General features: G+C 48.7%; 3 protein-coding genes across 3 annotated transcripts; 2 read left to right on the forward strand and 1 right to left on the reverse strand.

The window, feature by feature from the left end:
* Positions 1–22,962: 22,962 nt before the first annotated feature.
* dctd (dCMP deaminase) lies at positions 22,963–90,159 on the reverse strand. The gene is made up of 6 exons (XM_078397083.1): positions 90,054–90,159; positions 83,769–83,877; positions 73,871–74,006; positions 56,785–56,901; positions 32,682–32,778; positions 22,963–23,175 (listed from the first exon to the last, which is right to left on the reverse strand). The coding sequence occupies exons 1-6, from the start codon at positions 90,101–90,103 to the stop codon at positions 23,070–23,072; spliced, it is 615 nt and encodes a 204-aa protein (XP_078253209.1). The 5' UTR covers positions 90,104–90,159; the 3' UTR covers positions 22,963–23,069.
* A 27,971-nt stretch (positions 90,160–118,130) lies between these two features.
* On the forward strand, positions 118,131–210,542 carry LOC144592273 (protein WWC2-like). The gene is made up of 23 exons (XM_078396802.1): positions 118,131–118,261; positions 145,688–145,797; positions 152,884–153,087; positions 154,633–154,709; positions 155,888–155,967; positions 161,503–161,632; positions 165,517–165,663; positions 169,037–169,110; positions 169,705–169,947; positions 172,068–172,157; positions 174,208–174,809; positions 188,760–188,883; positions 189,880–189,960; positions 192,706–192,792; positions 194,177–194,369; positions 195,682–195,846; positions 197,161–197,261; positions 200,068–200,227; positions 201,568–201,732; positions 204,128–204,220; positions 204,946–205,185; positions 208,468–208,595; positions 210,476–210,542. Exons 1-23 carry the CDS (start codon positions 118,131–118,133, stop codon positions 210,540–210,542), a joined length of 3,492 nt encoding a protein of 1,163 aa, XP_078252928.1.
* Positions 210,543–220,465: 9,923 nt separating this feature from the next.
* cdkn2aip (CDKN2A interacting protein) lies at positions 220,466–229,565 on the forward strand. The gene is made up of 4 exons (XM_078396660.1): positions 220,466–220,587; positions 220,638–220,810; positions 221,744–221,874; positions 224,320–229,565. The coding sequence occupies exons 1-4, from the start codon at positions 220,483–220,485 to the stop codon at positions 225,288–225,290; spliced, it is 1,380 nt and encodes a 459-aa protein (XP_078252786.1). The 5' UTR covers positions 220,466–220,482; the 3' UTR covers positions 225,291–229,565.
* Positions 229,566–233,749: the final 4,184 nt, after the last annotated feature.

Genomic DNA, 233,749 nt, shown 5'->3' on the forward strand with positions numbered 1-233,749 from the left:
TAGCATGACTCGGGATACTGAAGCCAGTCGACCTACAAACCTGCACGTCTTTGGAGTGTGGGAGAAAACCGGAGCAGTGCAGAAACAGGCCCACCAGCCCACCGAGTCAATGCCAACCATCGACCATCGATCACCCCGTACCCTAGACCTGCCTCTATATTATGCCCAACACACCAGGGACAAATTTACTGAAGCCAATTAATCCACAAACCCGCACATCTTTGGAATGTGGGAGGAAAGGACTGGACAAGCTAGATGCAGGAAACATGTTCCCAATGTTGGAGGAGTCCAGAACCAGGGGTCACACACAGTCTAAGAATAAAGGGGAGGCCATTTTCAAACTGAGGTGAGAAGAAACTTTTTCACGCAGAGAGCTGTGAATTTGTGGGATTCTACACCCACTGGGGACAATTTTTACATTTACACCAAGCCAATCAGCATACAAACCTGCTCGGCTTTGGAGTGTGGGAGGAAAGCGAAGATCTCGGAGAAAACCCACGCAGGTCACGGGGAGAACGTACAAACTCCGTACAGACAGCACCCGTAGTTGGGATTGAACCCGAGTCTCCGGCGCTGCATTCGCTGTAAGGCAGCAACACTACCGTGACGGCCCAAACAAGCACTTGGTTCCACCGCGGTTCGAACCCGGGACCTTCTGTGTGTAAACCAGGCGTGATAACCACTGCACTACGGAGCTTCACAATGGCGAACCTGGTCTATAACCCATTCATCTTCCCTGTAATTTTCAACATTGCCGACAAGATCGAGAGATGCTAACGTTGCTGGAGGTGGCTGTGTCCAAATCCATCTGCACAAGTCCAACAGAGTAGCATTGGCTGCAATTCAACAGTTTTTAACAGGTTGCAAAGTCCATCGCAAAACGCGTTTCTTGAGTAGGGGGCAGCTCAAACTTCTACATGCGCAGAAGGTGAAAATATCACTTTCGGAGGAAAACGTTTAGCAAAGCATTGACAAGATAAATTCAGGCTAATTGTTGCATTAAGGAAGGATACCACAACACATTGGAGAAGTGCACTGTAATTATTGCAGTTCTGAAGATGACAAGCATGATTTTAGTCTTCAGATGGTACTTTCAGTACATCGAAATATTCTATTGCAAATAAGTGGGCGGTCACGGTGGCGCAGCGGTAGAGTTGCTGCCTCACAGCGCCAGAGACCCGGGTTCCACCCCGACTACGGGCGCCGTCTGTACGGAGTTTGTACGTTCTCCCCGTGACCTGCGTGGGGTTTTCTCCGGGATCTTCGGTTTCCTCCCACACTCCAAAGACGTACAGCTTTGTTGGTTAATTGGCTTGGTGTAAATGTAAAAAAATCGCCCCTAGTGTGTGTAGGATAGTGTTAGAGTGCGGGGATTGCTGGTCGGCGCGGAGCCGGTGGGCCGAAAGGGCCTGTTTCCGCGCTGTATCTCTAAACTAAACTAAACTAAGACCGTAATGGTGTATCCTTACTGTTTTGGTGTGTTTATGTTTTATTCTTAATTGTTAACTGTGTGTTTGTGTTGTCATTTGTGAGCGGAGCACCAAGGCACATTCCTTGTATGTGCACATACTTGGCCAATAAACTCGGATCAGGCAGCATCTCAGGAGAGAAACGAATGGGTGACGTTTTGGGTCGAGACCCTTCTTCAGACTGAAGAAGGGTCTCGAACAGAAACGTCACCCATTCCTGGCAGACCAGGTTCGCCATTGTGAGTTACTCCAGCATTTTGTGCCTACCTTCGATTTAAACCAGCATCCGCAGTTTTCTTTCCTAAAACTAAGTGTACATTGTTCGAGCTTGATCCTTCTCATCTTTGGCGTGGAAGACTCACAATAATAAGTTGGCAGCCTCGGAAAAACAATTGCGAATGTGACCGAGACTGAAAAATGAGTCGAAAGCAGTTTTGCATCTCGCAGATTATATTGGATATGAAAGCTATTCATAACAGTTCGGAATGCCAATTGCTGAACATAACGAAGGTCCCGACAGGCCAGAAGCCAATCTAGGTCTCGTTGGCAAGATCGGTACAGAGATCCCATCTCACCTTGGCCCGATGCATCCATAACAAAGAGAGTTGATTATCTATTGCTGTTCGCAGATTGCTAAAGATGCAAAGACCTGCCTCCACTGTGTATCACTCCGATTATAATGAAGCCATAAACAAAAGCTGAAAGTGAAACATGGTTATTTCCCCAGAGAGCTCATTTCCTCCTTCACGATCTTAATAGCCTGGCATGGCGATACAACTAAAATGATTATCATGTCATTTAGCCTCTCCAAGAGTGTCAGGTTATGACACTTATCTGGATTAATGCATGACATTTATTTGTTAGTTTTATTTTACAAGCATTAAAGGATTTTGTTTCTGAATATTTAAAGAAAAATGTATGGTTATTTAAAATTGATCTGGGCTTCAGCTACTGCTCATTGAGATCAGAGACCACCCTCAAAAAATAAGAGACGGCTCCATTATCAAAGCACTTAGACCTTAAAGGATGACCTCAACTACTGTAGAAATATTTTTGGGGATTTACTTTTTAGTTAGACAATAGACAAGAGACAATAGGTGCAGGAGTAGGCCATTCGGCCCTTCGAGCCAGCACCGCCATTCAATGTGATCATGGCTGATCATTCACAATCAGTACCCCGTTCCTGCCTTCTCCCCATACCCCCTGACTCCGCTATCCTTAAGAGCTCTATCTAGCTCTCTCTTGAATGCATTCAGAGAATTGGCCTCCACTGCCTTCTGAGGCAGAGAATTCCACAGATTTAAAACTCTATTGTCATTGTTTAGGTTTATTGCTGTCATGTGTACTGCAGTGCAATGGTGGTGTTACTACCTCACACTACAGCACCAGAGACCCCAGCTTAATCCTAATGAAGGGGAGGTTGTCTGTACGGAGTTTGAACGTCCTCCGGTTTCCTCCCACATTCCAAAGACGGGCAGGTTTGTAGGTTAATTGGCGTCTGTAAATTGTCCCTCGTGTGTGGGATAGCGCTAGTGTACAGGGATCATGGTCGGCATGGTTTTGGTGGGCCGAAGGGCCTGTTTCCACGCTGTATCCAAGGCACATTGGCGCAGCGGTAGAGTTGCTGCCATGTAGTGAATGCAGCGCCTGAGACTCAGGTTCGATCCTGACTACGGGCGTTGTCTGTATGGAGTTTGTCCATTCTCCCCATGACCTGCGTGGGTTTTCTCCGAGATCTTCGGTTTCCTCCCACACTCCAAAGACGTGCAGGTTTGTAGGTTAATTGGCTGGGCAAATGTAAAATTGTCCCTAGTGTGTTCGTGTGCGGGGATCACTGGTTGGCGCGGACCCGGTGGGCCGAAGGGCCTGTTTCCGCACTGTATCTCTAAATCTAAAAAAAATCGAAATCTAAAATCTCTAAACCAATCTCTCAAAATTACAATGAAAAGCTTTGCTTTGTATGCTATTCAAACAGGTCAGATAACACTCCACATAAATACAAACGGGTAACCAGCCAATAATGTCCGAAGAAGGGTCTCGACCTGAAATGTCACCCATTCCTTCTCTCCCGAGATGCTGTCTGGCCCGCTGAGTTACTCCAGCATTTTGTGTCTACCTTCAAAGCCAATAATGTATTGTCTTTCCACTGGCTGGTCAGCGCGCAACACAAGCTTTTCACTGTACCTCGGTACACGTGACAATAAACTCAATAATAGGTATTGCAAAGATACAGAGTGCAGAATATAGTTCTCAGCATTGTAGCGCATCAGTTCCACAAAGTCCAATGTCCGCAATGGGGTAGAGGTGAATCGGACAGTGCCCTAGCTTGTGGAAGGGCCGTTCAGAAGCCTGATAACAGAGGGGAAGAAGCTGACCCTGAGTCTGGTGGTGCGCACTTTCAAGCTTCTGTACCTTCTGCCGGGCGGGAGCGGGGAGAAGTTTTGTATCTTTGCTCACACTCAATGTAACCTCAATACAGAGTGGTCCAAGGGGTAACTTTTTCACACAGAGGGTGGTGGGTGAATGGAACAAGTTGCCAGAGGAGGTAGTTGAGGCTGGGACTATCCCAAAGATTAAGAAGCAGTTAGACATGTACCTGGATTGGACAGGTTTGGAGGGACATGGACCAAACACGGGCAGGCACACACGTTGGCTGGTGTGGGCAAGTTGGGCTGAAGGGCCTGTTTCCACGCTGTATCACTCTGTAACATTTCCTTTTCATACCTTTCATTCATTCGTTCTTTGTACCTTTTCATGCATTCTGGGTTCACGGCGTCACGGTGGCGCAGTGGTAGAGTTGCTGCCTCACAGCGCCAGAGACCCGGGTTCCATCTGACTGCGGGCGCTGTCTGTGTGGAGTTTGTACGTTCTCCCCGTGACCTGCATGGGTTTTCTCCGGGTGCTCCGGTTTCCTCCCACACTCCAAAGACGTGCAGGTTTGTAGGTTAGTTTAAAAAATGGTAAATTGTCCCTCGTGTGTAGGATAGGTTTCGACTCATTCTCGGCGAGCCAAAGGGTCTGTTTCCACGCAATTTCTCTAAAACTAAAAAACTGAAATTTTAAGTTTCCCATTCCCGACAGTCAGTCTGAAGAAGGATCTCAGCTTGAAACGTCACCTATTCTTTTTCTCCAGAGATTGATTTTAGTTTACTCAAACTAAAGTTGCCTGTCCCGCTGAGTTACTCCAGCATTTTAGAAACATAGAAAATAGGTGCAGGAGGAGGCCATTTAGCCCTTCGAGCCAGCACCGCCATTCAATATGATCATGGCTTATCATCCGGAATCATCTATCGATCTATTTATCTATCTTCTAATCAGTACCCCGTTCCTGCATTTTCCCCATATCATATCATATCATATCATATATATACAGCCGGAAACAGGCCCTTTCGGCCCACCGGGTCCGCGCCGAACAGCGATCCCCGTACATTAACACTATCCTACACCCCACTAGAGACAATTTTTACATTTACCCAGCCAATTAACCTACATACCTGTACGTCTTTGGAGTGTGGGAGGAAACCGAAGATCTCGGAGAAAACCCACGCAGGTCACGGGGAGAACGTACAAACTCCGTACAGTGCAGCACCCGTAGTCAGGATCGAACCTGAGTCTCCGGCGCTGCATTCGCTGTAAAGCAGCAACTCTACCGCTGCGCTACCGTGCCGCCCTTATTCCTTGATTCCATTGGCCCTGAAAGCTAAATCTGACTCTCTCTTGAAAACATCCAGTGAATTGGCCACCACTGCCTTCTGTGGCAGAGAATTCCACAGATTCACAACGCTCTGGGTGAAAAGGTTTTTCCTCATCTCAGTCCTAAATGGCCTACCCCTTATTCTTAAACTGTGACCCCTGGGACTTCCCCCCAACATGGTGAACATTTTTCCTGCATCCCGCCTGTCCAACCCCTTAAGAATTTCATGTGTTTCTCTAAGATCCCCTCTCATCCTTCGAAAATCCAGTGAATACAAGCCCAGTCGACCCATTCATTAATCCTTTCATCATATGACAAATGTCATCATATGACATGGTGTGTCTATCTTCGGGGTAAACCATGATCACATTGAATGGCGGTGCTGGCTCGAAGGGCCGAATGGCCTCCTCCTGCACCTATTGTCTATTGTCTATAAACCAACATCCGCAGTTAATTCCTAAACAATTAAATATCTTGATTATTAAATTGATTACTGAGGGAGTTCTTTAAAATGTTCGAGGTTTGATTAGATAGGGTGTAGTTTAATAACGGGGGACAAGTTAAAATTCAAACCATCGGGATGTGAAATTGGGAAGTACCTCAGGGCTTGCTAGTGAAAAGCTGGAACTCTTCCCCATACAGCTGTAGATGTTGAGATAACCGAATCTTTCAAAACCAAGATCTATATATTTCTATTAGTCATGGTATCAAGAGACAAGCAGCAGAAATAACCAATATGGAAGTACTGATCAACTAGGAGCTAATTAAAAGGACTTCCCATGTGTCTGGACTCTGATAGTTTTAAGCGAGATGGAATACAGGCCAAAAAATCTTTTCACAACTTCAACGAGTGATCTTTTTCCTGAAGGTCTCAAAGGCTGCTTTGAACATTTATTGATCCAATATCATTTCAAAACAGGAATTATTTCCAGATTTTCTTTTAGTTTAGAGATACAGCGCCGAAACTGGCCCTTCAGCCCACCGAGTCCGCACCGACCAGCGATCCCCGCACACTGACACTATCCTACACACACTAGGGAACAATTTACATTTACACCAAGCCAATTAACCTACAAACCAGTACATCGATGGAGTGTGGGAGGAAACAGAAGATCACAGGGAAAACCCACGCAGGTCACGGGGAGTACGTACAAACTCCGTACAGACAGAACCCGTAGTCGGGATCGAACCCGGGTCTCTGGCGCTGTGAGGCAGCAACTCTACCGTAGTGTCACTGTGCCTCCTGCGATCTAAATAATATGCTTGAAATCCATTTCAAACATTATTTCAGGTATAAATTGAATAGTGGAATCAAGCTCTGCTGTATTATCAACAGAACTGGTCAAATGGATTGTAAAGGAAGGAACTGCAGATGCTGGTTTACACCAAAGAGAGACACAAAGTGCTGGAGTAACTCAGCGGGTCGGGCAGCATCTCTGGAGGAAAAGGATGGGTAACGTTTTGGGTTGGGACCATTCTTCAGACTTTGGTCAAATGAATTCCAGAACAACGAGGTGCTGCTGCCTTCACTGACGAAGACAATATCGGCACACACACACACAAAACAAAAATTCTTAAATAATACACCAATCAGACAAAGCATTGTGACCACTGACAGGCGAAGTGAATAACACTGATTATCTTGTTACAATGGCACCTGTCAAGGGGTGGGATATATTAGGCAGCAAGTGAACAGTCAGTTCTTGAAGTTGATGTGTTGGATGCAGGAGAAATGGGCAGGAGTAAAGACAAGGGCCAAATTGTTATGGCCAGACGACTGGGTCAGAGCATCTCTGAAACGGCAAGGCTTGTGGGGTGCTCCCGGTCAGCAGTGGTGAGTACCGACCGACAGTGGTCCGAGGAGGGACAAACCACAAACCGGCGACAGACAGGGTGTTGGGCGCCCAAGGCTCATCGATGCGCGAGGGCAACGAAGGCTATCCCGTCTGGTCCGAACCGACAGAAGGTCGACTGTGGCACAAGTCACAGAAAATGTTAATGGTGGTCACGGGAGGAATGTGTCACAATACACAGTGCATCGCACCCTGATGCGTATGGGGCTGCACACGGAGGACCAACAGCATATTAGGGAGGTGGTCATAATGTTTTGGTTCATCAGGTCAGAATGTTTTGGCTGATCGGTGTATAAGGAACATTGCCATCTCCCCAATGCACTCCTTTTCAGCTATTGTCAATTGTACACGGCAAGATCTTACAAACAGCAAAGCCAATTGGGTTTAATGGCTCGATTTAGATCGTGCAATCAAGCCAAAGACAAGTGGCTCATCAACACAGTTGCTGCCTCACAGCACCAGGGGCACGGTTTCGATCCTGACCTCGGCTGCTACCTCTGTGGAGTTTGTACGTTCTCCCTGTGACTGAGTAGGTTTTCTCCAGGTGCTCCAGTGCTGTGAGGTGGCAAGTCCACAGCTACACCACTCCCTGCTCCCCGACGCATTATCCATGTATATTGTATAAGGGTTCCGACCCAAATCATCACCTATCCATGTTCTCCACAGATGCTGCCTGACCCGCTGAGTTACTCCAGCACTCTGTGAAACGTCACCTGTCCATGTTCTCCAGAGATGCTGAGACCCGCTGAGTTACTCCAGGTTATTTTTGTAAACCAGCACCTGCAGTTCATCCATATGATTAAAGGCGATGTGGTGCAGCAGTAGTGTTGCTTCCCGTGCTGTCCACACGGAGTTTACACGTTCTCGCTTTGACCACGTGGGTTTTCTCTGGGCGCTCCAGTTTCCTCCCACATTCCAAAGGTTTGCATGTTTAATGTACTTCCGTAAATCTCCCCAGTGTGTGGGATACAAAACTGGGATAACACAACTGGGATAACAGGCGTATAAGAAAATAACTGCAGATGCTGGTACAAATCGATTTATTCACAAAATGCTGGAGTAACTCAGCAGGTCAGGCAGCATCTTGGGAGAGAAGGAATGGGTGACGTTTCGGGTCGAGACCCTTCTTCAGACTGATGTCGGGGGTGGGACAAAGGAAGGATATAGGTGGAGACAGGAAGATAGAGGGAGATCTGGGAAGGAGGAGGGGAAGGGAGGGACAGAGGAGCTATCTGAAGTTGGAGAAGTCAACGTTCATACCACCGGGCCGCAAACTGCCCAGGCGACATATGAGGTGCTGCTCCTCCAATTTCCGGCGGGCCTCACTATGGCACTGGAGGAGGCCCATGACAGAGAGGTCAGACTGGGAATGGGAGGGGGAGTTGAAGTGCTGGGCCACCGGGAGATCAGTGGCGTTAATGCGGACCGAGCGCAGGTGTTCAGCGAAGCGATCGCCGAGCCTGCGCTTGGTTTCGCCGATATAGATGAGTTGACATCTAGAGCAGCGGATGCAATAGATGAGGTTGGAGGAGGTGCAGGTGAACCTCTGTCTCACCTGGAAAGAATGTTTGGGTCCTTTGATGGAGTTGAGGGGGGAGGTAAAGGGACAGGTGTTGCATCTCGTGCGGTTGCAAGGGAAAGTGCCCGGGGTTAGGGTGGTTTGGGTAGGAAGGGACGAGTGGACCAGGGAGTTGCGGAGGGAACGGTCTCTGCGGAATGCAGAGAGGGGAGGGGATGGGAAGATATGGCCAGTGGTGGGGTCCTGTTGTAGGTGACGGAAATGTTGGTTTTCTCACCTGGAAAGAATGTTTGGGTCCTTTGATGGAGTTGAGGGGGGAGGTAACAGGCGGCCAGGCGGGAGGCCTTTATGGAGGCGCTGCGGTCTCTATGCCTCCCAGATTGCCGTGTAGATGCCCGGGTCGGTTGGAGGAGCCGGGCCTCGCGGGCCAACGGAGCCCGCGGCTGGGGCCCGGGTGGGCACCAAGGGGACGCGAAGTGGGGCGTCGACAGCGGCGAAGCCTTGGTGGCGGTGAAGTGGAGCCTTGCGACGATGGGGCCTCGCGGGTGGTGAAGCCTCGCGGAGGTCGACGATCGACGAGAGCGTGGAGGTCCACCTTTAGGGGGTGGGGGGAGAACAATGGACTACCATGGTGGGGGGAGATGGTGGATTACCATGGTGGGGGGCGAACAATGGACTATAGGGGGGGGGGGACAAAGGACAATGGGCGTGGGGGGAACCGCTGTGGGGGACGGGGACAGAAGGGGGAGCCGGCGTGCTTTGTAACTTTGTCAGCGCCTTAGGCGGCTGCTATTTGTATACGTTGGGTAGGCAAGCAAAGAATCTCACTGTGCCTAGTCACTTGTGACAATATAGTGATCAATATAGTGATCAATGGTCGGCATGGACTCAATCATATCGAAACGTATAAGATTATTAGGGGGTTGGACACGTTAGAGGCAGGAAATATGTTCCCTATGTTGGGGGAGTCCAGAACAAGGGGCCACAGTTTAAGAATAAGGGGTAGGCCATTTAGAATTGAGATGAGGAAAAACTTTTTCAGTCAGAGAGTTGTGAATCTGTGGAGTTCTCTGCCTCAGAAGGCAGTGGAGGCCAATTCTCTGAATGCATTCAAGAGAGAGCTGGATAGAGCTCTTAAGGATAGCGGAGTCAGGGGGTATGGGGAGAGGGCAGGAACGGGGTACTGATTGAGAATGATCAGCCATGATCACATTGAATGGCGGTGCTGGCTCGAAGGCCCGAATGGCCTCCTCCTGCACCTATGGTCTATTGTCTATAATGGGCCGAAGGGCCGGTTTCCACGTTGTATCTCCAAACTAAAACCAAGCACAAAAGGTAAAGCAAAAGAAAAATACCACAGAATTTCTCAGCATTGTAGCATTATTAATGACTTGGATGAAGGGATTAAAAGTACCATTAGCAAATTTGCAGATGATACAAAGCTGTGTGGTAGTGTGAACTGTGAGGAATATGCTATGAGGTTGCAAGGTGACTTGGACAGGTTGTGTGAGTGGGCGGATGAATGGCAGATGCAGTTTAATGTGGATTTGTGTGAGGTTATCCACCTTGGTGGCAGAGTATTATCTGAATGGTGTCAAGTTAGGAATAGGGGACGTATAACGAGATCTGGGTGTCCTAGTGTATCAGTCACTGAAAGGAAGCATGCAGGTACAGCAGGCAGTGAAAAAAGCCAATGGAATGTTGGCCTTCATAACAAGAGGAGTTGAGTATAGGAGCAAAGAGGTTCTTCTGCAGTTGTACAGGGCCCTAGTGAGACCGCACCTGGAGTACTGTGTGCAGATTTGGTCTACAAATTTGAGGAAGGATATTCTTGCTATTGAGGGCGTGCAGCGTAGGTTTACTAGGTTAATTCCCGGAATGGCAGGACTGTCATATGTTGAAAGACTGGAGCGACTAGGCTTGTATACACTAGAATTTAGAAGGATGAGAGGGGATCTTATCGAAACATATAAGATTATTAAGGGGTTGGACACGTTAGAGGCAGGAAACATGTTCCCGATGTTGGGGGAGTCCAGAACAAGGGGCCACAGTTTAAGAATAAGGGGTAGGCCATTTAGAACTGAGATGAGGAAAAAAAATTCAGTCAGAGAGTTGTGAATCTGTGGAATTCTCTGCCTCAGAAGGCAGTGGAGGCCAATTCTCTGAATGCATTCAAGAAAGAGCTAGATAGAGCTCTTAAGGATAGCGGAGTCAGGGGGTATAGGGAGAAGGCAGGAACGGGGTACTGATTGAGAATGATCAGCCATGATCACATTGAATGAAGGTGCTGGCACAAAGGGCCGAATGGCTTCCTCCTGCACCTATTATCTATTGTCTATTATCACAGTTCCAGAGACAAAGTCCACTGTCCGCAATGGGGTAGAGGTGAATCGGACAGTGCCCTAGCTTATGGAAGGACCATTGAAAAGCCTGATAACAGAGGGGAAGAAGCTGTTCGTGAGTCTGGTGGTGCGCGCTTTCAAGCTTCTGACTGGCAGGTAGATATAAATATTGACCAGCGCATAGCAAACAAATTTGATCTTTAAGTCAGCATCCTTAGTAAGCCGCACTCCATTCATAACACATTGAAATATTAGACCATATACAAAGCTAAAGGTCTTTGCTATCATTCTCAGAATGAGAGGCATAAATTCTATCAATGAGTGGCAGTAACACCATTTAAAACATGGAGTATTCAAAAATATTGAATTACATGCCAAACATCACGTTGTCGCAAATTTCTTTTTGCAACAATCTTTAATATCATGGGCCGCACAGTGGTAGAGTTGCTGCCTCACAGCGCCAGGGACCCGGGTTTGATTCTGACTACGGGTGCTGTCTGTACGGAGTTTGTACGTTCTCCCCGTGACCTGCGTGGGTTTCCTCCCACACTCCATCGATGTACTGGTTTGTAGGTTAATTGGCTTGGTGTAAATGTAAATTGTTCCCTAGTGTGTGTGGGGTAGTGTCAGTGTGCGGGGATCGCTGGTCGGTGCGGACTCGGTGGGCCAAAGGGCCTGTTTCTGCACTGTATCTCTAAACTAAAAGAAAATCTGTAGGTAATTCCTGTTTTTAAATGATATTGGATCAATAAATGCTCAAAGCAGTCTTTGAGACCTTCAGGAAAAAGATCACTCGTTGAAGTTGTGAAAAGATTTTTTGGCCTGCACTCCATCTTGCTTAAAACTATCAGAGCCCAGGAACATGGGAAGTCCTTTTAATTAGCTCCTAGTTGATCAGTACTTCCATATTGGTTATTTCTGCTGCTTGTCTCTTGATACCATGACTAATAGAAATATATAGATCTTGGTTTTGAAAGATTCGGTTATCCCAACATCTACGGCCGTTTGGGGAAGAGTTCCAGCTTTTCACTAGCAAGCCCTGAGGTACTTCCCAATTTCACATCCCGATAGTTTGAATTTTAACTTGTCCCCCGTTATTAAAATAACTTCATCCTATCTAATCAAACATTTTAAAGACCTCCCTCAATCAGCAATTTAATAATCAAGATATTTAATTGTTTAGGAATTAGGATGCTGATTTACAGGGAAGATAGACACACACAATGTCATATGATGACATTTGACATATGATGAATTAAAGAATGGGTCGACTGGGCTTGTATTCAATAGACAATAGGTGCAGGAGGAGGCCATTCGGCCCTTCGAGCCAGCACCACCATTCAATGTGATCATGGCTGATCATTCTCAATCAGTACCCCGTTCCTGCCTTCTTCCCATACCCCCTGACTCCGCTATCCTTAAGAGCTCTATCTAGCTCTCTGTTGAATGCATTCAGAGAATTGGCCTCCACTGCCTTCTGAGGCAGAGAATTCCACAGATTCACAACTCTCTGGCTGAAAAGGTTTTTCCTCATCTCAGTTATAAATGGCCTACCCCTTATTCTTAAACTGTGGCCCCTTGTTCTGGACTCCCCCAACATTGGGAACATGTTTCCTGCCTCTAATGTGTCCAACCCCTTAATAATCTTATACGTTTCGATAAGATCTCCTCTCATCCTTCTAAATTCCAGTGTATTCACTGGAATTTAGGATGAGAGGGGATCTTAGAGAAACATATGAGATTCTGAAGGGAAATGGACAGGTGAGCCTGGGACCACGTGGGTTTCCTCACACATCCCAAAGACGTGCAGGTTTGTAGGTTAATTGGCTTCTGTAAGTTGCGTCTCGGGTAGACCTCGTGTATGGGTGATTGTTGGTCGGCACGGACGTGGTGGGCCGAAGGGCCTGTTTCCACGCTGTACCGATCTCTAAACTAAAGTAAAATCCTTTGAAACTCTTCAGAATCCTCCGGTAATGGGCAGGTGGGTCGAATTTATGGTCAGCAGGATATCTCGGGGTTTGGGAGGTATTTGCACAATGGGCTGCTGTAAATCAGTAACTTGGGGCCGGAACCCTTCAGACCTCACCAGTCCCAACCTGAAACGTCACCTATCCATGTTCTCCACAGATGCTGCCTGACCCGCTGAGTTACTCCAGCACTCTGTGAAACGTCACCTATCCATGTTCTCCACAGATACTGCCTGACCCGCTGAGTTACTCCAGCAATCTGTGAAGCGTCACCTATCCATGTTCTCCACAGATGCTGCCTGACCCGCTGAGTTACTCCAGCACTCTGTGAAACGTCACCTATCCATGTTCTCCACAGATGCTGCCTGACCCACTGAGTTACTCCAGCAATCTGTGAAACGTCACCTATCCATGTTCTCCACAGATGCTGCCTGACCCGCTGAGTTACTCCACCTTTTTGTGTCTATGCGTAGTCGAGCTGCTGCCTTTTAATCTCAGAGACCCAAGATCGATCCTGACTACGGGAGCTGTTTGTATGGATGTTGCACGTTCTCCCTGAGACCACGTGGGTTTTCTCCGGGTGCTCCGGTTTCCTTGCACGCTCCAAAGACACACAGGTTCATTGGCTTTGGTAACATTTTACATTGTGCATAGTGTGTCAATCAGTGCTGGTGTACAGGGTGATCGCTGGTCGGCAGAGATATCTCTGAACAAAGTCTAAAAAAAACCAACATCAGCAGTTTCTACAGTACACTTGGCCAAACTGCCTCCTTGATCCTAAGATCAGCTTTATTAGAACGGAATACTTTGTTGTAAGGAAAGCCTCTAATGGAAATGCTAACGGTTTTAAAAAGCAGCAGAAAGAAAAAAAATGAGACTATATAACATCATCATTTCTGTTCTTGTTCTTTAATATAACTGCAATAAAGATAAACATTTAACACCAGGAAGGCTATAGATTACACCTGGAAAGTAAATTGTAGATGCTGAAAATACAAAGTTATTTTCATTCATAGTTCCAATTAAATTTCATATGTAATATATTCCTTTATTCGTCTCACACCGGGGATATTTACAGTGTTACAGCAGCAAAGTGGATAGCAAGAGAGCATTCATTATAAATAAAAGACACATAAATTGTCATCAGTTTTCTGTGTGTTCTTAGCTGTTACTGTGACTGGTCTGCTGGGAGCAGTGCTGGTTGTGCAGTCTCACAGCAGCGGGAAGGAAGGACCTCCTATATCTCCTCTTCACGCACCTGGGGCGAAGGAGTCTGTCACTCAGTGCAGTGAGTGTCCTGCATGGGGTGGGAGTCGTTGTCCAGCAGCGATGTTATCTTTGCCATCATCCTCCTCTCTCCCACCGCTTGCACTGAGTCGAGGGGGCAACCCAGGATAGAGCTGGCCTTCCTGGCCAGCTTGTCGAGTCTCTTCCCTTCCGTCGCTGAGATGCTGCTGCTCCAGCAGACCACTCCATAGAAAATGGCCGATGCAACCACCGTGTTGTAGAAGGTCCTTATGAGTGCCCCCTGCACTCCAAAGGACCTGAGTCTCCTCAGCAGATAAAGTCTGCTCTGGCCCTTTCTGTATAGCGCATCGGTGTTTTCGGTCCAGTCCAATTTATTGTTGAGGTGGACACCCAGGTACTTATAAGAATCCACCCTCTCGATGTCTATTCCCTGGATGTTCACCGGTGTCGGGGGGACCTGGCTGTGCCTGCGGAAATCTACCACCATCTCCCTGGTTTTGTCTTGAAATATTTTCAGCATTTGCATTTTTTAATATAGATTATTATATATAGAATGGCACAACACAGGAACAGTCACTTCAGCCCACAATGTCTGTGCCAAACATGATCCCAAGTTGACCTAATCTCTGAAGGTCCCAACCCAAAAGGACTGCCTGACCTGCTGAGTGATTCCACCATTTTGTGTCTATTTTTAGTATAAACTAGTATCTGCAGTTCCTTTTGATTATAATCTAACCTCCTCTACCTGCATGTGATCCATGTCCCTACATTCCTGCTTAACTAAAAGCCTCTTAAACTCCACAATCGTAGCTGCCTCCTACACCACCCCTGACAGCCTGTTCCAAGCCCCCCTTCAGATTTTGCTCCCCTCACCTTAAAGTAGTTATGCCCTCTTGTCTTTGACCTGTACATCCCTAGGAAAAAGGTTCTGTCCACCATAGAGATTGCTGAAGGGTCTCGACCCGAAACGTCACCCATTCCTTCTCTCCCGAGATGCTGCCTGACCTGCTGAGTTACTCCAGCAGTTTGTGAATAAATAGAGATTGCTGCAACAGCTATGTTTGGAGACACAGCGTTGAAACAAGCCCTTCGGCCCAATGCCGACCCGTGTACACTCGCACTATCCTACACACATTAGGTTCAATTTACAATTTTACCAAGAACAATTAACCTACACACCTTTGGAGTGTGGGAAGAAATCTGAGCACCCGGGGAAAGCCTGGGTCACAGGGAGAACGTACAAACTCCGTACAGATAGCACCCGTGGTCAGGATTGAACCAGGGTCTCTGGCGCTGGGAGGCAGCAACTCTACCGCTGCGCCAGTGCTGCCCACTGACACTGGGTCTGAAATTCCTTTGGTTTTGTCTGCTGAAATTTTGCCATGGAACCAATTAATGATTCAAAACCCCACTTCTTACTTTAAAGCACCAACCTCAAACAAAAGATCCCAGGCTCAAGAGGTCAATTTAAATATTCCAATTTATAGGACTTGGGGTTGGACCACATTTTGTGGTATTTTGTGCAGTTCTGCTCTCCCCATTACAGGATGTGGAGGCTTTGGAGAGGGTGCAGAAGAATACTGTCTGGATTAGAAGGTATTACCTACAGGGAGAGTGTGCAGGAAAAAAACTGTAGATGCTGGTTAAAATCGAAGGTAGACTTAAAATGCTGGAGTAACTCAGCGGGTCAGGCAGCACCTCGGGAGAGAAGGAATGGGTGACATTTCGGCTCGAGACCCTTCTTCAGACTGATGTCACGGGAGGGGGCGGGACAAAGATAGAATGTAGTCGGAGACAGGAAGACTAGCGGGAGAAATGGGAAGGGGGAGGAGATAGAGAGGGCAAGCAGGGATTATCTGAAGTTAGAGAAGTCAATGTACATACCGCTGGGGTGTAAACTACCCAAACAGCGGTATGAACATTAACTTCTCTAACTTCAGACAATTCCTCTGTCCCTCTTTCCCAGTTCTCCCACTGTCTTCCTGTCTCCACCTATATCCTTTCTTTGTCCCGCCCCCTCCCCTGACATCAGTCTGAAGGGTCTCAACCTGAAACGTCACCCATTTCTTCTCTCTTGAGATGCTGCCTGAGTTACTCCAGCATTTTGTGTCTACCAAGCAAAATATGAGGTGCTGTTCCTCCAATTTGCGCTGGGCCTCACTCTGACAAAGGAGGAGGCCCAGGACAGAAAGGTCAGATTGGGAATGAGAGGGGGAGTTGAAGTGCTGAGCCACCGGGAGATCAAGTTGGTTAAGACAGACTGAGCGAAGGTGTTGAGTGAAACGATCGCCGAGCCTGCGCTTGGTCTCGCCGATGTAGAGAAGTTGACACCTGGAACAACAGGTACAGTAGATGAGGTTGGAGGAGGTGCAGGTGAACCTCTGCCTCACCTGGAAAGACTGTTTGGGTCCTTGGATGGAGTCGAGGGGGAGGTAAAGGGACAGCTGTTGCATCTCCTGCAGGGAGAGGTCAAAGCCGGATGTTGAAGGGAAACCTGATAGAAGCATATAAAATTATGAAAGACATAGATAGGGCAGACAGTTGGAACCTTTTTCTCCAGAGTGTAAATGTCAAACAGTGGCGGACATAGCTTTAAGGTGTAAGGCACAAAGTTTAAGGGATAGACACAAAATGCTGGAGTAACAGCAAGACAGGCAGCATCTCTGGAGAGAAGGAATGGGTGATGTTTCAAAGGCCTTTTATTGTCGCATGTACCAATTAAGGTACAGTGATATGCGAATTACCATACAGCCATACGGGAAAAAAAGCAACAAGACGCACAAATACATAAAGATCAACATAAACATCCACCACAGCAGATTCCCCACATTCCTCACTGTGATAGAAGGCAAAAACGTCCAATCCTCTTCCTCTTTATTTCTCCCACGGTCGGGGCGATCAAAGCTCCCGCAGTCAGCAGTCGAAACTCCCACCTCGGAGCGGTTGAAACTCCCGCGGTTTGGAGTTCCTGACGTCAGTCACTGACCAGAGGCTGCGGGCTCCGCGATGCTAAGTCCACAAGCACCCGTGGTTGGAGCTCCGAGGTCGATCCCTGGCAGAGGGATCGCGGGCTCCGCGATGTTAAAGTCCCGCAGGCTCCCACGGTGGAGCTCTCTAAAGTCGGTCTCCAGCAGAGGCCGCCAGCTCCTCGATGTCAGGCCGTTGTGCGGACGGAGATACGATACGGGGAAAAATCGCATCTCCGTCTTAGTAAGAGATTTTCCCCCAACCCCCCCCATAAAACAAGCTAAAGAACACTAAAATTCTCTGAATGCATTCAAGAGAGAGCTAGATAGAGCTCTTAAGGATAGCGGAGTCAGGGGGTATGGGGAGAAGGCAGGAACGGGGTACTGATTGAGAATGATCAGCCATGATCACATAGAATGGCGGTGCTGGCTCGAAGGGCTGAATGGCCTCCTCCTGCACCTATTGTCTAAAACATGCATTTAACACAACCTATTTAAACACAAAGGAAGGGAGACAGACAGACTGTTGGCGAGGCAGCCATTGCTGGCGTCACCCGGTGACGTTTCGGGTCAAGACCCTTCTTCAGACTAAGTTCAAGGGAGAAAGAGTTTTTTCTGACACCAAGGGTTGGGTGACGTGAGCCTTGTGCCATGGGTGCTGGTAGTGTCATTTAAGGCATTTGGGAATGGATGGATATGGATCACGTGCAGGCATAGATTAGTTTAGCTTGGCATGATTTCTGGCACAGACATTGTGGGGCAAAGGGCCTGTGCTGTACTCTTCGCTGTGTAGGAAAACACCACAGATGCTGGTTTATACGGTTTTTAGGCGGCACGGTAGCGCAGTGGTAGAGTTGCTGCTTTACAGCGAATGCAGCGCCGGAGACTCAGGTTCGATCCTGACTACGGGTGCTGCACTGTAAGGAGTTTGTACGTTCTCCCCGTGACCTGCGTGGGTTTCTCCGAGATCTTCGGTTTCCTCCCACACTCCAAGGACGTACAGGTATGTAGGTTAATTGGCTGGGTAAATGTAAAAATTGTCCCTAGTGGGTGTAGGATAGTGTTAATGTACGGGGATCACTGGGCGGCACGGACTTGGAGGGCCGAAAAGGCCTGTTTCCGGCTGTATATATATGATGATATGATATGATATACAGAAAATAGACTCAAAATGCTGGAGTAACTCAGCAGGTCAGTCAGCATCTCTGGAGAAAAGGTCGGGTCGGAAACCGTCTTCAGCTTTTTTTAGGTTGGAACCCTTCTTCGGAGTCTGTAGAAGGGTTCGACCCGAACCGTCACTCATCCTCTTTCTCCAGAGCTACTCCAGCACTTTGTGTCCATCTTCCAAGATTCAGACCGTTAGGTTGTAAGCTATCATTAAGTTCGCTGAACACCTCTTCTCAGTCCGCCTAAACCTACCTGATCTGACTGACGGTTGCTAAACACTTTAACTCCCCCTCCGTCCCACACTGAAATGTCTGTCCTGGGCCTCCACCATTGTCAGAGTGAAACCTAGCGCAAATTGGAGGAACAGCACCTCATATTTCGCTTGGGCAGCTTACACCCCAATCAAGAGTCAAGACACCCCCATGTAAAGCTTGACAACAGCAGTTCAATATTTGTGTGGGGAGGAACTGCAGATGCTGGTTTAAACCAAAGATAGACACAAAAGGCTGGAGTAACGTAGCGGGCCAGGCAGCATCTCTGGAGAAAAGTAATAGGTTGTGACCATTCTTCAGACTGAGAGACACAGTACAGTGTGAGATATAGAGTCTATATATAGAGATATATAGAACAAATGAACGAAAGATATGCAAAAAAGTAACGATGATCAAGGAAAGGTGGAGAGGCAGAAGGGTCTTGGCCCGAAACATCACCCCTTCTCTCGAGATGCTGCCTGACCCGCTGAGTTCTCCAGCATTTTGTGTCTACCTTCAAGGAAAGATGGAGCTCCATTGTTGGCAGTGGGCAAGGTGATAATGAGTTACGCAGTCAATGAAACTCAAAAGGATGACAGTGACACTGGTACGATGACCAGGATGGGGGAGGGACGCAGAGAGAGGAGATGCAAGGGTTACTTGAAGTTAGAGAAAGCAATATTCATGGTTGTTATCTGCCCAAGATGGGTCAGGTGACGGAGGTATGTGTTGAGGAGCACTTTGGGTCTAGTGATCATAATGCCATTAGTTTCAATATCATTATGGAGAAGGTCAAATCTGGACCAAGGGTTGAGATTTTGGATTGGAGAAAGGCTAATTTTGAGGAGATGAGAAAGGATTTAAAAGGAGTGAAATGGAAATTGTTGTTTTATGAAAAGGATATAATAGAGAAATGGAGGATATTTAAAGGTGAAATTATGAGAGTACCGAGTCTTTATGTCCCTGTTCGGTGGAAAGGAAAGAATAATAATTTGAAAGAGCCATGGTTTTCCAGGGAAATTGGACACTTGGTTCGGAAAAAGAGGGAGATATACAATAAATATAAGCGGCAGGGAGTAAATGAGGTTCTTGAGGAATATAAAGAATGTAAATGGAATCTTAAAAAGGAAATTAGAAAAGCGAAAAAAAGATATGAGGCTGCTTTGGCAAGTAATGTAAAAGTAAACCCCAAGGGGTTCTACAGATATGTCAATAGCAAAAGGATAGTGAGGGATAAAATTGGTCCATTAGAGAGTCAGAGTGGACAGCTATGTGCTGAGCCGGAAGAAATGGGGGAGATATTAAACAATTTCTTTTCTTCGGTATTTACCGAGAAGGATATTGAATTATGTGAGGTAAGCGAAACAAGTAGAGTAGTGATGGAAATTAGGAGGATTAAAGAAGAGGAGGTACGGACACTTTTGAAGAATATAAAAGTGGATAAGTCTCCAGGTCCTGATAGGATATTCCCTAGGACATTGAGGGAAGTTAGTGCAGAAATAGCAGGGGCTATGACGGAAATATTTCAAACGTCATTAGAAACAGGGATGGTGCCGGAAGATTGGCGCATTGCGCATGTTGTGCCTTTGTTTAAAAAAGGTTCTAAAAGTAAACCTAGCAATTATAGACCTATTAGTTTGACGTCTGTGGTGGGAAAATTAATGGAAAAGATACTTAGGGACAATATATATAATTATTTGGATAATCAAGGCCTGATTAGAAACAGTCAACATGGATTTGTGCCTGGAAGGTCATGTTTGACTAATCTTCTTGAATTTTTTGAAGAGGTTACCAGGGAAATTGATAAGGGCAAGGCTGTGGATGTTGTCTATATGGACTTCAGTAAGGCATTTGACAAGGTTCCACATGGAAGGTTGATTAAGAAGGTTAAATCGTTGGGTATTAATAGTGATGTTGCAAGATGGATTCAACAATGGCTGAATGGGAGATACCAGAGGGTAACGGTTGACAATTGTATGTCAGGTTGGAGGCCAGTGTCTAGTGGAGTGCCCCAAGGATCTGTGTTGGGTCCACTGTTGTTTGTCATTTACATTAATGATCTGGATGGTGTGGCAAATTGGATTAGTAAATATGCAGATGATACTAAGATAGGTGGAGTAGTTGATAGTGAGGTAGATTTTCAAAGTCTACAGAGACTTGGGCCTTTTGGAAGGGTGGGCTGAAAGATGGCAGATGGAGTTTAATGCTGATAAGTGTGAGATGCTGCATTTTGGTAGGACAAATCAAAATAGGACGTACAGGGTAAATGGTAGGGAATTGAGGAATGCAGTGGAACAGAGGGATCTGGGAATAACTGTGCATTGTTCCCTGAAGGTGGAATCTCATGTGGATAGGGTGGTGAAGAAGGCGTTTGGTATGCTTGCCTTTATAAATCAGAGCATCGAGTATAGAAGTTGGGATGTAATGTTGAAATTGTACAGGGCATTGGTGAGGCCAAATCTGGAGTATGGTGTGCAGTTCTGGTCGCCAAATTATAGGAAGGATGTCGACAAAATGGAGAGGGTACAGAGGAGATTTACTAGAATGTTGCCTGGGTTTCAGCACTTAGGCTACCGAGAGAGGTTGAACAGGTTGGGTCTTTATTCTTTGGAGCGTAGAAGGTTGAGGTTTTTAAAATTTTGAGAGGGACGGACAGAGTTGACGTGGGTAGGCTTTTCCCTTTGAGAGTGGGGAAGATTCCAACAAGGGGACATTGCTTCAGAATTGAGGGACAAAGGTTTAGGGGTAACATGAGGGGGAACTTCTTTACTCAGAGGGTTGTGGCTGTATGGAATGGGCTTCCGGTGGAAGTGGTGGAGGCTGGCTCGATTTTATTATTTAAGAGTAAATTGGATAGGTATATAGATAGGAGGGGATTGGAGGGTTATGGTCTGAGTGCAGGTAGATGAGACTAGGTCAGGGAGAATGGTCGACGTGGACTGGTAGGGCCGGACAGGCCTGTTTCCATGCTGTAGTTGTTATATGTTATATGTTATAATAAGAGATGCTGTTCCTCCATTTTACACTTGGCCTCACTCGAACAGTGGAGGAGGCCCAGGGCAGAAAGGTCAGTGGGGGAATGGGCAAGGTAGTTATAGTATTTGGCAACCAGGAGATCACGTAGGCCAAGGCGGACTGAGCAAAGGTGTTCAGCGAAATGGTCACCCCAGTCTACGCTTAGTCTCGCCAATAAATAAGATATACACCGATGAGCCAAAACATTATGACCACTGACAGGTGATGTGAACAACATTGATTATCTTGTTACAATGGCACCTGTCAAGGGGTGGGATATATTAGGCAGCAAGTGAACAGTCAGTTCTTGAAGTTGATGTGTTGGATGCAGGAGAAATGGGCAGGAGTAAAGACCTGAGCGACTTTGACAAGGACAAATTGTTATGGCCAGATGACTGGGTCAGAGCATTTCTGAAACGGCAAGGCTTGTGGGGTGCTCCCGGTCAGCAGTGGTGAGTACCGACCGACAGTGGTCCGAGGAGGGACAAACCACAAACCGGCGACAGACAGGGTGTTGGGCGCCCAAGGCTCATCGATGCGCAAGGGCAACGAAGGCTATCCCGCCTGGTCCGAACCGACAGAAGGTCGACTGTGGCACAAGTCACAGAAAATTTTAATGGTGGTCACGGGAGGAATGTGTCACAATACACAGTGCATCGCACCCTGCTGTGTAGCCGCAGGCTGGTCAGAGTGCCCATGATGACCCGTCCACTGTCAAAAGCACCTACATTGGGCACGCGAGCGTCGGAACTGGACCTTGGAGCAGTGGAAGAAGGTCGCTCGGTCTGATGAGTCCCGTTTTCTTTTAGATCACGTGGATGGCCGTGTAGGTGAGCGCCGTTTACCTGGGGAAGTCAGGGCACCAGGATGCACTGTGGGAAGACCACAAGGCGGTGGAGGGAGTGTGATGCTCTGGGCAATGTTCTGCTGGGAAACACTGGGTCCGGCCATTCATGTGGACATCAATTACCTAAACATCGCTGCAGACCAGGTACACCCCTTCAGGGCAATGGTATTCCCTGATGGCAGTGGCCTCTTTCAGCAGGATAATGCGCCCTGCCACACTGCACATTGTTCGGGAATGGTTTGAGGAACATGATGAAGTGTTCACGATGTTGCCCTGGCCTCCAAATTCTCCAGATCTCGATCCGATTGACCATCTGAGGGATGTGCTGGATCGATCGACAAGTCCAATCCACGGCGGCTCCACCTCGCAACCTACAGGACTTGAAGGATCTGCTGCTAATGTTTTGGTGCCAGATACTCACAGGACACCTTCAGGGGTCTTGTAGAGTCCGGGGGGGGGGGGGGGGGGGGTCGGCGCAGTTTTGGCGGCACACGGAGGACCAACAGCATATTAGGCAGGTGACCATAATGTTTTGGCTCATCAGTGTATGTTAGTTGTGAAAGAAAGCACAAAACATACATCAGTTTATTTATGTAATATAAAGTAAAATCAGTTCAACTGAACCTTTAGAATGGAGAATGACAGCAGGAGGTATCTTCTGAAGAATAACTAACATAAAAAGTCCACTGGAAGCAGTAGCCCTGATTCTCCACAGTGAATAAACTGCAGCCTCACGAAGATGCTGGTGCAGCAACTTTGCTTGACTTCAGGCTACTTCCACTTTTGTTTATTGTATCAAAATCAATGGTAATTGTTTTATTCTTCGGAGTAAATTGGCTGTAAAAAAAAAAGAGCATTTTTTGTACAGAGGTGCTTTGGTTTCATTAAAAAAAAAGCAAACGCACACACACGGATCTTCCCATTTAAAGCGCACAAAATAGAACATAAAAGGTTTAATTATTAAACACCCAGTTTGTTGCACAGGCTAACTCTAAATCTCCCATTCATTGAATTGATGTTTGAATTGTGGAAGAGATTGCCACAGGGTCTAAAGGGAGCTCATTTGCGCTGAAACGCCAAACTAGTATAACCGGCCATCTTCGGATTCACAGCACAAATCAGAGTTAGCAAAATCGATGAGGAACTTAGGAGCCCGTGTTGCCCCATTTAGTTCAGCTTAAGTTTAGAGGCACAGCGCAGAAACAGACCCTTCGGCGAGCCGAGTCTGCGCCGACCAGCGATCCCCGCACATTAACACTATCCTACACACACTGGGGATAATTTTAATTAGAAAGATGAGAGGAGATCTTCTAAGATTATTAAGGGGTTGGACATGTTAGAGGCAGGAAACATGTTCCCAATGTTGGGGGAGTCCAGAACAAGGGCCACAGTTTAAGAATACCTAAGAATTACCTAACTTCTTATTTTAGGGGTAGGCCATTTAGAACGGAGATGAGGAAAAACTTTTTCAGTCAGAGACTTGTGAATCTGTGGAATTCTCTCCCTCAGAAGGCAGTGGAGGCCAATTCTCTGAATGTATTCAAGAGAGCTAGACAGAGCTCTTAAGGATAGCGGAGTCAGGGGGTAAGGGGAGAAGGCAGGAACGGGGTACTGATTGAGAATGATCAGCTATGATCACATTGAATGGCGGTCCTAGCCCGAAGGGCCGAATGGCCTCCTCCTGCACCTATTGTCTATTGTCTACACTTATCCCAAACCAATTAACCTACAAACCTGCACGTATTTGGAGTGTGGGAGGAAACCGAAGATCTCGAAGAAAATCCACGCAGGTCAAGGAGGGAAGGTACAAACTCCGTACAGACAGCGCCCGTAGTCGGGATCGAACCCCCCGGGTCTCTGGCGCTGCAAGACAGCAACTTTACCGCTGTGCCACCGTGACTTCCTGTAGATTATAGCGCTATTTGTAGATTGTGACTCTCCCAATGGAGGCTGTACAATGCAGCACAAGATGAGCATGTCACATTTGTGTTGTTGATGTTGGTCAGATTCAGAAAGGTGTACATAAATAAATAAATTTATGGTGATAAATTTAAGGCGCAGTCTCAACAGACTGCGGACAGGCAGTGGGGAGGAGCAAATGGAACATGCTGAAGTGGGGATACACTGAAGATGCGGCAGACTGTGAGTGTGGACGGGACCTCCAGACTATGGAACATCTCCTGAGCTGTGACGTGCTGCATGACACACGCACTGTAAAGGATCTTGCAGAGGCCAACCACGTGGCACTAACATTTGCTCGCTATTGGTAAACAGCTGTGTGACACGAAATAAAAATAAAGGTGATAAGTGTAACAGATTATCCTTTTCACAGCTATGAAACCTCCTCGAAGTATTAACTATTAATCTGCCTCTTAAAAAAATCTCAGCTCCAATTTTGACAGAAACATCAGTCTTGTGAAAAACCCCACACAGGGCAGCACGGTGGTGCAGCGGTAGAGCTGCTGCCTCACAGCGCCAGAGACCCAGGTTTGATCCTGACTACGGGTGCTGTCTGTACGGAGTTTGCACGTTCTCACCGTGGATTTTCTCTGAAAGCCTTTTAGACCACCCTGTCTAACTGCAACACCACCTTCAAGGATTGAATACACTGGAATTTAGAAGGATGAGAGGGGATCTTATTGAAACATATAAGATTATTAAAGGGTTGGACACGCTAGAGGCAGGAAACATGTTCCCAATGTTGGGGGAGTCCAGAACAAGGGGCCACAGTTTAAGAATAAGGGGTAGGCCATTTAGAACAGAGATGAGGAAAAACGTTTTCAGTCAGAGTTGTAAATCTGTGGAATTCACTGCCTCAGAAGGCAGTGGAGGCCAATTCTCTGAATGCATTCAAGACAGAGCTAGATAGAGCTCTTAAGGATAGCGGACTCAGGGGGTCTGGGGAAAGGGCAAGAACGGGGTACTGATTGAGAATGATCAGCCATGATCACATTGAATGGTGGTGCTGGCTCGAAGGGCCGAATGGCCTCCTCCTGCACCTATTGTCTATTGAACTATATACCTGCACTCCTAGATTTCTCTGCTCTACAACACTCCCCAATCTGCTACCATTCACTGTGGTAGACCTTCCCATGGTAGACTACTCAAAATGCAACAACTCACATTTGTCTGTATAATTCCATCAACCATTCCTCAGCCCACCTGGCCAATTGATCAAGATCCTGCTGCAATTTTTGACAGCCATCTTCACTACGGAAAATACAGCCCTCTTTTATGTCACCTGCAAACTTGCTATGCACATTCTCACCCATATCATTCTCTCAACTAAATCTAAACTTAACTAGATTAGTTCCTCAAAAAGGACATTATACAGGAATATTTTAGTGAACCCGGTAAGTAGGAAGGGAGTGCAGGAACTCCGAGTCTGAAGAAAGGTCCTGACCCAAAACTTAAGTCTGTCTACTTCCTCCACAGATGCTGCCTGACCTGCTGAGTTACTCCACCACTGTGTTTAACTGTGAGTCTAAGGTGAGCCTGATATTTCGGCATTACATAATTTCTTTTCACATAATTTGAAGCGGAATGTAGATTTAGAGATAATCTTAAATTCAGAATCAATAACCCTCCTCAAATCAATGCAGTGTAGATCCATACGTGATAGACAATAGACAATAGGTGCAGGGGGACGCCATTCGGTCTTTCGAGCCAGCACCACCATTCACCGTGATCATCCACAATCAGTACCCCTTTCCTGCCTTCTCTCCATATCCCTTGATTCCGCAATCATTAAGAGCTCTATCTAACTCTCTCTTGAAGGCATCCAGGGAATTGGCCTCCACTGCCTTCTGAGGCAGAGAATTCCACAGCTTCACAACTCTCTGACTGAAAAAGTTTTCATCTCCGTTCTAAATGGCCTATCCCTTATTCTTAAACTGCAAACCCTGGTTCTGGACTCCCCCAACATCGGGAACATGTTTCCTGCCTCTACTGTGTCCAATCCCTTAATAATCTTATATGTTTCAATAAGATCCCCTTTCTTACTTCTAAATTCCAGAGTATACAAGCCCAGTCGCTCCAGTCTTTCAACATACATGGAATAGGGAGATTCGACTATTAGAAAGAATTGAATGCTTGACCCATTTGTTGCAGTTTAAGGAAATGTTTAGTGCAGGAAGGAACTGCAGATGCTGGTTTACACCGAAGATAGACCCAAAATGCTGGAGTAACTTAGTGGGTCAAGCAGCATCTCTGGAGAAAAGGAGGATGTGACATTTCGGGTCAGAACCCTTCAGAATCGGAAAATGGTTCGTGTAGTTTAGAGATATATCATGGGAACACGCCTTTCGGCCCACCAAGACCATGCTGACCATCGATCAAGCATTCACATTAGTTCTTTAGTTATCTCACTTTCGCATCCACAGAGGGCCAATTAACCCGCAAGCCCGAACGTCTTTGGGATGCGAGAGGAAATCGGAGCACCCGGAGAAAACCCACACAACTACAGGGAGAACGTGCAAACTCCACACACACACAGACAACACCCGTAGTTAGGATCAAACCCAGGACTGGTGTTGAGAGGCAGTCTCATTGATACATGGAAGAACCTGAAAGTTTGGCAACGTGGATATCAAGAATCTCTCTCCTTGGAGTGGAGAACTTGAGAGGGCAGCACGGTGGCACAGCGGTAGAGTTGCTGCCTTGCAGTGCCGGAGACCCGGGTTCGATCCCGACTACGGGTGCTGTCTGTACAGAGTTTGTACGTTCTCCCCGTGACCTGTGTGGGTTTTCTCCGAGATCTTCGGTTTCCTCCCACACTCTAAAGATGTATAGGTTTGTAGGTTAATTGCCTTAGAAAATGAAAAAAAACTGTCCCTAGTGGGTATAGGATGTGGGTGTAGGATAGTGTTAGTGTGCGGGGATCGCTGGTCGACGCGGACTCGGTGGGCTGAAAGGGCCTGTTTCCGCGCTGTGTCTCTAAAAAAAACTAAACTGGGGTAGTGGGTAAGGGGGAAATAGAGATTAACCGTTTGGCAAAGAGGGGGGCCAGACCATTGAGAATCTTTGAGAGATTCTTTGAGCATTCCTAGCCTTCTGCAGTAATCACTGAAATCTTCCACTGAGCTGCAGGTTTGTATAGCAGTTTTATTTATTCCTTTGCAGGATGTGGGCTTTGCTGACAAGGTCAGTGTTTGTTGCTGACACTTGGGGAGGGTAAAAACAAAAGCAAGGTGGAAAGAGGTGCCAGCCAGTCGGATAGAATTGTGGAGGCAAATGACCTGTCTCTGAGCTGTAAATACAATGAAATGCTAATCATGTCCACTAGTCAAACACTGTAAGCCGACAGCACAAACACAGGCAGGCTCAAAGCAAACTCAAGGGAGGGCTCAGTTCAAGCGGAACAGAGATGACAAGATGGAACAACAATGCAGAAATGGGCTGCTAGTTCCAGAATCAGGAATCGGCTGGGCTTAAGATGCCGACCAGAGGAAACGCACGTTTGAATGCAGAGAGTACAATCCGGCAGATGTTGAATACTTGAACTTGTTTGTTTAAGAGGATGATATCAATGGAGTTCCAGGTGACCTTCCACAAGCAGGTGAAATCTGGAGGGCCTTTGGGGCGGCACAGAGGTAGAGTTGCTGCCTCACATCACCAGGGTTCCATCCTGACTATGGGTGCTGTCTGTACGGAGTTTATACAAGTTAGGAAAAGGGGACGTACAACAAGATCTGGGTGTCCTAGTGCATCAATCACTGAAAGGAAGCATGCAGGTACAGCAGGCAGTGAAGAAAGACAATGGAATGTTGGCCTTCATAACAAGAGGAGTTGAGTAGACAATAGACAATAGAAAATAGGTGCAGGAGAAGGCCATTCGGCCCTTCGAGCCAGCACCGCCATTCAATGTGATCATGGCTGATCATTCTCAATCAGTACCCCGTTCCTGCCTTCTCCCCATACCCCCTGACTCCGCTATCCTTAAGAGCTCTATCTAGCTCTCTTGAATGTATTCAGAGAATTGGCCTCCACTGCCCTCTGAGGCAGAGAATTCCACAGATTCACAACTCTCTGACTAAAAAAGTTTTTCCTCATCTCTGTTCTAAATGGCCTACCCCTTATTCTTAAACTGTGGCCCCTTGTTCTGGACTCCCCCAACATTGGGAACATGTCCCTCAATAGGCGTATAGGAGCAAAGAGGTCCTTCTGCAGTTGTACAGGGCACTAGTGAGACCGCACCTGGAGTACTGTGTGCAGTTTTGGTCTCCAAATTTGAGGAAGGATATTCTTGCTATTGAGGGCATGCAGCGTAGGTTTACGAGGTTAATTCCTGGAATGGCGGGACTGTCATATGTTAAAAGACTGGAGCGACTAGGCTTGTACACACTGGAATTTAGAAGGATGAGAGATCTTATCGAAACTATAAGATTATTAAGGGGCTGGACACATTAGAGGTAGGAAACATGTTCCCAACGTTCGGGGAGTCCAGAACAAGGGGCCACAGTTTAAGAATAAGGGGTAGGCCATTTAGAACTGAGATGAGGAAAAACTTTTTCAGTCAGAGAGTTGTGAATCTGTGGAATTCTCTGCCTCAGAAGGCAGTGGAGGCCAATTCTCTGGATGCATTCAAGAGAGAGCTAGATAGAGCTCTTAATGATAGCGAAGTCAGGGGGTATGGGGAGAAGGCAAGAACGGGGTACTGATTGAGAATGATCAGCCATGATCACATTGAATGGTGGTGCTGGCTCAAAGGGCCGAATGGCCTCCTCCTGCACCACGTGGGCTTTCCTCGGGTGTTCCGGTTACTGCCCGCACTAGAAAGACGAACATGTTTGTAGGTTAATCGGCTGTGGTTAAAATTGTAAATTGTCCCTAGTGCGTAGGATTGTCCCTTATGTGCGGGGTGATCGCTGGTCGGCGCGGGTTCGGTGGGCTGAAGGGCCTGCATGGACGAACTGCAGAAATTGTTCATCCCGGTCTGGCGAAAAAAATCAAACTGGGAAGGCGGCTCAACCGTGGCAGACGAGGGAAATCAAGGACAGTGTTAAATCCAAGGAAGAGGCATATTTAATTGGCCAGAGGAAGTTGCAAACCAGAGTAATGGGAGAAATTTAGAACTCAACAGAGGAGGACAAAGGAGTTAATTAAGAGGGGGAAAAAGGAGCATGAAAAAAGCCTGTGGGGAATATAAAAACTGAATGTAAAATTTTCTTTATGTAAAAATGAAAATTTAGTGAAGACGAATGTAGGTCCTTTACAGTCAGAGTCAAGTGAATTTATAATGGGAAACAAGGAAATGGCAGAACGGTTAAACGAGTACTTTGGTTCTGTCTTCATTAAGGAAGACACAAACAATCTCCCGGAAATACTAGGGGACCAAGGATAGTGGGAGGGAGGAACTGAAGTGAATCCACATTAGTCAGAAAATGGTGTTAGGTAAACTGTTGGGACTAAAAGCAGATAAATCCCCAGGGCCTGATGGTCTGCATCCCAGAGTACTCAAGGAGGTGGCCCTAGAAATTGTGGTTGCATTGGTGGTCATTTTCCAATGTTCTCTCGACTCTGGATCAGTTCCTGTGGTCTGGAGGGTAGCCAATGTAACTCCACTTTTTCAGAAAGGAGGGAGAGAGAAAACGGGGAATTATAGACCAGTTAGCTGTACCTCAGTAGTGGGGAAGATGCTGGAGTCGATTATTAAAGATTTTATAGCAGTGCATTTAGAAAGCAGTGACAGGATCGGTCAAAGTCAGCATGGATTTATGAAGGGGAAATCATGCTTGACTAATCTTTTGGAATTTTTTGAGGATGTAACAAGTAGATTGGATAAGGGAGAGCCAGTGGATGTGGTGTATCTGGACTTTCAAAAAGCCTTTGACAAGGTCCCACACAAGAGATTACAGGGCAAAATTAGAGCACTTGGTATTGGGGGTAAGGTATTGCCATGGATAGAGAATTGGTTGGCAGGCAGGAAGCAAAGAGTAGAAATTAACGAGTCCTTTTCAGAATAGCAGGCAGTGACTAGTGGGGTGCCGCAAGGCTCGGTGCTGGGACCCCAGTTATTTATAATATACAGAATACAGTATATTAACGATTTAGACGAGGGAATTAAATTAAATATCTCTAAGTTTGCGGATTACACAAAGCTGGGTGGCAGTGTGAGCTGCGAGGAAGATGCTATGAGGCTGCAGGGTGACTTGGATAGGTCGGGTGAGTGGGCAGATGCATGGCAGATGCAGTATAATGTGGACAAATGAGAGATTATCCACTGTGGTGGCAAGAACAGGAAGGCAAATTACTATCTGAATAGTGCCAGATTAGGAGAAGGGGAGGTGTAACAAGACCTGGGTGTGCTTGTACACCAGTCACTGAAAGTAAGCATGCAGGTTCAGCAGGCAGTGAAGAAAGCTAATGGCATGTCGGTCTTCACCGCAAGAGGATTTGAGTTTAGGAGCAAGGAGGTCCAACTGCAGTTGTACAGAACCCTGGTGAAACCGTACCTGGAGTACTGTGTGCAATTTTGATCTCCTAATTTGAGGAAGGACAGTATTGCTATTGAGGGAGTTCAGCGTAGGTTCACCAGGTTAATTCCCGGGATGGCGGGACTGACATATGATGAAAGAATGGGTCGACTGGGCTTATTATTCACTGGAATTTAGAAGGATGAGAGGGGATCTTATAGAAACATGTACAATTCTTAGAGGATTGGATTGTGTAGATGCAGGAAAATTGTTCCCAATTTTGGGGACAATAAGTCCAGATCCAGCGGTCACAGTTTAAGAATAAGGGGTAGGCTATTTAGGACTGTGATGAGGAAAAACTTTTTCACCCAGGGAGTTGTGAATCTGTGGAATTCTCTGCCTCAGAAGGCAGTGGAGGCCAATTCACTGGATGTTTTCAAGAGTTAGATTTAGCTCTTAGGGCTAAGGGATATGGGGAAAAAGCTGGAATGGGGTACTGATTTTGGATGATCAGCCATGATCATACTGAATGGCGGTGCTGGCTCGAAGGGCCAAATGGCCTTCCTCCTGCACCTATTTTCAATGTTTCTGCGCTGTACCACTAAACTAAACTTGAATTTTTATACCAACTGGTTGAATTCAATAGACAATAGGTGCAGGAGTAGGCCATTAAGCCCTTCGAGCCAGCACCGCCATTCAATGCGATCATGGCTGATCACTCTCAATCAGTACCCCGTTCCTGCCTTCTCCCCATACCCCCTCACTCCGCTATCCTTGAGAGCTCTATACAGCTCTCTCTTGAAAGCATCCAATGAACTGGCCTCCACTGCCTTCTGAGGCAGAGAATTCCACACCTTCACCACTCTCTGACTGAAAAAGTTCTTCATCTCCGTTCTAAATGGCCTACCCCTTATTCTTAAACTGTGGCCCCTTGTTCTGGACTCCCCCAACATTGGGAGCATGTTTCCTGCCTCTAATGTGTCCAATCCCCTAATTATCTTATATGTTTCAATAAGATCCCCCCTCATCCTTCGGAGAGCCTTAACAGCCAATTTTGCTAAAACAGCCTTTTTTTACAAGGAAACTCGGGTCACGTGGGTGCTGGAGGACGGACGCATCGCCGAGCACAAATGAGGGAATTGCCGAGAAGAATAAAGGGGAGGCCATTTAAAACTGAGATGAGAATAAACTTTTTCACCCAGAGAGTTGTGAATTTGTGGAATTCTCTGCCACAGAGGGCAGTGGAGGCCGATTCACTGGATGAATTTAAAAGAGTTAGATAGAGCTCTAGGGGCTAGCGGAATCAAGGGATATGGGGAGAAGGCAGGCACGGGTTACTGATTGTGGATGATCAGCCATGATCACAATGAATGGCGGTGCTGGCTCGAAGGGCCAAATGGCCTCCTCCTGCACCTATTGTCTATGTTTCTAACTAAAAGGGGCCAAAAATAGAATATGTTAAAAATGGTTTGTGTGAAATGGAATACTTTGGAACTTTGTCCGCGCCCCTTATGTGGCGACTCTTTGCATACCTTGCTAAAGAAGGAAGAACCTATCACTCCCCACTTTGATTAGTACGGGTGTCAGGGGTTACGGGGAGAAGGCAGGAGAATGGGGTTAGGAGGGAGAGATAGATCAGCCGTGATTGAACGGCAGAGTAGACTTAATGGGCCGAATGGCCTAATTCTGCTCCTATCGCTGTTGAACATGAATTCCACAGATTTACCACCCCCTGGCTAAAGAAATTCTTCCTCGTCTTTCTAAAAGGTGCATCCTTTTTCTTCTGAGGCTGTGCCCTCTGGTCCTAGACACTCCCACTTGTGGAAACATCCTCTCCACATCCAGGCCTTTCAGTATTCGGAAAGTTTTAATGAGAAACCAGTTGCCGGAGAATCAGTGGTGGACCTGCAGCACAGAAAACATGTTTACCTGCACTCCACACCTGCCATATCCAACATCAGTCTGGAGGCTTTCATTTCTGGCAGGTCCCAGTACTTGTCAGACATATAAAAAACCTTGCTGATGCCTGTGACAACAGAAAAAGAGAGATCATTCAATATATCATCTTCACAAACAAGCCAGAAGACGAAGAGGATGAATTCAGAAGTGGTTTAGTTTAGTTTACTTAGTTTAGAGATACAGCGCGGAAACAGGCCCTTTCGGCCCACCGGGTCCGCGCCGACCAGCGATCCCCGCACATTAACACTATCCTACACACACACACTAGGGACAACTTTCCCCTGCAACCGCAGGAGATGCAACACCTGCCCCTTTACCCCCCACCTCGACTCCATCCAAGGACCCAAACAGTCTTTCCAGGTGAGGCAGAGGTTCACCTGCACCTCCTCCAACCTCATCTACCGTATCCGCTGTTCCAGGTGTCAAAGTCTGTACATCGGCGAGACCAAGCGCAGGCTCAACGATCGTTTCACTCAACACCTCCGCTCAGTCCGCCTTAACCAACCTGATCTCCCGGTGGCTCAGCACTTCAACTCCCCCTCCCAATCTAACGTTTCTGTCCTGGACCTCCTCCATTGTCAGAGTGAGGCCCAGCACAAATTGGAGGAACAGCTCCTCATATTTCACTTGGGTAGTTTACACCCCAGCGGTATGAACATTGACTTCTCTAACTTCAGATAGTCCCTGCTTTCCCTCTCCATCTCCTCCCCTTTCCCAGTTCTCCCACTAGTCTTCCTGTCTCCGACTACATTCTATCTTTATCCCGCCTCCTCCCCTGACATCAGTCCGAAGAAGGGTCTCGACCCGAAAACGTCACCCATTCCTTCTCTCCCGAGATGCTGCCTGACCCGCTGAGTTACTCCAGCATTTTGTGTCTACTTTTGATTTAAACCAGAATCTGCAGTTTTTTTTCTACAGGATCAGGCCCTTCGACCCACAATGTCGGTGCAGAACATGCTGCCAACTTAAACTAATCTCATCTGCCTACAGATGACCCATTATCCTCCATATCCATTTGTCAATCGAAAATCTTCTCAAACACCACCACCGTATCTGCCTCGACAACCGGCCCTGGCAGCTCCTTCTAGACATCCACCACCCTCTGTGTAAAGAAAATCTAGCTCTGCATATCTCAGACCTCCCAACATTTCATTTTACAAATTCAAAATTTTGATGTCCGAAAATTCAGAATTTTACATCAAAATTTATAATATGGCGCGTAATGCAACTTTTCAGCAAATAAAAGTATGCACGCCAAATGCGCGTATGCGTTGCGCTACATTCACGTGTGAAAAACGACTGTTATTTCTAACAGTCTGACGTTCTTGGACTACATGTACAACGTCAGGCCTATCATGAGTATATTCTGGTATTTATATAAAGGTGATTGAACAGAGACACTTTTCACAACACAAAGAAAAAATTGTTTTGTTTTGTTTTCTCTATTTTGCTTTTTCCTTTCACAAAATATATGACTAAGTTATGAAGAAAGAGTTTCATTTAAAACTGCACATACCTAAATTCATTGAAGACATATTTGCTCCAGTGGTCTTCAACAGCAAATCACAACAGTCCATGTCCGTCCCCCCCACTACCCTCCCCCCTACCACCCCCACTAGCCTCCCCCCACCCACTCCCGCCTTCCCCCTACACCCCTCCCCCTTTCCCCCCCACTTCCGCCCTCCCCTCCCCACCTCCACTCCCCTTCCCTCCCTCCCATCCTCCCTCCACCCCCCGACCCACACTCCCCTGCCACCCTCCCTCACACCCCATCCCCTCTCAACATCAACGCGCGCTACGCAGCGAGGCGAGGAGAGGTGAGTCGGGGCCAGCGGCGAGGCGTGTGTTTTGAGGAAAAATGTGAGGCGAAATCGGAATGGCAGAAATGAAATAAGAAAACGGAAACTTTCCGCCAAATTCAGAAGGGTTGGGAGGTCTGATATCCCCTTTCAGCTTTGGCCCTCTCATGTTAAAGCTGTCCCCTTTTTCTGACATTTCCATCTTACGCAGAAGCTTCAGACTATCTAACCTAACTATACCTCAGAATTTTATACATTTCTATCATCTCCCCTCCACCTCCGGCGTTGTGGAGAAATCAATCTAAGTTTGCCTGACCTCTCTTTATAACATTTCTTCTCATTTTGACCCGAGATAGGAAGACGGTACAGACGCCTGAAAACTGTAACATCCAGGTTCAGGAACAGCTTGTTCCCTCCAGCTATCAGACTATTAAACATCACAACCTCCAAATAAGCTCTGAACTACATAGACGTGGGGCCATTGGCTTTGTCTTTTTGCACAATTGTCTATTTGTTTTGTGTGTGTGTGTATATATATATATACACACACACACATACATATAGACGTACATATAAAGAGGCTTTTCAAGCAAGCACATGGCAATGCAGGGAATGGATGGATGTGGATTAGGCGCAGGCAGATGGGATTAGTTTAGCTCGTCCGCTGCAGAGTTTCTAGGCCGGAGAGCCTGTTCCAGTGCTGTACTGTTGTATGTTGGGGGAAAGAGGAACTAGTGATGCTGGTCAAGTTCACAGATGCGTCTCCCCATCTATGCCCCGCGTGATTTTATCTGTTTCATTCACGTATCATCTCAACCTCCAACGCTCCAGGAAAATAAGAACCCAAGTTTATCTAAGGTAGACACAAAATTCTGGAGTAACTCAGCGGGTCAGGCAGCATCTCTGGGGAGAAGGAATGGGAGACGTTTTCGGGTCGAGAGCCGAAACGCCACCCATTCCTTCTCTTTCCAGAGATGCTGCCTGACCCGCTGAGTTACTCCAGCATTAATAGAATCCCAGCCTGCTCAACTTCACCCTACAGATCAGGCCCTCGAGTCCAGGCAACATCATCGTAAACCTTCTCTGCATTCAAGAGAGAGCTGGATAGAGCTCTTAAGGATAGCGGAGTCAGGGGGTATGGGGAGAAGGCAGGAACAGGGTACTGATTGAGAATGATCAGCCATGATCACATTGAATGGCGGTACTGGCTCGAAGGGCTGAATGGCCTCCTCCTGCACCTATTGTCTATTGTGTTGTCATTTTCAGGGAGGTGTGGACCTGGAAAAACTTTGCTCCTAACTGTATATTTTCTTCATACATTTCACCTCCCAAAGTGCCTCATCCCACACTTGCTTGAATTAAACTCCATCTGCCATTTCTCTGCCCGTATCTGTAACTAACCACTATGTCGTGTTTCTATCCTTTACAGTGTATGCTATTGGAAAAACATCTCCCGTCTTGACCTTTAGGTTAATTACAGCTATTAAAGGTTTGTGAGATAGACTTTGTAGCTACAGCGCGGATAACAGGCCCTCCAGTCCACACCGACCAGCGATCACCTCGAACACTTGTATCACGAAATGCTGGAGTAACTCAGCAGGTCAGGCAGCATCTCAGGAGAGAAGGAACGGGTGACGTTTCGGGTCGAGACCTTTCTTCAGACTCTCGATTCTTCAGACCTCGAACATTAGCACTAGCCTACACACTAGCGACAATTTACAATTCACAGAAACCAATTCACTTTGGAATGTGGGAGGAAACCGGAGCTCCCGGAGAAAACCCACGTGGTCACGGGGAGAACATGCAAACTCCGTACAGACAGCGCCTATAGGCTGGATCAAACCCGGATCTCTGGCGCTGTGAGGCAGCAACTCTACCGCTGCGCCACCGTGCCGCTAAACCTTTCAGAGTTCACTCAGTAACTCTTCACATCACTTCCATAAACAGAGTTCACTCAGCTGCTCACAGTGTGAATGATTTATGTTGTGTCAGACAAGTTATGGACTTGTTTAAATCAACCAGCAGTGTCTCATGTGAAACTCCATTTACAATCAACATTCTTGCTATCCCAGTGCAAAGAGGAATCTTTTTCAACAGATGACTTAAGATGTCAACTTGGGGAAATATTCCTTTTATTGAAGAAAGGAAGAATGCCTTTTTTTAAGTATCTAATAGCTGGGTAATAAAAGCTTCCAATTCAATTCAATTTCCTACAATTTGTTTATAATGAAATTAATTACTGAAAAATTGGGATTTTCTAAGAGCAACAAGGTGGTGCAGCGGTAGAGTTGCTGCCTCAGCACCAGAGACACTGGCTCGATGCTGACTACGGGTGCTGTCCGTGTGGAGTTTGCATGTTCTCCCTGTAACCGTGTGGGTTTTCCCCGGGTGCTTCGGTTTCCTCCCGCATCCCAAAGACGCGCAGGTCTGTAGGTTAATTAGACCCTGTAAATTTTCCGTTGTGTGTAGGGAGTGGATGAGAAAGTGGGATAACACGGAACTAGTACGAACGGGTGATCGATGGTCGACGTGGGCTGAAGGGCCCGTTTCCATGCCCCAATTCAGTTTTTTTTTTAAAGTTTAGAGATACAGTGCGGAAACAGGCCCTTCAGCCCACCGGGTCCGCGCCGACCAGCGATCCCCGCACACTAACACTATCCTACACCCACTCGGGACAATTTTACATTTACCGAGCCAATTAACCTACAGACCTGCACGTCTTTGGAGTGTGGGAGGAAACCAAAGATCTCGGAGAAAACCCACGCAGGTCACGGGGAGAACGTACAGATGGATCCCGTAGTCGGGATGGAACCCGGGTCTCCAGCGCTGCATTCGCTGTAAGGCAGCAACTCTACCGCTGCGCCACCGTGACCGCCCTAAACTCTCTCAACTAAACACTTCATGTTGTTTTGTACTGGGCTTGTACTCGCTGGAATTTAGAAGATTGAGGGGGGATCTTATAGAAACGTACAAAATTCTTAAGGGGTTGGACAGGCTAGACGCAGGAAGATTGTTCCCGATGTTGGGGAAGTCCAGAACAAGGGGTCACAGTTTAAGGATAAGGGGGAAGTCTTTTAGGACCGAGATGAGAAAGTTTTTTTTCACACAGAGAGTGGTGAATCTGTGGAATTCTCTGCCACAGAGGGTAGTTGAGGCCAGTTCATTGGCTATATTTAAGAGGGAGTTAGATGTGGCCCTTGTGGCTAAAGGGATCAGGGGGTATGGAGAGAAGGCAGGTACGGGATACTGAGTTGGATGATCAGCCATGATCATATTGAATGGCGGTGCAGGCTCGAAGGGCCGAATGGCCTACTCCTGCATCTATTTTCTATGTTTCTATGAAACTGCGACAAATAGGTGAAACTTAAACTCATGGCCTCTGTAAACTCTCCCTCGTGCAGGGAGTGGGTGCGAAAGAGGGATAGCATAGAACTAGTGCGAACGAGTGATTGCTGGTCGGCGGGCTGAAGGGCCCGTTTCCACACTGTAATTCTAAACTAAGTACAGGCATTCACACGTTTTATATTAAACAGCACTCTTCTGCCCCCCCCCCCCCCCCCCCCGACCTCACTGCTAAGATTTCATATCACGAGCTGGAGTATTTGTCACATGCATTTTCTGCATGAGATGCTCAGATGTGTCAGCTCCAGTATCAGCGAGCACTCCCCGTCATGAAGCACCGTTAACTACTTCATCGGTATCACATGTCAGCGCGCAGAGAGTAAGCAACTGTAAATTGCTGCCAAGCCGCCAAAACTCATCGGCTCAGCAACAAAACAATGATTATGGGTAACAGGCAGAGCTTGCTATATTGAGTAAATAAACGAGATACACTGAGAAAAAGCACCACACATCAGATGAAAATGGTTCACAACATAAAGGAATAGACTGCCGTGTAAGCTGGAATGGCTATGATGTTAAATAGATGTTTAGTTTAGTTTAGGGCTAGGCATTGGGCAGCTTACAGCCAGTGGTGTGAATATTGATTTCTCTCACTTCAGGCTGTTGGAGCCATTTATGTTTAGACTAGCTGCTGTTGGCATATTATATTATTTTGTCAAGATATATCTTGCCGTATTATTTTGGACACTTGGGAGCGGTCATTAGATGCACAGGGTGGTGTATATAAATATGGGCATAAGGGACAGGCAGTGCCAGGCACAGGGCGGGAGAGGATACGGTTCTCACCAGACCTGGATAGACCAATGACACGACAGACCTGAGACCAAACCAGGGACCGAGCAGCCAGCTACGACTTGTATGACAATAGACAATAGGTGCAGGAGGAGGCCATTCGGCCCTTCGAGCCAGCACCACCATTCAATGTGATCAGGGCTGATCATTCTCAATCAGTACCCCGTTCCTGCCTTCTCCCCATACCCCCTGACTCCGCTATCCTTAAGAGCTCTATCTAGCTCTCTCTTGAATGCATTCAGAGAATTGGCCTCCACTGCCTTCTGAGGTAGAGAATTCCACAGATTTACAACTCTCTGACTGAAAACGTTTTTCCTCATCTCCGTTCTAAATGACCTACCCCTTATTCTTAAACTGTGGCCCCTGGTTCTGGACTCCCCCAACATTGGGAAAATGTTTCCTGCCTCTAACGTGTCCGACCCCTTAATAATCTTATACGTTTCGATAAGATCTCCTCTCATCCTCCTAAATTCCAGTGTATACAAGCCTAGTCGATCCAGTCTTTCAACATAGGACAGTCCCGCCATTCCGGGACCGCCCTTGTCCCGTATCAATAGGTAGACACAAAATGCCGGAGTAACTCAGCGGGTCAGGCAGCATCTCGGGAGAGAAGGAATGGGTGACGTTTCGGGTCGAGACCCTTCATTACTATCACAAATGACGACACATTCAAGACCCTTCCACGTACATTTGACCTGGGATTAAGTTCCATGTTTAGTTTCAGGATTGACTGGTGCACAAAAGAGTGCTTCAGTCTAACCTCATTAAATCTTGGTACCCTGTGCCTCTGATTTGATGGTAACTATTCATATTCACTGTTCGGGACATGGTCGGGGTCAGAGACGATGTTGTTGGCTGACCTCAGCATGCTATTGCAGTTAGCTGATTCATAGAGTTTCTCAAGGGATTGGCTGACGATCTTTGAGCAGATTTTCATTTGGTGGAGCAGTTTTGACTTTAAAGTGGTGGACAAACACTTGTACCAGGTAGTATTGCAATACTGAAGAACACTCATCATCACAGAAGTAAGGAACAAAAGACGAATTTGTCTACTCGCCCCAAAGGACCTAAGGCGGTGGCGGAGAAAATAAATGACTTGCTTTGTCCTTTTGCAGACAGATTCAATGTGGTCTTTCCAGGATAGCAGATGGTCGATCATCTCACACCAAGTATTTAAATGAACACACCTGCTTGATTTTTTCATTATGGATAATAGGAACTATACGAGCGTCAGATGGTGAACCAAATACTATTGCTTCCGTTTTCTATGTATTAACCTCAAGAGCAATATTATCATTCCACTCGACCACTTCGTTTACGCCATGATGGGTCAGCTCAGGGTTGTCGGAGTGCAATCACTCCGTACAGTAGCACCATCCAACTCTAAAGGACCATTTCGGAAGCCAATTAACCTCCAAACCAGTACATCTTTCGTGTGGGAGGAAACCGGAGGACCCGGAATAAACCCCAAGTGGTCACAGGGATCAGCGGCCACTTCCCCCTCACGTTAAAGCCATGTCCTCTCATGTTGGACATTTCCATTCTGGGCAAAAAAAAGGATCTGACTGCCGACCCTATCTACGCCTCGCATAATTATATGCACTTTTATAATTTCCCTTTCAATCTCCAACGTTCCAGAGAAAGTAATCCAAGTTGATGAGCCTGTCCTTGTGCTGTACTGTTCTCTGTACTCTGTTACTCCGTACTACTCCTCTTAATGAGCCCTTTTTGCATAAAAATCAAATCCTCACCCAAATGACATGGCTGCAAAACAATGGGACTAGCCAAAAAACTTCATGCATATCATTCATTCATTCATTCGTTCTATATCTCTCTACATCATCGTCCAGGTCTCTCTCGTTTCCCTTTCCCATGACTTTCAGTCTGAAGGGTCTCAACCCAAAGCGTCATCCGTTCCTTCTCTCCAGAGATGCTGCCTGACCCGCTGAGGTACTCCAGCACTCTGTGAAACCTCACCTATCCATGTTCTCCAGAGATGCTGCCGGACCCGCTGAGGTACTCCAGCACTCTGTGAAACCTCACCTATCCATGTTCTCCAGAGATACTGCCTGACCAGCTGAGTTACTCCAGCACTCTGTGAAACCTCACCTATCCATGTTCTCCAGAGATGTTGCCGGACCCGCTGAGTTACTCCAGCACTCTGTGAAACGTCACCTATCCATGTTCTCCAGAGATACTGCCTGACCAGCTGAGTTACTCCAGCACTCTGTGAAACCTCACCTATCCATGTTCTCCAGAGATGCTGCCTGACCCGCTGAGTTACTCCAGCACTCTGTGAAACGTCACCTATCCATGTTCTCCAGAGATGCTGCCTGACCCGCTGAGTTACTCCAGCACTCTGTGAAACGTCACCTATCCATGTTCTCCAGAGATGCTGCCTGACCAGCTGAGTTACTCCAGCACTCCGTGAAACGTCACGCGTTCCTTCTCTCTAGAGATGCTGCCTGACCCGCTGAGTTACTCCAGCATTTTGTGACCATCTTCAGCCAGAAACGATGCTTTCAGTCATCCCGAGGTGGGGCAGGTTTAATGGATCGCAGGCTTTTGGGCACCTGATATTTTTGAAATCATATCTGGGTGCGGCCCTGCCGAGGGATGTGCCCTGTGAGAAAAGTGCGAGACTTTGGCTGCGAGTCTTCGGCGAGGAGGCTGAGGGAGGCGGCCACACCAAACGCTGGAGAGGGTGAGACGCAAGAAAGAAATGCCAAGCAAGCTGATTCAATGTGATGCTTGCAGGATGTGGGAGGTCAGGGAGACTGCTGGTGCCTCTGGCTGCTACAAGTGCGAGAAGTGTATCCAGCAACAGCTCCTGAAGGACTGTGTTGGGGAACTGGAGAAGCAAGTGGATGACCTCAAGTTCGTCCGAGAAACGGAGTCGTTCCTCGACAAGTCCTACGGTGAGATTGTTACAACGAAGGTACTGGAAGAGAGAAGGTGGGTGACGGTGAGAAAGGGAAGGAAACACGGAATGCAAAGGTCCCCGGGCGTTGTGCCTCTTGAGACCAGGTTCACCCACTTGGAAGCTGTCGGGGAAGAATACGTTACCACACTGAGCGGCAGATTGGCTTGAGAAGCAAAAAGTACTGTTGAGCCAAAACCAAAGAGGCCGACGTCAGGCAACGCTGTGGTAGTAGGAGACTCCATTGTGAGAGGTAGGGACAGGGATTTCTGCGGCAACAGATGGGATTCAAGGATGGTGTGCTGCCTCCCTGGTGCCAGGATCCAGGATGTCACGGACAGAGTGCAGGAAATCCTCAAGGGCAAAGGTGAACAGCCAGAAGTGGTAGTGCATGTTGGCACAAATGATGTCGGAAAGAAGGGGATGAATATTCTGCAGCGTGACTTTAGAGAGCTCGGAAAAATGCTGAAAAGCAGGACCTCCAGGGTGGTTATCTCCGGTTTGCTTCCAGTTCCTCGTGCTGGCGAGAGCAGAAACAGGGAGATACAGGACCTGAATGTGTGGCTGAGGAACTGGTGCAGGGGGCAGGGATTTAGATTCTTAGATCACTGGGATCTGTTTTGGGGTAAGGGGGAATTGTACAAAAGGGATGGATTGCACCTTAACAGGTGGGGGACCAGCATTCTGGTGGGCAGGTTTGCCTTCACGTGTGGTTTTAAATTAAATAAGGGGGGGGGGGTGTCAAATGGGATAGTCAAGGACGGAGTTAAAGGGAAAGAGAGTAAAGGGATAGTTAATGACCCCAGAATTAACGGGAAAGAAAGCTGACAAAGGGATAGGAGAGAATGGCCAAGTGTAATAGGGATCGATGTGAAGGGTGAGATGAGTAAGGAATTAAAGGTATTGTATATGAATGCGTGAAGTATAAGAAGTAAAGTAGATGAGCTAGAGGCTCAGTTAGAGGTTGGTAGATATGACATTGTGGGGATTACAGAGACGTGGCTGCAGGAGGATCGGGCCTGGGAACTTAATATTCAGGGTTATACATCCTATAGAAAGGACAGGCAGGTGGGCAGAGGCGGTGGGGTAGCTCTGCTGGTGAGGGACGAAATTCAGTCCCTTGCGAGGGGTGACATAGGGACTGACGAGGTAGAGTCACTGTGGATTGAGTTGAGGAATTGTAAAGGCTAGAAGACACTAATTGGTGTTATCTACAGACCCCCAAATAGTAGCCGGGATGTAGGGTGTAAGATGCAGCAGGAGTTAAAGCTGGCATGTAAGAAAGCTAATGCCACTGTGGTGATGGGGGATTTCAATATGCAGGTAGACTGGGAAAATCAGGTTGGTTCTGGACCCCAAGAAAGAGAGTTTGTAGAGTGCCTCCGAGATGGATTCTTAGAGCAGCTTGTAATGGAGCCTACCAGAGAAAAGGCAATTCTGGATTTAGTGTTGTCCAATGAACCAGATTTGATAAGAGAACTCGAGGTAAAGGAGCCGCTTGGAGGTAGTGATCATAATATGATTAGTTTTAATCTGCAATTTGAGAAGGAGAAAGTTAAATCGGAAGTGTCAGTGTTGCAGTTGAACAAAGGGGACTAGGAAGGCATGAGAGAGGAGCTGGCCAAGGTAGACTGGAAAGGGATCCTAGCAGGAATGACGGTGGAACAGCAATTGCAGGAATTTCTGGGCATAATCCGGAAGACGCAGGATCATTTCATTCCAAAAAGGAAGAAAGATTCTAAGGGGAGTAGGAGGCAACCGTGGCTGACAAGGGAAGTCAGGGACGGAATAAAACTAAAAGAAAAGATGTATAACACAGCAAAGAGTAGCCGGAAGCCAGAGAATTGGGAAATTTTCATAGGACAACAGAAGGTAACAAAACGGGCAATACGGGCTGAAAACATGAAGTACGAGGGGAAGCTGACCAAGAATATAAAGGATAGTAAAAGCTTCTTTAGATATGTTAAGAGAAAAAGAGTAGCAAAGTCAAATGCGGGTCCCTTGAAGGCAGACACGGGTGAAATTATTATGGGCAACAAGGAAATGGCAGAAGAGTTGAATAGGTACTTCGGATCTGTCTTCACTAAGGAAGACACAAACAATCTCTCAGATGTACTGGAGGACAGAGGATATAGGGGGGGTAGAGGAACTGAAAGAAAATTTCATTAGGCGAGAAATAGTATTGGGTAGACTAATGGGACTGAAGGATGATAAATCCCCTGGGCCTGATGGTCTGCATCCCAGGGTCCTCAGGGAGGTGGCTCTAGAAATAGTGGACGCATTGGTGATCATTTTCCAATGTTCAATAGATTCAGGATCAGTTCCTGTGGATTGGAGGATAGCTAATGTTATCCCACTTTTCAAGAAAGGAGCGAGAGAGAAAACAGGGAATTACAGACCAGTTAGCCTGACTTCGGTGGTGGGAAAGATGCTGGAGTCAATTATTAAAGAGGTAATAACGGTGCATTTGGATAGCAGTAAAAGGATAAGTCCAAGTCAGCATGGATTTATGAAAGGGAAATCATATCATATCATCATATCATATCATATATATACAGCCGGAAACAGGCCTTTTCGGCCCTCCAAGTCCGTGCCGCCCAGCGATCCCCGCACATTAACACTATCCTACACCCACTAGGGACAATTTTTACATTTACCCAGCCAATTAACCTACATACCTGTACGTCTTTGGAGTGCTTGACTAATCTTCATGGAATTTTTTGAGGACGCGACAAGTAAAATGGATGAAGGGGACCCAGTGGATGTAGTGTATCTAGACTTTCAGAAAGCCTTTGACAAGGTCCCGCACGGGAGATTGGTGACTAAAATTAGAGCACATGGTATTGGGGGTAGGGTGTTGACATGGATAGAAAATTGGTTGGCAGACAGAAAGCAAAGAGTAGGAGTAAACGGGTCCTTTTCAGAATGGCAGGCAGTGGCGAGTGGAGTGCCGCAAGGCTCGGTGTTGGGGCCACAACTGTTTACCATATATATTAATGATTTGGAAGAGGGAATTAGAAGCAACACTAGCAAGTTTGCGGATGACACAAAGCTGGGTGGCAGTGTAAACTGTGAAGAGGATGTTAGGAGGTTGCAGGGTGACCTGGACAGGTTGAGTGAGTGGCAGATGAAATATAATATAGATAATTGTGAGGTTATCCACTTTTACGGCAGAAACAAGGAGGCAGATTATTCCCTCAATGGAGTTAGGTTAGGTAAGGGGGAAGTGCAGCGAGACCTGGGTGTCCTTGTACACCAGTCACTGAGAGTTGGCGTGCAGGTACAGCAGGCAGTGAAGAAAGCTAATGGCATGTTGGCCTTCATAACAAGAGCATTTCAGTACAGGAGTAAAGAGGTCCTTCTGCAGTTGTATAGGGTCCTGGTGAGACCACATCTGGAGTATTGTGTACAGTTTTGGTCTCCTAATTTGAGGAAGAACATCCTTGTAATTGAGGCAGTGCAGCGTAGGTTCACGAGATTGATCCCTGGGATGGCGGGACTGTCTGTCATATGAGGAAAGATTGAAAAGACTAGGATTGTATTCACTGGAGTTTAGAAAAGGACTGGATAAGCTAGATGCAGAAAAATGTTCCCAATGTTGGGGGAGTCCAGAACCAGGGGCCACAGTCTTAGAATAAAGGGGAGGCCATTTAAAACTGAGGTGAGAAAAAACATTTTCACCCAGAGTTGTGAATCTGTGGAATTCTCTGCCACAGAGGGCAGTGGAAGCCAAATCACTGGATGGATTTAAGAGAGTTAGATAGAGCTCTAGGGGTTAGTGGAATCAAGGGATATGGGGAGAAGGCATATCTTCTCCCCATTGTGTATTACTGATTGTGGATGATCAGCCATGATCACAATGAATGGCGGTGCTGGCTCGAAGGGGCGAATGGCCTCCTCCTGCACCTATTTTCTATGTTTCTATCCCTTCAGGAAAAGCGGTCGGAAGCAGATTAAGTCTCATGCACTACCCAATGTGTGCTGTTCAAGGTGATATGAAGCCATATTAAAAAGACCAATTAAAAACTTTTTTTGTATTGGTATTCTAGTCATTAATTTTTTTACCGCACTTGTATAAGAAATAAAGTTTAGCTGACAGATGCGGTAACATTGTGGACAGCTAATGCACAATTCTTTTTTTAAATTATATTTACTGTTCTTGGCATCTCTCCTCAAGAGACTCGAGTGTAGATCAGAGGAGCAGTGGCATAGTAAGAATGCTGCTCGCTTCACACTCCCCTGAATACACAGAGGGAAAGCACATATTGCTACTTGGGTTATTTATTCCGACTGGTATGCTTTATTCTACATCTGATAGCTTCTTTCCCTCCTTTCAGTTCTCAGACAAAAGCTTTCAATCATCTTCAAGCGCAAAAATAAGCAACATAAAACTTTGACCAAAGAAAAGTTGGTTAAAGCCATCAAATAAAGCCGCCAGAGTCATACAGAGTGGAAACAGGCCCCTCGGTCCAACTTGCCCACGCTGACCAACATGTCCCACCTACACTAGTTCCACCAATCTGCGTTTGGCCCATATCCCCCCCAAACCTGTCCTATCCATGTACCTATTAATTCTTTCCCCTCTTACGTTAAACCTATGTCCTTTGGTTCTGAATGCCCCTACTCTGGACAAGAGACTCTGTGTGTCTACCCGATTGATTCCTCTCATGATTTTGTACACCTCTGTAAGATCACTTCTCATCATCCTGTGCCCCGTAAGAATAAACTTAGACGAGAAACATGTCTTAGAAATAGTTCGAGTTTGCAGCAAAACAGTCAAAAACACTCTCGAACAGAACTAACTGTCCCAGTGAAATTATTTGTTTGTCTTCCAATTTTATATTACCCGCATTGAAGAGAAATGATTTGAAACAATTCTGACTGACAAACCCACTACTATTGGTGACAGAGGGGAAATTTTAAACCTTTCCCCATTCCCCCACCATTTTCCTTTTGGAATCTGAGAGTCACAGTGTGGAAACAGGCTCCTCGGTCCAACTTGCCCTCGCCGGCCAACATGTCCCAGCTACACCAGTCCCACCTGCCCGCGTTTGGCCCATATCCGTCCAAACCTGTCCTATCCATGACCCGTCTAAATGTTTCTTAAACGTTGGGATAGTCCCTGCCTCAACTACCCCCTCTGGCAACTCGTTCCCTGCACAAGACCACCCTTTGTGTCAAAAAGTTACCCCGTTCTTCAACCGTAGGCAAGAATACCAAATTATTCTCCTACAATTAAATCTTTTCCAATCAGAAAAGCACAGACCTTCCAATCACTTCAAGAGTCAAGAGTGTTTTATTGTCGTGAGCAAGATTTTCATTGTACCTGTACCTGTACCTCCCTTTCCTTGTGCATATGACAAAAGTGGGCAAAAGCACTGTTTATGGGCGAGATAGATGGGCTTCTCAAAAGGACATAAAATAGACTATGCAGGATGCTAACAAATGGATCCAGTTTGCCTTAAATAAGTAGCCACCATGCATAAATAACAACCAGAGTAATTGCTAATTAATTTAAAGTCATGCTAATCCATCAACGTATTAATACTTTGTGCCAAAGGATTCTATTAGCTCTAGAAATAATTTACAGTTAACAATTAGTGAATGAACGGAGGTTTGTAAATGATAGTACGTGCAGAAGGTAGTTGGCAAGATCATCTCCGATTGTCCAGTATCATAAGTCATTCCACCTCTGCCAACACGGAAAGACAAAATACAGTATTCAGTCTGAAGGGTTTTGACCCGAAACGTCACCCATTCCTTCTCTCCAGATATGCTGCCTGACCCGCTGAGTTACTCTAGCATTTTGTCTCTGCAAAAGTTTTGTCCTACAAGTTGGAAAGATAATGGAAGCTAGACTCCAAAAGGAAAGCTCTTCAGCGGGTAGTCCATAGAGCTCAGAGGACCATCGGAACACAGCTACCAGCCTTGGAGGGCATCTACAACACACGATGCCTCAGAAAAGCCACCAGCATCCACAAAGACTCTTCACACCCCTGCAACAGTCTGTTCGAACTCCTTCCATCGGGCAGACGATACAAGGCCTTCTACGCCCGCACCTCCAGACTCAGGAACAGCTTCATCCCCAGGGCCATAGCTGCTATGAACCGGTCCTGCTGAGCCGGATGGTCACAACGCACAGTGATCCGGCACAGATCTACTTGCACTTTATTCTGTCTTAAAACTGTCACAATTTATTTCATTGGGTTGTTGTTGTTTAAACTAATTAAATTATTGCATCGTATGGGAGGCGCATTCCCAATCTCGTTGTACCCCTGTACAATGACAATAAAGATATATTGTATTGTATTGTAAAATGCAAGCTTAAAATACAGTTAAATGAGTTATACAGCATGGAAACAGGCCATCCAGCCCAATGTGACAAATTGGGTCTTCTATAAGTGTACAGAGGAGAGCATGTTGGCTGGTTGCATCACAATCTGGTTTGGCAACTCGAGCGCTTAGGAACGACAGGAATTACAAAAAGTGGTGAATGCTGCCCGGAATATCAGGGGCACTGACCTACCCAACATCGGATCAGATCTACAACAGGCACTGCCTCAAAATGGCAGCCAGCATTAAGGTCCTCCATCACCCGGGCCATGCTCTCAATTCACTCCTGCCATCGGGAAGAAGATACAGGAGTGTGAAAACCGTCACGTCCAGGTTCAGGAACAACTTCTTCCCAACAACCATCAGGCTCTTGAACACTGCAAACACCAACCCGTGAACCATAAGCCGTTTCGCAGAAGGAAAGCTGGTTTAAACCGAAGATAGACACAAAGTTACTGGGGTAACTCAGTGGGTCAGGCAGCATCTCTGGGAGACGTTTAGGGTCGGGACTGAAGAAGGGTCAAGGCAACGGATGCAAAATCCTGAACAACCATGACCCAGGTTATCCAGGCCGCTTAGAGAACAGCATTAGACAATAGGTGCAGGAGTAGACCATTCGCCCCTTCGAGCCAGCACCGCCATTCAATGTGATCATGGCTGATCGTTCTCAATCAGTACCCCGTTCCTGCCTTCTCCCCATACCCCCTGACTCCGCTATCCTTAAGAGCTCTATCTAGCTCTCTCTTGAAATGCATTCAGAGAATTGGCCTCCACTGCCTTCTGAGGCAGTGAATTCCAGATTTACAATTCTGTGACTAAAAAAGTTTTTCCTCATCTCTGTTCTAAATGGCCTACCCCTTATTCTTAAACTGTGGCCCCTTGTTCTGGACTCCCCCAACATTGGGAACATGTTTCCTGCCTCTAACATGTCCAACCCCTTAATAATCTTATATGTTTCGATAAGATCCCCTCTCGTCCTTCTAAATTCCAGTGTATACAAGCCAAGTCGCTCCAGTCTTTCAACGTATGACAGTCCCGCCATTCCGGGAATTAACCTAGTAAACCTACGCTGCAAGCCCTCAATAGCAAGAATATCCTTCCTCAAATTTGGAGCATTGGGTAAACCAAACTGAAAAGTGGAGAAGCCAAACATATTTAGTCAGACGACACAATGTTCTGACATTTATATTATTAAAAAGGATATGCAGACACTGAAAGAAAGATAAAAATATCATGAGGAGGATTGTGAACAGAGAAGATATTTATCAGGAAAGTGGGGAGTGCTTTTCTCTATAGAAGAATGACCCGTCAAAAGTCTTAAAAATGCGGGGAAATGTTTAAGACGGTGGAAAGATGAAATGTTTTCCACTTGTCAAAACTTAAGAGTTCATAAGTAAAAAGATTGGTACTAATAAATACAGCAGGGAATGCATGAGAAACCTCTTTACCTCGAACGGTGAGAAAGTGGGACACACTGTCACAAGTAGTTGTTAAGGCAGACAGCATTGATGCACTTAAGGAGAAGTTGGTTAGCACATGGGGGGAGGAAAGGAAAGGAAAGCAATGCTAATTGGGCTGGCTGGAGAGGGATGGGAGGAGGCTCCTGTGAAGATAAACATCAGCATGCCCACTTGAGACAAATGGCTTGTTTCTTTGCCGTAGACCATGTAATCATATGACTGCACCAGTCAAAGGACTATTCCAAGCAAAGATGAGAAGAAAAGCTTTCTGTCATCAGTACGAAACTTGCCTCTCATTACCACGAACCGCATCTCAGAATCTTGCAGTTGCAGTTTATTGTCAAATACTATTCTGATATTAACTCTTTCTATTTCGCTGAGTAGCTTATACAGGTGCCCCTCGACTTACGATGCTTCGACTTACGATATTTCGACTTTACGATGGTGCAAAAGCGATTGACACTCAGTAGAAACCGTCATTTGAATGTGGATCTTTTCCCGGGCTGGCGATATGCGGTACGATACTCTCTCGTGATGCCGGGCATCGGCAGTGAGCCACAGCTCCCAGTCAGGTACGCCATCACGAGTGTAAACCATCAATACTCCACAGTGTACTGTGTTGCCAGTGTTTGGTAGGTCGGGTACATTAAATGCATTTTTGACCTACAATATTTTCGATTTACGATGGGTTTATGGGAACATAACCCCATCGTAGGTCAAGGAGCATCTGTATATGATAGTTAGTTCATCCTTGTCTGAACATGAACCGGAAAACCCCACAATGAATAAAAGAAAAGCAAAATTAAAAAGAAGAATCCTTCAGATGGACATAGTGCTGGAGTAACTTAGCGGGTCAAGCAACATCGCTGGAGTAAAAGGATGGGTGACCTATTGGGTCAAGGCTCTTCTTCAGATTTGAAGTCTGCAGAAGGGTCCCAAGTCGAAACGTCCCCCACTAATTTTCTCCAGAGATGCTGCCTGACCGGCTGAGTTACTCCAAAACTTACGTTCTCCTGGGAGGGCGCGAGCGCGAGAGAGGGGAGAGAGAGAGAGAGAGAGGGGGGGGGGGGAGAGAGGGAGAGAGACAGAACCCAATCCTGTCGAGTCACAAGCAACTGCAGATTAGTTTAGTTTAGGGATGCAGCACAGAAACAGCCCTTCGGCCCACCGAGTCCACGCCGACCAGCGTTCCCTGCACACTAGCACTATCCTACACACACTAGGGACAAACCTACAAACCTGTACATTTTTGGAATGTGGGAGAAATTGAGGAGCCTAGAAAAGACCCACGCTGTCATAGAAACATAGAAAATAGGTGCAGGAGGAGACAATTCAGCCCATCGAGCCAGCACCGCCATTCATTGTGATCGGGGCTGATCATCCACAGTCAGTAACCCTTGCCTGCCTTCTCCCCATTTCCCTTGATTCCGCTAGCCCCTAGAGCTCTATCTAACTCTCTTTTAAATTCAGTGATTAGCCTCCACTGTCTTCTGTGGCAGAGAATTCCACAGATTCACAACTTTCTGGGTGAAAAAGATTTTTTTCACCTCAGTTTGAAATGGCCATGGGAAGAACGTACGGACAGCGCCCGTAGTCAGGATCAAACCCGGGTTTCTGGCGCTGTAGGGCAGCAACCCTACCGCTGTACCACTGCAGAGGCTGGTTTACAAATTCAACAAAGTGCTAGTGTAACTCAGCAGGTCAGGCAATAACACATGAGAACGTTTTGGGTCGGGACCCTTTTTCAGACTGTCTAAATCAGTGTCAACAGACAATAATAATACATTTTATTTATATAGCGCTTTTCATATACTCAAAGACGCTTTACAGAGATTTTGAGAACAATAGGTGCAGGAGGAGGCCATTCGGCCCATCGAGCCAGCACCACCATTCAATGTGATCATGGCTGATCATCCACAATCAGTACCCCATTCCTGCCTTCTCCCCATACCCCCTGACTCCGCTATCCTTAAGAGCTCTATCTAGCTCTCTCTTGAATGCATTCAGAGAATTGGCCTCCACTGCCTTCTGAGGCAGAGAATTCCACAGATTCACAACTCTGTAGGCACCCTACCACGAAGAAACAAAAACACACGAGAATTTGGGAAGCAAATTCTAAACCCTAGTGTTCTCCTTAACTCAGAAGAGCATATAAAAAATATTCCAAATCTAATTCTGACAACATTCACACAAGATTGGCTTTTTACAATTCAGCAATTTTTGTTTCAAAAACAGGCAAGTCATCGTTAAAATACATAACATTGAAATAAATGCATTTTTCTTTATCTCCGTTGCGGCACGGTGGCGCAGCGGTAGAGTTGCTGCCTCACACAGCCAGAGACACGGGTTCCATCCTGACTACGGGTGCTGTCTGTAAGGAGTTTGCACGTTCTCCCCGTGATTTTCTCCGGGTGCTCTGTTTTCCTCCCACATTCCAACGACGTGTAGGTTTGTAGGTTAATTGGCTTCTATAAATTGTGCCCAGTAGGATAATGCTGGTATATGGTGTGTTCGCTGGTCGACGAACACATAGTGAGCCGAAGGGCCTGTTTTAACGCTGAAAAAGGTCATGTGACAGGAGTAGAATTAGGCCATTCGGCCCATCAAGTCTACTTCGCCATTCAATCATGGCTGATCTATTTCTCCCTCCTAACCCCATTCTCCTGCCTTCTCCCCATAACCCCTGACACCCGCACTAATCAAGAATCTATCTATCTCTGCCTTAAAAATATCCACTGACTTGGCCTCCGTCTGTGGCAATGAATTCCACAGATTCACCACCCTCTTGACTAAAGAAATTCCTTCTCATCGCCTTCCTAAAAGAACATCCTTTAATTCTGAGGCTGTGTCCTCTGGTCATAAACTCTCCCACTAGTGGAAACATCCTCTCCACACCCACTCTATCCAGACCGCTCACCTCAATGAGGTCCCCCCTCATCCTTCTAAACTCCAGCGAATATAAGCCCAGTACCGTCAAAGGCTCACCATGTTAACCCACTCATTCCGTTCGTTAGATGTAAATTGCACTAAAACTTGTACACCTGCTTGAATAGTGTGAATGTAACAATATATTAAAAGCTTCAATTATTACATCTCAGGATTGCAATCCTCTATCGATTCAAACTCGTCTACTCTCTATAAATGCCACAATTTCCATAATAAAATGAGCAACCAATTATTCAATACATTTAGCTGCCAAATTAATGCACATTATCAGGTTCACCAGATCTACATTTCAAATTCATAGCAATGCTTGAGGGGACATTAGAAACTGCAGATGCCGGAATCTTCTGCAAAAAGTGCTGGAATAACTCAGCGGGTCAGGCGGCATCTGTGGAGAACCAGACGACGATTCGGCTCATAAAATGTACACAGCACAGGAACAGGCCCTTCAGCACGCAAAGTCTGTGCCGAACATGATGCTGAGATAAACTCTGCCTGCCTGTAATCCTTCCAAAACCACCATATCCATGTGCCTATCCAATAGCCTCTTAAAGGTCACCACCGTGTCTTTTAGTTTAGAGATATAGCGTGGAAACATGCCCTTCGGCCCACCAAGTTCATGCCAACCTTGGCCAAGCTGGCCATCCGCGAGTCACAGTGTCAGGTGCAAGAGGGCTCTGCCCGAGCCGGCTGCCTGCCCCTTTTCCGGGGTTATGTCCGCGCCCGGGTAGTGTTAGAGAGGGACCACGCGCTGTCCACGGGCACCCTGGGGGATTTCCGGGACCGCTGGGCACCACGGGGGGGGAGTTGAATGCATCCTGGACAAGGATTGTAACATTGTTGTATAGTATAAGAAAATAACTGCAGATGCTGGTACAAATCAAAGGTATTTATTCACAAAATGCTGGAGTAACTCAGCAGGTCAGGCAGCATCTCAGGAGAGAAGGAATGGGTGACGTTTCGGGACGAGACCCTTCTTCAGACTGGTGTCAGGGGGGGGCAGGACAAAGGAAGGATATAGGTGGAGACAGGAAGATAGAGGGAGATCTGGGAAGGAGGAGGGGGAGGGACAGAGGAACTATCTAAAGTTGGAGAAGTCGATGTTCATACCACTGGGCTGCAAGCTGCCCAGGCGAAATATGAGGTGCTGTTCCTCCAAATTTCCGGTGGGCCTCATTGTTGTATAGTAGTTCATTTAGTATATTTGTTTGTCTTGTATTATGGTGGTGGGTTCTGTTTTGTAAATATTGTAAATATTATTTTTAATAATTGAATAAATGTTTTGATATACAGGTGCTCCTCGACTTACGATGGGGGTTACGTTCCGAGAACCCCATCGTAAACCGAAAGTATCGTATGGCGAAATGCATTGAATACACGTGATCACGTGGCCGGAAGCGAGCCGCGCTCGCTGAGGGCCACAGCCGTTTGCACCATATCACAAAGTCGAAATATCGCAATTCGAAGCATCGTTAGTCAGGGAGAATCTGTATAAAAGAAAAGGTTTATGCCGACCACGATCAACCGGACACTAGTTCTAAACTACGGACTGGGGACAATTTACAGAAGCAAATTAATCAACAAACCCGCACGTCTTTAGAATGTGGGAGGAAACGAGATCACACCCAAGCAGTCACGGGGAGAACGTGCAAACTCCGTACAGACAGCACCCTTAGTCAGGATTGAACCCGAATCTCTGGCGCTGTGAGGCAGCAACTCTACTGCTGGGCCGCAGTGCCCTTTCCTTCACGATCCCTAACAGCACAGTCCAGGCACCCACCACCCTCTAAAGGAGATGTGGAGGGCAGGTTTTTTAAAGTTTGCCACTCTCACCTTAAAGCTGAGCCCTCTAGTTTTTATTATTTCTACCATGCTTCTGACCGTCTTTCCTATCTATGCCGCTCATAATTTTACACACAAGGGTTGTGTCCCTGCTTCAGACCTTAGGGGAGCATGGGAAGGGGCTCAGGCAACAAGGTAGAATGGTCCACTTAATTTAACAGGTGCCACATATCCTGTCAACTTTGGCTGCACAGAAGGCCATAAGAAAGCTGTTAGGCTTCTGCTAAGCTTAGGTTTAGATTTACACCGATCAGCCAAAACATTATGACCACTGACAGGCGAAGTGAATAAAATTGATTATCTAGTATAAGAAAATAACTGCAGATGCTGGTACAAATCGAAGGTCTTTATTCACAAAATGCTGGAGTAACTCAGCAGGTCAGGCAGCATCTCTGGAGAGAAGGAATGGGTGACGTTTCGGGTCAAGACCCCTCTTCAGACTGATTATCTTGTTACTATGGCACCTGTCAAGGGGTGGGATATATTAGGCAGCAAGTGAAGAGTCAGTTCTTGAAGTTGATGTGTTGGATGCAGGAGAAATGGGCAGGAGTAAAGACCTGAGTGACTTTGACAAGGGCCAAATTATTATGGTCAGACGACTGGGTCAGAGCATCTCTGAAACGGCAAGGCTTGTGGGGTGCTCCCAGTCAGCAGTGGTGAGTACCTACCGACAGTGGTCCGAGGAGGGACAAACCACAAACTGGCAACAGACAGGGTGTTGGGCGCCCAAGGCTCATCGATGCGCGAGGGCAACGAAGGCTATCCCGTCTGGTCCGAACCGACAGAAGGTCGACTGTGGCACAAGTCACAGAAAATGTTAATGGTGGTCACGGGAGAAATGTGTCACAATACACAGTGCATCGCACCCTTTCAAGCTTCTGTATCTTCTGCCGGCCAGGAGTAGGGAGGGGTGGGACAAGCCTTTGATTATGCTGGCTGCTTTACCCAGGCAGCGTGGAAGCAGGTAGATGGAGTCAATGGTGGGGAAGTCTGGTCTGTGAGATGGATTGGCCTACACCCACAAGTCAATCACTGTTCACCAGGTTAACAAGAGGGACTCTATGGACAATAGACAACAGGTGCAGGAGGAGGCCATTCAGCCCTTCGAGCCAGCGCCACCATTCATTGTGATCATGGCTAATCATTCACAATCAGTACCCCGTTCCTGCCTCCTCCCCATTTCCCTTGACTCTGCTATCATTAAGAGCTCTATCTAGCTCTCTCTTGAAAGCATCCAGAGAATTGGCCTCCACTGCCTTCTGAGGCAGAGAATTCCACGGATTCACAACTCTCCGAGTGAAAAAGTTTTTCCTCATCTCCGTTCTAAATGGCCTACCCCTTATTCTTAAACTGTGGCCCCTGGTTCTGGACTCCCCCAACATCAGGAACATGTTTCCTACCTCTAGCGTGTCCAATCCCTTAATAATCTTATATGTTTCAATAAGATCCCCTCTCATCCTTCTAAATTCCAGTGTATACGCCCAATCGCTCCAGTCTTTCAACATACGACAGTCCCGCCATCCTGGGAATTAACCTAGTAAACCTACGCTGCACGCCCTCAGTAGCAAGAATGTCCTTCCTCAAATTTGGAGACCAAAACTGCACACAGTACTCCAGGTGCGGTCTCAATAGGGCCCTGTACAACTGCAGAAGGACCTCTTTGCTACTATACTCAACTCCTCTTGTTATGGCCATTAGCTATCTTCACTGTCTGCTGTACATGCATGCTTACTTTCATCCACAGTTTAGTTTATTGTTATGTGTACCGAGGTACAGTGAAAAGCGTTTGTTGTGTGCTAACTAGTCAGTGGCAAGACTATACATGATTACAATCGACCCGTCCACATGTGTACAGATACATGATAAACGGAATATCGTTTAGTGCAAGGGAGGATGGGGAGAAAGTGACCCTGTTTTGCCCCGATCAGCAACACCTCTAGAGTCATAGAGTGATACAGTGTGGAAACGGGCTCTTTGGCCCAACTTGCCCACACTGGCCAACATGTCCCAGCAACACTAATCCCACCTGCCATATCCCTCCAAACCTGTCCTATCCACGTACCTGGTTAACTTTTTCTTAAACGTTGGGATGGTCCCTGCCTCAACTTCCTCCAGCCTCAGCTTGTTCCATCCACCCTCCACCCCCCACCCTTTGTGTGGAAAGATTCACCCCCCAGGTTCCTATAACCTCTAACAGGAGCACAGTACGATCCCCTGACAACACAATCAGTTTTAACTGCACATTTCTCCATTAATCTTTCCGTTTTATGCTTAGGGTCTTCACAGCACAAGATCTTCACATTAATTATCTACTCTGCTTGGTTTTTAATTTGGCAGCCAGTTTTGGAAGGTTGTTGATTTAAATTAAAAACATGTTAAGAATTGCACACTGTAGCAATTAGTCAATGGGAACGTAACATTGTTCAGTGACAGGCAGAGACAATTTTTGCATGATGGGATGATTCATCTAGACAAAGGGTACCAGTTTAAAAATTATACTTACTTTGTAATGAGATATTGAGCCGAAAGTTGGTATACAAATGCAGAAAAAAATCGAAAGTGGAGTGATTGCAAATCTTTACCTGACTGGATGATGAGTTTAGCACATTCATTACAGGGGAACAAGGCCACATACATTGTGCATCCTTTAACATCGCTGGCGTTCTTGTTCAGAATTGCATTTAATTCTGCATGACAAACTGGAGGAGAAAAGGGTATAAGAGAATTAAAAATAAGATTCATAAGTCAAGAGATTCACGGGTGGAACAGCGGGAGAGTTTAGTTTAGTTTAGAGATACAGCGCGGAAACAGGCCCTTCGGCCCACTGGGTCCGCGCCGACCAGCGATCCCCACACAGTAACACTATCCGACACACACTAGGGACAATTTTCACATTTGCCCAACCAATTAACCTACAAACCTGCACGTCTTTTGGAGTGCGGGAGGAAACCGATGATCTCGGAGAAAACCCATGCGGGGAGAACGTACAATCACCGTACAGACGGCACCCGTAGTCGGGATGGAACCCTGGTATCCGCCGCTGTATTCGCTGTAAGGCGGCAACTCTACCGCTGCACCACCGTGACCGCCCAGAGTTGTTGCCTTTCAATACCAGAGACCAAGGTCAATAGACAATAGGTGCAGGAGGAGGCCATTCGGCCCTTTGAGCCAGCACCGCCATTCAACGTGATCATGGCTGATCATTCTCAATCAGTACCCCGTTCCTGCCTTCTCCCCATTCCCCCTGACTCCGCTATCCTTAAGAGCTCTATCTAGCTCTCTCTTGAATGCATTCAGAGAATTGGCCTCCACTGCCTTCTGAGGCAGAGAATTCCACAGATTCACAACTCTCTGACTGAAAAAGTTTTTCCTCATCTCCGTTCTAAATGGCCTACCCCTTATTCTTAAACTGTGGCCCCTGGTTCTGGACTCCCCCAACATTGGGAACATGTTTCCTGCCTCTAACGTGTCCAACCCCTTAATAATCTTATACGTTTCGATAAGATCTCCTACCTTCCTACGGGACGGAGTAGGGTCCTACCTTCCCCGTCCTCCCCCCACACCGCCCCCCTCAGTGGCATTTAGGAATGGGCAACAACTGATGGCATTGTCAACAGTGTCCACATTCCAAGGAAATAAATATTGTTGATCAACCTGATAGATCAATGATGGAAGAACAGTTTAGTTTAGTTTAGAGATGCAGCGCGGAAACAGGCCCTTCGGCCCACCAAGTCCGCACTGACCAGCGATCCCCGCACACTAACACTATCCTACACACACTAAGGACAATTCACATTTATACCAAGCCAATTAGCCTACAAACCTGCATCTTATTTTTAATTATCAAAAAATGTATTTAATTATTTTAAAACAATATTTACCATATGCAATAAAACAAAACAGAACCCACCACCAGCATACAATACAAACAAATATACCAAATGAAACTATTATACAACTATATTACAATCGCTATCCAGGATGCATCCAGTCCCCCGCGGTGCCCAGCGGTCCCGGAAATCCCCCAGAGTGCCCATGGACAGCGCAAACCTGCACATCTTTGGAGTGTGGGAGGAAACCGGAGATCTCAGAGAAAACCCACGCAGGTCACTGGGCGAACGGACAAACTCCGTACAGACGGCGCCCGTAGTCAGGATCAAACTCGGGTCTCTAGCGCTGTGAGGCAGTAGCTCGACCGCAGCGCCACAACAGTTCTTATTTAGTTACCAGCTTCTCCAAAGCTAATGGGAAGCAATGGCAATGGAAGGAAGGGCTTTTCATATTTGTCTCCATCTCCCCAGCTTCAAGGTATTAGCCCTCTGTCTGGGCATCAGCCTCGATACAGACAGGAGGATTTTAATCAGCCAGATGTTGCCACAGCCTCTTAAATCTCCCAATGCTCACAGCTGTAAAAGCAACACTAAGCACCTGGAGGACGGATGTTGTTAAACTGGAAAGAGTGCAAAGAAACTCTATGAGGATATTGCCAGGATTTGAGGGACTGCGTTATCGGGAGCGGGTGGGCAGGCTGGGACTTTATTCCTTGGAGTGCAGGAGGACGAGCGGTGATCTTACACAGGTGTATAAAATCACAATAGACAATAGGTGCAGGAGGAGACCATCACAATCAGTACCCCGTTCCTGCCTTCTCCCCATACCCCCTGACTCCGCTATCCTTAAGACCTCTATCTAGTTCTGTCTTGAATGCATTCAGGGAATTGGCCTCCACTGCCTTCTGAGGCAGTGAATTCAACAGATTTACAACTCTATGACTGAAAACGTTTTTCCTCATCTCCGTTCTAAATGGCCTACCCCTTATTCTTAAACTGTGGCCCGAGGGGAATAGATCGGGTGAACGCACAGTCTCTTGCCCAGAGTAGGGAAATCAAGAACCAGAGGATATAGGTTTATGGTGAGAGGGGAAAGATATAATATGAACCTGAGGGGCAACTTTTTCACTCAAAGGGTGGTTGGTAAATGGAATGAACTGCCAGAGGAGTTAGTTGAGACAGGTACATTAACAACATTTAAAACGCACTTGGACAGGTATATGGATATGAAAGATTTAGAGGGATACTAGACCAGGTGGACCTGTCGGGCCCAAACCTCTCCTGCATTGGTGCAGCACCCACTCCTCCCCTCTCCCTTCCCCCGCCCCCTCCCCTCCTTCCCCTCACCCCCACTCCATCCCCCTCAACCTCCCTCCACCCCCCGCCCATCCTCCCTAGGAGATAGATTTAAACTTTAAAATGTGAATAACTTTTCAAATATAACACCAATTTCAATGAAGCTTCTTCCATTAGCACCAAAGGGACGACGGTGAGTAAGGTGGGCCTAGAATTGTCGCGCTATCGTGTACCGCTTTGGCTGTAGTTCAGGAACAAACAAACAAACAAACGAGAATTTTAGTGTATAGTTAGGAGCAGGGGACGTACAACGAGATCTGGGTGTCCTAGTGCATCAGTCACTGAAAGGAAGCATGCAGGTACAGCAGGCAGTGAAGAAAGCCAATGGAATGTTGGCCTTCATAACAAGAGGAGTTGAGTATAGGAGCAAAGAGGTCCTTCTGCAGTTGTACAAGGCCCTAGTGAGACCGCACCTGGAGTACTGTGTGCAGTTTTGGTCTCCAAATTTGAGGAAGGATATTCTTGCTATTGAGGGCATGCAGCGTAGGTTTACTAGGTTAATTCCCGGAATGGCGGGACTGTCATATGTTGAAAGACTGGAGCGACTAGGCTTGTATACACTGGAATTTAGAAGGATGAGAGGGGATCTTATCTAAACATATAAGATTATTAAGGGGTTGGACACGTTAGAGGCAGGAAACATGTTCCCAATGTTGGGGGAGTCCAGAACAAGGGGCCACAGTTTAAGAATAAGGGGTAGCCCATTTAGAACTGAGATGAGGAAAAACTTTTTCAGTCAGAGTTGTGAATCTGTGGAATCTTCTGCCTCAGAAGGCAGTGGGGGCCAATTCTCTGAATGCATTCAAGATAGAGCTGGATAGAGCTCTTAAGGATAGCGGAGTCAGGGGGTATGGGGAGAAGGCAGGAACGGGGTACTGATTGAGAATGATCAGCCATGATCACATTGAATGGCGGTGCTGGATCGAAGGGCCGAATGGCCTCCTCCTGCACCTATTGTCTATTGTCTATAGATGGGCCAAACGCGGGCAAGTGAGACTAACATAGATGGGGCATCTTGGTTGGCATGACGAATTGGGCAGAAGGGCCTGTTTCCGTGCTCTATGACTGCATGATATGTTAAAACAATATATATGCCGTGCCAAAGCGTACAAAGTCACCTTTTTATTTGTCAATCCAACCAGTAATACCATTGAAAGAGAGCCAAGAAAAAGGAGCTATCTGTTTGCAACACCATGTAATGTTTGCCATTAACATTAACACAGCTTTGTCATTTCACAGAAGAGGATCCAAACAGAAGCAGCAGCTCCACTCTCCCCGATTTATTTTATTCAAATGAACAAAATAATATTCTAAGCAAACAAAATTCTATACTTGTACAGCACAGAAACATGTCCTACGGCCCGATGTGTCCATGCTGAGCACCAAAGACTCACCCATACTAATTATGTTCATTTGATTGTTGCCTTTTATGTCTGTGTTTGTTCAGACGAGAGGCATTGCCTCCAGCACCACTTCAAGCAGAGTACTCCACGTTCCCAAACAGCCTCAGGGCCGATCATCAGATTCAGTTCAGTTTATTGTCACGTGTACCGAGGTACAGCGAAAACCTTTTGTCACGCGCTAACCAGTCAGCGGAAAGACAATACACGATTACAATCGAGCCGTTCACAATGTATAGATACACAATAAGGGAATAACGTTTAGTGCAAGGTAAAGCCAGTAAAATTCGATCAAAGATAGTCCGAGGGTCACCAATGAGGTAGATGGTAGTTCAGCACTGCTCTCTGGTTGTGGTAGGATGGTTCAGTTGCCTGATAACAGCCGGGAAGAAACTGGCCCTGAATCTGGAGGTGTGCGTTTTCACACTTCTGTACCTCTTGCCCGATGGGACAGGGGAGAAGAGGGAGTGGCCGGGGTGAGACTGGTCCTTGATTATGCTGCTGGCCTTGCCGAGGCAGCGTGAGGTGTAGATGGATGGGAGGTTGGTTTGTGCGATGGTCTGGACTGCATGAGATTAACCCTCCCCAACCGTGGGGCGGTCACGGTGGCACAGCGGTAGAGTTGCTGCCTTACAGTGCTTGCAGTGCCAGAGACCCGGGTTCCATCCCAACTACGGACTACGGGTGCTGTCTTTATGGAGTTTGTACGTTCTCCCCGTGACCTACGTGGGTTTTCTCCGAGATCTTCTGTTTCTTCCCACACTTCAAAGACGTACAGGTTTGTAGGTTAATTGGCTTGGTATAAGTGTAAATTGTTCCTAGTGTGTGGAATAGTGTTAGTGTGTGGGGATCACTGGTCGGCGTGGACTCGGTGGGCCGAAGGACCCGTTTCCGCGCTGTAACTCTAAACTAAACTACACTTATCAAAAACTGTGCACTCTGAGGGGAAAGGGTTTTTAGTATGATCTAGTCCACATCACAAACATTCGACAGTACAGCACAAGAATAGGCCTGTTAGCTCATAATGTCTGAGCCAAACAGGTGAGTGGGGAAAGATTTAAGATGAACCCGAGGGCCACCTTTTTCCATACATGGGGGTGGTGGGTCTATGGAACGAGCTTCCAGAGGGGATAGATGAAGTAGGTACTATGATAACGTATAAAAGACATTCGGACAAATACATGGTTTAGAGCTTTATGGGCCAAATGCAGGTATAGAAATATAAAAACATAGAAAATAGGTTCAGGAGTAGGCTATTCGCCCCATCGAGCCAGCACCACCATTCAATATGATCATGGCTGATCATCCAAAATCAGTACACCGTTCCTGCTTTCTCCCCATATCCCTTGATTAGCCCAAACAGCTAAATCTAACTCTCTCTTGAATACATTCAATGAATTGGCCTCCACTGCCTTCTGTGGCAGAGAATTCCACAGATTCACTACTCTCTGGGTGAAAAAGTTTTTCCTCATCTCAGTCCTAAATGGCCTACCCCTTATTCATAAACTGTGACCCCTGTTTCTGGACTCCCCCAACATCGGGAACAGTTTTCCTACATCTAGTCTGTTCAATCCTTTAAGAATTTTATATATTTCTAAGATCTCCTTTCATCTTTCTAAATTCCAGTGAATACAAGCCCAGTCGACGCATTCTTTCATATGTCAGTCCCGCCATCCCGGGAATTAACCTGGTGAACCTACGCTGCACTCCCTCAATAGCAAGAATGTCCTTCCTCAAATTAGGAGACCAAAACGGCACACAACACTCCAGGGTAGACACAAAATGCTGGAGTAACTCAGCGGGTCAGGCAGCATCTCGGGAGAGAAGGAACGGGTGACGTTTCGGGTCGAGACCCTTCTTCAGACTGGAGAAAGGTCTCGACCCAAAACGTCACCCGTTCCTTCTCTCCCGAGATGCTGCCTGACCCGCTGAGTTACTCCAGCCCCCCCATATCAAAAATCTTCTAACCCACCATCTCCAGGTCCCTCAGGTCATAGAAACATAGAAAATAGGTGCAGGAGTAGGCCATTTGGCCCTTCGAGCCTGCACCGCCATTCAATATGATCATGGCTGATCATCCAGCTCAGTAGCCTGTACCTGCCTTCTCTCCATACCCCCTGATCCCTTTAGCAAAAAGGGCCACATCTAACTCCCTCTTAAATATAGCCAATGAACTGGCCTCAACTACCTTCTGTGGCAGGGAATTTCAGACTCACCACTCTCTGTGTGAAGAAATGTTTTCTCATCTCGGTCCTAAAAGACTTCCCCCTTATCCTTAAGCTGTGACCCCTGGTTCTGGACTCCCCCAACATCGGGAACAATCTTCCCGCATCTAGCCTATCCAACCTCTTAAGAATTTTATATGTTTCTATAAGATCCCCCCTCAGTCTTCTAAATTCCAGCGAGTACAAGCCCAGTCTATCCAGTCTTTCCTCATATACAAGTCCCGCCATCCCAGGGATTAATCTGGTGAACCTTCTCTGTACTCCCTCTAAGGCAAGAACGTCTTTCCTCAGGTTAGGAGACCAAAACTGCACACAATACTCCAGGTGCGGTCTCACCAAGGCCCTGTACAACTGCAGCAGAACCTCCCTGCTCCTAAACTCAAATCCTCTTGCTATGAATGCCAACATACCAACTTGGGGCTACTGACTATCCCGCGGTCTAGGCTTAAGCTCAGGGGTGACCGCGCTTTTGCGGTTGCAGCTCCTAGACTGTGGAACAGCATCCCTTTCCCCTTCAGAACTGCCCCCTCCATCGACTCCTTTAAGTCCAGGCTCAAAACCTATTTCTACTCCCTAGCGTTTGAGGCCCTCTGAGGGGGCTGTTATGTTTGTGTGCCATTGTATGTTCGTTCATAGTACCTGAACTGATGTACAGCACTTTGGTCAACGTGGGTTGTTTTTAAATGTGCTTTTCAAATAAAATTGACTTGACTTTGATTTTAATCAGCATCTGCATTTTTTTTCTTACACAATTCTCCATGTGTGGTCTCACCATGGCCTTGTACAAATGTAATAGGATCTCCTTGCTCCTATCCAAGTCACCCTGCAGCCTCATAGCATCTTCCTCACAGCTCACACTGCCTCCCAGCTTTGTGTCATCTGCAAACTAGGGGCAATAGGACTTGTGTGGATGGGGTATCTTGGTCAGCGTGGGCTATTTGGGTGGAAGGGCCTGTTTCCACGCTGTGTGACTATTTATATAGGTAGTTCTGCTCTCGCTAGTGTTTCCATAACGTAAATGAGATATCACCCGATTTGATAAACAGGGGAACGCTAATTTACAACACACTGGTAAGAACGTGGCTGCCATTGGGAACTACAGATGCTCCTCGACTTACGATGGGGTTACGCTCCGATAAACCCACCGTAGATCAAAAATATCGGAAGTCGAAAATGCATTCAATACACCTGATCACATGGCCATAAGCGAGCTGTGGCTCGCTGCCGTTTCCCACCTTTTGCAGCATCGTAAAGTCGAAATATCGTACGTCGAAGTATCGTAAACCGAGGAGCGTCTGTAAATGTAACTTTGGAAATTGACAGGCATGGGAAATAAAAAGCAGTGTTGAGTAAAACAAGTGGTCTAGGGGGGAAAAAAATAAACTGTTTTCCCAGTAGCCATTACTATCATAGAACAGGAACCTAAGCATACAGCGCTCAACACAGCTGCTGTTTCACCACGGGTGGCCTTAGAAATTGACAAGCAAATGCTTCAATTGACACTTGTGCAAGGATATCCTTAGACTGTGTGGCAAGCAGCCCGTGGCAGTTTTAGCTGGCAGCAACAAAAGTAAACTTCTAGCCATTGACACAACATTTATTTTATGAAATAACTTTCATTTCAACACTGAAATTCCCTGGCCCTAACCCCCTTTTCCATCATTGACACGATTTATTTTTATTACGCGATTTGTGTTCTCTTCTTCTCTATAATGTAGGAATACAACTAAAAATTCTTGCATGTGTGGGAAAGAACTGCAGATGCTGGTTAAAAAATCGAAGGTAGACACAAAATCAGCGGGTCAGGCAGCATCTCACCTCAGTTTTAAATGGCCTCCCCTTTATTCTAAGGCTGTGTGGCCCCTGGTTCTGGACTCGCCCAACATTGGGAACATTTTTCCTGCATCTTTCCTATCAGTGTATCTGTCCAAATGTCTTTTAAATGCTGTTATCGTACCTGTAACTCACTCCATATACCCACCACCCTTTGTGTGAAAAATTTGTCCTTTTGGGTTTCTCTTAAATCTTTCCCCTCTCCAAAGTTCTCTGGTTCTTGATTCCCTTACTCGATCAATTTCCTTGTGATCTTAGACACCTCTATGAGATCACCCCTCATGCTTCTGCGCTCCATGGAATAGATTCCTAGTCCACTCAACCTCTCTTTGTAGTTCAGGCCCTCGAGTCCTGGCAACATCCTCATAAATCTTCCCTGCAGTCCTTCCAGCTTCACAACATATAACAAAAGCGTGACCAAAGCTAAACACAATACTCTAATTAATCTTTATTCTATTGCCTGTTCCTCATTCCCCTCCTGTGTCCCATTGCTACTCCAACCTCTCACACTCTATCCTTTCACGTTCAGAATACCTCGTGAAATCTTTCACCCTGGGCCCAGGAAGGAAGCACTATCCTGGAGTTGTACCCCTGGCAGTAGAAACACTTGTCCCGTCTCCTGATTGTCAAAACTGGCCTCTTTTAGACTTGGAGTCACAGAATCATACAGCTCGGAAACAAGCCCAACGAGCCCAAGTCGACCAAGAAGACCCATCTACGCTTGTCCCACCTGCCTGCAATTGGTCCATATCCCTTTAAACCTTTCCCATTCATGTATCTGTGTACCTTTCCAAATGTCTTCCAAATAGAAGGATGAGAGGAGATCTTATCGAAACGTATAAGATTATTAAGGGGTTGGACACGTTAGAGGCAGGAAACATGTTCCCAATGTTGGGGGAGTCCAGAACAAGGGGCCACAGTTTAAGAATAAGGGGTAGGCCATTTAGAACTGAGATGAGGAAAAACTTTTTCAGTCAGAGTTGTGAATCTGTGGAATTCTCTGCCTCAGAAGGCAGTGGAGGCCAATTCTCTGAACGCATTCAAGAGAGAGCTGGATAGAGCTCTTAAGGATAGCGGAGTCAGGGGGTATGGGGAGAAGGCAGGAACGGGGTACTGATTGAGAATTATCAGCCATGATCACATTGAATGGCGGTGCTGGCTCGAAGGGCCGAATGGCCTCCTCCTGCACCTACTGTCTATTGTCTAACTAGTGTGAACTAGGGTGATCAATGGAGAGTGTGAACTCGAAGGGCCTGCTTCCACGCTGTATCTCTGAATACAATGAGAATTTATCACTGGATTTGATTGGAAAGCCTCTGCAATCCCACTACTCTTACTCGTGTTTAATCTAGATGTTGTATTAAAAGTGACATTGAAGAGCACAACATCAGGGTCCCTCGCTTATGTGTCAGTCAATGTTCTGCCATCGCTTTGCCACAGCCAGTGCCACATCTGTGCCTCTGCGGAGATCGCCTGCAGTGCACGCCTCTCCACCGCAAGTCAGTAGGTGGGCCGTTGTCTGGACCTCTCCACAGTTGCATTTGTCAGAGTCTGAGAAGCCCCACTGCTTCAGGTTGAGACCGCAACGTCCCAATCCAGTGCGGAGGCGGTTTAGGGCTTTCTAGGTTGTATAAGGCAGATGGTGTTCTGGTGCCACCTGTTGTTTGCTTTTGGTACCTGGCACGGTCGGCTCTAGTTCCATGAAGCTGTTCGGACTCTTCAAGCGTTTCTTGGCCTGTTGGTGATTGTGCAAGGGGTGACGGGGGTCTGTCACAGGTAAATCAGGTAGACACAAAATGCTGGAGTAACTCAGCGGGCCAAGCAGCATCTCTGGAGAGAAGGAATGGGTGACAAAGGGTCTTCTTCTGAAGATGAGGGGGGATCTTATTGAAACATATAAGATAATTAGGGGATTGGACACATTAGAAGCAGATAAGATGTTCCCAATGTTGGGGGAGTAAAGAACAAGGGGCCACAGTTTAAGAATAAGGGGTAGGCCATTTAGAACGGAGATGAGGAAGAACTTTTTCAGTCAGAGGGTGGTGAAGGTGTGGAATTCTCTGCCTCAGAAGGCAGTGGAGGCCAGTTCGTTGGATGCTTTCAAGAGAGAGCTGGATAGAGCTCTTAAGGATAGCGGAGTGAGGGGGTATGGGGAGAAGGCAGGAACGGGGTACTGATTGAGAGTGATCAGCCATGATCGCATTGAATGGCGGTGTTGGCTTGAAGGGCTGAATGGCCTACTCCTGCACCTATTGTCTATTGTCTATTGTCACACATTCCTTCTCTCCCGAGATGCTGTCTGACCCGCTGAGTTACTCCAGCATTTTGTGTCTACCTTCGATTGTAACCAGAATCTGCAGTTTATTTCCTAAATCAGTAAAATTGTCCATTCACTGCCTTGAATACCACGCTTCCTACACACTGCCGGGACAGAACGCAGCTCAAAAAACCAGCTCTGCATAAAATGTGATACAGCACTGGCCTCTACTGGTCATCATGCGGCAAGACGAAAGTATTTTCAGAAGGAATCAAAAACCTCCTCAAAGGAGGAAAATTGCTATGAATGTACAACAGATTAATGGTGTTTGGTTTAGTTTAGAGATACAGCGCGGAAACAGGCCCTTTTGGCCCACCAGGTCCGTGCCGACCAGCGATCCCTGCACATTAACACTATCCTATACCTACTAGGGACAATTAAAAAAAAAACATTTACCAAGCCAATTAACTTACAAACCTGTACAAGTGTGGGAGGAAACCGAAGATCTCGGAGAAAACCCATGCAGTTCATGGGGAGAACGTACAAACTCCGTACAGACAGCACCTGTAGTCGGGATGAAACCCGGGTCTCCGGCGCTTTGAGGCAGCAACTCTACCGCTGCGCCACCGTATCGCCCTGTAGGTGCATGTCTGATGTCGATTGGGCATGCAGAAAAAATGCAAGTGATGTTTTAAAGGACCAGGGGGGTCACAGAATTAAAATTTGTGATGAAAAGGAAAATAAAACTACTCAGCGACTCGTTTCGGTCCACACCACAGGCCATGCTCTGAGAGTATGAAGAAGGGTCCAATTAGTCTGGAGAAGGGTCTTGACCTGAAACGTCACCCCATTCCTTTTCTCCAGAGAAGCTGCCTAACCCGCTGAGTTACTCCAGCACTCTGAAACGTCACCTATCCATGTTCTCCAGAGATGCTGCCTGACCCGCTGAGTTACTCCAGCACTCTGTGAAACGTCACCTATCCATGTTCTCCAGAGATGCTGCCCGACTCGCTGAGTTACTCCAGCACTTTGCGTCTATCATTGGTGGTAAACCAGCGCCTCCAGTTCCTTCCTACACTGGAATCTGACAACTATGCATTCAAAATAGTCCAAATTAGCAACAAAAAAATTGATCTACAATTACAAGAAATTATCCAATGATTAAATAGCCTCTTAAAGAATGGAGTGTCCAAGAGTCTTATGGATATTGGCACTGAGGTATGATCTTACAGTATAAAATTCATCTTTTTTCATTTTAACACAAGTGGTTGCCACAGTCTTTAAAGGACTCGAGTTGAGCAATAGAATTGCCGGAAATTGCATAGAATAACCATTTACACATTCTGGATTAACAAGTTCAACATGCGGGCGTGACTCTGAAGCAAATATTTCATTTTTGTTTTCAACGGTGAATGGAATGCAGATGTGGATACAATGAATATAATTCACTTTCCTGCCTTTCTCCATGGTTATTCTGCCATTTACTCAAGCAAGCCTGACAATTATAAACACAAATTTGGAAATACCTTCAGATTTTAAAAAGAAATCATAAAAGCTGTCCATTTTTTTCAGAAAGCCAGACATCAGCTACAAGCAACCCATCTCACCTGTAGCCCAATGATTATGACAGTGAATAATTAGTTCAAAAATAAAAAGGCTTACATCTACATTTTATTATTTAAGAGTAAATTGGATAGGTATATGGATGGGAGGGGATTGGAGGGTTATGGTCTGAGAGCAGGTAGATGAGACTAGGTCAGAGAAAGTGGTCGGCGTGGACTGGTAGGGCCGAACGGGCCTGTTTCCGTGCTGTAATTGTTATATGGTTATACATGTATTTTAAATATCCCAAATTTCAGTGTTGATGGAGTTAAAACCTGTAGGAAAGAAAACTGCACAGCTGCGCCACTGTGCCGCCCCAGTCTGAAGAACGATCGAAACATCACTGATCCATGTTCTCCAGCAATCTGCCTGACCCGCTGTTTTATTCCAACACTGTGTGTCATTCCTTGGTAAACCAGCATCTGCATTTCTTTATTTCTGCAGCTTGTTTTCTGGTGTGGTTGCATTATCACAGGTTGTAGCGGATGGAAGCTGGAAGTTGCTGGAAGGGAAGAGTCTGCAGGACTGTGGGCAGAGGACCGGTCATATCCCTCTAAACCCTCCCTATTCGTGTACCTGTTCAAGTGTCTTTATTAGTTCCTGCCTCAACTCTACCTCTGTGCCACCCAAATGTGGGCACTTCGGCCTGATACAGTCACGGTGGATAACATGGCGGCATGCATTGGTTCTCGAGCACAAGGATTCTGGTTTAAAATAAAATACACAAAGTGCTCAGTTAGATAGAGCTCTAGGGGCTAGCGGAATCAAGGGATGTGGGGAGAAGGCAAGCACGGGTTACTGATTATAGATGATCAGCCATGATCACAATGAATGGCGGTGCTGGCTCGAAGGGCCAAATGGCCCCTCCTGCACATATTTTCTATGTTTCTATGTAACTACCTCCTCTGGCAGCTCATTCCATAGAACCACCCTGTGTGAAAAAACTGCTCCTCACGTTACAATCAAATTGTGTCCCTCTCACCTTAAAGCTTTGGTTGTTTGTTCATCCGCTCTGGGTAAAAGACTGTGCATCTATTCCACTCATGATTTTGTACATCTCTATAAGATCACCCCTCATTGTCCTGCGCTCCAAGGAATAAGCTCCAACCTAGCCTGCCCAACCTCTCCCTATAGTCCTGGCAACATCCTCACAAATCATCTCTGCACTCTATAAAAGACAAGTTTAATATTGAAAGAAGAGATTGTGGAAGCAAACTATGAAAAACAAAAATTTCAAGTCTGGCAACAGTGCGTTCAACAGAGATTACTGTTGGTCTGCACCGATCAGCCACAACATTATGACCTGATGAGCCAAAACATTATGCCCACCTGCCTAATATGCTGCTGGTCCTCCGTGTGCAGCCCCATACGCAGCAGGGTGCGATGCACTGTGTATTGTGACACATTCCTCCCATGACCATCATTAACATTTTCTGTGACTTGTGCCACAGTCGACCTTCTGTCGGTTCGGACCAGACGGGATAGCCTTCGTTGCCCTCGCGCATCGATGAGCCTTGGGCGCCCAACACCCTGTCTGTCACCGGTTTGTGGTTTGTCCCTCCTCAGACCACTGTCGGTAGGTACTCACCACTGCTGACCGGGAGCACCCCACAAGCCTTGCTGTTTCAGAGATGCTCTGACCCAGTCGTCTGGCCATAACAATTTGGCCCTTGTCAAAGTCGCTCAGGCCTTTACTCCTGCCCATTTCTCCTGCATCCAACACATCAACTTCAAGAACGGACTGTTCACTTGCTGCCTAATATATCCCACCCCTTGACAGGTGCCATTGTACCAAGATAATCAATGTCATTCACTTCGCCTGTCAGTGGTCATAATGTTTTGGCTGATCGGTGTAGAAGAGCTTACTTCTAAAGAGCGTATTTAATGAATCGCAGTATTTACTTCCCTTCTCAGTGTACCTCTGAAATACGAGGACTACACCAGACCACTTGCTTTCACTCTGTGTACCATTTTTATCTTTCTGACACAGACAGCAGTTATTACTAAAAGAAAATCCTCTTGAACCACAGGAAAAAAAAATTGACATTGTTCAGATGGAGAGAAGAGTGTCACTTGGGATAACATCGGAGTTCAATTGCAGCAATAACATCCTCATGTAATTCACTGCAAAGGATGAAGAAATGAACTTTGTATTGCAACAGGAAGATAACCTAAATACTATTTAATCCTGTAATGCATTATTCCATATGTTAAGCCCAATTTATTCTGGCAGATGGCATGAAATCTTTTAAGAGACTAACTGTGGAGTGAGTTACCCCATGCTAAATTGGCCATTGCTTCACATAACACTACCTCTGGGATAGGTTTCGTGCTGGGATCAGTAGAGTCAAGCTGGGCACTTGGATCGCGGTTACATCTAACCGATAGCCAACTGAGTGAGATTCAGCAACCTGACACAAGACAGCTCCACTCAATCACAAGTGCAGTTCAAACGAAAAACATCAGCATCTCAGTATGTACACATGACACTGGATAAAAAATACAATATTCTTGGATGCATTAATAAAATAACAGTTTGAGATTATTAGAAACTAATATCACATCAGTTTTCATAAAGTTAACAGTTTGGACTTTAGAGATTTACTTTAAAGATGCACCGCGAAAACAGGCCCTTCGGCCCATCGAGTCCACACCGACCAGCGATGGTGCTGATAAACAATCGCCCCGTGCACTAACACTACCCTACATGCCAGGGACAAGTTACAGTTTTACCTAAACCAATGAACCTTCAAATCTTTGGAGTGTGGGAGGAAACCGGAGCACCCGGAGAAAACCCATGCAGGTCATAGGAAGAACATACAAACTCCATTCAAACGGCACCGGTAGTAGGATTGAACCCGGGTCTCTGGCGCTGTGAGGCAGCAACTCTACCTCTGTGCCACCAAAACATGGGCACTTGGGCCTGAACCATTCAAGATGGGTAACATGATGGCATACATTGGTTCTCGAGCTCAAGGATTCAAGTCAAGTCAAGTTTATTTGTCACATACATATATACAAGATGTGCAGTGAAATGAAAGTGGCAACGCCTGCGGATTGTGCTAAAACTACAAAACAGAATAGAAAAATAAATTAATACAGTAAATTAAATTAGTCCCTGGTGATATGAGAGTTAACAGTCCTGATGGCCTGTGGGAAGAAACTCCGTCTCATCCTCTCTGTTTTCACAGCGTGACAGTGGAGGCGTTTGCCTGACCGTAGCAGCTGGAACATTCCGTTGCTGGGGTGGTAGGGGTCCCCCATAATGTTGCTGGCTCTGGATCTGCACCTCCTGATGTATAGGTCCTGCAGGGGTGCCTTCCTGTCCTGGGCAGAGCTGTTCCCAAACCAGATTGTGATGTTGCCGGACAAAATGCTTTCTACAGCCCCAGAGTAGAAGCACTGGTTTACAATAAAATACACAGAGTGCTGGAGTAACTCAGCGGGTCAGGCAGCATCTCTGGAGAACATGGATAGGCAACATTTCGGATCAGAACCGTTCATCAGACTGATTATGGTGGGGGAGGAGAAAGCTGGCTGAGAGGTACTTGCAGGTACTATTGCAACATTTAAGAAACATTTAGACAGGTACACAGTCAGGCTAGGTTCAGAGGGATAAGGGCCAAACGCAGGCAGGTGGGACTAGTGTAGCTGGGACATGTTGGTCGGTGTGGGCAAGTTGGGCCGAAGGGCCTGTTTCCACACTGTATCACTCGACGCCTTTAGGTGGGGGGGGGGGGGGGTGTGTGATTGGCAGATGGTTGGACAAAGTTGTCAGAGATAAAAAAGACAAAGAGTGTGAGATATGGATAGAAGGAATATAGGTGGAAAAGGGATGGGGAAGGGAGGAAGAGAAAGAGGTGCAGATCCTGGTGGGGCACAGGAAAGGGGAGGGGAATGCTGGGGGTGGGACGAGAAAGAATTGGATTAGAGTGTGAACAACAAAGAGCTACGCAAAGCTGCCTTGGTGGCTACTGCCTCACAGCGCTAGAGACCCGGGTTCAGTCCTGACTACCTGAGCTTGTCGTAAGGTCATAAGGGATAGGAATAGAATTCGGCCATTCGGCCCGTCCAGTCTACTTCGCCATTCAATCGTGGCTGATCAATCCCTCCCTCCTAACCCAATTCTCCTGCCTTCGCCCCATAACATGTACTAATCAAGAATCTATCTATCTCTGCCTTAAAAATATCCATTGACTTGGCCTCCACAGCCGTTTGCGGCAATGAATTCCACAGATTCACCACCCGCTGACTAACGAAATTTCTCCTCATCTCCTTCATAAAAGAACGTCCTTTAATTTTGAGGCTGTGCCCTCTAGTCCTAGACTCTCCCACTAGTGGAAACGTCCACAACACATCCACTCTATCCAGGCCTTTCACTATTCTGTAAGTTTTAATGAGGTCCCCCCTCATCCATCTAAACTCCAGCGAGTACAGGCCCAGTGCCGACAAACGCTCATCATAGATTAACCCACTCATTCCTGGGATCATTCTTGTAAACCTCCTCTGGACCCTCTCCAGAGCCAGCACATCCTTCCTCAGATATGGGGCCCACAATTTCTCACAATATTCAAAATGTGCCCTTAGAGCCTCAACAGTACATCCTGTTTTTGTATACAAACCCTCTCGAAATAAATGCTAGCATTGAGTTTGTTTTCTTTACTACTGATTCGACTTGCAGATTAACTTTTTGGGAATCGTGCATCAGCACTCCCAAGTCCCTTTGCACCTCCGATTTCTGGATTCTCTCCCCATTTATAAAATAGTCTACGCCTTTATTCCTACGACCAAAATGAATAACTAAACACTTTGCGACACTATATTCCATCTGCCACTTCTCTGCCCACTCTCCCAACCTGTCCAAGTCCTTCTGCAGAGTCCCTGCTTTCGCTACACTACCTGCCCCTCCACCTATTTTCGTGTCTTCCGCAAATGTTGCCACAAAGCCTTCAAACCTATCGCCCGAATCAGTAATATACAATATACTGTCTGTTTGGAGTTTGTACGTTCTCCCCGTGACCTGCTTGGGGTTTCTCCAAGATCTTTTGCTTCCTCCCACACGCCAAAGTCGTATAGGTTTGTAGGTTAATCGGCTTGATGTAAACAAAATGTTCATTAAGACATCTAGTTTCCGCGCTGTATCTCTAAATTAAACTACTACTTACCATACATATATTTGGTGTCCAGTTTATTTTTAGCATTTCTTGCCCATGGTAAAGAGTCATCACTGCATCTATTCGGCATTCCGTTGTACCCTATTCCAACGATCTTGTTTTCAGGATTCACAATGCAAGCACCAACCTGTATTCAATACAAAAAGTTTAGTTTAGAGACACAGTATGGAAAGAGGCCCTTTGGCCCACCATCAATACCTACTTTCAATCACCCATTCACACGAGTGCTATGCTATCCCACTTTCTCATCCACTCCCTACACACCAGGCCTAGATACGATGGACGTGGAAAGGTTAGAAACATGGAAACATAGAAAATAGGTGCAGGAGGCGGCCATTTGGCCCTTCGAGCCAGCACCGCCATTCATTGTGATCATGGCTGATCATCCACATTCAGTAAACTGTGCCTGCCTTCTCCCCATATCTCTTGATTCTGCTAGCCCCTAGATCTCTATCTAACTCTCTTTTAAATTCATCCAGTAAATTGGCCTCCACTGCCTTCTGTGGCAGAGAATTCCACAAATTCTCAACTCTCTGGGTGAAAAAGTTTCTTCTCACCTCAGTTTAAAATGGCCTCCCCTTTATTCTTAGACTGTGTGGCCCCTGGTTTTGGACTCGCCCAACATTGGGAACATTTTTCCTGCATCTAGCTTGTCTAGTCATTTTACAATTTTATACGTCTCTCTAAGATCCCCTCGCATCCTTCCAAACTCCAGTGAACACAAGCCCAGTCTTTACAATCTTTCCTCCATCCCAGGGATTAAAATCGTGAACCTACGCTGCACTGCCTCAATAGCAAGGATGTCCTTCTTCAAATTAGGAGACCAAAACTGCACACAATACTCCAGATGTGGTCTCATCAGGACCCTATACAACTGCAGAAGGACCTCTTTGCTCCTGTACTCAAATCTTCTCTTTATTGTTTTCACTAGTGGGAGATTCTAGGACCAGAGGACACAGCCTCAGAATAAAAAGGACGTGCCTTTAGAATAGTCAAGGAATTTCTTTAGCAAGGGGGTGGTGAACCTGTGGAATTCATTGCCACGGACAGCTGTGGAGGCCACGTAATTGGGTACAGGGTACCAAGATTTAATAAGGTTAGACTGAAGCACTCTTTTGTGCACCAGTCAATCCTGAAACTAATCATAGAACATAGGCACGGTGGCACAGCGGTAGAGTTGCTGCCTTACAGCGAGTGCAGCGCCGGAGACTCAGATTCGATCCTGACTACGGGCGCCGTCTGTACGGAGTTTGTACGTTCTCCCCGTGACCTGCGTGGGTTTTCTCCGAGATCTTCGGTTTCCTCCCACATTCCAAAGGCGTACAGGTACGTAGGTTAATTGGCTGGGCAAATGTAAAAATAAATTGTCCCTAGTGTGTGTAGGATAGTGTTAATGTGCGGGGATCGCTGGGCGGCGCAGACCCGGTCGGCCGAAGGGCCTGTTTCCGCGCTGTATCTCTAAATCTAAAATCTAAAATCAAATGTACGTTGAAGGGTCTTGAATGTGTCATCATTTGTGATGGTAATGTTATGGTGAATATATGAATTCTCGTTTATTATCTTACATTCTTTGTCTTTGTTGATGTTGCAAGTGGAGCTGCTGAGATGCAAGAAAAATTTTAGACTTGATCTGACAATAAAGTATTACCGTATCACTGAAGAGGATGTTGATAGGTTCTTGATCAGTTAAGTCATCAAAGGTTACATCGAGAGGGCAGCAGATGGGAAAAGATCAACCATGATGGAAGAGCAGACTCAATAGGCCGAATGGCCTCATTCTGCTCCTGTCTCATGGCCTTATCGAAAATTTTAGAGGACAATTAACCCACAAACCCGCAGGTCTTCGGGATGAAACCTGAGCACCAGGCGGAAACCCACGTGGTCACAGGGAGAACGTGCAAGCTTCACACAGACAGCAGCCGAGGTCAGGATCGATCCCGGGTGTGTGTCACTGTGAGGCACTGGCTCTATCAGTTTAAGGCCACAGTTTAAGGCCACAGGCCACAGTTTAAGAATAAGGGGTCGGCCATTTAGAACGGAGATGAGGAAAAACTTTTTCAGTCAGAGAGTTGTGAATCTGTGGAATTCTCTGCCTCAGAAGGCAGTGGAGGCCAATTCTCTGAATGCATTCAAGAGGGAGCTAGATAGAGCTCTTAAGGATAGCGGAGTCAGGGGGTATGGGGAGAAGGCAGGAACGGGGTACCAATTGAGAATGATCAGTCATGATCACATTGAATGGCGGTGCTCGCTCGAAGGGCCTATTCCTGCACCTATTGTCAGTGTGCCACCATGTTGCCTTTTAACATACCCTTTGAGAAAGCCAAGGACTGGAAAGTGACCCAGAATGTTTGCGTGTCATTAAAATAGCGTTGTGAGTTATACACTATTTTGAAAATCATCTGAAGAGTGAGAATCAGTGGTGAAGTTCACACTGCAACACTTTCAGCTTTTGCCCTTCTAATGTTGCACTGTATCTTTCATTGCCAATTTCAGCACAGAGTTCCCTACTGACGTGCTGCAAATTCTCACACATCTCAGCATGTAGCCCAGTAGGCGAGATCTTTGCAGCCGACTCTCAGGCTCAAACACCATGCAAACGATTCTTCTTCTCAAAGGGGCGTATTGATATTAATTGAATGAGAGGAATAGATCAGACAGATGCACAGAGTCTCTTGCACAGAGTAAGGGAATCGGGGACCAGAGGACAGGGGTTTAAGGTAAAAAGATTTAATAGGAATCAGAGGGGTACCCAGCACCGAACACTGAGGCATACCACTAATCACAGGCCTCCAGTCCGAGAAGTAACCTTCCACCAGCGCCCTCTGCTTCCTTCCATGAAGTCAATTTTCTATTTAGCTATCTCTCCTTGGATCCCATGTGATCTACCTTTCCAGAGCAGCCTAACATGCGGAACCTTGTCGAATGCTTTGCTGAAGTCCATATATACATCTACAGCTCTGCTCACATCGACCTTTTTGGTCACGTCTTCAAAAAACTCAATCAGATTTGTGAGACACGACCTCCCACGTACAAAACCATGCTGAAAAATCAGCCCTTGTCCGTCTAAATGCCAGTATATCCGATTCCTTAGAATACTCTTTAGTGACTTCCCCACGACAGATGTTAGGCTCACTGGCCGATAGTTCCCAGCATTTTCCCTGCAGCCCTTCTTGAATAGAGTGCAGAGAAAATTTACACAGGTATTGCCAAAACTCATGGGGCTGAGCTATAGGGAGAGGTGAACAGTCTCTGGCTTTTTTCATGAGAGCACAGGAGGGTTAGGGGTGATTTTATAGAGGTGTAAAAAAATCATGAGTGGAAGAGGTGGGGTGAATGCACAGAGTAGGGGAATCAAGGGCCACAGGACATAGGTTTAAGGTGAAAAAGGAAAGAATTAATAGGAACCCGAGGGGTAACGTTTTCACACAGGTGGTGAGTATATGGAATGAGCTGTCAAAGAAGGTAGTTTAAGCAAGTACTACAACAGCATTTAAAAGACATCTGGACAGGTATATGGATGGTAGACACAAAATGCTGGAGTAACTCAGCGGGACAGGCAGCGTCTCTGGAGAGAAGGAATGGGTGACGTTTCAGTTCGAGACCCTTCTTCAGTCTGGAGTCTTTAGTCTGAAGAAGGGTCTCGACCCAAAATATCACCCATTCCTTCTCTCCAGAGATGCTGCCTGTCCCGTTGAGTTACTCCAGCATTTTGTGTCTACCTTCGATTTAAACCAGCATCTGCAGTTCTTTCCTGCAGGTACATGGATGGGACAGGTTGAGAGGGATATGGGCCAAATGCGGCCAGATGGGACTGGCGTAGATGGGGCAGCTGGGCCGAACGGCCTGTGTCCGTGCTATAAGCCTCTATAAACATGTAAAGCTACCAAATCCAAACGCACGATCTTGAGGGCTGAAAGGAAAGTTGATGCATCTTCAAGTATGGAATCCAGAGAGTGTCTCTAACACAGAAATGATCAGAGATCTGCGAAGTAATAGAGAACAGCAGACCCCATAAGGGAACAATACACAAAATCTGTTCATTACACAGGAGCTTCAAGAAGAGGGGTTAATTAAATGTGTTGCTCTTACAATGGAGCTTTCGAGGAAAAAGGGTGTCAGTTAAACCTGCATACAAGGAACTACAAATGGTGGTTTACAAAACAAAGACAAATTATTAATTCAGCGGGTCAGGCAGGATCTCTGAAGAACATAGACAGGCCATCTTATCCATGTTCTCCAGAGATGCTGCCTGACCTGCTGCAGTTCCTTCAACACTATGTGTCTTTTTCTGATGAGTTAAACTTGGATGTTTTAGCTAAACTGGAACTTTTCAGGCCAGTGATGCTGCCTGAAGATATAGGATGATACAGTGAAGATACAGGAGCCGGAAAATTAACATCCAGGTTCAAGAACAGCATGTTCCCTACAGCCATCAGGCTATTATTAAACATTACAACCTCCAAATAGGCTCAGAACTGCATGGACTTGGCATACACATTTACATACATATACACATAGACTGATAAGCGATTTAAATATATATATATTATATTGTTTACAGAGTACTATGTCTACGTATTCTGTTGTGCTGCTGCAAGAAAGAATTTCATTGTTCTGTTTGAATTTCATTGTTCTGTTCATACGACAATAAAACATCACTAACTCTTGAAATCTCACCTCAGACAAATATTGCACATTGCAGTACTGTTGACACTAAACACTACTAAACACTAACACCCCCTCCCATTCCCACTGACCTTTCTGTCCTGTGCCTCATCCACTGTCAGAGTGAAGTCCAACGTAAATTGGAGGAACGCCTGGTATTTCGCTTGGGTAGCTTACACCCCAGCGGTATGAATATTGACCTCTAACTTCTAGCAACCCTTGTTTTCATTCTCTCCCCATCCTCGGTCTCCGACTGACTGGTTCCACTGTCCACCTGATTAAATATGTCCTTCTGATTAACTTTACAGATTGAATATCTCGTTGTCACCTTCCCCTCAGCTAACAATGAACCATTCTACATTTCCTTGATCAACATCCCCTTTGATCTATATTTTCACACCTTAACCTCTAGATAGAGCTCTTAAGGATAGCGGAGTCAGGGGGTATGGGGAGAAGGCAGGAACAGGGTACTGATTGAGAATGATCAGCCATGATCACATTGAATGGGCGGTGCTGGCTCGAAGGGCCGAATGGCCTCCTCCTGCACCTATTGTCTATTGTCTATATCTCTATGTCTCCCTTTCCCCGGAATCTCTGTCTGAAGAAGGGTCCCGACCCGAAACGTCACCCATTCCTTCCCTCCAGAGATGCTGCCTGCCCCGCTGAGTTACTCCAGCATTTTGTGTCTATCTTCGCAGTACTGTTGATGTCGGTTTGGTGAGTTATTAAAAGACTGGGGACAAAAAAAAACAGTAGGAAGAATGAAAATCCCACTGGGAAAATAAGATGAATTTCCTGACAAGCATTCAGGCATATGGAGATATACAAATCACTGCGCATTATGGAGAGCTTGCATTCCCACAGGTCTGCTGCCCCTATCGCAATTTTACACGATGTGTAGCCACATGAACTGTGAATGTGTCAAGAAATTAGATTTGGAAAATAAATTGACACTTAAATTCCATGAGTGTGTATTTTTATTCCTTATCTCAGACTTTTTGATTGCTAGCTGTGAATCCTGTAAGGTGAATTTCTGTTGCCTGAACTGCTGTACAACATTTTACCAGCCCAGATGAACAGAATTTAACAGCACAGCAATTTTTTTTTCGAATTGAGAACAAATTTTCAATCATTATTTATTTGATAACTAAGTCTATTTACGTATAAACACAGGGATAGTGGTATTATATAGAATTAAAGCATTACTTCCCACGAGAAATCAGAAAAATACGTGTTCTTTGCAAATAGAGAACGGACATTTCTTTAGACACAAAATGCTGGAGGAACTCAGCGGGTCAGGCAGCATCTCTGGAGAAAAGGAATGAGTGACGTTTTGGGTCGAGACCCTGCTTCAGACTTCTCGACCCGAAACCTGACCCATTCCTTCTCTCCAGAGATACTGCCTGACCCGCTGAGTTGCTCCAGCATTTCGTGTCTACCTTCGATTTAAACCGGCATCTGCAGTTTTCTTTCCTAGACACTTCTTTAGAGATACGAAACGGAAACAGGCCCTTCGGCCCACCGAGTCCGTGCTGACCAGCGATCACCCTGTACACGAGCACTATCCTAACACATTAAGGACAGATTACAATGTTACCAAAGCCAATTAACCTACAAACCTGTACGTCTTTGGAGTGTGGGAGGAAAACGGAGCACACGGAGAAAACCCACGCAGGTCTTATTGAAACATATAAGATAATTAGGGGATTGGACACATTAGAGGCAGGAAACATGTTCCCAATGTTGGGGGAGTCCAGAACAAGGGGCCACAGTTTAAGAATAAGGGGTAGGCCATTTAGAACGGAGATGAGGAAGAACTTTTTCAGTCAGAGAGTGGTGAAGGTGTGGAATTCTCTGCCTCAGAAGGCAGTGGAGGCCAGTTCGTTGGATGCTTTCAAGAGAGAGCTGGATAGAGCTCTTAAGGATAGCAGAGTGAGGGGGTATGGGGAGAAGGCAGGAACGGGGTACTGATTGAGAGTGATCAGCCATGATCGCATTGAATGGCGGTGCTGGCTCGAAGGGCTGAATGGCCTACTCCTGCACCTATTGTCTATTGTCACAGGGAGAACAGACAAACCCCGTAAAGACAGCATGGTGGCACAGCGGTAGAATTGCTGCCTTACAGCGAATGCAGCGCCGGAGACTTAGGTTCAATCCTAACTACGGGCGCCGTCTGTACAGAGTTTGTATGTTCTCCCTGTGACCTCTGAGATCTTCGGTTTCCACCCACACTCCAAAGACGTACAGGTATGCAGGTTAATTGACTGGGTAATATGTAAAAATTGTCCCTAGTGTGTGTAGGATAGTGTTGGTGTGCGGGGATCGCTGGGCGGCGCGGACTCGGTGGGCCGAAGGGCCTGTTTCTGCGCTGTATTCTAAAAAAAAATCTAAATGTACATCACCCGTAGTCAGGATCGAACCCGGGTCTCTGGCGCTGCAAACGCTGTAAGGCAGCTGCTTTACCATCTGTATTTCATTACAATACATGCAGAAAATTCTGGAAGCACTCAGCAAGCCTGGCAGATTTGTTTGAAGACAAAGTTAACTCTTCTAGACGAAGAGATATTAACACTTCTCTTCCTGCAGATGCGGAGGTGCTGACCTGCTGAGCGTTTCCAGCAATTATCTGCTTTTATTTCAGATTTTCTGGATATTTCATTTCAGATTTTCGGGAGTAAGATCGTCCCGTCAAGGAAGGTTAGAGGCCCCCCGAGCGCTGGAGGACAAAGAAGGGAGAGATTGAACTTTTTTTCGCCTTCCATCACAGTGAGGAATGTGGAGAAGTCACTGTGGTGGATGTTCATGCTAAAGTGTATTTTGTATGTTCTGTTGCTTTTTATTGGTATGACTGTACGGCAAATGAAATTCCTCGTATGTTGCAAAACATACTTGGCTAATAAGGTGTGATGATGATAATGATTATGGATATGCAGTTTTTTATCATTGGCATCTTATTTTAGTAAATGGTGTCATAATTTCATTAGCTTCAGGCACTATAAAAATTGTTATTACTGTAATAGAAGATAAATTCAAAATTACAATATAATTCAGGAGGAAATAATAAAGGGCGCAGCTTTAGAATTGCTCCCTACAGCGCTAGAGACCCAGATTCAATCCTGACTACGGGCGCTGTCTGTACGGAGTTTGTACGTTCTCCCCGTGACTGGCGTGGGTTTTCTCCCACACTCCAAAGACGTACAGGTTTCTAGGCTAATTGGCTTCGGTAAAGATTGTAAATAGCAAGGATGTCCTTCCTCAAATTAGGAGACCAAAACTGCACACAATATTACAGGTGTGGTCTCACTAGAGCCCTGTACAACTGCAGAAGGACCTCTTTACTCCTATACTCAAATCGTGGCTGATCTATCTCTCCCGCCTAACCCCATTCTCCTGCATGGATCTCCACATATGGATCGTAAATACAATTATAGCCTGGCATCTTTAGTTTAGTTTAGAGATACAGTGTAGAAACAGGCCCTTCAGCCCAGTCTGAGCAGTCCAATGATCCCAGTACACCAGTTCTATCCTACACCCCTGGGACAATTACCTGAAGCCAATTAACGTGCAACCAGAGGATAGACACAAAAAGCTGAAGTAACTCAGTGGGACAGGCAGCATCTCTGGAGAGAAGGAATGGGTGACGTTTCGGATCGAGACCCTTCTTCAGACTGGTCAGGAATAAGGGAAACGAGAGATCTAGAAGGTGATGTGGAGAGATAAACAACAATGCACGGTAGCGCAGCGGTAGAGTTGCTGCTTTACAGCGAATGCAGCGCCGGAGACTCAGGTTCGATCCTGACTACGGGTGCTGCACTGTAAGGAGTTTGTACGTTCTCCCCGTGACCTGCGTGGGTTTTCTCCGAGATCTTCGGTTTCCTCCCACACTCCAAAGACGTACAGGTATGTAGGTTAATTGGCTGGGTAAATGTAAAAATTGTCCCTAGTGGGTGTAGGATAGTGTTAATGCACGGGGATCGCTGGGCGGCACGGACTTGGAGGGCCGAAAAGGCCTGTTTCCGGCTGTATATATATATGATATGATATGCAAAAAAGTAACGATGATAAAGGAAACAGGCCACTGTAAGCTGTTTGTTGGGTGAAAATGAGTAGCTGGTGCAACTTGGGTGGGGGAGGGATAGAGAGAGAGAGGGAATGCCGGGGCTACCTGAAGTGAGAGAAATCAATATTCATACCACTGGGTGCAAGCTGCTCAAGCGAAATATGAGATACTGTTCCTCCAATTTGCACTTAGCCTCACTCTGACAATGGAGGAGACTGAGGACAGAAAGGACTGTGTGGGAATGGGAAGGAGAATTTGTGCAACCAGTACGTCTTTGGAATGTGGGAGGAAACCGGAGCTCCTGGAGAAAACCCAAGAATCACAGAGAGAATGTACAAAGTCCCTACAAACACCACCCTTAGTCAGGATTGAACCTGGGTCTCTGGTGCTGTGAGGGAGCAGATCCACCACTGCGGTACTTTTTTCAATAGACAATAGGTTTAGGAGGAGGCCATTCGCCCCTTCGAGCCAGCACCGCCATTCAATGTGATCATGGCTGATCATTCTCAATCAGTACCCCGTTCCTGCCTTCTCCCCATACCCCCTGAGTCCGCTATCCTTAAGAGCTCTGTCCAGCTCTCTCTTGAATGCATTCAGAGAATTGGCCTCCACTGCCTTCTGAGGCAGAGAATTCCACAGATTCACAACTCTCTGACTGAAAAAGTTTCTCCTCATCTCAGTTCTAAATGGCCTACCCCTTATTCTTAAACTGTGGCCCCTGGTTCTGGACTCCCCCAACATTGGGAACATGTTTCCTGCCTCTAACGTGTCCAACCCCATAATAATCTTATACGTTTCGATAAGATCTCGAAAGGGGACAAAGTGAAGAAATACCCAGCTCAAAGTCAATAGGAAACACAAGGAACTTAATTCTACGTGCAGAAACAAAGAACTGCGGATGCTAATTTATACCAGCATAGACAGGTGCAAAATTCTGGAATAACTCAGCGGGTCAGACAGCATCCCTGGAGAAAAAGGATGGGTGACGTTTCGAGACAAGGATTCTGGATCCTTCAGACCGGGTCCCGACTTGAAACGTCATCCATCCAGAGATGCTGCCTGACCTGCTGAGTAACATCAACACTTTGTGTCAAACCTCATTCTACACGGTATGTAGAAACAAAAAACTAAGAGCCACAATTTATGAGCTGCAGTTCTTCATACCTGGGAGTTTGGGTCTTTGCTCCTCTGCGCTGATAGAAAAGCCACAGCCATAAAGTATTCTGACCACTCAAGATAATCCTCTCGTTTTTTGCAAGCTGCTCCATCACCGCTATAACAAAAACAAATAGAACCTCATCACCAATAAAATTAAGATTACGTTGCAAACATTGACCCGAGGTTTATTATTGGCAGGTGTACCTCAGTATAGTTAAAAGTTTTGTGTTCCATGGCATCCAAACAGATCAGATATACCATGCAATTATGTCAAGCTCAAATACAGCAGATAGAGCAATGGGGAAGGTACAGAGTGGAGAATATAGTTCTCAGCATTGTAGCGCATCAGTTCCAGAGACAAAGTCCAATGTCCGCATGGGCAATGGAGTAGAGGTGAATCGGACAGTGCCCTAGCTTATGGAAAGACCGTTCAGAAACCCGATAACAGAGGGGAAGAAGCTGTTCCCGAATCTGGTATTGCACACTTTCAAGCTTCTGTATTTTTTCCCTGAAAGGTGGGGGGACCAGGTGATCTGCCCATCCGAGTCCTTCACTGTTTTCCGGGCGGACAGAACGAAAGAATCTGGGAAATCCAAGGGCGGAGGAGTCTGCTTCTTGACCAATAATAACTGGTGTAATCCTGGGAATATTAAGACGCTTTCTCGTTCCTGCTCGCCGGACCTGGAACATCTAACTATCCTATGCCGACCATTCTACCTACCCCGGGAGTTCAGCTCGGTGATCATCACAGCCGTCTATATCCCACCGCATGCGGACACCGACGTGGCACTGTCCACCCTACACGATGTGTTGTGTCAACACCAAAACAAGAACCCTGATGCGGCTGTGCTGGTGGCTGGAGACTTCAATAGGGGAAATCTCAAAAAGGTCATGCCCAACTTCTACCAACACATCACGTGTGTCACCAGGGGGGAAAGAACTTTGGACCACTGCTACACGCCGTTCAGGAAAGGCTACAAGGCCGTTTCTCTCCCTCCTTTTGGGAAATCTGACCACGCTGCCATTTTCCTGCTGCCGGAGTACAAACAACGGATAGTACGGGAAGCGACAGTGACGAGGGACGTAAAGCGGTGGGCTGACCATTCAGAGGCTATGCTGCAAGATGCACTGAGCGAAGTCGACTGGAACATGTTCCAAGCAAGTTCCAGAGACGTAAATGAGTTTGCGGAAGCGGTTACGGACTTCATTGCCACAATAGCCGATACCATCATCCCCACGGTAAGGGTCAGTATCTTCCCTAACCAAAAACCCTGGGTGGACAGGTCTATTCGCGTGGCCTTGAATGCTCGCACCGCTGCTTACAACTCCGGCCTGGCATCCGGCAACATGGACGACTACAAGGGAGAGTCCTACCGACTGCGAAGGGCAGTGAAGGATGCAAAAAAGAGGTACCGGGACAAGATGGAGTCACAGATGGAGCAGCAGGACACCAGGCGCCTTTGGCAGGGGCTACGGACTATAACTAGCTACAGGTCCAGCACCCCCTCAACCGGAAGTGCCGGCTCCTCCTTAGCTGATGACCTGAACTCTTTTTACGCACGGTTTGAGACGGGTAACACCACCAGCTCGCCGTCTAAAAACAGCACCGAAGGGGCGCTGGCTAGCGAGGCTGGAGGGGGATCCACCGCCGGGGATGTGCACACATTCTCGGTGTCCGAGCATGAGGTGAGGTGGGCTCTGACGCGTGTGAACACGAGGAAAGCTGGAGGCCCAGATGGTATATCTGGGCGAGTACTAAAGTCTTGTGCTACTCAGCTTGCTCCAGTGCTCACCACAATATTCAACCTCTCCTTGGCAAAGTCCGTGGTCCCTGCATGCTTCAAAAGATCCATCATTGTACCGGTGCCAAAGAATGCCTCTCCAGCGTGTTTAAATGACTACCGACCGGTGGCCCTCACCTCGGTTGTCATGAAATGCTTGGAGAGGCTAGTCAAGAAGCACATCTGCGCCCTCCTTCCTCGCAACATGGACCCACTACAGTTCGCATACCGTCCGAACAGGTCCACGGATGATGCGGTCTCCCAGGTTCTACACACCGCTCTCTCTCATCTGGACAGCCAGGGGGGCTATGTGAGGATGCTGTTCATTGACTTTAGTTCAGCATTCAACACAATAGTCCCCAGCAGACTGGTTGAGAAGCTGCTGGAACTGGGGCTTTGCACCCCTCTGTGTGCCTGGGTCCTGGACTTTCTCACTGCCAGGCCCCAAGTGGTCAGGATGGGGGAACACACATCTAGCTCCCTCACCCTGAACATAGGATCCCCCCAGGGCTGCGTCCTTAGCCCCCTACTGTACTCCCTGTACACACATGACTGTAGGGCCAGGTTCAGCTCAAACTCCATCATCAAGTTTGCTGATGACACTGTGGTGGTGGGCCGGATCTCCAACAACGATGAGAAGGCCTACCGGGAGGAGGTGGCTGATCTGGCACTCTGGTGTCAGGACAATAGCCTCCTCTTGAATGTCACTAAAACAAAGGAGCTGATTGTGGACTTCAGAAGGGCTAAACATCCAAGGACGTACACGCCACTGGAGATAAATGGGTCTATTGTGGATAGGGTGAGCAGTTTCAAATACTTGGGAGTCCGCATCGCAGAGGATCTGACGTGGGCAACGCACATTGCCGCACTGGTGGGTAAGGCTAAGCAGCGCCTTTACCACCTTAGACAACTGAGGAAATTCAGAGTGTCGCTGAGGATCCTTCATTGCTTCTACTCTGGGGCTGTAGAGAGCATCCTGTCCGGCAACATTACAGTCTGGTTTGGGAACAGCTCTGCCCAGGACAGGATGGCCCTGCAGAGAGTAGTGCGTTCGGCAGAACGCACCATGGGAACTACACTCGTCCCCCTGCAGGACCTATACATCAGGAGGTGCAGATCCAGAGCAAGCAAGATCATGAGGGACCCCTGCCACCCCAGTAACGGACTGTTCCAGATGCTACGGTCAGGCAAACGCCTCCGCTGTCACGCTGTGAAAACGGAGAGGATGAGACGGAGCTTCTTCCCACAGGCCATCAGGACTGTCAACTTTGATAACCCCAGAGACTAAATTTTTGTCGACACTTTTTGTGCTATGTTAGTAACTTATTAACTTTATTTATATGCTGTAACTGTAATTATTTTTGTGCACAACCCGCAGGCATTGCCACTTTCATTTCACTGCACATCGAGTATGTGTATGTGACAAATAAATTTGACTTGACTTGAATAAGTGGGGTGGGATAGCGCTTTGATTACGTGCTATCCAGTCAGCAGAAAGACAATACATGATTACAATCAAGCCATTTATAGTGTATAGATACATGATAAAGGAATAATGTTTAATTCGAGGTAAAGCCAGTAAAGTCCGATCGAGGATAGTCCGAGTCTCCAATGAGGTAGATAGTAGTTCAGCACTGCTCTCTGGTTGTGGTAGGATGGTTCAGTTGCCTGATAACAGCTGGGAAGAAACTGTCCCTGAATCTGGAGGTGTGCTTTTTCACATTTCTGTACCTTTTGCCTGGTGGGAGAGGGGAGAAGAGGGAGTGGCCGGGGTGCGACTGGTCCTTAATTATGCTGCTGGCCTTGCCGAGGCAGCGTGAGGTGTAGATGGAGGCGATGGAAGGGAGGTTGGTTTGTGTGATGGTCTGGGCTGCGTCCACAATTCTTTGCAATTTCTTGCGGTCTTGGATGGAGCTGTTCCCAAACAGACCTGTGATGCATCCCAATAAAATGTTTTCTATGGGTGCATCTGTAGAAGTTGGTGAGAGTTATGGAGGACATGATGGACATCCTTAGCATTCTAAGGAAGTAGAGGCATTGGAGTGCTTACTTGGTCATTGCTTAAATATGGGTGGTCCAGAAGTTGTTGTGATATTGACTCCTAGCAACTCTATTTCGGCGCCAACAATGCAAACTGGGGTATGTGTACCGCTTCACTTCCTAAAGTCGATCACTATCTCCTTTGACTTGCTGACATTAGACAATAGGTGCGGAGGCCATTCGACCCTTCGCGCCAGCACCACCATTCACTGTGATCATGGCTGATCATCCACAATCAGTACCCCGTTCCTGCCTTCTCCCCATATCTCTTGACTCCGCTTTCTTTAAGAGCTCTATCTAACTCTCTCATGAAACCATCCAGAGAATTGGCCTCCACTGCCTTCTGAGGCAGAGAATTCCACAGATTCACAAATCTCTGGGTGAAAAAGTTCTTCATCATCTCAGTTCTAAATGGCCTACCCCTTATTCTTAAACTGTGGCTCCTGGTTCTGCACTCCAACACTGGGAACATGATTCCTGCCTCTAGCATGTCCAATCGCTTAATAATCTTATGTTTCAATAAGATCCCCTCTCATCCTTCTAAATTCCAGTGTATACAAGTCCAGTCGCCAGTCTTTCAACATATGACAGTCCCGCCATCCTGGGAATTAACCTGATGATCCTACGCTGCACACCCTCAATAGCAAGAATGTCCTTCCTCAAATTTGGAGACCAAAACTGCACACAATACTCCAGGTGCGGTCTCACTAGGACTCGTACAACTGCAGAAGGACCTCTTTGCTCCTATACTCAACTCCTCATGTTATGAAGGCCAAAATGCCATTAGCTTTCTTCACTGCCTGCTGTACCTGCATGCATGCTTTCAGTGACTGAAGGACACCCAGATACCGTTGTACTTCCCCTTTTCCTAACTTGACACCATTCAAGTGGCGCAGCGGTAGAGTTGCTGCCTTACAGCGAATGGAGCGCCGGAGACTCAGGTACGATCCTGACTACGGGCGCCGTCTGTACGGAGTTCGTACGTTCTCCCCATTCTATATGATCATGGCAATCACACATGACAATATAAACTAAACGATAAGACACACAAAATGCTGAAGTAACTCAGCGGGACAGGGAACATCGCTGGAGAGAAGGAATGGGTGAGACCCTTCCAATCATAAGTAAATTTTGATTTTTTTTCTTTTAGATTTAGAGATACAGCGCAGAAACAGGCCCTTCGGCCCACCGCCGCCCAGCGATCCCCGCACATTAACACTATCCTACACCCACTAGGGACAATTTTTACATTTACCCAGCCAATTAACCTACATACCTGTACATCTTTGGAGTGTGGGAGGAAACCGAAGATCTCGGAGAAAACCCACGCAGGTCACGGGGAGAATGTACAAACTCCGTACAGACAGCGCCCGTAGTCGGGATGGACCCCGAGTCTCCGGAGCTGCATTCGCTGTAAGGCAGCAACTCTACCGCTGCGCCACCGTAAATGAGCTGTGAATCTGTGGAATTCTCTGCCACGGAGGGCAGTGGAGGCCAATTCACTGGATGTTTTCAAGAGAGTTAGATTTAGATCTTAGGGCTAACAGAATCAAGGGATATGGGGACAAAACAGGAACAGGGTACTGATTTTAGATGATCAGCCATGGTCATATTGAATGGCGGTGCTGGCTTGAAGGGCCATATGGCCACCTCCTTCACCTATTTCTCTATGTTTCTATGTAAATAAATGGGTAATAGATAAAATAAAGTAAATAAGTAAAAGTAAAAAAGTGAAAAGAAAAATAATATTAAATGTATATAAAAGATTTTTTTAAACATTTTTTACAAAAATGTTTAAAAAGTAAAAGTAAAGTTTTAAAAAGTGGTTTAAAAGTAAAAGTAACAAAAAAATGTTTTAAGTAAAAGTAAAGTTTCAAAAAGTTTTTAAAGTAAAGCTTAAAAAAGTTTTAAGAGTAAAAGTAAAGTTTCAAAAAGTTTCAAAAGTAAAAGTTTTTTTTAAAAGGTTTAAAAGAAAAGGTAAAGTTTTTTTAAAAAGGTTTAAAAGAAAAGGTAAAGTTTAAAAAAAGTTTAAAGGTAAAACTAAAGTTTAAAAAAGGATTAAAGGTAAAAGTAAAGTTTAAAAAAGGATTAACGGTAAAAGTAAAGTTTAAAAAAGGATTAACGGTAAAAGTAAAGTTTAAAAACGGTTTAAAAGTAAAAGTAAAGTTTATAAAGGTTTAAAAGTAAAAAGTAAAGTTTTTAAAAAGTTTAAAAGAAAAGGTAAAGTTTAAAACAAAATGTTTTAAAAGTAAAAGTAAGGTTTAAAAAAGGTTTAAAAGAAAAAGTAAAGTTTAAAACAAAATGTTTTAAAAGTAAAAGTAAGGTTTAAAAAAAAAAGTAAAGTTTTTAAAAAGTTTAAACGAAAAAGTAAAGTTTAAAACAAAATGTTTTAAAAGTAAAAGGAAGGTTTAAAAAAGGTTTTTAAAGTAAAAGTTAAGAGGGGGGGGGGGGGGGGGGGGGAGAGAGTCACCTGTCGCTGCGGAGCTGGAGCTCCTGCTCCCCGGCCTCGGACCCCAGCATCGTCCGGCCCTCAGGCTCCGGTCTCCGGCCCTGGCAGTGACCTCCGCCCCTCAGACTCAGCCCCGCACCGATCCCCTCCGTCCCGACACACCGGGGGCAACGACCCCTCGATCCCCGTCTCACAGGTTCCAATCTCCGGCCCCAACAGCGACCTCCTTCCCTCCGCCCGCCCCTCAGAACCCGAGGCCGAGGCCGCTTCCCGTCTCCCAGACCCGCACCGACCCCCCTCTCGACACTCGGGAGCCCGGCAACCACCTCCATCAGAACCCGAGACTGAGGCTGCTCCTCGTCTCCCAGCCCCAGCCCCAGCCCCGCACACATCCCGCCCCCCTCGACCCTCCGGCACCCGGACCCCAACCCCAGCATCATCTGCCCCCCGGGACAACGACCCCTCGATCCCCGTCTCTCAGGCTCCGATCTCCGGCCCCGGCAGCGACCTCCTTCCCTCGGTCCGTCCGCCTCGACACTCTCTGGACCCCCCCCGGGACAACGACCCCTCGATCCCCGTCTCTCAGGCTCCGATCTCCGGCCCCGGCAGCGACCTCCTTCCCTCGGTCCGTCCGTCCGCCTCGACACTCTCTGGACCCCCCCCGGGACAACGACCCCACGATCCCCGTCTCTCAGGCTCCTGTCTCCGCCCGTACTCCCCTCAGACCACGACGCCACTCCCCGTCTCCCGATCCCGCGCGAATTTGGCGCGCTCCCTACCGCCCTCCTCCCATTGGCCCGCCGCTCACGCCCAGCACCCGCGCTCATTGCTTAGAACACGCCCCCTCAAGGGGGCGGGGGGGGGGGCGGAACTCACTCTGATTGCTCACAACCTGCCCTCCGCGCACGCTGATTGGGCATGCAATGAAGCTCGCTGATTGGACAAGTAGTGACGATCGCTGATTGGACGGTCCCCGCCCTCCGCGATCGCTGATTAGACGAGGAATGGAACTCGTTGATTGGACACCGCATGGAGCTCGCTGATTGCACACAGCATGGATCTTGCTGATTGGATAAGTCATGGAGCTCGCTGATTAGACAAGGCATGGAATTGCTGATTCACCAGTTCTTGTCCTCCACCCTCACTGATTGGACAAGGACTTACACCTCGCTGATTGGACAAGGAGCAATAGACAATACACAATAGGTGCAGGAGAACCTATTGTCTATTGAGGCCATTCGGCCCTTCGAGCCAGCACCGCCATTCAATGTGATCATAGCTGATCATTCTCAATCAGTACCCCGTTCCTGCCTTCTCCCCATACCCCCTGACTCCGCTATCCTTAAGAACTCTATCTAGCTCTCTCTTGAAAGCATTCAGAGAATTGGCCTCCACTGCCTTCTGAGGCAGAGAATTCCACAGATTCACAACTCACTGACTGAAAAAGTTCTTCCTCATCTCCGTTCTAAATGGCCTTCCCCTTATTCTTAAATTGTGGCCCCTGGTTCTGGACTCCCCCAACATTGGGAACATGTTTCCTGCCTCTAACGTGTCCAACCCCTCAATAATCTTATATGTTTCGATAAGATCCCCTCTCATCCTTCTGAATTCCAGAGCTTGCTGATTGGACAAGAAGGAGATCGCTGATAGGACAGTTCCTGCTCTTCGCACTCGCTGATTGGACAAGGACAAGGACCCACATCTCGCTGATTGGCTGCGGTTTTAGAGCTCGCTCATTGGTCATATCCGGCCCCTGGTGTTCGCTCATTAGACGGGATCCGCCGCTCCCTGGTTGGGCGAGGCTCACAATGGGCTGATTGGACAGTCCTAATCCATCGACCCCGCTCATTGGAGCTCGCTGATCCCACAGATTCATCACCCTCTGACCAAAGAAATTTCTCCTCTTTTCCTTCCTAAGGGAACGTCACAAGGGAAGAGAGTCTGGAGAGGTTTGCAGGGGTCCCAGTCACGACTTATTCTGAGCAGCTCCGTCACATTGGACTCTGTGATCTACGGACTGTTCCCAGGGACGCATTCAGAGACTGACATCGAGTGCTGCTGGAAGGTCATCAATTCGGTGAAAGACGCTCTTTGGTCTGCCCGAGCTTTGTTGACCTCCCAGCGGAGCGAGCTGTCCATCGGAATGTTGCCGACTGGCCCGCTGCAGACTGCAGGAGTACGTGGTGAGGGACGCACTGAAGCTTGGTGCAGCCAACAGCCAAGGCTCTGTGGGGGAGGACCACAGTCTAGGGTCCTTCCGCTGCTGGACATGGGGGGCAGGGTGTGGTGGAGACGCCCCTCCAAATAAGGGAAGGGATTCCGTATAAATTTGTATGAAATTGGCAATGAATTAAATGTATAACCTCCGGGAATGTTGATGGAGTTTTGAAAAGAAAATGCTTTGTAAATATTTATCACTGGAATACAGTATTTTTTGATATAAACATTTTTTTTTACAAAATAATAAGTGATAGGAGCAGAATTAGGCCATTCGGCCCAACTTGCCCATATCGGCCAAAATGTCCCAATGACACCAGTCCCACCTGCCCACGTTTGGCCCATATCTAGACCTCGCCGATCCATGTACGTCTCCAAAGACGTACAGGTATGTAGGTTAATTGGCTGGGTAAATGTAAAAATTGTCCCTAGTGGGTGTAGGATAGTGTTAATGTACGGGGATCACTGGGCGGCACAGACTTGGAGGGCCGAAAAGGCCTGTTTCCGGCTGTAGATATATGATGATGATGATGATGTACAGATGCTCCCGACTAACGATGTTTCGGCTTACGATATTTTGACCTTACAATGGTGCAAACACTGGGCAACGGCAGTGACCCGTAGCGAGCTTCTGGCCATGTGGTCAGGTGTATCAAATGCACTTCGACGTACGATATTTTCGGTTTGCGATGGGTTTATCAGAATGTAACTCCATTGTAAGTTGCGGAGCATCTGTACCTGTGTAAATGTTTCTTAAGCGTTGCTTTAGCCCCAGCCTCAACTACCTGCTCCGCCAGCTTGTTCCATACACCCACCACCCTTCATGTGAAAAAGTTTCCCCTCAGGTTCCTGTAAAATCATTCCCCCCTCACCTTAAAACTATGTCCTCTGGTTCTCGATTCTCCAATTCTGGGCAGGCGAACACCGGGTGGCGCCACCAGCATTGGCTGCCTCGCCAACAGACTGTCTGTCCTTTCTACTGTTTTCTATTATTTTAAGTATGTGTTAAATTATGTTTTAGTGTTTCATAGTTTGTTTTATATGTGGGGGGGGGGGGGAATTGGGGGAAACTTATTTCAATCTCTTACCTCGACGGAGATGTGATTTTTCTCCATATCGTATCTCCGTCCCCACTGCGGCCTAACATCGAGGAGTTGGCGGCCGTTCCTGGAGACCGGCCCGGCGCTTCAAGCCACGGGAGCGGCGTGGACTTTAACGTCGTGGAGTGCGATCTTTTGCCGAGGATCGACTGTGGAGAGCTCCAACCGCGGGGCCTGTGGACTTTAACACCGTGAAGCCCGCAGTCTCTGGTAAGAAGAGGCCGACTCAATAGACAATAGACAATAGGTGCAGGAGGAGGCCATTCGGCCCATCGAGCCAGCACCGCCATTCAATGTGATCATGGCTGATCATTCTCAATCAGTACCCCGTTCCTGCCTTCTCCCCATACCCCCTGACTCCGCTATCCTTAAGAGCTCTATCTAGCTCTCTCTTGAAAGCATTCAGAGAATTGGCCTCCACTGCCTTCTGAGGCAGAGAATTCCACAGATTCACAACTCTCTGACTGAAAAAGCTGTTCCTCATCTCAGTTCTAAATGGCCTACCCCTTATTCTTAAACTGTGGCCCCTGGTTCTGGACTCCCACAACATTGGGAACATGCCGACTCGGGAGCTCCATGCCGTGGAGAGAGTTTCAACCGTCCCGACGCCGGAGTTTCGATCATCCCGACGTGAGGGCCTCGGACAGTCGGCAGCGGCGACTGCGGACGGTTCAACAGCCCCGACCGCGGGTGAACAAAGAGGACGGTGATTGAACTTTATTACCTTCCATCACAGTGAGGAATGTGGAATCCGCTGTGGTGGAGGTTTACGTGAAATTTTATTTGATGTGGCTGTGTGTCTTGTTGCTTTTTACTTGGTATGGCTGTATGGTCACTTAAATTTCACTGTACCTTAATTGGTACACGTGACAATTATATTGAATCTTGAATCTTGAATTTTGAATCTTGAGACTCTGTGTCTACCTGATCTATTCCTCTCATGATTTTGTGCAGAAAAACTTTACAGTTTCAGAGAAACTGTTCCATGTTGTCCACAGATGCTGCCTGACCCGCTGAGTTACTCCAGCACGCTGTGAAACGTCACCTATCCATGTTCTCCAGAGATGCTGCCTGACCCACTGAGTTACTCCAGCACTCTGTCTCCCTGCAGTTCCTTTCTACTCATTTACTCTACCCAAGTAGTTTCTTTTAACTCTAATATCCAACTATTCTAAAACTCAAATTGAGATACTTGAGGCACCAGCAAAATAGGAAGTTAGCACTTACTCAAATCGCCAGATACATAGAAACATAGACAATAGGTGCAGGAGGAGGCCATTCAGCCATTTGAGCCAGCACCGCCATTCAATGTGATCATGGCTGATCATCCACAATCAGTACCCCATTCCTGCCTTCTCCCCATACCCCTTGATTCCACTAGCACTAAGAGCTCTATCTAAATCTCTTTTGAATGGGTCCAGTGAGTTGGCTTCCACTGCCTTCTGAGGCAGAGAATTCCACAAATTCACAAATCTCTGGGTGAAATAGTTTTTCCTCATCTCAGTTCCAAATGGCCTACCCCTTATTCTTAAACTGTGGTCCCTGGTTCTGGACTCCCCCAACATCGGGATCATGTTTCCTGCATCTAGCATGTCCAATCCCTTAATAATTTGCTCTCATTAAATTAACAGTTGACTGATATTAAATAGTGAGTGAAAGTGGTAGATTTCTGCAAGCCACAAGATGGTGCTCTATCCCTTGATCACGTTGAACATAAAACAATTTTTTTCACACAAAGGGTGGTGGGTGTATGGAACAAGCTGCCAGAGGAGGTAGTTGAGGCTGGGACTATCCCATCATTTAAGACAGGTACATGGATAGGACAGGTTTGGAGGGTTATGGACCAAGTGCAGGCAAGTGGGACTAGTGTAACTGGGACATTGTTGGCCGGTGTGGGCAAGTTGGGCCGAAGGGCCTGTTTCCACACTGTATCAGTCTATGACTCTCGGACAGAAAGGTTAGTGTGGGAATGGGAGGGGAAGTTAAAGAGGTCACGTGGGCCTAGGAGTCCACCATCAGTTTGGTTAGCAGTGTCAGAGCCATGGACCATACGTAATACAGTGGGATGGACTAGGAATTGGCAACACATTTAGATTCAGTATGGGAATGGGAAGGGGGGTTAAAATGTTTGGCATTTGGAAACATTGGCTTGTTTATTGAAAGATTTGAATTTGCCACTGGTATCATAGAGTCATGGAAACGTGGAAATATAGGCCCTTCGGCCCAACTTGCCCACACCGGCCAACATGTCCCAGCCACACTAGTCCCACCTGCCTGCGTTTGGCCCATATCCCTCCAAATTCTGTCCTATCCATGATAGAGAAATATATATATATCTCCACGGTTCAGTACACGTTTTGAGAGGATAATTTAGATTTGTTAACAAGTTCCAATTTTTAAGCACATGGCAAGTGATAGGTGGATACAGGTGAGGGAGGGACTGGTTTGTGCAACAAAAGGATCTGAAGACGGGTCGCGACCCGATACATCACCTATCCATATTCTGCCTGACCCGCTGAGTTACTCCAGCACTCTGTGAAACGTCACTTATCCATGTTCTTTTGTAAACCAGCATCTGCAGTTCCTTGTTTCTACATTTTGCTTTTGATTAAGTTTGACATTTTACATTGGGAAACATTGGCTTCCTCGCTTGTTAGCATTGCTTTGGCATGCAAATGGAGTGGATAATAGGATTTGTTAACAAGCTACAAATGTCAAAGCATATTTCGTTTTGTTTAGTTTAGAGATACAGCACAGAAACAGGCCCTTCGGTGCACTGGGTCCGCGCCGACCAGCGATCCCCGCACATTAACACTATCCTACACCCACGAGGGACAATTCTTACATTTACCAAGCCAATTAACCTACAAACCTGCACGTCTTTGGAGCGTGGGAGGAAACCGAAGATCTCGGAGAAAGCCCACGCGGGTCACGGGGAGAACGTACAAACTCCGTACAGACGGCGCCCGTAGTCGGGATCGAACCCAGGTGTCCGGCGCTGCCTTCGCTGTAAGGCGGCAACTCTACCGCGGCGCCACCAATGTGGTGTCTGCAAGGAAGCCTGAAAGAGCAGAGAAATGTTGGCCTCAAGCAATATTAATGAGCTCGGAAAATCAATTCGTTTACATTAGTTTAGAGATACAGTATTTAATCAGGCCCTTTGGCCCACCGACCATCGATCACCCGTTCACACTAGTTCTATGTTATCCCACTTCTTTATCCACTCCCAACACACTAGGGGCAATTTACAGAAGCCAATTAACCTACAAAAATGATGTCTTTGGAATGTGGGAGGAAACCAGAGCACCTGGAGAAAACCCTCGTGGTCAGAGGCATAATGTGTAAAGTCCGTACAGACAGACCTGAGGTCAGGATCGAACCCGGGCCTCTGGCGCTGTGAGGCAGCAAAATTCATGTTCACAAGATCTAGGAGTTGAATGAGGCCATTCGGCCCATCAAGTCCACTCCATCATTCATTCATGGTTGATTTATCTTCCCCTCCTAACCCATTCTCCTGCCTTCTCCCCGTAACCCCTGACACCCGTACTAATCAAGAATCCATCTATCTCTGCTTTAAAAAATAGCCATTGACGGCCACCACAGCCTTCTGTGGCAATGACTTCCACAGATTCACCACCCTCTGACCAAAGAAATTCCTCCTCATCTCCTTCCTAAAGGAACGTCTTTTAATCCTGAGGCTGTGCCCTCTGGTCCTAGACTCTCCCACTAGTGGAAACATCCTCTCCACATCCACTCTATCCAGGCCTTTCACTATTCTGTATGTTTCAATGAGATTCCCCCCTCATCCTTCTAAGCTCCAGCGAGTACAGGCCCAGTGTCGACAAACGCTTGTCATCGAAACATTAAAAATAGGGGCAGGAGGAGGCCATTCGGCCCTTTGAGCCAGCACCGCCATTCAATATGATCATGGCTGATCATCCAAAATCAGTACCCCGTTCCTGCTTTCTCCCCATATCCCTTGATTCCGTTAGCCCTAAGAGCTAAATCTAACGTTCTCTTGAAAACATCCAGTGGGTCATATGTTAACCCTGTGCCACAGTGCCACCCCGAAATAGGGAGTGAATAGAAACATAGAAAAGATCGAGACCCTTCTTCAGACTTGACCCGAAACGCCAACCATTCCTTCTCTCCATAGATAGAAACATAGAAAATAGGTGCAGGAGGAGGCCATTCGGCCCTTCGAGCCAGCACTGCCATTCATTGTGATCTTGGCTGATCATCCTCAATTAGTAACCCGTGCCTGCCTTATCCCCATATCCCTTGATTCCGCTAGCCCCTAGAGCTCTATCTAACACTCTTTTAAATTCATCCAGTGAATTGGCCTCCACTGCCCTCTGTGGCAGAGAATTCCACAAATTCATAACTCTCTATGTGAAAAAGTTTTTTCTCACCTCAGTTTTAAATGGCCTCCCCTTTATTCTTAGACTGTGTGGCCCCTGTTTCTGAACTCCCCCAACATTGGGAACATATTTCCTGCATCTAGCTTGTCCAGTACTTTTATAATTTTATTCGTCTCTCATCCTTCTAAATTCCAGTGAATACAAGCCCAGTCTTTCCAATCTTTCCTCGTTTGACAGTCCGGGGATTAACCTGGTGAACCTACGCTGCACTGCCTCAATAGCAAGGATGTCCTTCCTCAAATTAGGAGATCAGAACTGCACACAATACTCCAGATTTGGAGGTCTTACCAGGGCCCTGTACAACTGCAGAAGGACCTCTTTGCTCCTATACTCAAATCCTCTCGTTGTGAAGGCCAACATGCCATTGTAGCGACCATAGAGAATGGTCCAGGTCGTTGAACCCTCGGATTGGCCAGCGAGGTCACGTGTGAACGCGACCATGGGGATTGGTCCAGGGAGCGACACCGCTGATTGGCCAGCGTGGTCATGTGCGCTTTTGGCGCCCGAAAGTTCAGTTCGGCGAAGTCTTCGAAGAAGACAGTAAGTTTTTGATGGTTGTCCTTTACCTTGTTGTTTAACTCTGTATTCGAATATTGCGGCTGCAATAAACTTCTTCTACAACCAACAAGTTTTCGGACTCGCCATATTGGTGACCCCGACATGATCTGGACAATCACCGACTATGCAGGAACCCGACGCCTCGTTGTCGATGGCCGCGCCGGGCACACCGGAGTTAAGCGCGTCAAGCGTTCACCTTCCGTTGTTTTGGACGCACGCACCGCAATCTTGGTTTATCCACACCGAAGCTCAATTTCATATAAAGAAGATATCGGACGACTCCACGATGTACTACTACCTCGTCAGCGCTCTATCGTCGGAGACGACCACGCGCGTGATGCGGTTCATCGTTAATCCACCTGCGGAAAGCAAGTACGAGGCCATGAAGAAAGTGTTACTGCTAATCTTCGGGTTTAATAAGCATGGTGGTGCTGCAAGACTTCTGCACCTACCGGATCTTGGAGACCAACTGCCTTCCGTCCTCATGTCCGAAATGATGATGCTAGCCGGTGAGCATACGGATTGCCCTATGTTCGAACAGGCATTCCGCGAGAAGCTTCCTGAGGATGTCCGACTGCTGCTCACGGATTGTTCTTTTAAGGACCCCGAAGCATATGCAGCGAAAGCGGACGCGCTCATAGCGGCTAAAAACAAGACAAGCGGTTCGATCAACAAGGTCTCGACATCAGTGACCACGCCACAGCGACGTCAAGATGGCGCCGCGTCTCCCGCCAATTCTCCGAAAGCCCGCCAAAAAGATCCGCACAAGCGCGGCTGGTGCTATTATCACCTACGATGGGGTAGCGAATCCCGAAACTGCCGCTCGCCTTGTACCTTCGCGGGAAATGCCTCGGCCGATCGTACATAGGGGCAGTTACGATTGGCCAGAACCGGCGCCTCTATGTCCATGATCGATTCACGGACATAGAATTTTTGGTGGACACGGGAGCCATCGTCAGTATAGTGCCGCCGACCGACCTCGAAACCAGATCGGGTAAGACAGGTCCCACCCTCATCGCGGTTAACGGCAGCCCAATTCGCACTTTCGGTATGCGGAAGATGTCCCTTGTGTTAGGCCTCCGCACGTACGAATGGTCATTCATCATAGCCGACGTCAGACAAGCGATCCTGGGCGCAGATTTTCTCTGGGCTTTTTCACTGGTCCCGGATGTCCGCGGTAACGACCTCCGACACTCCGCCGGAGATGAGCACATCGCTCCGACAATCGCCTCCCCGCCCAGCCCTACTGTCCAGGCCGTCGTCGCGGCCCCTGACACGTATGCTGAGATCCTGGCGGAGTTTCCAGAGCTGCTCATTCAACGTTTTGAAACGTCTTCAGCCAAGCACGGCGTGGTCCATCACATCCGCACCGAAGGCCCTCCCGTTTTCGCTCGGGCCAGGAGACTACCGCCAGACAAACTGGTGGTGGCACGGGCGGAGTTCAGGATGATGGAGGAAATGGGAATTGTCCGTCAGTCTGACAGCCCGTGGGCCTCGCCGTTACATATGGTCTCCAAGGCATCTGGGGGGTGGAGACCATGTGGCGATTATCGGCGTCTCAATGCTGTCACCACGGCTGATCGCTACCCCATACCGCACCTACAGGACTTTTCATCTGGGCTGGAAGGAGCGGTGGTGTTCTCCAAAATCGATTTGGTGCGAGGATACCACCAGATCCCGGTGCAACCGGAGGACATACAGAAAACTGCAACGATTACTCCGTTCGGGTTGTTTGAATGGTTGCGTATGCCTTTCGGTTTAAAGAACGCGGCACAGGCTTTCCAACGACTGATGGACCGCGTGGGCCGGGGTTTACCCTTTTTGTTTATTTATTTAGACGACATCCTGGTCGCCAGCCCCTCAGTGCAGGAACACCAGGCCCACTTGCGGACCGTGTTCCAGCGGCTCCAAGACCACGGGCTCATTATCCAACCCTCCAAGTGTCAATTCGGCCTCCCTGCTCTTGATTTTCTAGGGCACAGAATTACCCCTGCCGGCGCCTCCCCTTTGCCCGAGAAGGTGGAGGCTATCCGGGCATTTCCTAGGCCCACCACAGTAAAAGGGCTACAGGAGTTCGTAGGCATGGTTAATTTCTACCATAGGTTCGTTCCGGCATCTGCGCGAGTCATGCGCCCGCTTTTCCAATGCCTGGCAGGGAATCCGGTAGAGTTGATATGGTCCCCGGCCGCAGAGTCGGCTTTTACAGCAGCTAAGGCAGCCTTGGCAGACGCCACCATGTTGGTCCACCCGAGCCCCTCCGCCCCCACGGCTCTGACGGTTGACGCCTCTGACGTGGCGGTGGGCGGGGTTCTGGAGCAGCAGGTCGGTGGCCGTTGGCAGCCTTTAGCGTTTTTCAGCCGGCAACTAAATTCAGCCGAGCTGAAGTATAGCGCATTTGACCGAGAGCTTCTGGCTCTCTATTTAGCTGTTCGTCATTTCAGGTACTTCCTTGAGGGCCGCCCATTTGTGGCCTTTACGGACCATAAACCATTAACATTTGCTTTTTCTAAATTGTCTGACCCATGGTCGGCCCGCCAGCAGCGGCACCTGACTGCTATCTCCGAATTCACCACCGATGTCCGTCATGTCGCGGGTAAGCTCAATGCCGTTGCTGACGCCCTGTCTAGACCTGCTTTTTCCCCTATTTCGGCGGTGGACTGCGAAGTGGATCCCCAGGAGCTTGCGGAGGCACAGCTTCTAGCAGATACCGTTTCGACATACCAGTCCACCACTTCGGGATTGAAGTTGGCCCAGGTAGCTTGTGGGTCGGAAGGCACAAAAGTCTGGTGCGATGTTTCTCTTCCCCGTCCCAGGCCGGTAGTACCGCCCTCCCTTCAGCGCCGGGTTTTCGATGCCATTCATGGGCTGGCGCACCCGTCCATCCGCTCCACCTCTGCCTTGGTAGCAGCTCGGTTTGTCTGGCATGGCCTACGGAAACAGGTAGCGGGTTGGGCGCGTTCCTGCGTTCCCTGTCAGACCGCTAAAGTCCAGCGCCATGTCCAGCCCCCCGTACAGGATTTCGAGGTCCCAGCGGTTCATTTTTTTCACATCCACGTGGATTTGGTCGGGCCTTTGCCTTCCTCCCGGGGCTACACCCACCTCCTCACGGTGGTGGATCGGTTCACCCGGTGGCCAGAGGCTTTCCCATTGTCTGATATTTCGTCAGCGTCTTGTGCTAGGACTTTGGCCCTTCATTGGGTAGCTCGTTTCGGGGTCCCGGCAGTTATTACCACTGACAGAGGGCCACAGTTCACTTCGTCCCTCTGGGCCGCGCTCGCAGAACTGTACGGTTCCAAGTTACAACCCACTACTGCATATCACCCCCAGGCAAATGGACTCGTAGAAAGGTTCCACCGTCAACTTAAGGCGTCCCTCAGTGCAAGGCTTGAAGGCCCGGACTGGGTAGACCAGCTCCCTTGGGTTCTTTTGGGCATCTGGACTGCTCCTAAGCTAGATCTCGGTGCGTCGTCCGCGGAGCTAGTATATGGCTCGACACTTCGAGTACCCGGAGATTTGTTTCCGGACCTTTCAGACCAGCTGCCTACAGTCCCATCAGTGTTAGCATCTCTCCGGGAACGGGTGGGCTCCCTGGCTCCAGTTCCGACTTCACGTCATGGGTGTCCCATGGTACATGAACCGCCTTCCCTGAAGGACTGTGAGTTTGTTTTTCTGCGAAAAGATTCCCATCGCGCCCCGTTGCAGAGGGTCTATCAAGGGCCGTTCCGGGTTTTGCGTAAGGGAACGGCTACCTTCACCTTAGACATGTGCGGCAAGAGTGAGCTCGTCTCGGTGTCCCGGCTCAAACCTGCACATTTGGATCCGGATCAACCAGTCCTGGTCGGTCAAACCCCTAGGAGAGGCCGACCTCCGTTAGTTCCGCTCAGTCCAGGACCCCCCGTTCCGACAGTTCCTCCAGGACCCCCCGTTCCGACAGTTCCTCCAGGACCCCCCGTTCCGGTAGTTCCTCCAGGACCTCCCGTTCCGGCTGTTCCGCCAAGTCCGGAACCCCCGGCTCCTGTGGTTCAGGCTGTCCCTCTCCGTACTCGTTATGGTCGCGAAATCTGGCTCCCTGCTAGGTTCCGCACCTCGGGTTCTGGGGGGGGGGTCATGTAGCGACCATAGAGAATGGTCCAGGTCGTCGAACCCTCGGATTGGCCAGCGAGGTCACGTGTGAACGCGACCATGGGGATTGGTCCAGGGAGCGACACCGCTGATTGGCCAGCGTGGTCATGTGCGCTTTTGGCGCCCGAAAGTTCAGTTCGGCGAAGTCTTCGAAGAAGACAGTAAGTTTTTGATGGTTGTCCTTTACCTTGTTGTTTAACTCTGTATTCGAATATTGCGGCTGCAATAAACTTCTTCTACAACCAACAAGTTTTCGGACTCGCCATACCATTAGCTTTCTTCACTGCATGTGTTAGACTTTTGCAATCCACCAGATGGCAATCTCGCCCTGATTAAGTGGACGCTCAGTGCTGGAGTAACCCTGTTGGCAATGACCCTGGATAAACCTTTTTTTTCTCAAATTATTTTCTTACCATTGTAGGTCAGAACCACAAAGGCATTTTTTTGTGGTTCTGACCTACAATGCAGATGCATTCAGAGAATTGGTCTCCACTGCCTTCTGAGACAGAGAATTCCACAGATTCACAACTCTCTGACTGAAAATGTTTTTCCTCATCTCCGTTCTAAATGGCCTACCCCTTATTCTTAAACTGTGGCCCCTGATTCTGGGCTCCCCCAACATTGGGAACATGTTTCATGCCTCTAACGTATCCAATCCCTTAATAATCTTATATGTTTCAATAAGATCCCCTCTCCGGGGACCGCGCCGCCCAGCGATCCCCGCACACTAACACTATCCTGTATCCACTAGGGACAATGTTTACATTTACCAAGCCAATTAACCTACAAACCTGCACATCTTTGGAGTGTGGGAGGAAATTGAAGATCTCGGAGAAAACCCACGCAGGTCACGGGGAGAACGTACAAACTCCGTACAGACAGCACCCATAGTCGGGATGGAACCCGGGTCTCCGGCGCTGTATTCGCTGTGAGGCAGCAACTCTACCGCTGCGCCATTGAGCCGCCGTTGAGATGAGACCTATGTAAAGTTCATAACCCTAATGCAAACAGTTTGGCAATAGCGAGCAAATAGATCTCCGTACACTAACACTATTCTACACACCCGACGGACAATTTTACATTTGCACCAAGCCATTTAACCTCAAACCTGTACGTCTTTGGAGTGTGGGAGGAAACCCAAAGATTTCAGAGTAAACCCACGCAGGTCACGGGGAGAACGTACAAACTCCGTACAGACAGCGCCCGTAGTCAGGATGGAACCCGGGTCTCTGGGGCTGTGAGGCAGCAACTCTACCGCTGTGCCACCTTCCCACATGCCTGACCCCCACTGAATTACTCCAGCACGTTGTGTCTTTTTTTTGTAAACCAACATCTGCAGTTCTTTTTTCTAGATTCTGCTCTTGATTAAGTTTAACATTTTACATTTGGAAACATTGGCTGCTTTGTTGAAAGGTTTGAATTTGCCACTGGCATAGAGAAAGAAAAATACTGCTGCATTCTTGTTAACAACGCTTTGGCGCGTGTTGTGAGTGGATTAGTAAGATTTGTCGTGTGTTGGAAGGAACTGCAGATGCTGGGTTTAAACCGAAGTTACAAAAAATGTTGTAGTAACTCAGCAGGTCAGGCAGCATCTCAGGAGAGAAGGAATGGGTGGCCTTTCGGGTTGAGACCCTTCTTCAGACTGATTAGGAAAATAACTCCAGATGCTGGTACAAATCGAAGGTATCACAAAAAGCTGGAGTAACTCAGCGGGTCAGGCAGCATCTTAGGAGAGAAGGAATGGGTGAAGTTTCGGAACGAGACCCTTCTTCAGACATTCATGGCTGATCGTCCACAATCAGTACCCCGTTCCTGCCATCTCCCCATATCCCTTGACCCCGCTATCTTTAAGAGCTCTATCTAACACCCAAGTTTGTGTGGAGTAGTGTTCGTGTGCAGGGATCGCTGGTCGGCATCGACTCTGTGGGCTGAAGGGCCTGTTTCTGGCCTGTATCATATCATATCATATATAGACAGCCGGAAACAGGCCTTTTCGGCCCTCCAAGTCCGTGCCGCCCAGCGATCCCCGTACATTAACACTAAACCCACGCAGGTCACGGGGAGAACGTACAAACTCCTTACAGTGCAGCACCCGTAGTCAGGATCGAACCTGAGTCTCCGGCGCTGCATTCGCTGTAAAGCAGCAACTCTACCGCTGCGCTACCGTGCCGCGCTAAAACTAAAAAAAACCCCACTGCATTGCATCTCTTCGAAGAGGAAAGTGTTTGTTGTGCGAGCGTTTATTTTCTGTGGAGATCAGGTAGCAACAAACAGTCCTCTGTTGTAATCCTATCCACACAGGGGATCCGGCTCAGATCTGCACTTTGTTCCCGATAATAACATCAAAGAGATGACTGAGGGTGATTTAAATTCCTGAAGTTCCTCTTCATTCCCGCCCCGTAAATTCCTGGCACGTTCTTGGTTCCGTGTCCTGGGTGTGGAACTAGGAGCGATAAAGGAGATCGCAATGTCTTATCAGGCAGTAAGATTTTGCCATTTCATGTTTATTTGCTTGGGGTCATTTACTGGACCGAGGACCTTGGGGTAAACGGTTCACGTGCCAAAGCTCACGGCTCGCATGAAAGTCACTGAAAGGAAGCGTGCAGGTACAGCAGGCAGCGAAGAAAGCCAATGGAATGTTGGTCTTCATGACAAGAGGAGTTGAGTATAGGAGCAAAGAGGTCCTTCTGCAGTTGTACAGGGCCCTAGTGAGACCGCACCTGGAGTACTGTGTGCAGTTTTGGTCTCCAAATTTGAGGAAGGATATTCTTGCTATTGAAGGAATGCAGCGTAGGTTAACTAGGTTAATTCCCAGAATTGCGGGACTGTCGTATGTTGAAAGACTGGAGCGACTGGGCTTGTATACACTGGAATTTAGAAGGATGAGAGTGGATCTTATTGAAACGTATAAGATTATTAAGGGATTGGACACGCTAGAGGCAGGAAACATGTTCCCAATGTTGGGGGAGTCCAACATTGCCTTCTCCCCATAACCCCTGATACCTGTACTAATCAAGAATCTATCTATCTCTGCCTTAAAAATATCCACTGACTTGGCCTCCACAACAACCTGTGGCAAAGAATTCCACAGATTCACCACACTCTGATGGAAGAAATTCCTCCCCATCCCCTTTCTAAAGGTACGTCCTTTTATTCTGAGGCTGTAGCCTCCGGTCCTAGACTCTCCCACTAGTGGAAACATCTTCTCCACGTCCACTCTATCCAGGCCTTTTACTATTCTGTACGTTTCAATGAGGTCCCCCGTCATCCTTCTAAACTCCAGTGAGTACAGGCCCAGTGCAGACAAACGCTCATCATATGTTAACCCACTCATTCCTGGGATCGTTCTTGTAAACCTCCTCTGGACCCTCTCCAGAGCCAGCACATCCTTCCTCAGATATGGGGCCCACAATATTCCAAATGCGGCCTGACCAGCGCCTTATACAGCCTCAGTTGGTGTTTAATATTTAAAGGTTTTGGATTTTCAACTAGTTCCTTATCCAGCCGCCATTTTGCTTCAGTCTAAGAATAAAGGGGAGGCCATTTAAAACTGAGATGACAAAAAACTTTTTCACCCAGAGAGTTGTGAATTTGTGGAATTCTCTGCCACAGAGGGCAGTGGAGGCCAATTCACTGGATGAATTTAAGAGAGGGTTAGATAGAGCTCTAGGGGGCTAGTGGAATCAAGGGATATGGGGCGAAGGCAGGCACGGGTTACTGATTGTGGATGATCAGCCATGATCACAATGAATGGCGGTGCTGGTTCGAAGGGCCAAACGGCCTCCTCCTGCATCTATTTTCTATGCTTCATGACAACCAGAATAAACTACGAACAACATTTGCCTCTTGTGCTACAGGGAACGTTTTTAGTCCTTTGAATTTCTCCGTCTCTGTCCACATCTCTTTCAATTTGTTTTTGTTCCCCTGGCAACACACGGATACACAGTGGCTGGGACACGATCTCTGACTTAGGCCTCTGTGCTGAAAGCAATCATTCTGACTGCCCCTCGGGTCACCTGATGGCATTCTTGCTCGTGAGCCAAGCAGGTAATTCATTGAAGTTCCACTCGAATAATTTTGGAACGTAACGACGATAATAATCCCCTGTTCAAGGAAGGGGGAGGGAGGGGGGGAATCGAGAGCAGGAGCCAGTGCAAAGACGAAAGAAGCTGAATCTACAGTGGGTCAACAAATAGGGGTTGCCAACTTCCTCACTCACAAATAAGGGACAAGTGGTGACGTCACCGCTCCGCACCCCACGTGACCTCACCCCAGGCCAGCGGCCACGTGCTCCCGCTCCACCAATGACAGTCGCTCGGGCCGGGAGGCGGGTTGCTAGGCAACCTCAATTAGGCGCCGCCCGGGCCTACACTGTCCGGGCCTACAGCAGCCCCCGGGCTACAGTGTCCGGGCCCACAGTGTCCGGGCCTACAGTGTCCGGGCCCACAGTGTCCGGACCTACAGTGTCCGGGCCTACAGTGTCGGGGCCTACAGGGTCGGGGCCTACAGTGTGCAGGCCTACAGAGTACGGGCCTACAGTGTCGGGGCCTACAGTGTCCGGGCCTACAGTGTCGGGGCCTACAGTGTCCGGGCCTACAGTGTCCGGGCCTACAGCGCCCCCCGGGCCTAATAAGGGACAAGGGCGGTCCAGTACGGGACAAACCAATTTAGCCCAAAATACCGGATGTCCTCGCTAATACCGGATAGTTGGCAACTCTATCAACAAGGCATAGAGGCGGACAGGAATCTGTGGGAAGGCACAATATAGCTTCACTGGGCTAGGCAGTCTTGAAAGAGAAATGGCAGTGAACTCAACGAGCCTGAATAGAGTGGATGCGGAGGGGATGTTTCCACTAGTGGGAGAGTCTAGGATCGGAGGGCACAGCCTTGGAATAAAAAGACGTACCTTTAGGAAGGAGATGAGGAGGAATTTCTTTAGTCAGAGGGCGGTGAATCTATGAGACGCACATCAGCAGAATATTTAGTTTAGAGATACAGTGCGGAAACAGACCCTATCGGCCCACCGGGACCGCGCCGACCAGCGATCCCCGCACACCAACACTATCCTACATCCACTAGGGACAATTTTTACATTTACCAAGCCAATTAACCTACAAACCTGCACGTCTTTGGAGTGTGGGAGGAAACCGAAGATCTCGGAGAAAACCCACGCAGGTCACGGGGAGAACGTACAAACTCCGTACAGACAGCGCCCGTAGTCGGGATGGAACCCGGGTCTCCGGCGCTGCATTCGCTGTAAGGCAGCAACTCTACCGCTGCGCCACTGTGTTAGCGATTAGTTAGCAATCTTGTTGTGCAAGCCCCCTTGAGCAACAGTGACCACAATATGGTGGAATTCTGCATAAAGGATGGGGAGTGACACGGTTAATTCAGAGACCCGGGTCCTGAACTTGAATGAAGGAGACTTTGAAGGTATGAGATGGGAATTTGGCTAGGATAGGCTGGCAAATGATACTTAAAGGGTTGACGGTGGAGATGCAATGGCAAAGATTTAAAGACCGCACGGGTGAACTCCAGAAATTGTTCATCCCTGTCTGGCGAAAAAATAAAACCGGGAAGGCGGCTCAACTGTGGCCAACGAGGGAAATTAGGGATAGTGTTAAATCCACGGACGAGGCAGATAAATTGGCCAGTGGAAGTAGCAAACCGGAGGACTGGGAGAAATATAGGACTCAACAGAGGAGGACAAAGGGGTTAATTAAGAGGTCAAGGGACTCAACGGGGTCAAGCAGCATCCAGGAGAGCATTCATAGGTGACGCTTCGGGTCGGGAAACTTGAGTTTAGTTTAGTTTAGTTTAGTTTAGATTAGAGATACAGCGCGGAAACAGGCCCTTCCGCGCACTGTGCCCCTGCCGACCAGTGATCCCCGCACACTAACACTATCCTACACACACTGGGGACAATTTACAATTATTACCCAAACCAATTAACCTACATACCTGTGCGTCTTTGGAGTGTGGGAGGAAACCGAAGATCTCGGAGAAAAACCCACGCGGGTCACGGGGAGAACGTACAAACTCCGTACAGACAGCGCCCGTAGTCGGGATTGAACCCATTTCTCTGGCACTGCATTTCCTGTAAGGCAGCAACTCTACCAATCTTCCACCATGCCACCCCGTAATATATATATATATATATATATATATATATATATATATATATATATATATATATATATATACAAGACTTCCAATAAATAGTTTGTGGAGACAGCACCTATGAGAGGGAGAGGACTAAAGCGAAAAGCAGAAAAGAACAAGAAACAGTCACAGAGCCACACAGCACGGAAACAGGCCCTTCAGCCCAACTTGCCCATTCCAACCAACATGTTCCATCTACACTAGTCCACCTGCCTACATTTGGCCCATATCCCTCTAAACCTAAGATACACACATACTGTCATGCTGGAGTAACTCAGCGGGTCAGGCAGCATCTCTGGAGAAAAGGAATAGTTGACATTTCGGGTCAAAAATAACAGTATAACAGTATAACAGTATAACAGAGCTTTATTTGTCGTTCGGTACCGAAGTACCGAACGAAACTACATAGCAGTCATAGAAAAAAAAAAGAACACAAGACACATGACCCCAACACAAACGTCCATCACAGTGACTCCAAACACCCCCTCACTGTGATGGAGGCAACAAAACTTCCCCTCTCTTCCCCACGCCCACGGACAGATAGCTCGTCCCCGACCGACCCGCACAGTCCCCGCACCGGGCGCTGAAACGTCTCGCGGCCGAACCGGGCGATGAAAGGCCCGCGACCAAGCCTTGCGCAGCTAAGTCCCGCAGCCGAGCCGCACCAGCGGTGAAAAGTCCCGCAGCCGAGTTGCACCGGACGGTGTTAAATCCCGCAGCCGAGTTGCACCGGACGGTGTTAAGCCCCGCAGCCGAGTTGCACCGGACGGTGTTAAGCCCCGCAGCCGAGCCGCACCGGACGGTGTTAAGCCCCGCAGCCGAGTTGCACCGGACGGTGTTAAGCCCCGCAGCCGAGCTGCACCGGGCGAAGTAAGTCCAGCGGCCAGCCGCACCGGGATGTAAAGTCCAGCGGCCAGCCGCACCGGGATGTAAAGTCCAGCGGCCGAGCTGCACCGGGGGATGTTAGGCCCCGCAGCCGAGCTGCACCCCGCGCCGTGAGGAAGAGAAAAGTTCCCCACACCCACCCACACCCACCCCCACCCCCCACACACCACCACCCCCTCCCACACATACACAACCAAAAAAAATATATAAAAATCATCCCAACACCGACACTCAACAAAAAAAGACGGACAGACTGCTAGTCAGCCGCTGCCGTTAGGCGCCGCCACATGAGAGTGAAACCAGTCTGAAGGGTCTCGACCTGAAATGCCACCTATTCTTTTTCTCCAGAGATGCTGCCTGATCCACTGAGTTACTCCAGCATTGTGTGTCTATCTTCGGTTTAAACCAGCATCTGCAGTTCAATAGACAATAGACAATAGACAATAGGTGCGGGAGTAGGCTATTGGGCCCTTCGAGCCAGCACCGCCATTCAATGTGATCATGGCTGATCATTCTCAATCAGTACCCCGTTCCTGCCTTCTCCCCATACCCCCTGACTCCGCTATCCTTAAGAGCTCTATCTAGTTCTCTCTTGAATGTATTCAGAGAATTCCACAGATTCACAACTCTCTGACTGAAAAAGTTTTTCCTTATCTCCATTCTAAATGGCCTACCACTTATTCTTAAACTGTGGCCCCTTGTTCTGGACTCCCCCAACTTCGGGAACATGTTTCCTGCCTCTAACGTGTCTAACGTGAATGGTAGAGTAGATTTGATGGGCCGAATGGCCTAATTCTGCTCCTATCACTTATGACCTTATGAACAAGACAGCACTTGTGGAAGAGAGAGCTGCAAAGTGAGAAGCAGAAAAGAACAACGAGGTTGAAGATGTTTTTACGTTGTACTGGGTTTCACTTTTATGATTATGTATTTTGTGGCTACGGTACAATTTAAAGTCGGTTTTATAAAGGATTGTAAAGTTACGAGGCCACTTGAGACTCACAAACATGTCAGCTGTCAACCTCTTAACATATTTCCCTTTCAATGTACTTTTCAAAGGAAAGGGAATACTGGGTCACCGAGGGTTGATCACGTTTCAGTGTTGAGGCAAAGTCACGATGAACCAGATTCTTTTCAGGCTGCTTTCTACGCGTCTGTCTTACACGGGCAATCAATTTCTCACGCGGGCACCAGGCTGACTTGTTGGAATGATGAAAAGCTGCCTCGCATTAGCAACGCCTACCAGACCCATGTTCCCTGTTCTCCGAGCCCCCCGGAAGCATGCAGGTACAGCAGGCAGTGAAGAAAGCCAATGGAATGTTGGCCTTCATAACAAGAGGAGTTGAGTATAGGAGCAAAGAGGTCCTTCTGCAGTTGTAACAGGGCCCTAGTGAGACCGCACCTGGAGTACTGTGTGCAGTTTTGGTCTCCAAATTTGAGGAAGGATATTCTTGCTATTGAGGGCGTGCAGCGTAGGTTTACTAGGTTAATTCCCGGAATGGCGGGACTGTCATATGTTGAAAGACTGGAGCGACTAGGCTTGTATACACTGGAATTTAGAAGGATGAGAGGGGATCTTATCGAAACGTATAAGATTATTAAGGGGTTGGACACGTTAGAGGCAGGAAACATGTTCCCAATGTTGGGGGAGTCCAGAACAAGGAGCCACAGTTTACGAATAAGGGGTAGGTCATTTAGAACTGAGATGAGGAAAAACTTTTTCAGTCAGAGAGTTGTGAATCTGTGGAATTCTCTGCCTCAGAAGGCAGTGGAGGCCAAATCTCTGAATGCATTCAAGAGAGAGCTAGATAGAGCTCTTAAGGATAGCGGAGTCAGGGGGTATGGGGAGAAGGCAGGAACGGGGTACTGAATGAGAATGATCAGCCATGATCACATTGAATGGCGGTGCTGGCTCGAAAGGCCGAATGGCCTCATCCTGCACCTATTATCTATTGTCAATTGTCATCCGCTGATCACCACCCTGGCCTCACTCTCACCTCACCCCTGCCATCGGGAAGAAGGCACAGGAGCCTGAAAACTAACGTCCAGGTTCAGGGGCAGCACATTGACCGGTTGCATCACGGCCTGCTCCGGCACCTTGAACGTTCAGGAGCGGAAAACACGGCAAAAAGGTTGTGGACATTGCCCGGTCCGTCACGGGCTCTGACCTCCCCACCATCGAACGGATTTACCGGAGTCGCTGCCTCAAAATGGCAGCCGTCATCATCAGAGACCCACACCACCCTGGCCATGCTGTCATCTCACCCCTGCCATCGGGAAGAAGGACAATAGACAATAGGTGCAGGAGGAGGCCATTCGGCCCTTCGTGCCAGCACCGCCATTCATTGTGATCATGGCTGATCATCCACAATCAGTACCCCGTTCCTGCCTTCTCCCCATACCCCCTGACTCTGCTATCCTTAAGAGCTCTATCTAGCTCTCTCTTGAATTCATTCAGAGAATTGGCCTCCACTGCCTTCTGAGGCAGTGTAGGCCTGGACACTGTAGGCCCAGACAGTGTAGGCCTGGACACTCCGCCATTCAATCATGGCTGATCTATCTCTCCCTCCTAACCTCATTCTCCTGCCTTCTCCCCATAACCCCTGACACCTGCACTAATCAAGAATCTATCTATCTCTGCCTAAAATCTATCCACTGACTTGGCCTCCACAGCCGTCTGTGGCGACGAATTCCTACAGATTCACCGCCCTCTGACAAGAAATTCCTCCTCATCTCCTTCCTAAAAGAACGTCCTTTCATTCTGAGGTTGTGCCCTCTAGTCCTTGACTCTCCCACTAATAAAAACATCCTCTCCACTTCAACTCAATCCAGGCCTTTCACTATTCTGTACGTTTCAATGAGGTCCCCCCTCATGTTTTCTAAACTCCAGCGAGTACAGGCCCAGTGCCGACAAACGCTCATCATAGGTTAACCCACTCATTCCTGGGATCGTTCTTGTAAACCTCCTCTGGACCCTCTCCAGAGCCAGCACATCCTTCCTCAGATATGGGGCCCAAAACTGTCCACGATATTCCAAATGTGGCCTGACCAGCGCCTTATACAGCCTCAGCATTACATCCCTGTTTTTGTGTAAAATCCCTCTCGAAATAAATGCGAGTGATATTTTAGTGATTATTTTCTCCCGCGGTGCTTGGCAGCCGAGCGCAGTTGCTGAAATTGTGAGGAAGGTGGAACGGCTGAGAGTGTTCTGAGGATCTTGCCAATTTGTAATCTAATTCCTCAGTGCATTCACACACATTGCCTCTCAAATTCTCTTCAACGACTTGTTTGCCCGGAGAGAGATGATGAGTGTTTTAGTTCAGAAGGGTAGTGTCATAGAGTCACAGAGTGATACAGCGTGGAAACAGGCCTTTCGGCCCAACTCGCCCACACCGGCCAACAATGTCCCAGCTACACTAGTCCCACCCACCTGCGCTTGGTCCATAACTCCCCCAAACCTGTCCTATCTATGCACCTGTCTAACTGTTTCTTAAACGTTGGGATAGTCTCAGCCTCAACTACCTCCTCTGGCAGCTCATTCAATACACCCACCACCCTCTGTGTGAATAAGTTACCCCTCAGATTCCTATTTAAATCTTTTCTCCTTCATCTTGAACCTATGTCCTCTGGTCTTCAATTCCCCTACTCCGGGCAATAGACTCTGTGCGTCTACCCGGTCTATTCTTCTAATGATTTTATACACTTCTATAAGATCTCCCTTCATCCTCCTACGCTTCAAGGAATAGAGACCCAGCCTACTCAACCTCTCCCTGAAGCTCACACCTTCTAGTCCTGGCAACATCCTCGTAAATCTTCTCTGAACCCTTTCAAGCTTGCCAACATCTTTCCTACAACATGGATGAGGGGGGACTTCATTGAAACTTACCGAATAATAAAAGGCCTGGATGTGGAGAGGATGTTTCCACTAGTGGAGAGTCTAGGACCAGAGGGCACAGCCTCAGAATAACAGGTTGTATCTTTAGGAAGGAAACGAGGAGGAATTTCTTTAGCCAGAAGGTGGTGAATCTGTGGGATTCTTTGCCACAGACGGCTGTGGAGGCCGTCAATGGATATTTTTAATGGGGAGATAGATAGATTCTTGATTAGTGCGGGTGTCAGGGGTTATGGGGAGAAGGCAGGAGAATGGGGTTGGGAGGGAGAGATAGATCAGCCGTGATATTGTTTTGTTGAAAAAACGCGTTGTAAAATGATTTCACATTGGCAATATTTCTGCAGAACAAGATATTTAGCTTGGTGGAGTTTAGTTTAGTTTTGAGTTACAGCATGGAAACAGGCCTTTCAGCCCACCAGGTCCGAACCGACCAGCGATCCCCACACATTAATACTATCCTGGAATCTGACCATAAACGTGACCATAAACAATTAACCGACAATTAACCTAACCTAACCTCATCGGGTGGAAATGTCCAACACTACAGGGCATAGCTGAAAGGCGAGGGGAGGGTTTAACAGAGGTGTATGGGGCAAGTTTTTTTACACAGTTTAGTTTAGTTGCCACTAGTCCCATCTAAACTAGTCCCACTTGCCCGCGTTTGGTCCATATCCCTCCAAACCTGTCCTATCCATGTACCTATCCAAATGTTTCCCAAATGTTGTGATAGTCCCTGCCTAAACTACCTCCTTGGTTTTAGATTTTAGATTTAGATTTAGAGATACAGCGCAGAAACAGGCCTTTCGGCCCACCGGGTCCGCGCCGCCCAGCGATCCCCGCACACTAACACTATCCTACACCCACTAGGGACAATTTTTACATTTGCCCAGCCAATTAACCTATATACCATATAACCATATAACCATATAACAACTACAGCACGGAAACAGGCCCGCCCGGCCCTACCAGTCCACGCCGACCACTCTCCCTGACCTAGTCTCATCTACCTGCACTCAGACCATAACCCTCTAATCCCCTCTTATCCATATACTTATCCAATTTACTCTTAAATAATAAAATCGAGCCTGCCTCCACCACTTCCACCGGAAGCCCATTCCATACCTGCACATCTTTGGAGTGTGGGAGGAAACCGAAGATCTCGGAGAAAACCCACGCAGGTCACGGGGAGAACATACAAACTCCGTACAGACAGCGCCCGTAGTCGGGATCGAACCCGGGTCTCCGTCGCTGCAAACGCTGTAAGGCAGCAACTCTACCGCTGCACCACCGTGCCGCCCAAACTAAACTAAACTAAACTTGGTGTTATAGTAGTAATGGGCCTGTTACATCCATTACTCATTGATAATGGTGTTGCACGGTGGCGCAGCGGTAGAGTTGCTGCCTCACAGCGCCAGAGACCCGGGTTCCATCCCGACTACGGGCGCTGTCTGTACGGAGTTTGTACGTTCTCCCCGTGACCTGCGTGGATTTTCTCCGGGTGCTCCGGTTTCCTCCCACGCTCCAAAGCCGTGCAGGTTTGTAGGTTAATTGGCTTCGGTTAAATTGTATGTTGTCCCGAGTGTGTGTAGGATAGTGTTAGTGTATGGGGATCGCTGGACAGTTTTAGAACTCAGTAGGCCGACGGGCCTGTTTTCACACTGTATCTCTAAAAATATATAACATATAGGAAACAAAACATCTACAAAACTAATAAATACAATATAATGCAGCATAACTCGAGATAGTTTAGGTGTATCTCAGTAATGTTTGAAATCCCTTTAACTTGTGTGCTCGTTTGGCTGATCAGGTAGGCGGAGGTGAAATAATTCTCAGAGCTGGAACTCTGATCTCACCCTTTGTTATCTCTCAGTATATCCGCTATCCACCTTCCCTGAAGTCCTTAAGATGGAATTGTGAATTTAAACTAAACTGATATTTACCCAGTCGGCAAATCATTCTCACACCACTCAACCTTGCACATATTAAACGACACAAAGTGCTGGAGTAACTCAGCGGGTCAGGCAGCATCTCTGGAGAACATGGATAGGTGACGTTTCACAGAGTGCTGGAGTAACTCAGCGGGTCGGGCAGCATCTCTGGAGAATGAAAAACCAGCATTTGCAGTTCTTTTCTGCACATTTCTAGCTGCCAGAGGAGGTAGTTGAGGCAGGTACTATCGCAACGTTTCAGAAGCATTTGGACAGGTACATGGATTGGACAGGTTTGGAGGGATATGGACCAAACGCAGGCACTAAGTGTTATTCATGTTATTCCCTTCATCACGTATCTGTACACTGTGGATGGTTCGATTGTAATCATGTATTGTCTTTCCGCTGACTGGTTAGCACGCAACAAAAGCTTTTCACTGTACCTCGGTACACGGGACAATAAGCTAAACTCGAACTCAAACTAGTGTAAGGAAGGAACTGCAGATGCTGGTTTTCACTGGAGAGGGACACAAAATGCTGGAGTAACTCAGCGGGACAGGCAGCATCTCTGGAGAGAAGGAATGGGTGACGTTTTAGATCGAGACCCTTCTTCGGACTGAAGGAGAACTCAGTCTGAAGAAAGGTCTCGACCCGAAACATCACCCATTCCTGCTCTCCAGAGATGCTGCCTGTCCCGCTGAAGTCAGGTCGCCAACTTCTTCACTCCCAAACACGGGACAAGGCCGCCATTGGTGGAGCGGGAGAACGTGGCCGCTGGCTGGGCGAGGTCATGTGGGGCACGCGGGGTGGTGACGTCACCCTTTGCCCCTTCTTTGGGAGTGAGGAAGTTGGCGACCCTACTGATACGGGACAAGGGCGGGTCCCGGAATGGCGGGGACTGTCGTATGTTGAAAGACTGGAGCAACTAGGCTTGTATACACTGGAATTTAGAAGGATGAGAGGATCTTATCGAAACGTATAAGATTATTAAGGGGTTGGACACGTTAGAGGCAGAAACATGTTCCCAATGTTGGGGGGGTCCAGAACAAGGGGCCACAGTTTAAGAATAAGGGGTAGGCCATTTAGAACTGAGATGAGGAAAAACCTTTTCAGTCAGAGAGTCGTGAATCTGTGGAATTCTCTGCCTCAGAAGGCAGTGGAGGCCAATTCTCTGAACGCATTCAAGAGAGAGCTAGATAGAGCTCTTAATGATAGCGGAGTCAGGGGGTATGGGGAGAAGGCAGGAACGGGGTACTGATTGAGAATGATCAGCCATGATCACATTGAATGGCGGTGCGTACAGGCTCGAAGGGCCGAATGGCCCTCCTCCTGCACCTATTGTCTATTGTCTATAAACCCAACTTAGCCCCAAAATACGGGATGTCCCCTTGTTAATAACGGGACAGTTGGCGACCCTACGCTGAAGGGGAGGGGAATGGGGTTAGATGGGATAGATCAGCCATGATTGAATGGCGGAGTTGACTTGATGGGCCGAATGGCCTAATTCTGCTCCTATCACTTATGACTCTAATCTGCTGTGCTCGTCTGCAAACCTGCACAAGAGAGATGCCTGCAAGGAAAGGAAAACTCTTCTGGCATTTCGATATGGAATGGAAAATTAAAAAAGTTGTTAAAAGGCACCAGACCTCCAAAAAGTAATTGTTGAAAAAAAAACATTTTTTCTTAAATGTTTTTAAAGTTCAAATCGTTTCTTTGGTTGCAGGAAGGTGGGGGTGGTTGGGCTAGGCGCAGGAACTTGTGGCATTAAGTAATATTGATGGTAAAGGCGAGGAATGTGCATGTAAATTGAGTGTATGTTTAATTCTGCAGCTTGGACTGTGTTGTGAAGATTCTTGAACAGGGTTAAGATGGAGGGACTAAGTTGGCTTGGAAGATGTGGAGGATTGCAGAGGTGCCTTTTGTTTTTTTTAGCAAAACTGGGCTTCTTGTCCCCCCTCTTCCTACCTCCCTTTAAATCTCTCTCTCCCTCTCTCCTCTCTCTCTCCACCTCCCTCTCTCTACTTCCCTCTCTCCGTCCTCTCTTCTTCCCTCTCACTCCCTCTCCTCTCCCTCCCCTCTCTCCTTCCCTCACAATCCCTCTCTCTCCCCTCTCACTCTCTCTCCCCCCCTCTCTATCTTTCTCTCTCCCCCTCTCTCTTCTCCCTCTCTCTCATCCCCCTCTCTCTCTCTCCCCCTCCCCTCTCTCTTCTCCCTCCCTCTCTTCTCTCCTTCCCTCTCTCTCTATCTATCTCCTCCCTCTATCCTTCCCTCCCTTCCCTCTATCTCTCTCCCTCTCTGTTTCTCCTCCCTTCCTCTCTATCTCTCTCACACTCACTCACTCTCCCCCTCCCTCTCTCTCTCCTCCCTCCCTCTCTCACTCTCTCCCCCTCCCTCTCTCTCTCTCTCCCCCTCCCTCCCTCTCTCTCTCCCCCCCTCTCTCTCTCTCCCCCTCCCTCCCTCTCTCTCTCTCTCCCCCTCCCTCCCTCTCTCTCTCCCCCCCTCTCTCTCTCTCTCCCCCCTCCCTCTCTCTCTCTCCCCCTCCCTCCCTCTCTCTCTCCCCCTCCTCTCTCTCTCTCCTCTCTCTCTCTCCCCCTCCCTCCCTCTCACTCTCTCCCCCTCCCTCCCTCTCTCTCTCTCTCTCTCTCTCTCTCTCTCTCACACTCACTCACTCACTCACTCACTCACATCCATCTCCCCCTCCCTCTCCCTCTCTCTCTCACTCTTTCTCTCTCTCCTCCCTCCCTCCCTCTCTCCCTCCCTCCCTCTCTCCTCCCTCCCTGCACCCATGGAGTTGTTCCTGATGATAACACACCATGCATAGGAGAGGCAACAACGGTGAGCTCCCTTTACCGGGTGGCTGGAAGGAGTCGAGGGATTACGATGGCAAAGTGTTCTACATCGACCACAACTCCAAGCAGACCAGCTGGGTGGACCCGCGGGACAGGTAGGTAGGTAGGAGGGAGGGAGGGAGGGAGTGAGGGAGCTCCTGTGGCATGTACCTGCTCCAGTATCTGTGGCTCTGTGCAGCAGGCAGCGCCGCTCAGATACACACACAACAGCCCACAGGCAAAGGCACAGATACAACAGGCACGAAACAAAACTGCTGCCAGTCCCACGTCTCGATAGACAGACAGATACAGAGCAGCACCAGCACCAGCAACAACATCACAGAGAGAGACTTCATTGTAGAAACGAGAGCAGCTGGTTACTGTGGGTTTTTTTCCTGGTACTTTCTCCCCTCTGAGCCAGAGTGTGTGTGTGTGTGTGTGTGTGTGGGTGTGTGTGGCTGTGTGGGTAGGTGTGTGTCTGTGTGAGTGGGTGTGTATGGGTGTAGGTGTGTGTGTGTGTCTGTGTGTGTCTGTGTGTATCAGTGTGTGTGTGGGGGTGTTTGTGGCTGTGTGTGTGGGGGTAGGTGTGTGTGTCAGTGTGTGTGTGGGTGTTTGTGTATGGGTGTGTGTGTGTGTGTGTGTGGGGGTAGGTGTGTGTGTCAGTGTGTGTTTGTGGGTGTTTGTGTATGGGTGTGTGTGTGTGTCTGTGTATAGGTGTGTGTGGGGGTAGGTGTGTGTGTGGGTGTGTGTCTGTGTATCAGTGTGTGTGTGGGGGTGTTTGTGTATGGGTATGTGTGTGTGTGTGGGGGTAGGTGTGTGTGTGTCTGTGTGTGTGGGTGTTTGTGTATGGGTGTGTGTGGCTGTGTATGGGTGTGTGTGTGGGGGTAGGTGTGTGTGTGGGTGTGTGTCTGTGAGTGGCTGTGTGTGGGTGTGTGTGTGTGTGGGGGGGGGGGGTGTGTCTCTGGGTCTCTGCATGGGATGGGATCACAGCAGCGTTAATTCCAGCCATCAGCATGCGAGGAGAATGTGAAGAATTTCTAGCGATTTACCACAATGAGAGGGAATGAGAGAGAGAGAGAGAGAGAGAGAGAGAGAATGTGTCAGAGGATGAGAGAAAACAAGAGAATGAGAGGAAATATGAGAGGGAGAGAGAGTGAGAGAGGGGAGAGAGAGGAGAGAGAAAGCGAATGAGACAGAGGGAGAGAATGGGAAAGAGAAAATGCGAGAATTTTAAGAAAATTAAAGATCTATTTTTTACTTTAAGTATATATAAGAATATAACATGAGAATATGATAGAGCAAAATTAAAATAAATTTAAATATCAATTATATATATATAAATATACTTTTCAAAAGTAAAATATAGATATCTTTAAAATTATACAAATATAATGTTTTGCTGCGTTTGTAGTTGTCGGGAGTATTTGTTGTTTAGGATGTAACTGCAGATATTGGTTTAAACCGAAGATAGACACAGAGTGCCGGAGTAACTCAGCGGGTCAGGCAGCATCTGTGGGGAACATGGATAGGTGACGTTTCACAGAGTGCTGGAGTAACTCAGCGGGTCAGGCAGCATCTGTGGAGAACATGGATAGGTGACGTTTCACAGAGCGCTGGAGTAACTCAGCGAGACAGGCAGCATCTCTGGAGAGAAGGAATGGGAGATGTTTCTGGTCGAGATCCTTCTTCAGGGGTTTTCGATGCTGGGACTGAAGCTTTCCTTCATTGTTGGACAGGGTCCACACTCTCCCTGTGGATAGATGAGGTGAGGCTGGTGCTGGTTTACACAAAGGCTTCCTCCAGGGCACTGCCTGGACAGTGGGACTGAGCACTGAATGAATGGAGGGAGCGCTGTGCTGACTCTACACACAGCTTCCCTGGCCATGGGTTGTCAGGAGTGGTACGGAACGAGCTGCCGGACGAGGTAGTTGAGGCTGGGACTATCCCAACGTTTAGGAAACAGTTAGACAGGTACATGGATAGGACGGGTTTGGAGGGATATGGACCAAGCGCAGGCAGGTGGGACTGGTTGAGAGTGGTGCAACATCACACATCTCGTTTATCGCCATTTTATTGATCTTATAGAGTGATACAGCGTGGAAACGGACCCTTCGGCCCTACTAACCCACACCGGCCAACAATGTCCCAGCTACACTAGTCCCACCTGCCCGTATTTGGTCCCACGCAAGTCACGTGGAGAATGTACAGACAGCGGCCGTAGACGGGATGGAACCCGGGTCTCTGGCGCTGTGAGGCAGCAACTCTACCGCTGCGCCACCGTGCCGCACAAATTGTTAACGGGATTTTAATGGCATTAAGGATGTTGAAAGTTTGTCTGTGGCATGTGGGATCCAGAAGATAGACAAACAGCCGGAGTAACTCAGCGGGTCAGGCAGCATCTCTGGAGAACATGGATAGGTGACGTTTCACAGAGTGCTGGAGTAACTCAGCGGGTCAGGCAGCATCTCCGAATGGGTGACATTTCTCCATCTGAAGAAAGGTCTCAAACCCAAACATCACCGATTTGTTCAATCCAGAGATGCTGCCTGTCCCGCTGAGTTACTCCAGCATTTTGTGTCTATCTTCGGTGTAAACCAGCATCTGCAGTTCCTTCTTGCACATACTGGATCCAGTGCTGTTTATTACTTTAGTTTAACATCGTTTAGTTTATTGTCATGTGTACCGAGGTACAGGGAAAAGCTTTTGTTGCGTGCTAACCAGTCAGCGGAAAGACAATACATGATTACAACCGAGCCGTCCACAGTGTACAGATACATGATGAGGAATAACGTTTAGTACAAGGTAAAGCCAGCAAAGTCCGATCAAGGATATTCCGAGGGTCACCAATGAGGTAGATAGTAGTTCAGCACTGCTCTCTGGTTGTGGTAGGATGGTTCAGTTGCCTGATAACAGCTGGGAAGAAACTGTCCCTGAATCTGGAGGTGTGCGTTTTCACACTTCTGTACCTCTTGCCCGATGGGAGAGGGGAGAAGAGGGAGTGGCCGGGGTGAGACTGGTTGTTGATTTATGCTGCTGGCCTGGCATGTGTTATTTCAATGTGATGGCCATTGCTAGGAAACTGGTGGGAAGCTGGCAACGTACACAGTTTGAGTTTGCTTTTGCCAGCAGTCTGTGACACACCTGTACGTTACAATATGTCCAAATACTCGGTAGCTTGTGAACGGGACTGCGTACTAATGCCGACTGTCTCACCTCAGTATTAACTTAATTTGTCTCGACAGTAGGGTTGCCAACTTTCTCACTCCCAAATAAGGGACGAAAGGTCGCCGCCCCACGCCCTCTGTGCTCATGCTCCACCAATGGTGGCCGCCCGGGCCGGGAGGCGGGTTGCTACGCAACCTCCGTTAGGTGGCGCCCGGGCCTCCGGGCCTACAGTGTCCGGGCCTACAGTGTCCGGGCCTACAGTGTCCGGGCCTACAGTGTCCGGGCCTACAGTGTCCGGGCCTACAGTGTCCGGGCCCACAGTGCCGCCCGGGCCTAATACGGGACAAGGGCGGTCTCGTACGGGACAAACCGATTTAACCCAAACTACGGGATATCCTGGCTAATACGGGACAGTTGGCAACCCTACTCGACAGCACTCATGATTAACTTAAGTGTTTTCTGAGCTGTATGGAGAAGTTGAGCAAGCTGGGTCTCTATTCCTTCGAGCGCAGGAGGATGAATGGAGATCTTATAGAGGTGAACAAAATCATGAGAAGAATAGATCGGGTAGATGCACAGAGTCTCTTGCCCAGAATAGAGGAACCGAGAACCAATGGACATAGGTTTAAGGTGAGGGGGAAAGATTTAATAGGAACCTAAGGGGCAAGTGTTTTATACAGAGGGTGGTGGGTGTATGGAACGAGCTGCCGGAGGAGGTAGTTGCGGCAGGTACTTTAGTAATATTTACAGTCATGATCATACAGCATGGAAACAGGCCCTTCGGTCCAACTTGCCCAGACTGCCCCGTCTATACAAGAGGAGACATTTGAAAGACATTTGGACGGGTACATAGATTGGAAAGGTTTAGAGGTATATAGGCCAAACGCAGGCAGGTAGGACGAGGAAGGATTATGGAGCGAAGGCAGGAAAATGGGATTTGGAGGCAGAGATCAGCCATGATTGAACGGCGGAGTAGACACGATGGGCCGAATGGCCTAATTCTACTCCTATCACTTGTGAACTTGCGAGCTTAGATGGGGCACTTAGGTAGCATGGATGAGTTGGTGTGAAGGGCCTGGTTCCGTGTTGTCTCTATCTCCTAATGTTTCAACATTTGAAACTGACACTTATCTGGTGAAATGCTTTAAGAGATTTGCTGAACAATATCTGGAAGAAATCAGGTGATGTTATTGACACAAGAGGCACGAATCTTGAGCAAAACACAAAGTCCGAAGAAGGGTGGTCACGGTGGCGCAGCAGTAGAGTTGCTGCCTTACAGCGAATGCAGCGCCGGAGACCCGGGTTCCATCCCGACCACGGGCGCCGTCTGTATGGAGTCTGTACGTTCTCACCGTGACCTGCGTGGGTTTCCTCCGAGATCTTCGGTTTCCTCCCACACTCCAAAGACGTGCAGGGTTTGTAGGTTAAATGGCTTGGTATAAATGTAAAAATTGTCCCCTGTGTGTGTGGGATAGTGTTAGTGTGCGGGGATCGCTGGTCGGTGCAGACCCGGTGGGCCGAAGGATGAGAGGAGATCTTATCGAAACATATAAGATTATTAAGGGGATGGACACGTTAGAGGCAGGAAACATGTTCCCAATGTTGGGGGAGTCCAGAACTAGGGGCCACAGTTTAAGAATAAGGGGTAGGCCATTTAGAATGGAGATGAGGAAAAACTCTTTCAGTCAGAGAGTTGTAAATCTGTGGAATTCTCTGCCTCAGAAGGCAGTGGAGGCCAGTTCTCTGATTGCATTCAAGAGTGAGCTAGATAGATCTCTTAAGGATAGCGGAGTCAGGGGGTATGGGGAGAAGGCAGGAACAGGGTACTGATTGAGAATGATCAGCCATGATCACATTGAATGGCGGTGCTGGCTCGAAGGGCCGAATGGCCTACTCCTGCACCTATTGTCTATTGTCTATTGACTATCCTACACCCACTAGGGACGATTTTTACATTTATACCGAGCCAATTAACCGACGAGCCTGTAGTACGTCTCTGGAGTGTGCCGAACAATGATGCCAAGTTAAAGTGATCTCATCTGCCTGAACGTGGTCCATATCCCTTCATTCCCTGTATATCCATGCGATTATCCAAAGGCCTCTTAAACACCACTATAACTTCTGCCTGTGGTGCACATAATTGAGACCAGATCCTGAAACCTATTCCAACCTGCAGACAATGATTTTCTGGGCTTTGGATGATTTGTTTAGTTTAGGTACCTAGAAGTGCAGGGAATGGAGGGATATGGATCATGTGCAGACAGAGGAGATTAGTGTAACCTGCCATGGTGTTAGACAGGGACATTGTGGGCTGAAGGGCCAATTCCTCAAGCGTACACCTCACGCTGCCTCGGCAAGGGCCAGCAGCATAATCAAGGACCAGTCTCACCCCGGCCACTCCCTCTTCTCCCCTCTCCCATCGGGCAAGAGGTACAGAAGTGTGAAAACGCACACCTCCAGATTCAGGGACAGTTTCTTCCCGGCTGTTATCAGGCAACTGAACCATCCTACCACAACCAGAGAGCAGTGCTGAACTACTATCTACCTCATTGGTGACCCTCGGACTATCATTGATCGGACTTTGCTGGCTTTACCTTGCACTGAACGTTATTCCCTTATCATGTATCTGTACACTGCGGACGGCTCGATTGTAATTGTTTATTGTCTTTCTGCTGACTGGTTAGCACGCAACAAAAGCTTTTCACTGTACCTGACAATAAACAAAACTGAACTGAACTATTCCTGTGCTATACTGTTCTTTGTTCCAAATACAAAACCTGACCCGTAAACGCACTCACAATTAGGGTTGCCAAACGCGTATTTTGGGCTAAATTGATTTGTCCCGCACGGGACTGCTCTTGTCCTGTATTATGCCCGGGGGCGCTGTAGGCCCGGACGCTGTAGGCCCGGACGCTGTAGGCCCGGACGCGCTGTAGGCCCGGGGGGCGCTGTAGGCCCGGACGCTGTAGGTCCGGACAGTGTAGGCCCGGACAGTGTGGTAGGAAAAAAACTGCAGATGCTGGTTAAAATCTGTGTCTACCTTCGGGACAGTGTAGGCCCGGACAGTGTAGGCCCGGAGGCCCGGGCGCCGCCTGCCGGAGGTTGCATAGCAACCCGCCTCCCGGCCCGGGCAGGCCGCCATTGGTGGAGCGGGAGCACGTGGCCGCTGGCTGGGTTAGGTCCGTGGGGCGCGGGGCGGTGATGTCACCTTGTCCCGTATTTGGGAGTCAGAAAGTTGGCAATCCCTACTCACAATGCTTTGGTAGAGTTGAAAGACAGGCAGGTATAGTTTATCTTGGCATCAGGTTTGGCATGGACGTTGTGGGCCAAAGGGCCTATTCCTGTGCGGTATTGTTCTCTTTGGTTTGGTTTCAGTTTTAGAGCTACAGTGTGGAAACGGGTTCTTCAGCCAACCGAGTCCAGGCAGCCTTCGATGCCGACTAATCAATGCAGACTAAGATTCCCCCATCTTCGCTGGTCCCATTTCCTACAGCAGGCCCAGACCTTTAGTTTCTTTAGTTTAGTTTAGAGATACAGCGCGGAAACAGGCCCTTCGGCCCACCGAGTCCGCGCCGACCAGCGACCCCCACACACTAACACTATCCTACACCCACTAGGGACAATTTGCATTTACACCAAGCCAATTAACCTACAAACCTGCACATCTTTGGAGCGTGGGAAGAAACCGAAGATCTCGGAGAAAAACCATGCAGGTCATGGGGGGAACGTGCAAACTCCGTACAGACAGCGCCCGTGGTCGGGATGGAACCGGGGTCTCTGGCGCTGTGAGGCAGCAACTCTACTCTGGTTCTTGATTCTCCTATCGTGGGAAAAAAAACACTCTGTGCATTCACCGTGTTTTGCAAAGGTTTTACGAGGCTCTTGCCAATAAATTGAGCATTGACCCGTGAGAAGTCCATTTCAGCTGCATTTGTATAGGATACCCACGCCTTTAGCGGTCACGGTGGCACAGCAGTAGAGTTGCCGCCTTACAGCGAATGCAGCGCCGGAGGCCCGGGTTCCATCCCGACTACGGGCGCTGTCCGTACGGAGTTTGTACGTTCTCCCCGTGACCTGCGTGGGTTTTCTCCGAGATCTTCGGTTTCCTCCCACACTCAAAAGACGTGCAGGATTGTAGGTTAATTGGCTTGGTATAAATGTAAAAACTGTCCCTAGTGGGTGCAGGATAGTGTTAGTGTGCGGGGATCGCTGGTCGGCGCGGACCCGGTGGGCCGAAGGGGCCTGTTTCTGCACTGTATCTCTAAACTAAACTCGTTTAGTGCCAGTCCCTAAGGTCATGTTTCACAATGTTTCCCCTGTTAATGTGAAAACTATAAAAGGAAAAGCGAGGGTCAAAAGTTCTTTCCCAGAGAACGACGCTGATGTTGAGGACTCCATCAGCTTCTGGGGACGCACGGTGGCGCAGCGGTAGAGTTTCTGCCTCACAGCGCCAGAGACCCGGCTTCCATCCTGACTGCGGGTGCTGTCTGCACGGATAACCCCGAACACAAGCACTATCCTACACACGAGGGACGATTTACCATGGAATTCTCTGCCACAGAGGGCAGTGGAGGCCAATTCACTGGATGAATTTAAACGAGTGTTAGATAGATCTCTAGGGGCTAGCGGAATCAAGGGATATGGGGAGAAGGCAGGCACGGGTTACTGATTGTGGATGATCAGCCATGATCACAATGAATGGTGGTGCTGGCTCGAAGGGCCGAATGGCCTCCTCCTGCACCTATTTTCTATGTTTCTATGAGATCAAGGGGCATTGAGATACAGCGCGGAAACTGCCCCTGCGGCCCACCGAGTCCGTGCCCACCGAGTCCGTGCCCACCGAGTCCGTGCCCACCGAGTCCGTGCCCACCGAGTCCGTGCCCACCGAGTCCGTGCCCACCGAGTCCGTGCCCACCGAGTCCGTGCCCACCGAGTCCGTGCCCACCGAGTCTGTGCCCACCGAGTCCATTCCCACCGAGTCCGCGCCGACCAGCGATCAGCCCAAGCACTTAACACTTTACAATTTACTGAAGCCAATTAACCTACAAACCTGTAAGGCTTTGGGATGTGGGGGGAAACCGGAGCACCTGGAGAAAACCCACGCGGTTATGGGGAGAACGGCCTTGACCCCTAGTCGTCTTACCAGTTTTATAGGATTAGTTTAGTTTTGGTCAGAGATACAGCGCGGAAACAGGCCCTTACGGCCCACCGAGTCCGCGCAGACCAGCGATCCCCGCACACTAACACTATCCTACACCCACTAGGGACAATTTTGTACATTTGCCCAGCCAATTAACCTACAAACCTGCACGTCTTTGGAGTGTGGGAGGAAACCGAAGATCTCGGAGAAAACCCACATGGGTCACGGGGAGAACGTACAAACTCCGTACAAACAGCGCCCGCAGTCAGGATCGAACCTGGGTCTCCGGCGCTGCGTTCAGTGTAAGGCGGCAACTCTACCGCTGCGCCACCGTGACCACCTAAAGGTCTCCACATTGTTTCTCTTGAGATCACACCTTCCTCAGCCAACAATGGGCCTACCAGGCACCGCCCTGCCTGAGGTCATCTGGGACCATTCTTGGTCGGCCCTGGTCCTTTCTCGCCTCCAGCTCTTCAACCCCCCTCTTCCCCCCACCCCAACTTTCAGTCTGAAGAAGGGTCCCAACCCAAAACGGCCCTCATCCTTTTTTGTTCTGCAGAGATGCTGTCTGACCTGCTGAGTTACTCCAGCACTCTGTGAAACGTCACCTATCCATGTTCCCCAGAGATGCTGCCTGACCTGCTGAGTTACTCCAGCACTCTGTGAAACGTCACCTATCCATGTTCTCCAGAGATGCTGCCTGACCCGTTGAGTTACTCCAGCACTTTGTGTCTATCATAGAATCATAGAGTGATACAGCTTGGAAACCTGCCCACACCGGCCAACATGTCCCAGCTACACTAGTCCCACCTGCCTGTGTTTGGCCCATATCCCTCCAAACCTGTCCTATCCATGTACCTGTCTAACTGTTTCTTAAACATTGCGATAGTCCCAGCCTCATCTACCCCCTCTGGCAGCTCGTTCCACACACCCACCACCCTTTGTATGAAAATGTTACCCCTCAGATTCCTATTAAATCTTTCTCCCTTCACCTTAAACCTATGTCCTTTGGTCCTCGATTCCCCTTCTCTGGGCAAGAGACTCTGAAGAAGGGTCTCGACCCGAAACGTCACCCATTCCATCTCACCAGGGATGCTGCCTGTGAGATCTTTTCCCCACTCACCTTAAACCTACACCAAAGATCAATGTAGCATATTCTCGTTATTGTTGCATTAATCACATTGCATGCACAATATTAATATAGTTTTGTTGGGAGATTTATTACAGTAGTGTGTCAGAGTGACCTGTCCCGTCTCCATTGAAGGGGCCTGACTTGGAAAAGAGGCCGTGTTTGTCGGTTGGCTGAAGAGCAGATTGCTTATCCCGGATCACAATCCCATCTGGGCCTGTCCTTCAATTCCTGTTCAGTAGTTTTAGTTTAGTTTAGTTTAGTTTCGGGATACAGCGCAGAAACAGGCCCTTCGGCCCACCGGGTCCGCACCGACCAGCGATCCCCGCACATTACCACAGCTGTTTACAATATACATTATTGACTTGGATGAAGGGATTAAAAGTAACATTAGCAAATTTGCAGATGACAACACAAATCTGGGTGGCAGTGTGAACTGTGAGGAAGATGCTATGAGGTTGCAGGGTGACTTGGACAGGTTGTGTGAGTGGGCAAATGTATGGCAAATGCAGTTTAATGTGGATAAGTGTGAGGTTATCCAGTTTAGTGGTAAGAACAGGAAGGCAGATTATTATCTGAATGGTGTCAAGTTAGGAAAAGGGGACGTACAACGAGATCTGGGTGTCCTAGTGCATCAGTCACTGAAAGTAAGCATGCAGGTACAGCAGGCAGTGAAGAAAGCCAATGGAATTTTGGCCTTCATAACAAGAGGAGTTGAGTATAGGAGCAAAGAGGTCCTTCTGCAGTTGTACAGGGCCCTAGTGAGACCGCACCTGGAGTACTGTGTGCAGTTTTGGTCTCCAAATTTGAGGAAGGATATTCTTGCTATTGAGGACGTGCAGCATAGGTTTACTAGGTTAATTCCAGGAATGACGGGACTGTCATATGTTGAAAGACTGGAGCGACTAAGCTTGTATACACTGGAATTTAGAAGGATGAGAGGGGATCTTATTGAAACATATGATTAGTAAGGGATTGGACATGTTAGAGGCAGGAAACATGTCCCCGATGTTGGGGGAGTCCCGAACCAGGGGCCACAGTTTAAAAATAAGGGGTAGGCCATTTAGAGCAGAGATGAGAAAAAACTTTTCACTCAGAGAGGTGTGAATCTGTGGAATTCTCTGCCTCAGAAGGCAGTGGAGGCCAATTCCCTGGATGCTTTCAAGAGAGAGTTAGATAGAGCACTCAATGATAGCGAAGTCAAGTGATATGGGGAGAAGGCAGGAACGGGGTACTGATTATGGATGATCAGCCATGATCACATTGAATGGTGCTGGCTCGAAGGGCCGAATGGCCTACTCCTGCACAAATTGTCTATTGTGTATTGTCACACTTGCACCAAGCCAATTAACCTGCAAACCTGCACATCTTTGGAGTGTGGAACGAAACTGAATATCTCGGAGAAAACCCATGCAGATCAAGGGGAGAACGTACAAACTCCGTACAGACAGCGCCCGTAGTCGGGATGGAACCCGGGTCTCTGGCGCTGCATTCGCTGTAAGGCAGCAACTCTACCGCTGCGCCACCGTGACCGCCCAAACTTTACTTTAGAGGTACAGTGCAGAAACAGCCCCTTTGGCCCACAGAGGCCGTGCCAACCAGTGATCCCCGAACACCAGTGCTATGTTACTCCACGTTCTCATATGATATGATGCGATCCGATAGAACCAGGGGCCACACAGTCTAAGAATAAAGGGGAGGCCATTTAAAACTGAGATGCGAAAAAACTTTTTCACCCAGAGAGTTGTGAATCTGTGAAATTCTCTGCCACAGAGGGCAGTGGAGGCCAATTCACTGGATGAATTTAAAAGAGAGTTAGATAGAGCTCTAGGGGCTAGCGTAATCAAGGGATATGTGGAGAAGGCAGGCATGGGTTACTGATTAGACAATAGACAATAGGTGCAGGAGGAGGCCATTCGGCCCTTTGAGCCAGCACCGCCATTCAATGTGATCATGGCTGATCATTCTCAATCAGTACCCCGTTCCTGCCTTCTCCCCAAACCCCCTGACTCTGCTATCCTTAAGAGCTCCATCTAGCTCTCTCTTTAATGCATTCAGAGAATTGGCCTCCACTGCCTTCTGAGGCAGAGAATTCCACTTTTACAACTCTCTGACTGATTGTCTGTGATCAGCCATGATCACAATGAATGGCGGTGCTGGCTCGAATGGCCAAATGGCCTCCTCCTGCACCTATTTTCTAAAAAAACGTTATTTATTCCAGGAGGGAAATTGATCTGCCGACAGTCATAAAACAACAAAATACATGAAACATGAAATTAACGTGAGGAGTGGAAAGGATTGGGGGATGTGCAAAGATTGGGGTGAGTCAGTCTCAGTCTAGCCCACGACAGAAGGGGGAGGAGTTGTACAGTTTGATAGCCACAGGGAAGAAGGATCTCCTGTGGCATTCTGTGCTGCATCTTGGTGGGACCAGTCTGTTGCTGAAGGTGCTCCTCAGGTTGACCAGTGTGTTACGGAGGGGAGGTGAGCGGTATTGTCCAGCATCCACTCCCTACACACTGGGGGCTATTTACGGAGGGGCCGTTAACCTACAAACCCGCACGTCGATGGAGTGCAGGAGGAAACCGGTGCTCCTGTAGTAAACGCACATGGTCACAGGGAGAACGTACAAACTCTCTCTTGGAAACTTGGGGAGCATTTCTGGGCCCTGATATCTGAGGAAAGATGTGCTGACATTGGAGAGGGTTCAGATAGGGTCGCCAACTGACCCGTATTAGCTGGGACATCCTATGTTTTGGGCTAAATTGGTTTGCCCCGTGCAGTACCGCCCTCGTCCCGTATTAGGCCAGGGGGCGCTGTAGGCCCGGACACTGTAGGCCTGGACATTGTAGGCCCGGACACTGTAGGCCCCGACACTGTAGGCCCCGACACTGTAGGCCCCGACACTGAGGGCCCCGACACTGTAGGCCCCGACAGTTTAGGTCCCGACATTCTAGGTTTCTGACATTTTAGCTTCACTCAGTGTAGGCCCGGAGGCCCGGGCACCGCCTAATGGAGGTTGCCTAGCAACCCGCCTCCCGACCCGGGCGGCTGCCATTGGTGGAGCGGGAGCACGTGGCTGGCGGCTGGGTGAGGTCACCTTGTCCCTTATTTGGGAGTGAGAAAGTTGGCAACCCTACTGGGCCTGTACTCACTGAACCTTACCGAATCCTGGAAGGCCTGGATGGAGTGGATGCGGAGAGGATGTTTCCACAAGTGGGAGAGTCTAGGACCAGAGAGCATAGTCTCAGATACATACATTTAGATAGGAGATGAGGAGGAATTTCTTGAGTCAGAGGGTGGTGAATCTGTGGATTTCATTGCCACAGAAAAGATTAAAGATAGTCAGAGGATTTCCAATGAAGTAGATGGTAGATCAGGACCAGTCTCAGTCTAGCCCACGACAGAAGGGGGAGGTGTTGTACAGTTTGATAGTCACAGGGAAGAAGGATCTCCTGTGGCGTTCTGTGCTGCATCTTGGTGGGACCAGTCTGTTGCTAAAGGTACTCCTCAGGTTGACCACTCTCTAGATGGTGGCAGGATGGCTCAGTTGCCTGATAACAGCCGGGAAGAAACTGTCCCTGACTTTGGAGTTGTGCGTTTTCACACTTCGGTACCTCTTGCCCGATGGGAGAGGGGAGAAGAGGGAGTGGCCGGGGTGAGACTGGTCCTTGATTGTGCTGCTGGCCTTGCCGAGGCAGCGTGAGGTGTAGATGGAGTCGGTGGAAGGGAGGTTGGTTTGTGCGATGGTCTGGGCTGCGTCCACAATTCGCTGCAATTTCTTGCGGCTCTTGGATGGAGCTGTTCCCAAACCAAGCTGTGATGCATCCCGATAAAATGGTTTCTTGCCTTCTCAACAAAAGGCGTGGTGAGATTTATTGGGGGCATGCTGAGTCTTCTAAGGAGGTCGGCGACATATTGCTGGTGATATTTACTCCTAAAAAACCTGACGCTTTACTCTCTTGGTCTGCCCAGGCCTACTGGATCTTCCGGTTCTTAAACATTTTAACTCTGCTTCCCATTCCCACACCTACATCTCTGTCCTGGGCCTCCTCCATTGCTAGAGTGAGGCCACATGCAAACTGGAGGAACAGCACTTCATATTCCGCTTGGGCAGCTTAGAGCGAGGGTTGCCACCTGTCTCACCCCCAATTAGGGACATAAGTTGACGTCACCGCCTACGCCCCACGTGACCTCACCCAGCCAGCGGCCACGTGCTCCAGCTCCACCAATGGCGGCCGCCCGAGCCAGGAGGCGGGTTGCTATGCAACCTTCGTTAGGCGAACACACTCGGCCCCGCTCCCCGAACATACTCCGTTAGCCTACAGTGGACCTACAGAGGGCCCCGGGCCTACAGCGTCCGGGCCTACAGCGTCCGGGCCTACACTGTCCGGGCCTACACTGTCCGGGCCTACACTGTCCGGGCCTACAGTGTCCGGGCCTACACTGTCCGGGCCTACAGTGTCCGGGCTTACACTGTCCGGCCCTACACTGTCCGGGCCTACAGTGTCCGGGCCTACGGCGTCCTGGCCTACGGCGTCCGGGCCTACGGCATCCGGGCCTACGGCAGCCGGCCTACACTGTCCGGCCCTACACTGTCCGGCCCTACACTGTCCGGCCCTACAGTCTCCAGGCCTACAGTGTCCGGGCCTACAGCGTCCGTGCCTACAGCGTCCGGGCCTACAGTGTCCGAGCCTACAACGCCCTCCGGGCAAATATGGGACAAGGGCGGTGCCCAATATACTGGATGTCCCGGCTAATACGGGACAGTTGTCAACGCTACTTACGACCCAATGGTATCTAAAATGGGGAACAATATATTCACACAGTTGGTGATGCCCATAGGGAGGGATCTGTCCGAGCAATTTGTTGAGGTAGGTACAATTATGACATTTATAAGACACTTGGACAGGTACATGGATAGGAAATGTTTAGAGATAAACACGACAAGCGCAAACAAGTGGGAGTAGTTTAGTTTACAGCGTGGAAACATGCCCTTGGCCCACCGAGTCCGCACCGACCAGTAATCCCTGCACATTAACACAATCCTACACACACTAGGGACAATTTACAATTATACTAAGCCAATTAACCTATAAACCTGCACGTCTTCAGAGTATGGGAGGAAACTGGAGCACCCAAAGAAAACCCACGGGGAGAACGTACAAACTCCGTACAGACAGCACCCGTAGTCAGGATCGAACCCGGGTCTCCGGCGCTGTGAGGCGCTGCACCACCGTGTCGCCCAATCCTGGTCAGCATGGACGAGTTGGGTCGAAGGGCCAGTTTCTGTGCTGTATAGCACTATGACTCCATAATACTATCAAAGAGTCAAAGCCTTGCCTAACTTGGAAGGCAGAGGGTAGACGACCAAGAAGGAATAATCGGCGTAAGAAACATTTGGACAACTACATTGTGGTGGCGCAGCGGTAGAGTTGCTGCCTCAGTTGCTGCCTCACAGCGCCGGAGACCCGGGTTCCATCCCGACTATGGGCGCTGTCTGTACGGAGTTTGTACGTTCTCCCCGTGACTGCGTGGGTTTTCTCTGAGATCTCCGGTTTCCTCCCACACTCCAAAGACGGACAGGTTTGTAATTTATTTGGCTTGGTATAATTGTAAATTGTCCCTAGTGTGTGTTGTGTAATGTTGGTGTACGGGGTGATCGATGGTTGGCGTGGGCTCGCTAGGCCGAAGTGGCCTGTTTCCTTGCTGTATCTCGAAAGTACTGAAAAGTCAAGACACTCCGTTGCTATTAAGTGACACCTTTGCCTCGTTTGTTTGGGAGTTCTGACTGCCTCTCCTGTCCGATTATATAACTGTGGTTCTGAGAACAGGGTGAAAGAGTACCCGATTATCTGGTTCGTTCACATCCCAGGCCTCGGTAATCAGCGGTGACAGTTCTAACTTGAGGTCAACTATTTAAACTATTTAACGCTGATTAAGAAATCTACATTCTTCTGATAACTGTGGCAGGTCTTGCTGATGAACGATCGTTCTCTTGGGTCCAAGCTGCTGCTCCTATTTGTTTTGTTTATGGAACACATTTTAGTCTGAAGAAGGGTCTCGCCCTGAAACGTCACCCATTCCTTCTCTCCAGAGATGCCACCTGACCCGTTGAGTTACTCCAGCACTCTGTGAAATGTCACCTGCCCATGTTCTCCAGAGATGTTTAGATTTAGATTTAGACTTAGAGATACAGCGTGGAAACAGGCCCTTCGGCCCACCGGGTCCGTGCCACCCAGCGATCCCCGCACATTAACACTATCCTACGCCCACTAGGGACAATTATTTTTACATTTGCCCAGTCAATTAACCTACATACCTGTACTTCTTTGGAGTGCGGGAGGAAACCGAAGATCTCGGAGAAAACCCACGCAGGTCACGGGGAGAACATACAAACTCCGTACAGACGGCACCCGTAGTCAGGATCGAACCTGAGTCTCCGGCGCTGCATTCGCTGTAAGGCAGCAACTCTACCGTGTTGGATGTCAGGGGAGGGGGCGGGAAGGATGAGAGGGGATCTTATAGAGAAGTATAAAATTATGAAAGGACTGGACAGATGCTGCCTGACCCACTGAGTTACTCCAGCACTCTGTGAAATGTCACCTATCCATGTTCTCCAGAAATGCTGCCTGACCCGCTGAGTTACTCCAGCACTTTGCATCTTATTGTGTAAACCAGCACCTGCAGTTCCTTGTGTTGGTCAAACACTGCAGGCTCGCTGTAAGAGCTCACCAATTTGATACTTATCCTGTGCATGGGATCAGTCGAGCAAGTATCGGTAACTCAACAGCTCCTAAGGTCTTGCCTCCAGCTACTGCTACAGACCACTCTGAATGCTGTCAGCAGGCTGGAGTGCTTTCTTTGTCCAATCTCAGACCTTAGACTTTAGAGATTTTGGGCGGCACGGTGGCGCAGCGGTAGATTTGCTGCCTTACAGCGCCGGAGACCCGGGTTCCATCCCGACCACGGGAGCCGTCTGTACGGAGTTTGTACGTTCTCTCCGTGACCTGCGTGGGTTTTCTCCGAGATATTTGGTTTCCCCCCACACTCCAAAGACGTGGGACTGGGAAGGGGAGTTAGAGTGTTAGGCACCCAATATTGGTTTGCTTTTTTGTACTTGCCTGCGTTTGGTGAATTCCCTTCACTGCAGTTTCTAAAGAACCAAAACCTTAGTGGTAAGATAATCCCTTCCATCGCACTGCTGGCATTCCGTCCACTTAATAGAAACATAGAAACATAGAAACATAGAAAATAGTTGCAGGAGTAGGCCATTCGGCCCTTCGAGCCTGCACCGCCATTCAATGTGATCATGGCTGATCATTCAGCTCAGTAGCCTGTACCTGCCTTCTCTCCATACCCCCTGATCCCTTTAGCAAAAAGGGCCACATCTAACTCCCTCTTAAATATAGCCAATGAACTGGCCTCAACTACCTTCTGTGGCAGAGAATTCCACAGACTCACCACTCTCTGTGTGAAGAAATGTTTTCTCATCTCGGTCCTAAAAGACTTCCCCCTTATCCTTAAGCTGTGGCCCCTGGTTCTGGACTCCCCCAACATCGGGAACAATCTTCCTGCATCTAGCCTCTCCAACCCCTTAAGAATTTTATATGTTTCTATAAGATCCCCCCTCAGTCTTCTAAATTCCAGCGAGTACAAGCCCAGTCTATCCAGTCTTTCCTCATATGTAAGTCCCGCCATCCCAGGGATCAATCTGGTGAACCTTATCTGTACTCCCTCTAAGGCAAGAACGTCTTTCCTCAGGTTAGGAGACCAAACCTGCACACAATACTGCGCACACATTAATGACTGTGTAGGAAAAAACTGCAGATGCTGGTTAAAATCGAAGGTGGACACAAAATGCTGGAGTAACTCAGCGGGACAGGCAGCATCTCGGGAGAGAAGGAATGGGTGACGTTTCGGGTTGAGACCCTTCTTCAGATTGATGTCAGGGGAGGGGGCGGGAAGGATGAGAGAGGATCTTATAGAGACGTATAAAATTGTGAAAGGACTGGACAAGCTAGATGCAGGAAAAATGTTCCCAATGTTGGGGGAGTCCAGAACCAGGGGGCCACAGTCTAAGAATAAAGGGGAGGCCATTTTAAACTGAGGTGAGATAAAAACTTTTTCACCCAGAGAGTTGTGAATTTGTGGAATTCTCTGCCACAGAGGGCAGTGGAGGCCAATTCACTGGATGAATTTAAAAGAGAGTTAGATAGAGCTCTAGGGGCTAGTGGAATCAAGGGATATGGGGAGAAGGCAGGCATGGGTTACTAATTGTGGACGATCAGCCATGATCACAATGAATGGCGGTGCTGGCTCGAAGGGCCGAATGGCCTCCTCCAGCACATGCAGTATTTTCTATGTTTCTATGTCTACTCCGCCATTCAATCATGGCTGATCCATCTCTCCCTCCTAACCCCATTCTCCTGCCTTCTCCTCATAACCCCTGACACCCTCACGAATCAAGGGCCAAATGGCCTCCTCCTGCACCTATTTTCTATGTTTCTATGTTTCTATGATATTCACATAAATAGTTGTGGGTGTATGGAACGAGCTGCCAGAGGAGGTAGATGAGGCAGGTACTATTGCAACGTTTAAGAAGCAATTAGCCAGGTACATGGATAGGACAGGTTTACAGGGATATGGGCCATCACACAAACCAATCTCCCTCCCATTGACTCCATTTACACCTCACGCTGCCTCGGCAAGGCCAGCAGCATAATCTTCTTCTTGCGTTTGAGGCAGCAGGAGTTATGTAACCCCCTCCAGGCGCTGTAGCCAGTGCAATGTGCTGTTGTCGAGGGCCGTGAGGTCTACCCCTCCACCAGGGGGACGGAGGACAGTGCAGTCGAGAATGCCGTGCCACGCTGTTTGCTGGTCTGCTCCACACACGCAGGCTGCTGATGGACGCAACCCCCAACGATGCACGTTGGCGTTGAACCGGCCGACCCCTGTGCGGAGCCAGTTCAGGGCGGCCCACTCTTTGCGGGGCGTGTCCGAGCCGGGTGGGGCTGTGGTGTTCGGTGCGACAGTGAATTGAGGAGGTGGCGATGTCTGTTCCCAGCTGGTTCTCCATGCTCCTAGTATGTTGAAACCGGAGCCACAGAGGGTCGCTGCATGACGGGAGAAAGGGCGACGAGACGACAGGCGTTGAGGTCCCAGTTGCTGTGAATCCTGGGCGAGGTGGTGCAGAGGATGTTTGGCGTCCGATGGGACCTTGCACACCAGCCTATGAGTGAAGAACTCTCTGCCAAGCTTGGCGGGTGCGATACCTGCGAGCACCGGCAGGAGATCCGTCGGAGTAGGGCGTAGGCAGCCAGTAATGATCCGCATGGTGTCGTTGAGGGTGGCGTCTAGCTTGCTGGTATGAGCGCTGCGGCACCATGCTGGGGCGGCGTACTCAGCGGCGCTGTACACGAGTGCAAGAGTCCCGTACCTGCCTTCTCTCCATACCCCCTGATCCCTTTAGCCACAAGGGCCACATCTAACTCCCTCTTAAATATAGCCAATGAACTGGCCTCAACTACCTTCTGTGGCAGAGAATTCCACAGACTCACCACTCTCTGTGTGAAGAAATGTTTTCTCATCTCGGTCCTCAAAGACTTCCCCCTTATCCTTAAGCTGTGACCCCTGGTTCTGGACTTCCCCAAGAGGTACAGAAGTGTGAAAACGCACACCTCCAGATTCAGGGACAGTTTCTTCCCAGCTGTTATCAGGCAACTGAACCATCCTACCACAACCAGAGAGCAGTGCTGAACTACTATCTACCTCTTTGATGACCCTCGGGCTATCTTTGATCGGACTTTACTGGCTTTACCTAGCACTAAATGTCGTTCCCTTATCATGTATCTCTGTAAACTGTGGACTGCTCAATTGCGATCATGTATGGTCTTTCTGCTGCCTGAAGAGCACGCAACAAAACAGCTTTCCACTGTACCGTGACACGAAACTAAACTGAAATGGGCTTAAGGCGGGCAGGTGGGACGAGTGTAGATGGGACATGTTGGTTGGTGTGGACAAGTTGGACAGAAGGGCCTGTTTCCACGCTGTATCACTCTATGGCTTCATGAAAACACAGTGTCAGCTAGCTTGGTCAATGTTTGCACAATATTCCACCGTCTTACACAGAATGATTAATGTCAGGTGTCAGGACAATACATGCCCTATACGGGTTTGTAAACAGCACCAGAGACCGACACACTGTTCAATGATTTACAAGCACATCAAATTGACCCTGACCTCTAACTAAAGACACTCGCTTCATCTGTGAAGTGTAGATACTCTGTAGACGGTGACGTTTTTTTAGTTCGGTTAAGTGCAGAGAAACAGCGCGAAAACAGGCCCTTCGGCCCACCGAGTCCGTGCCGACCAGCGATCCCTTTACAAAAAACACTATCCTACACACCCACACTAGGGACAATTTACAATTTTTACCAAAGCCAATTAACCTACAAACCTGCACGTCTTTGGAGTAACCAGAGAAATCCCACGCAGGTCACGGGGAGAACGTGCAAACTCCGTACAGACAGAGCCCGTAGTCGGGATCAATAGACAATAGGTGCAGGAAGAGGCCATTCGGCCCTTCGAGCCAGCACCGCCATTCAATGTGATCATGGCTGATCATTCTCAATCAGTACCCCGTTCCTGCCTTCTCCCCATACCCCCTGACTCCGCTATCCTTAAGAGCTCTATCTAGCTCTCTCTTGAATGCATTCAGAGAATTGGCCTCCACTGCCTTCTGAGGAAGAGAATTCCACAGATTCACAACTCTCTGACTGAAAAAGTTTTTCCTCATCTCCGTTCTAAATGGCCTACCCCTTATTCTTAAACTGTGGCCCCTGGTCCTGGACTCCCCCAGCATTGGGAACATGTTTCCTGCCTCTAACGTGTCCAACCCCTTAATAATCTTATACGTTTCGATAAGATCTCCTCTCATCCTTCTAAATTCCAGTGCATACAAGCCTAGTCGCTCCAGTCTATCCTTGAGAGCTCTATCTAACTCTAATTCTCGCCGACCAGCGATCCCCACATATTAACACTATCCTACACACACTGGGAACAATTTTTTAAAAACATTTACCAAGCCAATTAACTTACAAACCTGCACGTCTTTGGAGTGTGGGAGGAAACCGGAGCACCCAGAGAAAACCCACGCAGGTCACGGGGAGAACGTACAAACTCCGTACAGACGGCGCCCGTAGTCGGGATGGATCCCGGGTCTCCGGCACTACATTCGCTGTAAGGCGGCAACTCTACCGCTGCTCCACTCTTGGTGCTACTTTACAAAAAAAAGACATAAAGTGCAGGAGCACCACAATGGGAGGACGTGGAAAGATGACGTTTTAGGTTAAGACCCTTCCTTCACCCATCGTCCTGCCCCCTTCTCTCTTCCAGCTTCACCCCCCCTCCCCCCCTGCCCCGCATACAATAATTCCAAACTATGGTCCCCACCTGAAACGCCGCACATCCTTGTTCTCTACAGAAGCTGCCTGGCCCTTTACGGTTGCATAATGGCGCAGCGGTAGAGTTGCTGCCTCGCAGCGCCAGAGACCCGGGTTCAACCTTAACTCCGGAAGCTGTCTGTATGGAGTTTGCACCTTCTCCCCGTGACCCGCGTGGGTTTTCTCCGGGTGCTCCGGTTTCCTCCCACATTCCAAAGACGTACAGGTTTATCGGTTAATTGGCTTCTGTAAATTGGCCCTGGTATCTGGGATTGGACTAGTGTACGGGTGATTATTGGTCAGCATGGACTCGGTGGGAAGAAGAGCCTGCTTCTGTGCTGTAAATCCAAACTAAACTAAACTAAGGTCTCAACCTGAAACAACACCTATTCCTTTCACCAGAGATGCTCAGTTGATTAGTAAGGGTGTCAGGGGTTATAGAAACATAGAAAATAGGTGCAGGAGGAGGCCATTCAGCCCTTCGAGCCAGCACCGCCATTCATTGTGATCATGGCTGATCATCCACAATCAATAACCCGTGCCTGCCTTCTCCCCATATCCCTTGATTCCACTAGCCGCTAGAGCTCTATCTAACTCTCTCTTAAATCCATCCAGTGATTTGGCCTCCACTTTGGCAGAGAATTCCACAAATTCACAACTCTCTGGGTGAAAAGGTTTCTTCCCACCTCAGTTTTAAATGGCCTCCCCTTTATTCTAAGACTGTGGCCCCTGGTTCTGGACTCGCCCAACACTGGGAACATTTTTCCTGCATCTAGCTTGTCCAGTCCTTTTATAATTTTGTTAATTTATGGGGAGAATGAGGTTGAGAGAGAAAGATAGATCAGCCATGATTGAAAGGCGGAGTAGACACGATGGGCCGAATGGCCTAATTCTGCCCCTACAACCTTTGAACACTGCTGCCTGACTTGCTAAATTATTCCAGTATTTTGTGTCTATCTTCAACTAAACTAAAGCTGCTGCATTACTCCAGAATTTGTCTCAACAGTTCCCGTTGTGCTTACAAATTTACTTCGGTCTTTCTAGGCAACCTGACATTTTACATTTACAGTCATCGGATTAATTAAACACTGCCTTCCATGGCAATAGCATTTTACTTTGTAGTTTTAGTGTTATTTGTGTAATAAGTTCATGTTCATAAGTGTTAGGAACAGAATTAGGCAATTTGGCCGATCAAGGTAGCGCAGCGCAGCGGTAGAGTTGCTGCTTTACAGCGAATGCAGCGCCGGAGACTCAGGTTCGATCCTGACTACGGGTGCTGCACTGTAAGGAGTTTGTACGTTCTCCCCGTGACCTGCGTGGGTTTTCTCCGAGATCTTCGGTTTCCTCCCACACTCCAAAGACGTACGGGTATGTAGGTTAATTTGACTGGGTAAATGTAAAAAAGATTGTCCCTAGTGTGTGTAGGATAGTGTTAATGTGCGGGGATCGCTGGGCGGCGCGGACTTGGTGGGCCGAAAAGGCCTGTTTCCGCGCTATATATATATGATATGATATGATATGAAGTCTACACTGCCATATCTCTCCCCATAACCCCTGATACCTGTACCAATCAAGAATCTATCTATCTCTGCCTTAACAATATTCACTGAAGGCCTCCATAGCCTTCTGTGGCAATAAATTCCACAGATTCACCAAGGGTTGCTAGCTATCTCATCCCAAATAAGGGACAAGGTGACGTCACCGCCCCACGACCCACGTGACCTCACCCAGCCAGCGGCCACGTGCTCCCGCTCCACCGATAACGACCGCCCTGGCTGGGAGGTGGGTTGCTAGGCAACCTCCGCTAGGCAGCGCCCAGACCTACATTGTCCGGACCTACAGCGTCCGGGCCTACAGCCTCCGGACCTACAGCCTCCGGACCTACAGCGTCCGGGCCTTCAGCGTCCGGACCTACAGCGTCCGGGCCTACAAAGCGTCCGGGCCTACCAAGCGTCCGGGCCTTCAGCGTCCGGGCCTACAGCGTCCAGGCCTACAGTGCCCCCGGGCCTAATGCGGGACAAGGGCGGTCCCGCACGGGACAAACCGATTTAGCCCAAAATACGAGATGTCCCGGCTAATACGGGACAGTTGGCAACCCTAGATTCACCACCCTCTGACCAAAGAAATTCCTCCTCATTTCCATCCTAAAGGAACATCCTTTTATTCTGAGGCTGTGCCCTCTGGTCCTAGACTCTCCCATCAGTGGAAACATCCTCTCCACATCCACTTATCCAGGCCTTTCACTATTCCAACTGTAATAAACTAAGACCCTTTAGCAGTTGTTGTGAGTTAGCACATTATTAGAAACCGATGTTGATCCGTGTCAAAGGCTTCACCCAGTTATTCATTAACCTTGGAGTTTAATATACAACAAAGTTGGAACTACCGTAGCGTGACTTTATGAATAATTTCTTAATGGTTCAGAGCACCAACGCTGCGTTGTAAACAAAGCCTTCTAGCTTAGTTTAATTTAGTTTAGTTTAAGTTTAATTTATTGTCATGTGTACTGAGGTACTAGGTGTGCCAACTTTCTAACGCCCAAATAAGGGACAAAATGTGAATTCACCGCCCCACGTGACCTCACCCATCCAGCGGCCACGTGCTCCCGCTCCACCAATGGCGGCCGCCCGGGCCGGGAGGCGGGTTGCTACGCAACCTCCATTAGGCGAACACACTCGGCCTTGCTCCCCGAACACACTCCGTTATCCTACACTGTCCCGGCCTACAGCGGCCCCCGGGCGTACAGTGCCCGGGCCTAATACGGGTCCCTGCGGGACAAACAAATTTAGCCCAAAATACGGGGTGTCCCGGTTAAAAGATTTTGTTGCGCGCTAACCAGTCAGCGGAAAGACAATGCATTGATTACACTGTACCTCGGTACACGTGACAATAAACGAAACTACAATGGATCCAATTACAGTGTACAGATACATGATAAGGGAATAACGTTTAGTGGAAGGTAAAGCCAGCAAAGTCCGATCAAAGATAGTCCGAGGGTCACCAATGAGGTAGATAGTAGTTCAGCACTGCTCTCTGGTTCAACAGCCCCGACCGCAGGTGAACAAAGAGGAAGGCGATTGAACTTTATTACCTTGCGAGGATTTGAGTTTAGGAACAGGGAGGTTCTGCTGCAGTTGTACAGGGCCTTGGTGAGACCGCACCTGGAGTATTGTGTGCAGTTTTGGTCTCTTAACCTGAGGAAAGACGTTCTTGCCTTAGAGGGAGTACAGAGAAGGTTCACCAGATTGATCCCTGGGATGGCGGGACTTGCATATGAGGAAAGACTGGATAGACTGGGCTTGTACTCGCTAGAATTTAGAAGACTGAGTGGGGATCTTATAGAAACATATAAAATTCTTAAGGGGTTGGAGAGGCTAGATGCGGGAAGATTGTTCCCGATGTTGGGGGAGTCCAGAACCAGGGGTCACAGCTTAAGGATAAGGGGGAAGTCTTTTAGGACCGAGATGAGAAAACATTTCTTCACACAGAGAGTGGTGAGTCTGTGGAATTCTCGGCCACAGAAGGTAGTTGAGGCCAGTTCATTGGCTATATTTAAGAGGGAGTTAGATGTGGCCCTTTTTGCTAAAGGGATCAGGGGGTATGGAGAGAAGGCAGGTACAGGCTACTGAGCTGGATGATCAGCCATGATCATATTGAATGGCGGTGCAGGCTCGAAGGGCCGAATGGCCTACTCCTGCACCTATTTTCTATGTTTCTATGTTTCTATGTCACAGTGAGGAATGTGGAATCCGCTGTGGTGGATGTTTATGTGAAATTTTATTTCATGTGTCTGTGTGTCTTGTTGCTTTTCACTTCGTATGGCTGTATGGTCACTCAAATTTCACTGTACCTTAATTGGTACACGTGACAATAAATTGATCTTGAAATCTTGGTTGTGGCTGGATGGTTGGGAAGAAACTTCTGACTGATCGGAGATTGTCGCAACTCAAAGGGCATGTTATTTTATTGCAGGTTGGAGTGATGTGCAGGGCATCAGGCATTCCAAGCATTCCACTTGTCTAATTTTTAACATTTATTGCGGATATTTATAACCCAGTTCAGATTCCAGCGGGCCAGGAATGCAGAAGCAAACAATGATTCTGTGCAGGGCAGTGTGCAGTCAGGAACAGCGCTCTCTGGCAGAAATGGTTTAGTTTAGTTTAGTGTCGAGATGCAGCGCAGAAACAGGCCCTTCGGCCCACCGGGTCAGCACCGACCAGCGATCCCCGCACATTAACACTATACTGCACACACCAGGGACACCAAACCAATTGACCTAGAAACCTGCACGTCTTTCCAGCGCGGGAGGAAACCGCAGATCTCGGAGAAAACCCACGCAGGGCACGGGGAGAACGTACAAACTCTGTACAGACAGCGCCTGCAGTCGAGATCGAACAAGGGGTCGCTGGCCCTGTGAGGTAGCACCTTTACCACCATGCCACAGTGTTGGAGGGATAGGATTAGGGTTGCCAACTGTCCAGTATTAGACAGGACATCCTGAATATTGGGCGAAATTGGTTTGTCCCGTACGGGACCGCCCTTGTCCCGTATTAGGGCCTGGGGGCGCTGTAGGCCTGGACAGTGTATGTCAGGACAGTGTTGGCCCGGACAGTGTAGGCCCGGACAGTGTAGGCCCGGAGAGTGTAGGTCAGGACTCTGTTGGCCCGGACACTGTAGACCCAGACAGTGTAGGCCCGGACACTGTAGACCCGGACAGTGTAGGTCCGGACAGTGTAGGCCTGGACAGTGTCGGCCCGGACAGTGTAGGTCCGGACACTCTAGGCCAGGATAGTGTAGGTCCGGACACTGTAGGCCCGGACAGTGTAGGCCCGGACAGTGTAGGTCCGGAGGCCCGTGCGCTGCCTAACGGAGGTTGCATAGCAACCCACCTCCCGGCCCGGGCGGCCACCATTGGTGGAGCGGGAGCACTTGGCCGCTGGTTCGGTGAGGTCACGTCACCTTGTCCCTTATTTGGGAGGGAGATAGTTGGCACCCCTAGATAGGATTAAAGAGGAATTCTCAGCAAAAGCACCCTTTACAATGAATCCTCCTCATCCTTGCATTGACATGGAACAGTACAGCAAAGCAACAGGCCCTTCGGCCCACAATATCTGTGCTGAACATGATGCCAACAGACACTAATCTCTTCTGTCTGCATTCCCTGTCCACTCCCATATACTAAAAGCCTCTGAAACACACTATCCTATCTGCCTCTACCACCATCCCTGACAGTGCGTACCAGGGCCTCACCAATCTCTGTGTAAAAAAAAACTCGCCCCTCACATCTCCATTAAACTTAGTCACTCTCACCCCAAAGCTGTGCCCTGTTACTTTTTGGCATTCCCACCCTGGGAGAAAGGGTCTGACTGACTACTTTAACTATTCCTCTTATAATTTAATATACTACTTTCAGTAAGGTCGCCAACTTTCTCACTCCCAAATAATGGACAAAAGGTGACGTCACCGCCCCGCGCCCCACGTGACCTCACCCAGCCAGCGGCCACACGCTCCCGCTCCACAAATGTAGGCCGGGAGGTGGGTTGCTATGCAACCTCTGTTAGGCGGCACCCAGGCTTGCTGGCCTACACTGTCCAGGCCTACAGAATCCGGGCCTACAGTTTCTGGGCCTACAGCAGTCCCCGGGCCTACAGTGTCCTGGCCTACAGCGTCTGGGCCTACAGCTTCTGGGCCTACAGCGGTCCCCGGGCCTACAGTGTCCTGGCCTACAGCGTCTGGGCCTACAGCGGTCCCCGGGCCTACAGTGTCCTGGCCTACAGCGTCTGGGCCTACAGAACTCCCCAGGCCTAATACGGGACAAGGGCGGTCCCGTACGCCCAAAATACGGGATGTCCCGGCTAACAGGGGACAGTTGGCAACCCTTACTATCAAGTCTCCCTCCAATCACTGACCCTCCAGAGAAAACAAGTTTCTCCCATCGCTCCTCTTAACTAGTACGCTCTAATGCAGTCATCATTCAGTACCACTGCATTCCCTCTCTCCACCCCCCCCCCCTCCTCCCCCACCCTAGTCGGCCTACTAGTTCCACTGTCAGGGGTTATGGGGAGAATGCAGGATAATGGGGTTAGGAGGGAAAAAATAGATCAGCCATGAATGAATGATGGAGTAAACTTGATGGGCCGAATGGCCTAATTCTACTCGCATCAATTATGACCTTATGACCTTAAAAATATCCATTGGCAGTCTCCATAGTCGTCTGTGGCAGATAATTTCACAGATTCAACACCCTCTGACTAAAGGAATTCCTCCTCATCTCATTCCTAAAGGAACGTACTTTAATTCTCAGCGGGTCAGGCAGCATCTCTGGAGAACATGGATAGGTGACATTTCACAGAGTGCTGGAGTAACTCAGCGAGTCAGGCAGCATCTCTGGAGAGAAGGAACGGGTGACGTTTCAGGTCGAGACCCTTCTTCAGACTGATGTCGGGGGAGGCGGGCGGGACAAAGATAGGATGTAGTCGGAGACAGGAAGACTGGTGGGAGAACTAGGAAAGGGGAGATGATTGAGAGGGAAAACAGGGACTATCTGAAGTTAGAGAAGTCAATGATCATACCGCTGGGGTGTAAACTACCCAAGCAAAATATGAGGTGCTGTTGCTCCATCTGTAATCGTTTCCTACACACTGATGATTTGTATGTATTTCAGGTTTACGAAACCTCTGACGTTTGCCGATTGTGTGGGCGATGAGCTCCCCCTGGGCTGGGAAGACGCCTATGATGCACAGATTGGCATCTTTTACATTGACCACATCAACAGTAAGTGCTTCCTGTACGGGCTTTTCCTCTGGCCCTCCCTCAACATTGTAACTTGCACCTGCCTTCAATGGAGGGTGGCACGTAGGGTTACCAACTGTCCCGTATTAGTCGGGACATCCCCTACTTTGGGCTAAATTGGTTTGTCCCGTACGGGACCGCCCTTGTCCTGTATTAGGCCCGAGGGGCGCTGTAGGCCCGGACACTGTGGGCCCGGACAGTGTAGGCCCAGACACTGTAGGCCCGGATGCTGTAGGCCCGGACACTGTAGGCCCAGACGGCGCTGTAGGTCCGGACGCTGTATGCCCGGACACTGTAGGTCCGGACGCTGTAGGTCCGGACGCTGTATGCCCGGACGCTGCAGGCCCGGACACTGCAGGCCCGGACACTGCAGGCCCGGACACTGCAGGCCCGGACACTGCAGGCCCGGACACTGCAGGCCCGGACACTGTAGGCCCGGACACTGTAGGCCCAGACACTGTAGGCCCTGACACTGTAGGCCTAGACACTGTAGGCCCGGACACTGTACAGTTTTGCTTCTGGTCTTTGATTGGATCGCAAACAATGACAATTAATACCTGTAACAATCTGAAGGAAAAGCAATGGTGTAGACATTACCGCCCAGCGGTTGAGTTGCTGCCTCACAACGCCAGAGACCCAGGCTCCACTCTGACTACGGGTGCTGTCTGTACGGAGTTTGTACGTTCTCCCCGTGACCTGCGAGGGTTTTCTCTGGGTGCCCTGGTTTCCCCCCACACTCCAAAGACGTGCAGGTTTGTAGGTTAATTGGCTTTAGTTGAAATTGTAAATTGTCCCTAGTGTGTGTGTAGGATAGTGCTCGTGTGCAGGGATGGCTGGTCGGCGTTTCCACGTTGTATCTCTAAGCTAAACTAAACGAAACTAAACTCCAATGACGTGCATGTTTGTAGGTTAATTGGCTTTGGTAGAAATTGTCCCGAGTGTGTGTAGGATAGTGCTAGTAAACGGGGTGATCTCTGGGCCGAAGGGCCTCTCTCTGTGCTGTGTCTCTCAATTCTAAATTCTCCCTGCTGTTTTCAAGAGCTGAAAGGTTTAGCAGGGTGGAGTTCGAAGAGTTGTAACTCAGATTCCTGCGTCGTTGCATTACCAGGAAGGACTTGCCTTTGAGAAGGTTGAAAGGCAGGTCAAGTGTAACATACCAGATGTCAACAGAATAAAGCACCCTTTAATCCGTCTGGATGGAATGTAAGTTGCTGCAATGCTCTGATCCACGTTTGTGGTTTCCAGAAGAATGTAACGTCGAACATTCTCACATTCATGCTGGAGTAACTCAGCAGGTCAGGCAGCATCTCGGGAGAGAAGGAATGGGTGACGTTTCGGGTCGAGACCCTTCTTCAGACTGATGTCAGGGGTGCGGGACAAAGGAAGGATATAGGTGGAGACAGGAAGATAGAGGGAGATCTGGGAAGGAGGAGGGGAAGGGAGGGACAGAGGAGCTATCTGAAGTTGGAGAAGTCGACGTTCATACCACCGGGCTGCAAACTGCCCAGGCGAAATATGAGGTGCTGCTCCTCCAATTTCCGGCGGGCCTCACTATGGCACTGGAGGAGGCCCATGACAGAAAGGTCAGACTGGGAATGGGAGGGGGAGTTAAAGTGCTGGGCCACCGGGAGATCAGTTCTGTTAATGCGGACCGAGCGCAGGTGTTCAGCGAAGCGATCGCCGAGCCTGCGCTTGGTTTCGCCGATATAAAGAAGTTGACATCTAGAGCAGCGGATGCAATAGATGAGGTTGGAGGAGGTGCAGGTGAACCTCTGTCTCACCTGGAAAGACTGTTTGGGTCCTTGGATGGAGTTGAGGCTCGGTCCGCATTAACCAAGCGCAGGCTCGGCGATCGCTTCGCTGAACAACTGCGCTCGGTCCGCATTAACAAAACTGATCTCCCGGTGGCCAAGCACTTTAACTCCCCCTCCCATTCCCAGTCTGACCTTTCTGTCATGGGCCTCCTCCAGTGCCATAGTGAGGCCCACCGGAAATTGGAGGAGCAGCACCTCATATTTCGTGACAATAATAAACCTAAATCTAGACCTTGGGGAAAGTGGCGCAGCGGTAGAGTTGCTGCCTCACAGCGCCAGAGACCCGGGTTCCATCCTGACCACAGGTGCTGTCTATACGGAGTTTGTACGTTCTCCACGTGACCTCGTGGGTTTTCTCCAGGAGCTCCGGGTTTCCTTCCACATCCCAAAGGCGTGCAGGTTTGTAGGTTTATTAGCTTTGGTGAAATTGTAAAATGGCCCTAGTGTGTAGGATTAGCGGGGTGATCGCTGGTCGGTGTGGACTCGGTGGGCCGCAGGGCCTGTTTCCGCGCTGCATCTCAAAACTAAAATTAAATGAATGTTTTCCTTCCTTTGCTGAAGGGCGTCGTTGATTCTGAGTGCTTCCAATTTCTGTCTTATCCCAAGCGCAGTTTAGTTTAGTTTAGTTAACATAGAAACACAGAAAATAGGTGCAGGAGGAGGCCATTCGGCCCTTCGAGCCGGCACCGCCGTTCATTGTGATCATGGCTGATCACCCACAATCAGTAACCCGTGCCTGCCTTCTCCCCATATCCCTTGATTCCACTAGCCCCCAGAGCTCTATCTAACTCTCTCAAATTCATCCAGTGATTTGGCCTCCACTGCCCTCTGTGGCAGAGAATTCCACAAATTCACAACTCTCTGGGTGAAAAAGTTCCTTCTTACCTCAGTTTTAAATGGGCTCCCCTTTATTCTTAGACTGTGTGGCCCCTGGTTCTGGACTCACCCAACATTGGGAACATTTTTCCTGCATCTAGCTTGTCCAGTCCTTTTATAATTTTATATGTCTCTATAGTTTACTTTAGAGATACAGCGTGGAAATGGGTCCGGTCGGTTGAAGGGCCTGTTTCCGCGCTGCGTCGTTAAGTCTAAAGGCTCGTGGTCGAAAGCCGCGTTTCTCGACCGGGTTTCCCAGGTGCCCTAGGGTTCCGCAAAAGGTCGACAGTGGTTACGCGAGAGGTCGCTAGGGGTTATGCGAGAGGTCGCTAGGGGTTCCCAGGAGCGCTAGGGTTCTGTTAGAGGTCGCAAGGGGTTACGCGAGAGGTCGCTAGGGGTTCCGCAAGAGGTCGCTAGGGGCTCCGCGAGAGGTCGCTAGGGGTTCCTCGAGAGGTCGCTAGGGGTTACGCAAGAGGCCGCTAGGGGTGACGCAAGAGGTCGCTAGGGGTTACGCGAGAGGTCGCTAGGGGTTCCAAGGAGCACTAGCGTTCCGCGAGAGGTCGCTAGGGTTCCGAGAGAGGTCGCTAGGGGTTACACGAGAGGTCGCTAGGGGATCCGCAAGAGGTCGCTAGGAGTTCCCAGGAGCGCTAGGGTTACGCGAGAGGTCGTTATGGGTTCCGCGAGAAATAGTAAACAGGCGAATCGTACGTAAATGCATTTTTGAGTCATTTTTGTGTTTTGCATTGTAAATAAACTTGAGAAAAACGCAAGTTATTTTTTGCTGAAACCAGTTATCAGAAAAATATATTATGTTTGCCTTATGAACTATAAGTTTATGAAAGAGAAAGAGAAAGAGAGAGATTAATAAAGAGATACTGGACCAAGTGGACCCATTGGGCCCAAACCTTTCCTGCATTGGTGCAGCACCCTCTCCTTCCCTCTGCCCCCTCCACTCCCCCCTCCCCCCCACTCCCCCCTCCCTCTCCCCACCTTCCCTCCCCCACCATCCCTCCCCCCTCCCTTCTCCCTCCCCTCACCTCCCCTTCCCATCCTCTGTCCCTCCCTCCCCTCTCCCCCACTCCCTCCCCCCACCTCTCCTCCCCTCTCCTCCCCCTCCACTCATCCCTCGCCCCGACTTCCCCCTCCCTCTCCCCACCCTCCCTCCCCCATCCCCACTCCCCCCCACCTCCCCTCCCCCCTCCTCTCTCCCCCCCACCCCTCCCTCCCCCCTCCTCCTCCCTGCCCCTCCCTCCCTTGGAGATAAATGTAACCTTTAAAATGTGAATATCTTTGAAAATATAACACCGATTTCAATGAAACTTCTTCCATTAGCACCAAAGGGACGACGGTGAGCAAGGTGGGCCTAGAATTGTCGCGCTATCGTGTACCGTTTTGGCTGTAGTTCAGGAACAAACAAACAAACAAACGAGAGTTTGAGTATATAGATGATAATTTTTATGTCGGAGTTCCCTGAGAGATGAAAACTATTTCAAGGGTTCTGCAAGGGTAAGAGGGTTGAGAAACGCTGGTCTAGAGGCTGTCAAAGCAAGGTCATTGTGTGCACGCTGCAGATTGCTGGTGGTGTTACGGTCTCTCCCTCTCAAAGCCTGATTTATAGGTTCTCTGGCTGCCAACACCAATAATCTATGCCCTTCCTGAAAGGAAGGAGAGAAGGTGCTGCCTTTCAGGCTGTGACACAACATCAATTTAACTTCTCAACGACTTTTATCAGGGGAATCCTTATTCCAACTGCAGAATGGGAATTCTACATCCGTCCCGGTTTCCTTTGGCCGTGAATAGTATCAGTGCGTAACACCCACGATACACACGATTAATCCTGCTGATTATTCAGGCAGTGCTGTTCCAGCTATGATGAAGGGTCTCGACCCGAAACGCCACCCATTCCTTCTCTCCAGAGATGCTGCCTGACCCGCTGAGTTACTCCACCATTTGAATGAATGAATGAATGAATGAATAAGTTTATTGGCCAAGTATGTGCAGATACAAGGAATGTGCCTTGGTGCTCCGCTCACAAATGACAACACAAACATACAGTTAACAATTAAGAATAAAGCATAAACACATCAAAACAATAAGGATACAACATTACGGTCTAAACATGTGGGTGAAAATGAACCAGAGCAAAAAAGAGACTACAGACTTTGGTTGTTGAGTAGAGCTACCACTCGTGGAGAGAAGCTGTTTTGATGTCTGGCTGTGGCTGCTTTGACAGTCCGGAGTCGCCTTCCAGAGGGAAGTGCTTCAAAGAGTTTGTGGCCAGGGTGAGAGGGGTCAGAGATGATCTTGCCCGCTCGCTTCCTGGCCCTTGCAGTGTACAGTTCGTCAATGGGGGGGAGGTTGCAGCCAAGGTTTGCGTCTATCCTAAGTTAACTTAGTTATCTTGGTTAACACAGATTAATTAACTAAAATTACTTAATGGTATGAACATAGAGGGTGTGAGCTATAGGGAGAGGTTGAGTAGGCTGGGTCTCTATTCCATGGAGCGCAGGAGGATGAGGGGTGATCTTATAGAGGTGTACAAAATCATGAGAGGAATAGATCGGGTAGATGCACGACTCTCACCTTGTCCCGTATTTGGGAGTGAGATAGTTGGCAACCCTAGATGTGACTGCCTCTGCAATTGTCCGGAAAACTAACAAAGAATGTATGACTCGGACCCACCAGGCAAATGATTTCTGCATGAACAAGGGACCGCACTCTGCCTCTGAGTAGGTTTTACAACAGTAGGTGAATCACAGGATGTAGTTAGTCTGGTGAGAACACAACGCTGAAATCCTTTAGGCTTTAGACTACAGATTAACAGCGTGGAAATAGGCCCTTCAGCCCACCGAGTCTGCACCGACCAGCGATCACCCGGTACACTGGCACTATCCTACACACACTAGGGACAATGTACAATTTACAGAGGCCATTTAACCTACAAAAAAAGAAACTGCAGATGTTGGTATACTATAAAAGACACAAAGTGCTGGAGTAACTCAGCGGGTCAGGCAGCATCTCTGGAGAACATGGATAGGTGATGTTTCACAGAGTGCTGGAGTAACTCAGCGGGTCAGGCAGCATCTCTGGAGAACATGGATAGGTGACGATTTGGGTTGGGACCCTTCTTCAGACTACATGCAGATATAGGACACCGGCCAACAATGTCCCAGCTACACTAGTCCCACTTGCCTGCGCTTGGTCCATATCCCTCCAAAACCTGTCTTATCCATGTACCTGTCCAACTTTTTCTTAAACGATGGGATAGTCCCAGCCTCAACTACCTCCTCTGGCAGCTCGTTCCATACACCCACCACCCTCTGTGTGAAAAAGTTACCCTTCAGGTTCCTATTAAATCTTTACCCCCTTCACCATGAACCTATGTCCTCTGGTCCTCGATTCCCCTACTCTGGGCAAGAGACTCTGTGCATCTACCCAATCTATTCCTCTCATGATTTTGTATACCACGATAAGGTCACCCCTCTTCCCCCTGCGCTCCAAGGAATAGAGTCCCAGCCTGCTCAACCTCTCCCTATAGCTCAGACTCTTGAGTCCTGGCAACATCTTCGAAAATGTGCCCTTTCCAGCTTTACAACATATTTCCTATTACATGGTGCCCTGAACTGAACACAATACTCTAAATGTGGTCTCACCAACGTCTTATACAACTGCAACATGATTCACCAACTTCTAAACCCAATACTCTAACTGATGAAGGCCAATGTGCCAAAAGCCTTTCCCACCACCCCATCTACCTGTGACGCCATTTTCAACGAACTATATCCCTGCACTCCTAGATCCCTCTGCTCTACAACACTTCTCAGAGCCCTACCATTCACTGTGTAGGCTCCTGCCCATGCTAGACACCAAAATGCAACACCTCACATTTCTCTGTGTTAAAAGGGAGGAGGAGAACTTATTCAAAGTGGGCACAGCTTGTGGAGATTTTGTGGTTGGGTTGTCAGAATGCGGAGACAAGGGGCTGCAGATGCTGGTGGCAAGTTGGGATGAAGGGCCTGCTTCCATGCTGTGTGCCTCTATGACCCTATGAGTCTATGGCAGAGATTTGGTGGGAAATGGGCTAAATGCAGGCAGGTGGGGCTAGAGTTGATGGGAAATGTTGGTTGGTGTGGACAGGTTGGGCCGAAGGGCCTGTTTCCAAGCTCTGTGAATCCATGACATGGGACGGCACGGTGGCGCAGCGGTAGAGTTGCTGCCTTACAGCGAATGCAGCGCCGGAGACCCGGGTTCCATCCGGACTGCGGGTGCTGTCTGTACGGAGTTTGTACGTTCTCCCCGTGACCTGTGTGGGTTTTCTCTGAGATCATTGGGAGTGGATGGAGCATGTTGGTCGCCAAGCCTGATCTTCCCGTTTCAGAGACGACGCAGCTGGAGGACCCGCGGGCGTGGTGGCGGAAGGAGCAGGGGCGGATGCTGAAGGACTACCTGGCGGTGGCCGAGGATGCCCTGGGCACTCAGAAGGAGCTCTACCAGGTGAAGGAGCAGAGACTGGCTCTGGCCATCGGCGAGTACGTGCGTCTCAACGACGTGTGGAGGGAGAAGACCAACTCACGCACCAGCTGTGAGTACAGGCGGAGTGTCGTGGTCACAGAGCGCGGAAACAGGCCCCCCATCTCCACTAGTCCCATCTCCACTAGTCCCATCTCCACTAGTCCCATCTCCACTAGTCCCATCTACACTAGTCCCATCTACACTAGTCCCATCTACACTAGTCCCATCTCCACTAGTCCCATCTACACTAGTCCCATCTATACTATTCCCATCTCCACTCGTCCCATCTCCCTGCATTTGGCCCATATCCCTCTACACATTTGCTATCCATGTCATCGAGTCATAGAGCACGGAAACAGGCCCCTCGGCCCAACCCACCAACATGCCCCATGCTCTGGTTCTCGATTCATCTACTCAGGGCAAGAGACTCTATGCGTCTACTAGTTCTAGTGCTCGTGGACATCGGCTTTTCCTTTTCAAGGGGCACACAGACATAGCTTGAAGGTGAAGGGGGAAACGTTTAATAGGAATCTGAGGGGTAACTTTTTTACACAAAGGGTGGTGGGTGTATGGAACAAGCTGCCGGAGGAGGTTGTTGAAGCAGGGATGAACACAACGTTTAAGAAACATTTAGACAGGTACATGAATAGGACAGGTTTCGAGGGGTATGGACCAACTCTTAGGTTCTTAGGTTTAGGCTTATTACTGTCACCGACCACCTGTACGGATGTACAGTGAAAAGCTTTATTTTGCATGCTATCCAAACAGATCCGATATGTTCTACATAAATACAATCACGTCAAACTCAAGTTCAATCGGTGGGGCAAAGGGGAAAATACAGAGTGCAGAATATAGTTCTCAGCATTGTAGTGTTTCTATTTGGGTGGTCACGGTGGCGCAGCGGTATAGTTGATGCCTCAAAGCACCAGAGACCCAGGTTTGATCCTGACTCCGGGTGCTGTCTGTACGGAGTTTGTACGTTCTCCCCGTGACCTGCGTGGGTTTTCTCCGGGTGCTCCGGTTTCCTCCCAGTGTTTAATTGTCCCGGTGTGTTAGGACGTGCGGGGATCGCCGGTCGGCGCGGATTCGGTGGGCCGAAGGACCTGTTTCCATGCTGTATCTCTAAACGAAACGAAACAAAACTAAACTAGACTAAACTAAACTAAACTAAACTAAACTAAACTAAACTAAACTAAACTATTCTAAACTAAACTAAACTATTCTAAACTATTCTAAACTAAACTAAACTATTCTAAACTATTCTAAACTAAACTAAACTAAACTATCCTAAACTGAACTATTCTAAACTATTCTAAACTAAACTAAACTAAACTAAACTAAACTATACTAAACTATTCTAAACTAAACTAAACTATTCTAAACTAAACTAAACCAAACCGGTGCATGGCTAGGATAGATTTAGAGGGATATGGGCCAAACGCAGGCAGGTGGGACTAGTATAGATGGGGCATGTTGGTCGGCATTGGCATGTTGGGCTGAAGGGCCTGTTTTCACACTGTAGGAGTCTATAACTCATCAAAAGATACAAATGGTAAAATGCATCTGTAAAGTGTGGACTTCGGCAGTGAATTTATTCCTATTGTTTGTGTTACAGTGTTGTCAGCATCGTCATCCAGCACTAAATACGATCCTGATATCCTGAAGGCTGAAGTAATGACCACAAAGGTCCGGGTAAGATAAACAGACGCCAGGAATCCCACAGATTCACCGCCCTCTGACTAAAGAAATTCCTCCTCATCTCCTTCCCAAAGGTACGGTCCCTTTATTCTGAGGTTGTACCCTCTGGTCCTGGACTCTCCCACTAGTGGAATCGTCCTCTCCACATCCACTCTACTCAGGCCTTGCACTATTTGTTAAGTTTCCACGAGGTCCCCCCTCATTCTTCTAAACTCCAGCGAGTACAGGCCCAGTGCCGACAAACGCCCCATGCCTGACATGATGCCAACATTTATGCTAATCCCATTTCCCTGCTTTAGAACATAGGGGTTGGACAGGCTAGATGCAGGAAGATTATTCCCGATGTTGGGGAAGTCCAGAACAAAGGGTCACAGTTTAAGGATAAGGGGGAAGTCTTTTAGGACAGAGATGAGAATGTTTTTTTTCACACAGAGTGGTGAATCTGTGGAATTCTCTGCCACAGAAGGTAGTTGAGGCCAGTTCATTGGCTATATTTAAGAGGGAGTTAGTTGTGGCCCTTGTGGCTAAAGGGGTCAGGGGGTATGGAGAGAAGGCAGGTACGGGATACTGAGTTGGATGATCAGCCATAATCATAATGAATGGCGGTGCAGGCTCGAAGGGCCGAATGGCCTACTCCTGCACCTATTTTCTATGTTTCTATGTTTCTATAGAACCAAGAGCATTACACCATTTGGGCGGCACGGTGGCGCAGTGGTAGAGTTGCCGCCTTACAGCGAATGCAGCGCCGGAGACCCGGCTTCTATCCCGACTACGGGTGCTGTCTGTACGGAGTTTGTACGTTCTCCCCGTGACCTGCGTGGGTTTTCCCCGAGATCTTCTCTTTCTTCCCACACTCCAGAGACGTGCAGGTTTGTAGGTTAATTGGCTTGGTAAATGTAAAAATTGTCCCTAGTGTGCATAGGACTCCCCCAACATTGGGAACATGTTTCCCACATCTAGCTTGTCCAGTCCTTTTATAATTTAATACGTCTCTATAAGATCCCCTCTCATCCTTCTAAATTCCAGTGAATACAAGCCCCAGTCTTTCCAATCTTTCCTCATGTGACAGTCCCGCCATCCCGGGGATTAACCTGGTGAACCTGCGCTGCACTGCCACAATACCCTGTCTTTTCAATGTAGTATTTGAATTTATTGTTTGTTCTTCCTCCCAGGTAAACAAGCTGAAGGGGGAGGTTTCCCAGATGAAGCAAGAACTCTTCTACAAAGAGCAAGGGTTCGAAACCCTCCAAGAGTGAGTGCTAGAATCATAGAGCGTAGGGTCTTGTGGGTGAGGGGGGGGGGCATATGGGCGGCAAGGTGGCGCAGCGGTAGAGTTGCTGCCTCACAGCGCCAGAGACCCGGGTTCCATCCTGACTACGGGCGTTGTCTGTACGGAGTTTGTACGTTCTCCCCGTGACCTGCGTGGGTTTTCTCCAGGTGCTCCGGTTTCCTTCCATGCTCCAAAGACGTACAAGTTTGTGGGTCAATTGGCTTCTGTTAATAGTAAGTTATCCCTAGAGCTTGGGGTAGTGCTATGTGGGGTCGCTGGTCAGCACAGACTCGGAGGACCAAAACGCCTGTTTCCGCGCTGTATCTCTAAAGTCCAAAGTCGAAAGTTTCAAGTCACCCATCCATTTCTCCATAGATGCTGCCTAACCCATTGAGTTCCCCCAGCACTTTGTGTCCTTTTGTGTATTCGTCCATCTGCAGTTCCTTGTTCCTACATGGATAGGTGACTTTTAGGATTGGGACCCTTCTTCAGACTAGGTGAATACAATAGATGTTTTGGATACCCCACCAACTAACGAACAGCACGATGGTAAACAACAAGACATTTCCTATTGAGAGTTCACGTTGTAGTTAATCTTATCCAATAGCGGCACGGTGGCGCAGCGGTAGAGTTGCTGACTTACAGCGCTTGCAACGCCAGAGACCTGGGTTCGATCCCGACCGCCGGTTGCCAACTATCTCACTCCCAAATATGGGACAAGGTGACGTCACCGCCCCGTGCCCCAAGTGACCAGACCCAGCCAGTGGCCACGTGCTCCCGCTCCACCAACGGCGGCCGCCCAGGCCGGGAGGCGGGTTGCTACGCAACCTCTGTTAGGCGGCGCCCGGGCCTCCGGACCTACACTGTACAGACTTACACTGCCCGGGCCTACAGCGTTCGGGCCTTAAGTGTCCGGACATCCAGTGTCCGGGCCTACAGCGTTCGGGCCTACAGCGTTCGGGCCTTCAGTGTCCAGGCCTACAGCGTCCGGCCTCCAGAGCTCCCTGAGCCTAATACAGGACAAGTGCGGTCCCGTATGGGACAAACCAATTTAGCCCAAAATACGGGATGTCCTGGCTAATACGGGACAGTTGCCAACCCTAATCCCGACTACAGGTGCTGTCTGTACGGAGTTTATACGTTCTCCTCGTGACCTGCGTGGGTTTTCTCCGAGATCTTCTGTTTCCTCCCACACTCCAAAGACGTGCAGGTCTGTAGGTTAATTGTCCCTAGTGGGTGTAGGATAGTGTTAGTGTGCGGGGATCGCTGGTCGGCGCGAACCCGGTGGGCCGAAAGGCCTGTTTCCGCGCTGTATCTCTGAATTAAACTAAACTAAACTTGATGTGTAACTAATATGAGAAGGAGCTGTTAACGCTTTAAGCAAATGGTAAAACTGTGGCAAATGGATTTAAAAGCAGACAAGTGTTCACATAAAAAATAATAAAGAGGAACATTTTTAAAGGAATAGAAATCCGGAAGTGGTGGAAGTTCAAAATGGGTCGTGCATAATACGTCATAAAGAATTACAGATGTGAATCCAAAATGTCGGCGGATCACATTGGACTTTTTATTCATGTTCATAAGTGATAGGAGCAGAATTAGGCCATTCGGCCCATCGGTCTACTCCCCCATTCAATCATGGCGGATCTATCTCTCCCTCAACCCCATTCTCCTGCCTTCTCCCCATAACCCCTGGCACCCGCACTAATCAAGAATCTGTCAACCTCCGCCTTCAAAATATCCACTGGCTTGGCCTCCACAGCCGTCTGTGGCAATGAATTCCACAGATTCACCACCCTCTAGCAAAATAAATTCCTCCTCATCTCCTTCCTAAAGGCGCGTCCTTTAATTCTGAGGCTGTGCCCTCTGGTCCCAGACTCTCCCACTAAGGGAAACACCCTCTCCACACCCACTCTATCCAGGCTTTACACTATTCGTGAAGTTAGTTTCAATGAGGTTTCCCCCTCATCCTTCTAAACTCCAGCGAGTACAGGCCCAGTGCCTTCAAACCCTCATCGTATGTCAACCCACTCATCCCCGGTCACCTCCCACATCACCAAGATGTACGGGTTTGTAGGTTAATTGGGCCTCTGTGAATTGGCCCTGGTGTGTAGGGAATGGATGAGAAAGTGGGATAATGTAGATCTAGTGTGAACGGGTAGATAGACACAAAACTCCTGAGTAACTCAGCCTCTCTGGAGAAAAGAGATAAATAGATGTGAACGGATGATCGATGGTTGGCGTGGACTCGGTGGGCCAAAGGGCCTGTTTCCATGCTGTATCTCCAACATAAACATTGCTTTGTTTTCTGGTTAAAGATGGGCACGTGGGAAATAATGCACAGACAATGAATGAAGTACATTTGAGGAACCGATTGTCTTGTACATGGATTAGCTGAAGTTTAGTTTAGTTTAGAGACACAGCGTGGAAACAGGCCCTTCGGCCCACCGAGTTCACGCTGGCTAGCGTTCCCTGAACATGAACACTATCCTACAAACACCAGGGACAATTTACAATTTTATTGGTCAATTAGCACAGCTGGCTTGGTATTAATGTTCAAATTATCCCCAGTGTGTGTAGGATAATGTTGGTATGTGGGGATCGCTGGTCGGTGCGGACTCGGTGGGCCGAAGGGGCCTGTTTCCGCGCTGTGTCTCTAAACTAACCTAAACCTACAAACCCGCACGACTTTGGAGTGTGGGAGGAAACCAGAGGACCCGGAGAAAACCCACGCAGGTCACGGGGAGAACGTACAAACTCCGTACAGACAGCGCAGACAGTAGTCAGGATGGAACCCTGGTCTCTGACGCTGTGAGGCAGCAACTCTACCGCTGCGCCACCTAAGTTTGGTTAGGCAGGGTGTTTTTATGACTTGTCAACAATGTACTATCATGAGAAATAGTTTGCTCACTGACAGCGCTGTTCGGTATTCAAAATATGTTTGGGCTATTGTCAACAAAATACCACAAGGGAACAATGCAAAGCTGTGTGAAAGGCTTGGCAGGTGAGCGTTTGTTTTCACCAGTACAACTTCTACTGAAATTTATTGCAAGCAAGCACGTTTGGCTAGTTACACAGAGCCCAAGTGCTCAAGCAATTCCTTCCTTCAGTAGAGCGGCTGCCTCACGGACACTAAATACGTGCGCGTTTGTTAGTTTAGGGGCGGCACGGTGGCGCAGCGGTAGAGTTGCTGCCTTACAGCGAATGCAGCGCCGGAGACCCGGGTTCGATCCCAACTATGGGTGCTGTCTGTACGGAGTTTGTACGTTCTCCCCGTGACCTGCGTGGGTTTTCTCCGAGATCTTCGGTTTCCTCCCACACTCCAAAGACGTACAGGTTTGTAGGTTAATTGGCTTGGTAAATGTTTAAAAAAATTGTCCCTGGCGGGTGTAGGATAGTGTTAGTGTGCGGGGATCGCTGGGCGGCGCGGACCCGGTGGGCCGAAAGGGCCTGTTTCTGCGCTGTATCTCTAAATCTAAATCTTTAGTTTAGTTTGGAGATACAGTGAGGAAACAGTTTAGTTTATTGTCACATGTACCGAGGTACTAGGGTTACCAACATTCTTACTCCCAAATAAGGGACAAGGTGACGTCACCGCCCCGCGACCCACGTGACCTCACCCAGCCAGCGGCCACGTGCTCCCGCTCCACCAATGGTAGCCGCCCGGGCCGGGAGGCGGGTTGCTACGCAATCTCCATTAGGTGGCGCCCGGGCCTCTGGGTCTACACTGTCCGGACCTACAGTGTCCGGGCCTACAGTGTCCTGCATTAGGCTCGGGGGAAGCCTTAGGCACCGACGCTGTAGGCCCTGACACTGTAGGCCCAGACACTGAAGGCCTGGACACTGTAGGCCCGGGGACCGCTGTTCTCCAGAGATGCTGCCTGACCCGCTGAGTTACTACTTTTTCTGTAGCTAGTGGGTCTTGTGCACAGAAGAACCTTGTTCCAGCAGCCCTTTAATAAAAATATTTGTTCCATATTAGGTTGCTTTCTGCTTGCCAAAGAATTTCTAGGTCAGAGTATCTGCTTACATTAAAAAACACACTGGAGTAACTCAGCGGGTCAGGCAGCATCTCTGGAGAACATGGATAGGTGACGTTTCACAGAGTGCTGGAGTAACTCAGCGGGTCAGGCAGCATCTCTGGAGAGAGGGAATGGGTGACGTTTCACAGAGTGTTGGAGTAACTCAGCGGGCCTGTCAGCATCTGTGGAGAACATGGTTATAATATTGGACAGACCAGCACAGAAACAGGCCTTTCAGCCCGCAGTGTCTGTGCTGAACATGATACCAAATTAAACTGATCTCATCTGCCTGCACATGATCCATATCCCTCTATTCCCTGAACTTCCCTATGCCCGTCTAAAAGCCTCTTAAACGCCACTATCGTATCTGCCTCCACCACCACCCCTGGCAGCGCGTTCCAGGCCCCCACCACCCTCTGTGTAAAAAAACCTGCCCCACACAACTCCTTTAAACTTTCCCCCTCTCACCTTCTAGATATGCCCTCTAGTGTCGGAAAAAGGTTCTGACTGTTTACCCTATTTATAATAATTCTTAATTTTACCCTCTCAGAATTAGGAATTACCCTCTCATAATTTAATACTCTTCTTTCATGTCTCCCCTCAACCTCCTGAGAAAACAATCCCAGTCTGCCCAACCTCTCTGTGCAGCTGAAACCCTCTAATCCAGGCAGCATTCTGGTAAACCTCCTCTGCACCCTCCCCAAAGCCTCCACACCCTTCCTGTAATGGGGCGACCAGAACTGCACTCACTACTCCACATGCGGCCTATCTAGTGTTGTCAACTGTGCCGTATTAGCCGGGACATCCCGTATTTTGAGCTAAATTGGTTTGTCCCGTATGGGACAGCACTTGTCCCGTATTAGGCCCAGGGGGCGCTGTTGGCCCGGACGCTGTAGGCCTGGGGGCCGCTGTAGGCCCAGGGGACGCTGTAGGCCCGGGGCCGCTGTAGGCCCGGGGGCCGCTGTAGGCCCGGACACTAGGCCCGGGCACGGTAGAACTGGGGGCCGCTGTAGGCCCGGACACTGCAGGCTAATGGAGTGTGTTCAGGGAGCAGGGCCGAGAGCTTTCGCCTGACGGAGGCTGCATAGCAACCCGCCTCCAGGCACGGGCGGCTGCCATTGGTGGAGTGTGAGCACGTGGCCGCTGGTTGGGTGAGGTCACGTGGGGCGCGGGCAGTGACGTCCTTTTGTTCCTTTTATGGGAGTTAGAATGTCCATGGAACTGCAGATGCTGGTTCACACTGAAGAAAGACACACAATGCTGGAGTAACTCAGCGGGTCAGGCAGCATCTCTGGAGAACATGGATAGGTGACGTTTCGGGTCGAGACCCTGCTTCAGGGAGTCAGGGGAGAGGGAGACGTACGAGCAGGAACGCAACACAAGTCTATCAGTTCCTGGGCTCAGACTGGTTCTTTGAATTGACTATGTTTTTAATCCCACCCCACGTTTTTCTTTTCCTGCCTTTTAATCAGTTTCTTTGTTACTTCCGCTGCAGAATCGATCGGAAGATGTCAGGAGTGCACAATGGTTACGAACTGAAGGAAGCCAAGGCCATCATGAGTGAGCTCAAAACCATCAAGAAAGCCATTAGTACAGGCGAGAAAGAGAAACAGGATCTGATGCAGGTACACACACATTCACTGACCTGTGAGTTAAAAATTAGTCTGAAGAAGGGTCCCAACCCGAAATGTCATCTATCTTTGTCCTCCAGAGATGCTGCCTGACCCGCTGAGTTACTCCAGCACTCTGTGAAACGTCACCTGTCCACGTTTTCCAGAGAAACTGCCTGATCTGCTGAGTTACACCAGCACTTTTTGAAACGTCACCTATCCATGTTCCCCAGAGATGCTGCCTGACCCGCTGAGTTACTCCAGCACTCTGTGAAACGTCACCTATCCATGTTCCCCAGAGATGCTGCCTGACTCGCTGAGTTACTCGTATTTTTTTCTGAGTTAAAAGAAATGTACAATATCTGTGCAATTCCCAGTAAATGTTGTATTGTTTTGTATTGTAAAGTATTGTCCACTTCAACACACTGACATAGCACAAACTACATCTAATATAAATAAACAATAGACAATAGACAATAGGTGCAGGAGTAGGCCATTCAGCCCTTCGAGCCAGCACCGCCATTCAATGCGATCATGGCTGATCACTCTCAATCAGTACCCCGTTCCTGCCTTCTCCCCATACCCCCTCACTCTGCTATCCTTAAGAGCTCTATCCAGCTCTCTCTTGAAAGCATCCAACGAACTGGCCTCCACTGCCTTCTGAGGCAGAGAATTCCACACCTTCACCACTCTCTGACTGAAAAGGTTCTTCCTCATCTCTGTTCTAAATGGCCTACCCCTTATTCTTAAACTGTGGCCCCTTGTTCTGGACTCCCCCAACATTGGGAACATGTTTCCTGCCTCTAATGTGTCCAATCCCCTAATTATCTTATATGTTTCAATAAGATCCCCCTTCATCCTTCTAAATTCCAGTGTATACAAGCCTAATTGCTCCAGCCTTTCAACATACGACAGTCCCGCCATTCCGGGAATTAACCTAGTGAACCTACGCTGCACGCCCTCAATAGCAACCTACGCTGCACGCCCTCAATAGCAAGGTGGCACAGCGGTTGAGTTGCTGCCTCACAGCGCCGGAGACCCGGGTTCGATCCCGACTACGGGTGCTATCTGTACGGAGTTTGTACGTTCTCCCCGTGACCTGCGTGGGTTTTCTCCGAGATCTTCGGTTTCCTCCCACACTCCAAACACGTGCAGGTTTGTAGGTTAATTGGCTTGGTGTAAATGTAAATTGTTCCTATTTGTGTAGGATAGTGTTAGTGTGTGGGGGTCGCTGGTCGGCGCGGACCCAGAGGTCCGAAGGGCCTGTTTCCATGTGGTATCTCGAAACTAAACTAAAAAAATAAACTAAAATATTAAGATATAAGTGGGAGAGACTTGTGCCAGAAGTGAGAGCCTCAGAATAAAAGGACATACCTTTAGGAAGGAGATGAGGAAGAATTTCTTTAGTCAGAGGGTGGTGAATCTGTGGAATTCATTGCCACAAATGGCTGTGGAGGCCAAGTCAATGGATATTCTTAAAGTGGAGATTGAGAGGTTCTTAGGAAAATAACTGCTGGTACAAATGGTACGGTACGGTAGCGCAGCGGTAGAGTTGCTGCTTTACAGCGAATGCAGCGCCGGAGACTCAGGTTCGATCCTGACTACGGGTGCTGCACTGTAAGGAGTTTGTACGTTCTCCCCGTGACCTGCGTGGGTTTTCTCCGAGATCTTCGGTTTCCTCCCACACTCCAAAGACGTACAGGTATGTAGGTTAATTGGCTGGGTAAATGTAAAAATTGTCCCTAGTGGGTGTAGGATAGTGTTAATGTGCGGGGATCACTGGGCGGCACGGACTTGGAGGGCCGAAAAGGCCTGTTTCCGGCTGTATATATATGATATGATGATATGATGAAATGCTGGTACAAATCGAAGGTATCACAAAATACTGGAGTAACGCAGCGTGTCAGGCAGCATCTCAGAAGTGAAGGAATGGGTGATGTTTCGGGTCGAGACCCTTCTTCATACTGATGAAACGTCACCCATTCCTTCTCTCCTGAGATGCTGCTTGATAGGTTCTTGATTAGTATGGGTGTCAGCGGTCTTCCTTTCAAGAGAGAGTCAGATTTACAGTAGCTCTCGGGGCTAAAGGGATCAGGGGATATGGGGAAAAACCAGGAACAGGGTACTGATTATGAATGATCAGCCATGATCATATTGAATGGCGGTGCTGGCTCGAAGGGCCGAATGGCCTCCTCCTGCACCTATTTTTTTTCTATGTTTCTTTGTCATGGGGAGAAGGCAGGAGAATGGGGTTGAGAGGGAGAGATACAGTAGATCAGCCATGATTGAATGGTAGAATAGACTCAATGGGCCGAATGGCTCCGATAATTGGGTGGCACGGTGGCGCAGCGGTAGAGTTGCTGCCTTACAGCGAATGCAGCGCTGGAGGCCCGGGTTCGATCCCGACCATGGGTGCTGTCTGTACGGAGTTTGTACGTTCTCCCCGTGACCTGCGTGGGTTTTCTCTGAGATCTTCGGTTTCCTCCCACACTCCAAAGACCTACAGGTTTGTAGGTTAATTGGCTTGGTAAATGTAAAAAAAAATTGTCCCTGGTGGGTGTAGGATAGTGTTAGTGTGCGGGGATCGCTGGGCGGCGCGGACCCGGTGGGCCGAAAGGGCCTGTTTCTGCGCTGTATCTCTAAACTAATAATTTATGTCTAGATTGAATTTCCAGGTTTGTAGGTTAATTGGCTTTAGTAAAATTGTAAATTGACCCAAATGTGTGTAAGATAGTGCTAATGTACGGGGTGATCGCTGGTCGGCACGGGCTCGGTGGGCCGAAGGGCCTGCTTCCGTGCTTTAACTCTAAGCTAAACTAAACTAATTACACATTGTCTTTCTGCTGACCAGATAGCAGATGACAAGAGCTTTCCACTGTACCTCGGCAAACATGACAACCAACTAAACTTTTTCAAACGTTTGATTCTTGTTCCCAGCTGTTATCAGGCAACTGAACCATCCAGTCCGCCTTAACCAACCTGGTCTCCCGGTGGCTCAGCACTTCAACTCCCCCTCCCACTCCCAGTCTGACCTTTCTGTCATGGGCCTCCTCCAGTGCCATAGTGAGGCCCACCGGAAATTGGAGGAACAGCACCTCATATTTTGCTTGGGCAGCTTGCAGCCCAGCGGTATGAACATTGACTTCTCTAACTTTAGATAGCTCCTCTGTCCCTCTCTTCCCCTCCCCCTTCCCAGTTCTCCCTCTGTCTTTCTGTCTCCACCTATATCCTTCCTTTGTCCCGCCCCCCTGACATTAGTGTGAAGAAGGGTCTCGACCCGAAACGTCACCCATTCCTTCTCTCCTGAGATGCTGCCTGACCTGCTGAGTTACTCCAACATGTGGTGAAATAAATACCTTCGATTTGTACCAGCATCTGCAGTTATTTTCTTACACCACCACAACCAGAGAGCACTGCTGAACTACCATCCACCTCATTGGTGACCCTCGGACTCTCCTTGATCGGACTTTACTGGCTTTACCTTGTACTCCACAGAGGGCAGTGGAGGCCAATTCACTGGATGAATTTAAACGAGAATTAGATAGAGCTCTAGGGGCTAATGGAATCAAGGGATATGGGGATAAGTCAGGCACGGGTTACTGATTGTGGATGATCAGCCATGATCACAATGAATAGCAGTGCTGGCTCGAAGGGCCAAACAGCCTCCTCCTGCACCTATTGTCTATGCTTCTAAACGTTATTCCCTTCTCATGTGTCTGTACGCTGTGGATGGCTCGATTGTAATCATGTATTGTCTTTCCGCTGACTGGCTGGCACGCAACAAAAGCTTTTCACTGAACACGTGACAATAAACTGGACTAAACCGAACTGTTGAAAGGTTGTTTAATTGATTAGGATGCGTGAATTTTATTTCACTTTCTCTGATTGCTTCCTGCCAGAGTCTCGCTAAACTGCGGAGTGGATTCCAGTCCAGCCAGCAGGTGGGAAGCTCAGAGTCTGACCTGCAGTCCGATCCGGGCAGTTTCCATCGCACCAACCCCAAGCACTGCCTCGATGCCGGCTCACAGACCGATATCATCGGAGACGTGAGCGTTTAAATTCTTTCAATGAATGAATGAATGAATGAATGAATAAGTTTATTGGCCAAGTATGTGCACATACAAGGAATGTGCCTTGGTGCTCCGCTCGCAAGTAACAACACGAACATACAGTGAACAATTAAGAATAAAGCATAAAAGATTAAAACATTACGGATACAATACTGTAGTTTAAACATGTGAGTGAAATAAACCAGAGCAAAAAGAGACTACAGATTTTTGGTTGTTGAGTAACATAGAAACATAGAAACATAGAAAATAGGTGCAGGAGGAGGCCATTCGGCCCTTCGAGCAAGCACCGCCATTCATTGTGATCATGGTTCATCGTCAACAATCATTAACCCGTGCCTGCCTTCTCCCTATATCCCTTGATTCCACTAGCCCCTAGAGCTCTATCTAACTCTCTCTTAAATCCATCCAGTAATTTGGCCTCCACTGCCCTCTGTGGTAGAGAATTCCACAAATTTACAACTCTGGGTGAAAAAGTTCCTTCTCACCTCAGTTTTAAATGGCCTCCCCTTTATTCTTAGACTGTGCGGCCCCTGGTTCTGGACTCCCCCAACATTGGGAGAATTTTTCGTGCATCTAGCTTGTCCAGTCTTTTTATAATTTTATGTTTCTATAAGATCCCCTCTCATCCTTCTAAACTCCAGTGAATACAAGCCCAGTCTTTCCAATCTTTCCTCGTATGACAGTCCCGCCATCCCAGGGATTAACCTGGTGAACCTATGCTGCACTGCCTCAATAGCAAGGACGTCCACCCTCAAATTAGGAGACCAAAACTGCACACAATACTCCAGATGTGGTTTCACCAGAACCCTGTACAACTGCAAAAGGACCTCTTTATTCCTCTACTCAAATCCTCTCGTTATGAAGGCCAACATGCCGTTAGCTTTCTTCACTGCGTGCTGTACCTGCAAGTGTAGGTCGTGAACTGCCCCTATAATGTCTGCTGAAGGCATGTTAAGCAGATAGTAATAAATCCAAGTCACACACTGGTCAAGCTACAAATAAGCTGCTCACGGGATGGAATTGAGCCGTATATGGTGCCAAGGAATGCTAATTGAGCTGAACATCCCCTTGATAGCCCAAACAGTTGGTGTACTGTTTACCATCGTTTCATGCCTAGGTTCACGAGAATAATCCCCGGGATGGCGGGACTGTCATATGAGGAAAGATTGGAAAGACTTGGCTTGTATTCACTGGAGTTTAGAATGATGAGAGAGGATCTTATTGAAACGTATAAAATTATAAAAGGACTGGACAAGCTAGGCACAGGAAAAATGTTCCCAATGTTGGGGGAGTCCAGAACCAGGGGCCACACAGTCTAAGAATAAAGGAGAGGCCATTTAAAACTGAGGTGAGAAAAAACTTTTTCACCCAGGGAGTTGTGAATTTGTGGAATTCTCTGCCACAGAGGGCAGTGGAGGCCAATTCACTGGATGGATTTAAAAGAGAGTTAGATAGAGCTCTAGGGGCTAGTGGAATCAAAGGGTATGGGGAGAAGGCAGGCACGGGTTACTGATTGAGAATGATCAGCCATGATCACAATGAATGGCGGAAGAAAGGGGGAGGGAGGGAAAGAGAAAGAGGGACAACGTGTCTAGAACCAGGGGCTAGAGTCTAAGAATGAAGGGGTAGGCCATTTAAAACTGAGGTGAGAAGGAACCTTCAGTCAGACAGTTGTGAATCTGTGGAATTCTCTGCCTCAGAAGGCAGTGGAGGTCAATTCTCTGAATGCATTCAAGAGAGAGAGCTAGATAGATCTCTTAAGGATAGCGGAGTCAGGGGGTATGGGGAGAAGGCAGGAACGGGGTACTGATTGAGAATGATCAGCCATGATCACAATGAATGGCGGTGCTGGCTCGAAGGGCCAAATGGCCTCCTCCTGCACCTATTTTCTATGTCTATGTCTATCTGTCTGCGGCTTCAAACAAAAACAATGTCTATTGTCGATTGTCTATTGTCTATTGTCTTTTGTCTTTTGTGACCTTTGGACTATCCTTGATCGGACTTTGCTGGCTTTACCTTGCACTAAACGTTATTCCCTTATCATGGCAGACACAAAATGCTGGAGTAACTCAGCGGGCCAGCCAACATCTCAATAGACAATAAACAATAGACAATAGCACCTCCTGCACCTATTGTCTATTGTCTATAGGTGCAGGAGTAGGCTATTCGGCCCTTCGAGCCAGCACCGCCATTCAATGTGATCATGGCTGATCATTCTCAATCAGTACCCCGTTCCTGCCTTCTCCCCATACCCCCTGACTCCGCTATCCTTAAGAGCTCTGTCCTGCTCTCTCTTGAATGCATTCAGAGAATTGGCCTCCACTGCCTTCTGAGGCAGAGAATTCCACAGATTCACAACACTCTGACTGAAAAAGTTTTTCCTCATCTCAGTCACAGAAACATAGAAACTTAGAAAATAGATGCAGGAGGAGGCCATTCAGCCCTTCGAGCCAGCACCGCCATTCAATTTGATCATGGCTGATCATCCAGAATCAGTACCCCGTTCCTGCTTTCTCCCCATATCCCTTGATTCCGTTAGAACTTAAGAGTTAAATCTAACTTTCTCTTGAAAACTCCAGTGAATTGGCCTCCACTGCCTTCTGTGGCAGAGAATTCCACAGATTCACAACGCTCTGGGTGAAAAAGATTTTCCTCATCTCAGTCCTAAATGGCCTACCCCTTATTCTTAAACTGTCACCCCCTGGTTCTGGACTCCCCCAACATCGGGAACATGTTTCCTGCAACTAGCCTGTCTAATCCCTTAAGACTTTTATCTGTTTGAATAGGCAGCATCTCTGGAGAACATGGATAGGTGACTTTTCGGGTTGAGACCCTTCTTCCGACCTGATCTTTTCCATCTTCCCCTACATTGAAGAAGGGTTTCGACCCAACATGTCACCGGCCCATGTTCATAGAGTCACTCAGCGTGGAAACAGGCCCTTCGGCCCAACTTGTCCACACCAACCAACATACCCCATCTACACCAGTCCCACCTGCCTGCCTTTGTCTGAAGAAGGGTCTCGACCTGAAACGTCACCCATTCTTTCTCTCCTGAGATGCTGCCTTACCCTCTGAGTTACTCCAGCACTCTGTGAAACGTCACCTATCCATGTTCCCCAGAGATGCTGCCTGACCCGCTGAGTTACTCAAGCACTCTGTGAAACGTCACCTAACCATGTTCTCCAGAGATGCAGCCTGACCCGCTGAGTTACTCCAGCACTCTGTGAAACGTCACCTAACCATGTTCTCCAGAGATGCAGCCTGACCCGCTGAGTTACTCCAACACTTTGTGACTTTATTATGTGAACGCATTGCCTGACTTTATGTGAAATCATTTCTTTTTTTCTAGTTTGGCCCAAGAAGCCAGGCCAACTTGGCAGAGAGCGTCAGACTGAGTCTTCAATACGAAGAAGCAAAGAGAAGGTGATTATGAATGGCGTAAACACATTGCTGGCTGCATGCCATTTCATAAATTCACGTTCATATGTTGTTAGAGCACAATGGCGCAGCGGTAGAGTTGCTGCCTTACAGCGCTTGCAGCGCCGGAGACCCGGGTTCCATCCCGACTACGGGCGCTGTCTGTACGGAGTTTGTACGTTCTCCCCGTGACCTGCGTGGGTTTTCTCCAAGATCTTCGGTTTCCTCCCACACTCCAAAGACGTACAGGTTTGCAGGTTAATTGGCTGGGCAAATGTAAAAATTGTCCCTAGTGGGTGTAGGATAGTGTTAGTGTGCGGGGATTGCTGGTCGGCGCGGACCCGGTGGGCCGAAGGGCCTATTTCCTCACTGTATCTCTAAACTAAACTAAATTAAATCTCGGAGAAAACCCACACGGTCACGGGGAGAATGTACAAACTCCGTACAGACAGCACCCTTAGTCAGGATGGAACCCGGGTCTCCAGCGCTGTGAGGCAGCAACTCTACCGCTGCGCCACCGTGCTGTAGTATCTGTGTTTCTTTAATGCAAAAGCATGGAATTATAACCAAGGGATGTTTTCTTTTTCCTGTGTCGTACAGAATAGCGAATGTCAAGATGGAGCTGTCGAGGCTGGACGGGGAGGCATGGCCCGGGCTGCTGGACGTGGAGCAAGACAAGATGATGTTGATGAACGAAAAGGAGGAGCTGCTGAAGGAGCTGCAGTTCATGACGCTCCGCGGCTGCTCGCACCACGAGTCCGAGCGGCTGGAGGCGCACAGGACGCGGCTGGAGGGGGAACTTCACACCGCTCCCTGCACAGGCGCCGACGCACTGGCCCAGAGGTCAGTGGCCCATCACACAGGCCAGCCAAGGCAACAGGCTGACCCTGAGACACAGAGTCACACAGCGGTAGAATCTCGGGTTGCCAACTTCCTCACTCCCAAATAAGGGACAAAAGGTGACGTCACCGCCCCGCGCCCCACGTGACCTCGCCCAGTCGGCGGCCACGTGCTCCCGCTCCACTAATGGCGGCCGCCCGGGCCAGTAGGTGGGTTGCTACGCAACCTCCGTTAGGCGGCGCCTGGGCCCCCGGGCCTACATTGTCCGAGCCTACAGCGGACCCTGGGCCTAGAGTGTCCGGTCCTAGAGTATCTGGGCCTACAGTGTATGGGCCTGCAATATCCGGGTCTACAGTGTCCGGGTCCGAGCCTACAGTGTCCGGGCCTACAGTGTCCGGGCCTACAGTGTCCGGGCCTACAGCGTCCCGGCCTACAGTGTCCGAGCCTACAGTGTCCAGGCCTACAGTGTCCAGGCCTACAGCATCCGGGCCTACATTGTCCGAGCCTACAGTGTCCGAGCCTACAGTGTCCAGGACTACAGTGTCCGGGCCTACAGTGTCCGGGCCGACAGTGTCTGAGGCCTACAGGGTCCGGTCCTACAGCGTTTGGACCTACAGCGCCCCCCGATTCTAATACGGGGCAAGGGCGGTCCCGTACGGGACAAAGCAATTTAGCTCAATATACGGGACGTCCCGACTAATACGGGACTGTTGGCAACCATAGTAGAACCATAGGTAGAGCCGTAGAATCATAGTCATAGCTGTAGAACCATAGAGGATTTGAGGGACATCCTTGCTATTGAGGCAGTGCAGCGAAGGTTCATGAGGTTAATCCCCGGGATGGCGGGACTGCCATATGAGAAAAAATTGGAAAGACTGGGCTTGTATTCACTGGAGTTTAGAAGGATGAGAGGGGATCTTATAGAAACGTATAAAATTATAAAAGGACTGGACAAGCTCGATGCAGGATTTTTTTTCCCAATATTGGGGGAGCCCAGAGTTGCCGCCTTACAGTGAATGCAGCGCCGGAGTCCCGGGTTCCATCCTGACTACGGGCGCTGTCTGTACGGAGTTTGTGCGTTCTCCCCGTTACCTGCGCGGGTTTTCTCCGAGATCTTCGGTTTCCTCCCACACTCCAAAGACGTGCAGGTTTGTAGGTTAATTGGCTTGGTAAATGTAAACATTGTCCTCTAGTGCGTATAGGATAGTGTTGGTGTGCGGGGATCGCTGGTCGGCGCGGACCCGGTGGGCCTGTTTCCGTGCTGTATCTCTAAACTAAACTAAACTAGACTAAAACTAAACTTGGATTAGAAAGATGTAGACGGACGTGGGTCAAATGCAGGCTAAAGTCAGTCAGCTGACTTTTTTTCTCCATGACTGTGATTTTAACCTGCTGCTCTGTGCTTTCCTTTGCTGGGTTTTGTAGATAAGTCAAACCCACTTTACAATAGACAATAGACAATAGGTGCAGGAGGAGGCCATTCAGCCCTTCGAGCCAGCACCGCCATTCAATGTGATCATGCTTGATCATTCTCAATCAGTACCCCATTCCTGCCTTCTCCCCATACTCCCTGACTCTTTAAGAGCTCTATCTAGCTCTCTCTTGAATGCATTCGGAGAATTGGCCTCCACTGCCTTCTGAGGCAGAGAATTCCACAGATTCACAACTCTCTGACTGAAAAAGTTTTTCCTCATCTCCGTTCTAAATGGCCTACCCCTTATTCTTAAACGGTGACCCCTCGTTCTGGACTCCCCTAATCTGGAATCCACTAATCTACTCAATGTGGAGAGGATGTTTCCACTGGTGGGAGAGTCTTGGACCAGAGGGCACAGCCTCGGAATTAAAAGGCGTTCCTTTAGGAAGGAGATGAGGAGGAATTTCTTTAGTCAGAGGGTGGTGAATCTGTTGGCCATAGAAGGCTGTGGAGGCCAAGTCAGTGGATATTTTTAAGGCAGGGATAGATAGATTCTTGATTAGTGCGGGTGTCAGGGGTTATGGGGGGAGGCAGGAGAATGGGGTTAGGAGGTAGAGATCAATCAGCTGCGATTGAATGTCGGGTGGGCTGAATGATTCTGCTCCCGTAACATTACGAACGAATGCACTTATAATGCTTTAATTTCCAGGCTAAAGTTACAAGAGAAGAGAAAGGGTCTGGTGCAGCAGCTGGAGGACGCCACCCAACTCACCTTGTTCTTGCACACACAGCTCAAGAGGTACGTGCCCACGCAGTGTCCAAGGAACCTCAAACAATTAGTCATAGGATCACACAGCGTGGAAACAGGCCCTTCAACTAGGGTTGCCAACTTTCTCACTCCCAAATAGGGGACAAAAGGTGACGTCAACGCCCCGTGCCCCACGTGACCTCACCCAGCCAGCCGCCACGTGCCCCCGCTCCACCAATGGCGGCCGCCTGGGCCGGGAGGCGGGTTGCTACGCAACCTCGGCTAGGCGACGCCCGGGCCTCCGGGCCTACACCGTCCGGGCCTACATTGTCCGGGCCTACAGCGGCACCCGGGCATACAGTGTCTGGGCCTACAGTGTCTGGACCTACAGTGTCTGGACCTACAGTGTCCGAGCCTACAGTGTCCGGGCCTAAAGTGTCTGGGCCTACAGTGTCCGGGCCTACAGCGCCCCCGGGCCTAATACGGGACAAGGGCAGCCCGTATAGAACAAACCAATTTAGCCCAATATACAGGATGTTCCAGCTAATACGGGACAGTTAGCAACCCTATCTTCTGCCCAACTTGCCCACACCGACCAACATGTCCCATCTACACTGGTCCCACCTGCCTGCATTTGGCCCTTATCCCTCTAAACCTGTCCTATCCGTGTACCTGTCTAATTATTTTCTCATTATGATTCTAATAATTTAATTACTCCTACCTTTCAGAATATCTGTGAAACATTCAGCCTTTAAAATTCAGAGGCACAGCGCAGAAACAAGTCCTTCGGCCCTCTCAGTCCGCACCGACCAGCGATCACCCCGTACACTAGCACTATCCCACACGCATTAGGGTCAATTTACAATTTTTACCAAATCCAAGTAACCTACCAACCTGCACATATTTAGAGTGTGGAAGAACGTGCAAACTCCATACAGACAGCGCCCGTAGTCAGGATCGAACCGGGTCTTAGACGTTATAAGGCCGCAACTCTACCACTGCCCCATTGTGCCACCTGGGAATACATTGCTGCCACACAGCGCCAGAGACCCGGGTTCGATCCCGACTACGGGTGCTGTCTGTGTAGAGTTTGTACGTTCGCCCCGTGACCCGCGTGTGTTTTCTCCGGGCGCTCCGGTTTCCTCCCACACTCATGAGATCAAACCCGGGTCTCTGGCACCGTGATGCAGCTATTCTACCGCTGCGCCACCGTGCTGCCCCATATTCTGTGTTGCCATGGTCACCGTTTTGCGTTACGAAAGACTTTACGAAGGCCCGGATAGAGTGGATGTGGAGAGGATGTTTCCACTAGTGGGAGAGCCTGCGACCAGAGGGCCCAGCCACAGAATTAAAGGCCGTTCCTTTAGGAACGAGGTGAGGAGGAATTTCTTTAGACAAAGGGTGGTGAATCTGCGGAATTTGTGGCCACAAATGGCTGTGGAGGCTGAGTCAGTGGATATTTTTAAGGCAGAGATAGACAGATTCTTGATTAGTGCGGGTGTCAGGGGTTATGGGGAGAAGGCAGGAGAATGGGGTTGGGAGGGAGAGATAGACCAGCCACGATTGAATGTCGGAGTAGACTTGATGGGCCGAATGGCCTAATTCTGCTCCTATCACATGGACATGAACGTGAACCTATGAGATGCTTTATAAAAATAGATTTGAATAGATAGAGATCTATAAAATCATAAGGGGAGTAGCCTAGTTGAGTCTTTAACCCAGAGTTGGGGAATCATGAAACAGAGGACATAGGTTTAAAGTGACAATAGACAATAGACAATTTGTGCAGGAGTAGGCCATTCGGCCCTTCGAGCCAGCACCGCCATTCAATGTGATCATGGCTGATCATTCTCAATCAGTACCCCGTTCCTGCCTTCTCCCCATACCCCCTGACTCCGCAATCCTTAAGAGCTCTATCTAGCTCTCTCTTGAATGCATTCAGAGAATTGGCCTCCACTGCCTTCTGAGGCAGAGAATTCCACAGATTTACAATGAGTGAAAAAGGTGAGGGGGGTAAAGAGGTTGATTGTGCTCGTTTCACTTGCAGCACGAAGGTGAAATCTCCTCTCAGCCTTTGACTCTGTCTTCTCTCCCCCGCCAGCCTTTCTGCGAGTGCGTTGAGCTTGTCTTCTGGCAGTAGTCTGGGATCCCTCGCCTCCAGCCGCGGCTCGCTCAACACGTCCAGCTGCGGCTCCCTCAACTCGCTGAGCTCAGCCGAGCTGTACGGCGGCCCCTGGGACCAGCCGGCGGTGGACCTGGACACCCGGTACAGGCTGGACTTCATGCTGCAGGACAGGGCAGCCTCCCACCCCTCCGCCATCACCACCATCCACGAGGTCGAGGGGGCGCGGGGACCGCGCGCCGGAGAGACCGCGCCCGCGGTGCCCTCCAGGTCCGTCACCTCCTCGAGCCCCAGGTCCTCGCTCTGCTCCCTCTCGCCGCCCGGCTCGCCCCCGGCCTCGGACGCGGTCTCCCGGTCGCCGGCACCGGGCCCGACGGCGGATGCGGAGGATCGCGGGGCGGCCTGGCACTTTGGCCTTCCCGGCCCCTACCGTGATGGGGTTGAGACCCAAGCGTCGGTGGAACCAGGGCAAACCAGCGATACCCCGCTGCCTGAGATGGACCCTGGCATCCGGGGCAGTGGTGGGCACAGCAGTGATGGACTGGCACCACCTCTCACCAGACCAAACGATGGCATTGCAGGTAAGAACCTTCAGAATCATAGACTCATGCAGATTTCATCCCTTCAAGCGCAGGCAAGTGGCACTAGTGTACACGGGACTGTCACGTGAGACAATAGACAATAGGTATAGGAGGAGGCCATTCGGCCCTTCAAGCCAGCACCGCCATTCAATGTGATCATGGCTGATCATCCACAATCAGTACCCCGTTCCTGCCTTCTCCCCATACCCCCTGACTCCGCTATCCTTAAGAGCTCTATCTAGCTCTCTCTTGAATGCATTCAGAGAATTGGCCTCCACTGCCTTCTGAGGCAGAGAATTCCACAGATTCACAACTCTCTGACTGAAAAAGGTTTTCCTCATCTCAGTTCTAAATGGCCTACCCCTTATTCGTAAACTGTGGCCCCTGGTTCTGGACTCCCCCAACATTGGGAACATGTTTCCTGCCTCTAACGTGTCTAACCCCTTAATAATCTTATACGTTTCGATAAGATCTCCTCTCATCCTTCTAAATTCCAGTGTATACAAGCCTAGTCGCTCCAGTGACCTTATGGCTTTCTGATAGTCCCTGCCTCAACTACCTCCTCCGGCAGCTCGTTCCATATACTAACCACACTTTGCATAATAACGTTACCCCTCAGGTTCCTATTAATTTTTTCCCCTCTTCACCTAAAACCTATGTTCTCTGGTCCTCGATTCCCCTACGCTGGGCAAGAGACTCTGTGCGTCTACCCGATCTATTCCTCTCATAATTTTATACACCTCTGTAAGATCCCCCCTCATCCTCGGTCTGCTATATAGTCCTATATTTTGTTGCGTGCTATCTAGTCAGCGAAAAGACTGTACATGGTTACGATCGAGCCGTCCACAGTGTACAGATACAGGATAAAGGAAGTAACATTTAGTGCAAGATAAAGTCCAGTAAAGTCTGATCAAAGATACTCCGAGGGTCACCAATGAGGTAGATAGTAGTTCAGCACTGCTCTCTGGTTGTGGTAGGATGGTCCAGTTGCCTGATAAAAGCCGGGAAGAAACTGTCCCTGAATCTGGAGGTGTGCGTTTTCACACTTCAGTAACTTTTGCCCGATGGGAGAGGGGAGAAGAGGGGGTGAGACTGGTCCTTGATTATGCTGCTGGCCTTGCCGAGGCAGCGTGAGGTGTAGATGGAGTCAATGGAAGGGAGGTAGACACAAAATGCTGGAGTAACTCAGCGGGTCAGGCAGCATCTCTGGAGAGAAGGAATGGGTGACGTTTCGGGTCGAGACCCTTCTTCAGAGGATGGTTCTCCAGAGATGCTGCCTGATCCGCTGAGTTACTCCAGCACTCTGTGAAACGTCACCTATCCATGTTCTCCAGAGATGCTGCCTGACCCACTGAGTTACTCCAGCACTCTGTGAAACGTCACCTATCCATGTTCTCCAGAGATGCTGCCTGACATTAATGACTTAGATGAAGGGATTAAAAGTACCATTAGCAAATTTGCAGATGATACTAAGCTGGGGGGTAGTGTGAATTGTGAGGAAGATGCAATAAGGCTGCAGGGTGACTTGGACAGGTTGTGTGAGTGGGCGGATACATGGCAGATGCAGTTTAATGTAGATAAGTGTGAGGTTATTCACTTTGGAAGTAAGAATAGAAAGGCAGATTATTATCTGAATGGTGTCAAGTTAGGAGGAGGGGGAGTTCAACGAGATCTGGGTGTCCTAGTGCATCAGTCAATGAAAGGAAGCATGCAGGTACAGCAGGCAGTGAAGAAAGCCAATGGAATGTTGGCCTTCGTAACAAGAGGAGTTGAGTATAGGAGCAAAGAGGTCCTTCTACAGTTGTACCGGGCCCTGGTGAGACCGCACCTGGAGTACTGTGTGCAGTTTTGGTCTCCAAATTTGAGGAAGGATATTGTTGCTATTGAGGGCGTGCAGCGTAGGTTCACTAGGTTGATTCCCGGAATGCCGGGACTGTCGTATGTTGAAAGGCTGGAGCAATTAGGTTTGTATACACTGGAATTTAGAAGGATGAGGGGGGATCTTATTGAAACATATAAGATAATTAGGGGATTGGACACATTAGAGGCAGGAAACATGTTCCCAATGTTGGGGGAGTCCAGAACAAGGGGCCACAGTTTAAGAATAAGGGGTAGGCCATTTAGAACGGAGATGAGGAAGAACTTTTTCAGTCAGAGTGGTGAAGGTGTGGAATTCTCTGCCTCCGAAGGCAGTGGAGGCCAGTTCGTTGGATGCTTTCAAGAGAGAGCTGGATAGAGCTCTTAAGGATAACGGAGTGAGGGGGTATGGGGAGAAGGCAGGAACGGGGTACTGATTGAGAGTGATCAGCCATGATCACATTGAATGGCGGTGCTGGCTTGAAGGGCTGAATGGCCTACTCCTACACCTATTGTCTATTGTCTATTGTCTATTGACCCGCTGAGTTACTCCAGCACTCTGAAACCTTTTGTGTATTAACCAGCATCTGCAGGAGTTTGTTTCCACTACGTATACAATGATTATCCCTTAGTTATAGCGAACAACCGGCAATATTGGACCTATTACCCCCCTCCCCCCTCAGTCCATTATAACGAGGGTTTAATGTATATAATATTATGAGAGGTATCGATCAGGTAGACAGTCAGAACCTTTCAGAACCTTTTCCCAGGATGGCAATATTCAACACTAGACGGCGTAGCTATAAAGTGAGAGGGGGCAAGTTTAATGGAGATGTGGGGGGCAAATATCTTACACAGAGGGTGGTGGGGGCCTGGAACGCTCTGCCAGGGGTGGTGGTGGAAGCAGATACGATAGTGGTGTTTAAGAGGCTTTCTGACAGGCACATGGATATGAAGGGGTATGGAGGGATAGGAATCACGTGCAGGCAGAGGAGATCGGTTTAACTTGGAAAAGAAAAAACTGCAGATGCTGGTTTAAATCGAAGGAAGACACAAAATGCTGGAGTAACTCAGCGGGTCAGGCAGCATCTCGGGAGAGACGGAATGGGTGATGTTTCGGGTCGAGACCCTTCTTCGGACTGAAGAACTTGGCATCATGTTCGGCACTAACATTGTGGGCTGAAGGGCCTGTTCCTGTGCTATACTGTCCTTTGTTCTGTGTAGGGTTGCCAACTGTCCCATATTAGCCGGGACATCCCGTATTTTGGGCTAAATTAGTTTGTCCCGTACGGGACCGCCCTTATCCTGTATTAGACCCGGGGAGTGCTGTAGGCCTGGACACTGTAGGCCCGGACACTGTAGGCCCGGACACTGTAGGCCCGGACACTGTAGGCCCGGACACTGTAGGCCCGGACACTGTAGGCCCGGACACTGTAGGCCCGGACACTGTAGGCCCGGACACTGTAGGCCCGGACACTGTAGGCCCGGACACTGTAGGCCTGGACACTGTAGGCCTGGACACTGTAGGCCCGGACACTGTAGGCCCGGACACTGTAGGCCTGGACACTGTAGGCCCGGACACTGTAGGCCCGGACATTGTATGCCTGGACACTGTAGGCCCAGGGGCCGCTGTAGGTCTGGACAGTGTAGGCCTGGACACTGTAGCCCGGGGGCCGCTGTAGGTCCGGACAGTGTAGGCCCAGAGGCCCGGGCACTGCCTAACGGAGATTGCATAGCAACCCGCCTCCCGGCCCGGGCGGCCACCATTGGTGATGCAGGAGCACGAGGCCGCTGGCTGCGTGAGGTCACGTGGGGCGCGGGGCGGTGACATCACCTTATGCCCCTTATTTGGGAGTGAGATAGTTGGCAACCCCGAGTTCTGCGTGAATTGTGCAAATGAGACTCTGGTGCCATCTCTAGGCTGGTGTTAGTGATGGATGGGAGCACAGTTAATCTTCCCATATTTGTCTGTGTAGTCATCAGATAAACTGTCTTGTACCAAACAGTTTTGATTGATGACTGTAGGGAGGAACTGCAGGTGCTGGTTTAAACCGAAGGTAGACACAAAAAGCTGGAGTAACTCAGCGGGACAGGCAGCATCTCTGGAGAAGAGGAATAGATGCTGTTTCGGGGCGAGACCGTTCATCAGGCTGAGAGTCAGGGGAAAGGGAAATGAGAGATACGTAAAGGTATATAGAACAAATTTATGAAAGCTTTGCAAAAAGACAGATCAGACCATTGACTGATTGACTGAAAGGTACAGGTCGGACAGAGAATAATCATAAAATGAATTGTAAGGATGAAAACTATTTGCATTTATATTGCTTTTTGCAAACTGTGGTCTACTTTGGTACTTGAGTAAATATGGCAGTGTTTTCAAGTACGCGAAGGTACCTCAGGACTAACATGAGTTCGTTAACGACCACCTGAAGAGGCAGACGGGCTTCACAAGATCGACTTCACTGCAGACACAAGGACCTGCAGATGCTCGAATCGTCAGCAGCGCACAAAGTTTAGTTTAGTCTTGTTCACGATTTCAAAATCAATTTTATTGTCACGTGTGCCAATTAAGGTAAAGTGAAATTTGAGTGACCAGACAGCCACACTAAGTAAAAAGCAACAAGACACACAGCCACATAAAATACAATTTCACATAAACATGCACCACAGCGGATTCCACATTCCTCACTGTGATGGAAGGCAATAAAGTTCGATCAACTTCCTCTTTGTTCACCCGCGGTTGGGGCTGTTGAACCGCCCACAGTCGCCGCTGCCGACTGTCCGAGGCCCTCGCGTCGGGGCGATCGAAACTCCCGCGTCGGGCGGTTGAAACTCTCTCCGTGGCATGGAGCTCCCGATTCGGCATCTTCTCACCAGAGACCGCGGGCTTCACGGTGTTAAAGTTTAGTTTAGTTTAGCGATACGGCACGGAAACAGGCCCTTCGGCCCACTGTCCACGCTGATCACCCGTTCACACTAATTCTATCATATCCCATTTTCTCACCCACTCCCTGTACACCAGGTAAGATTTACACAGGGCCAATCAACTTACAAACCTGCACGTCTTTGGGATGCGGGAGGAGATCTAGAGTAAGATCACAAGTGATAGGAGCAGAGTTAGGCCATTCGCCCCATCGAGTCTACTCCGCCATTCAATCACGGCTGATCTGTGGCTCCCTCCTAACCCGATTCTCCTGCCTTCTCCCCATAACCCCTGACACCCGCACTGATCAAGAATCTATCTTGAGGGGATCTCATCGAAACGTATAAGAAAGCCAATGGAATGTTGGCCTTCATAACAAGAGGAGTTGAGTATAGGAACAAAGAGGTCCTTCTGCAGTTGTACAGGGCCCTAGTGAGACCGCACCTGGAGTACTGTGTGGAGTTTTGGTCTCCAAATTTGAGGAAGGATATTCTTGCTATTGAGGGCGTGCAGCGTAGGTTTACTAGGTTAATTCCCGGAATGGCGGGACTGTCATATGTTGAAAGACTGGAGCGACTAGGTTCGTATACACTGGAATTTAGAAGGATGAGAGGGGATCTTATCGAAACGTATAAGATTATTAAGGGGTTGGACACGTCAGAGGCAGGAAACATGTTCCCGATGTTGGGGGAGTCCAGAACAAGGGGCCACAGTTTAAGAATAAGGGGTAGGCCATTTAGAACGGAGATGAGGAAAAACATTTTCACTCGGAGTGTTGTAAATCTGTGGAATTCTCTGCCTCAGAAGGCAGTGGAGGCCAATTCTCTGAATGCATTCAAGAGAGAGCTAGACAGAGCTCTTAAGGATAGCGGAGTCAGGGGGGTATGGGGGGAAGGCAGGAACGGGGTACTGATTGTGGATGATCAGCCATGATCACATTGAATGGCGGTGCTAGCTCGAAGGGCCAAATGACCTACTCCTGCACCTATTGTCTATTGTCTTCCTTAAATATATCCACCGACCTGGCCTCCACTGCCTTCTGTGGCTAAGAACGTACAACCTCCATACAGACAGCATCTGAGGTCAGGATGGCACACGGGTCTCTGGCGCTGTGAGGCAGCAACTCTACCGCTGCGCCACCGTGCCGCCCACCAGTTAAGTGGAGGCCATTTCATAGTTGGGTCATTGATGATTAAATCAGCCTTTGTGTTCCACCTCACCTTCGCCCTCAAGAAGGTTTTTGACCCGAAACGTCTCTCAGCGGCCTGTCCCGCTGAGTTACTCCAGCTTTTTGTGTCTCTCTCCCAACTTCTACACTCAGTACTCCGACTGGTGAAGGCCAATGTGCCAAAACACCCTATCAACTTGCGATGCCACTTTCAAGGAACTATGTACCTTGATCGTGGGATAACATGGAACTAGTGCACAGGTGATCGATGGCACGAAGGACTGGTTTCCATGCTGTATCTCCAAACTAAACTCGACTAAAAGTACGAAAAAGTAATGAAACGAAACTGCAGTTACTGCTTTATACCAAAGATAGTCACAAAATGCTGGAGTAACTCAGTAGGTTGGGCAGCATCTTTGGTGAACATGGCTAGCTGACGTTTATTGTGTCTCTCTTGGGGTCTCTCTGAGCCACCTGCCTGTGTTTGGCCCATGTCCCTCTAAACCTTTCCCAACCATATACCTGTCCAAGTGCCGTTTAAACGTTATGATAGTCCCAGCCTCACCTACCTCCTCTGGCAGCTTATCCCATACATCCACCACCCTCTGTGTGAAAAAGCTGCCGCTTAGATTCCTATTAAATCTTTCCCCCCTCACCTTAAACCTATGTCCTCTGATTCCTGATTCCCCTACTCTGGGTAAAAGACTCCATCTACCCCAGCTATTGCCCTCATGATTTCACACACCTCTATAAGATCCCCCCCTCATCCTCCTGCGCTCCAAGGAATAGAGACCCAGCCTACTCGACCTCTCAATAGACAATAGACCACAGGTGCAGGAGTAGGCCATTCGGCCCTTCCAGCCAGCACCGCCATTCAATGTGATCATGGCTGATCATTCTCAATCAGTACCCCGTTCCTGCCTTCTCCCCATACCCCCATCTCCCTACAGTTCAGACCCTTAAGCCCTGGCAATATCCTGGTCAATCTTCTCTGCGCCTCTTTCCGGCTTAATCATAATCATAATCATACTTTATTAGCCAAGTATGTTTTGCAACATACGAGGAATTTGATTTGCCACACAGCCATACCAATAAAAAGCAACAGGACACACAAAATACATTTTAACATCAACATCCACCACATTCCTCACTCTGATGGAAGGTGAAAAAAAGATTCGATCCCTCCCCTTCTTTGTCCTCCCGCGGTCGGGGACCTCGAGCCTTGCGTTGACGGGGCGATCTTGGCTCCCGTATCTGGCGGTCGAGCCCTCCGGGCCGGGCAATCTACCCCGGGTCGGGGCTTGTCGAACCCCGCGCAGCTTGGAGCTCCTGACTTCGGTCTCAACCCGAGACTGCGAGCTCCTCGATAATGAGTTCCTCCAGCACTTTGTGGGCTGCTAAAGATTCCAGCATCTGCAGGTCCTTGTGTCTCTTGTGATGCCCGTCTGCCTCTTCAGGTGGCGATTAACGAACTCATGTTAGTCCTGAGGTACCTTCACGTACTTGAAAACACTGCAATATTTACTCAAGTACCAAAGTAGACCACAGTTTGCAAAAAGGCAATATAAATGCAAATAGTTTCCATCTTTCCAATTCATTTTGTGATTAGCCTTTCAGCTATTTATGCCAATATTGGCCATTTCTTTTATTTTATAGATTTTGTTTTTGCTATATAATTTCAGTTTCCATAATTGGACGATTCAAAAGTCAAAGTCAAAGTCAAATTTATTTGTCACATACACATACACGATGTGCAGTGAAATGAAAGTGGCAATGCCTGCGGGTTGTGCACAAAAAGAATTACAGTTACTGCATATAAATAAAGTTAATAAGTTACTATTAGTGTCGACAAAAATTTAGTCTCTGGGGTTATAAAAGTTAACAGTCCTGATGGCCTGTGGGAAGAAGCTCGTCTCATCCTCTCCGTTTTCACAGCGTGACAGCGGAGGCGTTTGCCTGATCATAGCAGCTGGAACAGTCCGTTACTGGGGTGGCAGGGGTCCCTCATGATCTTGCTTGCTCTGGATCTGCACCTCCTGATGTATAGGTCCTGCAGGGGGATGAGTGTAGTCCCATGGTGCGTTCTGCCGAACACACTACTCTCTGCAGGGCCATCCTGTCCTGGGCAGAGCTGTTCCCAAACCAGACTGTGATGTTGCCGGACAGGATGCTCTCTACAGCCCCAGAGTAGAAGCAATGAAGGATCCTCAGAGACACTCTGAATTTCCTCAGTTGTCTAAGGTGGTAAAGGCGCTGCTTAGCCTTACCCACCAGTGCGGCAATGTGCGTTGCCCATGTCAGATCCTCTGCGATGCGGACTCCCAAGTATTTAAAACTGCTCACCCTATCCACAATAGACCCATTTATCTCCAGTGGCGTGTACGTCCTTGGATGTTTAGCCCTTCTGAAGTCCACAATCAGCTCCTTTGTTTTAGTGACATTCAAGAGGAGGCTATTGTCCTGACACCAGAGTGCCAGATCAGCCACCTCCTCCCGGTAGGCCTTCTCATCGTTGTTGGAGATCCGGCCCACCACCACAGTGTCATCAGCAAACTTGATGGAGTTTGAGCTGAACCTGGCCACACAATCATGTGCGTACAGGGAGTACAGTAGGGGGCTAAGGAAGCAGCCCTGGGGGGATCCTATGTTCAGGGTGAGGGAGCTAGATGTGTGTTCCCCCATCCTGACCACTTGGGGCCTGGCAGTGAGAAAGTCCAGGACCCAGGCACACAGAGGGGTGCTAAGCCCCAGTTCCAGCAGCTTCTCAACCAGTCTGCTGGGGACTATTGTGTTGAATGCTGAACTAAAGTCAATGAACAGCATCCTCACATAGCCCCCCTGGCTGTCCAGATGAGAGAGAGCGGTGTGTAGAACCTGGGAGACCGCATCATCCGTGGACCTGTTCGGACGGTATGCGAACTGTAGTGGGTCCAGGTTGCGAGGAAGGAGGGCACAGATGTGCTTCTTGACTAGCCTCTCAAAGCATTTCATGACAACCGAGGTGAGGGCCACCGGTCGGTAGTCATTTAAACACGCTGGAGAGGCATTCTTTGGCACCGGTACAATGATGGATCTTTTGAAGCATGCAGGGACCACGGACTTTGCCAAGGAGAGGTTGAATATTGTGGTGAGCACTGGAGCAAGCTGAGTAGCACAAGACTTTAGTACTCGCCCAGATATACCATCTGGGCCTCCAGCTTTCCTCGTGTTCACACGCGTCAGAGCCCACCTCACCTCATGCCGCGCCACCGTGACAACAGATTTTCCAATGTTGTTCATTTGAGGTTTCGTTTAGTTTAGTTTAGAGATACAGCGCGGCAACAGGCCCGTTCGGCCCACCGGGTCCGCGCCGACCAGCGATCCCCGCACACTAACACTATCCTACACACACTAGGGACAAATTACACATACACCAAGCCAATTAACCTACAATCCTGCACGTCTTTGGAGTGAGGGAGGAAACCAAAGATCTCAGAGAAAACCCACGCCGGTCACGGGGAGAACGTACAAACTCCGTACAGACAGCGCCCGTAGTCGGGATAGAACCCGGGTCTCCGGCGCTGCATTCGCTGTAAGGCAGCAACTCTACCGCCGCGCCACCGTGACCGCCCATGTTTGAGAATCTTTGTAAAGTACAATGGTTCAATCACTTGTACACAGGAGCAGAGCACACCCCAGGAGTCCAGAGTGTTTTATTGTCACGTCAAACAGAAACAAAAACAATGACATTTTTACTTGCAGCAGCTCGACAGACATGCAAGCACAGTGCATTGCAAATACCCGAGTAAGCGTCGAAGAGACGTTCACTATAACATAGTCATACAGCGTGGAAACAGGCCCTTCTACGTCACAGTGCCTGAGATCTGGGTTTGATCCTGACTACGGGCGCTGTCTGTACGGAGTTTGTATGTTCTCCCCGTGACCTGCGTGGGTTTTCTCCGGGTGCTCCGCTTTCCTCCCACACTCCAAAGACGTACAGGTTTGTAGGTTAATTGACTGGGTAAATGTCAAAATTGTCCCTAGTGTGTGTGTAGGATAGTGTTAATGTGTGGGGATCGCTGGGCGGCGCGGACTCGGTGGGCCGAAGGGCCTGTTTCCGCGCTGTATCTCTAAAAACATTAAAATAAAAAATTTAATACATTTTAAAACCCAGTGATTTCACGGTCACTGTGTCTGAAACTAGCCGGCCATTCCAAATACCTTTCAATCAATATCTGACTCTGAGTTCAAAAGACGCTGATAGTGGATTCCCACTCGTGTCTCCAGGTCACGAGTTTGGTCTGGAATACTGGTAACTTAACCCTTCCCCCTCCCCCCCCGCCCGAGATGCAGCGCAGAAACAGGCCCTTCGGCCCATCGAGTCCTCACCGACCAGCGATCCCCACAAATTAACCCTATCCTACACACGAGGGACAAATTTACACTTATTCCAAGCCAATTAACCTGCAAACCTGTACGTCTTTGAAGTGTGCCACTGGATCCTTCCTTCCCCCCCCCCCCCACTCCTCCCCCCCACTCCTCCCCCCCCCCACTCCTCCCCCCCCACTCCTCCCTCCCCACTCCTCCCCCCACTCCTCCCCCCCACTCTTCCCCCCCCACCTCCCCCTCACTCTTCCCCCCCACTCCTCCCCTCACTCCTCCCCCCCACTCTTCCCCCCCACTCCTCCCCCTCCCACTCTTCCCCCCCACTCCTCCGCACCAGTCCCCCCCACTCCTCCCCCTCCCATTCCTCCCCCCCACTCCTCCCCTCCACTCCTCCCCCTCACTCCTCCCCCCCACTCCCCCCCCACTCCTCCCCCCCACTCCTCCCCCCACTCCTCCCCTCCACTCCTCCCCCTCACTCCTCCCCCCCCCACTCCTCCCCTCCACTCCTCCCCCCACTCCTCCCCCATCACTCCTCCCCCCCCACTCCTCCTCCCCACTCCTCCCCCCACTCCTCCCCATCACTCCTCCCCATCACTCCTCCCCCCCACTCCTCCCCCATCACTCCTCCCCCCCACTCCTCCCCATCACTCCTCCCCCCCACTCCTCCTCCCCACCCCTCCCCCATCACTCCCCCCCACTCCTCCTCCCCACTCCTCCTCCCCACTCCTCCCCCATCACTCCTCCCCCCACTCCTCCTCCCCACCCAACTCCTCCCCCACACTCCTCCTCCCCCACTCCTCCCCCCCCACTCCTCCCCCATCACTCCCCCCCACTCCTCCCCATCACTCCTCCCCCCACTCCTCCCCTCCACTCCTCCCCCTCACTCCTCCCCCCCACTCCTCCCCCCACTCCTCCCCTCCACTCCTCCCCCCTCACTCCTCCCCCCCACTCCGCACCCCCCACTCCTTCCCCCCCACTCCTTCCCCTTCACTACTTCCCCTCCCTTCCTCCACTCCTTCCCCACCTTTCACCCCTTCCCCTTTCTCCACCCCTTCCTTCCTCCATCCCTTCCTCCACCCCATCCCTTCCCTCCACCCCACCCCACTCACAAGGTCACAAGGTAATTTTATACTAGAATTAGAGCAAATAAAATCAGCTACCTAAAGTCACTATATCCACGGACTGACTATCCCAGAGTGGAACATCTTTTATCTTTGTGGTCATCACCTCTGAAGAGTCAACCAGGGACTATACCGGAAGGAACAGTTTTTTACATTCACTAGGGACAGTTTTTACATTTACCAAGCCAATTAACCTACAAACCTGCACGTCTTTGGAGTGTGGGAGGAAACCGAAGATCTCGGAGAAAACCCACGCAGGTCATGGGGAGAACGTACAAACTCCGTACGGACAGCGCCCGTAGTCGGGGTGGAACCCGGGTCTCTGGTGCTGTGAGGTGCTCCGGTGGCTTCAGTAAAATTGTAAATTGTCCCGAGTGTGTGTAGCATTGTGTTAATGTGCGCGGTGATCGCTGGTCGGCGCGCACTCAGTGGGCCTGTTCACGTGCTGTATGTCTCTAAAGCCTACAGGAATAGGCCCGTCTGCCCACAATGTCTATTCCCAACATGATGCCAAGTTAAATGAGTCTTTTTTAAACTGATTTTAAAGTTTCCTTCCCATTTGTCAAAGACGTGCAGTTTAATAGACTAATGTTCCCAATGTTGGGGGAGTCCAGAACCAGGGGCCACACACAGTCTAAGAATAAAGGGGAGGCCATTTAAAACTGAGGTGAGGAAAAACTTTTTCACCCAGAGAGTTGTGAATGAGTGGAATTCTCTGCCACAGAGGGCAGTGGAGGCCAATTCACTGGACGAATTTAAAAGAGAGTTAGATAGAGCTCCAGGGGCTAGTGGAATCAAGGGATATGGGGAGAAGGTAGGCACGGGTTACTGATTGTGGATGATCAGCCATGATCACGATGAATGGCGGTGCTGGCCCGAAGGGCCGAATGGCCTCCTCCTGCACCTATTTTCTATGTTTCTATGTAATTGACCACTCTGAATTACTCTTCTCCTCCCCGCTTCTATGGGGCAGAAGATAGAGAAGCTTGAAAGCGCGCACCACCAGACTCAGAAACAGCTTCTTCCCCTCTGTTATCAGGCTTCTGAACGGCCCTTCCATAAGCCCTGATCTTTCAACCAACCTCATTGTGAGTATTGGACTTTTTCCCTCTGTAACAATGCAATGTCGCAACACAATATTCTGTGGTCTGATATTTTTCTCTTTGCCTTACCTAATTTACTTGAGTTTGGCTTGATTGCGTTTATGTACAGTGTTATTTGGCGTGACTGGATAGCATGCTGAACAAAGCTTTCCACTGTACCTCTGGACACATGACAATAATAAACCTAGACCCATCTGGGAGTAGGTTGACTGGGAAAAAAACCTGTGGGATTGTTTAGTGAGCGGAAAGATTTGGATCAGAGCGTCACGGTGGCGCAGCGGTAGAGTCGCTGCCTCATAGCGCCAGGGACCCGGGTTCGATCCTGACTACGGGCGCTGTCTGTACGGAGTTTGTACGTTCTCCCCATGACCTGCCTGGGTTTTCTCCCACACTCCAAAGATGAACAGGTTTGTCGGCTAAATGGTTTGGTATAATTATAAATTGTCCCTCGTGTGTGTAGAATCGTGTAAGTACGCGGGGGTTGCTGGTCAGTGCGGACTCGGTGGGCCGAAGGGACTGTTTCTGTGCTGTATCTCTAAACTAAACTAAAACTAAATGAGATAGAATAGAATAGAATACATTTTATTGGCCAAGTATGTGCACATACAAGGAATGTGCCTTGGTGCTCCGCTCGCAAGTAACAACACGACATACAGTAAACAATTAAGAATAAAGCATTATGTGAATGAAATAAAATACCAGACCAAAAGGAGGCTACAGACCTTTGGTTCTTTAGTAGAGCTACTGCTCGTGGAAAGAAGCTGTGTTTATGTCCGGCTGTGGCTGCTTTGACAGTCCGGAGTCGCCTTCCAGAGGGAAGTGCTTCGAAGAGTTTGTGGCCAGGGTGAGAGGAGTCAGAGATGATCTTGCCCGCTCACTTCCTGGCCCTTGCAGTGTACAGTTCATCAATGGGGGAGGAAGGTTGCAGCCAACAACCTTCTCAGCTGTGCGAACGATCCATTGCAGCCTCTGGATGTCGTGCTTGGTTGCTGAGCCAAACCAGACAATGATGGAGAAAGTGAGGACGGACTCAATGATGGCAGTATAGAATTGGCCACCATTGCCTGTGGCAGATTGTGTTTCCTCAGTTGCCACAGGAAGTACATCCTCTGTTGGGCCTTTTTGACTGTGGAGTCGATGGTGGCCCCCATTTAAGCTCCCTTAGCGGGTCAGGCAGCGTCTCTGGAGAGACGGAATGGGTGACGTTACGGGTCGAGACCCTTCTCCAGTCTGAGTCTCCCTCTCCCCTGACTCTGTCTGAAGAAGGGTCTCGATCCAAAACATCACCCATTCCTTCTCTCTCTCTCTCGCTGAGTTGCTCCAGCATTTTGAGTCTGCCTTCAGTGTAAACCAGCGTCTGCTCTTACTTCCCACCCCACAAAACTAAACGGAAATTGTGTTCTCTTTGTGCAGATGTTGACCTGGTGCGGAGTGCAGGGGCAGGATTACCCGAGGAGAAAGTGCCTTGTGTTTCAGCTGCCGTCTCTGATGAGTCCGTTGCTGGAGACAGCGGCGTTTACGAGGCCTCGATCAAAAGGTATCTACACTTTGCCCCATTCGTAGGACGGTCACGGTGGTGCAGCGGTAGAGTTGCTGCCTTACAGCGAATGCAGCGCCGGAGACCCGGTTTCGATCCCGACCACGGGTGCTGTCTGTACATTCTCCCCGTGACCTGCATGGGTTTTCTCCAAGATCTTCGGTTTCCTCCCACACTCCAAAGACGTGCAGGTTTGTAGGTTAATTGGCTTGGTTGCGGGTGTAGGATGGTGTTAATGTGCGGAGACCACTGGTCGGCACGGACCCGGTGGGCCGAAGGGCCTGTTTCCTCGCTATATCTCTAAAACTAAAACTAAAATTCAGTTCAGTTTTAGTTTATTGTCACGTGTACCGAGGTACAGTGAAAAGCTTTTGTTGCGTGCTAACCAGTCAGTGGAAAGACAATACATGATTACAATCGAGCCGTCCACAGTGTACAGATACATGATAAAGAGAATAACGTTTAGTGCAAGGTAAAGCCAGTAAAATCCGATCAAAGATAGTCAGAGGATTACCAATAAGGCAGATACTCTCGAAACATCACCCATTCCTTCTCTCCAGAGATGCTGCCTGACCCGCTGAGTTACTCCAGCACTCTGTGTCTATCTTCAGTGTAAACCAGCATCTGCATACATAGAAAATAGGTGCAGGAGGAGGCCATTTGGCCCCACTCCCCTTATTTGGGAGTTAGAAAGTTGGCAACCGTCATGTCCACCAACAATCAGAAGAACACCAATTCGACCCTACACACACTAGCCAATTAACCAATAAATCTGCACGTGTTCGGAGTGTGGGAGGAAACCGGAGCTCCTGGAGAAAATACACACAAGTCACGGGGAGAACGTACAAATCCGTACAGACGGTGCCCGTAGTCGGGATCGAACCCGGGTCTCCGGCGCTGCATTCGCTGTGAGGCAGCAACTCTACCGCTGCGCCACCGTGCCACCCAACCTCGCGGTTGTCTTCATTCACTTAACTGTGATTATTCTGCCGACAGACCAAGTGAAACGGAAGAAATTATTTACGATGAAGATGAGACTTCTACATTGGAAGCAGTTCAAATCCAGATTGGATTGAAGTAAGTGACTTTAAAAATAAATTAGAGCAGAATTTGTGGCCGTTATTCCTTTACTGCTTTACACAGTGCTTTTTTTGTAACAGATTGGAGAGTATTAGCTGTAAGAAGAATTTAGTTTTGTTTAATTTAATTTTGAGATACAGCACTGAAATAGGCCCTTTGGCCTACTGAGTCCGCGCTGACCAGTGATCTCCGCACACTAGCACTATCCTACACACACTGGGGACAATTTACAATCTTACCAAATTAAGCTACCGTCACCTACAACGGGACCCCACCACTGGCCATATCTTCCCATCCCCTCCCCTCCCCTCCCCTCTCTGCGTTCCGCAGAGAACGTTCCCTCCGAAACTCCCTGGTCCACTCGTCTCTTCCTACCCAAATCACCCCATCCCCGGGCAATTTCCCCTGCAACCGCACAAAATGCAACACCTGCCCCTTTACCTCCCCCCTCAACTCCATCCAAGGACCCAAACAGTCTTTCCAGGTGAGACAGAGATTCACCTGCACCTCCTCCAACCTCATCTTTTGCATCCGCTGCTCCAGATGTCGACTTATTCACATTGCGAAACCAAACATAGGCTCGGCGATCGCTTCGCTCAACACCTGCGCTCGGTCCGCGTTGGCCAAACTGGTCTCCCGGTGGCCGAGCACTTCAACTCCCCCTCCCATTCCCAGTCTGACCTTTCTGTCATGGGCCTCCTCCAGTGCCATAGTGAGGCCCACCGGAAATTGGAGGAACAGCTTGCAGCCCAGTGGTATGAACATCGACTTCTCCAGCTTTAGATAGTTCCTCTGTCCCTCCTTCCCAGTTCGCCCTCCATCTTCCTGTCTCCACCTATATCCTTCCTTTGTCCCGCCCCCCTGACATCAGTCTGAAGAAGGGTCTCGACCCGAAACGTCACCCATTCCTTCTCTCCTGAGATGCTGCCTGACCTGCTGAGTTACTCCAGCATTTTGTGAAATAAATACCTTCGATTTGTACCAGCATCTGCAGTTATTTTCTTATAAATTAAGCTACGATCTCGTTTGTCCTTGGATTGTGGGAGAAAACCCATGCGGTCACGGGGAGAACGTACAAACTCTGTACAAACAGCACCCGTAGTCAGGATCGAACCCGGGTCTCTGGCGCCGTGAGGCAGCAACTCTATCGCTGCGCCAAATTTGGTTTAGTTTAATTTAGAGATTCAGCGTGGAAACAGGCCATTCGGCCCATCAGCGATTACCCGTTCACAGGGTGTTCTATGTTCTCCCAGAAGAAGACACAAATGCTGGAGTAACTCAGCAGGTTGGGCAGCACAGTTCTCTGGAGAACTGTATTCAGGCACATCCTCTTTGGAATGAAAAGATCCTGCATCTTCCGGATTATTCCCAGAAATTCCTGCCGTTGCTGTTCCACCGTCACCCCAGCTGGGATCCCTTTCCAGTCAACTTTGGCCAGCTCCCCCCTCATGCCTCCATAGTCCTCCTTTCTCAGCTGCAATACCGACCGTCAGTGGCTCAGGAGAGACCTGATAGAAGTATATAAAACTACGAGGGGCATTGAGAGGGGAGAGAGGCAGAACCTTTTCCCTAGGGAGAAAATGTCAAAGAACACGGGCAGCACGGTGGCGCAGCGGTAGAGTTGCTGCCTTACAGCGAATGCAGCGCCGGAGACCCGGGTTCCATCCCGACTACGGGCGCTGTCTGTACGGAGTTTGTACGTTCTCCCCGTGACCTGCGTGGGTTTTCTCCGAGATCTTCGGTTTCCTCCCACACTCCAAGGACGTACAGGTATGAAGGTTAATTGGCTTGGTATAATTGTAAAAATTGTCCCTAGTGGGTGTAGGATGGTGTTAATGTGCGGGGATCGCTGGTCGGCGCGGACCCGGTGGGCCGAAAGGGCCTGTTTCCGCGCTGTATCTCTAAAACTAAAAGCTAAAAGACTAAACCAGAAAGCATGGTATTAAGGTGAGAGGAACAAAGTTTAAAAGAGATGTACAGGGAAGGTTTACTGGGCGGGCCTAGTCCGCACTGTCAGGGATGCTGGTGAAGGAAATTACAACAGTGGCATTAAAGAGGCGTTTAAATAGACGCATGGACGTTTCGGGTCAGGACCCTTCTTTAGCCTGAACCCCTTTCCACCCCATCCCTGCAATTGGTCTGTTGAAGGGTCCCGACACGAAACATCACCTGTCCATGTTCTCCAAAGATGCTGCCTGACCCGCTGAGTTACTCCAGCACTCTGTGAAACGTCACCTATCCATGTTCTCCACAGATGCTGCCTGACCCGCTGAGTTACTCCTGCACTCTGTGAAACGTCACATATCCACGTTCTCCAGGGATGCTGCCTGACCCGCTGAGTTACTCCAGCACTCTGTGTCTTGCCTTGAGGTTACAGTTTAGTTTATTGTCACGTGTACCGAGGTACAGTGAAAAGCTTTTTGTTGAGTGCTATCCAGTCAGCAGAAAGACTATACATGATTGCAATCGACCCATTCACAGTGTACAGATACATGATGAAGGAATAACGTTTAATGCAAGGTAAAGTCCGATCAAGGATAGTCCGAGGGTCACCAATGAGGTAGATAGTAGTTGAGTACCGCTCTCTGGTTGTGGTAGGATGGTCCAGATTCTCATAGGTGATGTTTCAGGATGGTTCCTACGCTGAATGGTGTGGTTTCTCACTGCCTCTGTGCTGGCTTTGCCTGCTGTCTATTTCTTGGCTGAAATATCTGACATTTTATCACTTCTTGGCCGTCACAGGTACGATCCCAGCCATGGAAGCTTCATCATAATTCTTATACAACTGAGGAATGCGACGGCTTTGCTTCTGCCCACTGGGTGTAAAGTGTAAGTACTGAATGACTGAATGAATAAAGACTTTATTATCACACTGGACCAAGTGGACCCGTTGGGCCCAAACCTCTCCTGCATTGGTGCAGCACCCTCTCCTCCCCTCTCTCCTCAACCCCCCCCTCCCCTCTCCCTTCTCCCACACTCCCCCCTCCCTCCTCCCTCCTCTCCTCCCCCTACCCTCCTTTTAAACTTTAAAATGTGAATAACTTAAAAAATATAACACCGATTTCAATAATACTACTTGCATTATCACTGAAGTGACAACTGTGAGTAAGGTGGGCCTAAAATTGTCGTGCTATCGTGTACCGTTTTGGCTGAAGTTCAGTCACAAACAAGATAACAAACGAGAGTTTTAGTATATAGATGAGAGAAGTCACAGCGATTAGTTTAGTTTAGTTTAGGAACAGGGGACGTACAACGAGATCTGGGTGTCCTAGTGCATCAGACACTGAAAGGAAGCATGCAGGTACAGCAGGCAGTGAAGAAAGCCAATGGAATGTTGGCCTTCATAACAAGAGGAGTTGAGTATAGGAGCAAAGAGGTCCTTCTGCAGTTGTACAGGGCCCTAGTGAGACCGCACCTGGAGTACTGTGCAGTTTTGGTCTCCAAATTTGAGGAAGGATATTCTTGCTATTGAGGGCGTGCAGCGTAGGTTCACTAGGTTAATTCCCGGAATGGCGGGACTGTCGTATGTTGAAAGACTGGAGCGACTAGGCTTGTATACACTGGAATTTAGAAGGATGAGAGGAGATCTTATCGAAACTTATAAGATTATTAAGGGGTTGGACACGTTAGAGGCAGGAAACATGTTCCCAATGTTGGGGGAGTCCAGAACCAGGGGCCATAGTTTAAGAATAAGGGGGAAGGCCATTTAGAACTGAGTTGAGGAAAAACCTTTTCAGTCAGAGAGTTGTGAATCTGTGGAACTCTCTGCCTCAGAAGGCAGTGGAGGCCAATTCTCTGAATGCATTCAAGAGAGAGCTAGATATAGCTCTTAAGGATAGCAGAGTCAGGGGATATGGGGAGAAGGCAGGAACGGGGTACTGATTGAGAATGATCAACCATGATCACATTGAATGCTGGTGCTGGCTCGAAGGGCCGAATGGCCTCCTCCTGCACCTATTGTCTATTGCCTATTGTCTATTGCCTATTGCCTATTGTCTATTGTATAATGCCTATTGCCTATTGTCTATTGCCTATTGTCTATTGCCTATTGCCTATTGTCTATTGCCTATTGCCTATTGCCTATTGTCTATTGCCTATTGTCTATTGCCTATTGCCTATTGCCTATTGCCTATTATCTATTGTCTATTGTCTCTAAACTAACCTAAACTAAAGAGCTGGCGGTGAGGGTTTAACGGCTGGCTCGACCCTGCAGGTACGTCCGGGCAGCACTGCTCCCCAGCCCCAGTGACTCCAGCAGCCTGTTCCGCACTAAGGTGCAGAGTGCCGGCCAGACGCTGGTCCTTAGGGAGGTGTTCAGGGTGGCCATCGCCCGTGCCGCTCTGCGTCAGAAGACACTGCGGGTGGACGTGTGCTCCGCGGGCAAGGCGCCGTTGGACGACTGCCTGGTGAGGAACGAACGAGGCTCAATCCCCATCATTCACCGTAAAATATAAAGCACGGTGGCGCAGCGGCAGACTCGCTGCTGCACACCGCTCACAGCGCCAGGTTCCATCCCGACCGCGGGTGCCGTCTGTACGGAGTTTGTACGTTCTCCCCGTGACCTGCGTGGGTTTTCTCCGGGTGCTCCGGTTTCCTCCCACGCTCCAAAGACGTGCAGGTTTGTAGGTTAATTGGCTTGGTAAATGTAAACATTGTCCCTAGTGTGTGTAGGATAGTGTTAGTGTGCGGGGATCGATGGTCGGCACGGACCCGGTGGGCCGAAGGGCCTGTTTCCGCGCTGTATCTCTAAATTCGATCCGGACCACGGGTGCTGTCTGTGCGGAGTTTGTACATTTCCCCATGACCCACATGGGTTTTCACCAAGATCATCTTTGGTTTCCACCCACACTCTAAAGACGTACAGGGTTGTAGTTTAAGGTAGACACAAAATGCTGGAGACTGCAAAATCCTTCAGACTGAAGCAGGGTCTCAACCCAAAACGTCACCCATTCCTCCTCTCCAGAGATGCTGCCTGTCCCGCTGAGTTACTATAGCATTTTGTGTCCACGTTCGATTTAAACCAGCATCTGCAGTTCCTTCCTGCACAAGTTTGTCGGTTAATTGGCTTGGTATAAATGTAAAAAGGACAGTGTTAGTGTGCGGGGATCGCTGGTCGGCGCGGACCAGGTAGGCCGAAGGGCCTTTTACCGCGCTGTATCTCTAAACTAAACTAAAAGCTGAAGACAGAAAGTGCTGGAGTAACTCAGCGGGTCAGGCAGCATCTCTGGAGAACATGGATAGGTGACGTTTCACAGAGTGCTGGAGTAACTCAGCGGTTCAGGCAGCATCTCTGGAGAACATGGATAGGTGACGTTTCACAGAGTGCTGGAGTAACTCAGCGGTTCAGGCAGCATCTCTGGAGAACATGGATAGGTGACGTTTAACTGAGCGGGTCAGGCAGCATCTCTGGAGAACATGGATAGGTGACGTTTCACAGAGTGCTGGAGTAACTCAGCGGGTCAGGCAGCATTGTTTAGTTTAGTTTAAAGATACAGCACAGAAACGGCCCGTGCCGACCAGTGATCCCTGCTCACTAGCTCTGTCCTACATACACGCGGTCAGTCACGGGGAGAACGTACAAACTCCTTACAGACAGCACCCGTAATCAGGATGGAACCCAGGTCTCTGGCGCTGTGAGGCAGCAACTCTACCGCTGCGCCACCGTGCCAAACTGATCAATCTTCTAATGGACGATCTCCTTGTGTCTCTCTCCCGAAGGCTGGGACCCAGATCAGCCTGGCCGAGCTTGGCAGTGGAGGGGAGGTGTCTACAAGCTGGTACAACATGCTGCTCTACAACAACATGAACGTTCAGCACTGCTGCAACAAAGCACAGAGAAGGGAACCCTCCCTCACGGCAGAGCCTTGCAGCACTCTGCATAAGGTACACGTTCACTATGGGGTGGCGGGAAACCTCAGTGCTTCAGTGAGGCCTTATCTGTCACATTGTCAAAGTGAAATCCGTGTTCCATATTTACTAGGGGCGCCAACTTTCTCGCTCCCATATAAGGGACAAGGGGACGTCACGGTCCCGCGCCCCACGTGACCTCACCCAGCCTGCGGCCACATGCTCCCGCTCCACCAACAGCGGCCGCCCGGGCCGGGTTGCTACGCAACCTCCGTTAGGCGGCGCCAGGGCCTCCGGGCCTACACTGTCCGGACCTACAGCGTCTGGACTTATAGCGTCCGGGCCTACAGCAACCGGGCCTACAGCGCCCCCAGGGCATGCAGGTACAGCAGGCAGTGAAGAAAGCCAATGGAATGTTGGCCTTCATAACAAGAGGAGTTGAGTATAGGAACAAAGAGGTCCTTCTGCAGTTGTACAGGGCCCTATTGAGACCGCACCTGGAGTACTGTATTTCCATTTGGTCTCCAAATTTGAGGAAGGATATTCTTGCTATTGAGGGCGTGCAGCGTAGGTTTACTAGGTTAATTCCCGGAATGGCGGGACTGTCCTATGTTGAAAGACTGGAGCGACTAGGCTTGTATACACTGGAATTTAGAAGGATGAGAGGAGATCTTATCGAAACGTATAAGATTATTAAGAGGTTGGACACGTTAGAGGCAGGAAACATGTTCCCAATGTTGGGGGAGTCCAGAACTAGGGGCCACAGTTTAAGAATAAGGGGTAGGCCGTTTAGAACGGAGATGAGGAAAAACTTTTTCAGTCAGAGAGTTGTGAATCTGTGGAATTCTCTGCCTCAGAAGGCAGAGGAGACCAATTCTCTGAATGCATTCAAGAGAGAGCTAGATAGAGCTCTTAAGGATAGCGGAGTCAGGGGGTATGGGGAGAGGCAGGAATGGGGTACTGATTGAGAGTGATCAGCCATGATCACATTGAACTCCACAATTTGAGATTTGTAATGGGAAAAAAATCACTTGTGCACATTGTCAGATTTTAATAAAGGCCATTTTTATACATTTTGGTAAAGCAGCCAATTTTTCTCAAACCTCAAAAAATGGTCAATTCTTGAGTGGCCAAGTCAATCACCCGATCTGAAGCCAATTGAGCATGTCTTTTATATGCTGAAGAGAAAACTGAAGGGGACTAGCCCCCGAAATGATCAGCCATGATCAAATTGAATGGCGGTGGTGGCTTGAAGGGCCAAATGGCCTACTCCTGCAGCTATTGTCTATTGTCTATCTAGCTTGTCCAGTCCTTTTGTAATTGTATACGTTCTTCTCCTGATTCCAACAGGACGCGGTGTCTGACCTCCTGGAGTGGACGTCTGTCGAGCTGCAGGCCGTGGAGAAGGAGTTGGTGACAAGAGACAGAGGGTCTGCCTCAGGCGAGGAGTGGTACTGTAATCCTTGCAGCACCATCATTATCTTTCTCTATCTTTCCAGTGGAACACATTTCCATCAGTCTTTACCAGCCTCCCAAGACAACAGACTTGAATTACCTGGGACATTGTTGGCCGGTGTGGGCGAGTTGGGCCGAAGGGCCCGTTTCCACACTGTATCACTCCATTACTTTATGACTCTATTTTCAGTTCAGTTCACTTCAGTTTATTGTCACCTGTACCGAGGTACAGTGAAAAACCTTTGTTGCACGCTATCCAGACAGCGGAAAGACAATACATGATTACAATCGAGCCATTCGCAGTGTACAGATACATGATAAGGGAATGACTTTTAGTGCAAGGTAAAGCCAGTAAAGTCCGATCAAAGATAGTCCGAGGGTCACCAATGAGGTAGATAGTAGTTCAGCACTGCTCTCTGGTTGTGGTAGGATGGTTCAGTTTAGAGATACAGTGCGGAAACAGGCCCTTTCAACCCACCGGATCCGCGCCGACCAGCGATCCCCGCACATTACCACTATCCTATACCCACATGGGACAATTTTTGATAGGATGGTTCAGTTGCCTGATAACAGCTGGGAAGAAACTACCCCTAAATATGGGACTTTTATACCTTTTGCCCGATGGGAGAGGGGAAAAGAGGGAGTGGCCGGGGTGAGACTGGTCCTTGATTATGCTGCTGGCCTTGCCGAGGCAGCATGAGGTGTAGATGGAGTCAATGGGAGGGAGGTTGGTTTGTGCGATGGTCATCTTTCTTTCTTTGGAACACCAGTGACTGTGGGGGGACCTGATAGGAGACAGTCAGAACCTTTTCCCCAGGATGGAAATGTCGAGCACTAAATTATTATTTTATTTAGCAAAACATTAATATACAAGGAACCGCAGATGCTGGTCATAGAGTCTCGGAGTCATACAGCGTGGAAACAGGGCCTAACTTGCCCACGCCGGCCAACATGTCCCATCCACACTAGTCCCACCTGCCTGCGATTGGCCCATATCCCTCTAAACCTGTCCTATCCATGTACCTGTCTAAATGCTTCTTAAACATTGCAACAGCACCTATCTCAACTGTCTCATTCCACACACGCACCACGCTAAAAAAGTTACTACTCAGGTCCCAATTAAATCCTTTGCCCCTCATCTTAAACCTATGTCCTCTGTTCTTGATTCCCCTACACTGGGCAAGAGACTCTGTGCATCTACCCGATCTGTTCCTCTCATGATTTTGTACACCTCTATAAGATCACCCCTCATCCTATTGCTCTCCAAGGGAATAGAGACCCAGCCTGCTCAACCTCTCCTTATAGCTCAGGCACGTTTGTGGGCGGCACGGTGGCGCAGCGGTAGAGTTGCTGCCTTACAGCGCTTACAGCGCCGGAGACTCGGGTTTGATCCTGACTTCGTGTGCTGTCTGTACGGAGTTTGTACCTTTTCCCCGTGACCTGCGAGGGTTTTCTCAGAGATCTTCGGTTTCCTCCCACACTCCAAAGACGTGAAAATTTCAAGGAACTATGTACCTTGAGCGTGGGATAACATAGAACTAGTGTGAACAGGTGATCGATGGCACGAAGACCGGTTTCCAACCTGTATCTCCAAACTAAACTCAACTAGTGTTTTCAAGAGAGAGTTAGATTTAGCTCTTAGGACTAATGGAATCAAGGGATATGGGGAGAAAGCAGGAACGGGGTACTGATTGTGGATGATCAGCCATGATGATATTGAATGGCGGTGCTGGCTCGAAGGGCCGAATGGCCTCCTCCTGCACCTATTTTCTATGTTTCTATGTTTCTAAAAGTAGTGAAAAGTAATAAAATGAAACTGCAGTTACTGCTTTATACCAAAGATAGTCACAAAATGCTGGAGTAACTCAGTGGGTTGGGCAGCATCTTTGGTGAACATGGCTAGCTGACATTTGTTGTGTCTCTCTTGGGATCACACCATCCTTAGTCATCGCTCAGACTGTCAGAGAACCTCCCTGCCTGAGGTCATCTGTTGCCCGCCCTGATTTGTGCTGTTTTTTTCTTGCTTCCTGTCCCCCTCTCCCCCCCCCCCCCCACCCTACAATCAGTCTGAAGAAGAGTCCCAACCTGAAACATCACCTATCCATGTTCCCCAGAGATGCTGCCTGACCCTCTGAGTTACTCCAGCACTCTGTGAAACGTCACCTATCCATGTTCCCCAGAGATGCTGCCTGACCCGCTGAGTTACTCCAGCACTCTGTGAAACGTCACCTATCCATGTTCCCCAGAGATGCTGCCTGACCCGCTGAGTTACTCCAGCACTCTGTGAAACGTCACCTATCCATGTTCCCCAGAGATGCTGCCTGACCCGCTGAGTTACTCCAGCACTTTGTGTCTATCTTCAACTAAACGTAGGCCCTATTATTTCCATTCCTCCCGTACCTATGGAGTTTGGTTTAGTATAGAGATACAGAGCGGAAACAGGCCCTTCGGCCCACCGAGTCCACGCTGACCAGCGATCCCCTACACACACTAGGACAATGTACAATTATACCAAGCCAATTAACCTACAAACCTGCACGTCTTTGGAGTGTGGGAGGAAACCGAAGATCTCGGAGAAAACCCACGCAGGTCACGGGGAGAACGTACAAACTCCGTACAGACAGCGCCAGTAGTCGGGATGGAACCCGGGTCTCTGGCGCTGTGAGGCAGCAACTCTACCGCTGCGCCACCATGCTGCCCTTGATGTGTGTAATCTCTTCAATGCTTTGTCCATCTGACTGATCTTGTAATGGGAGCCCGTGACAACCGATCATTTTTCTAATCAATTGTTGTTGACTGCAGGTTGCGGCTGCTGGGGGAAGACAGGACAGGGGCTGGGGAAGAAGGAGGTGGCAGTGGTGTGGAGGTGCAGGAGCGAGCCGGGGCAACCCAGCAACCCTCTCAGACAGAGAGGGATGAAGACAGGGCAGGCCAGAGGGAGCCCAGCACACCACCCACACTGGTAGGAACGGTGATCATTCACACACACACACACACACACACTCACACACACACACACGCACGCACACGCACACGTGTACACACACACATGTGTACACACACACACACATAAATGCACATGTGTACACACACACAGACATACACGCACACACGCAAACACACATGTATACACACACATACACACACACATACATGCACATGTGCACACACAGGCACACACACACGTACATATGCGCACGCACACACACAAACACACATGTGTACATGCACACACACACACACAAACGCACATGTGTACATACACATACTCACACATACATAGACACATGTGTACACGCACACACGCATACAAACGCACATGTGTACACACGCAGGCGCACACATACATACACGCACGCACAAACACGCGTGTACACACACACAAACACGTGTGTGCACGCACACACAAACACATGTGTACACACACAGGCACACACTCAGACAGACATGCACGCACGCGCACAAACACACATGTGTACACACACACACACACACACAAACACATGTGTACACACAGGCACACACACAGGCATGCATGCATGCACACACACAAACACACGTGTACACACACACACAGACATACATGCACCCATGCATACATACACACAAACAACCATGTGTACACACACAGACACACGCATGCATGTACACAAACACACATAGGCACACACACACATATATATGCATGCACACATGCACAGAGAGAGAGAAAGACACATGCACAGACATGTATACACATGTGTATACACAGACATATAGACACACATGAACATACACACACACACATGCACATACACATGCAGACCCACACATTCACAAGCAAAGCCACACAGATGTGTATGTGTGTGTGTGTGTGTGAATCTGTGTCTTTGCATTGGTATGTGTGGGTCTGCATGTGTATGTGCATGTTTGTGTGTGTTCATGTATACATATATATACATACATACACACGCATGCACACACACACACACATGCATATATATATATATACACACAGGATGTGTAGGAAAAAACTGCAGATGCTGGTTAAAATCGAAGGTAGACACAAAATGCTGGAGTAACTTAGCGGGTCAGGCAGCATCTCGGGAGAGAAGGAATGGGTGACGTTTCGGGTCGAGACCCTTCTTCAGACTGATTGGTCTGAAGAATGGTCGAGACCCGAAACGTCAGCCATTCCTTCTCTCCCGAGATGCTGCCTGACCCGCTGAGTTACTCCAGCATTTTGTGTCTGCCTATACATATACACCTACATACACAGAAATATCATGTACCTGAGAGGATGTTTGCCCCCACTGTGTGCAGGTGGACAAGGGGATGAACACGGATGACTCTGCGGTGGGGTACGCATCTGTCCGTACCAGGGACAGGGCCAGCCTGGGCCACCAGCAGAACAGCATCGTGAGGAGCAGCATGATCGTGAGATCACAGACCTTCTCCCCAGGGGCAAGAAACCAGTATATCTGCAGGGTGAGAGATTCCCCATTCATGCACTGTCTATCTGCAGGGTTTCTCCATTAATGCACTGTCTATCTGCAGGGTGAGATATTCTCCATTAATGCACTGTCAGCAAATATCTGCAGGGTGAGATATTCCCCATTAATGCACTGTCTATCTTCAGGGTACGAGATTCCCCATTAATGCACTGTCTATCTGCAGGGTGAGATATTCTCCATTAATGCACTATAAGAAAATAACTGCAGATGCTGGTACAAATCGATTTATTCACAAAATGCTGGAGTAACTCAGCAGGTCAGGCAGCATCTCAGGAGAGAAGGAATGGGTGACGTTTCGGGTCGAGACCCTTCTTCAGACTGATTATCGGGGGTGGGACAAAGGAAGGATATAGGTGGAGACAGGAAGATAGAGGGAGATCTGGGAAGGAGGAGGGGAAGGGAGGGACAGAGGAGCTATCTGAAGTTGGAGAAGTCGACGTTCATACCCCCGGGCCGCAAGCTGCCCAGGCGAAATATGAGGTGCTGCTCCTCCAATTTCCGGGGGGCCTCACTATGGCACTGGAGGAGGCCCATGACAGAGAGGTCAGACTGGGAATGGGAGGGGGAGTTAAAGTGCTCCATTAATGCACTGTCTATCTGCAGGGTACGAGATTCCCCATTAATGCACTGTCAGCAAATCTAGAACTCAGTCCATGCACAGTCTCACCCAGGCCACCCCCCCCACCCCCTCTCCTTTCCCCTCCCCTATCAGGCAAGAGGTGCAGAAGTGTGTAAACGCACACCTCCAGATTCAGGGACAGTTTCTTTAGATTGTTTAGAGATACAGAGATACAGCACAGAAACAGTCCCTTCGGCCCACCGTGTCCGCGCCGACCAGCGATCCCCGCACACTAACACTATCCTACACCCACTAGGGACAATTTTTTACATTTTACCCAGTCAATTAACCTACAAACCTGTACGTCTTTGGAGTGTGGGAGGAAACCGAAGATCTCGGAGAAAACCCACGCAGGTCACGGGGAGAACGTATTAACTACGTACAGACGGCGCCCGTAGTCAGGATCAAACCTGAGTCTCCGGCACTGCATTCGCTGTAAGGCAGCAACTCTACCGCTGCGCCACCATGCCGCCCTTCCCAGCTGTTATCATGCAACTGTTAGGGCGGTCACGGTGGCGCAGCGGTAGAGTTGCCGCCTTACAGCGAATGCAGCGTCAGAGACCCGGGTTCGATCCCGACTACGGGAGCTGTCTGTACGGAGTTTGTACGTTCTCCCCGTGACCTGCATGGGTTTTCTCCGAGATCTTCGGTTTCCTCCCACACTCCAAAGACGTACAGGTTTGTAGGTTAATTGGTTGGTAAATGTAACAATTGTCCCTAGTGGGTGTAGGATAGTGTTAGTGTGCCGGGATCGCTGGTCGGCGCGGACCCGGTGGGCCGAAGGGCCTGTTTCCGCGCTGTATCTCTAAACTGAACCACCCTACCACAACCAGAGAGCAGTGCTGAACTACCATCTACCTCATTGGTGACCCTCGGACTATCCTTGATCAGACTTTGCTGGCTTTACCTTGCACTAAACGTCATTCCCTTATCATGTATCTGTACGGTTCGATTGCAATCATGTACTGTCTTTCCGCTGACTGGTTAGCACGCAACAAAAGCTTTTCACTGTACCTCGGTACACGAGACAATGGACTAAACTGAACTGATGAAGGGTCTCGATGCACTGTAAATCTATACACTGTGACTGGATCGATTGTAATCATATATAATCTTGCCGCTGGAGGAATAAAACTGCAGCTGCTGGTTTAAATCGAATGTAGACACAAAAAGATGGAGTAACTCAGCGGGACAGGCAGCATCTCGGGAGAGAAGGAATGGGTGACGTTTCGGGTCGAGACTCTTCTCTCCCGGGATGCTTCCTGACCCGCTGAGTTACTCCAACATTTTGTGTCTACCTTCGAATTAAACCAGCAGCTGATGTTTTTTGATTCCTACTATCTACCCACCTCATTGGAGACCCCCAGACTCTCTTTAATCAGACTTCATTGTAGAAACTGACCCTTCAACCCACCGAGTCCACACCGACCGGCGATCGCCCGGTACAATAGCTCTATCCAAACCACCACCAGGGATAAATTTTAATTACCGAAGCCAATTAACCAACAAACCTGCACGTCTTTGGAGTGTGGGAGGAAACCGGAGCGCCCGGACAAAACCCACGCAGGTCACGGGGAGAACGTACAAACTCCGTACAGACAGCACCCGTAGTCGGGATGGAACCCGGGTCTCTGGCGATGTGAGGCAGCGACTCTATCGCTGCACCACCGTGCCGCCCTGCGGATGATGTTCACGGCGGATGCGATCTTCGATTGAACTTTAATCCGTTCTTGTTTCTCTTTATCAATAGTTGAACCGCAGTGACAGTGACAGCTCGACGTTGGCCAGAAGATCGCCTTTTGTACGCAACGCCAAGCAGCGACGGAGTCTGAGAGTTAAAAGGGTAAGTCTGGGCAATGCTTTGTGAACCATTACATGGAGCAGAGCATTGAGAACCTTCTTGGGGACCAGTGTATTACTGAGTGTTTTATTGTTATACTAGACCAAGTTGACCCGTTGGGCCCAAACCTCTCCTGCATTGGTGCAGCACCCTCTTTCTCCCTCTCCCACCCCCCACATCCCTCTCCCCCCCACTCCCCCCTCTCCTCTCATCCCCCCCTCCCCTCTCCCACTCCCCTCTCCCCCCCACTCCCCCCTCCCCTCTCCCACCCCCACTCCCCTCTCCCCCCACTCCCCCCTCCCCTCTCCCCCCCATTCCCCCACCTCTCCCCCCCTGTGATAGTCCCTGCTTAAACATTGTGATAGTCCCTGCTTAAACGTTGAGATAGTCCTTGTTTAAACGTTGAGATAGTCCCTGCTTAAATGTTTCGATAGTCCCTGTTTAAACGTTGTGATAGTGCCTGTTTAAACAGGGGGTATGGGGAGAAGGCAGGAACGGGGTACTGATTGAGAATGATCAGCCATGATCACATTGAATGGGGGTGCTGGCTCGAAGGGCCGAATGGCCTCCTCCTGCACCTATTGTCTATTGTCTATAAACGTTGAGATAGTCCCTGCTTAAACGTTGAGATAGTCCCTGTGCAGGTGGAAAGGGATGGGGGAAGGGGAGAGGGGGTAGATTCCCACCTGAGATGCGTTGCTTGACGTAACTCTGACGTTGTGCCACAGCCTCTGTGCCAGCCCCTGGTGAGGAGGATGGCCGAGCCTCCGGTCCGCACCTCCCTGGACCTGGAGCTGGACCTCCAAGCCTCGCTAACGCGGCAGTGGCGACTGAACGAGGATCTACGGCGGCTCAGGGAACTGCAGACCCAGTTGGAGGAGGTGAAAGCGAAGGGGGGGACCAAGCTACCCGCCTGGGCGCTGGAGGACGGAAGGTTCCAGAAGCTTCTACAACAAGCAGAGAAACTGGTATGCATTTATTTTATTGTTTTTGGTTTTAGAGATATAGCGCGGAAACAGGCCCTTCAGCCCACCGAGTCCGCGCCGACCAGCGATCCCCGCACACTAACACTATCCCACACACACTAGGGACAATTTACACTTACACCAAGCCAATTAACCTACAAACCTGCAACGTCTTTGGAGTGTGGGAGGAAACCGAAGATCTCAGAGAAAACCCACGCAGGTCACGGGGAGAACGTACAAACTCCGTACAGACGGCGCCCGTAGTCAGGACAGAACCTGGGTCTCTGGCGCTGCAAGCGCTGTAAGGCAGCAACTCTACAGCTGCGCCACCATGACGCCCATATATCCCGCTGTAGGATGGAGAAACAAGGAACCCCATTCATTGTGATCATGGTTGATCGTCCACAATCAGTAACCCGTGCCTGCCTTCTCCCCATATCCCTTGATTCCGCTAGCCCCTAGAGCTCTATCTAACTCTCTTTTAAATTCATCCAGTGAATCGGCCTCCACTGCCCTCTGTGGCAGAGAATTCCACAAATTCACAACTCTGGGTGAAAACGATTCTTCTCACCTCAGTTTTAAATGGCCTCCCCTTTATTCTTAGACTGTGTGGCCCTTGGTTCTGGACTCCCCCAACATTGGGAACATTTTTCCTGCATCTAGCTTGTCCAGTCCTTTTATAATTTTATACGTCTCTATAATATCCCCTTTCATCCTTCTAAGTGACTGTTGGGATAAATAAAGTTCTATCGTATCGTAAAGCTTTTCGCTCTATCTCGGGTACACGTGTCAATAAACTAAACTAAACTAAACAAGGAACTGCAGATACTACTTCACACAAAAGGATCACAAACACAGAACACAGAACAATACAACACAGGAACAGTTCAGTTTAGTTTCTTTCTTTGTCCCGCCCCCCCCCCCCCCCCCCTCCCCTGACATCAGTCTGAAGAAGGGTCTCGACCCGAAACGTCACCCATTCCATAGAAACATAGAAAATAGGTGCAGGAGTAGGCCATTCGGCCCTTCGAGCCTGCACCGCCATTCAATATGATCATGGCTGATCATCCAACTCAGTATCCCGTACCTGCCTTCTCTCCATACCCCCTGATCCCTTTAGCCACAAAGGCCACATCTAACTCCCTCTTAAATATAGCCAATGAACTGGCCTCAACTACCTTCCGTGGCAGAGAATTCCACAGATTCACCACTCTCTGTGTGAAAAAAAACGTTCTCATCTCGGTCCTAAAAGACTTCCCCCTTATCCTTAAGCTGTGACCCCTGGTTCTGGACTTCCCCAACATCGGGAACAATCTTCCTGCATCTAGCCTGTCCAACCCCTTAAGAATTTTGTAAGTTTCTATAACATCCCCCCTCAATCTTCTAAATTCCATCTCTCCCGAGATGCTGCCTGACCCGCTGAGTTACTCCAGCATTTTGTGTCTACCTTCGATTTAAACCAGCATCTGCAATTTTATTCCTACTCAGTTTAGTTCAGTTTAGTTTAATTTAGAGGCACACAAAGTATTGGAGTAACTCAGTGATTTAGTTCAGTTTCGTTTATTGTCGTGTGGACAGTGAAAAGTTCAGTGAAAAGGTTTTGTTGTGTGCTAATCAGTCAGCCGAAAGACAGTACATGGTTAATACTTGACGATACAGTGGGTCAGGCAGCATCTCGGGAGAAAAAGAATAGGTGATGTTTTGGGTCTAGACCCTTCATGCCTGCGAAGATGTATTAATCTACAAGCCCTGATTAACCTTTTGTTCGAGCATGTTGTTTCAAAATCCAGTGGTGAACATTGTCTTTCCTCTGACTGGTTAGCACGCAACAAAAGCTTTTCACTGTACCTCGGTACAGGGGACAATAAACTGAACTGAACTGAACGTGCCGTAAAATTTCATGTTCTAATAGTCAAGGAGACCCTCGTGGGCTATCTTTACTGGCTTTATCTTGCACTAAACATAAAAAAACAAAAACTTTTTTAGTCAGAGAGTTGAAAATCTGTGGAATTCTCTGCCTCAGAAGGCAGTGGAGGCCAATTCTCTGGATGCTTTCAAGAGAGAGCTAGATAGAGCTCTTAAGGATAGTGGAGTCAGGGGGTATGGGGAGAGGGCAGGAACAGGGTACTGATTGAGAATGATCAGCCATGGTCACATTGAATGGCGGTGCTGGCTCGAAGGGCCGAATGGCCTCCTCCTGCACCTATAAACGTTACTCACGTTATTCCCTTAATCCTGTATCTGCAACACTGTGGATGGACCGATTGTAAACATGTATTGTCTTTCCACTGGTAGACACAAAATGCTGGAGTAACTCAGCGGGTCAGGCAGCATCTCGGGGAAGAAGGAATGGGTGACGTTTCGGGTCGTTCTCTCCCGCCAAGGTGCTGCCTGACCCGCTGAGTTACTCCAGCATTTTGTGTCTATCTTCGATTTTAACCAGCATCTGCAGTTTTTTTACCCTACACACTTGTCTTTCCGCTGGCTGGTTAGCACGCAACAAAAGCTTTTCACTGTACCTCGGTGCACTTGACAACAAACGGAACTGAACTGAATGGTCAAGTGTGTGTTATTGTCATTGGTACCGAAACAGAACAATGGCATTTTTTACTCGTTAGGTATCACAAAATGCTGGAGTAACTCAGCGGGTCAGGCAGCATCTAGGAGAGAGGGAATGGGTGACGTTTTGGGTCGAGACCCTTCTTCAGACCCGAAACGTCACCCATTCCCTCTCTCCGAGATGCTGCCTGACCTGGTGGGCGGCACGGTGGCGCAGCGGTTGAGTTGCTGCCTTACAGCGAATGCAGCGCCGGAGACTAAGGTTCGGTCCTGACTACGGGCGCCGTCTGGACGGAGTTTGTACGTTCTCCCCGTGACAAGCGTGGGTTTTCTCTGAGATCTTCGGTTTCCTCCCACACTCCAAAGACGTACAGGTATGTAGGTTAATTGACTGGGTAAATGTAAAAATTGTCCCTAGTGTGTGTAGGATAGTGTTAGTGTGCGGGGATCGCTGGGCAGCGCGGACTCGGTGGGCCGAAGGGCCTGTTTCCGTGCTGTATCTCTAAATCTGCACCTATTGTCTATTGCTGAGTTTTGCTCCAGCATTTTGTGATACCTTCGATTTGTACCAGCATCTGCAGTTATTTTCCTACACAACTTTTTCACTGGGCTTTCTGTCTTTCCACTGACCGGTTAGCACGCGACAAAAGCTTTTCACTGCACCTCGGTGCACGCGACAATAAACTGTACTGAATCTGAACTGTGCAATGAATGTGATTGCCTCAGTCTGACCAGAGTAAAGAAGACCAGAGGAAGGAGTGGAAGATTGGGAAGATGATGAGGCAGGCAACGAAAGAGGTGTGCAAACTCCGCGAACAGAGTCACAAGGAGCCGCTGCAAGTCCACACGTTCAGGTGCGTCTCCACCTTGCCCCTACCCTAAACCTGGAGAGGGTGGATGTGGAGAGGATGTTTCCACTGGTGGGAGAGTCTAGGACCAGAGGTCACAGCCTCAGAATAAAAGGACGTTCCTTTAGGAAGGAGATGAGGAGGAATTTCTTTAGTCAGAGGGTGGTGAATCTGTGGGATTCTTTGCCACAGAAGGCTGTGGAGGCCAAGTCAGCGGATATTTTTACGGCAGAGATGGATAGATAGATTCTTGATTAGTGCGGGTGTCAGGGGTTATGGGGAGCAGGCAGGAGAATGGGGTTAGGAGTGAGAGATAGATCAGCCACGATTGAATGGTGTAGTAGAGGCAGGAAACATGTTCCCAATGTTGGGGGAGTTCAGAACAAAGGGCCACAGTTTAAGAATAAGGGGTAGGCCATTTAGAACTGAGATGAGGAAAAACTTTTTCAGTCAGAGAGTTGTGAATCTGTGGAATTCTCTACCTCAGAAGGCAGTGGAGGCCAATTCTCTGAACGCATTCAAGAGAGAGCTAGATAGAGCTCTTAAGGATAGTGGAGTCAGGGGGTATGGGGAGAAGGCAGGAACGGGGTACTGATTGAGAATGATCAGCCATGATCACATTGAATGGCGGTGCTGGCTCGAAGGGCCGAATGGCCTTCTCCTGCACCTATTGTCTATTGTCTATAGACTTGCTGGGCCGAATGGTCTAATTCTGCTCCTAGAACTTATTTAATTTTTTTTTAAATTTAAAATTGTTGAGAACATTAGCGAGTCTGTGGTGAGTCTGTGGAATTCTCTGCCACAGAAGGTAGATGAGGCCAGTTCATTGGCTATATTTAAGAGGGAGTTAGATGTGGCCCTTGTGGCTAAAGGGATCAGGGGGTATGGAGAGAAGGCAGGTACAGGTTACTGAGCTGGATGGTCAGCCATGATCATAGTGAATGGCGGTACAGGCTCGAAGGGCCGAATGGCCTATTCCTGCACCTATTTTCTATGTTTCTATGACCCAGTGGCGCTGGTTTGCGACGGGCACGGTGATGGACGCCCCACATATCTCTGTCCACCGTACAGCTGGCCAGCTCCCCTTTTGTCTCTACGTACGCGTCTTCCATCAACGTCTCCAGCATGGTCTTGTTTGGTGGGCCCGGGTTCCGTCTTCCATGGGTGGGTTCCCACAGCACAACCTTGTTTGCTGGTGTTTCTGGACGGCGGTGGCAACAACCAGCGAGCCTCATCCTTCTCCACCTGATCTTCTCGGTCAGAGGTGGAATCTCCCCGTAGAGCTGGGCCTTGGTGGTGTGGGCCCTCCACCTGACATTTTGTACTTGTCTGAGCATTCGGGTGTAGACCCCACCGAGAGACTTGGACAGTGCTCGAAATTAATTTTACATGTTAATTTTATATTTTATATCTTATAGAAACATATAAAATTATAAAAGGACTGGACAAGCTAGATGCAGGAAAAATGTTCCCAATGTTGGGGGTGTCCAGAACCAGGGGCCACAGTCTAAGAATAAAGGGGAGGCCATTTAAAACTGAGGTGAGAAGGAACTTTTTCACCCAGAGAGTTGTGAGTTTGTGGAATTCTCTGCCACAGAAGGCAGTGGAGGCCAAATCACTGGATGTATTTAAGAGAGAGTTAGATAGAGCTCTAGGGTTAGTGGAATCAAGGGATATGGGGAGAAGGCAGGCACGGGTTATTGATTGTGGACGATCAGCCATGATCACAATGAATGGCGGTGCTGGCTCGAAGGGCCAAATGGCCTCCTCCTTCACCTATTTTCTATGTTTCTTTGTGAGTGTCCATGCCTCACACACCCGTACAATAATATTGTCCCCACAGTTGCCCGGACAAATTCAACAATTGTTTCGCTTGTTAATTGCAGGGAGAAGATGGCGTTCTTCACGAGAACAAAGATCAGTGTTCCGTCCCTACCTGCCGATGATGTCTGATGAGATTATTGTTCGGATTACCAAGTATTCTTCAACATTTTAGCGGATTTTGATAAGCTGGCTAAAAGTCTTTCCCAGCGTTCTAACGTGATAGGTGTAAAACATTTGTAAATTCATTGCAATTGAATACCTCTGTAAGTAAAAAGAGAAGGTTTTTTTTTCTGTGACAGAAAAAAAAACAAGGCCACCTCCTTTAATCCGGACAAAATTATGAGCGCGCGCTGGAAATCCGAAAACGTGGCGCCCAGGCCAGGAGAGGCGGCTGATCCTGACCTCATCGGGACTTCCGAGGCCGATCGGCGGGTGGAATCTGCCTCCCTGCGGCCGGGACTCTGGAACGGCCAGAGCCGGCAGATCCGTTCCCATATCCCGACTTCCCAGAACGTTCCGGTATCTCGGTCCCTCCCTCGGCGGCCTAGGCGGAACGTTCCGGCACCGATGGGACTCCTCTCGGAGGCCGCGAACTGTCGGTCCGGCAACACGGATAATCCCGAAAGACTCTGGAACCAAGGACGCTGGAAAATCAGTGGTGGAGCTGTGGTATAATTCTAAAGCGTTTGTGCTCATTTTGTACAGTTCGTGTGTAATGTTTGGAGTGAAGAAAGGAATGAGAATGGAGACGGTATGGAAAAACTGTATTCTGTTGAACAGCGCTAGATTTTGGAAGAAAAATTCCCCCCCCCAACCTCTGCTTAGTTGCCCTCCCTTCACCTCTCCCAGTCAACAGAAGATATTTTATGTTTGGCTTTGTCATGTTTGTATAAGATTAGACTGTGATCGTGTGCCACCAGGTCAAGTAGCAACCCTGGGGAACATGGATCGGTGACATTTCAGATCAGGAGAAGGGTCCCAACCCGAAATGTCACCAATCCATGTTCTCCACAGATGCTGTCTGACCCGTTGAGATACTCCAGCACTTTGTGCCTTTCCTTGTTAAACCAGCATCTGCAGTTCCTTGTTTCTACACTGCTATTGTGAGCTGTGAGCTGTGAGCCATGGGTTATTTTTGTACAAGGGGTGTGTGTAGTGTTGCCAACTGTCCCGTATTAGCCGGGACATCCCGTACTTTGGGCTAAATTGGTTTATCCTGCACGGGATCGCCCTTGTCCCGTATTAGGCCCAGGGGGCACTGTAGGCCCAGACAGTGTTGGCCCAGACAGTGTTGGCCCGGACACTGTAGGCCCGAACAGTGTAGGCCCGGACACTGTAGGCCCGGACAGTGTAGGCCCGAAAGGCCCGGGCGCCGCCCAGCGGAGAATGCGTAGCAATCCGCCTCTCGGCCCGGGTGGCCGCCATTGGTGGAGCGGGAACACGTGGCCGCTGGCTAGGTGAGGTCACGTGGGGCACGGGGCGGTGACATCACCTTGTCCCTTATTTAGGAGTGAGATTGTTGGCACCCCTAGGTATGAGGCTGTTCGAGAGCCACAGAGTCACACAGCGTAGAAACAGGCCGTTCAGCCCAAATTGGCCAGGCTGACCAACATGAGCCGTCTACACTAGTCCCGCCTGCCTGCGTTTGGCCCATATCCCTCTAAACATTTCCGATCCACAAATCTGTCCAAATGTTTTTTAAACTTTGTGATAGTCCCTACCTCAACTACCTCCTCCGGCAGCTCGTTCCATACACCCACCACCCTCTGTGAGGAAAAGATACCCCTCAGGTTCCTATTAACTCTTTTCCCCCCTTAAAACGATGTCCTCTGGTTCTCGATTCCCCTACTCTGGGCAAGGAGACTCTGTGCGTCTACCCAATCTATTCCTCTCATTATTTTACACACCTTTATAAGATCACCCCTTTGTACCTCTTCATATCTCTAGTTTCCCCTTCTGATGACCCAAAATATCACTTATTCAATTTCTCCAGAGATGCTGCCTGTCCCGCTGAGTTACTCCAGCATTTTGTGTCTATCTTCAATGCAAACCAGCAACCAGTTTGTACGTTCTCCCCGTGACCTGCGTGGGTTTCCTCCGAGATCTCCGTTCCTCCCACACTCCAAAGACGTGCAGGTTTGTAGGTCAATTGGCTTGGCAAATGTAAAAATTGTCCCTAGTATGTGTAGGATAGTGTTAGTGTGTGGGGATCGCTGGTCGGTGCGGACCCGGTGGGCCGAAAGGGCCTGTTTCCGCGCTGTATCTCTAAACTAAACTAAACTAAACCCCTATAACAGTACCAAAAGGCAAAACTCGTCAGTTCACCAAAGACAGGCCATATTTGGGGTTAGTGTTGTGTAGTGTTCAATGGTTGTAGGGACGATGCTGTTCCTGAACCTGGACGTTACAATTTTCAGGTTCCTGCACCTTCTTCCCGATGGCAGGTGTGAGATGAGTGTGGCCTGGGTGGTGTGGGTCTCTGACGATGCTGGCTGCCTTTTTGAGGCAGCGACTCTCTAGATCCCTCCGATGGTGGGGAGGTCAGTACCTTTGCTCTCTTATAGACAATAGGTGCAGGAGTAGGCCATTCGGTCCTTCGAGCCAGGACCACCATTCAATGTGATCATGGCTGATCATTCTCAATCCCCAAGCAGGGCAGCAATCACTGTCCCTCTGGTTGTTGTCAGGCTGCGGCTGTAGATGGGTTTCTTCAGTTTGCTTGTCCATTAGTGGCCAGCCGGTTGCTAAGGGAAACAATTGCTATTTTACTCTCTTTTCCCTACACTGCATGCAGATGGAGATAAAACAGCTGCTGGCGATAGACCGGGCAGTGTTCACCACTCTGTAATCTCCATAAAACATTAGGAGCAGAATTAGACCATTCGGCCCATCAAGTCAACTCTAGACAATAGACAATAGGCAGGAGGAGGCCATTCAGGGCCTTCGAGCCAGCACCGCCATTCAATGTAATTAGGGCTGATCATTCTCAATCAGTACCCCGTTCCTGCCTTCTCCCCATACCCCCTGACTCCGCTATCCTTAAGAGCTCTATCTAGCTCTCTCTTGAATGCATTCAGTGAATTGGCCTCCACTGCCTTCTGAGGCAGAGAATTCCACAGATTCACAACTCTCTGACTGAAAAAGTTTTTCCTCATCTCCGTTCTAAATGGCCTACCCCTTATTCTTAAACTGTGGCCCCTGGTTCTGGACTCTCCCAACATTGGGAACATTTTTCCTGCCTCTAAAGTGTCCAACCCCTTAATAATCTTATACGTTTCGATAAGATCCCCTCTCATCCTTCTAAATTCCAGTGTATACAAGCCTAGTCGCTCCAGTCTTTCAACATATGACAGTCCCGCCATTCCGGGAATTAACCTAGTAAACGTACGCTGCACGCCCTCAATAGCAAGAATTCTACAATTCAATCATGGCTGATCAATCTTTCCCTCTCAACCCCATTCTCCTGCCTTCTCCCCATAACCCCTGACACACGTACTAATCAAGAATCCGCCTTAAAAATATCCAACGACGACCTCCAGAGCCATTTTGTGGCAATGAATTCCACGGATTCACCACCCTCTGGCTAAAGAAATTCCTCCTCATCTCCTTTCAAAAGGTACGTCCTTTTATTCTGAGGCTGTGCCCTCTGGTCCTAGACTCTCCCACTAGTGGAAACATCCTCTCCACATCCACTCTATCCAGGCCTTTCACTATTCTGTACGTTTCAACGAGGTTTCCCCCCTCATCCTTCTAAACTCCAGTGAGTACAGGCCCAGTGCCGACAAACGCTCATCATATGTTAACCCAATCAACCCCATTCACCTGCCTTCTCCCTATGTCCTTACTAACCAAGAAGACTGAATGGTCTCAACACAAGATGTCACCCATTCCTTCTATTCAGAGATGCTGCCTGTCCCACTGAGTTACTTCAGCTTTTTGTGCCTCTTCAGCAAGAACCTATCTATCTCTGCTTTAAAAATACCCAATGACTTGGCCTCCAAAGACGTCTGTGACAATGAATTGGTGGGAGAGTCCAGGACCAGAGGCCATAGCCTCAGAATAAAAGGACGTACCTTTAGAAAGGAAATGAGGAGGAATTTCTTTAGTCAGAGGGCGGTGAATCTGTGGAATTCATTGCACAGAAGGCTGTGGAGGCCAAGTCAGTGGATATTTTTAAGGCTGAGATAGATAGATTCTTGATTAGTACGGGTGTCAGGGGTTATGGGGAGAAGGCAGGGGAGATTCTTGATTAGTACGGGTGTCAGGGGTTATGGGGAGAAGGCAGGAGAATGGGGTTGAGAGGGAGAGATAGATCAGCCATCTTTGAATGGTGGAGTAGACCTGATGGGCCGAATGGCCTAATTCTGCTCCTATAACTTATGAACATGAATTCCTTTGTTCCTGGGCATCTGAGTTCCCAAAAGAGGACTGTTTGTGTTCATCATACTCAGTGGTCCACTTAACCTGTTTTTTTGTGAAGATTGTGCGTAATTAAAATTCACCTTAGGCTGTGCCTCCTGATGTTGTCCTGGTGTTCTCTCCCTCTCTCATGTCGACACTGCTTTAGTACTAAGGTCATTCTTCATTTGTATTTGACCGAACCACCAACATGGTCAACTTTAAGCTGGAAATTCTGTGACTATTTAACGTGGAACTAAATGAAGTATATTGTTTCAGCGTGTGTATGTCTTGGGCGTAGGGTCGCCAACTGTCCCGTATTAGCCGGGACATCCCGTATTTTGGACTAAATTGGCTTGTCCCGTACGGGACCACCCTTGTCCCGTATTAGGCCCGGGGGTCGCTGTAGACACGGACAGTGTAGGTCCGGACAGGGTAGTAGGAAAAAAACTGCAGATGCTGGTTAAAATCTGTGCCTACCTTCCGAACAGTAGGTTCAGACAGCGTAGGCCCGGAGGCCTGGGCGCTGCCTAATGGAGGTTGCGTAGCAGCCCGCCTCCCGGCCCAGGCGGCCACCATTGGTGGAGCGGGAGCACATGGCCGCTGGCTGGGTGAGGTCGCGTGGGGCGCGGGGCGGTGACGTCACCTTGTCCCTTATTTGGGAGTGAGATAGTTGGCACCCCTACTTGTGTGTGTGCACGTGTGTATATAAATGTAAAAAACTATTTACAATGATATTCTTAGAGTTTCACCTTTGAAGCATCCTGTTTATTTATTACAAATCTATTTATGTTTTGTTCTGTAAAGTTCAGTTCTGGACATTTTCAGATATTTTTTTAATCACTACTGCAGTTGGCACAATCAGACAGAGAATTATTTTCATGAGAGCAGCTGAATATAATCGCAGAATACTGAATGAAAAATAATTAATTGAGCCAAAAATGCGAGGAATTTCATCTCATTTTCCACTGATAGTCATAGAGTTGTACAGTGTGGAAACAGGCCCTTCGGCCCATCTTACCCATGCCGACCAACATACCTCATCTGCACAAGTCCCACCTGCCTGCGTTTGACTCAAATCCGTCTAATCCTTTCCTATAAGACCATAGCATCATCAGACATAGGAGCGGAATTAGGCTATTCAGCCCATCGAGTCTATTCCACCATTCAATCACGGCTGATCTAACTTTCCCCCTCAACCCGGTTCTCCCGCATTCTTCCCATAACCTCTGACGCCATTCCTAATCAAGAACCTCATCATCTCCGTTTCAAAAATTCCCAATGACGGCCTCCATAGCCATCTGTGGCAACGAGCTCCACAGATTCACCACCCTCTGACGAAAGAAATTCCTCCTCATCACCATTCTAAAGACACGCCATTTTATTCCAAGGCTGTCCCTGCTGGTCCTAGACTCTCCCACTAGATTCACAAGGTTAATCCCTGGAATGGCGGGACTGTCATATGAGGAATGATTGGAAAGACTGGGCTTGTATTCACTGGAATTTAGAAGGGTGAGAGGGGATCTTATAGAAACGTATATAAAATTATAAAAGGGCTGGACAAGCTGGATGCAGGAGGAGACAATTCGGCCCTTCGAGCCAGCACCGCCATTCAATGTGATCATGGCTGATCATTCTCAATCAGTACCCCGTTCCTGCCTTCTCCCCATACCCCCTGACTCCGCTATCCTTAAAAGCTCTATCTAGTTCTCTCTTGAATACATTCAGAGAATTGGCTTCCACTGCCTTCTGAGGCAGAGACATTATATCCGTGTTAGTTTGTACCGTATATATTCCGTGTAGACCGAGTGGAATAACTGCAAATAAATAATGATTCAGACAAAGACTGCAAATCTTTTAAGACACTCCTATAATAACTCTCCATCTCTGTATACATTGTGGGACTTAATGGTTGACCCTCGAACCATTAACAGTGAAAAAAAAAGCAGGATTTTCTATTCTTGATTTATGAACTAGATTAGTTTTATTCCACAAAAGTAAGATTGTTATGAATTTTAATAAGGAAAATCAATCATATTAAATTTGTCTATGACATTTATATTTTTTTGTTGAGGCACAATTTTATAAAAAATCTTTTTTTATATATGTATAGAAATGCTGATAATTTATTTCTTTCCATTTGCTCACTAATATAATATAAAACATTAAATCATTGTACTAATGATAGTGATTCTAATGCTGTGTTTTGTTTTGCACAAAAATGAAAAAACATAAACTGACATGGGTATTTTATCTTTCATATTGAATGGCATTTAAACGAGTGTACAAATGTGAGAATACAGAGATGTGTGCTTAATGCGACAGTGTAGTCTTACCGAAAAATGTCCTTGAATGAAGTCAGTTCCTTGGTTTTATAGTTCATACGTTCTCGGAGCAGAATTATGCCATTCGGCTCATCAAGTCTACTCCGCCATTCAATCATGGCCGATCTATCTTCGCCTTTTAACCCCATTCTCCTGCCATCTCCCCATAACCCCTGACACTCTTACTAATCAAGAACCTTGAAGGGCGGCATGGTGGCACAGAGGTAGAGTTGCTGCCTCACAGCGCCAGAGACCCGGGTTCAATCCCGACTACGGGTGCTGTCTGTACGGAGTTTTTAACCATGTGACTGCGTGGGTTTTCTCCGAGATCTTTTGGTTGCCTCCCGCACTCCAAAGTCGCGTGGGTCACTATCCTACACACACTAGTGACAATTTACATTTATACCAAGCCAAGGTTAATTATAAATGTAAATTGTCACTAGTGTGTGTGGGATGGTGTTTATGTGCGGGGATCGCTGCTCGGTGTGGACTCGGTGGGCCGAAGGGCCTGTTGAATTGAATTGAATTGAACTGAATTTAATACATTTTATTGGCCAAGTATGTACACATACAAGGAATGTGCCTTGGTGCTTTGCTCGCAAGTAACAACACGAACATACAGTAAACAATTAAGAATAAAAGATAAAACGTTAAGAATAAAACATTATAGTTTAAACATGTGAAGAATAAAATAAAGTACCAGAGCAAAAGGAGGCTAACTGTATCTCTAAACTAAACCAGTCACTATCCACCTTAAAAATACCCAACGCCTTGGCGTCCACGGCCACCTGTGGCAATGAATACCACACTCTTATCGACTCTTGGAAGTTACTTGTTTTCAAATGCTCAGAACTGAACTAGCTCTCCAAAAATGTTGCCCTAAGTCTGTGGCCTTCATTCTGTATCACCTGTATTTCACCTGTTAGTCTGCAAGTAAACCTTCACGTTGTTCTGTAGTCTCAGCACTTTTCCACATGTTCCGACGATTGATTAAAAATATGTTTTTGAAGTCCGAAGATGTTTGCCTTTTTTTGATGTGATAACAGAGACTAGTCAAGAGTATTCAACCGTCAGTACGCAGGAACTGCAGATGCTGATTCACACTGAAGATGGAGTAACTCAGTGGGTCAGGCAGCATCTCTGGAGAACATGGACAGGTGAATAGGGTCTGATGAAGGGTCTCGACCCGAAACGTCATCTATTCCTTTTCTCCAGAGATGCTGCCTGACCCGCTGAGTTACTCCAGCATTTTGTGTCTACCTCCCTTCCATTGACTCCATCTACACCTCACGCTGCCTCGGCAAGGCCAGCAGCATAATCAAGGACCAGTCTCACCCCGGCCACTCCCTCTTCTCCCCTCTCCCATCGGGCAAGAGGTACAGAAGTGTGAAAACGCACACCTCCAGATTCAGGGACAGTTTCTTCCCGGCTGTTATCAGGCAACTGAACCATCCTACCACAACCAGAGAGCGGTCCTGAGCTACCACCTACCTCATTGGTGACCATCGGACTATCCTTGATCGGACTTTGCTGGCTTTACCTTGCACTAAACATTACTCCCTTATCATGTAATAATAATAATAATAATAATGCATTACATTTATATAACGCTTTTCATATACTCAAAGACGCTTTACAGGGATTTAGAGAACATAGGGAAGTGAATAAATAGATAAATAAGTAAACGAACAGAGAAAGGAGACAGAAGGTGAGGTGACCTTCAGTGGTTGAAGGCAGTACTGAACAGGTGAGACTTCAGTGATGTTTTGAATGTGGTGAGTGTGGGGGAGTCTCTAACGGTTTGGGGTAGTGAGTTCCTTAGGGTGGGAGCAGCGATGGAGAAAGCCCTGTCCCCCCAGGATCTGAGTTTGGTCCGGATGTGGGGGGATAGGAGATTGGCAGCAGCAGAGCGGAGGGTGCAGGTGGGAGTGTGCCTGTGGAGGAGGTCGGTCAGGTAGGATGGGGCCAGGTTATGGAGGGCTTTGTAGGTTATGAGGAGGATTTTGTACTGGATTCTCTGGGGGATGGGGAGCCAGTGGAGTTTGTAAAGGACGGGGGTGATATGGTCACGGATCGGGGTGTGGGTGAGTAGACGGGCAGCGGAGTTTTGAATGTATTGAAGTTTACTGATGATTTTTGAGGGTGCGCCATAGAGGAGGGAGGCTGTTGCAGTAGTCCAGACGGGAGGTGATGAAGGGGTGGATGAGGGTTTCTGCAGCTGTGGAGGAGAGGGATGGCCAATGTTTTTGAGGTGGAAGAAGGCTGTCTTTGTGCTGTGTTTGTCGAAGGAGAGGGTTTGATCAATGTAAGTGTTAGTGGTGGTGGTTCCCACCTGTAGTTACTGCACCTGTCAGCTTGTTCCAGAGACCAGCTCCTGTGCGCGAGTGTCGCTGTCGCCTGTAGTTCCCCCTCCTGTGCGCTGGTGTCGCTGACGTTGCCGCCAGTAGTTCGCCCTCCTGTGCGCCGGGGGCGTTGTCGTTGCCCGCGTGTAGTTTCCCCGTCCTGTGCGCTGGGGGCGCTATCGTGGCCTCCTGTAGTTCCCCCTCCTGTGCGCCGGGGGCGCTATCGCTGCCCGCGTGTAGTTCCCCCTCCTGGGCGCTAGTGTCGCTGTCGCTTGTAGTTCCACCTCCTGTGCGCTGGTGTCGCTGTCGCCTGTAGCTCTCCCTCCTGTGCGCTGGGGGCGCTGTCGTTGCCGCGTGCAGTTCCCCCTCCTGTGCGCCGGGGGCGCTGATGTTGCTGCCTGTAGATCCCCCTCCTGTGCGCTGGATGCGCTGTCGTTGCCGCCTGTAGTTCCCCCTCCTGTGCGCTAGTGTCGCTATCGTTGCCGCCGGTAGTTCCCCCTCCTGTGCGCTAGTGTCGCTGTCGTTGCCCGCATGTAGTTCCCCCTCCTGTGCGCTAGTGTCGCTATCGTTGCCGCCGGTAGTTCCCCCTCCTGTGCGCTAGTGTCGCTGTCGTTGCCCGCATGTAGTTCCCCCTCCTGTGCGCCGGGGACGCTGGCTGCCGCCTGTGGTTCCCCCTCCTGGACGCTAGTGGCGCTATTTGCCACCTGTAGTTCCCCCTCCTGTACGCTAGTGGCGCTATTTGCCACCTGTAGTTCCCCCTCCTGTGCGTTAGTGTCGCTGTCGTTCCCGCCAGTAGTTCCCCCTCCTGTGCGCCGGGGGCGCTGTCGTTGCCGCGTGTAGTTCCCCCTCCTGTGCGCTAGTGGCGCTGTTGCCCGCCTGCAGTTCCCCCTCCTGGGCGCTGGTGTCGCTGTTTGCCACCTGTAGTTCCCCCTCCTGTGCGCCGGGGGCGCTGTCGTTGCCACCTGTAGTTCCCCCTCCTGTGCGCCGGGGGCGCCGGTGTCCAAGATGGCGGCGGACACGGACACGGCGGAGCTGCTGCAGGAGCGGCCGGTGCTGGCGGCCTGGCTCGAGGCGCTGCGGGGCGGCAGCGAGAACCAGCGGCACTGGGAGGCGCGGCGCCGCTTCATCGGGGCGGCAGCGAGAACCAGCGGCACTGGGAGGCGCGGCGCCGCTTCATAATCAACAACCTGCCGGCGGCGGCGGCGGACAGTGGCGACGGCGAGGAGGATGAGCCTGACCCCGATCCCGACCTCCCGCCCCGGGCCGGGCCCCGCACCGACCGCCTGCTCGCCCTCTCCATGGCCTGGGCCAACCACGTCTTCCTCGGATGCCGGTCAGTGAGGGAGGGAGAGGGGGGAGGGAGAGGGAGGGAGGGAGAAGGGGGGAGGGAGAGGGGGGGGAGGGAGAGAGGGAGGAGAGAGAGAGGGAGGGGGGGGGGGAGAGGGAGGGGGAGAGAGAGAGGGAGAGGGGGAGGGGGGAGAGAGGGAGGGAGGGGGAGATGGAGGGAGGGGGGGAGAGAGGGAAAGAGGGGGAGGGAGAGAGAGTGGGAAGGAGGGAAAGGAAGAAAGGGGGAGGGAGGGAAAGAGAAAGAGGGACAACGTGTCCAGAACCAGGGGCCAGTCTAAGAATGAAGGGGTAGGCCATTTAAAACTGAGGTGAGAAGGAACCTTCAGTCAGAGAGTTGTGAATCTGTGGAATTCTCTGCCTCAGAGGGCAGTGGAGGTCAATTCTCTGAATGCATTCAAGAGAGAGCTAGATAGAGCTCTTAAGGATAGCGGAGTCAGGGGGTATGGGGAGAAGGCAGGAACGGGGTACTGATTGAGAATGATCAGCCATGATCACATTGAATGGCGGTGCTGGCTCGAAGGGCCGAATGGCCTCCTCCTGCACCTATTGTCAATTGTTGGGGACATGCCGAAATTCCCAACCCTTCTAAGGAAGTAGAGGCGTTGCTATGCTTTCTTGGCCATTGCTTCAATGTGGATGGTTTAGGTTTATTTAGCTTTAGGTTAGGCAGTCCAAAGAATTTCCAGACCTGAAACGTCACCTATCCATGTTCTCCAGAGATGCTGCCTGACCCGCTGAGTTACTCCAGCTTTTGGTGTTTATCTTCGGTTTAAACCAGCATCTGCAGTTCCTTCCTACACACATCATCTAACCCAACTGGGTGTTAAATAATTCCTACTGTCGTTACTGTTCACACGTCTGCTTGCAGTTCCTGATGTACACTTTGTAATTGGTGACACTTTGCCTTTGTACGCTTCAGGTACTCAAAGGCCGTGATGGATAAAGTGCTGGAGATGGGAGAAGGAATCAAAGTCACAGACGCGCCGGTGCACACAACACGGGATGAACTGGCAGCCAATAAGAAGAAGAGAGAGATTCCTACCTCTGATGGTCAGTAGGTTATCTTTATATTAGAGTTCTTTGAATGAGCATTTTGTTTGTCCGTTTCACTAAAATAAACGACAATTTATTCAGTGCTTGATATAATAGTCGTAGAACCATACAGTGTGGAAACACGCTCTTCGGCCCAACTTGCCCACACCGACCAACATGTCCCATCTACACTAGTCCCACCTGCCTGCATTTGACCCTTATCCCTCTAAACCTGTCCTATCCATGTACCTGTCTAAATGTTTCTTTGAAAAAAGTGACTCTGTGCATCTACCTGATCTATTCCTCTCATGATTTTGTAAACCCCTATAAGACCCCCCCCCCCTCCCCCCCCCCCCCATCCTACTGCGCTCCAAGGAAAAGAGTCCTGGCCTGGTCAACCTCTCCCTATAGCTCAGGCCCTTGAGTCCCGGCAACATCCTCGTAAATCTTCTCTGCGCCCTGTAATATAGGATATCATCGAGTCGTATAGTGTGGAAACAGGCCCTTTGGCCCAACTTGGACGTGCGGACCAAGGTGCGCCATCTGCACCAGTGCCACCTGCCTGCGTTTGGCCCATATCCCTCTAAACCTTTCCTATCCCATAAGAAAGATAATTACTCTTACCGTTTGTGGTTACTCCAAGAAACTGTCCAAGATGCAGGAAACATGTTCCCAATGTGCTAGATACAGGAAGTATGTTCCCTATGTGCTAGATGCAGGAAAAATGTTCCAAATGTTGGGGGAGTCCAGAACCTGGGGCCACACAGTCTTAAGAATAAAGGGGAGGCCATTCAAAGCTGAGATGCGAAAAAACTTTTTCACCCAGAGAGTTGTGAATTTGTGGAATTCTCTGCCACAGAGGGCAGTGGAGGCCAATTCACTGGATGGATTTAAAAGAGAGTTAGATAGAGCTCTAGGGGTTAGTTGAATCAAGGGATATGGGGAGAAGGCAGACATGGGTTCCTGATTGTGGGTGATCTGCCATGATCACAATGATTGGCGGTGCTGGCTCGTAGGGCCAAATGGCCTTCTCCTGCACCTGTTTTCCATGTTTCTAAGATGGTGACTATTTGTGCTGGTCACTGAAGTGGATCTGCCAGCACGCATTACAATCACTCCACTATTTTAAATCTCTACTCCCAACAGCAGCATTTCTTACTTTAACTAAGCTTTTCTTAATCTTCTTTCAGATATTCCTGTTATTCACATTATCTTGTATCTGTAAATGTTTTGAGGGCTCGATTGTAATCATGTATTGTCTTTCTGCTGACTGGTTAGCAAGCAACAAAAGCTTTTCCCTGATGTTGCTTTACAAAAAAAGGACACAAAGTGCTGGAGTAACTCAGCAGGTCAGGCAGCATCCCTGGAGAAGTTCGCAAGTCATTGGAGCAGAATTAAGCCATTCGGCCCATCGAGTCTACTCAAGAGAAGAGTCCGGAGTGTTTTATTGTCACGTGTCCCAGATAGAACAATGACATTCTTACTTGCAGCAGCACAACACGACATGTAAACATAGTACACTGTAATCAATATGATTAACGAGAGAGAAAGAAAAGTTCAGTGTATATGTACACATACCCACAAGTACTGTGTGTGTGTGTGTGTATTTATCTATATATATATATATATTGATGTGTCATGTGTGTGTGTGTGCGTATATATGTGTGTGTGTAATATATATATATGTGTGTGTAATATATATATGTGTGTGTGTGTAATATATATGTGTGTGTGTGTGTGTGTATATATATATATATGTGTGTGTGGGCATATATATCATATATCATATATCTACAGCCGGAAACAGGCCTTTTCGGCCCTCCAAGTCCGTGCCGCCCAGCGATCCCCGTACATTAACACTATCCTACACCCACTAGGGACAATTTTTACATTTACCCAGCCAATTAACCTACAAACCTGTACGTCTTTGGAGTGTGGGAGGAAACCGAAGATCTCGGAGAAAACCCACGCAGGTCACGGGGAGAACGTACAAACTCCTTACAGTGCAGCACCCGTAGTCAGGATCGAACCTGAGTCTCCGGCGCTGCATTCGCTGTAAAGCAGCAACTCTACCGCTGCGCTACCGTGCCGCCCATACCGTACCGTATATATATATATTTAAAAAATATATATATATACACACACACACACACATACATACACACACATACTCCGCCATTCATTCATGGCTGATCTATCTTTCCCTCTCAACCCCATTCTCCTGCCTTCTCCCTGTAACCCCTGACACCCGCGCTATTCAAGAATCTGGGTTGGGTGACGTTTTGGGTTGAGATGCTGCCTGGCCCACTGAGTTACTCCGACATGTTTTGTACATTGTGGAACCCCGTTTATGGATTTCTTTCTGACATTATTAAATGTTTTGGGTCCCTTAACATTCTTGGACGGAATTCCAAAAGGAATATTGTACGTGATGGTCCCACGCACTTGTGTTTGCCTCCACAGAGAAAGCGAAAGAAGAACCGAGTGAAAAGAAGAAAGCGGTCCCCGAAGTGAAAACCATTGACTTTGTTGCCTTGGCTGAGACGGCTGAAAACGTCAGCCAGGAAGTCGATCCCAACATAATCCCGGGTCTTGATGGTTTTCCCGACAGTGAACCTCCGGCTCCCTTGCCGGAACCGGAACCAGAAGCGGAGACTCCGGCTTGCCCCGTACCGGCCGCCAGCTCCAACCAGAAGGAAGTCCAGCCCGCCCCGAAAGAGACCGAGGCGAAGAAAGTCGTCCCTCCCGCCCCGGTCCCAGTCGCCAGTCAGCCGGTGCCGGCGCCAGCACCGCGCTCTGACCCTCCGGCGCCCGCCAAGAATTGCTCCTCCAACACTGCAGAGGTCAAACCGGCCGTCAAGCCGGACAACGTCGAGCCCCTCGTCCCTGCGGCCACTGTGCAGAAAGTTATCCCGCAGCCGGCTGCCTCTCAGAGCTGCAAGCAGCCCATAACCGTGGTCAGCCTGACCCCCGAATCCGTGAAAGAGAAGCAGAGCTTTTACAATAAACTCTACAAGGCCATCGCCTGGAAGCTGGTGTCGGTCGGGGGCTTCGGCAACGACATCGACCACTTGACCATCCTGAGTAACTGCATACAGGCCACCAAGGGCACCCTGGAGAGCGTCTGCATCCCCCTGAAGGACATCTCCGAGCTGCATCTACCACAGAGCGCAGCCCGCGAGGGCATTGTGTGTGAACTGCGGTGCCAGGCTGTGTACCTGGCCACGGGGTACGGCAAATGCAAAGCTAGCGCCAACGACATGGCCGCAAAGGAGGCCGTGAAGTTATTCCTGAAACAGAAGGTGACTGTGAAGATGTGTAAAAGAAAATTCAAGGGCAGTGACATTGAAGATTTAGTACTTTTGAGTGAGGATATACACCGCTTAAACCTAGCCCCTGCACTAATGAATCCTTTAGAACCCTCCGCCAGGTAAACCCGACTCTTCTGATGAGTTAACTGGAAATATTTTATATCTCTGAATGCGGATGAAGTCTTTGCTAGGTTACATGATTGTAAAAGGTGTATGTGTGCTTCGACTTACGATGCTTCGACTTTACGGTTTTGCAAACGCTGGGTAACAGGCAGCGAGCTGCTGGTCACGTGATCACGTGGCTGAAATGTGTTTTTGACTTGCAATGTTTACGGCGGGTTTAATTGGAATGTAACCCCATGGTAAGTTGAGGAGCAACCATTGCAGTTGTAGTTAGAGTTAATTGGAATGTCTTTTGAGACAAGGTTGAAACTGGATTGCCCTACAACTTATCAATTGGAAAGAAATACTTGGGCGAGTTTTCCTCGGTTATTGATGTGAATCTGTTATTCTGTCATCAAGCATTTGATCTTGAAATGTTGCTGTAATTTTCCCCTCTGGTCGCAGATTATTTTTTAGGGTGGTAACACGAAAATCAATTGTTCGGAATAATGTCACAGGGCCACGATGTGAATCCTTCCATCGGAGTATCGGGCTGGAGTTTGTTTTGTTTTGAAAAATACTTTTACAGAGGTTCATTCCGGATAGAGTATTCCACATTGCAAGCAGGAACCATCTGAAGAAGGGTCTCGGCCCGGAACTGTTATAGACAATAGGTGCAGGAGGAGGCCATTCGGCCCTTCGAGCCAGCACCGCCATTCAATGTGATCATGGCTGATCGTTCTCAATCAGTACCCCGTTCCTGCCTTCTCCCCATACCCCCTGATTCCGCTATCCTTAAGAGCTCTATCCTGCTCTCTCTTGAATGCATTCAGAGAATTGGCCTCCACTGCCTTCTGAGGCACAGAATTCCACAGATTCACAACTCTCTGACTGAAAAAGTTTTTCCTCATCTCCGTTCTAAATGGCCTACGCCTTATTCTTAAACTGTGGCCCCTGGTTCTGGACTCCCCCAACATTGGGAACATGTTTCCTGCCTCTAACGAAGTTTTGATAAGATCTCCTCTCATCCTTCTAAATTCCAGTGTTCTTCAGACTGTTCCTGCTTTGGAACGGTTGCAATGTGGAATACTTTATCCCAGAGATGCTGCCTGGCACGCTGAGTTACTCCAGCTTTTTGTGTCACTCTAATCGTGGTGCTTTATTCAGATGGGCCATTGGGTTAAATAGTGCGGTCATTGACATTTCAGGGTGGGTTTAAACCAGAGCTGTGGACTCGATACCCAAAACACCCGACTCTGACTCCTTGATTTCTTGTGTACCCGACTCTGACTCTGACCCTTGGGTATAATAATTCTAAATCTGCTTGTGATGACGTTACACAAGATGGCGTTTCATAAGAACTACATTTAAACATCATTAAACACGTGTCCGTAAGACATGAACAGTAGCAGGTGGAGGGAAATCAGCCGGTGATGGTGTTTGTCTACGTTTTGTTTCTCGTCGTTCTGCCACCAGTTTGCAGCGTCGATGTGATTTCTCCTCCTCTCGGGTGGATTTAAAGTGTGCGCGCATGTTTTAAAAAGTGGGGTGTTTTTTTTTTGCTTTACGGAGTCTGAAATTTCTGTTGAGGTCGGAGTCCCGAAACGTCACCCATTCCTTCTCTCCCGAGATGCTGGCCGACCCGCTGAGTTACTCCAGCATTTTGCGTCCATCTTTATCTAGCCAATTTTCATTCTGAGTAGCTTCCTCGTTCTCCACTACCAAACTAGAGCACCTCAAGTACAGGTTCAACAGCTATACCTGTACGTTAGTTATTGGCTTTCGATATTTAGTTGCATTCCTTCTCGGTTTCACGCTTAGTTTGACGGTGTTTGCAAGTTTTTGACGGTTCTCCATTTGTGAACATTACTGCTGCAAACATTGATATCTGAGGAGGCACAAAGTGCTGGAGTAACTCAGCGGGTCAGGCAGCAACTTTGGATTAAAAAAAGAATAAGTGACGTTTCAGATCGGGTCCCTTCTTTCGACTGGTCTGGGTGAACAATGTTCCAAATCTTTGTGCCATGGTTAAGTATCATACCTCAGAAGTGATTAACAGTTCAAAGTAATCTTCTGATTCGTTTGCAATGAGATCCTGCAATATTGAGCTTAAACATCGCAAGTTGCAATCTACAGTGTACTGCCCAATTGAATTAAAAATATTCCACTGTGGCGCGTCGACAAGCCCGAAGTAAAGGCGAGGAGCCAGATATTTCGGGAGGGATTTATTCGACGTTGGTCTCTAGTCCGGTCGAGTCTGCAAGAGAGAGATCGCACCTAAAATCCAGTCCTTTATCCCCGTAGCTAAAGGCCGCCCCTCTGGACTGGTCCATTCCCGTGCCGAGGGGGTCGATAGTGCTATGGCCTGACCCTTGGGAGCCACCAACCACCAAGTATATTTAAAAACATTGATAATAATAGTCAGTGGTAGGGTTAGGGTGATAAAATACACAGACAACTGCAGATGCTGGTTTTAAAATAAGACACAGAGTGCTGGAGTAACTCCGCAGGTCAGGCAGCATCTGTGGAGAACATGGATAAAGTGACGTTTCACAGAGTGCTGGAGTAACAGCGGGTCAGGCAGCATCTCTGGAGAACGTGGATAGGTGACGTTTCACAGAGTGCTGGAGTAACTCAGCGGGTCAGGCAGCATCTCTGGAGAACGTGGATAGGTGACGTTTCAGAGTGCTGGAGTAACTCAGCGGGCCAGGCAGCATCTGTGGAGAACATGGATAAGGTGACGTTTCAGAGTGCTGGAGTAACTCAGCAGGTCAGGCAGTATCTCTGGAGAACGTGGATAGGAGATGTTTTAAACGTTGCCTAACCCATGTCCTCCTAAGATGCTGCCTGACTTGCTGAGTCACTCCAGCTGTCTGTGCCTTTTAATTTTTCTAGTTTGTGGGAGTTTGCAGCGTATGTGTTAACTATTCTGAAAAAGAAAAATTAAAGATTGCAGAACTTGAATCCCCAAATTAAGTAACCTTGCCCAAATGCCTGGTTTGTACGCAGACTGTGAATCTTTAACCAAAACATGAATGTTCCAGATTTCAAATTCTTCAACCATCTTACATTTTATGGCAGTTCTTTCTTATACTTACGGTGCACTGATGTTATAAGTTAATAGTTGAAGTATTTCTAGCATTACCTGTTCTACCCCGTGACATAATGAAATGAAAAGGAATGACGTGCTGTTAAAGTTACTGTACAAGATGGAAATGTGGCCCCATTTAATGTTCAGTTGAAACCAATTAGCTGCTTTTTGTATGGGAAAAAAACTGCAGATGCTGGTTTAAATATCTCTCTCTCTCCTCCTCTGGCAGCTTGTTCCATACATGTGTCAAAAAGTTACCCTTCAGATTCTGATTAAATCTTTTCGCTTACACCTTAAATCTATGTCCACTGGTCCTCGATTCCCCTACTCTGGGCAAGAGACTCTGTGCATCTACCCGATCTGTTCCTCTCGTAATGTTGTACACCTCTATAAGATCACCCCTCATCCTCCTGCGCTCCAATGAATAGAGTCCCGGCCTACTCAACCTCTTCCTACAGCTCAGACCCTCGAGTGCTGGCAACATCCTCGTAAATCTTCAAATGATGTAACTTGCCCATGAGAACGAATTGAGAGGAATGTAGTCCACGTCACCATGGCATGAGAGAGACGGCCTTGCCTTTGACTCACTGATCCTACCAATGGATTTGAAGGATCATCACAAGGTAGAAGATCACGGTGGCGCAGCGGTAGAGTTGCTGCCGTACAGCGAATGCAGCGCCGGAGACCCGGGTTCCATCCCGACTACAGGTGATGTCTGTACTGAGTTTGTACGTTCTCCCCGAGACCAGCGTGGGTTTTCTCCGAGATCTTCGGTTTCCTCCCACACTTCAAAGACGTGCAGGTATGTAGGTTAATTGGCTTGGTATAAGTGCTAAAATTGTCCCTAGTAGGTGTAGGATGGTGTTAATGTGCGGGGATCGCTGGTCAGCACGGACTTGGTGGGCCGAAGGGCCTGTTTCCGCACTGTATCTCTAAACTAAGATCTCGATCTATCAGGTTACGAATTGTTCTGCATTACTAAATAAATGTCATTCAATAATTTTATTAAAACAGAACCAAATCTGCTGATGCTTCATTTACCTACCACAATACTGTGAGTTGAATTGTTGCGTTTGTAACCTTTCATAAAGTTCTACACATAGCCTAACAGTTTTTAATGCAAAGTTTTGTTGTGGGCCTTTCTTAACTGCTTTATACATTTATGTAAGATGGTTTCTGAAAATGATATATTTGTATAAAAATAAATGCAAGTATTAATTTTGTTTTGTTTTGTACTCTTTTAATAAAATATTTTCTTCTTTGGTTTGTGCCTTCTGATGAAATTGTGCTGATTATTTCTGTATTTTCACAAGTTCTTTAGTCTCACGGAAAGGAGGCCACATCAAACTAATTCAAACTGAGTTTGGGTTTAGTTTATTGTCACGTGTACCGAGGTACAGTGAAAAGCTATTGTTGCATGCTAACCAGCCAGCGGAAAGACATCGATACAAAGGCAGGAGGAGGCCATTCGGCCCTTTGAGCCAGCACTGCCATTCAATGTGATTGTTGCTGATCATCCACAATCAGTACCCCGTTCCTGACTTCTCCCCATATCCCTTGAATGCATCCAGTGAATTGACCTCCACTGCCTTCCAAACCAGAGAATTCCACAAATTCAGAACTCCCTGTGTGAAAAAGTTTTTCCTCGTCTCAGTTCTAAATGGCATACCCCTTATTCTTAAACTGTGCCCCCTGGTTCTGGACTCCCCCAACATCGGGAACATGTTTCCTGCCTCTAGTGTATCCAATCCCTTAAGAATTTTATGTTTCTATAAGATCCCCTCTCATCCTTCTAAATTCCGAATACAAGCCGAGATGCTCCATTCTTTCATAATATGGCAGTTAACAGTTTTGAAAGCAGTATTTTCTAGCCTCGAAGAAGCAAAACTGGAAAATACGGATGAAACGCAGATCTGTATATACGCAGTAGCTCAGCCAGCGAGAATGTTTAGCACAAGTGACCTATGACCTGGGCATGCACAGTGGAGATACCGAACTCGCTTATTAACCTGCACTCCCTCAATAGTAAGAATGTCCTTCTTCAAATTAGGAGACCAAAATTGCATGCAATACACCAGATGTGGTCTCACCAGGGCCCTGTACAACTGCAGTTGGACCTCCTTGCTCCTAAACTCAAATCCTCTCGCAGTGAAGGCCGACATGCCATTAGCTTTCTTCACTGCCTGCTGTACCTGCCTGCTTACTTTCAGTGACTGATGTACAAGCACACCCAGGTCTCGTTGCACCTCCCCTGACACCATTCGGATAATAATCTGCCTTCCTGTTCTTGCCACCAAATTGGTAACCTCACATTTATCCACATTATACTGCATTTGCCATGCTTCTACCCACTCACCCAAGTCACCCTGCAGCCTCATAGCATCCTCGCAGCTCAACCGTGTGTCATCCGCAAACTTAGAAATATTACATTTAATTCCCTCGTCTAAATCATTAATATACATTGTAAATAACTGGGGTCCCAGCACCGAGCTTTGCGGCACCCCACTAGTCACTGCCTGCCATTCTGAAAAGGGCCCATTATTTCCTACTCTTTGCTTCCTGTCTGCCAGCCAGTTCTCTATCCATGTCAATACCCCACCCCCAATACTATGTGCTCTAATTTTGCACACTAATCTCTTGTGTGGGACCTTGTCAAAGGCTTTTTGAAAGTCCATTTACACCACATCCACCGGCTCACCCTTATCCATTCTACTTGTTACATCCTCAAAAAATTCCAAAAGATTAGCCAAGCATGATTTCCCCTTCATAAATCCATGCTGACTTTGACCGATCCAGTCACTGCTTTCCAAATGCGATGCTATATCTTTAATAATTGACTCCAGCATCTTCCCCACTACCGATGTACGGCTAACTGGTCTATAATTCCCTGTTTTCTCTCCCTCCTTAAAAAAGTGGAGTTACATTGGCTACCCTCCAGTCCACAGGAACTGAACCTGAGTCGAGAGAACATTGGAAAATGATCACCATTGCATCCATGATTTCTAGGGCCACCTCCTTGAGTACTCTGGGATGCAGACCATCAGGCCCTGGGGATTTATCTGCCTTAAATCCCAACAGTTTACCAAACACCATTTCCTGACCAATGTGGATTCCCTTCAGTTCCTCCCTCCCACTAGATCCTTGGTCCCCTAGTATTTCTGGGAGATTGTTTGTGTCTTCCTTAGTGAAGACAACCAAAGTACTCGTTTAACTGTTCTGCCATTTCCTTGGTTCCCACTATAATTTGACCTGTCTCTGACTGTAAAGGACCTACATTTGTCTTCACTAATCTTTTCATTTTAACCTCACACTTTAAAGACACTTTTACAGTCCGTTTTTATATTCCCCATAAGCTGTCTTTCATGCTCTTTTTTCCCCCTCTTAATTAACCCCTTTGCCCTCCTCTTGAGTTCTAAATTTCTCCCAGTCCTCTGGCCTGCCGATTCTTCTGGCCAATTTATATGCCTCTTCCTTGGATTTAACACTATCCTTGACTTCCCTCGTCTGCCACGGTTGTGCCACCTTCCCAGTTTTATTTTTTCGCCAGACTTCTGGAGTTCATCCGTGCGGTCTTTAAATCTTTGCCATTGCATCTCCACTGTCAACCCTTTAAGTATAATTAGCTAGTCTATCCTAGCCTATATTATATAGGTGTGCGTATATAAATATATATATATATATGTATTAGATGTCAACTTCTGTACATCGGCGAAACCAAACGCAGGCTCGGCGATCGTTTTGGTCAACACCTTCGCTCAGTCCGCCTTAACCAACCTGATCTCCCGGTGGCTGAGCACTTCAACTCCCCCTCCCAGTCTGACCTTTCTGTCATGTGTCTCCTCCAGTGCCATAGTGAGGCCCACCGCAAATTGGAGGAACAGCACCTCATATTTCGCCTGGGCAGTTTGCAGCCCAGCGGTATGAACATCGACTTCTCCAACTTTAGATAGTTCCTCTGTCCCTCTTCCCCTTCCCAGATCTCCCTCTATCTTCCTGTCTCCACCTATATCCTTCCTTTGTCCCGCCCCCCCCTGACATCAGTCTGAAGAAGGGTCTCGACCCGAAACGTCACCCATTCCTTCTCTCCTGAGATGCTGCCTGACCTGCTGAGTTACTCCAGCATTTTGTGAAATAAATACCTTCGATTTGTACCAGCATCTGCAGTTATTTTCTTACACTATATATATATTCTGCTGCCAGCTTTTGCTCGTACAGGACCCTTGCACGGTATGTCATAAACCCCTGAAGGTATGTCTACTTTGAAGAGGTTCTCTCTCCGACGAGAGTTCAGCAACATCCTCTCTCGCTGCTCCCCCTCTGTGATTCTGCTACATTATTTTGTCAGGCCAAACACTTGGCCATCCTTTTCTCCTTAACTTCATCCACACTCACAGCTACACTCGCTGTCTCCAGTCCAATTTATTATTGAGGTAAACACCCAGGTACTTATAAGAGTCCACCCTCTCGATCGCCTCGTGGCGCCACGGGAGAAGAATGAGGAGGAGATAAGACTTTGCCTTCCATCACAGTGAGGGTGTGCCTAGAGCAATCACTGTGATGGCTGTTTTGTGTAAAAAATTGTATCTGTGTGTCTTGTGCTTTTTGATGTCTGCTGCCGGACCCTGACGTCAGAGGACGCTGGCGTTGAGTATTCGCCGCTTTTCCGTCAGGATAGTTTGTCTGTTTGTTTCTATGTTAATTGTATTTGTAAAGCGCTTTGAGCATGTGATAAGGCGCTATATAAAATAAATAAATATATTATTATTATTATGTCTATTCCCTGGATGTTCACCGGTGTCGGGGGGGACCCGGCTGCGTCTGTGGAAATCTACCACCATCTCCCTGGTTTTCCCCGCGTCGATCCGCTGGCACTAGTCCACAAACTCCTTGATCAGTTCTCTGTACGCCCTGTCATCGTCGTCTGTAGTTAGGAGTTTGCAGAGCTGCGCCTGAAGTCCGCAGTGTACAGGATGAACAAGAATGGAGTTCTTGTTCACTGTTCCCTGCGGAACCCCAGTGCTGCAGACCACCATGTCCGAGACATGCCGGTATATGCCGGAGGCTTGCTTGTCCTCCAGAATGCTTGAGCGACTCCGTGCGTCACACCCTTCGACCTTATGACCAAGGGCTGCCATATAATACAGGGCTCACTCTCACATGCTGCAAGCCTTTGCCAGCACACACACTCACATATTTGTGTGCATATATATATATATATATATATATATATACACTGCTACAAGCTGCAAGCTAGTATATAATACAGGATTCACTCTCACATGCTGCAAGCCTTTGCCAGCACACACACTCACATATTTGTGTGCATATATATATATATATATATATATATATATATATACACTGCTACAAGCTGCAAGCTAGTATATAA

The sequence above is a fragment of the Rhinoraja longicauda genome, chromosome 3 (genome assembly GCF_053455715.1).
Source record: "Rhinoraja longicauda isolate Sanriku21f chromosome 3, sRhiLon1.1, whole genome shotgun sequence".
Taxonomy (NCBI): domain Eukaryota; kingdom Metazoa; phylum Chordata; class Chondrichthyes; order Rajiformes; family Arhynchobatidae; genus Rhinoraja; species Rhinoraja longicauda.

What these genes read in the sequence shown, in the direction of transcription:
- LOC144592273 (XM_078396802.1), top strand. Translation starts at nt 118,131, where the DNA reads ATGCATAGGAGAGGCAACAACGGTGAGCTCCCTTTACCGGGTGGCTGG. An exon ending in TGGGTGGACCCGCGGGACAG is followed by an intron (nt 118,262 to 145,687) that starts GTAGGTAGGTAG and finishes TATGTATTTCAG; the next exon opens with GTTTACGAAACCTCTGACGT. An exon ending in CCAGCACACCACCCACACTG is followed by an intron (nt 200,228 to 201,567) that starts GTAGGAACGGTG and finishes CACTGTGTGCAG; the next exon opens with GTGGACAAGGGGATGAACAC.
- dctd (XM_078397083.1), bottom strand. Translation starts at nt 90,103, where the DNA reads ATGCTGGGGTCCGAGGCCGGGGAGCAGGAGCTCCAGCTCCGCAGCGAC. An exon ending in GCAAAGACCCAAACTCCCAG is followed by an intron (nt 74,007 to 83,768) that starts GTATGAAGAACT and finishes TATTGAATACAG; the next exon opens with GTTGGTGCTTGCATTGTGAA. An exon ending in GGACACCAAATATATGTATG is followed by an intron (nt 56,902 to 73,870) that starts GTAAGTAGTAGT and finishes TTTCTCCTCCAG; the next exon opens with TTTGTCATGCAGAATTAAAT.
- cdkn2aip (XM_078396660.1), top strand. Translation starts at nt 220,483, where the DNA reads ATGGCGGCGGACACGGACACGGCGGAGCTGCTGCAGGAGCGGCCGGTG. An exon ending in CACGTCTTCCTCGGATGCCG is followed by an intron (nt 220,811 to 221,743) that starts GTCAGTGAGGGA and finishes TGTACGCTTCAG; the next exon opens with GTACTCAAAGGCCGTGATGG. An exon ending in AGAGATTCCTACCTCTGATG is followed by an intron (nt 221,875 to 224,319) that starts GTCAGTAGGTTA and finishes TTGCCTCCACAG; the next exon opens with AGAAAGCGAAAGAAGAACCG.